We start from the raw sequence: 288,358 nt of genomic DNA on the forward strand, positions 1-288,358 counted from the left end.
AGAAATTTTCGAATTTTTCAAGAGAACCAGTTTTCTTGAGTTAAGAGAGTTTTTCTTCAGGCAAAATATTTTCTTTTACGCTAAAATAAATTTTCTTGCCACTAAATTTTTTTTTCAAGAACGATGACAACTTTAGTTCAAGTCTATCTTTTTTATCAGTATGTGTGCTGTATAAGGGATCTTTGAAAATATTAGTATTTAGTTTCAAGCAGTTGCATTATTTTTCTATAAGAATTTAAGATTTTTTTCTTTTTCCCAATCAATTATTTCGTGCAGAATCAGTTTATGATCAAATACAGCTTTGTCGGCTTCAAAATGAGGTTCAACCAATGTTTGAGATGCATTCCTTTGTCTTGCTCTAATGAGAAAATTTTACGATTCTGCTACCATTTTCCGTGTATTATTACACATTCAATTGAGAAAATCAAAATGACCAAAAGATTGATATACCGAATAGTCGAATAAAAACGGCGTCAGCGATAGCTATGAAATGACAATCGATGACACTTCCCATATAAATTTACATATAAAATGACAGCGATCTTTATTTCATAGCGATCGCTGACGCTGTTTTTATTCGATCATACGGTATTTTCCCACTACTCTTAATAAATTAATTTAACAAATGAGGCAAACTTATAAACTTTTTTTGGATAATAAGGATATCGAAATCCTCTTCAGCTTCTTGCGAATGAATATTTTACCTCATATAATATTAGGGTACATCAACCATCAATAATAAATAAAAGGGTAGTAGAAAAAGTGCGATTTTGAGTAGTCAGTCTAAAACTGTCAATTTTGCTGACTCGTGACCCAAAACAGTTTGTTTAGAGAAAATTTATAAAAACAAGAATTATAAAAAGTAAGGTTATTTACAAAAAGTTGATAGCATTTGAATTATAAGTAAAATACCAAGAACAAATCAAATTTATATTTTTTTATTTTATTTTGTTTAAGATTTTTCCACGAAAATGAATTCGCAAATTCCAGTTTCGAATAGAGCACCCAAAAAACCTATAGAATGGAAGAAATTAAAGCTATCCTAAAGCTTTCGTGCAAAAGATTTTTGAGCATAATTTCAGTAAACTATAATAGGATACGTCTAGGATATAGTAGTGTTTATAATGTTTAGTCAGATATTCTTCCCTATGTGGTGTGGTAATTGGTAATATTTTAATGTAGAAATTGATAGTACCGATTAATTATTGATCTGGTCATTTGTTAGATTAGATTAGATTCTTAGAAGTGGCTTTAGGCCTGATCCACTGCGACCTTCTCAGATCTATTGTGGTACTCTTCTGATCCTTAGATTACATTCTCCAGTCGTATCCTTTTCACAAAGTTTAGCAACTTGGAGACTGAACCCCTCCATGCAGCTCCTTGGCAATGGCTATCATTGCGTATTACCAGGAGCCACACATTTGCCAGGCTGTCACACCGACATAAAAACCATGTTCTGACATTCAGCTTCTTCAGATTGGCCAGAACTACACATAGCTTCGTCTGTCCAATCCCATCAGCTTTAGATACTGTTGGCACCCACAATGCCCTGTTAGTAGACCTACTACACAGCTTTGACTGTCTTTCTGTCCTTATCAAGTCTACCGTGAATTTTGGCAGATGTTCACAATGAACTTTTTCGCCTGTCTCTGCTCTGGTGAGTTTTCTCCACCATTCTAGAGATTTGTTGTACCCATCGTTCCGTGGCCATTCTCGCTGACCACCTGCAACGCCCCGCAGAAGGGCTCTGGGCCGCAATTAATGGGCCGGTGATGAGCTTGCCTTTCATCTGCCTTTTCGTTACGCCCGGCGACCCTCGTGCCTGGCACCCAGGCCAGCCAACAGTGCTACGTTCGCCCACGGTATTCGAAACGCACACAGTCCACACTGGTCTAAATTGACCTCCGCGGAGCTGAGTGCCTTAGCGCCATCGGCTGTGTCTGTGAAGATAGCCTAGAACGATTTGTTCTTTGTTGCTGTGGCTAATACCTGGTCATTTGTTACTCTTTGTTTGAATTACTGTTTTTTAAATGTTTTTAGTTGCCGTCAGCGCGGCGCCCCTCATACCACGCGCCCTGGGCGGCCACCGCTCGCCCGGCCCTTCTGCCGGCCCTGGTCGAACTGTCTTCCGGAATACTTCGGCAGTATATTCTGCAGATATAAAAATAAGTAAAAAGGATCTCTTAAATAAGTTGTAACTGCTGAAATGAGCTGAAACTTAACAGTTTTTCATTTAAAAAATCACAGATAAATAGCTTTATTTGTAGCAACTTGCTGGTACCTAAAATAATGATGGTGTTTTTTTTAGGACGAATCATTACTGTTTGCGGACGAGGCGTTAGCCGAGTCAAAATAGATGGTCTAAAACATGAACCCCAAGTACATTGTTACACTCTCCCCACTATTTTGTCATACGCTTTTTACATTTTTAGAACGCATATTTGCAAATTTTCCATATTTGAAATTATAATGTTTGAAAAGTTGGCTTATAAATTCATATCTTAGTAACGAGTTTTGTTTATTTCATCGCATTTTGACATGTCATTCGAAGAATTTGTCACAAAATCACACAAATTCATCAACAATTTAAAAATGTTCCAAAATCCCGAACATATTGCTAATAAGGCCAAAGGAAATCGTGTTGGATTTACTTCCTGTGAAGTCTCGTGCCATTTACCAGAAAGAATATGATGTTTTTTAATGAATGGAAAGACAAAAATGGCGTATTCGTTGTAAATGAAGATGTATTGCTAAATTATTTCCACGAAAAGAAAGTAAGTACCTAGGTACCTATTTAAAAAGAGGCTTTTAAATTAAAATATTCTTAAATTACAGTCACAAACATTCAAACCACCATCGTCAATTTGGTCGAAATATTTCCATGCTGAGAGCAGTGTTAAGTGTTAAGAAGATATTTATATTGACAAATTTCCAAAAGCTTATTGCTTTTTGAAGAGAGAATTCAGGTTGGTTACGAGCTAAAAAGTCTAAGGTTTGTCCATAAAGATCGGTGATTTTGGCCACGGCTAGTAGTGAAACTTATTTACCCACTAAGGTAAGTTTGCGATAATGATTTTTTAAAATATATAGATGGTTTCTTCCATTGTATTTGATTTTAGGTAGCTCTTGTCATTGGCCTTTGTGGAGCATGTAGAAGAGAAGAATTGTACTCTCTACGAGTGCAAGACATCATAGAAAAAGACAACAGCTGCCTTTTAGTTACCCTTGCGGATACAAAAACTAATATCAAAAGAGTGTTTCCGGTGGTGAACGAAGGGAACGTTGTCAATCCAGTTGAGTTGTATAGAAAATATGCTTGTCTTAGGCCAAAAAATGTACCACATGATTATGTCTTCATCTCTTATCGTAAAGGAAAATGCACCGTGCAACGAGTCGGCATTCATTCATTTGGGAAGATGCCATCGATTGTAGCAGCATTTTTAAAGTTGTCGAACCCAAACGAATATACAGGTCATTGTTTCCGACGTAGTTCTGCTACTCTTGCTGCAGATGCAGATGTGGATTTTACATCGCTGAAACGCCTAGGAGGTTGGAGGTAAAAATTTTAATATTTTCCGATCTTGTTCTAAACAACAATAATTATTTAGGTCGTCCACAGTGGCCGAAGGTTACATAGAAGAATCTATTGAGAAAAAGAAGAAAGTTTGCAAACTGCTAATGGGGGAAAAGAAAATCGCGACCACTTCCACGGATGTATTACCAAGTACATCATCGTTCGCATTTACTCCACCTCATCAGAAAGTAAATTTACCTGCCAATGGAGGAGTCGTTTCGATTGCAGATGCAAGTTTTCAAAATGCACAAAATTGTTCATTTCATTTTTATTTTTCCAAATAACTTAGCTTTTGATATTGTTAGTATTTAATAATTTAAAAATCAAATACAATGGAATAAGAAACCATCTATATATTTTAAAAATCATTATCGCAAACTTACCTTAGTAAGTAAATAAGTTTCATCACTAGCCGTGGCCAAAAAATCACCGATCTCTTTTATGGACAAAACCTTAGACTTTTTAGGCTCGTAACCAACCGAATTCCTCTTCAAAAAAGCAATAAGTTTTGGAAATTTGTCAATATAATATCTTCTTTAACACTTATTTTCTCTCAGCATGGAATATTTCAAACCAAATTGACGATGGTTTGAATGTTTGTGACTGTAATTTAAGAATATTTTAATTTAAAAGCCTAAATAGGTACCTAGGTACTTACTTTAAACAAATAACTTAGCTTTGATATTGTTAGTATTTAATAATTTAATTATAAATATATGTATAATTTTATGTGATTTTGTGACAAATTTCGGGCCAATAAAAAATAAAACAACCAAATAACGAATTTAGACATTTTAGTCCATAAAGGTTGCCATGACGACCTTTACGGCCTAAACCGAAACATTTACTGAAATGAGTCACTTGAAATAGCTGTTTTTGGGGAGCGTATGACAAAAAGATATTTATAAACTGGCAATTTGCTCTACTAACTTGTTAATTTTTCAATTTGGGGCAGGCAGACAACCTACTACATCATCCCACACTGAAAACTCCTCTGATTCAGATTGAAGACACCAACAAGTGCCTGTATGTCTCTCAAGCCCACAACCAGAATCTTGGCTGTGCCAGACACGTGCAGCCACCACATATTCTGCCTGTCCTGCCTGGAAGAATGGACCAAAATCAAAACGACCTGCAGTGGGGCGGAAGAGCCCTTTCTCGATACTGGTACTGAATTCGGAAGGGTCGTTTCGAACCAGATCCCCATTAAAGCGCCCCGCTATCGGTTGGACGCTGTTCAATCCGTTCACCGTGACGAACCAACCGTCGTACTGCGAGGTGTGCGGGTCGTACCACGACGAAGAGAGGATGCTGTTGTGTGCGGAGGGTGCAGATGAGCTTTCACGTGTACTGTTTTGATCCCCAGATTGGATCCTTATGCCTGTCGGGATGTCGGTTTGTGCAGTGCTTTGAGACTACTATAACTACTGATATTTGATTATCTTTATATGTAATTATTGTATGTATTACATATCTTTTACATGAATAATACTGTCTGTCACAGTTATTATACGGTGTTTATGAATATGATTTAACAGTTTTCGAGATAAAAAAATAGGACTTAAATATGAGTTAAATTCGGTATATTGAAAGCTGAAATTTGGTTATGATGGTTATATTATTTTAATTATTAATTTGGTTACATATGTTAAAGGAAAAGTCGACATATTATAATTAAGAGATAGCAACGTTTTGAGAGAAAGTATTTTAAGACGTCTGGCTCTTTTATATAACTTTTACTATGCTCTCTGGAACAGCACGCGGTCCGTCTGGCTCCCGATACCCGTTGCGTTCACTACTACTGCGCCTCGGAAGAAGATCTTATATATTTTTAATTTGGTCCCATAAATTCTAGTATTGAATATAACTCGAACATGTCTCCATAGCGCAGTGCGTAGAGTTTCCGACTACGAACAGAGGATTCAGAGTTCGAATCCTGTCAGAGCAAATACTTTTTTATTTTATTTTCGTTTATATTTGATAGTAAAGTATTAAATAATTCTGATTCAAAAAAAACAAATATTTAATGCTGCTATCAAGGAATATAAACGAAAATAAATAAAAAAGTCTTACTGACCCGAACTCGGATGGTCGGCTAAACTATGGAGACATGTTGTTATATTTAATACTAGGTATTAATAAAGGCAGGATCTTATTTGATTGCGCAGTAGGGAATTTTTAACTTTCGGCACGATCAGACAGGCCGCATAACATTCTAGAGGCTATTGGAAAGACGTCTTCATCTGACTCGACGTTGCTAGCTCTCGTACTATTGGTTAATACAAAGCGGCCCATACGGTATCAAGCAATTTGCGCAACAAGTGACGTTCCGTGCACAACTGATACAGCGGTCCATACGTTATCAAACAAGTTGCGCAATAAACGTGCGCCAAAGTTCCGATGCACAACTGCGTACCCAGCCATAATAAAATTTTCATCAAAACTTTTTTATTAAAAGTTGTGCATTGTTTGAGAAACAATCATTTCCTCAATTGCCATTGCGTCAATTATTATCGTATACCCTACCCATACAGCACATCAAATCACATTTACGATATGTTTGATCAATCTAATTTATGTCTTATATTAAAATACCAAATCTCGTTTTTTTATCTGAAAAAATAAAAAGTTTTTTAAACAACGAATTTAAACGTTTTTAACAACAATTTAAATGAGTAACAATACCATGCAAAAGTTTTAAAAAATTCGTTCTGATAAATGAATCCCGGGTTTGTATCTCATAAGGGCTTAAAGCACTCCACTAATAGGGGTGAGCCACTTTTGAGACGCATCCGGTATGTTGCAAAAATAACGTCAATAAGCTGAGTTCACAAACATCTGAAGAATTACTACAGCTATTATACATTTGCCGGTCCAATTTCAGAGAAATTGAGCAAACAAAAGACACAGGCAGTAAACATGCCATTTTTAAGATTTCAAAGCCACCAACTTTCAAACAACACATCGAGCAGACTAGATAACGACTACTTCGTCGTCCAATAATTCACGATGACCGATGATCTGCTGCACGACGACAACTTTAGTTCGGCATTATTGAATTTCTAACAAACGTCGCAGTAGTCGGCAAAGTTGCCGAGCGGCAAAAAAATGGCCGGAGAGTGTGACAGGGCGACGGTGCAGCGTTAAAGTTTCACATCACGCGCCCAACTATAGCAACCTGGAACGAAAATTAAGAATCATTATTCTTTGCAGCTTTGGGCTCTTAATACCTCTTCTTACTCCTTAAGCCGTTTTGGGAGAGAGACTAAAAATGCAAGTGTGACCGGGCTGCAGCTACTGCGACGCTATTCTTTCGTTCAAATTGTTTTTATATAATTTGGAGAGTTCAGACGAAAGACTGCAGTAACTCGGTTTTCGACCATTCTAAAATATTGTTATTCTAAAAAGTTTTCATTGATTTAAATCGCATTTTGGCGAAGCTTATAAGCAGGGTTGGCATGATTTAAATCAAGCTGATTTTTTAGTTTGGTTTGATGATTTTTGGTAACTTTTTTATTAACTTTGGCCTTATACAAAGTTATGTCAGATTTTAATATATTTTTAATGCATTTTGCCGACTGTTAAGCGGCGAATAACTGGATTAATTTATTAATGGTATTTTCAGAGAAAAAGCCATTCTTCATCAAAGGTATTTTTGCTTGTTTAAATATAATGAATCCCGTCTATACTTTTACTAGGTCCTAAAGCTTCATTCAGAACCTCGAAATCAGTGGAATAAATTAGTAGTTTCAATTAGCCGTAGAAGTTTGTTCACCTAATTTTAATGTAAGCATTCAGAAGTCATAATTAGTATAGTCTATAAAATGAATAACTTTGAATTTTGACCGTTATTTTTTACCAACATGGCAAATATAAAATCCCTCTGTCAAAAAAGTTACTGATATTCTTTAAATTGAGTGCCTGAATCCTGAACAAATCAGATAGGTAGCTCTTTTTTACTTTCACAATAGAAAGGAAAATAATAAAACAGAGTTCTTCCTCTTCTTGCAAAAATCAACACACGAAATGACATAATTTTCAAAGTAAAATGTCATCAGCTTTAGACATTTCTAAATATCAGACAATGCCGTCTCTAATAGAACAGCCTCGGGCAGGTTTTATGACGTCACACGCTAGTTAGATACACGGGTTAATTATTATGTTGTAGAATACATGGAAAACATTAAAATATTATACACACTAAAATATCTACATTGGCTATAGATTGCGATTTCAGTCATAGTCAATGTAGATAGTTTTAAACTAAATGTCTTTAAAAAAATATGTGGCCATCTTTTGACAGAGTTTATATTAATGTATTAATTGCAGTAAATACTATGTGTTAGGTTGGGTTGTGAATGTAATTTTTTGGTTATATTCTGACACTATTTTTCATGACAGAACACTGATGAAGGCTATAATGTTAGCCGAAACGTTTTTTTAACAAAAAAATAATGAAAAAACCAAATAAAAACTTAATCAGCGTTTTTTCCCAGGCCCTAAATCTCAAGAAAATGAAGAAAAATTTTTAGAATAATTTTACATATAAAATGACAGCGATTTTTATTTCACCTTGCATCGCTGACGCCTTTTTCTATGATATTGTATTATTGGCAAAATATAATTTTTTGAACATTGATATTTGCAAAATATACATATACATTTGTGAATGCAAATAATAATACATCACTATTAGTATTGAATGTTTTTTGTTAAATTAGATCCGATTTTCAAAACCCCAAAATTTAAAATATATTTTACATTTACCCATTATCTTATGTACCTATTCATTATTTGTATATCGTGAAACATTTGCTGTATTTGTATGGTTCAGAGTACATTGCCAAAGTATTTATTACTATAAATAGGTATATACATATTGTATTTATTAACTGTATGTTATGTATATTTATGGAAACTTTATAATTTTTAAAATACAAACCTAAAATACGAGGAATAGGTATTATGTTTCCATGTATTCTACAACATATTTAATCCGTAGTATCTATCTGACGACATCATAAATCTCGCTCCATGGCTGTTCTATTAGAACGGCATTGCGTCAGCATGGCCGCAAGTTACTAACCTAATAAAGTGGCTAACACTAGAAAAGCCCACTTGGGAACTGTCAAATTCAAAGTTATTCGTTTCACAGACTATAGTAGTAATTTTCAGTAGTAGTAATATATAGTGGTACACTGGCTCTCTCAGTCGAAACAGGCCTGTTTTGACCCAAAAGATTGGCGCTTTCAAGGGCCGAGAACGACATTCCAGTTTTCTTGAGTTAAGAGTTTTTTCTTCAGGCAAAATATTATCTTTACGCTAAAATAAATTCTCTTACCACTATTTTTTTCAAGAACGATGACGACTTTAGTTCAAGTCTATCTTTTTATCAGTGTGTACCTTAAGACTGTATGATGAGTTATAACTCAAGAAGGGGACACAATAGATTTATAAATTCGGTTTTGGTTAACCACCCCCCCTCAATACGAATCTATAATCCATGCCTCACCTATCACCACTTTTCAAACATATCTCCATATAGAAAAGCGTACAGAGATCGAGATTTACGGAATCCATTAAGACGGCAAAGGCACGCTTTAAATGTAATCGAGATCCGGTGCATGACAGCGGAGTTGGCTGCGGGTCCAGCTGGCAGCTGTTTTCGAAATATTGGCGAGCCCAATCTCGGTAGGCGGGTTTATTATTAAGCTCCCCGCGATATATACACGGCCGGCCTCGTTTCCTATCTTCTATTGGCGAATTAGGGGAGCTTTTCGCTGCTTTATGCTCGCGTCATCGTATGTAATCTTTAAGCGAAAATGCCGAGTTAATAGCGGCTGATTTTAAGTGCCGTACGGACTCACTGGAATGTGTTGGGAAGAAATATATTATGTGACAGTCCAGTTTAAGGTTGATTCTCACTATACCTTCCGTTTCCATTCCATGTCCAACCCATTTTAATAATTTCAAGGATTGCTGAGTTTTTTGGAAAAAACGGATTTTTTTGAAAATGAATTTTATTTTTTCCTGTCGTTACTTTTAAGAAAATTAAAAAACTAATTACACATACTCATAGCCACTTTATAAGGGATATCTGATAGTATTTTTACATTTTCAAAATAGCTGATAAGTTGTGAGATACAGAGGCCAACTTAATTTTTTTAAATACGGACATGCATTTTTTATTTCAGATTTTGACAGAACTTAGTCTCCTGAGTTCAATGATATGCCACACTTAACATTTTTTTTTGTTTCGGATATTTGAACACAATTTATTTAAACTAATTTATAATAATATATAACTAAGTCCGGCTCTGTTTTTTTTTTAATATTTAATCTATTCATCGTTGCAATATTGATAAACTTTCAAACTGAACAAAGGCGTGGGGTAAAACATTGAATATGAAAAATCAAATACAATAAAATAATAAAAAATAATATACAAATGAATACATTACTTCACCTCATTTGTAAAAGTGAGATCTCAACCATAATCTCAACATTTAAAATACAGAGTACAAAATACATCCGGAAGTATAAGAAGAAAGTTCAAAGAGCTATAAAAAAATTGAACGAAAAATAAATTTGTGCAATAGGGAGGGTGGTAACCTTTTAGAACATGTAGAGCATTAGAAACTAATTTGTAGAGGTTGATTTATTTATAACAACTACGATTCCCAGACAGCACAGTGACATTTTAAAGACATCTATAAGGCAACTTGTTTCAACATTACTGACATCTCAAAGACGTCTATTTTCGCCCTTAGACGTATTAAAGTCATCTTACCAACGTCTGATGTTAAAAAACCCAACACCTTTAAGACGTCTTGAGTACAATGTCTTCGGTACTTAAGATGTCTTTTAATATGAATTAAAATGGAAGGCAATGGTGAATTATAAAATAAAACATCTTCTTGGACTGGCATTGTCTTTCATTTTTAAATTAAGCATGTTTCTCTCAGATGTTACACTGACCAATATGAAGTGAACAGTTAACATTTTATAATAGTGATATATCTGACCGAAACGTTATGTATTGGTATTTTCTTCTGGATAACCACTGGAGGGACACCTTCAGATGTGTTACCATGCGCATCTAAAATATGAATCATAGAAATAAGATAATTGTTCAAATATATTTAACAACCTAAATGTTTTAAACTTACCTGGCTTACCTACAATATCAGCTTTAACTTCTTTGATTAGCTTTAATGATGAAATTTTGGTAAATTTCTGATGAAACTTTATATCACGTCCCTTTGCCAAACGGTTTTGCGCGCCTTTTTACAACTTACAACAACGACAAGAACGAACATTTTCCGCGAGGTTTTTCAGAGATTTTCGATCACATAACTTCACATCAACATCAAACACAACCACAGAAGATAACTGTCACGCCTGTCAATCGTCATATTTGCGCCTATAAATTAAATCAGGATAATGCTTTTATTTCTGTTAAGATTATACCATATTTCTGTCATATTATACCAGATTATTATAATCTCTATTATAATCTATCCTAATTATAAGTCTCCTTTTTTATGATTACCGCCTACTCTAAAAAAACGAGATAAATAGAAAAAAATAAATTTCAAATTTCTAATCATTTCTAATGTCATTTTAGAGAAGTCCTAAAGATGTTTTATTTCGTCATCTTATGAATATCTTTAAAATGATGTCCAAAAGTTGTCTTATTTTAGTCTTTAGGCGTTCTCTCTTTCTTCAAAAATAATTACGCACGCCGCTGCTGCGAGCTGAACCTCTTTCTCGCCAAAACGATTCATGATTACGAAAACTATAATGTGGACGGCTCCAGTTTTTTTAACATGTGATATGTAGCTTGTTAAATAGCAATGTTATATAACATTTTACTAAATGTGGACCCTCCTTAAGACTCACCCTGTCGAACGGCAAAGCTTGTAAGTTATCGCCATTAGAGAGAAAAACTTCTTTTGTGCAAACAACCCTTAGTTATAATCCTACACAAATCAGCAACTTTCCCGACTTCCAAGTGAAGTTTCCTCGTTACTTTCTTTTCCGAATGTCTTCTCTAGTTCTAACGCAATAAAAATTAGAGCAGATAATCTCCCCGGACTTATCTTAAATGCCGATACGATAATTCGTTTACTCTAAATGGACACTTACACGTACAGGTCACTCCTTTGGGACACTCTAACAGTTGAATTTATATTTGATTTCGATATAAACTACTGTTCTGGAGCCTGCGGCGTATATGAGAGAGAGCCACCTGAAAATATGCCAGTGTGAGTCTTCGCAAAGGGACAATTATAACATAAATGATTTTATTTTAAGTTGTTCAGATGTCATCTTCATTATATCTTTAGAATTTGAATCATAAACTACATAATATGTAGATCAGTGTCAAATAGATATAGTACATGATGAGAGACCTACAAATTTAGTGGAGGTGTGTCAAGAACGGAGAGTCGTGGAAACCGTTTTTGCGAGCAAAATAAACAAAATTCAAAGACAAGATCAATGCACACATTAGAAAAAACCTTCGCGCGGCGTGATAAAGCTTATTCGGGCTCTCAAGTTGACGAGATGGTTCTGAGAATGTTAGTTTAGTCAGAGATTCAGCGTAATAAATAGCATAATTCAATTAAATCAAAATTAAATAAAAAAAAATGGCGCCGGGAGGCACGTATAGGCGCCCATACTAAAATATGTTAATACAAAGTTGGTATTGATCATGACATAAATAAATCTCTGTTCTAGTGAGCTCTTTTGTTCAATTGCGACAGTTCAAACACGTGTATGATTTAAATTTTTATATGATTTCCATAAAAATTAATTTAATTTTCGGCTAGACATTGTAAAGCCCCCTCTACACGTAACGTTTTGTTTGTCAGTCTTGCCGGTTCAATCAAAACGTATCCACTTATTAAACCTTATTTTGTACGGACGATAAAACAGTTCGTTTTACTTGAACCGAATTAAGACGGACAGTTTTGTCTGACACGTAAAACTGACAGGTAAAACTTTATGTGTAGACGTAGCTTTAGCCCAATTCAAACACCTTAAATCTATGTTTATATTGTGTTTTTCCTTGATTAGATGTCTGGGTAACTAAATATTATTAGGGTGGGTCGCTTAACATAACAAGCTTTAGTATTCCTTTAATAAGTTGAATAGAAAATCTATTTGGAAAGTGCAGAATTATTATTAAAGAATACGCCTACCTAAATCTATGCTTAGATTAGTTAATTAGCAATATCAAGAGTCAGGGACGGATTTAGAAGTTTTTAAAAATATAAATATTAAAAAATCTTACTCAATGCCAATGTACCTTAAGTTATAGCCTTGTATATGAATTTTTAAAGTAGCTCAACCTAAGACGTTTATGGATGTTCCATAGGTATCAGAAAAGAATGTGATGTTTTAAATTAAAAAAATTAAATTAGCAACGTACGATTATTATGTGCACTCACTATTACTATTAGGTATGTTAAAATAATTACCGAGATAAAACATACCTTTAAAGGAAACGTTTTGTCTGGGTCTCAACCACAAAACAAAAATTACAAAAATGCCGAATAATCGTGGAATCTGAAATAATCAATAATGACAATAATCTTCTCTTCTTACAAGCTAAAAGTTCTTTTTTTCAGTTTCAAAAGTTCAGTCAAAAACAATTTATTACTCCGATTTGCTCCGATTATCAACAGATTTTAGTTATCTCCTTCTAGAACTAAGAAATAGAAAAAGCTACTGACAATCTAATTAATCCTGTCAAATGTTTAACTTCTTCTTACGACGCCGTCTCCTTTCGAAGGTTGGCGATCCAAATAGCTAACGTCATTCTAGATACAGCCATACGAAATATGTCGATTGATGAGCAACCAAACCATCTACGAATGTCCTTTAGCCAGGAATTCTGGCGTCTGCCGATAGATCTTTTGCCCTGGACTTTGCCTTCAATTATTAATCTGAGAAGTTCATACTTTTTACCCCTCATTATGTGGCCTATGTAGCGTGTTTTTCTTTCTTTGATGGTAAGCATGAGTTCTTTCTGTTTTCTCATTCGATTAAGAACCTCCACATTTGAAACTCTTTGGACCCATGATATTCTTAATATACGGCGGTAAATATACATTTCGAAGGCATCTAGTTTTTTTTCTAACGATATGTCAAGAGTCCAACTCTCACACCCGTACAGGAGAACTGAAAAAATGTAGCATCTGACCATGCGTACCCGTAGCTCCAAACTCAAATCTGACCTTGTGAAAAATTGTCTCATATTTATAAATGTTTTTCTAGCCTGTTCTATGCGGCTTCTAATTTCTTTCTTCGGGTCGCATTGATCATTTACAATACACCCCAAATACTTGTATGAAGACACTTGCTCTACTGGGTCACCGTTGATATCCAGGTGAATCTGCACAGGTGTTTTGGTGAATGCAAGAACCTTCGTTTTTGTGGTATTTATGAGGAGACCGCAGTTTTCACTATGCCGAACTAATTCATTCATTAGCCTCTGCAAATCTTGTTCATTCTCGGCCAGCACAACTGTATCGTCGGCATACCTGATATTATTGATCACTTTCCCGTTAATCTTAATTCCACATTCGATTCCTTCTAGAGCTTCTTTGAAGATAGCCTCTGAATATATATTAAATAAGAGCGGTGACAGCACACAGCCCTGTCTTACACCTCGTTTAATCGTGATTTCTTCTGACGATGTTCCTTCAATTTTAACCACTGCGTTTTGCTGCCAGTAGAGATTTGTAATCAATCGAATTTCTTCTCTATCTATTCCGGTTGTTTTGAGGACTTCTATAAGTTTTTGATGGTTAACGCAGTCAAAGGCTTTTCTATAATCTATAAAACAAGCGATTACATTGACATTCATGTCTCTGCATGTTTAACTTGCAAAGTTGAAAACTTCCTTTTTTGACCGCCTAAACGCTATGCGCGTCTGGGATACGCGGTGACAAAATAAACTTGTCTACGAAATGCCATATTCAACAATCCTTCTCACTTTAGTTATTAGTTTCTCTCTGTACTGTCCTGTAAAAAATAAGTCCAAATTGCTGATATCCCCATGGTGAAAAAGATTTAACTTTTACCATGTCAACTGTGCACAACAATAAAAAGTGAACGGTTAATCTAAAACCAAAGATCTTCTATCGATTTTGTCTAAATACTTTCGATTATTTAGCGAGAAATAAACATCAGTATAACAAAGATAATATAATAAACAAAATAGAACTACTTAAAACTAATCCAGACTTTTGAAGAGTATAATCTACAAGAGTATATAACTCTATAAACTGAGTAAAAGTGTGCCAATTTTTGACTTAAGTACTCAAAATAATTACCAAACAAAAACAAGTGGTCATCAATATAACATCCTATTTCCTGAAACTACTCAGGTTGTTTTTTCCTTGTCATGAGTATATATTGTTATTACTCATAAACAAATTGAATATTCTGTTTTCGCAATATAGGCTTCAAACAACCAGATGCTACGCGTACTATAAGTACCAGAAGTCAACTAGGAACTGCTTATAACTTAAAAAGCATCATTTAGCATAAACAAAATAATTATGAGCAAGTATACACTTAAGTAGTGTTTAAAATATATGCCCTGGTATTTTTGAGTCAAGATTTTTGAGTTGTTTAATGTCTAGACTATTTGAATTGTTTATTATGTTTCTTTTTAATGTATTATTGTGATGTATACTTGTATTTTATTAGTAAAAAGTAGTACATGGCTAGAAAAAAGTGGAAACCAGCTTATAGGTTGATTCTCACTACACCTTCCGTTTCCATTCCATATAAATATCTGGGCTTCACAAAAAAATGTAGTTTTTTTTCTAATAGATGGATATTCACATTGCTGGATTCAGACAGCAGAAATTACTGGAACAGGTGGTGGTTTTAAGTTCCTCTTCCCAAGAAAATCGACGATAACAAAGAAATAAATCAAAAGGCTTTCCCTGTTAAGAAATAATTTGAATAGTACAAATCACACTAGACAAAATGGCGATCAAAAAAAAACTTACCAGCCACGAGCAGATTAAAATCCCGTATAAAACGGCTCAGAGATACTATTAAAAGGTAAGGTACAACTCAAACAGCAAAAGTATCCCTTATAGTTCTAGTCAGTGATTATCCCCAACAAACGGGTAAAACAGGAAAATTCCAACAAATTACACTGACTAAAGCACCTGCTTTGAAGCTGAAGGGAAAAATGGGAAACCTACATCGATCAGATAGAGTTCCGGTCCGAAGAAATTTGACTTATACTGCAAAGTTGCAATTTAATACTCTGGGAATTTAGAAACATTGCCAAAATAAACATTACTTAGAATTAAAAGTAAATTCCAATAACCATTCAAACACAAACATACCAAACCTTATGCCGGTGACGATGCATACAAAATATTACGGAAAATATGTCGATTATGCAATCAATACTTAGAAAATACAAACATCCGAATTTAAAGGAAGTACTGCTCAACCTGACAACAGCGTGTATGCGCCGAATTCACTCATCTCAACTGATCTGAGCAATTCAAATATAAAGGACATTATTAATAATAATTGTTAACCTTACAATTTGCAGAAAATAAACAAATGATAGATTTCAAAAAATATGCAGATAAATAACTTTATTTTGAGCTCTATAATGAAATATAGGATCAAATAATATTTTAGAGACAATCCACACTGGTTAATAAATCTTCTAAAGGTGCGTATTCATTATCCGCACGAACGAACGAACGAACGAACGAATGTTCGCTAGTGGTGTGGACGGGGACCGTACGATACCGAACGCCTTTGATGTACCGACTCGAAACGGATGGCCGAGCGAACGAACGAACGAACGGCCGCATGCGTTCGGTCCCCGTCTAAATATACCGCACTTTCATTCGTTCGTTCGTTCGTTCGTTCGGATAATGAATACGCACCTTAAGATAATACAAGGGCAAGCAGTACCGCAATACTACTAGAAATTACGGCAAATAGGCTAACATTCAGAAACATAAACAAGTTCAGGAAATAAAGGTAATGTTTAGTGAATTTGATTATATTAGCATAAGATAATACACTTTAATTATATTTCAGATCATTACTGATTGATTACTGACTGATATATGGCATGGACAGTAAAATAAATTAAGCAAAGTAGAGTAAGAAAGATAATGAAATATAGCTGTAATGAATATCTGTTTATAAAAATTAAATGCAATAAATTTATTTATCAGCATAAATAAGAGTTTGATCTAACTTGTAAGCAAAATTGGTATATATTTTTAAACCTAGTTGAAGCTAAATTTGGACTGGAAGGGAAAACCCCATCTCAGATACTGGCCTTTTGTCACAGTCCTGAGAGTGCATGATGAGTTAAAACTCAAGAAAGGAGCTCAATCTCTACTTCTATACTAATATATGACATACCGATTAATCACGATCCTGCTCAAACCACTCAACGTAAGAAGCTCAATTTTGGCAATTTACAGGTTGATTCTAGGGTGTAGAGGTTCGATACGAAGGGATTTTTCGAAATTCCAGTTCCAAGAGGGTGAAACCACCCCTCAAATATTACAATATTTTTTATTTAAAAAACGGTCAAGTTTCCAAAAAAACACTTAAACACGTATATTTCATTTTGTCTTTTTACATATTTTAAGATTTTTTAAAAATGTATACAGGGTGTTTCAAAAAATCTGGTCATTGATTAATCACGATCCTGCTTAAAGCGCTTGACGTAAAAAGCTGATTTTTGGAAAACAGATTGACTTTAGGGTGTAGAGGTTCGATAAGAAGGGATTTTTCGAAACTCGAACTCTAAGGGGGTGAAACTCTCCCACAAATATTAAAATATTTTTTATTTAGAAACCGGTGAGTTTTTCGGAAAAACTCTTAAACGCGTATATTTTATTTTGTTGTTTTACATATTTCAAGATTTTTTTATAAATTTATACAGGGTGTTTCATAAAATATGACCGTTCAGTAATCACGATTCTGCTTAAACTGCTTGACGTTTAAAACTGATTTTTGGCAAACGGATTGACTGTGGGGTGTAGAGGTTCGATAAGGAGGGGTTTCTCGAATCTCAAATTTCAAGAGGGTGAAAACGCCCCTCAAATATTACAATATTTGTTATTTAAAAAACGGTTAGTCTTCCTGGAAAACGCTTGGACTAGCATAATTTATTTGTTTTTTTTACATATTTTGAATTTTTTTAAAAAATAATGCAGGGTGTTCCAAAAAGTTGGGTAATTTCTTAACAACAATTCTGCTTAAACTTTGGCAAACGGATTTTTTGAAAGTCAAATTCCAACGAGATGAAACTACCCCTCAAATATTACCAAGTTATACATATAATAATATCGCCATATTGTTTTTTCTCATGCTGACATAACTGTGAGAAAATTTTATCCAGTTTGTATGTTAATGGAAATTTTTGCTTTGCTTTATCATCACCATTACAAATGATTAATTCGACGCGAACGAAGTCGCGGGTACACGCTAGTAGTTCTATAATATGACACAGGAAAAAGATAAACAATATGAGAAAAACATCCTTATCAAAAAACTACTCTTTTTTTTTATTCTTGTTAACGTAATCACAGTTTTATTTTTGGTCAAATTTGTTAATTGCTTTTTAAAACACTTCAAAAAGATATCATCTTGGAATTCACTTGGTATAGATTAAGGAGAATACCATCAAAATTAAAATGCTTATATATTTTTCCATTTCATGTAAGTACTTCAGACTCAAGTGCATTAGATAAAATAAGGTATGTTTTGTATAGGAAAAAGTTAGGTTAAAAAAGGATATGTATTTATAGTACCTATATCAGTTGACAGATATGTTCGATGATTAGTTTACACAAATCTTAAAATAAGTAAATAAAAAAGGTTAATAAACATAATTCAACTTTTTGTAAACAGGATACAAAAATTTTCCTAGGCAGATACTAATTTTGACAGGTGTTGCTGTCAGTATTTGTTCTCTATAGTTGTGTGTACGTTTCGATTCGGGTATTTTCTATACTGGGTGTTTCCCAAAAGTGGCTCCCCACTATAACTTTTTTATTTTTTCCGGAAATGACTACATTATTATTTTTTAGTTATTTTTTATCAGCAATTTTATCGTCGTGTATAAAACAATATTTTTTTTCCGTAGCAAATTACGTTTTAAAAAAAATTCAGGAATTATTATTTCAAGGAATAAAATACAAAAATGACTTTTTTTATTTGTACAACATCGTCACAAAAAGTGACATTTTTACTCCTAATAAAACAATACACTATTTTCCTCTGAAAAATATAAAAGTTGTAGGGGTGAGCCACTTTTGAGACGCACTCGGTATAGGCTATGTGTCAAAAATGCTAACTTACGTTTTATTCAATTTCACTAATAATACCGCATTTTTTATTTTTAGTATATATCACTAATAATACCAAACTTTAACTAACTAGCTAGATACTAGAATATAAAATATTAGCCTTCAGGAAAATTATGATACGCTTTGTTGGACATTAATTGATTTTTCTTATAATGAGAACCAGTTATGATAAAAATTGCTATTTTATGTAACATTAAATTAGGCATACGTATGTGGTATTTTTTATTGAAGCTATTGTAAAAAGAGAGCTACATAATTTACACCTGTTCTCAAGGAAATGTTAACCTTTATGTCCAAAAAAGTCAATATGGCGCATCGTAAGTTGGGTCAAGTGCAACAACCCTATTGTTTGGTAATTTCTCACCTTATATACGGGGTGATTCAGTTTATATAACGGCAGAATTTTTACAGTAGTCGACAGAAATGTTTATTTAAAAAATTATACATAGACGAGAGTTCAAAAGATAGACTAATCAAATCTATAGGTAAGTATGCTCACTTCGCTATCCACAAACATTTGAAACGATATATTTCTTTTATACAGGGTTGTTCACCACATACGACACAGGAATTAATAAGTTAAACAGATTAGATTTTTACAAATTGTGTTTTGTTTGATGAAGGAGGTTATGAAGTACAATTTAAAATACTCTGTTACAAGAGTGTCCCAGAGTGCTCCAGTTGCAAAAGTTGTCAGGTTTTTAATGGAATTACCCTGCATATTATTACATTTTAGTTTCACGATTAAAATAGCGTAGGCTTGATTAAGATTTACATACTTAAATGCTAGCGTTTTGAAATTTTTCAATTTTGCGAAATTGCAGTAAAATTTTTGCAGTGCTTCATTTCTGCAAGAGTAACAAAGTTTTTTTTAATACCTCAATATTTACCGAAAGTTTACCGATCGAATGTTCGTGGCTTTGCAATAATAATAAAATACCTTATACAGAGTGTCTGTACTTTATTTTAACATGTTAAACGGCAATCACTTGTTTAATTTAGTCTGGTCACCCTGTATATTTTACGAGAATTTGATGCACATTTTGACTGTCTATCAAATTATATTATACTATTTTTTACCTGTCATCTTTGCTTTCACCAGAAAATGCATTTCTTGTAATTTAGAACTTATTTATCAATATACCCATGGACTATTGACATTTTAGATTATTTTTAAAGATGTACCAAATTTTTAAAAAGTACAGATACTAATATTGTCGATATAATTCGTTTATTTCATTAAAAAATAAAAAAAAACTGTTTAAATATTTGTTAAAGAGGATCAATTAATATGATTCCAGTATTCAAATTTCATTAACTGACTGTTTGCGTTGATGAATAATAATTGCTCCAAATACTAAAAAACTGAATTTTGTATGGGCATTAGACAGTGTGATAAAAAGTAACACCTTAAAAATGATATTTCATTTTTTAATAAAAGCTTATTTATAACAACAGAGACTAATTTGATAACTTATTATTATATTGATTTCTGACTAAAATCCACATTTATTATAATAATTTATTAACGAACACAATTAAGTATGTCATTAATTAGTATATGGGCGGAAATAATGGTGTTATATTTAATTAATGGTATACTCTTTTTATAAGATTTAAATAGTATTCTTTTTGCATAGTCGGTTAGTAATATTATCGTTTGGTTAAAAAACGATAATATCACTAGTCTGTACATTTTGTACATTTGTTGCTTTAAAAACAATCTAAAATGTCACTATTCCATGGATATATTGATAAATGAGGTCTAAATTATAAGAAAATGCATTTTCTACGAAACTTGAAGGGATAGGTAAAAAATGGTATAATACAATTTGATAGACAAATTTAATTGTGCATCTGATTCTCCTAAAATATACAGGGCATTCCATTTAAATTAAAGAAGTTGGCTTTGCCAGTTTGAAGCTAATAATTATTTAAAATAAATTTTTAGACACTCTGTATAAGGTAGTATTATTTTTTATTATTGCAACACAATAACTGATCAATAAATAAACTTCATTAAATATTTAGTATTAAAACATTGATACCCTTGGAGAAATGGTGAAGCTTTAAAATTTTCTTTTACTGCAAATTTCTCAATAAAATTGAAAATATTTCAAAAACGGCAAAGGTTTAAGTATAATAAATCTTAATCAAATTTACCTTTATTTTAATCGTAGAAACTAAAAGCTCTTAATAATATACAGGGTGTTCCATTTAAAAAAATACAACTTTGATATTTTTTATTTATTTGGGACACTCTGTATCTTGTAAAAATATTTTTAAATTGTAGCTCTAATAGTCCTTCAACGAACCAAAGAACTTACAATTTGTAAAAATCTCATCGTTTAGCTACAATACTTTTTGGCTATTAAAAATTTTAATCTTAATTTCGTTTCAGAAACCAAAAAAATACCATTTTGTTTATTTTGGGAACTGATTAATTTTTTTATTGCTATATGGATTATTTTTCATTAAAAGTCACTAAAACGTCACTAAAAGATTAATTGGTGTAAACAAATTTTAACGGGTCGGAGATATGTTGATTTGGTGCTAGAACCAATCGTTAGTCTTTGGAGAGCTGCGATTGGGGATTAACTAAATTAATTCAACTTCATATAAAATATATATATTCAAATAAATACAGGGTGTTTCAAAACAAATGCGAAAAACTTCAGCAGGCGATTTCTTGTTCAAAATAAAGGGTAGTTTGCTTTGTAAACGTTGTTTAAAAAGTCAACCATTAGGGAGATATCGCGGTACAAAGATGGCGGAAAAATAATGTTTTTATTTTTTATCTTGAAAACGAAAAGAGATAGACTAATAAAATTTTATGAAAGCATTACTGTTATGAAAACACACTTTCTGGTAATTTTTTCACTTTTTTAAAATGAGTGGAAGGGGTTGAAATAAACTACCCCTATCATTCTTGTTAACGAAATTTAAAGAAAAATCTTATCAAACACATGCAAAAAAATTAATTTAGTTTAGTTTGTTTATATACTTTTTTATCTCTTGTATTTTTTTTATGAAACTCACCGATTTGAAATTAAAAAATAAAATGTAAAGCATTACATGTCAGGACTAAAAATATTTTTAGATTAAGAATCTAGTGATAATAATGATAATAATAATAATCTAGATAATAACGTATTGCAGTAGGGTAATGTCAAATAAAACAATATTAGAAACATCCTAAAAAGTGAGTGACAGCGGCCGACTAGATTTTTTCCTAAAAAAATTACAGCTGCCCACTAGATTCTTTATCTAAAAATGTTTTTTGTCCTGACATGTAATGCTTTACATTTTATTTTTTAATTTCAAATCGGTGAGTTTTATCAAAAAAACACAAGAGATAAAAAAAGTTTCTAAATAAACTAACTATCAAAATTATTTTTTTTTGCATGTGTTTGATAAGATTTTTCTTTAAATTTCATTAACAGGAATGATAGGGGTAGTTTATTTCAACCCCTTCCACTAATTTTAAAAAAGTGAAAAAATTACCAGAAAGTGTGTTTTCATAACAGTAATGCTTCCGTAAAATTTCATTAGTCTATCTCTTTTCGTTTTCAAGATAAAAAATAAAAACATTATTTTTCCGCCATTTTTGTACCGCGATATCTCCCTAATGGTTGACTTTTGACCCAATGTTTATGAAGCAAACTACCCTTTATTTTGAACAAGGAATCACCCCCTCAAGTTTTTCGCATTTGTTTTGAAACACCCTGTATATGTATTTTAATTCAAACGTTTAACGGTCTAGATGTTTCACCAATATAATAATTAGGTTTCAAGTCATTTTAATGACTATTTTTAGTATTTTATGAAACTTTATTATTAAGATATTGAAAATGGGCATAATTTTATTAAGATATTTTAAAAATCTGATGTTTTATTTATTTAGTATTAATTTTATGACAATAATTAAAAGCCTTTCGAGGACTAAAAATGTTATCGTCAAACGTATAGCTTATTAATTATTGACACAACCCAATGAATGATTTTTTGTTTAAATTAAATATATTCCTTTCCTTGAGGGCCCCGTTGATATAGGACAACATTGTACCTGTTATCTGTCACCCAAAAATGCCAAAAATAACTGATAATTATAATTTATTTACATTGTCAATAAAAGATAAACGAATTGAGGAATATTTACCTCTTTAAAGAATTTGATTTTTAATTATAAAATCCGTATAAAAATTGATATCAAAAAAAGTTGATATCAAAAAAAGCTAATTTATGATGATTTTTATGGCTAAGTCACAAATTACCTATAACAGATGCGAAAGAACACCGAATTACGCGTTCAGGTTTCTGTGACCTTCAGAAAGAGTTCATAGACAATCCGCATCAATGTATAGTTTGGGTTATTATTTGTTTGGGTGAAAATAATCTGCACCAATATGTTATCGAGGCATACAAAAAGGTCCACAGACTTCGAGACATACGAAAAATCAAGTCCATTTAGCGTGTATCGCAATTTTCAGACCTTAAAAATTAGTTTTTTATAGCTATAGCAACTGCAGCGACTATGAAAAAAACTGTGTGATTTTCATAGAAAATAAGGGCACCTGTAATTCATTTGAGAATGTTATAAATCGTTAAAAGAGGTTTCAAATCTCTTAGATTTCTATTAATATTAAATAAATTTTATTAAAAATTGAACTAAAATTGTTAGTATCATTAAAAAACTTCAAATTCAAAAATTGTATCAGTCAAATTCCCTCATTTAAGATGAATATTAAAGTAAGTATAAATACAGCTCATTCTAAGCTCTACTTATCTTTAAGAAACATTTAAATCATTGTTGCAATTGGGCCTTAATGCCATTTCGAATGAACAATAGTATTAATAATGTACATTATAATAATAATAAATTTGATATCATAGTGTGTATTAAAACTACTAAAATACTTTTAAATTGGTATTATATTAACAACTTTTGTTTTTTAATCCAAAAAAAAGTTACCAATTTTCTCAATCAAAATATTTGTGGTCCTGAAAAGGACCTTCGTTTTCCCATGTTCGTCAAGGTAGGTAGATAAACGGTAAAAAAACAGGATAATGAAATTTAAAAAATTACAAAAATTGTTCAAAAGTGCCTCCCTCTTGCATTAAACAATAACCCAAACGATCATAAAATCCCCTCCTCACATTGGATAACATATCAGGGGTGACAGTGTCAAAGGCATTAAATATTTTCTGCCTTAACTGCTCCAAGTTTTGAATTTCTTCATGGCCGTAAATTTTAGATTTTATGTACCCCCATAAAAAGAAATCATTCACCGAGAAGTCAGGTGAAATTAAACGTCAGTCTAAACAAAACTGTCATTTTTGAAAACTTGTCAAAATTTGGACACACGCTAAATGGACTTGATTTTCCTATGTCTCGAAGTCTGTGGACTTTTCTGTATAATCTCACAGTAATTTAATAGATTGCTCGTCATATTATATCAGCTCGTAGGAGATTAGGAAAAAAAAAGATATTTATAGTATAAAAAATTAATTTATTTAACAAAATTTAATTAAAGATGTGACAAAATAGTTACATTTCTATTGGTTCTATCGGACTTTTTTCGACTATATAAATCTTTATTTTTTGTAAACTTTAATGCATAAAATATTTTCAATCTAATAAATAATTTATGATGTAAATAAGAGAAATTTCTCACATGGGTGGTCAAATTCTATAGTTTTCATTATATCAAACAGCCTCTGAATGTTTTTTCAGTGGAAAACTCATCAAAAATTTAATATAAATAATTTTTCCAGCCTGTAAATAAAATAGAACAAATTTTTCCACTTTCATGATCAAAGGCTTTAAATGGGTAACAATTTTCAGAGTTATCCAAAGATTCGGATTCTTTTGCAAATTTTAGACAAATATCACATTGATGTATTTGAAGACCCTTTTTAATGATGTAGTCAAACATAATTAAAGGCATTTTGAGTCGAAAACATTTCTCAGAGGCTGTTTGATACAGCATATGTAAGTTAACTGAAAGCATTTTTTAAAATATATAGAATTATACAGGGTGTCTCCAAAAAAAGTTACAAATCAAAGTTGTGTTTTTTCTAACGCTACACCCTATATATTAATTGATTTTCGGATTCTAGGAAAAAAATAAAGGTTAGTTTTATTAAAGAGGCATATACCTAAAATCTAAGGATTTTGACATATTTCATATTTTGTTGTGAAAATGAAGAGTAAATTTTAAATTTCGATAGCAGCTACCTAAATTTTAATTGACCTTGTATAGCCTTATATTTAATTACAGTAACCATTGTATGTTAAGGCAAATCGAAATTTGACCCGAAAAGTTATACAGGGTGAGACAAAATTAATATGGAACATTAGTCACTTGTAAAAGCAAGTTACTCCTTTATTTTAAATGGAACACCCAGTATATTATTCCGGTGATCAATAATAGGAAATTTACATATCTTCAAAATATTATAAAGGTTGCCTACAACTCAGACAAAGATTTTCCTAGATATTTTAATTTAAGATTAATTGCAGGACTCTGTATATTTTCCAAAAATTTAAATCTTGACTAACGCTAACTAATCTAAATCTAATACATCACAAATAACCTCCAACATTATTATCTGTTACAAATAACCAATACAAACACACTTAAAAATATCCTTAATTAATATTACCCATTAGAACTATTTTTTTTCTCTCTTAAAAAAAACAAGACTGTATACATCAACTTGAAAAAAAAACAAACAAATAAATAAACAAGGCGTTAAAAGCCTTTTCAAGGTTCAACCTTAGCATCAATATCAACCCTCTAGACCAGGCAGACCTTGGTAGATTTTGTCCATCTTCCGAAGATTTTTGAACGAAGATCACTTTCACTATTAGAGCTGGGTACGACCTGGTATAAATAGTGCGTGAAGATGGGTACCGTGAGATAGAAGTGCGGCAGTTCTTCGTCGATCTGTTTGTTAGTTTTTTGTAGTTTGTGAGGGTGTGATACGTTGTTGAAAATGAGAGGTTTCTTGGTAAGGGTTTGAAGAAAATTGAGTTTTTTAGTGAAAACGATTTTTTTGGATCGAAATTTTTGTATTTTTTTAATAATTTTTTGTTTTTTTTACTCCACTTAAATGGAATTAGTTTGGATATGGCGTTTGCCGCCTCAGCCTGAATATCTGTTGGTAATTTACTTATTTCGTTTTGAGCCATTTCTGCAGGGTGGGCATGATTCAAATCAAATGATTTAAATCATGATTTAAATCGTGATTTAAATCAAGTGATTTTTTTAAATTTTAATTAGCAGTTAAGGCAGAAAATATTTAATGCCTTTGACACTGTCACCCCTGATATGTTATCCAATGTGAGGAGGGGATTTTATGATCGTTTGGGTTATTGTTTAATGCAAGAGGGAGGCACTTTTGAACAATTTTTGTAATTTTTTAAATTTCATTATCCTGTTTTTTTACCGTTTACCCATTACCTACCTTGACGAACATGGGAAAACGAAGGTCCTTTTCAGGACCACAAATATTTTGATTGAAAAAATTGGTAACTTTTTTTGGATTAAAAAACAAAAGTTGTTAATATAATACCAATTAAAAGTGTTTTAGTAGTTTTAATACACACTATGATATAAAATTTATTATTATTATAATGTACATTATTAATACTATTGTTCATTTGAAATGGCATTAAGGCCCAATTGCAACAATGATTTAAATTTTTCTTAAAGAGAAGTAGAGCTTAGAATGAGCTGTATTTATATTTACTTTAATATTCACCTTAAATGAGGGAATTTGACTGATACAATTTTTGAATTTGAATTGTTTTTAATGATACTAACAATTTTAGTTCAATTTTTAATAACATTTATTTAATATTAATAGAAATCCAAGAGATTTGAAACCTCTTTTAGCGATTTATAACATTCTCAAATGAATTACAGGTGCCCTTATTTTCTATGAAAATCACACAGCTTTTTTCATAGTCGCTGCAGTTGCTATAGCTATAAAAAAACTAATTTTTTAAGTTGTGAAAATTGCGACACACGCTAAATGGACTTGATTTTTCGTATGTCTCGAAGTCTGTGGACCTTTTTGTATGCCTCGATAACATAATGGTGCAGATTATTTTCACCCAAACAAATAATAACCCAAACTATACATTGATGCGGATTGTCTATGAACTCTTTCTGAAGGTCACAGAAACCTGAACGCGTAATTCGGTGTTCTTTCGCATCTGTTATAAGTAATTTGTGATATTATGGCACTAAAAGAGATGCAAATACCGAAATAAATACATTTAATCATGTGATTTAAATCAAAAAATCAACTTTTTTAAAACTTTACAATAAATCGAAAAATAAATGTAAAAGTTATAAAAATGTATCCTAGAAAACTATAAAAAAGATTTCTATAACAAATTTACCCTATGTCTATTCATTATGTACTAGTGAAAAAAAAAACGCTGTTCGAATACATTACATTCGCAACCTCTAATGCAGAAAAAGGTTCTTTAGATGTTAGACTATATCTTCAAATCGTTGTCAGAAAATACGCTGTTTTATATATTTTTTGAAACAGCTGTATATTGATGAAGATAACTTCTGCCTTCATCAATTTATCTTCTAGTTCTTTTCAAATTAAACATTACAAATAATTTTTTAATCAATTTCAAACGTTGCAAATGATATAATAAAAAGTAATACCTTGGTTTCTATGCTTTTTTTGCTTAATCAAAATTAATCGAGATAGAGTGGCTAGAAGCTTGGGGACAGCTTTCATTAAAACATTTTTTTCAAAGCCCTTACTGATTCTTCAAAATTTGGAAAAAAAACTTTATTTATATTCTTCATGAATTTAAAATCTTTGGCTCGAAAAAGTGAGAGTGGATCGGGATGATTTTTTCTAAATGGAACACCCTGTATATTATTGCATTTTTGGTTTCATTTCTGATCACTTTACATAATCCTGAAATGTTAGTCAATATATTTTGAGAGTTTCAGAAATATCAATATATAAACAAAAAATTTCAGCCTTTTAAAAAAAATATTAAAAATACAAGAAATGTCCTAAAATCAAAACTACACCAGGTATTTACTATAGTTGATCTGTACTTACTTTTGCTATAAATATCGTACTCTTATACCATACAGGGTCTTCAAAATGCTATGCCAAACTTTCAAAAATATAAAAAATGTTAATTTTTTAATTCTCCATCTAACAATGAAAAATAACAGGGTGTTCCGTTTAAAAAAACGAAGAGTTTGATTAAAAATTTGATGACAAGGGCTTGACCTCGCCAACATTACCATCGATTGTCATTTCCCGGCCGTGTTTGACGCCGTTTTTTTTTTTATTGAATGGTATTTTAAATTTGAAATACCCACATTAACTTAAAGTATTTTTTAAATTTTGAGCCATGTGAAAATTTAGATTTATTCTATCTCTATCAAGTACAAGTGGTACTATTTCTATGCAATTAATATTGTTAAATAATTTTTAAAAATGTCATACTTATATATGATTACACTTTAAGTGACTCTTTAAATCAAACATATTAAAAATATATTTCAAAAAAAATATTTCTTTAGATGATTTTAAATTATTCTCATTTTAAAATAGTATACATACTTAATACTATTAAAAATTAAAATCAATAAAAGAATGAAACTTAGCTTAAATATATGTGCACTTGTTTAAGACTCATCCTGTATGTGGTTATGATTGATGACTTTTTTGATTTAATACTTATTTACTTTTTGTAAAATTCAAAATTACATTGTAGATACCTGTATTGTTTTTTTCTCTTTGAATGTTTTTATGTAGTCTTATAGATTTGAGAAAATCTCTTTATAATCAATGACCTTTGTGTTTTTCAATTCGTTTTAACATTAATTAAAGGTCTGAATTCTAGGTTTTTAGAACACTTAAAGGTCTAATCGTTTATTTTCTAATGATCTTTAGCACAAAAAAAACAATTTTGTAGTTTGCAAAGATTCGGCAACAATTAGTAAACTCAAGATACAAAGTACAGGGTGTGGCGTAAATAACTTCAAGTATTTAAACCTAACTGGTAATATATTTTGACCTATACAGGATGAGTCCTAAGTAAGTGTAATAGCTATATTATGTATTTTCAATCAAGTTTCAATCAAGTGAAGTAAAAATACGTAATAATCAACAAAATTAGCAAGTGTTTTATTATATTTATTTCCCGAAGCCACACAGGAAACAAATGTTATAACATTAAACAAACGTTACAACATAGAAAGATGTACTGTGGAAACAATAAAATTCTTATAGCATCTAAGAAAGTGTGACTGTGTTCTCTTATGTCTTCCAATTAATGTCAAATGGTACTACAACATCGCAATGAAGAAAGTAAAAGTATCATTAATTTGTTTGTCTATTACGAAAAAAAAAAGAGATAGGTAGCCTAAGAATTAGTACCCGTTAAAACTAATTTAAATACTCGCGTTTTATTTTTTTATTGTATAAGTGTCTTTCTCAGGGATATAAAAATGTATCCTAGAGCAACTATTACTATATACAGGGTGTCCAAAATTCTATGGCCATATACAGGGTTGTTAACCACATACGACACGGAGTATTGTAGCTAAACGATCAGATTTTTACAAATTGTAAGTTTTGGGTTCGATGAAGGACTATTAGAGGTACAATTTAAAGATAATTTTACAAGATACAGAGTGTCCCAAATAAGTAAAAAATATCAAAGTTGTATTTTTTTAAACGGAACACCCTGTATATTATTACATTTTTAGTTTCTACGAATAAAATAAAGGTAAATTTGATTAAGATTTATTATACTTAAACCTTACCGTTTTTGAAATATTTTCAATTTTGTGAAATTGCAGTAAAAATTTTAAGGCTTCATTTCTCCAAGGTATCAAAGTTTTTAATACTAAATATTTACTGAAGTTTATTTACTGATCAGTTATTGTGTTGCAATAATAAAAATAATACTACCTTATACAGAGTGTCTAAAAATTTATTTTAAATAATTATTAGCTTCAAACGGCAATAACTTGTTTAATTTAAATGGAACACCCTGTATATTTTACGAGAATCAGATGCACAATTTAATTGTCTATCAAATTATGTTATACCATACCATTTTTTACCTATCTCTTTAAGTTTCCGTAGAAAATGCATTTTCTTGTAATTTAGAACTTATTTATCAATATACCCATGGACTATTGACATTTTAGATTATTTTTAAAGATGTACCAAATTTTTAAAGAGTACAGATACTAATATTGTCGATATAATTCGTTTATTTCATTAAAAAATAAAAAAAACTGTTTAAATATTTGTTAAAGAGGACCAATTAATATGATTCCAGTATTCAAACTACATTAACTGACTGCGTTGATTAATAATAATTGCTCCAAATACTAAAAAACTGAACAAAGACTTTAATTTGATAATTTATTATTATATTGATTTCTGACTCAAAAATCCACATTTATTTATAATAATTTATTAACGAACACAATTAAGTATGTCATTAATTAGTATATGGGCGTAAATAATGGTGTTATATTTAATTAATGGTATACTCTTTTATAAAGATTTAAATAGTTTTCTTTTTGCATACAAATGGGCTAGTAATATTGTCGTTTTGCTAGAAACGATAATATTACTAGTCTGTACATTTTGTACATTTGTTGCTTTAAAAACAATCTAAAATGTCAATATTCCATGGATATATTGATAAATGAGGTCTAAATTATAAGAAAATGCATTTTCTACGAAAACTTGAAGGGATAGGTAAAAAATGGTATAATACATTTTGATAGACAATTTAATTGTGCATCTGATTCTCCTAAAATATACAGGGCATTCCATTTAAATTAAAGAAGTTATTGCCGTTTGAAGCTAATAATGATTTAAAATAAATTTTTAGACACTCTGTATAAGGTAGTATTATTTTTATTATTGCAACACAATAACTGATCAATAAATAAACTTCATTAAATATTTAGTATTAAAAACATTGATACCCTGGGAGAAATGAAGCTTTAAAATTTTTACTACAATTTGACAAAATTGAAAATATTTCAAAAACGGTAAGGTTTAAATATAATAAACCTTAATCAAATTTACCTTTATTTTAATCGTAGAAACTAAAAATGTAATAATACACAGGGTGTTCCATTTAAAAAAATACAACTTTGATATTTTTTATTTATTTGGGACACTCTGTATATTGTAAAAATATTTTTAAATTGTAGCTCTAATAGTCCTTCAACGAACCCCACACTTACAATTTGCAAAAAATCTCATCGTTTAGCTACAATATTCCGTGTCGTATGTGGTGAACAAACCTGTATATAGAACTAGTTGAAAAAAATACTTTCTATTTTTTGTTTAATTAAATGAAAAACAAAAAATCCGGCGACGACAGTTTTTAGAAGTGCCAATTAGCTATATTTTAGTAAAAAAAACAACTTTCTAGAGCAAGCCATTACTTCAGTAGAGACGACATAGATAAACATTAGCATTTTATATACAGAGTGTCCCACTTAAGTGGATACAAGCCAATATCTTGGTTGTTTGTTGAGGAGACAGTATCCTGTTAAAAATCCCGTGATAATTTGAATGTTGTCCTTAATTAAATCAAGAAAAATCTCAGAAAATCAAGGTTGATGCAGTCTAACGAACCAATAAGGCACTTTGGTATAGAGGTAAATCATTGGGACACTCTGTATACAACAAGAGGCAAAGACCGTCAACCGTTTAGGTCCTCGAACTTGGGCAGCTCTCGTCGAGATGAAAAAAATACCGGTCGTGACACAGCCATGCAACGTAGTATCGCGTAGTACTATAAGAACTTTTACTTTTCATTCATTCTAACCTTTGTTTAGGTGGTTCTCGATGGTACAAGTCTTATATTAAAATTCATCGAGGTTCTATTTGATAGACAGGGCTTAAAATTTGAGTTTTCGAAGTTTTTGTATTACAAAATTCAAGAAAAAACTCGTATATGATTATTTTATTATTATTACAGTAGGTATTTCATTAAACTATAAATAACATTGACATTTTTCATTGTTACATCCGTCAATTATCAACTTTTGACTATTAGCTACATTAGAAATTGTGATGTTGCCAATATGTGCTCAACGCTTATCCAGAACACGATTCGCATGGCAACGAGAATACCAAAATCGACCGCCTTGCGTACGCGCTCACCGCTTTGAAAGCGTAACGTTTTTATGTCAAAGTTACAGAATACGGGCCCAGGTTTGCAAGTGATTGAGAGAGTTCGACAATACAGGGTGTCCCAGAAAGAAGTGCAAGTATTTTAACTGGGAGTATAGTTCAACCCCCCAGCAAAAAGTCTATGAGTTTTTTTTCGCGAAAAATAAAATAATTTCTTGATAAAATGGCAACATTCGTAGTAGATTAAATTTACAAGAAAGAAAATCCAGAAAAGATCCAGTGGTTCGATTTTTTTGAAATCTTTAATGTAAAATAACTCCGTTATTTTGTACTTATTTGAAAAACGATAAAGAGAAAATATGTTTCTTTTATCGAGATCTACCACCCCCTAAAATACTTGCACTTATTTCTGGGACACCCTGTATATTCGTTTGAAATACAAAGGTTTTTTTTAGAATAGGTAAATATTAGTATGTCGTTAAGGAACACCCTGTACAGTTCTACAGTGTTTTTCTGTGAACAAATACATTTTACAACTAATGCACTTGTCTTGTTACTTTGCAACATATATACGTTACGAAAATGCCTATTATTCTTTCTAGTGAACCCCGTCTCGCATGTAAAATGCTTCTTCATAAGGCAATAAAATAAACTATGTTACGTGCCATTGTTTACTAGCGACATTGTTAGTTTACACGCGTAATATTATTTATCCTTGATTCTGACATCATAAAACCATTTTTATTGTTTTAATTGCTGATTTAAATCCTATTAAATAAAGTAGAACATTAAACAAACCTTAGAGCTCTAAGATCTTATCTTGTAAATGAAGAACAAAAAAAATGACTATAAAAAATGATGAATAAAAAATGACTTGTCCCTCGCTTAGATTTCTGGCACTCATTGCTCTTGTGACACCCTCCTTCCAAGTCTTCTTAGGTCTTCCACGTTTTCTTCGATGTTGGGGTATCCATTGCATAATTTGTTTTGGAAGTCGTGTGTCATCCATCCTCTGGACATATCCGTACCACATAAGTTGTTGGCGTTCGATGTCGGTTGCCAAAGATCCCTCTATTCCTATCCTCTGTTGGATTTTCTTCGTTTCGGACTCTATCTCTTCGGGAAATTCCTAATGTTCTTCTATGGCATCCATTTCTACCGCTTCCAGTTTTTTTCGGTTGGCTTCCGTTATTCGCCAAGTCTCTGCACCATAAAGTAAACTGCTCTTTACCAGGGTCTGGTATATATTGATCTTCCGTTTCTTCCCTATTTCATTACTCCAAAATACTCCATTCAGACAGCCAATTGTTCTTCTAGCTTGTGATATTCGTTTTTTAATTTCTTTGTCATCTTTAGCTGTTCTATCAAATATCACTCCTAGATAGGTGTAGTCATTGCAGGCTTCTATCTCTTCATTTTCTAGATGTACGTTAGATAGTTCTGCACCAATAGGTAGATATTTAGTTTTTCCTGTATTCATTTCCAAACCCCATCGTTGATATTCCTCTTGTAGTTTCCTTGTCATGTACTCCAAATCATCTTTATCGTTGGCCATAAGAACTTGATCATCTGCGAACTGCAGGGTATATAGACAGGTATGTCCCAAATTAATGCCCATTCCATTACATTTTCTCTTTCATTGTCTCAAGGCCTTTGCTACATATATTTTAAATAATGTGGGAGAAACACAACATCCTTGTCGTAGATATTTATTGACAAAGAATCTTCCAGGTAATGTGTTGCCTATTTTAATTTGTGATTTCGATTCTTCGTACAAGTTTTTCAGAGCTCTAATTAAGGTGTAGTTAATGTTGGTGTCCTGTAGTACCTTGAATAGTCTGTTCACTGGAACGGTATCATATGCTTTGTGAAGGTCAATGAACATGAGGTGTGTCTCCTGACCAATACTACTTTTTTTCTCTATTAGTTGTTTCAGACAGAAAATATTATCGGTACAGGTTCTCCCAGTCCGAAAACCAGATTGTTCCTCCTCTTCTTGTTGTTGGTATTCCTGTTCTATTAAATCTCTAAGGATCCGTCCGTATAATCGACTTAGGGTACTTGTTACTGATATACCTCTATAGTTGGAGCACACTTGTTTATTTCTCTTTTTGTGGATTGAGGATATATAGGCGATTTTCCACTCTTTTGGTATTGGGGCGCCGTTCAAGAATCTATTTATACACCAGGTGAATTAATTAAGCAAATTAAGCAAAGGTGTAATATTTCTATGCAAAATACAAATTGGTAGCGTTGTTGGTTTGGTTTGAAATAAAACAGCGAGTTACTGATGCTGTAGGAGGAGGAATTTTAACAGTCCAAAGGATTGGAATTAAAAGGATCGTAACTGGTGAAGATTTCAAGAAAAAATGAATCAATGAATCAAAATAAAATTTTCTAAACAATATGAACTAATCTCAGACACACCCTGAAACTCATATTTGACAAATAATAATGATGACGTAACGGTGAACGGTGAACGATTGCTGGATAGTCTATATATTCACTATAATGTTTGAGTCACCCTAATTTATTCAAATATTCCTAACATAATTCTTATAACAATTGATCCACAAAAATTCAGAGAATGCCAAATTATCAAAAAATAATCCTCAATTATTATTTCTTACTGGAAAATTACAAAATATAATCAGAATACCTGTTTTTATTTATCTGTTGATTTTTCATTAAAGAATTTTAAGAGTCAATTTTACTAGCCGAAAAAGTAGCAAAATAGGCGTTCGGCATTTAACGTTTTATGTAAAACTGGCAGATTTCTGCAATATAATATACAGGGTTGTTCACCACATACGACACGGAGTATTGTAGCTAAACGATTAGATTTTTACAAATAGTAAGTTCTGGGTTCGTTGAAGGACTATTAGAGCTACAATTTAAAAATATTTTTACAAGATACAGAGTGTCCCAAATAAGTTAAAAATATTATAGTTTTATTTTTTTAAATGGAACACCCTGTATATTATTCTAGTTTTAGATTCTACGATTGAAATAAAGGTAAATTTGACTAAGGTTTATCACACTTAAACCTTACCGTTTTTGAAATATTTTCAATTTTATGAAATTGCACTAAAAATTTTAAGGCTTTATTTCTCCAAGGGTATCAAAGCTTTTAATACTAAATATTTACTGAAGATTATTTATTGATCAAATATTGTGTTGCTATAATAAAAAATTTACTACCTTATACAGAGTGTTCAAAAATTTATATTAAATAATTACTAGCTTTAAACGGCAATAACTTGTTTAATTTAAACGGAACACCCTATATATTTTACATGAATCACATGCACAATGTAATTGTCTATCAAATTGTATTATATCATTTTTTACCTATCTCTTCAAGTTTTTGTCGAAAATGCATTTTCTTATAATTTAGACCTCATTTATCATTATACCTATGAAATATTGACATTTTAGATTATTTTTAAAGATGTAACAAATTTTCAAAGAGTACAGATACTAATATTGTCGATATAGTTCGCTTATTTCATTAAAAAATAAAAAAAACTGTTTAAATATTTTTTGTTAACAAGGACCAATTAATATGATCCGAGCATTCAAACTACATTAATTGACTGTTTACGTTGATTAATAATATTTGCTCCAAATACTCAAAAACTGAATTTTGTGTGTGTATTAGACAGTGTGGTAAAAAGTAACACTTTATATATTTTATTTCATTTTTTGACGAATGCTTATTTATAAAAACAGAAACGTTCATCTTCATAACTTATTATTATATTGATTCTGAGCCAAATTCACACACACATTTATTTAGAATACTTTATTAATTAAACTAAAACTAATTTTTGGTCGGAAATAATGGATATGTATATTTAATTGGTATACTCTTTAACAAAGATTTAAATAGTTTTTTTTTGTATACCAATGGACTTTGTACATATATGTTGCTTTAAAAAAATCTGAAATGTCAATATTCCATGGGTATAGTGATAAATAAGGTCTAAATTATAAGAAAATGCATTTTCTACGAAAACTTGAAGAGATGGGTGAAAATGGTATAATACAATTTGATAGACAATTATATTGTGCATCTGATTCACCTAAAATATATAGGGTGTTCTATTTAAATTAAACAAGTTATTGCCGTTTAAAGCTAGTAATTATTTAATATACATTTTTGGACACTGTATAAGGTAGTAAAATTTTTATTATTGCAACACAATATCTGATCAATAAATAATCTTCAGTAAATATTTAGTATTGAAAACTTTGATACCCTTGGAGAAATGAAGCCTTAAAATTTTTACTGCAATTTCATAAAATTGAAAATATTTAAAAAACGGTAAGGTTTAAGTGTGATAAACCTTAATCAAATTTACCTTTATTTCAATCGTAGAATCCAAAAATAGAATAATATACAGGGTGTTCCATTTAAAAAAATACAACTATAATATTTTTTAATCGTTTGGTACACTCTGTATCTTGTAAAACTATTTTTAAATTGTAGCTCTAATAGTCCTTCAACGAACCCAAAACTTACAATTTATAAAAATCTAATCGTTTAGCTACAATATTCCGTGTCGTATGTGGTGAACAACCCTGTATAAAACTATTCGGAAGTACAGAGTAATAGACTATACTAAATTATCCAGAAAGAATTTACTAGAAAAACAGTGAAATTACCAAAATTATTCTTAAAATTCAAAATTATATACTAGAATGGTTACAAAAAAAACACTAAAACATATTTTTTGTTTACTTTATTTTTCTTCATTAACATATTATAAATTTGAGGTAAGGAACATAAGAATTTGACGAATAAAGAAGGACTGTTTTTATTGCTATTGTCATTATATTTAACAGCTATAATAATAATAATGAATTAAACACGACACAGATCCTGGCCTGTATAATTGACCTGATTTAGTGCCTTCGGAGAAACGAAAATGAAAAATATCATGCCCCTGTATATCTTTCACGTATTTTTTGTGAAAGTGCTTTTATCTCTATGGTAAAGTCGTTAGATTAAACAAGGAAGGATGTATTATAGACTTTAAATTATGTAGACAGCTCACTGCAATATAAATTCGTCAAAAGAAAGTAACTTCATATGCATGATCGAAAAAATAAACGTCGTCAAAGATGGCTAGGAAAAGACAATCGATGATAATTTTGGAGAGGCCAATCTCTAGACGTCATTTACTAAAAATTGGTCAAGTGCGAGTCGGACTCGGGCACGAAGGGTTCCGTACCATTCATTATCTATACAACCTTAGACATATATTATTATAAACTTTTTTTTCGATTTAGCTGAAATTTTGAATGCGCATAAGTAATTTAAAAAAAAATGAAGAAACACATTACTAAAAACTGTATTAATCAATAATAAATATGTAAAAAGTAAAAATAAATATGTAAAAATTAAAAAAAACGATTAAAAAAAGTCGCTTTGACTAGGATTCGAACCTGCCTTACTGAGACTTACTGCCTTACTGAGAACTTGAAAGATTCTATGTACAATTCTTACTTAAAAGATAATGTTTAGAGAAAGTACTTTTTTATTTATAAACATTTATTTAATTCTGTTTTTAGTATTTGTTCTTATAGCGGCAACATAGATACAGTATCTGTAAAAATTTTAACTGTCTAGCTATAACGGTTCATAAGATAGACCTTTGCGACAGACGGACGGACGGACGGATAGCGAAGTCTTAGTAATAGGGTTCCCGTTTTTACCCTTTCCCATTCACATTCGGATATGTCTCAAAAGCTTCTTAGACTCCAAGAGGAAGCTAATAATGTCGGTCTTCAAATCAACGTGGCGAAAACCAAAGAAATGAGGTCAAATACTCCCAACAACCAAACTCTATACCTCTCCAACCGAGCCATCGAAAGAGTTGATGAATTTCAGTACCTGGGAAGTATAGTTCACAGCGATGGGGGCACAGAGAAAGATATAGAGGAAAGGATTTTGAAGGCACAAAGAGCTTTTGGCATGCTTACACCTGTGTGGAACTCCTCTATATATAGCAAAAAAACTAAAGTCCCGCTCTTCAATAGCAATGTCAAATCTATTTTGCTTTATGGATGCGAAACATGGAAGGTTACGCGTGGTCTCATGGATCGCCTACAGGTGTTTGTTACAACAAGTGTCTTCGAAGAATATTGAGAATTTTCTGGCCCAATCAAATTAACAACGAAGAACTGTGGAGAAGAACATCACAAAATCGAATAGATATCGAAATTAAGAAAAGAAAGTGGGGCTGGATTGGGCACATTTTGCGCAGACCCCACTGAGATATCGCTAGACAGGCACTTGAATGGAATCCACAGGGAAGACGTGCCAGGGGAAGACCAAGGAATACCTGGAGAAGAACAGTAACCTCTGAAGCCCAAGAGGTCGGGAAAACATGGGGAGAGATCAAACAGACAGCTCAGAATAGGATCAGATGGAAACATCTCTTAGAAGCCCTATGTCCCACGAAGGGATGACGGGAACATATACACGTACCCAAAGGGTAAAAATATATATATATATATATATATATATATATATATATATATATATATATATATATATATATATATATATATATATATATATATATATATATATATATATATATATATATATATATATATATATATATATATATATATATATATATATATATATATATATATATATATATATATATATATATATTTATATTTTATATACTTTGGGTACGGAACCCTAAAAATGAAGTAATATAATAGTAAAAGAAGCCTAGGGCTTGACCTTACCGAAATTATCATCGGTTGTGATTTCGCAGCAGTCTTTGACGCAGTTTTTTTTTCTCTCAGCGTTCCTAAAAATCCGGTGATAATAATAATATTTTCCTCGAATAAAGATGAAACTAGCTGTATTAGAATTTTTTTCGAATAACAAAAACATGTTAAAAATACCAAATTTCCTTCCATTTTCAGATACAAACTTTGGCAATCTGCTGTCTAGCGTCCGTGTCTTTAGGCGGAAAACTCACCAAGCGTGATGGTAAGTATAGTATACACGTGTATTGTTCGTAAATATCATAATTATTTCCATCATACCTAGAGTTATATAAAGGAAAAGAAAAATTCGAGAAAAATGATGCCACAGTTCGTATTTTGTAACACGGATAAAATTTCTTTTATACACTTATAACAAAAGATCTAATAATAAAAAACCTCTTTATTTCTCATTGTTTTTTAAGATAATTTTTTGAGTATACCGAAAATAGACTTTTAATAACAATAAACAGACTTTGAACTCATTAAAAATTGAAGCACTGGTAAGTTTTGTTAATAAATCTAATATAATGTTACGTTTTTCGTCGGTTCCGTGTGGATAGAAAGTCACAATTTATTTAAACACCAAATAACGGTTGATGGTTCTGTTCATGCGTTCAACCATCCCATCGGATTGTAGATGCAGAGCAGTCGTCCTGGTCTTGCGGATGTTAAGGACCTCACAGACGCCTTGGAACAGATTGGACTCAAAGTTTCTTCCCTGATCTCAATGCAGCTCCATGGGAACACCAAACCTGCAAATCCATTCCTTAACAAGAGCATCAGCAATGGTGGACGCTTCTTGATTTGGCAACGCGTAGGCCTCGACCCATTTGCTGAAGTAATCCATTACTACCACAATGTATTTGTTGCCATCGTTCGTCTCCGGGAAAGGACCAGCCACGTCGATCGCTATTCGTTCGAAAGGACTGCCTATATTGTACTGGCGCATTGGAGCTTTACCACGCTTTTGTGGTCCATTGATAGCAGCGCAAACGTCGCATTTCTTGCACCAGGCCCTCACGTCATCTGTGCAGTTCACCCAATAGAACCGTTCACGCAGCTTGCCAAGGGTCTTGCTAACACCAAGATGTCCACCGCTGGTTCCATTGTGAACTTCCGCCAAGACTTCCGGGACCCTCTTCTTTGGAATGACGATCTGCGTTCTCTCTTCTTGTCCCTCTGGTCTCTCAATCACACGGCGAAGTAATCCGTTATCTATTGCCAATGAATTCCACTGGGACCAGTACGACTTCACGTTCGGCGAATATCTGCAAACTTCCTTCCACGTTGGTCTCTGGTCCGCGTTTTTCCAGTTAATCACCAAGCCCAACTCTGGATCACTGATTTGGTCATTTGCAAGATCTTCGGTTTGCCAACTATCACCAACCACAGTGGTCCTTTCACTTCTTTCTCTTCTTTGCAACGATTTCCCATCTGTCCGCAATTCCAACAGCGAATCGATCCCCCCTTCTTGCTCATATACTGATCCAGTACTTTCCGCACAATCCTTTCCACTTTGTAATCGTCGGAACTCTCCTCAACAGCCCGCAACAATCCTAGAGACCTAGAGCATTCTTTCGCGGCCTCAAATTCCAGGCACGTGCTAGGGCATCTCCCAAATGCGTTGGATGAGCTAAAAGAAGTGTTTGCCTTGTCTCGTTGTCACGTAAACCATCAATAAAAGCCTGTACTGTCAAGGCGAGCAAGGCGGACTATTTCAGCTTGATATTCTCTTAGAGTTTCATTAGGCTGCTGAACACGATTTTTGAGCTGGGAATGGTGGACATGTTCCAAATGAGCTTGGCCGTACCTCATTTCTAAATGTCGTACCAATTGCTGATAATCTCCCTGTTTCGATGGTGACAGTGTCTGCAGGATGTCAGTCGCATCGCCTCGCAGTGCGACAGTCAAAGCGGTAGCCTTTTCAGTGATTGTCCATCCGTTCGCTCTCGCAGCGGCCTCGAACTGGCAAAAATAATTGGCCCAAGCGGTTTTTCCGTCAAACTGTGGAGGTTTCATAACTGATTTTGATGCATACCTATTTTCGACTAGTTTCGGTCCCTCCGATGTTTCTTGACATTTTGGTGAATTTGCCTTTGCTATTTCTTCTCGCAAAATTTCGATTTTTCTATTTATATCTTCCTCAATCTCTGTTATTTTATTGTTAAAACTTTCTTCCAAAATTATTATTTTATTATTAAACCTGGCCTGTATATATTTAGAATTTTCTATAATCTTATCTTCTAATTTTTGTGAATTTTCTGTGATTTTATCACTGATTTTATCTTCTAAATTAACTTCCAAGTCAGTTATTTTACTATTCAAATTGTCGTTTAAATTGTCTTGCAAATTTTTTAATGACGAGTCAAGGCCACTTTCCAGCTCGAAGTAAAATGTGTCAGGTCCTCGCCTTCCTCCACCAAAACGTCTCTTAGTCTAGCTTGCAAAATGCGTTTTTTCCATCTGTCTCGCATTCCCTCTCTTCCAGTATGCATTTTAATTCGGACACTTTCAAGTGTTTCAACAATTTCTTCGGAGCCATTGTTAGTCTTTTTATTTTTCTAGTCTATCACACACGCCACACTTGACACCAATTGTTACGTTTTTCGTCGGTTCGGTGTGGATAGAAAGTCACAATTTATTTAAACACAATTTATTTAACACTAATTAACAAAAACAATAACGATTAAAAGACTATTTATAACTTATTTACAATTTATCTAATTATTTATCTAACAGAAATTTATTTTGAATTAGCGCGGCGATTGTAACTGTACGCGTCGATCGGTTATTTATCTCTGTCTCCCTTAGGCCCCGGCGTCTGCTTATATAGGAGAGAAACAGACAATCCAGATTTGTCTAGTCAATTTTTATTCGTTTTTAGAACGTCGGCATCGCTGGGCGTATGAGTCATAGCCGATTGGCCAGGCCTAAGGCTGAGTTCACACGGCACGGGTCCGCAACAATAATATTAGGAAGTTAGCTGGAATAACTTGGGCCGACATAGCTACCAATAGATAACAATGAGCCGAACTAGATAGATAGTATCCAAATATGTGAGCGAGGCTAAACTATAATTAGAAATGTTTGAATAAACTGAGAATGACCATAATTATGTCAAATAATAATAAAAAATCGTTTCTTTTAGCTCCGCTAAGTGGAGGTTATCCATCTGGTGGACAGAGCAACAGCTACCTTCCTCCTTCCAACGGTGGAGGCTTCGGTGGAGGTTTTGGTGGAGGTAATGGTGGAGGATACAGTGCTCCTTCCTCATCCTATGGAGCTCCAGCTGCACCTTCCTCGTCTTACGGTGCTCCAGCTGCTCCATCGTCCTCTTACGGAGCTCCTTCCTTTGGAGGTGGTAACGGAGGTGGATTTGGGGGTAATACTCTTATTTCTTTCTTAGAGAGGTATAAAAAATTTAAAATTATTTTTTTTGTAACTTCTAATAGGTGGATCAAGTTACTCAGCTCCTTCAAGTAGCTATGGAGCTCCAGCAGCAGCTCCATCGTCCAGTTATGGAGCTCCATCATCTGGATCAGGCTTTGGAGGTATGAAATATGGACAATTTTAAATTAGATTAGATGTTTCAGGTCTGTTGGTCTGTTATTGCAACCGATTTTGGTCTATCATGGTTCTCTTCTGTATAACCAAACTAAAAACTATCTAATTACTTCTTGGTTATACTAATACATCTATCAATCCAGCAATACCACTTTATATATGATGTATACAGGATGAGAAGATTGAACAGGCAAATAAATTTATTTTCAGGTGGTTTTGGATCAGGAGGTGGTTTCGGAGGAGGTGCGCCATCATCAAGCTATGGAGCACCATCCAGGGGCAGAGGTAACGGAGGTAACGGTGGTTCCTCCAAGTACCTACCACCCTCAACCAGCTACGGTACCCCAGTAGGACCTTCCAGGTACTTATTCAATTATTTTTATTATTAGTTTTTTTATACAGGTTGTAAAATTTACACAGGTTGTCAAAATTATATTTCTTATGGCAAAAAACTCGCAGATATCAATTTTCATCCAAATTTAAAAAAAATAAAAATAAAACTTCTACACCCAGTATCTCCGAAATTAAGCATTTTAGGACATACATTTATACGAAATTTTTTAACTTATTTTTATCTGCAGAATATGCTGCCGAAGTTTCCAGAATACTGTTCGGACCACCCTGTATATTAAACTTTATAATATTAGTATTAAATTATGATTTTTTTTTATTTTTAGACCATCGTCTTCTTATGGCGCTCCTTCAAGACCATCCAGCTCCTACGGTGCTCCTTCAAAACCCAGCTCTAGCTACGGCGCTCCCTCAAAACCCAGCTCTAGCTACGGTGCTCCATCTTTCGGAGGCAGCAGCAACGGTTTCGGATCTTCTTCCAGTTCCTTCGGCGGTGGCAGCAGCTACTCTGCTCCTTCAAGCAGCTACGGAGCTCCGGCAGCCGCTCCTTCATCTAGCTACGGCGCTCCATCATCCGGAGGATCATTTGGAGGTAGCTACTCAGCTCCATCAAGCAGCTACGGAGCTCCAGCACCCGCTCCTTCATCTAGTTATGGCGCTCCTTCTTCCGGAGGCAGTTACTCGGCTCCTTCAAGCAGTTACGGAGCTCCATCCTCTGGAGGTTCGTTCGGAGGAAGCAGCAGTTACTCTGCTCCATCTAGCAGCTATGGAGCACCAGCAGCTGCACCTTCTTCGAGTTATGGAGCTCCATCCTCTGGGGGATCCTTCGGAGGAAGCAGCAGTTACTCCGCTCCATCTAGCAGCTATGGAGCACCAGCAGCTGCACCTTCTTCAAGTTATGGAGCTCCCTCTTCGGGAGGATCATTTGGAGGAAGCTACTCGGCTCCTTCCAGTAGCTATGGAGCACCGGCAGCTGCTCCTTCATCCAGTTATGGCGCTCCATCATCTGGAGGATACAGTTCTGGAGGTAACGGAGGTGGACAGAGCTACTCAAGCAACGGAGGTTACGTTTATTGAGTTGGATACGGATAGAGAAAAACAGATTTGCCGATGAGATGTTTGTACATAACGAAGTATATAGCTTTAATTTATTACTTTTTTCACGAGGATTCTGCAGTATTATAGAGTAATGTAAGAAGTAAACGAGTAATAGGTGTGATGTTTATTGAAGAACTCTTTGAAATAAATTCAAAACTTGTTCTTTAAGGGTTAATATTAATGGTTTAAAAAAATGTGTAATCTATTAAAAAGTTCTTTAATAAAAAGCCAACCTAACCTATCGAATATTTTTGTACCAACTTGTAAAAATGAAATATATATTTTTAAATTATAATATTGTTTTATTTATTTATTGCTTTTTTCCAAACAGTTTAACAAAATTTTTCGATTTGAATAATTTTACTGCAAAAGAAGAATCTGCACTATAAAATTTAACAGCGTCATTATAGCATGTTAAGATCATGTAGCATCTTCTTTATCATAAATAATAAGGATTCTCTGCACCCTACAGGGTGTCATTGAAATGGTGTAAAAAAAATCGGGGGGTGATAGTACTCCTAAAAATAGTAAAAAAAGTTGAGGGCACTTTCCGCTTTTCCAAATAATTATTCAGTATCACGATTTGAAGTGTGTTCAGTGAGAAGTTAATTTTAAGTTTGTGCAACTATATTGCTATTTTTTTTTGCCTTGCCACTTTTCATCTCGCTAGCTCATCTGTTGTGCTCAGTTTTATTTCAAAAATAAGTTTATAACAAAATAAAAACTATAAAAATAAAAATAAAACAACCCTTAATCAATTCAATGTACTTCATTTTTTTTTATTCATTTTACAACAATTAATATTTCTAAGTATTTCTAATGTTTTTTACATTCAGATATCATTATTTTTTATACAATGAAACTAGAGATTGACATCCTTGGATGAAGGTAACAGTCTATTCATGTGGGATACACACATTTATATGAAATATATACTATACATCTTTTTTTATAATTATTTTAAGTATTATTAGGCCAGTAAGCGAGGGTTTAGGGTCCGAATTCTGAACACCTGCACCGATTGACGTGAAATTGTAACAGTCAATAGCCACAAAACATCCCCCTTTAGAACTTCGTCTCTCATGTTAAGAAATGAAAGTAAATAATAAAGCGCCTCTCGTGTTTGTTCGCACACTAAAAATTTCAATTAATATCTGTATATATTTTTAATAATTTTTTAAATTTCAATTTTTTTAATTGTAAAGTAATATATTACATTTAAATGGAATATATTACATAACAATTATGTCAATTACAGGATTACAAGCTTGTTTTCTAACATTTTTTAAATAAAACGAATTATAAAATTTCAATATATGTATATTTATCGTAGTATGAAAAAAGTAAAATATAAAATGCTTACTTACATTGCAATAAAACTTCCACTTTTAGTTTTGCAATCCAAACGCAATATTTCTATTTCACAAATAAAAATATCCGACAACACTAAAATCACTGAAACTTCCGCGGCTGACAACGAAAACTGAAAAATATAACGGCACTTTTTGTTTTGGACCTGCATATTAACATTACGCTGTACTATTATGTCTTTGTTGTTGAAATAATATAAAATATCTAATTATAACTTGTAAATTTTAATATTTTAACATGATTTTAACTACTCTTGACAAAAATTTACTTTTTGTTATCAAGATGACATTTTAGACGGCAACTGACATATATGTCATAATATTTGAATCTTAAATATGTATGTAATATAATTTAAATTACTATAATGCAACTTTATACTAAGAAAACATTTATACATTCACAAAATACAACAAAGTCTAATAATAAGTTTGAAAACAATGAATATTGTATTAAAATTAAAAGTTAAGCGCGACACCTTGTGTCAAAATTAGATGATTAAATTTTCGCAGTTTTTCCACCATTTGATGACCGGTGGCGCCTCTAGTGTTTGTTCGGGCGGTTGGTCTTTTACTCCCGCTTATAGCCATTAAAGAAAAAGTTCTACAGGGGGATGTTTTGTGTCAATAGCATGGGCGCCGGAAGAATGAAATTTAGGGGGGGGCAAGGTAAACATGAATAGAAAATTGACATTTTTGGTAATTATTGGGAAAACTGGAAATCGTCCGATGTTCACCAAAATTGGTATACACCCTATTTTGAAGTCGTAGATTACGAATCTGAACTTTTTTCTTGGCGGTCTCTTACCGTTTTTCAGAAAAACGGAAAATAATTTCAATATCGAATTTTTCTTAATTTCTCATATTTTTAAGGTTTTCTAGCACATATTTTGTTAGGTATTCAATAATCAATAATGTTTTTGCTATTTTCTGTTACTTTTTTAACCAATTCTATGCATAATTGAGGAAAATTTGCTAAAATAAATTTGTAAACAATCTGAAAATGTTAGATTACAGCTTTTTTCGGGTTCTTGTTATTACCGATTCTGAACCGTCCAAGAACTCTGCAGCGCATGCGCAAACGAAATAATGTCTTTATATTTCCTTCTGCGCATACGCATCACAGTTCTAGGACGGTTCAGAATCGGTAATAAGAGAAACCCGAAGTAAGTTTATGTGTTTCTGGCATTTAAAGCAACGTTGCCAATGCTAAACCTAAATTTAGCGTGTTTTTTCGTTCATTCTGGAATTACGAAAGGCGGTCGCCAGAAGAACGGCTCCTTGCCATAACTGATATTTTACCAACGAGATCTGACTATTTATACCCACGAAGTTGCACAAAAGAGTTTTGATTGCATTGGTTACAACTTCCATGCAGAGGGTGTTAATCTTTTGTTGTTATATTATATCAAAAAAAGATTAACCCCCTCCGCAAAGAAGTTAAAACCAATGCAATCAAAACTTTTCCGCGTACTTTTGTGGATATAGGTATATTATATTATATATATATTTAATTATTGTCGATCTCATAATAGGTAATTTATTTAAAATCCCTAATCACCCGAAAAAATAGAAGATATTATGGCAACGTTGTAAATTTTCAAATTTCTAGATTAGGTCTAGAATATATTTGTCTCTCTTATTACATAGGATACAGAAAGAAGGATATATCAAATGTCAAACTTCCATCTGGTCTCAATTTTCTTTGCTATTTTGTAGTATCTGTGCTACTTTGTTAAGAAAAGTCTTTTTCAGTAAAATGTTGGACATTTTTCTATCCCCAATCAAGTGTGGCTTTTAGATAAACTTTTAGATAATATAATGAAAACATAGTGAAATTATTACTTTATAGGGCCGAAATAAAGAAAAATTCAATGTTGAAATAATTTTCCGTTTTTCTGAAAAACGGTAAGAAACCGCCAAGAAAAAAGTAGATACGTAATCTACGACCTCAAAATAGTGTGTATACCAATTTTGGTGAAAATCGGACGATTTCCAGTTTTCCCAATAATTACCACATTTTTTATTATTTTACAGGTAACACCTAAAAATTTCATAATAATAATTATTTTTTTACAGATGGATGTAATGATGGAAGATAGCTTTTATTTTTATTGTTTCAGTGATCCAGGGGGGGGCAAATGCCCCCTCTTGCCCCCCCTGTCCGGCGCCCATGGTCAATAGAGATATATGTAAGAAACAGAAGTTACATAGTAGCGATGTGTGCTTTCACCCTAGGGGTGAGTACCACACCTTCTCAGGGGTGAAAAATAATTCACCAATTTTAATTACAAAAATCAATAAAGGGATGAATTCTAAGCAAAAAATGTTCTACAATATTTTTTCAGAAAATTAGTATTTTCCGAGTTATTTAAGATTGAAAATGTTGGTTTTTCATCTAAAAACTGCATATTTTTCTGCAATTTTTTACAAATAACTCGGAAATCTTGCGTTTTATCGCAAAACTCATATAAAGCAAAAATGAAGCTTTTGAAATAACGAATCGATTCATTTTTTGTTGTTTACCATAGTGTACGGTACAGTACGTCTGCTAGATCTGTGTCTATGAAAGGAATGCGAACAAAAAACATTTAAATAAACAGCAATATATTTTATACGTCGACTTGACGGGTACGTCACCGCAAATCGCTCCGCCCACTCATTTTATTGGCTACTTGCAAATTTGTCGAATTTTTATTGATGGGACGCGTCGTCTAATTTTTTACGAAAAACATCGAGAGAATATCGTTTCCCCTCTCACGGATACCCCGTAGCTACAGAACGGACAGACGTACTGTACATCTGCTGGATCTGTGTCTATGAAAGGAATGCGGACAAAAAACATTTAAATAAACAGCAATATATTTTATACGTCGATTTGACGAGTGCGTCAACGTAAATCGCTCCGCCCACTCATTTTCAAATTCAAATTCAAAATTCAAATTTCTTTATTAGACCCCATTAAGTTTTACAGAATAATATTAGTATTAATAAATGTGTGTCTAAAGGGATCGCACCGCGATTAAAAACCCGATACAATGGCCCAAAGTGCCAGAGTGGTGCGACCCCAAATACAAAATAGAAATAAATTAAATTATAGAAATAAACAAAATTAAAATTATATAAAAAAAGTGAAAATATAATTTTATCAGGGACGAGCGGAGATAAGCAGAGAGGCACAATGAAACAGTGTAAAAACCGGAACAGCAACCAATGACGGGCATATCAGAAGAACAAGATCTCACAAATCAGTGGAAGAAATTATAATATTTACGAATTTAGTAAATGATTTTTAATTTGTTTTTTATAATCTGTAAAGGATTGAAATTTAAAGTTATTAGAAATATTATTCCACAAATGTGGCGCCATGAAACTGAAAGATTTTTGGAAGTTAGCTGTTCGGTGTTGAGGAATTTTAAAATAATGCACTTGTCTAGTCGAATGATCATGGTCAACGTAGTGAAACAATGAGAACAAATAGGGATGCTGATCTGTAGTTAAAATTCGATAAATGAATGTCATTAAATGAAATTGTCGTCTGTTAGTCATGGATAAAATCTTTGAATAAGAAGACTAAGGAAGGAGCATATCAAAAATCTTAGGTACACCGCGATGGGCCTCAAATATGGCCGACTTAAATTCCGGTTTATCAGTGTCGTTCTAATTTTATTTAAAAATGTAAAACTATGATGTAGGGTAGACGTGGGGTAGACTCAATAATTTGTTGTTTTATTTTACGTTGTGAATAAATGTTGGTAGTTATTAAAATTGTTATAAAATATATAATTCTAATAAAAATAGATAAGTTATAATAAGTATTTATTAACACAAACATCCGATACGCTACTGAAGCATGTAAGTCAAATTAACGTATCTAAATTCTTTGACATCTAATCTTTGACAAGCAATAAATAAAAGCTAAAAATGCAAGAAAAATATATAATTTAGTTAATTTAAGTGAATTTCATAAATGATCGGTTTACTACACGTATGTATATTATATAGTCACTTACTAGCGAAAAGTTGTTCCATTATTTCACTCAATTTTTGCCGAGAGCTACCGCACGCTACACAACCAACTATTTTAGAGTCTTTTTGATAAATCGCGATAGTGTCACTGTTAATTTAAGTTCTGCCACAATTTCCATCTAGATTTACTACCTTTATACAACTATCAGTAGTAGAATAAATAATAAATAACATAAAATAAGCTCCGTAAAGACTGACAAATCCACAAAATTTCAAATCAAATTCAAATGTGTCAAATGAATCGTCAAACAGAACTGTCAAGGATTCCTACCCTAGAGAGCTTTTATGGTGGCTTTTCCGCCCACCATGCATGAATACATGGATAGCATTATGCTCCTTCCTTAGTCTTCTTATTCAAAGGATAAAATAGATAAATTTTTAAGATGTGGCGTTATATGATCTCTAAAAGGAATGTTAAAAGAAAGCCGTATTTTATTGGCTACTTGCAAATTTGTTGAATTTTTATTGATGGGACGCGTCGTCTATTTTTTTACGAAAAACATCGAGAGAATATCGTTTCCCCTCTCACGGATACCCCGTAGCTACAGAACGGACAGACCGAGAAGGGGTGGCCACCCCCGAGAAGGGGTGGCACTCACCCCCAGGGTGAAAGCACACATCGCTACTATGTAACTTTTGTTTCTTACATATATCTCTATTCACTGTTAAAATTTCACGTCAATCGGTGCGGGTGTCAAGAATTCGGAGGTAATACCCTATTTTTATCCTCGCTTATTGGCCATATATGCCCTAACAACAAATCTGTGGCTACATCTGACGCGACAGACATTTTGAGGAATAGTAACAGGCTTATACATTTATTTATTATACGGTGTGTGACAAAAAGTTCGCAACCAATAGATAAAGTTTTCATTGTTTAGATTTAAAAAATGGTTGTAAACTTTTGGTAGGCACTGTATACAGAAACCACAGAGCATGATATGTATTAGGTTATTTACTTTATGAATCTAAAGAAATCAAATAAAAATAAAAATAATTATACGTATATGTTTACATAGTTTTCTTCTATACGCACTAAACTAATACCGTGCTGGCAACTGTTACTTTTGGGTCGGAATTTACATGTGAGGAAGTAAATCGCATTGGGATCTTATAAAGTCGGAGTGAGAGAAATGTGAGAGTGCTGTTGCGACGTTGTCGATACGCTTTTCCCTATCAAGTAGCTAAAGTAAAATCACGATCGCAAACCGCTTATTTTTAAAAGACGTTTTTTTCATGAGATAACTAGATAAAATCATTAGACATGTTTCTGAGCATCTGAAATGGAATTATAAGGATATCGTTAGGGTGTCATTTTTTTTATAACGAGAAAACGTCAGTTTTCGCGATAATTTTAAAAACTCAACTTTTCAACACCTAACAGGCCATAACTCAAGAACCACTTTAGATATTGAAACTTTTTTTATTTTCAAGATCGGATATTTTATAATATGTTTACATAAGAAAAATTCGATAAGGTTGTTTTTTCCATTCAAAAATTGTAAACAATCCATCCGTTTACTTTTAGAGCATAGCAATTTTTAGCAATCGTATAATTTTTTATTGATAAAGATGTTCACGTACTGTCTACAAAGAAAATACAGCCAGAAATATTAAGAAAGTTCTTGAAAACACTACAATCTATTATTTCTAATAGATTTCGAGATATCGGTTTTTGAATTCATAGTTCTAATAGCGCGACCACTATCGAACACCCACTCAATTCCACTTATTTTTACCAAAAATGCAAGTGTTTCTAGCTTGCACTTAAAAAAATTCAAGCTATAGGGAAAATTACAACGACTCGTTAATAAATGAACAAATTAAGTATCACGAAACGTAATTAAATTTCCCTAGAACTTTAAGTACTGACAGAGGTATTGATTGGGTCGACCCATAGACAAACAGAAAAATTAAAAGACTGCCAGAAGACATACGACGCGCAGGCAAATGTTCCTGTAGCGCATCGACGCAAGTGCCGAAATACGTCCATCTAGCTATCTGTGTTTCGACACTAGTCCGTTAGTCTTAGCATATTCAGAAAGAACACGCTAACCTCCAGCGTTGCCAATTTGTGGGGAATTTCCCTAATTTTGGGGAATCCGGAGCCGATTGGGAATTTTGTGGGGATTAGCAATAGGCGGCGAAAATAAGGGGAGTTTCAACATTTTATTGCTGATTGAAAATGGCGTAAAATTTTTAGCTTTAAAAACGGAGCGGGACGATACCTATATCTTTCCCAACTTAAAAATTATAATCTGCTTTTTACTTATGCTTCCCTTTGCAAATGCTTCAGTTGAAAGAAAATTTAGTGACCTCAAATTATTTAATGACTACTAGGGAAGGGATTAAAAAACAAGGAGTCAATTTACAGTTTAATCCCTCTAATATGTATAATAAATATTGTATTTTTATTAAAATTATTTTTTTTTGTTAAAATAATCATATGGGGAATTTTTGGTGAATCTGGACATTTTTCTCCCCAAATTGGCGAGTTTAATTTAGATTTTTGGATAGTTTAGAAAATTGACATTGGCAACGCCGCTAACCTCATTTTTTTGTTTGTTGTTTGTTCAAAAACCGGCACACGGCGTAGTACAAGGCTTGATCATTTTTTAAGATATTTTTGATTGTTAATTTTATTTTTGTGCAAACTAAACAGTGGTTTTTTATTAAAAAATAGCAGACAAAGGTAAGAAAGGTAATGTCCATGCAGAAGTTTTTATTTCACAGGCTATTCTTTCTAGAAATTATACCATCCAGCCCTCCTATTTAATTATTAAATAAAAGTGTGAAGGAGATATCAAGGGCTATTCTGTTAAAATATCATCCGGCCAGTCTAGGCCCTGTTGTGAACCAGAAGGTCTGCTAAGTTGGATGTTGGATATAGAATGGAAGGAATATCATGGCCGAGAACAAGGCATAATTGTATGTCCCTTGATGTAGGGGGGTAGGTTTGTTTCTAATAGGTAGTAAAACCAAAAATTCTACTGTGAATCTTCATATTCTAGGCCTGTAAAGATAAATAATTCCTGGAGCCATCTCGAGGTATAGTAAGTACTCAAGTCGGAGCGAATCAATTGGTAGCACGTTGAAATAAAATAATAGCCATCATAAAACTGTAAATATGGATATAACTAGTACAATGTAGCTATTTAACTGTAAATACAATGTAGCTAGATATTTAGTAGAATAGGGGTATTATAAATTAATACAAAATACAATAATTGGTCATTCTTTCCATTCCCATTCAATTTAATCGTTTTCCCATAAAAAAAAGGAAAATTAAAATTAAGAGTGCCCTTAACCAAAAATAGTGAAATAAATGGAGATAGTCAAATTTTATATTAGCGTGTAAGACTTTGAATAAAAAGGTGTAAAAGGATTATAAATGCTGTATTTATATCCTTTAGTATCATGTTAATATAAAATTTCAGTAGGTATCTCCATTTATTTCACTGTTTTTGGTTAAGTGCACTCTTAGTTTTAATTGCCTTAAAAATAATAAGTATAATAATAATTTAAATCTCCCGCTCTTTCATAGTTCGTTCCTGAAGCCAACTAGAGGGCGCCAAAAGCGCAATCTCCCAACATTTTACCACGCGATTCACCACTCTCTAAACTATTAACTTTCTCTATGGGTCGACCGGTCAACTGCGACAAATCTGCTATATCCCCTTCCACGTCTCTTAGCGATGTGCACAGTTTCTCGGTTTATTTCATACGTTTGGCAACGTGTTTACTGTCCTCTCTTTGTTCAGTACATTATAAACGCCATTGTATTCTTCTTACATACGAACTAGAGAAATCTCGACCCAAGACTAACTTTTGCCAGCCCTTACTATAATATATTTATTATTATTTGTGCTCGATAGGCATAAACAATATAACTTCTAAAACAAATTTATAAATATATAATATTTATCACAACAGGCGTTTCAAATAAACTATATCAACAACTAACAAGAAACCAACATTTTAAATCTTCAAACTAGTAAATACTAAATGGTTTAATAAAGCTGCCATTTTAAACTATTATATATTTTAAGTCAAACCAACTTGATTAACAAACAATTCTATCATAATTAAAAATACCGACTGTCTCAATACTCTATGGACATTAAACTACTATGTAGTTTTAAAGTTAGGAAATTTCGAATATAATAATAGGAATATTGGGACACCCTGTATATCGAAGGTTTGTTAATCAATCTAAGTTTTTTACTTATATAATGTTTCTACATTATTCAAATAGCATAAAATTTCATCTCAGCAATATATTAACAATAAATCAATATATTATCTAAAAAACATTTTTAATAATATGATATGTATTTAGTGATATGTATCAATTTACACAGGCTTTATTAGTGATATGTATACGATTTCATTCTTAAGAAGAACACACGAACATCTAAAGGTTTAGAGTTAAAGCTCAGTCCACACGTACCGTTTTACCTGTGAGGTAAAACGGATTAAGCACTGGCATAGTATGCACTGGATGTTTTACCTGTGTTCAGTGAAGTTTGATGATTTGACTGGACAGGTAAAACTATATGTGTAGACTGAGCCTAAGTAGTTTATTTTAATAACAAATATTTAATTTTCTTAAAAAATAATCAGGTAAATTAACCTACCACAATATTACAATAGTTTATCAATAAAATATTTGTCAAAATACGATTTTTATTGATTATTGCCATACCTTTATATCAATAAATAAATTAATAATATTCGAAAAAAATATAATTATAAAAAAAACGTCATTATTCGATGTCTAATACTGTTAGAACTGTCATTTTATAAATAAAAATGCTTAAATATGGAAAACAAGTTAACTTATGAGTATTTTTCTTAAACGCTATGCTTCAATACCAAATTTAAGTTGAATATAAGAATATAAATTTACTTCAAAGGTAAGGTAATCGCAAAACAATTCCCGATGCACGTCATCAACTTTGGGTGACAAGCGACAGCGACAGCGCTGCCAGATTGTAATGGATTTAAGGGATCTTAATGTAAAATTGGGAAATAATATACACTTCCCCAATAAATTAACACACCACAAAAAAATAACCAAAAGTTTAAGTTAAGTTTTTTCAAAACCACTTATCCGATTTGGACGATTTTTTTTTTGAATGAGAGGTTATTCTTTCCACAATGTTGCTATACTAACTGCATTTTGATAGGAACCCTTTTTATACTAATACCGGGTGTAGCAATTATAACGTGTTTTTTTAATAAAATTTGTGACACCCTGTAGAGTTGATCAGTTACAGTATCAAGTTAAAATTGAAATCACATTTTAGCCTTATCTTTTTTTTACATTTTGTTTTTTTATTTACTCCATTATCTTCCTTATTACAGGAGAAACAACATTTTATAGGATGACATGATTTAATATTGGTTTTAATTAACATTTTTCCATTTTACTCACTAAAGTAAGTAGCGGGCTGTGGAAAAACACGGATTACCAGTAAATGTTAAATAGAGATGCTTGTGGTCCATGGTACAAAGAATACAAGGTATGATATTGCGCAGGTTGGTTGCTACGTCACAGGTGATAACAGGCGCTATTGGTCAGCACGCCTCGCGCAAGTAGCAGGCTATGGAAAAACACGGATTACCAGTAAATGTCAAATAGAAAGGCTTGTTGTCAGTGTCAGTCGTTTTCGTTCTTTTATTATATCAAAAATATGCAACGTGCACGTGAAACAAGAAATCTTACTGGAGAAGAATGTGCTCAAGCATTAATATAGTCTGAGGAAGGTTGGAGCTACCGAAGAATTGGTGAACGATTTTATGTAACTCACTCAACCATTCCACGAGTTATACAACGGTATAGAGATACTGGGAGTAATTGTCGCAGGCCGGGACAAGGCAGGAATCGATGAAACAATCCGATTCAGGAACGTTTTTTAAAACTCTCAACATTAAGACAACGTTTCGTAAGAGCTCGGACCCTTCAAATTCAGCTCAGAGACACTAATGGTCTAATAAGTTTGAAACGACTGACACTGACCACAAGCATGGTACAAAAAGAATACAAGGTATGATCGATAGCGGCTCCAATTTCGTTCAGTTCGCGCATACCACCTGTGACGTCACTAGGAAAACAATGAATAAATAAAAAATAAAGAAAGTTGACAGGAGATCTGTATTTTTTGGGGTTATGGTTAAGAATTGTTTATTTTTAAGACTTTTTAGTTCGTTTAATTTAATAATTACTAAAACCAGCAGTTCCAAAATATATTTAAAAAATAATAATTATCTATTAACATGGATTTGGACGATAATAGGTAAGAATACTAAATTTATTTCTATATTCGGTATAAAATTGTTTATTAGGTTTTTAGTTTGCGATGTTTATGGTAAATAATTTTCATGTTCATTGCCTCTGAATTCACATGAGGACAGAGATGAGGATATCTATGGACAAGTAACCACAAGAGGAATTGTTACATCATTTAAAAAATGTTGGAAAGTTTATTCTTTCCCATCGAACAGTAGAAAATGCCAATGCAGATGAATGTATTGTAATTGTGATAGAAGTAATTCCAAGGGTGAAGTTTATTATAATTAGTGGAAGTAATTCCAAGGGTGAAGTTTGTTATAATTAGTGACCTGTGCTTCTTTTTATATGTAGATGTTTCAGGTTTTGAGAATAAATCGGTTGAACGAAACCCAAAATTTAGAGGAAGATGCGCATCAAGGATTATATAGCTCAAATTTCCTTTAATGGTAGGCAATTATTCAATGCAAATTAACTTTTTAAGTGACTGAAATATTAAATAGTTTACAATATATATCAAGGTATATCACTAAAAAATATATTTTACTTTTTAGGTACAATTAGGGCCCGATACATTTCAAAAGTAGAATATTATTTTATATTAAATAAGTATTGTACCAACAATCAATTTATATTAATACCGGAGATTAAAAAATCACAGAATAAATAGTTCTTTTTTTATACTATAAAAAATCAACTATAGAATACAACAGTATTTAAAAAATAAATAAAAAGTTATGTCCCGGCCGAGATTCGAACTCCGGTCTCTCGCTTCCCTAACCCGACTCTTATGCACTGCTCCACAGTAACTTGCCCCAGGCGGGTTCTCACTTGTCAGTTCGCTGACGCAGTCTGACTGATTCATTATCAATGAAAAATAAAAAACAACGATTGTATTCACACGTTTCATGTTTTGCTACATTCAGTATTCAGTTGGTCCAAACATTCTAATGTGGTGATTTCGTATAGACATGAAAATGGTTAAAACAAAAATTAAAACCAGGTGTTCGCGAAGTTTGTTTACAATTAGCAAATGAATTACAGAATATTCTGGTGAATCAGAAAGAAAAAAAAACGTCGTTGGTGGTCAGGTCCTCGATATTGCAAAGAAATAAACGGGGTGAAACTATATTAAAAGAATTAATTAACTTAACTTGTAAACTGCACAAATCACGAAAATGTAGTTCTCACGCTTCAGTTTCTATTCATTATTCGATAATGATCAGTCAAAATGAAAAAAAGTAGAACTGGTTTTCACTTTAACTGAAAGTACGAATGTACTGATCATTTAACATGAAAATGTGTTCTGACGTTCATTGTTTGTTCAGTATCACTGAATCAGTCAGACTGCGTCAGCGAAACTGACAAGTGAGAACCCGCCTTTAGAGATAATTCAATGACGGTATATAAACAAAAAAACAGGTTTGTAACAATATCTTAACGATTTGAACTGGCGCGCGAGGCGTGCTGACCAATAGCGCCTGTTATCACCTGTGACGTAGCAACCAACCTGCGCAATATCATACCTTGTATTCTTTGTACCATGGACCACAAGCATCTCTATTTGACATTTACTGGTAATCCGTGTTTTTCCATAGCCCGCTACTTACTTTAGTGAGTAAAATGGAAAAATGTTAATTAAAACCAATATTAAATCATGTCATCCTATAAAATGTTGTTTCTCGTGTAATAAGGAAGATAATGGAGTAAATAAAAAAATAAATTGTAAAAAAAGATAAGGCTAAAATGTGATTTCAATTTTAACTTGATACTGTAACTGATCAACTCTACAGGGTGTCACAACTTTTATTAAAAAAACACGTTATAATTGCTACACCCGGTATTAGTATAAAAAGGGTTCCTATCAAAATACAGTTAGAATAGCAACATTGTGGAAAGAATAACTTATCATTCAAAAAAAAATCGTCTAAATCGGATAAGTGGTTTTGACAAAAACTTAACTTAAACTTTTGGTTGTTTTTTTGTTGTGCGTTAATTTATGGGGGAAGTGTATTTATTATATCATTTTTAAAAGATTTTTAGTTTAATAATTAATATTTTAGAAATTAATTAATTTATTTGTTTTATAACATATTTCACTTATTACATATTGCCAAAACTAGTTCATTATGAAGATTATTCTAAGCGTTATTATAGGGTTATTTATTTATTTATTGATAAAACTTACAACACCACAAGTGGTAATAACAAATAAGAGGGTGACATTAATGCACAAAGAAATAATCACAGAATTTGCTAAAAACTTACGCAGAAATAACTTTGAAAATGGCTTAATGTGCTTGCCAATCAAACTTACTTCTCTGACTGCAGTCAAGGGTTATAAAGCACCTTTATTGTCACGTTCTCGTTCAAAATAGTTTATCAGGAAAGCTACAAGCCCTTTGCTTCTACTGTTTAAATGCTTCAGCATATTTTCAACACACAATTTCAAGAAATGCAATACAAAAACTCGAAAATTTATTTTATAAAAAACTGTTTGTGCTTGAAAGTACAATTTTTAAAAAAAGACTACGAACATAGGCGAAAAACGAGAATTACTCACAAAGATTCAACAACACGATATTATACAAAATAATGACTGACAATATGATAATTGTCAAATAATAAACGGCAACATAGCGATAATAAAATTCTGTTTAAACTAATTTTTGCAGCTTTAAACTAAATAAAATATCTGTTCCAATCATTTTCTCTATAAAGTAAAATAAAGAGCTGCACGGTATCTTAAGTTATACAACAAATTTAAACATATTTGCCAAAATTTCATTTAGTCAGGTTTATACAGGGTTGTTCACCACATACGACACGGAGTATTGTAGCTAAACGATGAAATTTTTACAAATTGTAAGTTTTGGGTTCCATGAAGGACTATTAGAGGTACAATTTAAAAATAATTTTCAAGGCTTCATTTCTCCAAGGGTATCAAAGTTTTTAATACTAAATATTTACTGAAGTTTATTTACTGATCAGTTATTGTGTTGCAATAATAAAAATAATACTACCTTATACAGAGTGCCTAAAAATTTATTTTAAATAATTATTAGCTTCAAACGGCAATAACTTGTTTAATTTAAACGGAACACCTTGTATATCAGATGCACAATTTAATTGTCTATCAAATTATATTATACCATTTTTTACCTATCTCTTTAAGTTTCCGTAGAAAATGCATTTTCTTGTAATTTAGAACTTATTTATCAATATACCCATGGAATATTGACATTTTAGATTATTTTTAAAGATGTACCAAATTTTTAAAGAGTACAGATAGTAATATTGTCGATATAATTTGTTTATTTTATTAAAAAATAAAAAAACTGTTTAAATATTTGTTAAAGGGGACCAATTAATATGATTCCAGTATTCAAACTACATTAACTGACTGTTTGCGTTGATCAATAATAATTGCTCCAAATACTAAAAAACTGAATTTTGTATGGGTATTAGACAGTGTGATAAAAAGAAACACCTTAAAAATGATATTTCATTTTTTAATAAATTCTTATTTATAACAACAGAGACTTTAATTTGATAACTTATTATTATATTGATTTCTGACTCAAATCCACATTTATTTAGAATAATTTATTAACAAACACAATTAAGTATGTAATTAATTAGTATATGGGCGGAAATAATGGTGTTATATTTAATTAATGGTATACTCTTTTATAAAGATTTAAATAGTTTTCTTTTTGCATACAAATGGGCTAGTAATATTATCGTTTGGCTAAAAACGATAATATTACTAGCCTGTACATTTTGTACATTTGTTGCTTTAAAAACAATCTAAAATGTCAATATTCCATAAGTATATTGATAAATAGGGTCTAAATTATAAGAAAATGCATTTTCTACGAAAACTTGAAGTGATAGGTAAAAAATGGTATAATACAATTTGATAGACAATTAAATTGTGCATCTGATTCTCCTAAAATATACAGGGCGTTCCATTTAAATTAAAGAAGTTATTGGCGTTTAAAGCTAGAAATTATTTAAAATAAATTTTTACACACTCTGTATAAGGTAGTATTATTTTTATTATTGCAACACAATAACTGATCAATAAATAAACTTCAGTAAATATTTAGTATTAAAAACTTTGATACCCTTGGAGAAATGAAGCCTTGAAATTTTTACTGCAATTTCCCAAAATTGAAAATATTTCAAAAACGGTAAGGTTTAAGTATAATAAACCTTAATCAAATTTACCTTTATTTTAATCGTAGAAACTAAAAATGTAATAATATACAGGGTGTTCCATTTAAAAAAATACAACTTTGATATTTTTTACTTATTTGGGACACTATGTGTCTTGTCAAATTATTTTTAAATTGTAATAAATAGTAATTGTGATTGATGACGTGCATTGGGAAATGTTTTGCGATTACTGCATTTTTGTAATTTTCCTTTAAAAATGTAGTTTTTTCATATAAAGTCACGTCAATTTTGGCATGGATGCGATATTGAACTTTATACTACTTAAATCTGGTACTACTCAATCCACTCTTACCTTAAAATCCCCTCCACTAAGCACCTTTACAGCTTGGTTTGGTAATTATCATCAGGATTCGTATTCCCCATACCCCTACTTCCCCCACCACCAGCAGAAGAAACAGAACTCCTCAATTTATCAACTTCACAAGCCGGAATATCATCATCCGCTTCTAGGGCTGGGTTAATCCTACCATTCCTTTCATCCTTACCCACCAAGGTAGCTGCTCCGTACAGTTTACCCATAGCTCCAGACGTCATGACCGACATCTGCTCCCCTTCTTCGGCTGGTTCGCCAACCCTCTGGATATCCTCGGGAATATTAACCACGCAGTGCATGAAATCGTACCCTGGAGCAAGCATACCTTTCTCAAAGATATATTTTGAACCCCAGGATACCAGGACCAAGCTTATGAGTGATAGAAGCATCGCCATGGTTCTGAACGGAAACTTCTGTACTTGGTTGGCTTCGTCGTATCCTGGATAGTGTATGAGAGCTGGTAGATGCATCAGGGGTTCACCTCCTGATACCCTGACTAAGAAGGCTATGATATAGGCTGCGAGACTACCGTACGTATTGCAGTAGTCTTTAAAATGGACCACCATAAGAAGCTGGGGGAATAAGATCACGTAGACCAGGTCAGAACAAATTGACCTAAAAGAAAAATGAATCTGAAGAATCTATAGACAGTAATATCAAAAAAACTCACCATAATCCATAGATTGAAGGTATAGTAAGTGCCATAATAGTCGCCAAAACACCCACAATCAAAATGGATAACCTCATCACCCAGATGATCTCCATTTCTGAAGCTTTCTGTCTGAAAATCAGTCTGTAAATGTTTCTGGCAAACATGGAGCTTGCTGACAGAACGCTGGAGTCAGCCGATGACATCACAGCCGCTGAGACAGCCCCCAATCCAAAGAATGATACGAAACTAGGAGTTAAATGTTGCAAAACCATTGGCAGGATCATGCCAGTTTCATCGGCAGTCAAAGGATATGGACCAGTGTATCCAGTTTCATTCCAAGCTATGAAATACATGATTTTACAAAATCTACAAAATTCAACAATTTACGTAACAAATTTCAAGGAATTTATTACGAGTAGAAAAAATATTGTGCTGGGATGGCGTTGGTTTCTATGTAATTTGACAAATAAATAAAGCTGTCTCTTTAGTTGTCAGTTTTGTGTCAATAATTTTTAATTCTCTTTCGTGTCGATTGCTGATTGAATTGGAGCTAGAAATTGCTCAAAACGAAATAAGTAAATTACTAACAGATATTCAGGCTGAGGCAACAAACGCCATATCCAAACACTTCCATTTAAATCCCGAATAACTTTTGAAAAGGAATTCAAAAATTTTTAAAAATGGAAGCAATTAAAAAACGTGCGTGAAGAGATAAAGTTTTTTAACCTATTCTCGCTGTTAAATTATCATTTAATCTACCCTTGATGGTTAAACTACTATTTTATCTACTATTCTTGATAGATATAAGGCAATTTTAACAATTGCCATAAAAAAAAAGAATATAGTTACTCTTACCAGTTCCTCTAGCTATAGCACCAATAAGAACGGGAGGTATTGCCATAATGACACATCCAAAAGCAGCTACGTAGCTCAAAACCTGAGCCCGATCAGCTGACTTGCTTGAGAGTACTCTCTGAAAGTACGCTTGCCAAGGGATACCTCCCAGGATCAGTAACAGTCCGTTATCAATATAAGACCACAGATCCTCTCTTCCAACGCCCCCAATCCAATCCACGTCCATATTTGACAGTGATTGGACGTGTTCGTTGGTCCAAGCAAATGGGATGCACATCCACAAGCCGGCAAAGATGCAGAAGAGTTGGATGACATCGGTGTAAGCCACTGCGTAGAGCCCTCCAAATAGAGTATACATCACTGCAATGAAAGCACTGAAAATGATGCTGGTTTTGTGGTCCATGTCGATGATCACTGACAGGGTTGCGCCCAAGGCTGCAAGAATACCGGCTGCCCAGAAGACCTAGCAAAAAAATGGATTTACTTTAGTATACCGAGTTATGCTCAAGACATACCGTGCTGGCAACTGTTACTTTTGGGTCAGTATTTATATATGTGGAAGTAAATCGCATAGGGATCTTATTAAGTCGGAGTGAGAGAAATGCGACGGTGTGCTGTTGCGGCGTTGCCACATTTCTCCGGTACACCTTTCTCGAATCAAGTAAAGTAAAACCACGATCGCAAACCGCTTATTTTTAAAAGACTTTTTTCTCGAAAAGATAACTATTACAGTTGATAAATCACCACAATACACCAAAACACTTTTACTTTTACACTGGACGCGCGTTTCGCTAACCAAGTTAGCATCATCAGCAGGTGATTATAAACTAAAATACAATCTACAATTGGAGCGTTTATATACTCGCTCAGTGTATCGCAAAATCTAGCCAACCGAGTCTGAACCCACCCAGCGTAACAGTTAGATTTCCGCCACTGGAGTAGTAGGAACAAAGAACTTGAAGGAATTGGACCGTTGTCTCAGTTCATACTATCTTTACATTTATTAATTCTGATGCTTTCATATGCATCTAACTGCCTGTAATTTGAGACTTGTTTAATTAATTTCAAGTTATTAAGATCTATACAATGTTCTTTATCAACAATATGGTCGGCAACGCAAGATTTATCCGGTCTACCATATCTTATCTGAGCTAAATGTTCTTTAAATATAGTTAATATTGATCTTCTAGTTTGCCCAACATATTTCTGATTTTTACAAGAAATTTCATAAATACCCGACCCTTCCAGTAGAGGTGTTTTATCCTTTGGATTACCTAATAATTGTTGTAATTTATTATTAGCTTAAAAATTCCTTTTAGACCACGGGATGACTGTCTATCAAACGGTATTGAAAAATATTTTGACGTATCTTTCTCCACTTGAAAGGTCGAATTTTCAGAAATCATTAACCTGTACCTACGTTTTCTAATTATTTTATCAACTAGTGAAGGAGAATATCCATTACACTCAGTTACACTCCTAATGTAATCTCTTTCTATTTCATATCTTTCGTTGGAAAGTGGAAAACTAAGTAATCTATAATAAATATAATGATAAAATCATTAGATATGTTTCTGAGCATTTGAAATGGAATTATAAGGATATCGTTAAGGTGTCCATTTTTTTATAACAAGAAGACGCCAGTAATCGCGCGTCAAGAACCAATTTAGATATTGAAACTTTTTTTTATTTCGAAGTTCGGATCTTTTACAAGATATTTATATGAAAAAAAATCGATAGGCTTGTTTTTTTTTCATTCAAAAATTTAAAAAAACCATCCATTTACTTTTAGTGCATCGCAATTTTCAGCAATCGTGTAACTTTTTTATTTGTAAAGATTTTCACATATTGTCTGCGAAGAAAATATAGCAGAAATACTAAGTAAGTTTTTGAAAAAAAACTACAATCAATTATTTCTAATGGATTTCGAGATATCGATTTTTAAATTCAGAGTTCTAATAGCGCGACCACTGTCAAACACCAACTCAATTCCACTTATTTTTTGCCAAAAGTGCGAGTGTTTCTAACCACGTCTCTTAGCAATGTGCTCAGTTTCTCGGTTTATTTCATACGTTTAGCAACGTTTTGTTCGGTACATTATAAACGCATTGTACTCTTCTTACATACGGAAATCTCGACCCAAGACGAACCTTTGCCAGCCTTTAGTATAGGAAATCACATATAAATCTTAAAAATATTGTATTATCATTGTGTATTATCATTTAATTAATGTTGATTGACTTTCTTTTGAATTAAATACTTCATGATACAAAAAAATATTTTAGACTTCAATGGTACAAAAATGTATCAACGTCAATATAAACATAGTTTACAAAGGTTACCTCTCCACACAAAGCTGGTAGAAACAGTAATCCCCCCATTCGTTCTCCAAAAGTGTCCTGGAGGGGATCCAACATGGTGATGTAACCTTGCTGTCTCATTTTGTTGGCGAAGAATAAACCTCCAAAAACCAAACTCAGGGCATATCCAAAAGGAGCTTGACACCAGACCAATCCAGATGTATATACTGCCTCAGCTGTACCATTGATATAACCACCACCAACCCATGTAGCTACAGAAGACAAAGAAACGCTTAATTTTTGATTTGATCGGTCAAAAAAAATAATTTTTAGATGTTATTGCTTTGGATAAGATTGGATCAAGCAGGAATTACCTGTCATAGTGAATATTCCTACAAACAGTCCGATGTTTCTGCCTGCTAACATGACCTCCTCTTCGGTATTGTTGCCAGATTCTTTCTTTTTTGCCGCCCATATTCCCACAACCAAAATGAAGATGTAGAAAATGATGATGGAGAGGACTCCAGCTATGTTGATCATGATGACGGCTAGTAAGTCTCTTTATTTCCTTAAAAACATGGTAAAAATAGACTTATATATTATGAATTACCGTCTTTTTGGATAGTATATTATTAATTCAGGATTGAATAGGTAATGAATTAACTTCAAATAGATTGATGGGTTATTTTCTACTAGCACGCAAAACGTTGAATACAAATATCATTACCTTTATGACCTGTATTGATTTATATACTGGAACTTATATGGAATGACTCTTTATTTCTGACTAAATATCTTGCAAGGATAAAAATTAGTATACAACTTTAAGATGAGGCTTTTTGTTGTAAATAAACATGATAATAAAGAATAAACGATTGCTGCGATTTATTTTCTTTGAATTTTGTGTTCAGAAGTAAAATCACGATTGTCCACTAATTTTCTTTTTTTTTGTCCACTAATTTTCATTTATTGATTCCTTTCCAAACAAGTTTCAAGTTGTATTATTTCAAAAATATTATTATTTACTCTGGACTATATAAACTACACTAATTATTATTGTATCGATTCCTCTGCAAATACCAACCCCGTATAGGAGGGATGAAACGTTATAAACCCTCGGGAAATACCCGGCCTGGAACAACAGCCGATGTAGTTTTACCTGAGGACCGTAAAATCGATAGGTTGTTTAAAATTCATTCATGAGCACGGAGGCCGAACAAAAATGAGGTTGCGAGCCTGGAATTTCTCGTTTAAAGTGTTTTTTTGAAAGAGATAAAAGAGAAATTTGCATGTGATTTAAATATAAGAGCAATTAAATAAGTTTATATTTGTAGGGTTTGGTCAGAAAGAAAGTGCGTATCATAATTTTAAAAGTTATGAGTTCATAAAAATTTTTGAATCTAAATCGAGAGTTTATTGATGTTGATATCATAATTTCAAAAGTTATGAATTCAAAAATACTCCAGAGATTTTCAGTCTAAATGAAGAGTATTGTAAGTATAATAAAACCTTTATTAGGGGACATTATTTATAGTTATTTGACTTTTGTTAACAATAAATAATATTACATTAGGAATAAAAATGTTGCAAGTAAAATTTATTTAGAGATATGGAAACATTGACTGTAGGTACAGTATGAATATTATAGTTTTAATATTTGTAAAAGTTTAGATTGTGTAAAAATAATCAATATTTCTCTTCGCTAAAAAAATCGCAGAAAAAAAGATTATAGAAAAATGAACATATACAGGGTGTTTCAAAACAAATGCGAAAAACTTCAGGGGGTGATTCCTTGTTCAAAATAAAGGGTAGTTTGCCTTATAAACGTTGGGTCAAAAGTTAACCATTAGGGAGATATCGCGGTACAAAGATGGCGGAAAAATAATGTTTTTATTTTTTATCTTGAAAACGAAAAGAGATAGACTGACGAAATTTTACGGAAGCATTACTGTTATGAAAACACACTTTCTGGTAATTTTTTGACTTTTTTAAAATGAGTAGAAGGGGTTGAAATAAACTACCACTATCATTCTTGTTAATGAAACTTAAAGAAAAATCTTATCAAACACATGCAAAAAAAATTAATTTTGATAGCTTAGTTTATTTAGAAACTTTTTTATCTCTTGTGTTTTTTTGATAAAACTCACCGATTCGAAATTAAAAAATAAAATGTAAAGCATTACATGTCAGGACAAAAAACATTTTTAGATAAAGAATCTAGTGGGCAGCTGTAAGTTTTTTAGGAAAAAATCTAGTCGGCCGCTGTCACTTTTAAGGATGTTTCTAATATTGTTTTATTTGACATTACCCTACTGCAATACGTTATTATCTAGATTATTATTATTATCATTATTATCACTAGATTCTTAATCTAAAAATATTTTTAGTCCTGACATGTAATGCTTTACATTTTATTTTTTAATTTCAAATCGGTGAGTTTTATAAAAAAAATACAAGAGATAAAAAAGTTTCTAAACAAACTAAACTATCCAAATCAATTTTTTTGCATGTGTTTGATAGGATTTTTCTTTAAATTTCTTTAACAAGAATGATAGGGGTAGTTTATTTCAACCCCTTCCACTCATTTTAAAAAAGTGAAAAAATTACCAGAAAGTGTGTTTTCATAACAGTAATGCTTCCATAAAACTTCATTAGTCTATCTCGTTTCGTTTTCAAGATAAAAAATAAGAACATTATTTTTCCGCCATCTTTCTACCGCGATATCTCCCTAATGGTTGACTTTTGACCTAACGTTTATGAAGCAAACTACCCTTTATTTCGAACAAGGAATCACCCCCTGAAGTTTTTCGCATTTGTTTTGAAACACCCTGTATAAATAAATACTTGAAATAAAATGTAAACAAAAATACTGAAAACAAATGATAACAACTGTCAAAGTGGTTAGACTCATTCATTCCAAATCATTCGGTCAATCAGTCATCTGTACTAAAAAAGTAGGAGACTAAAAAAGAACTATGAAAAATGATATTGCAGCATTTTTGTATATTATATCAACTATAGCCAGTAACTTCTACATAAGATATGAATAAAAAACAATTAAAACATCTAAATTGACATCTTATACTAACATAATAAAAATCAAAATGAAAACACTAAATCACCACAATACACCAAAACACTTTTACTTTTACACTGGACGCGCGTTTCGCTAACCATGTTAGCATCATCAGCAGATGATTATAAACTATTTTCAGTTTCAATCAAATCAAACCAAAGGTTCCAACCCTCAACTGTAATAATAAAAATCAAAAATTAATTATACTCACCCCCGAAAAATGTATAACAACAATCTATCACGATATTGTATCAGAAATCGATGATCCTCTGTGACTGATCAGTCTCCCAACCTACGTCAGACGTAGTCCCCCAACAACCCCTTTACAGCAGTCTCCCCAACGCAGAGAAGTCTTTTGCGATGGACTATTCTTCGTTCTAAATCTTGTCGGCAACATCTGCCCCTTGTACCCGCACCACCATCTATAAACTATGCAGTACCTCAAGCAAAAACCCTAACTAGAGGTACAGAAACCCGGTTCGAAGGACCGAAACAGACTGAACCCTCCGAAAAAGCGGTATCGATCTACCGCCGGTGACGTCACGGGAATAATAAAGCAGTGGGCGGTCGTAGGGTATGAGGGCGTGGCCTAGAATCGCCCACGTACCCTCAAGGTCACCGGGAAGGACGAATGTACGGTCTGGCTGAAGATTTAACGGCGAGGAGGGGGAATATTTTGGAGGGGGTAAGTTAAAAAAAGTTGTTCTGGGTTTTGTGCATATTTTCCGAATGCCCTGAAGTCTAATTAATGTATGTCTGAGCTATTTTTAACCGAACTTTTGAGAAAAACCGGTGTTGCTAATGTAAAATAACCATATGTCTCGAAATATTTAAGTTTAATACAAAAAATTCTTTTAAATGTTATTTTATATTGTTTTCTAATAAATGATAGTTATATGGCATCAAAATTGTAATATTATATCAAGTGAAGGGCTTAAAAATGACTTGCAGGGCCATCTATGAAGAGTTGTGTTAAATTCGTACTTATAAACCACACTAAAAGAGGTCTCTACTGATCGTAGGGTCTGCAACTAGCATTGCACACACTTCTAATGATTTTTTTCCTTTAGATATTTGCTGGTTGTAAATTATACCTTTTATGAATACTAATTAAATGTGTTTGAGCTATTTTACCCTAACTTTTTGAAAAAAATACAGTGTTTCTGATGTAAGGAAATCGAAAAATTATGTCTCGAAAAATTCAAGTTCAAACTAAAAATCTCTTACATCATAAATGACCCAAATACAAAATATTTTCTCATGGTGTCTGTCTGTCTGTGTGTCCGTCTGTAACACGATAACTCAAAAACCGCTAAACCGATTTTAACTAAATTTGGCACAAAAATACTGTGGCACCCGAGAATCTGGCCATTAGTTTTTGGTAGAGGTGGGGGGTTGGTAAGGGGGTATGGGAACGGGTTAAAAATTTAAAAAAATCGTAACTCCAAAATTACAGTAGCTAGCGAAACGCGGTTTTCAATTTAAGATTAGGAATAATATTTGCAACAAAATTTATAATAACATCAAAATCAGTCAAAGTCGCAGTTTTTGAGATAAAAAAAATTGAAAAAAATCCTTTACTTTGAAACTAAACGAACTGAGCGTTCAGAGCCATCTAACGCAACGAGTTTGAACTACATGCTTCTAGACAAAAAGGAGAGCTTCCTAGTTTAGAAAAATTAAACTTCCGTTAGCTGTCTATAGGTGTCGCCGTTCAAAAATACTTTGATCAATAGAAACTTTTATTGATCAATTATATTTTAAGTACATATTTAGATACAAATATCGATAATGCCTTGATATTTTAGTTAAAAGTCAGATAGCGCTATACTATTTCTATAAATATTCTACCGTATGATCGGGAAAAAAACGGCGTCAACGACTGTGGCTTGACCTGGCCAAAATTATCATCGATGGTCACCTCCCAGCCGTCTTCGACGCCGTTTTTTATTTTCCATCGTATGGTACTCTATAAAATCAAATAAAATTTCACCAAAATATTTTTTAATGCATATATTTAACAACCAACACATTTAGAACGTGTTTACACGACAACACTTTTTATCAGGAATGATTTATCTTTTTATTAAATAAGTATAAATATTTTACAACAGATTGTTGTAATAAAAAATCAATAATATCTTATACAGGCTGTCTCATAAATAAATAAACAAATAAAACATATAATTATTTGGTCTCTATCTACCACCCCTTAAAACACTTGCACTTATTTAAGACACACCCTGTATAAATTATTACATAGACAGTTCATATTCTACATTCAGCTAAAAAATCAATCTACCCTTGTATCAGAATGACATAAAAATGACAATCTGTCTCTGTCAGGTATGTATTCTTTAGCTGTACTGAGTATAGATTTTTTTTAATTTTCATAGAATAATGGACACTTATAGCAATAAGCAACATCACAGTTTAATACAATCAGACAGTTGGACAGATATAGTAGTTTTTTGTTAAAATTTCTCCAGAATATTTTTTCCAGAAATTATACAGATTTTTTTTTTTCATTTAAGTTGTTTTTTATTAAAAATACTTATGAGTCTGGATTAAATATAAATAAATAGCTAAATCATAGAGATGTTAAAAGATAAACTAACCATATTGATTTATTTATTTTTGATCTAACAATATACAGTACCACTGCCGTTCTTTAAAAGATCAGCCTGGGGGCGGACTTTTGTTTACTTCATCAGCTGTACATACTTAGATATTGGGTTAGATTCCGTTTCATATTTTGTCGGTTGATTTTTGGTTTTAACTCTTTGATTTTTGGTATTATTTATTATTGTAGTGCAAAAAACTAATTATTTTGGTGTTTAAGTGACATAAACTACTACCAGATATATGGTCACTCTCGGTTTCGCATAAAAAAATAGAAAAATTACACGTTGTGAGACGTTGTGTAAGTGATTTAACCTAAAAGTGCCCATACATTTTTTACTTATCGTGATATTTGTGTGTTTTTTTTAAGACTAACAATTCATCAATAAAGCTTAAGTGGAGTGTGTTTTTGGTGCTCTGCCTCATCTTTGTTGTGTTCCTGGTGGAAAGGATAGTTATACTAGGCAGCCTAAAGTGTCCGGAAGAGCAAGAAAAGTGGGTACCAGTTATAAATCAAGAGAATTCTATTGAAAATATCTTTAATAAATTTAAAAATAATATTCTCCCATGATGATATTAATGAAAACTGGACAATTATGTTTATTTTATTCATATTGTGGAATCTCCACTCCAAGTGTTGTTGGTTCAGCTTCGATTGATTCAAACACGTAAGTTAGTATTATGATCTAGGGAAAAATAAAGAATATGTGTATTAAAGATCATGAAAAAGATTATTATTTTGAGTTCAAATTTTAAAAAAGATTTTTGTAAAGACAAGTCTGACACAGTTTAAAAGAAGAATGTGTTTTTGTTTGATAATATATAATGTATGTCAAGCACAACATTTGTTCAGTAATTTTTAATGAATAGTGTTGATTATTTATAATACCAAATTAATATCAAATATTTAAGTGATGGCTGAATACAATATGAATAAAATAACAATAAAATTGGTATATTTGCATAATACAAAATTAAGTTTTAAGAATAAAGGTGTTACTAAAAATACTAAGAAATTCATATTTCTTTGTTTTAATTGGTCTAATGTTATTTACATTTTACGTAAGAATTATACCGTATCATCGAAAAAAATCGGCGTCTAGTTGGCTTGGAAATGAACATCGATGACATTCCCTAAATAACTGTACACATAAAATAATTAACTAGAATTTTACAATCTTGGTAAATTTGATATTCTTGAACCTTGTTTCTAAATATTCTAAATTTTTTGATTTTCTTGGGATTTAGGTTCGGGAAAAACGCTGATTAAGTTTTCATTTGGTTTTTCATTATTTTTATTTGGTTTAAAAAAAAAACGTTTCGGCTAACATTATAGTCTTCATCAGTGTTGTGTCATATGAAAAAAATAGTGTCGAATATAATCCAAAAAATTACATATAAAATATTCATACCACGCACATAATGTTTACTGCGTACTGCGTACTCCATAGTCAATGTAGATAATTTTAGTGTTAAGAATAATAATTTTAAAAAATATGTGGTCATCTTTTGATAAGTTTATATTAGTTTATTAATTGCAGTAAATATTATGAGGTATGAATTATATTGTATATGTAATTTTTTGGATTATATTCGACACTATTTTTCTCATATGACACAACACTGATGAAGGCTATAGTTAGCCGAAACGTTTTTTTAAACCAAATAAAAATAATGAAAACCCAAATGAAAACTTAAATCAGCGTTCCCGAACCTCCCAAGAAAATCAAAAATTTTAGAATAATTTTACATATAAAATGCCTGCGATCTTCATTTCATAGCCATCGCTGACGCCTTTTTTAGATAATATTGTATTATTTGTAAATATAATTTTTCGAACATTGATACTTGCAAAATATACATATAAATTTTGTGAATGCAAATAATAATACATCACTATTAGTAGATATTGAATGTTTTTTGTTAAATTAGATCGATTTTCAAACTCCAAAATTTAAAATATATTTACATTTTACCCATTATCTTATGTACCTATACATTATTTGTACATTGTAAAACATTTGCTGCATTTGTATGGTTCATAGTTTATTTGCCAAAGTATTTATTACTATAAATAGGTATATATGTTGTAGTTATTAACTGTATATTATGTATATTTCATGTAAACTATATCATTTTTAAAATACAAACCAAAAATCTGAGGAATAATTATGTTTTCCATGTATTCTACAACATATTTATTAATCCGTTATATCTAACTAGCGTGACGTCATAAATCTCGCCCGTAGGCTGATCTTTTAATAGAAGGCACTGACAGTACGTCTGCTCGTTCTGTAGCTACGGGGTATCCGTGAGAGGGGAAACGATATTCTCTCGATGTTTTTCGTAAAAAATTAGACGACGCGTCCCATCAATAAAAGTTCGACAAATTTGCAAGCGGCCAATAAAATGAGTGGGCGGAGCGATTTGCGGTGACGTACTCGTCAAGTCGACGTATAAAATATATTGCTGTTTATTTAAATGTTTTTTGTCCGCATTCCTTTCATAGACACAGATCCAGCTGACGAACTGTACTAGATAAATTTATAAAAACTTTTTGTTTATTTACGATAATTTGTTTAATATTTGTCCACGATCCCACAATTTTTACTTAACCTAATAATAGAATAATTTCAATGACAATAAATTTCACTTTCATGAATATTCAAGACTCATTATTCAGACAACAAGCGTCTTTTAAGATTTTATTTTAATCTATATTTGGAACACGGGCAAACACTGAATACCAAAGTGGGTTTTTGTCGCGTAAGGGCGAAAGTTTGAAGGTCAATAAGGGCCTAAACAAATAGAAAAGCGGCCCTTAGTGACCTTTATAGTCCTTTTATATTTGTATCTTCTCTTTGAACCCATGTTTGTTGGCCTAAATTCAAAGGTACTAACTTAACACACACACACTAACTGATTTTGGATATTCCTGTCAATTTTTAAGAACAAAATGCTTTGATCCTCTGTAAATTTAACCAAGGAACCAAGGATATAAAACAGAAATAAAAATAAATAATATTATACGGTTAGTTCATCTGTTATACAGGGTCCGGCAATAGTGCATTGGGCATCTGTAGCTCCTATAGGATAAAAAAGTTCTAAAGTATATGTACTAGAATGTATCTGAGGAAAATATTTTAACTTCTCTAGGGTGGCTCAAAATGGAACAAACACCCTGTCTATTATTGAATTTTTGGCTTCCTTTTAGATCATTTTACATAATACATATATGAGTAAATATATTTCGATAATTTCAGAGATATTAATAAATAAATTAAAAATATATATTTTTCAACTATTCTTAAAAAAATTATTAAAAATACTAGAACTGTCCTGAAATCAAAACTATATTAGGTATTTACTTAAGATCGTCTGTACTTACTTTGCTTTAAATACGGTAATCGTAACTCATACAGTATGTTCAAAATTCTACGCCAAACTATCTAAAATATTAAATAATTTTTCTTCGTTTTTTTTTAAAAATGAAACAAACTGTATAGTATTTTTTCGAAAGATGGATAATCAAAAAATTAACATTTTTTGTATTGTAAGTATTTCAAAATGTTTAAAGGTTTCGCAGATATTCGCGGTTTTTTTATATTTCATATGGCATTTTCCACAGTAATTTTTTTTCAAAGCCACCCAATGATTCTTCTCTTGAATTTTATCGTTTAAAGAGCCATATGAACTATAAAAAATATTCATTTCTTTACTTTCCATCTCATAAAAAAAATAATATACTGAGTGTTCCATTAAAAAAAACAACAAAGAAAAATTAATTTATATTTTAGAAAGTTTGACGTAGAATTTTGAACACCCTGTATGATTTAAGATTACGATATTTACATCAAAGTAAGTATAGACCATCTAAAATAAATAACCTAATATGATTTTGTCTCCAGGCCAGTTCGTTGTATTTGAAATATTTTTTTTAGTGAAGATTGAAAAATATTTATTTTTTATTTATTTATTAATATCTCAAAAATTATCGAAATATACACACACCGGAAAAGTCTAGGGATATTACAATTTTATCCAGCCATCGTCAGTAATTTTATTATTTGCATTTCTGATATAATAAAATTAAAATAAACAAATAGTTTACAGGACGTATTGGAAATAAAAATGCAAAATTTACCTTGATTTTTATTGAACTCAAAAAAATACACACATTTTTTTTATTCTAAACTGTGAATTAAAAAAAGAAAAGATAAACCCATTTTTACTTAATAAAGGGTATGGCCTCCTCTACTATTCATTACAGCCCTACATCGTCTCTCCATGCTCCTGATCAGGTTGTCGATCACTTCTTGAGGTACAGCCTGCCACGCTGCATTCACGGCCCGAACCAGATCCCTACGAGTTTCACGAGGCATACCCATTCTCAAAATTCTTCTTTGGACCGCGTCCCATACGTGCTCGATGAGGTTGAGGTCAGGAGATTGTGCCGGCCAGGGTAAGATGTTTAATTGATGAGCATTGATAAACTCACTTACCACTCTGGCTGTATGAGGCCGTGCATTGTCATGCATGAAAATGAAGTTTCTCCCAAAATCATTAGCATAGGTCATAGGTAACAGGACAGGCTCAAGAATTAAATCACGATATGTGATTCCTGTTAGAAACCTTTCAAGAAAAACGAGATCGGTTTTTCGGCCTAACTGGACTCCTCCCAAGACCATAACTGTTCCACCTTGATAAGGGTGCACTTCCTGAACATGATCTAACCGAATAAGATTTCCCGGTTCTCTCCATACCCTAAGTCTTTTCGAATCCGGATGAATTCCAAAGCGTGACTCATCCGTGAAGAGAACATTGGCCCATTGTTCATTCGACCACTGAACATGATCTTGAGCCCACAAATATCGTACTTCTCGATTTCCTCTCGTTAAGGGTTGAGCTCTCCAGGGGCGTCTACTTCTTAAGTTGACCTCTCTTAATCTATTGTGAACAGTGTCAGGACTAACGGTTACATTATGTGTTTCCTGGAGAATTAAACTAAGCTCTGGTGCTGTAAGAGTCGGTCGGCGTCGATCATTTAATTGTAAAAAATGATCTTCCTGAGGGGTAGTAATGCGATGTCGCCCTGTGTGCCTTTCTGCAACATCACCACTTTCACGGTAGCGTGCACTTAATCGCGATATTACACCTTGCCTTGTATTTAATGCTCTAGCTACGTTGATTTGGCGCATTCCAGCTTCGAGCATACCCATGGCCCTTAGCATTTCGTCTCTGTTAAGATGTCTACGCTCCATAATGTAGTTTAATACTAAACAGAGTTTTTTGAATGAATTCTGGCCAGTTATCATAAAAACATAGTCAGTACAGGTTAAATTCGAACAATTGATGCTAGGTGCTTTTTATACATTTGACAAAAAATGCACAAACACTTCTGCAAATATCCCAAATTTAGAAATAACGTGTGACTACTTCGTTTCAATCGAAGTAGAAAGAATCGGCCTACAAATATGTGGTTGTTTATTCAAAACATTTATTTTTAACTTTAATAAAATGATATCCCTAGATTTTTCCGGTGTGTGTGTGTATTTACTCATATCTTAGGATTATGTAAAATAATCTGCCAAAAATTCAATAATATACAGGGTGTTTCATTTAAAAAATCATCCCGATCCACTCACACTTTCTTCAGTCACCCTATAGAAGTTAGGTTAGGTCTTTATTCTATGAGCTACAGATGCCCGAAGCACTTTTGCCGAACCCTGTAGATGTGAATCGATTACACGACGTTGTATTTAAGGTAATTTACCTTACACATATATTTAAAACATTAAATTTACTTTACTAAGATTATAAGGTTTCACATATATTCCTTTTTATTTTAATACGTAGTTACCCTTAAAGTTACTAATAACTTGCGTTGGTTCCCCTCATAGAAATGCTCATCCTTCTTTCTGACTTGAACATGACAGCTTCGTTTGAGTTGACAGATGTCCCAGGTCTATGTCTACAACAAAAAAACTATTTATGTAACAAGTTGGGAAATGAATGTGTTTTACACACTCTTTTCGCAACGAATTTCATACAAGATTTATTGCGAAAGCGGATAATTTGGGATTTTCATGCTATTATTATTATTTATTTTTAAACATTTTTTAAAATGTTCTGGTAATCGGTTTCTAAGGCATTGTTTATGCATCGTTTAATGACAAAGTTCTGTCAGGTTCAAACGTTGCCGTATTTCCTACAAAGTTTTGTGAAAAAATGCGTGATAATGACGAGTCTTTGGATGTTCAACAAGCTGCTGAAACTGCGCTATCCACGTAAGCTCCGCGCGCACTGAATAGGTATCGGCGAGAGCGAGCGACACGTAATTTTCAGTTTACGTTGAAATAAATGTAAGCCCGCGCACCGCATTAGATCGGTGCGCTCGGTGCGCTTCGAGCTATCGGCGGTACTCGCGCCATCAGGCGAAATCAGAGAATGCATGGGAGGGGGCGAATAGTCTACGCCGAGCGACTGTTTTTAGTGGTGCGGTTTTACATTAAACATGTCCGATGAATTATTAATCGAAAGTGTACGAGACTATAGCATACTTAATATGCGGTTTTTTATAAAAAAATTCTTACAAGCACGTAACCTATATTGTTTACTACACTTATTCAATAACTGACTTAGAAAACCTTCCGATTAAACCCATTTATTTCTCATCTCGTTTTGATTATATCACATTATTTTGAAAATCGAATTTAAATATCGTCAAAAAACTTATCATATATTATTTTAATTTATATTATTTTATTTTATTTAATTTTTGGTTTGTTTTGACGTTAGTAATAACAGCTGATAAATAGTCATCCTATGTTACTATGTTGATCGCTCCGTAAAAGGTACAAATAGAGAAAATAATATTTATGTTTGAATAAAATATTTGTACATATGTATATCTAATGTATGATAGAAAAAAACGGCGTCCAGTTGGATAGGAAATAACGATTGATGACATTTCCTATATAAATTTACATATAAAATGGCACCGACCTTCATTTCATGGTCATCGCTGATGCCGTTCCTTTTCCATAATACGGTATACTATAAAAACTATTTATATTTTTTATTTTTTCAATTTTCTTTGACTTTTTCATTATATTTTAAGTTTTTAAAATCTTGGTTTTAAGTCAATAGTGAATAAAACGAAACTTGTGTTTACATTTTGGTTAATGATTGACGTTTCGACTAATTTTAATTCGGTCTTCTTTAGAATCTATAATATACAATACAATTTTATCACTAACAATGTGTTTAATATATAATTTTTTCTTACCACAAACGTAGAAAATTATTTATACGTATATTATAGATTTAAAAAGACCGAATTAAAAGTGGTCGAAACGTCAATCTTTAAACAAAATGTAAACCTAAGTTTCGTTCTATTACTGATTTAAAACAAAGATTTTAAAATCTTAAAATAAAAAGCTATATATAAATGTTTGTAATGACACTTATTTAGATTAAAAAACTAAAAATAGAAGTTTTATTTGACTATTTTTCATATCTAGCTTTGTTTTTAAAGAACAAATTAAACCCTTTTGAGTTATACCAAATTTGTTAAAATCGGTCAAGCTAAGAGTCATGTAGTATATTTTATCCCCATCTTCCACTCTATTTCAGTAATTTTATGTGGTTTGTTAAGATCTAAATATATTAATGTGTATTTGGTTAAGATCTAAATAATATCAATTTCCATCATAAAGCATAAAATATAAAAAGTTGCATAAAAATATAAATAGTAATAATACTTTATAATGTTTTGAAATGCCGAATGAATTTGACTAAATTTGAATAAACTTCTCCTCGTCTATGCTCAAATTTATGCTGGTGACGTACTCGCGACCGTCGATCGTGCGACTCCAGTGCGCAGCTACAATCGACTTTCCGACCGGTCGTGCCGCTCGCGCCGTTCGCTCTCGCCGATACCTATTCAGTGCGCGCGGAGCTTTAGTGCCCGAGAAGTCGAAAAACTTATACGAGACTACCCACAACAACCTGGGTCAAAGAAAAACATGTTGAGAATTTCACAGAAAAGGTATTGCTAGCCTATTTCCTGAAGTTATCCACTAGATACCTTGAAGCCGTCAACTCTGTGGAGTAAATATTTGATGCTCCGCACCATGATTTACCTGAACAGAAACGTAGATATTACCAAATTCACAAACCTTCACGTAGAAGCAGAAGCTACCAGCATTGTACAAGAAATTTACTTATTCCGACTCATACAACTTGCATTTCCCTTGGAGACGAAAAGTTGGATGCCTCTTTTGTATTCACTTCAATAATTTAAATAATTGTAACTTTCAGCTTTATAATAAATAAATATTTTCATTGTTTCTAACGTTTCATTTTTTACTTTTAGACACTAGTGCCTAAACAAGTAGTGTCACTTTTAGGTACTACGCTTTCACAAAAATACATTTCTTCTTTCTCTTCTTGCTCAGCCTGGTTCCATCCAGTGTTGGATATAGGCCTCTTCTAGGTTTTTCCATGCTTCTCGATCTCTAGCCAATCTTATCCATTGTCTTCCCGCCACTGCCCTGACGTCATCGACCCATCTCTTTTTTGGTCGGCCCACACTTCTTGTTGTTCCCCTAGGTCTCCATAGGGTTACTTTTTGGGGCCATCGGTCTGGATCCTGTCTTGCCATATGTCCTATCCATTGCCACTTCAGACTTGCCACTCTTTTAACGACATCTATTAATTTTGTTTTTTGACGTATGTGGGTATTCCGTATTTTTTCCCTAATGGTGACTCTCAACATGATTCTTTCCATGGCTCTTTGTGCTACTCGTAGTTGTTCTGCTGTTTTTCGAGTAATTGCCATAGTCTCTAAGCCATACGTAAGCACAGGTAGAATGCAGCTGTCGTAAGCCTTTTTCTTTAGGTTCATGGGCACCTTTTTATCCTTGAAAATATCGCTCATATTTCCAAATGCTACCCATGCCAAATGGATCCTGCGTTTGATCTCCGTATTTTGGTTTTCCTTGCCCAGGTTCATATTATGACCTAAATATATATAATGGTCTACGTTTTTAATAATAACGTTGTCAACGGTAATGTTATGAATATTGTTGCTCATTATCTTGGTCTTCTTCAAGTTCATTTTAACGCCAATTTTCTGGGATTGGTCATTTAGCTCATTTAGCATGGTGTTTAGTTCATGAATGTCAATGCTCAGCAAGACAATATCGTCTGCGAACCTCAGATGGCTAAGGTGTACCCCATCGATGTTTAGACCTCTATTTTCCCATTCTAATTTCTTGAAGACATTTTCCAGGGCCAGTGTAAATAACTTGGGAGAGATGGTATCTCCTTGTCTCACGCCCTTGTGAGTATACTCTGTTTTTTTTTCTCAGGTAAGATTTCGACAGACGATGACAGAAGAAAAGCAGATGACGTCCCATACCAATCTATTTATTTTACTAAAAAAAGTTTCTAATAATTTTTAAGTTATCTATGGATGGGTTTAAATATAAATTCGTCATGCGTCATCTCTTGTTGTTTTTAACCAGTTTTATTGGTTTATTTAAAAAATGACAGATCATATTTCAATTTTATTGGTTTGACGGAACGATGAACGACAAACGAACGCCGATGCGTATGAACTCGCCTTTAGATTTTTGTCATTTTTGACGCTTGTCAAAGTCTTGCCAAATTATAGGTTATAATTTTGTGTCAACTTTTGTTAAATACCCTGCGTTTTGGAATATGATGCATTTTGATTCGTATTATTACGTGTGTTTTGTGTCTTTTGAAGTCAAGTGGAGGAAAAATCGAGTGAAAATTAACTGTAGACCCAGAGCACAGTTTATGGTTAATACTCGCTGCCAGGGCAGAAAGTCTTATACACCAATGAAGTTGCTATCGATAAAGTTTGTATACCATTTCGTCGTAGATAAGTGCATCTTGTATATGGTAGAAGGATCAAACTAAACACATACTAAAAACTGGAGTAGCTGTAAAATATCGATATCACACGATAGGTAAATAATGGATTTTAGTACTGCAGAAAAATAATGTCAAAAGGTACTGGTTTAAAAAAATTAAGATTAAAGTTAATTAATCAACCTTTAAGGTATAAAATTTGGTAGGTGTTATTATTAATAAAATAGTTTGTTTTATTTACCTATGTTGTTTTATTTATTCCTGTGGATTATTACAAATTTGTATTTGTACATAAGTTATATTGATAAATATAATCATAAATGCGGGTAGTTTCATAAAGCTTGAAAGTAAATAATAGTTCTTTTTATATTTTTGGTATGTAGTGTCTTGTTCTTGTTTGTTTTGTATTAACACATACCGTTTTTATTAAATAAAATAACTCGAATACATTTTTCAGTTTTATACAGTTTTTTTCACAATATTTTGAAGTAATCACTTGTCATCTTGTCAATCAAATTTTAAATATATCCTGCTATGCGTTCCAGTTGTACCAACTTATTTCTTTGTAAAATAAAATAAACTACTTTGAAATTAAAATGACAGACACATCTATCACTGTCAAGGATCTTCTCGTTGGATAGACTATAGTATTTTTCCTATTTTGAGGTCATCGTCTAATTTAACTTGGAAGGTTGCACTATCATAGATATTTTTAATAATGGAATAATATCTGGAATCAATTCTCGCGTCCTACTATTCTAGCTGCAATGGAGGACGCGAGAAAATACATTTATTTAAGTTATATATTATACTAGCACTAATTTCAGAGTATAAAAGATTAAATTATTTTAACTATTTTTTGAGGAGCTTAATATATTATTATTATTTAGTTATAGTTTACTTTACCTCCATCTCCAAGATTTGTGGTGAAGATGGCCATCGGTAGAGGCTCTCTCTCTAAACGGTGCAGAATCACCATTAGTTGTAGCGGAATTGTTTTTAAGCTCGTCCTCTTCTTCTAATTCTACCTCTGTCCATCTTCTACCTGAAACAATAACGAAATTATTGATTTATATTGAGAGATTTTAAGAAAACCCCTATATCTTCAATATTATGTGAAAATATAAAATGCTACATATTTTAACGCTAAAAAAGTGTCGACAAACTCATCAGGGACGAGAATATGGGTTATCACTGAAATATTTTTCAAAAAAAAACATGTACGCCACTGATTTTTTTCTTTTGATATCAAAATTGTGTATATAGGCCGTTTAACGACAATTAAAAGTTATCTCTTGATATTTAGTCGAATTCGACCCCCTTGATGAGATAAACGCAATTTTATTTTATCCACAGTTAATAAAATTAACATAAAAATAAAATTAATAAATTATATATTTTACCTAATTTATTGTTAAATATTATTACTATTACATATTATTACTATTAGTCCAACCTACAGCAATTTCAAATAAAAAAATTTTAATACTCTGAAAATTCATATTTTATATCGTTTTTAATATTTTTTATCCCTTTTAACTGGCAGAAAAATCCCCCCCGAGATGTTTTCATCCCTTTTTTAACGTGTATTTCAAGAGGAACAATTTAATTTTCACTTTTTTCGGTAGAACTCTTCGCCAGGAACGAAAAAAACAGTTTTTCGAGACCCTTTTCCCCGATTTTCAAGCATGAACAAACAAACATCAACAGGTCTGCTTTTGTCGTGAGCTTCTAACAAAACAAGGAAAAAAATGCCGAATTTCTGCGGTTTGCTGATTCAGCAAGAAGAAAATAGGAAATAGGAAAATGTAAAAATACGTGTTTTTCTTTTATTTGATTCTATAGAAAAAAGGAAAAAAGAATGGAAACAGCTTGATTATTTGGTTTCCTTTTCAAAAGTAACATAAATGTGTTCAATGTAACAATATACAGGGTCCGGAGATCAGGGTCCGACGCCGGAGTGCGTCGGGCATCTGTAGCTCCTATAGAATTAAAAAACTTGTGAATTTTCTTTAAGAGAAGAATTTACTTAAACCTTACCGTTTTTGAAATATTTTCAATTTTGTGAATTTGCAGTAAAAATTTTAAGGCTTCATTTTTCTAAGGGTATCAAAGTTTTTAATACTAAATATTTACTGAAGTTTATTTACTGATCAGTTATTGTGTTGCAATAATAAAAATAATACTACCTTATACAGAGTGTCTAAAAATTTATTTTAAATAATTATTAGCTTCAAACGGCAATAACTTGTTTAATTTAAATGGAACACCCTGTATATTTTACGAGAATCAGATGCACAATTTAATTGTCTATCAAATTATATTATACCATTTTTTACCTATCTCTTTAAGTTTCCGTAGAAAATGCATTTTCTTGTAATTTAGAACTTATTTATCAACATACCCATGGACTATTGACATTTTAGATTATTTTTAAAGATGTACCAAATTTTTAAAGAGTACAGATACTAATATTGTCGATATAATTCGTTTATTTCATTAAAAAATAAAAAAAAGCTGTTTAAATATTTGTTAAAGAGGATCAATTAATATGATTCCAGTATTCAAACTACATTAACTGACTGTTTGCGTTGATTAATAATTGCTCCAAATACTAAAAAACTGAATTTTGTATGGGCATTAGACAGTGTGATAAAAAGTAACACCTTAAAAATGATATTTCATTTTTTAATAAATGCTTATTTATAACAACAGAGACTTTAATTTGATAACTTATTATTATATTGATTTCTGACTCAAATCCACATTTATTTATAATAATTTATTAACGAACACAATTAAGTATGTAATTAATTAGTATATAGGCGGAAATAATGGTGTTATATTTAATTAATGGAATACTCTTTTATAAAGATTTAAATAGTTTTCTTTTTGCATACAAATGGGCTAGTAATATTATGGTTTTGCTAAAAACGATAATATTACTAGTCTGTACATTTTGTACATTTGTTGCTTTAAAAACAATCTAAAATGTCAATATTCCATGGATATATTGATAAATGAGGTCTAAATTATAAGAAAATGCATTTTCTACGAAAACTTGAAGGGATAGGTAAAAAATGGTATAATACAATTTGATAGACAATTTAATTGTGCATCTGATTCTCCTAAAATATACAGGGCATTCCATTTAAATTAAAGAAGTTATTGCCGTTTGAAGCTAATAATTATTTAAAATAAATTTTTAGACACTCATCTGTATAAGGTAGTATTATTTTTATTATTGCAACACAATAACTGATCAATAAATAAACTTCATTAAATATTTAGTATTAAAAACATTGATACCCTTGGAGAAATGAAGCTTTAAAATTTTTACTGCAATTTCACAAAATTGAAAATATTTCAAAAACGGTAAGGTTTAAGTGTAATAAACCTTAATCAAATGTACCTTTATTTTAATCGTAGAAACTAAAAATGTAATAATATACAGGGTGTTCCATTTAAAAAAAACAACTTTGATATTTTTTATTTATTTGGGACACTCTGTATCTTGTAAAAATATTTTTAAATTGTAGCTCTAATAGTCCTTCAACGAACCCCAAACTTACAATTTGTAAAAATCTCATCGTTTAGCTACAATACTCCGTGTCGTATGTGGTGAACAACCCTGTATATTTTTCAGTTTTTCTTTAAAAAATTATTACAAATAAAAGAACTGTCCCAAAATCAAAACTATATCAGGTATTTACTTTAGACGGTCTATACTTACTTTGCTATAAATATCTTAATCTTAAATCATACAGGGTGTTCAAAATTCTACGACAAACTTTCTAAAATATAAAATAATTTTTCTTCGTTTTTTTTAATGGAAACACCCAGTATATTGTTTTTTATTAGATGGAGAATTAAAAAATGAACATTTTTTGTATTGGGAGAATAAAATTTCTGAGAGAGTAAAACTGCTAATTACCTAATATTCCGCTGGGTCTGCAGCTGTATGGAATTAAAGAACTGGGAGATACAGCAACTGAGCACAAAAGCTTATTTGAATCTGGACTTTCTGGATCTTTGTCGCTTCCAGACCTTTTCAGTTTGCTTGGATTCTTTCCCAGGACCCTCCAAAATATACAGGTGTCCCTAAAAACATTCCACACCTAAAAAAATACATATCTTGATCATTATAATAAATTAATAATCTATACTAATATATAAAATCCTTAAGTGACTGACATACTGATTAATCACGATCCTGCTCAAACCACTCAACGTAAGAAGCTCAATTTTAGCATACAGGTTGATTCTAGGGTGTAAAGGTTCGATAAGAAGGGATTTTTCAAAATTCCAGTTCCAAGAGGGTGAAACCAACCCTCAAATATTACAATATTTTTTATTTAAAAAACGGTAAAGTTTCCGAAAAAACGCTTAAACACGTATATTTTATTTTGTTTTTTACATATTTTACAATTTTTTAAAAATGTATACAGGGTGTTTCAAAAAATCTGGTCATTGATTAATCACGATCCTGCTTAAAGCGCTTGACGTAAAAAGCTGATTTTTGGAAAACTGATTGACTTTAGGGTGTAGAGGTTCGATAAGAAGGGATTTTTCGAAACTCGAATTCTAAGGGGGTGAAACCACCCCTCAAATATTAGAATATTTTTTATTTAAAAACCGGTGAGTTTTTCGGAAAAACTCTTAAACACGTATATTTGATTTTGTTGTTTTACATATTTTAAGATTTTTTAAAAATATATACAGGATGTTTCATAAAATATGACCATTGAAATCACGATTCTGCTTAAACTGCATGACGTTTAAAGCTGATTTTTGGCAAACGGATTGACTGTGGGTGTAAAGGTTCGATAAGGGGGGGTTTCTCGAATCTCAAATTCCAAGAGGGTGAAAACGCCCATCAAATATTACAATATGTGTTATTTAAAAAACGGTTAGTCTTTCGGGAAAACGCTTGGACCCGTATAATTTATTTTGTTTTTTTACATATTTTGAAATTTTTTTAAAAAATCATACAGGGTGTTCCAAAAAGTTGGGTAACTTCTTAACCACGATTCTGCTTAAACTGCTTGACGTAAAAAGCTTATTTTTGGCAAACGGATTTTTCGAAAGTCAAATTCCAACCAGATGAAACTACCCCTCAAATATTACGAAGTTACATAATAATATCGCCATATTGTTTTTTCTCATGTTGACATAAATGTGAGAAAATTTTATCCAGTTTGTATGTTAATGGAAATTCTTGCTTTGCTTTATCATCTCCATTACAAATGATTAATTCGACGCGAACGAAGTCGCGGGTACACGCTAGTTGTCTAATATATCGTCACAAAACCAGCCCAGCTCTAACAAAACGAAGGGCCCAACTCTAGTACTGAAGATTTTCATAACGAAATTCGATGTCAAAAACTAATTAAGTAGATGCTTCCGGTTCGCGCTGAATTTGAGCCTAATTGCATTGTTTTTGTTGTTGCGTCACTCACCTGTTCTATGCTTTCTCTTACAGATATCTCGTGAAAACACACGCATCCAATTTCTTTGCTCCGCTTCTGACCATCTTCTAAGGTTACCATTCGATCTTCGACCTGAAAACGGACTATTTATACAGGCTGGTCAAGTTTTCCGTAACAGAATTTGAAAAATTTAGTCAATTTATCAGTCAAAAATGTCATTTTTGACCTATAAGAACGTTTTTTCTATGATATGCAAGAAAAAAACATATATATATAAACGGGATTTGGTTTAAGTATTTAATACTCATTTCCAACTACAGCCTATTGCTGCCTTCCCGTTACCCTACGCCACACATCTCGATTTAGAGCGTCATCAGCTTCTAGGTTACGAGCTTCCATTGCTTCCGTAACCGTTCCGTTCCAAGATTTTCTAGGTCTACCTCTCTTTCTTCTGCCCTGGGGAGCCCATTGAAAAACTATTTTTGGCCACCTGTTCTCCGGCATACGCAGAACATGTCCAAACCATTTTAAGCTGGATTTTTCGATTCGATCCAGTACTGTCTCCTCCGATGCATTCATGATACGCCTGACCTCGATGTTTGTCTTTTTTTCCATCCTAGATATACCTGCACTTCTTCTAAGGTAGTCCATTTCAACAACTTGGATTTTGCGCTTCGCGTCTGCACTCAGAGTCCACAGCTCTGAACCATAGCAAAGAACTGACTCCACCAATGTTCTTCCAAGTCTCTTTTTAGTTGTTGCAGATAAGTTTCGGTCCCACCAGAGGCTGTTAAGACATCCAATAACTTGTTTGCTCTTCTGAATTCGGGTTTGTATTTCTTCTTTGCCCAAACCCTCATTGTTGATAGTAGCACCCAGGTATTTAAATTTGTCTACTTGTTGGATCTGGACGTTATCATTAATGAAGACTTCAAAACAAGCGTTGGAATTGACAGCTAAGTATTCGGTCTTCTTTAGACTAACCTGAAGTCCCCATTTGTTGTATTCTTGATAAAGCCTCTTAGTCATGAACTCTAGATCGTATGAGTCCTGCGCAATCACGACCTGATCGTCTGCAAAGCTCAGGGTAAATAGTGTGTTGTCCCCAATAGGTATTCCCATACCTTGACATTTTGTCTTCCATTCCCTTAGGGCTACTTCGACGTAAGCGTTGAAGATCAGAGGAGATAAGCTGCATCCTTGTCGCAACCCTTTTGTGGTGTTAATTGGATTAGATAGCCTGTGTCATAACTTAACGTACGATTCATTTTCTTTATATAGCTCTTTTATTATCTTAAGCAAAGGTCTATCTACTTCTAAGATATTCAAGACTTCCCATATCTTGCTGCGGGGAATAGAGTCGTACGCTTGCTCAAAATCAATAAATGCTAGATGGACTTCTTGATCTACTGCTATCTTTTTTTCCATCACCTGCTGCAGGACAAAAAGGTTATTTGTGCAAGATTTCCCCGGTGTGAATCCGCTTTGGTCTTCCGAGATTTTGTCACCAATACTGTCCCTGAGCCTACCCTGTAACACCTTTCCAAAAAGTCTGTTGACCGAACTGTTAATGCTTAGGCCTCTATAACAAGTGGGGTCGTTACGATTTCCCTTTTTAAAGATGGACACTATGTGAGCCACTCGCCATTCTCGGGGTAGTTTACTTTGCAGGCAGCATTGGTTAAATAGCTCTGCCAGACGCCAGCGTAGTCTTTGGGTTCCACACTTTAACAATTCGGCTACAATATTACCAGGACCTGGTGACCGTCCATTTTTCATTCTTTTGAAACTTTGATGTACTTCTCTTTTGCTTATCATTAAAGTGCCTGCAAGGTTGTTCTCATCTTCTACTGCTCGGAATTCTGGTCGGTTTTCTGTCAGTAATTCTGCATAGTAGTTGCGCCATTTTTCTATATCCATTCTATTCAAGAGCTTGTCCGTTTGATTGGTTTTCATTTGTCGGATTGTTCTCCATACCTCAGTACTCCGTGCGCCCCCTATTAGGCTTTCCACTTGCTGGCACCTTCTTTCCCAAATATCTGTTTTTCCTACCTTAATGGCGGCTCGTACCTCTCTATTTTTTTTTCTTGTAATGACTCCAGTTAGTATCAATTCGGTCTGAGAGCCATTTTTGATCTTTTTTTTTGAGAAAAAAACATAATTTCTGTTAACATTTACCACTATTCTGATGCATACAATATAAAATTCAAAAATAAACATCCAAATTCGATATACAGGGTGTCCCGGGCTGTAAAATTTGATAAATATTTGTGTGTAGTATCTTTAACTTCGTAAAAAAGTAGCACAGTAATGTGAAAATCATATCTGTGAATACAAATTCGAGGTACGAGCATAGGTATCTCGGTAACCGTAATAGGTACGAGCATAGTTAAATTGGGACAAAGTTGCGCTTTGGGATGTTCACACAATGCCATCAAAAAAGTTTTAAAAATCCCAAGGATTGCTGAGTTTTTTGGATAAAAAGTATTTTTTTGAAAATCAATTTTATTTTTTCCTGTCGTCACTTTTTAGAAAATCAAAAAACTAATTGGACATCCTCATAGCCACTTTATTAGGGCTATCTGGCAGTATTTTTAGATCTTCAAATTAGCTGATATTTTGTGAGATACAGAGGTCAACTTAATCTTTTTAAATACGGACCTGCATTTTTTATTTCTGGTTTTGAAAGATCTTGGTCTTCTGAGTACAATGATATGCCACACTATACTTTTTTAGTCTCGGACATTTGAACACAATTTATTTAAACTAATTTCAAGTCCCAATATAATATAATAATATAATTTGTAGCACCCTGGATACTCATAAACGAGAAACAACCATAAACACACGAAAATGGGACACCCTGAACATCTTTATTTCAGAAAAATGCCACAAATAAACTCAAATAAGTACCTGATCTGTCTTATTACCGACTAGAACCACTGGGACATCACTTAATGGATCTTTGGTACTGGTAGTTATCCTTTTCTTCCTTTTATTGTAGTTTATCAAGAATTTCAGCCTGTAGCACTCATCAAACGAGCATTTATCTGTTACGGAGTACATTAGAATAAATGCTTCTGCCCAGCGAATGTTAGCTTCCAAACCACAGCATTCGTATTCCTAAAAACAAGAAATTCAATTGTATACAGGGTTTTCCAGGCTGAGCATTCATTAGCAGTTTCTAGAGAACTAAAATATCTAGATCGGAGATTTTTTGCACGTCGTTGTTTCACAACAAGATCTATCGATTAAAAATATTTTCAACATGGCGGCACTTCCGGAAATACCGAAAGTTGACAGCAACTTTCTTATTTTAAATGGGTGTCCCCATTTTTTATTGCATAGTTCAATTCTCTGTAAAATTTTATGAATTTTGATATTAAATACTCTATATGTAACATTAACCGTTTTCGAGAAAAAAAATATTTAAAATTTTTGGGCGAAAAAAACTTCCTCTGTCAAAAAAATGTGTATAGCCTAAACGTGGAATTTAGTGATTACCACAGCCACTGTGACATAAAGAGTAGAAGACATGTGGCTGTCTATTTCAAAAATTAAATTGATCAAATGTCATATAATAATAGTAACAGCTGTCAACTGAGCGATAAAAAATTATCATAGTTTCATAGTTGTCGATTTTTGAAAGAAATCTGTACATGTATATTATTTCGTGTATTTTTCATTTTATTGATTTTATGGAAAGCACTGTTCATTAAAATGTTGTATCCTATGCTATAGGGCTTGTTTCTCTCTACAATTTCCTGTCTCACAATGTACCGTTTGTGACCAGGAAGTCTCATAGTTTCATAGATGTCGATTTTTGAAAGAAATCAGTACATGTATATTATTTCATGTATTTTTCATTTTATTGATTTTATGGAAAGCACTGTTCATTAAAATGTTGTATCCTATGTTATAGGGCGTGTTTCTCTCTACAATTTCCTGTCTCACAATGTACCGTTTGTGACCAGGAAGTCTCATAGTTTCATAGATGTCGATTTTTGAAAGAAATCAGTACATGTATATTATTTCGTGTATTTTTCATTTTATTGATTTTATGGAAAGCACTGTTCATTAAAATGTTGTATCCTATGTTATAGGGCTTGTTTCTCTCTACAATTTCCCTGTCTCACAATGTACCGTTTGTGACCAGGAAGTCTCATAGTTTCATAGATGTCGATTTTTGAAAGAAATCAGTACATGTATATTATTTCGTGTATTTTTCATTTTATTGATTTTATGGAAAGCACTGTTCATTAAAATGTTGTATCCTATGTTATAGGGCTTGTTTCTCTCTACAATTTCCTGTCTCACAATGTACCGTTTGTGACCAGGAAGTCTCATAATTTCATAGATGTCGATTTTTGAAAGAAATCAGTACATGTATATTATTTCGTGTATTTTTCATTTTATTGATTTTATGGAAAGCACTGTTCATTAAAATGTTGTATCCTATGTTATAGGGCTTGTTTCTCTCTACAATTTCCTGTCTCACAATGTACCGCTTGTGTCCAGGAAGGGTTCATAGTTTCATAGTTGTCGATTTTCGAATGAAATCAGTACATGTATATTATTTCGTATATTTTTCATTTTACTGATTTTATGGAAAGCACTGTTCATTAAAATGTTGTATCCTATGTTATAGGGATTGTTTCTCTCTACAATTTCCTGTCTCACAATGTACCGTTTGTGTCCAGGAAGGGTTCATAGTTTCATAGTTGTCGATTTTCGAAAGAAATCAGTACATGTATATTATTTCGAATATTTTTCATTTTACTGATTTTATAGAAAGCACTGTTCATTAAAATGTTGTATCCTATGTTATAGGGCTTGTTTCTCTCTACAATTTCCTGTCTCACAATGTACCGTTTGTGTCAAGGAAGGGTTCATAGTTTCATACTTGTCGATTTTCGAAAGAAATCAGTACATGTATATTATTTCGTGTATTTTTCATTTACAAATATTTTTTTTTTCAAATGGAAACCCACTCTTTTTACTTCACTACCGAAAAGGTTTTCCAATCCGTTACTTTTTCATTAAAGATGTTCCTATACCCAAAATAAATCGTTTTTAAGCTATTTAAGATTTAGTGTTAAAGCGTACATTTTTCTTGATTTTAACCAGCAGCCTATGACTTTAAACGTCAAGTGATGTAAAATAATCGACGTGGCCATGACCTAGATATTGTGGTTCTCTAGAAACTTCTAATGTACGCTCAGCCTGGGACACCCTGTATACTACTACTGTATGCGTCTATTTTACTTTAATAACTAGTCATAAAAACTTCTGGGAGTCGTATTCATAATGGTAAAGTACGTCTGCTGGATTTGTGTCTATGAAAGGAATGCGGACAAAAAAACATTTAAATAAACAGCAATATATTTTATACGTCGACTTGACGAGTAGGTCACCGCAAATCGCTCCGCCCACTCATTTTATTGGCTACTTGCAAATTTGTCGAATTTTTATTGACGGGATACGTCGTCTATTTTTTAGGAAAAACATCGAGAGAAATATCGTTTCCCCTCTCACGGATACCCCGTAGCTACAGAACGGACAGACGTACTGTAATATAAAAATCTGCAATTGAAGACATAAAGTTTTCAATAACAAGTAGACAAACTATACAGTTGAAAATAATATTTATAATTTAAGTAGATCTTTATTTGTGTTTATTCTTTTGCATCAAAAGATGTTTATGCTGAAAGTTAAAAGGGAAAAATCCCCTTGAGACAGTGTCTTACTGTCTACGTCTTTTATATAAAAGGAGAATTGGCAAAGCTCCTAAGAATATAAGCCGGTTTTTTTAAGTTACTAGCAAAAATGTACAGGGTGGTCGAAATCGGTCTGTTTTAACAGAGAAAACCTATTTCCTGACTAGATAAAGCACAACCGACATAGATGTCATGGGCTCGATTTCTGAGACACGTTTAACGGCGTAAACCGTCTGTTGATATTTTCACTTCCAACTGAGATACGGGGTCTTTTTGAATTTTTTACCATTTGGAAAATTGCTCATAACTTTTGTGTTTCCCGGAATAATAAAATTCTGTAAAAACGTTCTTAAGGCACTTTTTTAAGCACAATCCAGTGGCGTAGTCAGTTTTTTTTCTATACATGCTCTTTGTGTCAGAAATAATAAAAAATATAATTTTCTAAATGGAAATCATAGTTGGCGATGAACTTAAAAAAAATGCTGGCGTTTAACCCTTTCCAACGATGTAAAGTTATAGGTATCTGTTTCTAATAATGAGAGAAATATTAGGTTTTTGCCTAATTATTTTTTATCACAATTTAATATTCTATATTATTATTTATTTGCATAATTAAAGACTTTTGAGAAGGTAAATTACCATTCTATATTAGTATTAGTAATTACAATTGAAATCTACACAATAAACAAAGAACAAAGCTAAAAAGTATTTTTTGAGTGACGAATATAGTTTTCTACAAAGAGTCATTGAAATCGTCAAAAGTTACAACGATTTATTAGGCAAACTGGTGCAGTAAGTCCGAAAACTTGCCTAGATATATAAACTGTATACACCATATCTATGATGAAAATCGTCGAGAAAAAAGTTTCTCAAATATCAAGGGAGAAAATGATTAAATATAAGATTAGTTTTGTGTGTGGGATAAAAATAGAACTCTTTCTGTCAAATTCACTTTATTGGCTCACGTTTTTGAATTGTCTCAATGAAAATAAAGAACGTCTCATGGGCCTACTGTAAGAAAAACGAAGTTAGTAAACAAACATGAGAAAATCCTTCAGATAAAATTAGTTTTTTCGTGGTAGAAGGAAGATAATTGATAATAGTTCATTTTTTAAGCCAAATATTTAGGCAATGTACATAAATGTGTCTAAATTATAGCATTTCCTATTAGATATTTAGCATATTAAAATACAGGGTGGAAAAATAATCAAAACATACCGGAGGTTGTCCAGCCGTATCCAAAATTTCAAAATAAACCATCTCATTGTCTATGACAGTGTGAAAAGAATAAATCTTCTCTAAAGTAGGATCGTATTCTCCGATATATCGTTTCGTTATAAATCGTACAACCATAGCTGAAACATGAGAAAATAACATATACAGTGCGACTAAATAAAAGCAGTGTTAATGTAGGCGTAGTAGTAACAATTTTGTAAATGGCTCTAAGTCAGTACTTCAAAAAGAAGTAATTGTTAAAAAAAAACAATTTTAAGGCATAGCAACTGTTAAAATTGCCTTATATCTATCAAAAATAGTAGATAAAATAGTACTTTAAGCGCCAGGGTAGATTAAATGGTACTTTAACAGCGAGGATAGGTTAAAAACATGGTACAAAGAATACAAGGTATGATATTGCCCAGGTTCATGGTACAAAGAATACAAGGTATGATATTGCGCAGGTTGGTCGCTACGTCACAGGTGATAACAGGCGCTATTGGTCAGCACGCTCCGCGCGCCAGTTCAAATCGTCAAGATATTGTTATAAACCTGTTTTTTTGTTTATATACCGTCATTGAATTATCGCTAAGCAAGTTACTGTGGAGCAGTGCGTAAGGAGTCGGGCTAGGAAGCGAGATACCGGGTTCGAATCTCGGCCGGGACATAACTTTTTATTTATTTTATAAATACTGTTGTATTCTATAGTTTATTTTTGTAGTATAAAAAAAAGAACTATTTATTCTGTTATTTTTAATCTCCGGTATTAATACAAATTGATTGTTGGTACAATACCTCATTTAATATAAAATAATATTCTACTTTTTTTAGAAATGTATCAGGCCCTAATTGTACCTAAAAGTAATATAATTTTTAGTGATATACCATATTGTAAACTATTTAATATTTCAGTCACTTAAAAAGTTAATTTGCATTGAATAATTGCCTACCATTAAAGGAAATTTGAGCTATATAATCCTTGATGGTCATATTCTGGGTATGCAAATACTTCCTCTAAATTTTGGGTTTCGTTCAACCGATTTATTCTCAAAACCTGAAACATCTACATATAAAAAGAAGCACAGGTCACTAATTATAATAGACTTCACCCTTGGAATTACTTCTATCACAATTACAATACATTCATCTGCATTGGCATTTTCTACTTTTCGATGGGAAACTTCAACTTCCCAACATTTTTTAAATGATGTAACAATTCCTCTTGTGGTTACTTTTCCATAGATATCCTCATCTCTGTCCTCATGTGAATTCAGAGGCAATGAACATGAAAATTATTTACCATAAACATCGCAAACTAAAAACCTAATAAACAATTTTATACCGAATATAGAAATAAATTTAGTATTCTTACCTATTATTATCGTCCAAATCCATGTTAATAGATAATTATTTTTAAATATATTTTTGGAACTGCTGGTTTTAGTAATTATTAAATTAAACGAACTAAAAAGTCTTAAAAATAAACAATTCTTAACCATAACCCCAAAAAATGCAGATCTCCTGTCAACTTTCTTTATTTTTTATTTATTCATTATTTTCCTAGTGACGTCACAGGTGGTATGCGCGAACTGAACGAAATTGGAGCCGCTATCGATCATACCTTGTATTCTTTGTACCATAACTCAAAACTGGCAACTAAAGAGATAGCTTTATTTATTTGTCAATTAGCAAATTATTTTTTCTACTCGTAATAAATTCCTTGAAATAATAATTTCTGATAATTTTTTTAAACGTAACTCGCTATGAAAAAAAAATTGTTTTATACATGACAATAAAATTCCATTATCGTCTTGTATAAAAAATAACTATAATTTTAATTAAAAGAACGATTAAAAAGTTATTAGTGTGTTGTTTACCTGATTTCCCTACGCCTGCTTGACCCAATATCATGACTTTCAAGGTTTTTGGTTTGGGATAGAGTCCCAATTTGGCCAGTGACAGCTTTGGCGATGTGGCGTTCATTTTGTTTGATCTGGAATTGAAAAAATAATAAACATTAAAACCGATATAACAACGAAAAATAAAATAATAAACATTTAACTCATTTTCTGTTGATATAAACACCCAGAAACTACGCCAATGACAAATCTCTAAAAATGGATTGTAGTAGTAAGCCTGTAAATAAACAAACAGTTTGTTTCCATTTTGTTTGCATAGACTCGATCAAAACAAATCAATTTATATTGGTTAACCTGTTATAGTCAATCTATAAATCTTATTTCTCTGAGCTCATTAGAGTTTATGTCTTTTTTATTGAAGGTCGCTTAATAAACCCGTTCAAAATGCGTAAAATAATGCTATTTACTAAATCTCGTAGAAAATTAAAGAAAAAAATGACATAAATTCAGGAATTTGCTGTTTTCTGAGAAGCTTTTTCATAGGAAACTAAACCAAAACAAAACTATAACTTTATTATTAGGCTTTTTGTGGTGATTAATGGAAACTGAAAACGCTTGATAAGCTGTTTCAGTTGGACCCACACTTCTCTGCATGTAATTAATTATACAGGGTTGTTCACCACATACGACACGGAGTATTGTAGCTAAACGATGAGATTTTTACAAATTGTAAGTTTTGGGTTCGATGAAGGACTATTAGAGGTACAATTTAAAAATAATTTTACAAGATACTAAGTTGTATTTTTTTAAATGGAACACCCTGTATATTATTACATTTTTAGTTTCTACGATTAAAATAAAGGTAAATTTGATTAAGGTTTATTATACTTAAACCTTACCGTTTTTGAAATATTTTCAATTTTGTGAAATTGCAGTAAAAATTTTAAGGCTTCATTTCTCCAAGGGTATCAAAGTTTTTAATACTAAATATTTACTGAAGTTAATTTACTGATCAGTTATTGTGTTGCAATAATTTTTGGACTATTGTCTTTTTAGATTATTTTTAAAGATGTACCAAATTTTTAAAGAGTACAGATACTAATATTGTCGATATAATTCGTTTATTTCATTAAAAAATAAAAAAAAAACTGTTTAAATATTTGTTAAAGAGGATCAAATATGATTCCAGTATTCAAACTACATTAAATGACTGTTTGCGGTGATTAATAATAATTGCTCCAAATACTAAAAAACTGAATTTTGTATGGGCATTAGACAATGTGATAAAAAGTAACACCTTAAAAATGATATTTCATTTTTTAATAAATGCTTATTTATAACAACAGAGACTTTAATTTGATAACTTATTATTATATTGATTTCTGACTCAAATCCACATTTGTTTATAATAATTTATTAACGAACACAATTAAGTATGTAATTAATTAGTATATGGGCGGAAATAATGGTGTTATATTTAACTAATGGTATACTCTTTTATAAAGATTTAAATAGTTTTCTTTTTGCATACAAATGGGCAAGTAATATTATCGTTTTGCTAAAAACGATAATATTACTAGTCTGTACATTTTATACATTTGTTGCTTTAAAAACAATCTAAAATGTCAATATTCCATGGATATATTGATAAATGAGGTCTAAATTATAAGAAAATGCATTTTCTACGAAAACTTGAAGGGATAGGTAAAAAATGGTATAATACAATTTGATAGACAATTTAATTGTGCATCTGATTCTCCTAAAATATACAGGGCATTCCATTTAAATTAAAGAAGTTATTGCCGTTTGAAGCTAATAATTATTTCAAATAAATTTTTAGACACTCTGTATAAGGTAGTATTATTTTTATTATTGCAACACAATAACTGATCAATAAATAAACTTCGTTAAATATTTAGTATTAAAAACATTGATACCCTTGGAGAAATGAAGCTTTAAAATTTTTACTGCAATTTCACAAAATTGAAAATATTTCAAAAACGGTAAGGTTTAAGTATAATAAACCTTAATCAAATTTACCTTTATTTTAATCGTAGAAACTAAAAATGTAATAATATACAGGGTGTTCCATTTAAAAAAATACAACTTAGTATCTTGTAAAAATATTTTTAAATTGTAGCTCTAATAGTCCTTCAACGAACCCCAAATTTACAATTTGTAAAAATCTCATCGTTTAGCTACAATACTCCGTGTCGTATGTGGTGAACAACCCTGTATAGCTATGCGGCCAAGCCACACAGAGCATACTCGATTTTTTGTGGGGTACAGAAATGGAAAATGTATTAAGCAACCCGTTGGCATTAATACTTCAGGGAAAATGCCGTATAAAATAGCATTGTTCCTAAGTCTTCCAAATCCACAACAATACACTGGACATTGTTTCCCTAGATCGTCTGCGTCGTTGCTTGCAGATTCAGGAGTGGATTTATTAACTGTTAAAAGTCATGGTGGTTGGCGCTCTAACACAGTGGCAGAGAGCTATATAGAAAATTCCAAAGAAAATAAGAAAAAAGTGTCATGTAATATTTTGGGTAAGATTTCTGACAATGATGGGTCTTCAACAAGTTCAAGCACTCAGGAAATAAATTTACTTTCTAAAAATTCAACTCACCTGTAATCGTCTGGAACTAATTTAACCAACTGTACTGATATTATAATTAATGTTTACAATAAATAAACGTATTTAGGTACCATTTTTTGCTTGTTTCTTATTTTAAAATTTGCGTGTATATGAATTCATAATAGCACTAGTGCTATTATGAAAGCCATAATGACATCCAAATGACAATGGCATTGTCGTAGATTAAATTATTTTTTTTTCATTTTATACTCTGGAAAAAAAGTTGGTAGACACCAAAATTCTCTCCAAGTATGAGCTCTTTATTTTAATAGGAAGGTCCTCCACCTTTCTGTTTTCTATTTTTTTCAAAAAAAGAAAAATTCATATTTCTGTATCTACTATTTTGAAAAAATATCTTGTTTTACATATTTATAGGAAATTCAATTCTCTACAAAAAAGGTTTCTTACAATTTTTTTGTAAACCTCGCCGTTCGAAAGTTATTAAAGGTTGAAGTTTGATTATTTTAAGTCAGTGTTCTTTTTTCTTATGAATTTTATAACTGGTTAACAAAAAATAAAGATTTGTAGAAAATTTACTGCTCTACAAAAATGGTTTCTTACGATTAGTCGATTAAATTAACCGTTTAAAAGATATTCATCGTTAAACTTCAATGCGCAATATTTTTAACAGTTTTTGATTAATAATAACTCGAAAAATGTCTATTTAATTTATGAGTTTCCGGGAAATTTTTACAAATTTAAGTTTCTGTCGTGAAAGTAACTGCTAGGAAAGTTCTCTGTTCAAAAATTTATTTGAAATTTATTATTCTTATAATAATTAAATAAGTTATAAAATTCTGAAAAAAAACTGGACTTAAAATAATCAAACTTCAACATTTAATAACTTTCGAACGGTGAAATTTACAAAAAAATTGTAAGAAACCGTTTTTGTAGATAATTCAATTTTCTACAAACATATGGGACGAGATGTTTTTTCCAAATAGTAAATACCCAGATATGAATTTTTCTATCTAATAATAACGAAAAAATGGAAAACTGAAAGGTGTCTACTAACCTTTTTTTTAGAGTATAAAGTAAAAATAGTCGCTTTTTTACCCACCTTCGAAGGGTTACAAGGTGTAAGGTTTCTCCCCTTGTATTATAATATTCTGCCGCGCTTGATTAAATCCCAAAATCCTCTCTTATGCTCCCCTACTATAAGCGCGCTCTGTGGCTTTTAATGAAAACTAACACTTGATAAGTTGTTTCAGATTGATTATAGGAAATCCGAAGTCAATATTTGATGTGGTGTTGGTAAAAAATAATTAAGCTTGGATCAGACTGCATAGTGAACACGTGCCGGGATAGGAGTTTTTTTAACGCGATATAAAAAAGATAAGTACATAAATTATTTTATAGAGATTGATCATGTCAAAAAGACCGATCTGACAAAAAGACCGATTTCCTGTTTCACAATGTACCGTTTGTGGTCGGGAAGGGATCATAGTTTCATAGTTGTCGATTTTCGAAAGAAATCAGTACATGTATAATATTTCGTATATTTTTCATTTTATTGATTTTATGGAAAGCACTGTTCATTAAAATGTTGTATCCTATGTTATAGGGCTTGTTTCTCTCTACAATTTCCTGTCTCACAATGTATCGTTTGTGACCAGGAAGGGTTCATAGTTTCATAGATGTCGATTTTCTAAAGAAATCAGAACATGTATATTATTCCGTATATTCTTCATTTTATTGATTTTATGGAAAGCACTGTTCATTAAAATGTTGTATCCTATGTTATAGGGCTTGTGTCTCTCTACAATTTCCTGTTTCACAATGTACCGTTTGTGTTCGGGAAGGGAACATAGTTTCATAGTTGTCGATTTTCGAAAGAAATCGGTACATGTATAATATTTCGTACATTTTTCATTTTATTGATTTTATGGAAAGCACTGTTCATTAAAATGTTGTATCCTATGTTATAGGGCTTCTGTCTCTCTAAAACCTTACGTCTCTCAAAACCTTACGTCTAGACGAAGCTTTAGTACCTGAATGATTTGACCATCACTGTAAATAACATTTTTTTTTTCAATATTACAGAATTCTTATTTTAATTCTCTATCTGTGTGACTGTCAAATAAAGAATTTTCTGTTATTTTTCTTTTGGTATTTTCACGCCATACTGGAGTTTGATGTAAATATGTTTTGACGTGTATTTTGATATATTTCTTTACGGAGAAACCACTACAATACCTTGGTGTTATTATAAAGGAAAGAAAATAGAATGCGATGTAAGTTACTGATAACAGAAAAAAACATACCTATCAATTCTTTTTTTCTCTTACGTAGTTATGTTTATTTCCCTTTCTTCATGTTGACAAATACAAAAATATCTCATTACTTACTCCAGAATTTTACTTCAGTACAGGGTGTCCTGTACAGAAATAAGTACAGATATTTTAACTGGAAGTATATTTCGATCTTAGAAACACGACAATGAGCGGTTTTCCGCGAAAAAAAATTTTGGAAAATTTGCAATTTTTTAAAAAAAAAATTTTCTTTGGCGCCGTTTTTTTTTCGATCATACGGTACAGTGAAAATTTGACAGTTTTATTTATATAAATAATTTTTCAATAACAAAAAAATGTAATTATGAGTTTTAAAAAATGAAAAATATAAAAACCATTGAAAATAGTGGAAAATATGGAGGCAAAATGTATTAAAAAAAGGTTTTGATAGATAAAAATATGGGAGAACTTTGTTATTTAACTGAAAATGCCAAAAATTCATTTATAAAATATCAATCGTGGAAAATCAAGTAATGAATTGCCGTTCAAGCGAACGCACAGTATTCTATATCGAAATTTGTCCATGTCATTGGAAAAGTTTATTGAATTTTCCATGCTCACTGTCCCCTAATTCGATTCTGTAACCTTTCGACGCCAGCTTTTACATTTTCTCATTGTATTTTCGAAGAACAAAAGAAAAAGAAAATTTCATTTACATTACGTCCAGCGAATTTGAGAAGATTTCGACAGATGGCATCTAAAAAATGACAGAAAATACAATTTACCCTTTACAAACTTCTACTCTAATTAAAACCACTAATGTCCAGGTTCTGTATGAAGCTCTAGCCGAAATATACCGGGTGCGTCTCAAAAGTGGCTCATCTCTATAACTTTTTTTTATTTTTTCAGATAAAAAAACGAGATTTGGTATGTTACTATGTTACTATATGACATCAATTAGGATTGATTGACATATTCAATTCTTTTTGATCACTTCCTGTTTCACCGGAAATGACTACAACTTTTCATTTTTAAATGGCACCCTCGGTATATTTTTACTTTATTCGATAGAAAAAGTCACTCTGAATAGAATGAAATAGCACATGACAATTTTTGACATTTTCGCTTAAAAAATTCGTATTTTAAATTTCAATCTATACAGGGTGTTTTAAAAACATGTGCCATCTCTCGTGAGGAGATTCCTCACGTAAAAATATGATTTATTTTCCATATTATCATTATCATTATATTTCACGTAGGTCCGATTCTGCTTTGTTCCGTACCTACAGGGTGTTAAAATCTTAATCTGATTCGTCTGTCTCTAAGTGTAATGATTTATTGCTTTATTACTTAAAAGTAGTATTGATTTATTGATTTGTCGATTTATTGATTTATCTATTTATTGATTCGTCTATCGCTAAGTGTAATGGTTTATTGATTTATTACTTATTGATTTATCGATTTATTGATTAATTGATTCGTCTGTCTCTAAGTGTATTGATTTATTGATTTGTCGATTTATTGATTTATCGATTTATTGATTCGTCAATCGCTAAGTGTAATGGTTTATTGATTTATTACTTATTGATTTATCGATTTATTGATTCGTCTGTCTCTAAGTGTATTGATTTATTGATTTATCGGTTTATCGATTTAATGATTTATCGATTTATTTATTTATCGATTTATCGATTTATTCATTTATCGAATTATCGATTTATCGATGTATGGATTTATGGATTTATTGATTAATCGATTTATCGATTTATCGATTTATCGATTTATCGATTTATCGATTTATCGATTTATCGATTTATTGACTTATCGATTTATTGATTTATCGATTTATCAATTTATCGATTTATCGATTTATCGATTTATCGATTTATCGATTTATCGATTTATCGATTTATCGATTTATCGATTTATCGATTTATTGACTTACCGATTTATCAATTTATCGATTTATCGATTTATCGATTTATCGATTTATCGATTTATCGATTTATCGATTTATCGATTTATCGATTTATCGATTTATCGATTTATTGATTTACCGACTTATCGATTTATCGATTTATCGATTTATCGATTTATCGATTTATCGATTTATCGATTTATCAATTTATCGATTTATCGATTTATCGATTTATCGATTTATCGATTTATCGATATATCGATTTATCGATATATCGATTTATCGATATATCGATTTATCGATTTAATGATATAAGGATTTAATAATTTATCGATTTAATGGTTTATCGATTTATCGATTTATCGATTTATCGATTTATCGATTTATCGATTTATCGATTTATCGATTTATCGATTTATCGATTTATCGATTTATCGATTTATCGATTTATCGATTTATCGATTTATCGATTTATCGATTTATCGATTTATCGATTTATCGATTTAATGATATAAGGATTTAATAATTTATCGATTTAATGGTTTATTGATTTATCGATTATCGATTTATCGATTTATCGATTTATCGATTTATCGATTTGTCGATTTGTCGATTTGTCGATTTGTCGATTTGTCGATTTGTCGATTTGTCGATTTGTCGATTTGTCGATTTGTCGATTTGTCGATTTGTCGATTTGTCGATTTGTCGATTTGTCGATTTGTCGATTTGTCGATTTGTCGATTTGTCGATTTGTCGATTTGTCGATTTGTCGATTTATCGATTTATTGATTTATTGATTTATTGATTTATTGATTTATTGATTTATTGATTTATTGATTTATTGATTTATTGATTTATTGATTTATTGATTTATTGATTTATTGATTTATTGATTTATTGATTTATTGATTTATTGATTTATTGATTTATTGATTTATTGATTTATTGATTTATTGATTTATTGATTTATTGATTTATTGATTTATTGATTTATTGATTTATTGATTTATTGATTTATTGATTTATTGATTTATTGATTTATTGATTTATTGATTTATTGATTTATTGATTTATTGATTTATTGATTTATTGATTTATTGATTTATTGATTTATTGATTTATTGATTTATTGATTTATTGATTTATTGATTTATTGATTTATTGATTTATTGATTTATTGATTTATTGATTTATTGATTTATTGATTTATTGATTTATTGATTTATTGATTTATTGATTTATTGATTTATTGATTTATTGATTTATTGATTTATTGATTTATTGATTTATTGATTTATTGATTTATTGATTTATTGATTTATTGATTTATTGATTTATTGATTTATTGATTTATTGATTTATTGATTTATTGATTTATTGATTTATTGATTTATTGATTTATTGATTTATTGATTTATTGATTTATTGATTTATTGATTTATTGATTTATTGATTTATGATTTATTGATTTATTGAGTTATTGATTTATTGATTTATTGATTTATTGATTTATTGATTTATTGATTTATTGATTTATTGATTTATTGATTTATTGATTTATTGATTTATTGATTTATTGATTTATTGATTTATTGATTTATTGATTTATTGATTAATCAATATTAATTTATTAATTTATCGATTTATCGATTTATCGATTTATCGATTTATCGATTTATCGATTTAACGATTTATCGATTTATCGATCTATCGATCTATCGATCTATCGATTTAACGATTTATCGATTTATCGATCTATCGATCTATCGATCTATCGATCTATCGATCTATCGATCTATCGATCTATCGATCTATCGATTTATCGATTTATCGATTTATCGATTTATCGATTTATCGATTTGGAAAAAGCATTTTTTACGAATAGTTTGGTACCACACACTTGGTATTTCGAGTCAAATCGTCATTATAAACATCACGTTACAATTTCAAATAAACCATATGCCAAAATGTCAAAATTTGACATATAATATGTCATTCTATTCAGAATTTCATTTTCTATCGAATATAGTAAAAAAATACCGAGGGTGCCATTTAAAAATCAAAATTTGTAGTTATTGCCGGTGAAACAGGAAGTGACCAAAAACAATTGAATACGTCAATCAATTCTAATTTATGTCATATACTGACATACCAAATGTTTTTTTATCAGAACAAATAAAAAAGTTATAGGGGTGAGCCACTTTTGAGACGCACCCGGTAATGTAACTGGGATAAATTTTAATGGGAAATGAAATGAAATATGTTCGCGATATACACTTATTTTCTATAAATATCCTGTTGAAAAGCCTTAGAAAAGAAAATTGCAAATGCATGTCAAAGATTTCGCTCAAATATTATGATACCGCTTAAAACTGTCGAGTGCTTTTGATTCTTAAAAGCGAGCAATAAAGTTTAGTACAAACAAGTCTGGTCTCAGAGAAATAAGAAAACACAGAGATGTAGTTGTAGATGTCGAATGAGTAAGAGGAAGAGGGGGGGGTTTATCACTGCAACCTTAAAGATCTATAAAAAAAATAAAAATATAAATAAAAAAAAATTAAAAAAAAAATCTATAAATATAGGTTTTTGATAAAACTCCTCGGACTAACGTGTAGGTAAAAGTGTTGATAAATATATTTTTTTCATCTTAACATGCTCATTGTCATTCTCCTGATTTAGGTGACAGAAAAAGATCATCAAATCAAATTGAATTTTATATTTTTTCATCCCACAGGACCGATAGTAAAATATATATTTTATGGATACCATCCTAAATATCAACGAGATGAGCCATCGGAAGAAAGGGACCATAGTACAGAACAGAAAGGTGATCTTTTTTCTTTCCACTTAGGATATTGAAATTATTATATACTGTAGTCGTGTTTGGCATTATGCTCTGAGAAATATAGATAAACAAAGAACAACAGATATAAAGCATCCCAGAGGAAAAGAGAGGCAATACCTGTACTCTCTGGGCAATACCTCTACTGAGATTTGTGAAACTTACGGCAAAGTATTGTTGTAAATGTCATCTTTTTGATCGACCTGAAAACGTCGAGCCAAAGCTTCGAGCAAAAAGATGGCACTTTCAACAATACCCTGACGGATATCAGAGACGATACAGGTTATTCCTCTCTTTTCCCCTGGAATACTTATTTAATATTATATATTTATTATTCTTTGTTTATCTAGATTTCTCAGAGCACTATGAACGAACTCAGCTTGTATGTTTGAAATAGTCGTCCAGTTGGCTTAAAAATGATGATCGATATGACATTCCCATATAATTTTACTTTCAAAATTATGATATATATCTTCATTTCTAAGCCATCTATGAAGCCATTTTTTTCAATTTTGTTATAATTAATTTTGTCTCTTGATCTACTTGTAACATTATTCTTTTAATTTTATTAATTTATTGTGGTGAAATTAATTTCTGTTGTATATTTGATATTGATATTAAACATATTTTTAAAAAATGGTGTATTTTTTGTGATTTTATGTATGTCATCATTAAAAATAAATGAAGAATTAAAATTTTTTATTTTTTTGAACTTCCCGCCATGCGTGACAATCTAGTCCGTAGTCCCTACAAGCGATATTGGGGGCGCTAGTAGCAGTAGACTTGTCAACAGTGTCAAATTTAAACGTCAATTTCACTTTCCAATATTTAGCAAGGCGCTCGCACTTCTTCTTGTGTATGTGTTTTGTGTTCCCGACCCTTGCTGGAGAAGGTGGTAGCTTGTGTGCCACTTGTGGAGGATGATCCCAAGATAGTGTTGCGGACCGGTGAGGACTCGACCTAACCTAACTATATGGCCCGCCCTCGGATGACCTTAACATCGCATTAAAAAAATAGACACCGTAATGATTCATTCGAAGATCATAGAGAAAGTTAATAGTTTAGAGAGTGGTGAATCGCGTGGTAAAATGTTGGGAGATTGCGCTTTTAGCGCCCTCAACTTGGCTACAGGTACGAACTATGAAAGAGCGGGAGATTTAAATTATTATTATACTTATTATTTTTAAGGCAATTAAAACTAAGAGTGCCCTTAACCAAAAACAGTGATATAAATGGAGATACCTACTCAATTTTTATATTATCATGATATTAAAGGATATAAATACAGCATTTATAATCCTTTTACACCTTTTTAATCAAAGTCTTACACGCTAATATAAAATTTGACTATCTCCATTTATTTCACTATTTTTGGTTAACGGCACTCTTAATTTTAATTTTCCTTTTTTTATGGGAAAATGATTAAATGGGAAGAATTGAATGGGAATGGAAAGAGTGACCAATTATTGTATTTTGTATTAATTTATAATACCCCTATTCTACTAAATATCTAGCTACATTGTACTTACAGTTAAATAGCTACATTGTACTAGTTATATACATATTTACAGTTTTATGATGGCTATTATTTCTTTTCATCGTGCTATCAATTGATTCGCTCCGACTTGAGTACTATACCTCGAGATGGCTCCAGGAATTATTTACCTTTACAGGCCTAGAATATGAAGATTCACAGTAGAAAAAAAAAATAATTTTAATAAAAATACAATATTTATTATATATGTTAGAGAGATTAAACTGTAAATTACCTCCTTGTTTTTTAATCCCTTCCCTAGTAGTCATTAAATAATTTGAGGTCACTAAATTTTCTTTCAACTGAAGCATTTGCAAAGGGAAGCACAAGTAAAAAGCAGATTATAATTTTTAAGTTGGGAAAAATATATCGTCCCGCTCCGTTTTTAAAGCTAAAAATTTTACGCCATTTTCAATCAGCAATAAAATGTTGAAACTCCCCTTATTTTCGCCCCCTATTGCTAAAATCCCCACAAAACTCCCAATCGGCTCCGGATTCCCCAAAATTTGGGGAATTCCCCACAAATTGGCAACGCTGGAGGTTAGCGTGTTCTTTCTGAATATGTTAAGACTAACGGACTAGTGTCGAAACACAGATAGCTAGATGGACGTATTTCGGCACTTGCGTCGATGCGCTACAGGTACATTTGCCTGCGCGTCGTATGTCTTCTGGCAGTCTTTTAATTTTTCTGTTTGTCTATGTCGAAGATTCGAGAAGCATCGAGTCCCACTGGAATGGAGTAATACATACGAGAACATTCGAAACCTTCTCTATGCACCTAACGATCTATGGACTATTCTAGTAACCTTTAGCTGTAGGTATAAAAGCCGGCGGCTGTGGCCTAGAGAGGGCAGTTATAAATCGACGAGTGCAGTTGACGCGCTAAAATTCAAAATAAATTCTTAGTTATAAATCGTTTGTAAATAGTTCTTTAAGTCTTTTATCGTTATTGTTTTGGTTAATTAGTGTTAAATAAATAGTGTTTAAATAAATTGTGACTTTCTATCCACACGGAACCGACGAAAAACGTAACAATAGTATCAAACATAGAGATACTATTAATCTTAATTTTTCAAAGTCTCGCAGTGACATGTGCTCTGCTCTTTCAGGATCGCAGTTTCTGCAGTTCTTCGATCTTACAGAGAACCCGCTTTTGAGGCAAATATCGCCACCACCTTTTTGGAAACACTTCGAGAACGAATAACTTTCGTTCGGTTAGAATAACGTGACTAAAAATTTACCTGATATGAACTATAATTTTAGAATTAGGGATGAAGGCATTGCTATGCCTGTGCTCCGGTCTGTGTCTCCAGGGGACCGTCTGCTTTTCCCTGATCCAGGGTAGGACCCCTCTAGGTTTACTTAATTCTCTGAGACAGTGAATATTATTTTTACTTGGCATGGCTTATAAGAGAAAATGTCGGGAACACTTATTATAACCTGAGTGCTTTTTTACAAGCCTTATAATATTATATGAGATATTATCCCAGATTTGTTGATTTTCTGTATTTTACTCGTATATCACCACAGTGCAGTTTTCAGAATTTTCCATATTATATAAATTATTATTTCAAGGAATTTATTACGAGTAGAAAAAATATTGTGCTGGGTTGGCGTTGGTTTCTATGTAATTTGACAAATAAATAAAGCTGTCACTTTAGTTGTCAGTTTTGAGTCAATATTTTTTAATTCTCTTTCGTGTATCATTTAATCTACTCTTGCGGTTAAAGTACTATTTTATCTACTATTTTTGACAGATATAAGTCAATTTTAATAGTTGCTATGAGAAAAAAAATAAAAAATATTCTATATTTTTAACTTATAATTTTTCAAACCCTTAGAGATTTTTCCTTTACTCACTACAAAGTGCCCCCTCGATAAAGCATTCTTTTAGACATTTTACATTGTATGTAAAATTCTTGTAATGTAAGAGTTCTTTGTAAAACTGTATTTTAATATAAAATAGCATTCAGCAAAACTGTTTGACAACAGAGCTCAGGAATTTACAGAATTTAAAATGAAAAATTCCGATCATAAAAGAAATTCAGTCATATACGTACGATTTGCGCGCCAAATAAAATTCACATTTTTTTCTTCTACAGAGTATTGCGCTATAGAAGTTAAAGTATAAAATATATAGATAACTTTGATAATGTGTAAAAAATAGTCAAAAACTGTCGTTTTTTCCGACAATAATAGTCCTGAAAATTTTCGATTTTTGTCATGTCACCGATTTTGTTAAAACTACTGTTGTTTACTAATTAAAAGACGTAAAATAAGAAAATATAGGTCATTATATTCTTACGAGAACATTAATGGATGTAGAGACGTTTTAACCATCATCAAAAATATCCCAAAACAAGGGCCCAAAAAATAAATTTTCTCACAAAACCAAGATATCTAACCCTTTAAAGGTGTATATATTCTAAATCTACATAAAATTTCATACAAACACTGAAATTTTCATAATTTTATAGCTATGATTACTATTTTTCTAAGGTCTTTGAAAAAGTGTAAAAAATAGCCAAAAAGTGTCATTTTTTTAGTCGTGAAAATTGCCGATTTTTGTTGTCACCGATTTTGTTAAAACTACTATTATTTACTAATTAAAAGGCGTAGAATAAGAAAATATAGACCATTGTAGTCTTACGAGAACAGTAATGGATGTAGGAGACGTTTCAACCATCATCAAAAATATCTCAAAACAAGGGTCTAAAAAATAATTTTTCTCACAAAACCAAGATATCTAATCCCTTAAACGTGTATATATTCTAAATCTACATAAAATTTCCTACAAACTCTGAATTTTTCATCATTTTATGACTATGATTACTAACTTTCTAAGACTTTGGAAATATACCTTTGAAAAAAATTCAAAAAATGTAATTTTTTCGGTTTTTTCCATACATATAAAAAAATGTAAAACTAAGTAAAAGAATAATAAAAAATTAACAATACTATTTCTTTTCTGCTGTTTTACTTACCAATAAAATGGAAAATTGGACAAATATTCAGTATTTTATATTTAATACAAAAAAAAAATTAAGAAAATTATTTGATTTTCTCGAGAAAATAATCTTTCGACGCGTGTTTTTCGCGTGGAAATTCTCAAAACGATTGTTCCGACATTCCACGGCGCACTAATCATTTTCCACAGCATTTCCCGCTTTTTCCAGACCTCAACATCTATGGCGCAAGCGTATCTTTCGTGAAAATTAAAAAAAAAACACGATTGTTTTTGTTATAATCCTTTATTCTCTCACTAATCTCCATAGCATTTAAAAGATAAAAAAAACTCTGCTAAGATTATCAAAATGTTGTTCTAATAACAATTTGACGTTTATACTATTTATTACGCGAAAAGCAACTTTTTTCCAAAGCCTACCATGACTTCACTGAATCATCGTTTCTTGTTCACTATTATTAATATCTTAATTATTAGATATTAATACATCTGGTATTATGGTATTTCGTCGATTTTAAAATAAATTAACTGTTTCTATCTTATTTTTTTTTGTTAGAATGGGCCTAATCAAGAGGGCTACTGATACTGTATTGTAAAAATAAGGTACAGTGGTGGCCAAAAGTATGGAAACGTTTTACTTTTTAAAATATCACAGAAAATATTGCTATGCTTAAACTCTCAGGAATATAAATGAACAGCTTATCAGCAAATAAAAGTATTCCAAAAATTACACAGCGAAAAAAATCTGTTTAGCAGTTTTTGTAGGAGAACAATAGATTTCTTGTGGCCAAAAGTATGGAAACCATAAATAAATACATTAAAATTATTTAGTTTAAGTTGATAAACGGTACGATTTGCTTCAGATAAATATAAACATCATGCCCAAGTCTAAATATTTCTCTACGGATTTAAAAAATAAAATAGTTGAATTATACAAGAGTGGTTATAAACAAATTCAAATAAGTAAAAATTTAAACATTTTAAAAGGCACCGTTTCGAAAATAATTCGTAAATTTAATAAAACAGGGAACGTTTCAACAGCTTTTAAGTCAGGAAGACCAAGAAAGTTGTGCAACAGGACAATGAAAGTAACGAAGAGAATATCAATGGGAGATCCAAGAAAAACATCCACAGACATTTCTCGAGAAATGGGTGAAAGGGGAATATCGGTGTCTGCACGCATGGTGAGAAGAAGGTTGGATGACATGGGACTTTTTGGAAGAGTCGCGGTGAAGAAACCACTAATATCAAAGAAAAATAGGATGGCCCGCTTTAAATTTGCTCAAGATCATCTCACCTGGTCTTATCAGAAATGGAATGTACTGTTTAGCGACGAAAGCAAGTTTCAACTGTTTGGTGGTGACGGGAGACGTTATATCCGAAGACCAAAAGGTACACGGTACAGCCATAAGTACCAGATGCTCACAGTAAAACATGGGGGTGGGAGTATAATGGTGTGGGGGTGTTTTTCTCGCTCAGGTGTTGGTCCTCTCGCTCAGGTTGGATAATGGACCGTTTTTTGTACAAAGACATATTGGATAATAATATGCTGCCTCATGCTGATGAAGAAATGCCACTCAGATGGTTGTTCCAGCAAGACAATGATCCCAAGCACAAATCTCAGTTTGTTCAAAATTGGTTAAATGAACATAATGTTCCACTAATGGATTGGCCCTCACAGTCTCCGGATCTTAACGCCATAGAAAATTTATGGGACCATTTGGATAGGAAAATTCGAAGCCATTCTATTTCAAATAAAAATGAATTATGGGAAGTGCTAAAAACTGAATGGGCGGCCATTTCCAGTAAAGATTGTACGAGATTGATCGATTCGATGCCACGAAGATGTAGAGAAATAATTAATTCAAAGGGATATTCCACTAAATATTAGTAATTTTTATATTATCTTGAATTTTAATAAACATTCTTCTTAAGTTTCCATACTTTTGACCAAGAAAATATTCATAATTTTTTATATCTTTTTTGATAGCTGTAATTTTTTATTTAAATGTATTAGGTTTTGTAGGAAATTATTTGTAGGTCACGATTATATAAGTCGTTTTATTTCATATTTTAATTTCCCAGCATAAATGACAAATTAAAAAAGTTTCCATACTTTTGGCCACCACTGTAATTAAGGGGCTTATTTTTTGGTATTTATTATAATTTTGCTAATATCTTCGGTTTGAAAGAAGATATCAAGATGCGGTTTTCGCTGAATTTTTAAGCTTTTACTACTCTTTACTATCAGCTAAAATAACACATACTATCGTATTTAATTTTTTTGAAAAAACGCGCTATGTTTGTTAAATTGTAAGAAAGCGCCCCCTATCGTCTACGTTCAAAACCTTATTATTATTATTTTTATGGTATAATATAGAGTAAGAAACGCTCTTTTAAACGAGCCCTGGTTTGTTGGATTCTGATCATCCAGTCCGGAGTTATTAACAGTTAAATAAAGATAAATCTAACCTTCCCCCACCACTTTATTTTAGCAGATATGGGAAAATGGTTCTAACGAAAAAAATCCAAAATTTACTGAAAATTATGAAGGTATTATTTATAGTACTACCCATTATCTAGGCAAAATTCTGTAAAAATTATATTTTCTTATTTTCCATAGCAGTTGCGCCCTCTAGCGGTCGTTCTACAAACTTGAAAATAATTTCCAGCAATTTCTCATAGCCCCATTAGTTATAAATATTTTTTTCCGTAGGCCCAACGGCTAATACTTTCCGAGATACAGCCGAGAGCTATTCTTAGTGAGACACACGGTATATGGATTTAAAAATAATATTGTCTTAAATAGAGCAAATCAAGCAAAACTTCTTGAAAAATACCGTTTTTTTTTATATAGCCACCCAATAATATTCTTCACCAGTTAACAAGGGTAAAACTGATACAAACTGACGTTTTAATGAATATTCACGACCAAGCGTCTGTGCTGTCTTGGCGAAAATAGACGAAGTTGCGAAATAGATTAGTTTTTCCTCATAATCCAGACAAATTATTAAGTGTTTTATCATTAAATACTGAGAAAAGAAAGGCTATAATTTATACAGGGTCCGGCAATAGTGCGTCGGGCATCTGTAGGTCCGAGAATAAAAAACTTGGGAATTTTGTTTAAGTACCAACCTAGGATGTATTTCAGGAAAATATTTTAACTTCTATAGGGTCGCTCAAAATAGTGTGAGTGGATTGGGATGATTTTTTTAAAAGAGAACATCCTGTATATTACTGCATTTTTGGCTTCCTTCCAGATCACTTTACATAACTCTAAGAGATATTAATGAATAAATAAAAAATATAAATATATTTTTCAGCCTTTATTTAAAAAAAAATATTACAAATACAAGAACTGTCCTGAAATCAAAACTATACTAGGTGTTTACTTTAGACGGTCTATACAGGGTTGTTCACCACATACGACACGGAGTATTGTGGCTAAACGATGATATTTTTACAAATTGTAAGTTTGGGGTTCGTTGAAGGACTATTAGAGCTACAATTTAAAAATATTTTTACAAGATACAGAGTGTCTCAAATAAATAAAAAATATCAAAGTTGTATTTTTTTAATGGAACACCCTGTATATTATTACATTTTTAGTTTCTACGATTAAAATAAAGGTAAATTTGATTAAGGTTTATTATACTTAAACCTTACCGTTTTTGAAATATTTTCAATTTTGTGAAATTACAGTAAAAATTTTAAAGCTTCATTTCTCCAAGGGTATCAATGTTTTTAATACTAAATATTTAATGAAGTTTATTTATTGATCAGTTATTGTGTTGCAATAATAAAAATAATACCACCTTATACAGAGTTTCTAAAAATTTATTTTAAATAATTATTAGCTTCAAACGGCAATAACTTCTTTAATTTAAATGGAATGCCCTGTATATTTTAGGAAAATCAGATGCACAATTAAATTGTCTATCAAATTGTATTATACCATTTTTTACCTATCCCTTCAAGTTTTCGTAGAAAATGCATTTTCTTATAATTTAGACCTCATTTATCAATATATCAATGGAATATTGACATTTTAGATTGTTTTTAAAGCAACAAATGTACAAAATGTACAGACTAGTAATATTATCGTTTTTAGCAAAACGATAATATTACTAGCCCATTTGTATGCAAAAAGAAAACTATTTAAATCTTTATAAAAGAGTATACCATTAATTAAATATAACACCATTATTTGCGCCCATATACTAATTAATTACATACTTAATTGTGTTCGTTATTAAATTATTATAAATAAATGTGGATTTGAGTCAGAAATCAATATAATAATAAGTTATCAAATTAAAGTCTCTGTAGTTATAAATAAGCATTTATTAAAAAATGAAATATCATTTTTAAGGTGTTACTTTTTATCACACTGTCTAATGCCCATACAAAATTCAGTTTTTTAGTATTTGGAGCAATTATTATTAATCAAAGCAAACAGTCAGTTAATGTTGTTTGAATACTGGAATCATATTAACTGATCCTCTTTAACAAATATTTAAACAGTTTTTTTTTATTTTTTAATGAAATAAACGAATTATATCGACAATATTAATATTTGTACTCTTTAAAAATTTGGTACATCTTTAAAAATAATCTAAAATGTCAATAGTCCATGGGTATATTGATAAATAAGTTCTAAATTACAAGAAAATGCATTTTCTACGGAAACTTAAACAGATAGGTAAAAAATGGTATAATATAATTTGATAGACAATTAAATTGTGCATCTGATTCTCGTAAAATATACAGTCTATTTAAATTAAACAAGTTATTACCGTTTGAAGCTAATAATTATTTAAAATAAATTTTTAGACACTCTGTATAAGGTAGTATTATTTTTATTATTGCAACACAATAACTGATCAGTAAATAAACCAGTAAATATTTAGTATTAAAAACTTTGATACCCTTGGAGAAATGAAGCCTTAAAATTTTTACTGCAATTTCACAAAATTGAAAATATTTCAAAAACGGTAAGGTTTAAGTATAATAAACCTTAATCAAATTTACCTTTATTTTAATCGTAGAAACTAAAAATGTAATAATATACAGGGTGTTCCATTTAAAAAAATACAACTTTGATATTTTTTACTTATTTGGGACACTCTGTATCTTGTAAAATTATTTTTAAATTGTACCTCTAATAGTCCTTCATCGAACCCAAAACTTACAATTTGTAAAAATCTCATCGTTTAGCTACAATACTCCGTGTCGTATGTGGTGAACAACCCTGTATACTTACTTTGCTATAAATATCGTAATCTTAAATCTGTAGGTATATTATTTTGTCTTAAAAAAAATTACCTTGATGAAAAAATAAATTACCTAAATGCAAAAAATATTTTTTTGCATTTATTCCATTTAAATTCTTGTCTATTATAAACTAACCTATATACCGGGTGCGTCTCAAAAGTGGCTCACCCCTATAACTTCTTTATTTTTTCAGATAAAAAATCGACATTTGGTATGTCAGTATATGACACAAATTAGGATCGATTGACGTATTCAATTGTTTTCGGTCACTTCCTGTTTCACCGGAAATGACTACAAATTCTGATTTTTAAATGACAACCTCGGTATTTTTTTTACTTTAAAAATGCTTTTTCCAAATATGCTAATGAGCCACTGTGTCAATTAAAAATCAAAAGTGGTAGGCATTTCCGGTGAAATAGGAAGTGACCGAAAACAATAGAATACGTCAATCAATCCTAATTTATGTCATATACTAACATACCAAATCTCGTTTTTTTTATCTAAAAAAATAAAAAAGTTATAGGGGTGAGCCACTTTTGAAACGCACCCAGTATATTCTTGTTTGCGTACGCCTCTGACTCCTAGTCTCTTCTATCATCTTCCTAGCTAATGAACAACCGAAATTATTACAAAAAAACAAGTACATTCATCTACCGCATGTATTTGTCTACGGCAGACCATCCTAATCGAACAGATAAAGAATAAATTCAATCAATTTCTTTTCTCAAATAGGTTTAACCATATAAAGTGCACTTTTTTATCTCCCATAGCGTTCCAGTTACTATTTTTGGCTGCTAGACTGAAGACCTTAACAGTCTAATTTAGTCTATTAATAGTTTAGATAAAAATTCGTCGAAAATACATCAAAAATATAAATAAAAAGTTACGTTATGTTATGGGAGTAAATGAATTTAAATCTAGAAAAATAATTAGGATAGTTATAGAACAAGGTAAGTGTAATCTCTTTATTACAAACTACTGTGAATAATTACAGTTTTTTAACCCTATTTTGTGGAGAACTCCCCTTTAAATAAGGTCATTTTTCACTTAATTTATTCTTTACAAAAGAGTGTTAGTGGACACTGACGAATTCGTCCATTAAAAGTAAAAAAACTTTTCGACTATAAATACGAATAAGCTTTTGGCGAAAACTTGATTTTTTTATATAACTTGCCTTAAAAGATCTAAAAACGAATTGGAAAAGATTTTTTTCACCCCGAGAAGGGGGTGAAAAGCTCAAGCAACTTCGTGCATTTGTTATTTATCAATATAACTTATGTACAAATAAAAAAAATATTGCAAAGGAATAAATAAAACACAACATAAATAAAACGAAAATATTTTTTTAATTATAACACTTACTGAATTTTATACCTTTAATTTTTTTAAAAGAGTATCTTTTGACATTATCTCTCTGAAGTAAAATAAAAACACTAAATCACCACAATACACCAAAACACTTTTACTTTTACACTGGACGCGCGTTTCGCTAACCATGTTAGCATCATCAGCAGATGATTATAAACTGTTTTATCATCACATCAGTTTATAATCATCTGCTGATGATGCTAACATGGTTAGCGAAACGCGCGTCCAGTGTAAAAGTAAAAGTGTTTTGGTGTATTGTGGTGATTTAGTGTTTTTATTTTGCTGTGTAACACCAAAGGTTCCAACCTTCAACTGTAATCGCTCTGAAGTACTAAATTTTATTACATATTTACCTATTTTGTGATGTTATTTTATAGATTCTCCAGTTTTTCGTACCAGTGGCGGATACAGGGGGAGGGCCCGGGCCCCCCCTAAAGTCTATGAATTGTGTAAAATATTAGGCTTTTGGGTTAAAAATGGCGCCCTAAAAAGCATATTCTACATTGCTTTTCATTTTGGCCCCCCCTAAAATAAATTCCTATATCCGCCGCTGTTTGGTACCATAGACGAGATGATTTACAAACTTTATTTGTGGCTGATACAACTCTCTGGCAAACTGTGTCTCTGGCGGTCTCTGGGTACGAGATATTAACTCTAAACTATGGTCTGGGTCAACACTTAATTTTCCCTCAAGTTTTCCTCCACTTAATTTAAAGAAAAACGCGAAACATGCGTAATAACACAGTCCAAAATGCAGAATGCAGAACATTTATCATTTATATTTGACATAATTTGACACAAAATTATAACCTATAATTAATCAACAATCCTTGATAATCTTTGAATAAGAAGACTAAGGAAGGAGCATAATGCTATCCATGTATTCATGCATGGTGGGCGGAAAAGCCACCATAAAAGCTCTCTAGGGTGGGGATCCTTGACAGTTCTGTTTGACGATTCATTTGACACATTTGAATTTCATTTGAAATTTTGTGGATTTGTCAGTCTTTACGGAGCTTATTTTATGTTATTTATTATTTATTCTACTACTGATAGTTGTATAAAGGTAGTAAATCTAGATGGAAATTGTGGCAGAACTTAAATTAACAGTGACACTATCGCGATTTATCGAAAAAGACTCTAAAATAGTTGGTTGTGTAGCGTGCGGTAGATTTCGGCAAAAATTGAGTGAAATAATGGAACAACTTTTCGCTAGTAAGTGATTATATAATATACATACGTGTACTAAACCGATCATTTATGAAATTCACTTAAATTAACTAAATTATAGATTTTTCTTGCATTTTAGCTTTTATTTATTACTTGTCAAAGATTAGATGTCAAAGAATTTAGATACGTTAATTTGACTTACCTGCTTCAGTAGCGTATCGATGTTTGTGTTAATAAATACTTATTATAACTTATCTATTTTTATTAGAATTATATATTTTTATAACAATTTTAATAACTACCAACATTTACTCACAACATAAAATAAAACAACAAATTATTGAGTCTACCCCACGTCTACGCTACATCATAGTTTTACATTTTTTAAATAAAATTAGAACGACACTGATAAACCGGAATTTAAGTCGGCCATATTTGAGGCCCATCGCGGTGTACCTAAGATTTTTGATATGCTCCTTCCTTAGTCTTCTTATTCAAAGTTGATAATTAATTATTGAAATACATGGATTGTGTGTGTGTGTGTGGAATGGACTTTTCATCTGCTTTTTTTTCTGTCATCGTCTGTCAAAATCTTACCTGAGAAAAAAAACAGACTTTAAGAGAGAAATTGTGGCTAAAAATAAAACGTTTATTGTTTTATAAAGCTCCGCGCGCACTGAATAGGTATCGGCGAGAGCGAACGGCGCGAGCGGCACGACCGGTCGGAAAGTCGATTGTAGTCGCGCACTGGAGTCGCACGATCGACGGTCGAGAGTACGTCACCAGCATAAATTTGAGCATAGACGAGAAGAAGTTTATTCAAATTTAGTCAAATTCATTCGGCATTTCAAAAAATTATAAAGTATTATTTCTATTTATATTTTTATGCAACTTTTTATATTTTATGCTTTATGATGGAAATTGATATTATTTAGATCTTAACCAAACACACATTAATATACCGTATGATCGAATAAAAACGGCGTCAGCGATGGCTATGAAATGAAGATCGCTGTCATTTTATATGTAAAATTATATGGAAAATGTCATCGATCGTCATTTCTAAGCCAACTGGACGCCGTTTTTTTTCGATCATACGGTATTTAGATCTTAACAAACCACATAAAATTAGTGAAATAGAGTGGAAGATGGGGATAAAATATACTACATGAATCTTAGCTTGACCTGTTTTAACAAATTTGGTATAACTCAAAAGGGTTTAATTTGTTCTTTAAAAACAAAGCTAGATATGAAAAATAGTCAAATAAAACTTCTATTTTTAGTTTTTTAATCTAAATAAGGGTCATTACAAACATTTATATATAGCTTCTATTTTAAGTTTTTAAAATCTTTGTTTTAAGTCAGTAGTAAATAAAACGAAACTTGTGTTTTATTTTGTTTAATGATTGACGTTTGACCAATTTTAATTCGGTCTTCTTTGAGAATCTATAATATACGTATAAATAATTTTCTACGTTTGTGGTAAGAAAAAATTATATATTAAACACATTGTTAGTGATAAAATTGTATTGTATATTATAGATTCTAAAGAAGACCGAATTAAAATAAGTCGAAACGTCAATCATTAAACAAAATGTAAACACAAGTTTCGTTTTATTCACTACTGACTTAAAACCAAGATTTTAAAAACTTAAAATACAATAAAAAAGTCAAAGAAAATTGAAAAAGAAAAATATAAATAGTTTTTATAGTACCGTATTATCGAAAAGGAACGGCATCAGCAATGACCATGAAATGAAGGTCGGTGCCATTTTATATGTAAATTTATATAGGAAATGTCATCAATCGTCATTTCCCATCCAACTGGACGCCGTTTTTTTCTATCATACGGTAGATATATGTACAAATATTTTATTCAAACATAAATATTATTTTCTCTATTTGTACCTTTTACGGAGCGATCAACATAGTAACATAGGATGACTATTTATCAGCTGTTATTACTAACGTCAAAACAAATCAAAAATTAAATAATATGACAAGTTTTTTGACGATATTTAAATTCGATTTTCAAAATAATGTGAGATAATCAAAACGAGATGAGAAATAAATGGGTTTAATCGGAATGTTTTCTGAGTCAGTTATTGAATAAGTGTAGTAAGCAATATAGGTTACGTGCTTGTAAGAAATTTTTATAAAAAAAACGCATATTAAGTATGATATGGTCTCGTACACTTTCGATTAATAATTCATCGGACATGTTTAATGTAAAACCGCTCCACTGAAAACAGTCGCTCGGCGTAGACTATTCGCCCCCTCCCATGCATTCTCTGATTTCGCCTGATGGCGCGAGTACCGCCGATAGCTCGAAGCGCACCGAGCGCATCGATCTAATGCGGTGCGCGGGCTTAAGCTGGGCGCGCACTGCATCGGATCGGACCGACCAGCAAAAGCGCCTGCGACCATCGTACATATAGACGGCGCCGGCGTCCACTAAAACATTTCGGCCTGTAGAGGCCAGATTCCTACCTCTACCTATCTACGATAGTCGAGTCACCGCCTTCGCCGTTTCTCGCCGGACTGGTACCTTTCACCTTTACATTTATTTCAATGTGAACTGAAAATTACGTGTCGCTCGCTCTCGCCGGTACCTATTCAGTGCGCGCGGAGCTTATGCTGATTATTCGGCTTTCTTTTGCTAGGATTATTGACGAAATTATTGTTGCATTAAGGCGGGTTCTCACTTGTCAGTTTCGCTGACGCAGTCTGACTGATTCAGTGATACTGAACAAATAATGAACGTCAGAACACATTTTCATGTTAAATGATCAGTAAATTCGTACTTTCAGTTAAAGTGAAAACCAGTTCTACTTTTTTCATTTTTGACTGATCATTATCGAATAATGAATAGAAACTGAAGCGTGAGAACTACATTTTCGTGATTTGTTCAGTTTACAAGTTAAAGTTAATTAATTATTTTAATATATATCTCCAAAAAATCCTTTATGAGTATTTCTGCCACTGCACTGCAAGAAAATCTACAAAATAAAATAGTTATTTTTTGTAAACACTTCTGCGTTAAACCTAAACGGACACTGCTTGTCAGAAGTTATGTTTACAGTTATACAAATTGCCTTAACAAAGAAAAAAATGCTTAACGTTTCCGAAAGTCTATCGTCGGAAGCAAAAAAAATTCAAAGAATAAAGAAAAAAAAACTATTTAAAATATTTAAATTCAAACTATTATGAGAACATGCTTTTTTTTTGAAAGCAGATACGTCTTCAAGAAACCGTTGACGTTCTGTTAAAATAGAACGTCAATGGTTTCTTGTAGACGTATATCTGCTTTAAAAAAACGTTTTCTTCTTCTTTCTGCTTCACCAGAATATTCTGTAATTCATTTGCTAATTGTAAACAAACTTTGCGAACACCTGGTTTCAATTTTGTTTTAACCATTTTCATGTCTGCGAAATCACCACGTTAAAATGTTTGGACCAACTGAATACTGAATGTAGCAAAACATGAAACGTGTGAATACAATCGTTGATTTTTATTTTTCATTGATAATGAATCAGTCAGACTGCGTCAGCGAAACTGACAAGTGAGAACCCGCCTTTACTGTCAAAATCTTTCCTGGCTCTTTGGACAGATTCTGGCTTGTACTAATTGTATACAAAATGGGTCTTATTAAAAAAAAGTCTTAAAGCTAATTAAGACTTACTTTATTTAATTTAAACAAAGATAAATTTAAAATAGTGGGACCAGTTAGAAAGCGTCCATATAAACAACGAAAATAAGTCAAGTACGCGAGGAAAATAACTGTAATGCAACCGAACGACATACAGAAAAGCAGAAAGGAATTTCCCACGGAGGGAAATTCGATATAACCGGCGGAAAATTGCAACACAATGCCACTGACACCCGATACCTATTCACAGATTCCTCACCATAACCATTAGTAATGCATTTTACGGGAAACGACGGTTATAAATCATCCTATATACCCTTAAAATTTCCCTAAATTAGAGATGTACAATAAGATCGAGTTTTCATACACCATCATCATCATTTTCACAATTCATCTGTTGATTTTTGGTAGTAGAGATCTCGAACTGTGTATTAGGTGTCCCAAATATATAGTATATAATATAGTCTAAATATGTATATACAGTGTGACCCACTCAAGACCGGGCACCCTCCATAAAATCTGTGTTTATAGTCCGATTTTAATGATTTTTTTTTCAAATATAAAGTTTCAAAAAATGTACTTTAGGGCTCAATGTCATGTTATTTCGCAAAAAACAAGGCCTACTTAATAAAGTTTTTGTGGTGAAAAATTTACAAAATCATATTAGCGATTTTTCTTCAAAAAATTTGAGTACACCCCTACATTCGGCATCCCCCAAAACAGTTCTGTACCAAATTTCGTTTAAAAATATTAATTATTAATAATTCTGCAGTTAAATTAAATAATTCCCTATTTTTGCCAATTTAACGATGAGTTATCAGTAACCCTTGAAAAACAATCCACGACAACGAGTTTTATTACAAACAATGATAAAATACTACAAGCAACACAATAACCGAATAATAAGTTAAACATATTCAAATAATTCTAGTTGCTTCTACCAGCCCTCCATTCAGTTCAATACATTTGTCGCATCTTTTTCTTAGATTAACAGTTACATTCCTAAGCTGCTGTGGTGTAATATTTGCAGAAGCCTCTGTAATTCTAATACGTAATTCATCTACAGATTGAGGTCTAGACTTGTAAACTTGTTGCTTTAAGAAACCCCAAAGAAAGAAATCAAGGGGTGTTAGGTCCGGGGATCTCGGTGGCCACTCAATTAGCGGGCTATTTCGACCTATCCACTTATTTTCAAAATTTTCATTTAACCATTCCCTGACAACTGCCGCGTTATGCACAGGTGATCCGTCCAATTGAAATTTTAAATTCAAACGGGTTTGGCGTGGTAAATTATGTATTGCATCCAAAAAGTAATTAATCAGAAAATTCAAAAACGTTGGACTATTCAAATTTCTCTCAAAAAAATATGGACCAATGATTCTATCATCAAGTATGACACACCACACATTTAATTTCTGAGAATACTGTCTTCTTGTATTGATCACCCATTCAAGGTTTTCGACTGCCCAGAATCGCGAATTTTGAGAGGATACTACTCCGTTTGTACTAAATGTTGCCTCATCACTAAATAAAATTTCTTTTAAGAAATTTCTATTATTTAAATACTCTGCTTGAGCCCATAAGCAGAATTCTAATCGTCTAACATCATCTCCGTTTTCCAAAGTGTGTAAAATCTTTGGTTTAAAGGGTTTAACTTTATTAGTTCGCAAACATCTCCTAATATTTTCCCTTGGTATATCCAAATCAACACTGGCGCCTCTAATGCTTGCACGAGGATTGTTACGAAAATATTCTAATATTTCCTCATTCCGCCTTTGACACACAACCAGTTTCATTAAAAACTCTATTTATTCGTTGAACCGTGCTTCTACTTACTGCAGGTCTGTCGGGATGTCTGTTGTTAAATTCTCTGGCAGCTTCTCCTGCTTGAAGATAGTTATCACCCACTAAACGAATAATTTCAATTTTATCCATAATATTTAATTGTTCCATAATGCAAATAATATTTCTTGATACAACACTTTTCTGCGTGCTATTAAATTAATATTCAATTCTACGCTGCAAGAATTGACAGCTAATAAAACCCATTGTTGTGGATAGTTTTTTTCAAGGGTTACGTGATAACTCATCGTTAAATTGGCAAAAATAGGGAATTATTTAATTTAACTGCAGAATTATTAATAATTAATATTTTTAAACGAAATTTGGTACAGAACTGTTTTGGGGATGCCGAATGTAGGGGTGTACTCAAATTTTTGAAAAAAAATCGCTAATATGATTTTGCAAATTTTTCACCACAAAAACTTTATTAAGTAGGCCTTGTTTTTTGTGAAATAACATGACATTGAGCCCTAAAGTACATTTTTTGAAACTTTATATTTGAAAAAAAAATCATCAAAATCGGACTATAAACACAGATTTTATGGAGGGTGCCCGGTCTTGAGTGGGTCACACTGTATATAATATATAATATTAGTCTAAATATTTTTCGATACCGTTTGATAGAGAGTTATCCCGTGGTCTAAAAGGAATTTTTAAGAATGTCAATTAAAAACTTGTGTATAGTGCTAATAATAAATTACAACAATTATTAGGTAATCCAAAGGATAAAACACCTCCACTGGAAAGGTCGGGTATTTATGAAATTTCTTGTAAAGATTTTAATCAGAAATATATTGGGCAAACTAGGAGATCAATATTAACTAGATTTAAAGAACAGTTAGCTCAGATAAGATACGGTAGACCTGATAAATCTTGCGTTGCCGAACATATTGTTGATAAAGAACATTGTATAGATATTAATAATTTAAAATTAATTAAACAAGTCTCAAATTACAGGCAATTAGATGCATATGAAAGCATCAGAATTAATCAATGTAAAGATAGTATGAACAGAGTCAACGGTCCAATTCCTTCAAGTTCTTTGTTCCTACTAACTCTAGTGGCGGAAATGTAACTGTTACGCTCAGTGGGCTCTGACTCGGTTGGCTAGATTTTGCCACGCCCACTCGGTGCTCACTGGGCGAGTATATAAACGCTCAACTTGTAGATTGTACTTTAGTTTATAATCATCTGCTGATGATGCTAACATGGTTAGCGAAACGCGCGTCCAGTGTAAAAGTAAAAGTGTTTTGGTGTATTGCGGTGATTTAGTGTCAATTAGGACTATGTCATCAACAAATTTTTTAATTCTTTTTTGGTTCAGTCTAGTTGACGGAAGATTTCTTCTAGTGTCGCTCTAAACAGCTTTGGGGATATACACCTTGTATACAAAATAGCATTTTCTTTAAATGTTTCCGTTGTCTGTAAGATCATAAACTAAGATTTTTTTTCTTTCAAAGAATTTTCTCTATAAATCAACATATTTAATTTAATCTATAAGGTTCTGATCTTTTTTTATAACACAATATCGAATATCATACGAAGATAATAGTACATCCCTACACTAAGTATACAAGGGATGCCTTACTAACAGTATTATTATCAATTAGTTATGCATTTTAACGAAAAATCAAGGCTATAAATTACCTTAAAACCCTCAGTATATCCTCACAACTCTTCTGAATCTCTGAAAAACAGTTTGGTAAAAGTAGAATTATCTTTTTCAGCCAGGTATGGACATATATTTCCCTTTAATGTTGATTATTCTTGGTATGATGTATAATTCTGCAATGGACGTTTCACTGGAAAGGACTATGGATGAGAAATTGGTTCTGTGTGGGGAAACTTTAACTTCTCTATTCTCAGCGCTTTGTATTGAAAGCTACAGCCCATACCAACGTAAGTATTAAACACTTTTTTAGTTTAAAGTTTATATAGGCTCATAAAAAGGCAAATAAAATAAAAGTATACAGGGTATCCAATTTAAAAAAAAAAGTTTGGGTCTTATTTCAAAAATGACAGATCCCAGCTAAAAACTGATTATGCTACTGGATTCTACGTGAAAAACTCTACAGGACACAGTTTTCGCCTTTTCGATAAGTTTTAAGATAACCAAGATACAGAGGGGGTCGAAAAATGCAACAATGTGCGAGGTGTGAAAATCGTATCTTGGTACCTCCATTCATAAACTAGAAACCCTACAAAACACACAAAAATGAGACAGCCTGTACATTCAAAAGATAATAAGATTTTCTGTATTAGCTCCAATTGGAAGGTATTTTGTTTTTTCTGTATTTACTGTGAGACCCCATTTAGCATATTCTTCAATTATTTTCCGCACCGTATATTCCATGTCATCTTTGTCGTTTGCAATTATGGCCTGGTCGTCTGCAAATTGCAAGGTGTATAGGCATATGTCATTTAGTGCTATACCCATTCCGTTACATTTTCTTTTCCATAGATGTAAGGCCTTGGCAATATAAATTTTAAATAGTGTTGGTGATATACAGCAACCCTATGGGAGCCCTTTAGTGATAGAAATTTCCTCTGAGAGACCGTTGACCGTTTTTATTTGTGATTTTCCTCCATGGTAAAGATTTTGTACAGCTTTTATCAGAGCTGCGTTAATTCTTGATTCGTGCAATACTTCCTATAATTTTATTATTGGCACTGTATCATATGCTTTTTGTAGATCGATGAATGTTATATGAACTTCCTGGTTCATTGCAGATTTCTTCTCGATGATCTGTTTCAATGCAAAGATATTATCTGTACATGATCTTCCGCTTCTGAAACCGTATTACAATATTTTTCTACTCGTAATAAATTCTTTGAAATAATAATTTCTGAATATTTTTTAAAACGTACCTCACCATGGAAAAAAATATTCTTTTATACACGACGATAAAATTGCATTATCGTCTCCCGCAATCAATTCACTCGCGATTTCATTTCACCATTTTATCGTCTTGTATAAAAAATAACTATTATTTATTTTTAATACATTTTCGTATGATTATAGATCCGTATAGTAGAAGAAAAAGGGCCATAGCCCAAGAATGTTGTGTTGAACCCTGCACCACAAATGAGCTGCTCTCGAATTATTGCAAAGTCCAAAACGAGTATGTAGCGCGAAATATTTTTATCCCCGGAACGCTCTGTATATATTTATTCCTATTTTTTGTTACAGGACTGCTGTCGAAATGTTTCGTCAAGGTCACGCCACAGATCTGTTCCAATTTTACCTCAGAAGAAAATCGTTCAAGAGATTCAAACATAAAAGGCCGAGAAGATCATGCAAATCACCTAGAAAAGTAAAATTATGATTTATTATTATTATTATAACCGGTGATCGAAAAAAAAACGGCGTCAAAGACGGCTGGGAAATGACGATTATAATTTTGGCGAGGTTTGAGTAGCAAAACAAGCGTTCGGCGTTTAACGTTTTATGTAAAACTAGCTAGGTATTTTGACACAAATGCAGAAGAAAATTAAAGATAAAGGATTATTTCTTCTTTATTTTTAAGATTTTGATGGTCAAACATCAACGAAATATTCCGTATGTTTGGACTAAATTTTCTCGAAAATAGAGACATAATTTAAAATTCCGTTACAATACGCAAATAGATTGAAATTTTGTGATTACAGTGATATATAATTTATTTGGTTTTGTAACAAATTACTCGCTATTTTATGGCAAATGCTGAAGCTCTGCAAACCTTAATCAAGCCTTAATCCAAGCACGTGTGTTTGGAATTTTGGGTGTGGTTTAATAAAAGCTCCGCGCGCACTGAATAGGTATCGGCGAGAGCGAGCGACACGTAATTTTCAGTTTACGTTGAAATAAATGTAAGCCCGCGCGCCGCATTAGATCGGTGCGCTCGGTGCGCTTCGAGCTATCGGCGGTACTCGCGCCATCAGGCGAAATCAGAGAATGCATGGGAAAGGGCGAATAGTCGCCGAGCGACTGTTTTTAGTGGAGCGGTTTTACATTAAACATGTCCGATGAATTATTAATCGAAAGTGTACGAGACTATATCATACTTAATATGCGGTTTTTTATAAAAATTTCGTACAAGCACGTAACCTATATTGTTTACTACACTTATTCAATAACTGACTTAGAAAACCTTCCGATTAAACCCATTTATTTCTCATCTCGTTTTGATTATCTCACATTATTTTGAAAATCGCATTTAAATATCGTCAAAAAACTTATCATATTATTTAATTTTTGGTTTGTTTTGACGTTAGTAATAACAGCTGATAAATAGTCATCCTATGTTACTATGTTGATCGCTCCGTAAAAGGTACAAATAGAGAAAATAATATTTATGTTTGAATAAAATATTTGTACATAAGTATATCTACCGTATGAGAGAAAAAAACGGCGTCCAGTTGAATGGGAAATGACGATTGATGACATTTCCTATATAAATTTACATATAAAATGGCACCGACCTTCATTTCATGGTCGTCGCTGATGCCGTTCCTTTTCGATAATACGGTACTATAAAAACTATTGATATTTTTACTTTTTTCAATTTTCTTTGACTTTTTTATTATATTTTAAGTTTTTAAAATCTTGGTTTTAAGTCAGTAGTGAATAAAACGAAACTTGTGTTTACATTTTGTTTAATGATTGACGTTTCGACTAATTCTAATTCGGTCTTCTTTAGAATCTATAATATACAATACAATTTTATCACTAACAATGTGTTTAATATATAATTTTTTCTTACCACAAACGTAGAAAATTATTTATACGTATATTATAGATTCTGAAGAAGACCGAATTAAAATTGGTCGAAACGTCAATCATTAAACAAAATGTAAATACAAGTTTCGTTTTATTTACTACTGACTTAAAACAAAGATTTTAAAAACTTAAAATAAAAGCTATATATAAATGTTTGTAATGACATTTATTTAGATTAAAAAACTAAAAATAGAAGTTCTATTTGACTATTTTTCATATCTAGCTTTGTTTTTAAAGAACAAATTAAACCCTTTTGAGTTATACCAAATTTGTTAAAATCGGTCAAGCTAAGAGTCATGTAGTATATTTTATCCCCATCTTGGAACTGTGGAACAGGCATATTAAGAACACTACCAGCAAAGCCATAAAGGCTCTCATGATATGCAGAAGACTGGCCGGAAATAGATGGGGCTGCTCCCCTAACATTTTGCGCTGGATGTATACCATGATAGTAAGACCCATGATTACTTATGGAGCAGTTGCCTGGTATACAAAACTAGAGCAACGGCAAGGCTAAACCTATGCAAAGTCCAGAGACTAGCATGCGTTTGCATCACAGGAGCCATGAGAACCTGTCCAACAGCAGCAATGGAGGTCATTCTAGATCTAACACCACTGCACATTGTCATTGGTAGATATGCCAATGCGACAATGATTAGAATGGTCACTAACGGAATTAGTACTGGGAGAATTGTCAGATCAGGGGCTTGGAACACCCTCATAAAGGAAATACCACTCCTGCAACTCCCAGTGGACGATATGCTAAGAACGTACAACTTTGAGAAACATCTCCATGTAGTATTGAGCAATAAAAAGGATTGGAAGAGCGAAACGCTTGCCCAGCAGTTAAAAGACCATACCATAACTTGGTATACTGATGCTTCCAAAACCAATACGGGAACAGGGATCGGAGTGTTTGGGCCGAGAGCTAAATACTCCGAACCAATCGGCACTTACCCTAGTATCCTACAGGCAGAAATCTACGCTATCGAAAGATGCATACAACTTATCTTAGATAGGAACTATCGGAAACAAGAAATAGCCACCTTGTCTGATAGTCAAGCAGCGTTAAAAGCGATCAACTCAGTATCAATCCATTCGAAATTGGTCAAAGAATGCATAGAGAAGCTGAATAAATTAGGCAAAGAAAACAAAGTCCTCCTACCCTGGGCGCCTGCTCACCAAGGGATAGAAGGCAATGAAAAAGGAAATAATCTAGCTAGGAAAGGAGCGAACACTCCATAACTGGACCAGAACCGTTCTGCTTTCCAAGTGGTAACCAACTCAAGGCGGAACTCAAGAACTTGGAAGATTCCATCCGCAACCTGGAATGGAAATCTTGCAATGGTCTAAGACACTCGAAGAAGAAGTTTCTGAGGGCTTATGATCAAGAAAAATCACAGATCTTCCTGGGTCTGAGTAAGAACAATCTTCGGATTGTCACGGGGTTTTTAACAGGACACTGTCTCCTCAATGAACACCTCAGTAGATTGAAACTAAGAAGAAACGGCGAATGCAGATTCTGTGGGGAAGATGGTGAAACACCAGTACACCTCATCACTGAGTGCGCCGAGACGACAACCATTCGTGCCATGAATTTTGGTACGACTGATATTGGAGATGGAGAACTACCCTCTATAAAACCGTCCCAGATACTGGCTTTTGTCAATGCCCTGGGACTGTATGATGAGTTATGATTCAAGAAAGGGGGACACAATGGATCTGTAAGGTCGAAGTGATTAACCCCCCTCCCACTCATTCTAAATTCTAAAATTCTAATCCCCATCTTCCACTCTATTTCACTAATTTTATGTGGTTTGTTAAGATCTAAATATATTAATGTGTATTTGGTTAAGATCTAAATAATATCAATTTCCATCATAAAGGATAAAATATAAAAATTTGCATATAAATATAAATAGTAATAATATTTTATAATTTTTTGAAATGCCGAATGAATTTGACTAAATTTGAATAAACTTCTCCTCGTCTATGCTCAAATTTATGCTGGTGTCAGATTTCTGAAATATAATATATATTTCCTTCGGCCACACACCCGCTTTACCCGACCTCTGACAGCGACCCGAACAGTCCAGCGTAATAGACTTTTTTATACATTTGAATTTCTGACAAATTTTATCTAACATGTAGCATTTTTATTCGCAAAAAATATTTAGAAATAATTACTTTCTTTTTTTCCAGCACACAAAAGAAGAAAAATACATACTCTCCAGAAACGTACCTCAGTACATCATCGGGTACACTCCATATGAAGAAAATGTTCCTTTATTAGTACCAATTTCTATGAAATAAAAAAGAAAAATTCACTAGAAACAAGAAAAAACAACTAAACACTTAAACCTAATGAGCAGAGTCTTTTTTCTTATCTATCTAAATCTGGTACCAAAAGAACAAAATAATTGACTATTTATACAGGGTGCCATTTAAATAAGTTTTTAATAAGTATTTTAAAATTGAAAATTACAGAAAAAGTTAAATAACTCGGTTATTTTCAATTTATTTTAACAATGTCAAAATAGAAAATATGTTTCTTTTGTCCAGATGTACCAACTTTTATACCATGTATATTAAAAAATATTTTCTGTGGCACTATTAATAAAAATGTAATGCACATTGTGTTGATTGTGTGTATTGTGCCTGTGTGATGTGTCTTATTTTTGTATACAACTTTTCTATAACATGAGCTAATAAACGAGTATGTCGTTTTTCAAAAACGAAAATAGTTTTTGTGATTTAAATATCCCAGTTAACAGCTTTCGAACAAACAATTTCGAAGCTGTGTGCCAAGGAATTCATATTTGACATAGATATTGAGGTGTGGTGGTTTCAATCCTTTGATAAAATTCATTTGATTGAGTTATTCTGAAAACTAATTTCGGAAATTAATTTCGGGAGACTATAATGCAATTTTATCGTCGTGTATAAAACAATATTTTTTTCCACAGCGAGTTACGTTTTAAAAAATATTCAGAAATTATTATTTCAAGGAATTTATTACGAGTAGAAAAAATATTGTGCTGGGTTAGCGTTGGTTTATATTTAATTTGACGAATCTCGAATCGACGAATCAGATAGCTAACTCTTTTTACTTTCGTGAAATAGAAAAGGAAAATAATAAAACAAGTGACAGTTCTTCCTCTTCTTGCAAAAATCAAAACGAAATGTCATAATTGACAAAAGTAAAATGTCATCAGCTTTTGACATTTCTAAATATTAGACCAATGCCGTCTCTAATAGAACAGCCACGGAGCGAGATTTATGACGTCACGCTAGTTAGATACTACGGATTAATAAATATGTTGTAGAATACATGGAAAACGTAATTATTCGTCGTATTTTTGGTTTGTATTTTAAATATGATATAAGGTAAATAATAAAACAAGTGACAGTTCTTCCTCTTCTTGCAAAAATCAAAACGAAATGTCCTAATTGACAAAAGTAAAATGTCATCAGCTTTTGACATTTCTAAATATTAGACCAATGCCGTCTCTAATAGAACAGCCACGGAGCGAGATTTATGACGTCACGCTAGTTAAATAATACGGATTAATAAATATGTTATAGAATACATGGAAAACGTAATTATTCCTCGTATTTTTCGTTTGTATTTTAAATATGATAGTTTACATGAAATATACATAATATACAGTTAATAAATACAATATAATATATACCTATTTATAGTAATTGAACGAACACAAAAAATATTAAAATATATAAAATATATAAATCGATCTTGGATTTCATTCGTAGTTGATTTCTTGATTTGGCAGTACGTCTGTACAGGGTGTCCCATTTTCGTGTGTTTTGCAGGTTTTCTCGTTTATGAGTCGAAATACAAAGATGCGGTTTTCACATTACGCTGTTACTTTTTTATGAAACTAAAGATGCTACATACAGATATGTTCTAGCCCTCTTACTTCCTAAAATACAGGGCGAATCTGAAATTTTTGCATTTTTCGATCCCCTTTGTATCATAACTTATCGAAAAGGTGAAAACGGTCTCCCGTACAGTTTTTCAGGTAGAATGCAGTGACTATTTCTTCGTTGGAATCTGTCTTTTTTTAAATTGACTAAAACTTATATGTTTTTTAAATACGATATTTTGTATATTATTTTATTTTCCTTGTTAACGAGCTTTCTAAAATACTTATTTTCATAAACGGGGTAAAAATGCATTATTTAACTTTATTACATAGTCGGCCGGTTTAAATTAGGTAATCAAAACAATCAACTAATTTATTCGACGTAAAATGTTGGTTATTGGCATGTTATTTAAAAGCAGCACAAGTTCAGTTTCCGTGTAGTTTATCAAAATATCACGATGCAAAGCAAAAATTATCTGGTAAAATTAAGTTAAATAAAATAAGAGCCGTTTAGCAGTTTAGCGGTACCTAAATAAATAAATATAGAGTATATTATAATTTTCGAAAGCTCATAACAATAATATATAGAGTGTCCTGTTTAAAAAAAAGAACATAAGTTTGAGTCATTTTTCGAAATAGACAGCTCCCAACGAAGAACCACTTTCGTCACTGCCATTCTACCTGAAAAACGAGACACGAGCGGTGGATAAGTACTCAATAGGTAGAACAAAACAAAAAATCAGGGTATCCGGTATATACCTGTACATTTAGATGAACAGTCTAATTTTATAAAAGGTATTTCCAACGACCGCATAGTAAATACCCGATATAATACCAGTAATGTCAGGAATACGAGTATATCTAGATATATATTATATATATATATATGTAGATATATATATATATATTGGTATATTTCTATTCCCGGGGTATTATACCGGGTATTTACTATGCGGTCGTCGGAAACTCCTTTTATTAAAATTAGGATGTTCATCTAAATCTACAGGTATATACATATATACCCAGATTTTATTTATCTACAATATACTACATTGGGTACTTACCCACCGCCCATCACTGACCCTTTTCACCTTTTCGATAAGTTATAAGATAATCGAGATACAAAGGTTATCGAAAAATGCAAAAATTTCTACTAATTAAAAAATAAAAAGTAAAAAAGAAATAAGAAATAACTTTGAACTAAGAGGCTAGGATAAATACATATTTATCCTAACCTTCTAGTTCACTTATTTCTTATGTAGCATATATTTAGTTTCATAATAAGTAGAACAATGATGTGAAAAACAGCATCTTTATATCTCGACTCATAAACCAGAAACCCAATAAAACACACACAAATGGGACATCCTGTACATCTAGCAATCGCCAGTCGATATAAAAATAATTCACACACAATAGTCTAAAAAATGGAAGAAAAAAACAATACTGTCTTCATATTTGTGAAAAATGCATGTCCATATTTATGTAATCGTAGCGACAAAAATAAAAAATAGAAATAATGTGCATGATGCCTTTTTACAAAATATCTGAAGAAATGGACATGATTAATGTTTAATTAGTATGTCATATTTTATGGTTTCGATATAAATTACATAATAAACTTTACTCTATTGTTGACTCGCCTTGTACATTCATACTGATATACCTTGTACATGATACTGAAATATTCGGATTTATTAAAAAAAATATATTATTAAAATTCAATTTTTATTTTTGATACGACAAAGAATTGCAGTTTTATAAAATAAAAATTATGCGCCTTTCGGATTTTTGAAAAATTTTAGAGGTTACTAGATATTTCGTATTAAACATGTAGCTGCTATATTAAAAATATTTTGTGGTGTGTTGTTGCCTAACTGACTAATTTCCAAGCATCGAATAGACGAAGGAAGGAAGCGAAGGGACGAAGGAACGCGAGGAAGTAAGGCGAGGAAGGAGCGAAGTGTGAGTATGGGGCTTTTAGTGAATTACCTCCTCATTTTTTGATAAAACGTTTGTTTATCACACACAACTATATTTTTCATCTGTTTTCAACTACTAAATTTTCTTTTGTATAGTACATAATATTTTATTTGAACAAACTAAGGACTTCATTTCAAACACAAAAATGTTTATTAATTCTTAACAATTAATATTTTATAAATTACATAATAGGGTTGTTTATATTAGGAGAGAAATTCTAGTCAACATATTTAGATACGGTAAATTAAGTTTTGTCTGTCCCTATAGTGCTTAAGTATTTTATCTAATCTACACAAGTTTTTTTTTTCTGTGTATGAAAAGGAATACAAACATTTTCAAAAATGGAAGCAATTAAAAAACGTGCGAGGAGAAATAAAGTTTTTAACCTATCCTCGCTGTTAAAGTATCATTTAATCAGCCCTTGCGGATAAAGTACTATTTTATCTACTATTTTTGATAGATATAAAGCAATTTTAGCAGTTGCTATGAAAAAAAAAGTATAAAGTGTAATTGAAACCACTAATTGCAAGGTTCTCGATGAAGCTTTAGATTTGCAAAAATCGCTCGTTTTTTCAATAATCTTTATGTTCTTTAAATCGATTTAAAAGAGAATTATTGTTTTGAATAGAATGATATCTATATGCTAAACAAAAACTGGGCCAACTCGACTCGCTCTGGCAGGTCAAATCCGTGGCCAAAAATGTCCAGGGCATCTCCCCGGCCGCCATAATTCCTCGCATAATAAGTGGAAATTTCTAAAATAGCGCCGAGCCGGACATGCGCATCATAAACCTTCTCCTCAGGTTCCCTGAGCTGCCTGTTGTCTTCCTGCGGGTTTTTCGGGAATTTTTGACTCAGTCAGCAGTCACTGCGAGCTCACCGAGTCAAGTGGTGCTCCTGGATTCGCCACACGTTCCTTTCTTGATTTTTGTAAGTTTTGCGGTGGTTTGTGTGTGCTTCAGTGGCGTACGTGTGGTAAAAATGCTTTTTTGTCTGTCCTGTATGAGCTAAAACTAACCGAAAGCAGCTAAGTGTTCGATAGGGTGTTTTTTCAAGTGTATTTAAGGTAAAAGGTTTATATAAATATTTGTTTTAAAGTGCTTTGTTTACGAGATACAGCGTGTCAAAGTTTTAAGAACAAAATCGCTTTTTTTATAATATTTTTGGAGCTAGTCCAGATCATTTTTTTTTCCAGTGGCGATGGCGTTACAATTTTGCCATATATGCATTAAAATGGTTTTTATTTTTTTACGCAAAAACGGTGCGGTCTAACAAAAGCAGCTGAGAGTCATAATTTGTTCTTAAGTGAATAAGGATTACAAAAATAATTTTTATTTTAAGAAAAAACATGGTGTACTATTTTTTTCCCAAAATTATTTAATTGATATCCCGTACGAACGTCACTGGTGATTATTTGGTAAACTATTTTTCATCAAAAAATGCCAACTAATGGTAAAAAAACGTGTACCAAATTTCATAAAAGTATCTGTAATGGCTCCGAAGATATAATAAAAAAAACGATTTTTTTCCTAAATTTTTGACACCCTGTATCTCGAAAACAAAGCATTTTAGAATTTTTGTTTATATGAATTTCTTACCTTTAAAATACTGCAAAACTCACCCTGTAAAATATCGGATACTTATTCAGAATCACCCTGTAGTATGTTCTGCATCAGCTAAAACTAACCAAAAACAGCTAGAATCCTTAGCCAATTTTATTTTATTTTTGTTTTACACTGTTTTTCAACATAAACCTTCTTATACAGGGTGTGTCATGAAACAATCTTGCCAAATAATTTTCCATGAGCCCCTTAGCTGGTTGGTGTCATTTTATAGGAACTATTTTATTTTCATTATTGTTAATATAATAAATTCATTCATCACAACCTTAACTGTATACACCCTGTAGAGATGTAATTTTAGCAAAATTAACTAAACTAAAACAATATTATTAATGTGTGGGCTACTAAATTTGGTTTCAAGCTATACAGTCCTGACGTCATAGCTGCTGTAATGTAGAAGATGCTATTTTTAAAAACTGTTTTGCCAGATTATTTCGAGAAATGTGTGGATTCCTTTTCAGTTTCTTGTTGGTAGAGAAAAATTAACATATAACACCATTTTTTTGGTTCAATTTGCCTGAAATACTAATAATATCAATTGAAAATTAAACTAGTATGATTGTTTTAAACATAAATGTGTCGTAGAATACAATATATACAAAAAAAAATAATTTAGAATCAAAAGAAACATACAAAATCCAACACAGACTATCCAGTTACCCTTTAGAGCCCTTTCTAGCTTTCTGCTGCCCTGATAGCAAATGTTTTTGCCCCTAAGCCCTACTAATACAGAGAAAACTCCATATCTCTATGGCTCTACGTGTCCTACCCTGGCTTTATAGTCTCTTGATACCTGCTCTAGTCTCCAAAGACAAAAATGTTCCTCAAGTAACTATGCGACTCTGTTATAAACAATTATAAATAATATCTAAGCTTTGCATTGTTTGAGAAAATATTTTTTTAAGCTCCAAATGTTCCGGAATTATTTCTTGTAGTTTTTGAGCTTTTATTTTTAGAGAAAATTATTTAAGATTCGTATTTTTTTGTATTTTTTTTTGACTGATGCAATATTGATTTTAAGAAACGGCTTTTTCGGTAACCTTCTGTATAGTTCTGTGTTCCTGACAGATAATTTTCGGTTCCTTCTTAAAAATTAAGGAAAAAAATTGTGGCAAAAAAGAAAACAAAATTTCTAGAGATACCTTAAAATTTTGATGTATTTTTAAGGTTTATTTTGTTCTATTGGGCCGATTTTTATGATTTTTTAAGCAATATGTAGCTAAATTATTTGACTTTTTAGTATATCTTCCTAAATTAAAAATGAATGTTCCATCTGTCAATTATACGAGGGAAAACAAAATGTTGGTATTTTGGTGAAGTTTGAAACACACTGTGGAATATGTTAAGACAGCAAGGGATTTAACAATAATTTTGTCACCTAGATACATCCTTTCTCGATAGTTTCTTTTTTGGTTCATCTCAATAATATCTCTTTATTTTTGTTGGAGATATTGGCTTTTGAAGAATACACTGACATTTTTTTGTAATTTTTACATTGAAACCATGCCTTTGCTTTTGGTCCTAGTCAAGAATAGTGAAATGATTTTTAAATTCCTTTCTTTGGTAATATATTCCACAGAGTGTTTCAAACTTGCACCAAAATATGAACATTCTGTTTTCCCTCGTATAATTGACAGATGAGAGCTTTCGTTGTTAATTTAGAGAGAAGTACTAAAAAGTCAAATAATTTGGCTACAAAATGCTTAAAAAATCATCAAAATCGGCTCACCAGAACAGAATATACAGTACGTCCCCGGATTGTCTTTACAAGAGGAAAAAAAACTTTTTTATTATTGAGATTTTCAAAAAAATGCAGTCTTCATAAAAATGTTTGCATGTTCTAAAATGGTTAATCCCGTTTATACTTTTCCAAATTACCACACCGTTTTAGAGAAAATTAAGCAAACATACTACACAAACTAAATAAACTTTATACTTGTTTAACATTAAAGCAGCAAAAAATATTACACTAATTAAAATTATATGTATAACAATCTATCAAAGAATGAAAACGAATTTGTATTGTGTATGCGAATGTGTATTTTCTAGCTTTCTAGCACTACAAAAAAAGTTCTAGCTATAGGTTCTAGCACAAAAAAATCAACCATATTTCCATGTTTTTCTTAATTTTCTCTAAAACGGTATGGAAATTTGGAAAAATATAAACTGGATCAGGCCCGTTCCTGGGGTGTCTGGTGCCTACGTGCGGTTAATATTTAAATCAATTATATATTTTAATCTTAATCTCAAAAATTTAAAGAATTTATATTCTGCGACAAACGAGCAATATGTAATTGGAAATGTAAAAAAAAACTATTCTAATTAAAGTATAAAAACATTTACTAAATAAATAAAACAAACAAAACCACAAACATTTAGTAACAAAAATAGTACCCTAAAGAAAAAAACTGACCCATTTTATATGAAATACATAAAAACAAAAAACAAAAATTCGGAAATAATACACATGTACTGATTTCTTTCGAAAATCGACAACTATGAAATTATGAACCCTTCCCGGACACAAACGGTACATTGTGAGACAGGAAATTGTAGAGAGAAACAAGCCCTATAGCATAGGATACAACATTTTAATGAACAATGCTTTCCATAAAATCAATAAAATGAAAAAAATACGAAATAATATACATGTACTGATATCTTTCGAAAATCGACAACTATGAAACTATGATCCCTTCCCCGACACAAACTGTACAATTTGAGACAGGAAATTGTAGAGAGAAACAAGCCCTATAACATAGGATACAACATTTTAATGAACAGTGCTTTCCATAAAATGAATAAAATGAAAAATAAATAGATGGAATCAATATGTTGCCAACAGATTGCCCTAGACTTGTTTATTCGGTGCGGCCAACGCAAAAAAGACGCTAAGCAACCTTTATCCTATGATGGTTTAAGTATTTGTTAATTGGCAAGAAAGCGTATCGGTTTTTTGTTACAAAGTACTGATTGACCCTTTGATTCTGCGCCCCCAAAATGTTGCGCCTACGTGCGTGCACGCACTGCACGCTCGCCAGGAACGGTCCTGGACTGGATTAACCATAAAAAATAAAATAACAGAACGTCAACGATTTCTTGTAGATGTATCTGTTTTAAAAGTGTTCTCGAATAGTTCAATTTAAATATTTTAAATAGTTTTTTTCTTGATTCTTTATATTTTTTGCTTCTGACGACGGAAAGAGAAAACTTTCCGAAACGTTAAGCATTTTTTTCTTTGTTGGGCAAGTTTTTATAACTGTAAACACAACTTCTACCAAACAGCGACCGTTCAGGTTTAACGCAGAAGTGTCTACCAAAAATAACTATTTTATTTGGTAGATTTTTTAAATATCGAGTTTCACCTGTAATCAGCCATTGTAAAGTTATTAAATCAAGCGTTTCAATTAGCCAGGATGTTATTCCCACGAAAATGAGTAGGATTTCGAAAAACCCGATGAAATTCAAGCTCTCTGTCTCTATTTGGCAACGTGTCTCGATTCGGCTATTTTCGTCTTCGGAAAAGCAGCACGAACGATTTCCCGATCTAAAATTAGCACAGCGCTTGTGTGATCGACAGATATTTTTACATCGTTTTTCGAAAAAAAATCGGAAAAATAGTTTTGTAGGCGTTGTCCGCATTAATGGGGAAATACTAACTAACAACTATACTAAGCAAAGCAATTTTCTTTTTACTTTTTATTTTTTTTTCTCTACTTTCGATTTTTCGAAATTAGAAAAAAAATACACATCTAAAGGCAAAAAATAGTTATTTTTTATACAAGACGATAATGCAATTTTATCGTCGTGTATAAACAATATTTTTTTCCTTAGCGAGTTACGTTATAAAAATTTTTCAGAAATTATTATTTCAATTAATTTATTACGAGTAGAAAAAATATTGTGCTGTGTTGGCGTTGGTTTCTATGTAATTTGACAAATGAATAAAGCTGTCTCTTTAGTTGTCAGTTTTGAGTCAATATTTTTTAATTCTCTTTCGTGTCGATTGCTGATTGAATTGGAGCCCGAAATGGCTCAAAACCATAGACAAACAAATAAAAAGAGACTGACAAATCTCATGGTAAAGAGAGGGACCGCGTTCCCGTAGCGCAACCCAGAATAACAATTTTGAAACCAATTAGCAGGATCATGGCAGGACGTACGTCTTTATTGCTATCTTTCTTTATTATGTGTGCTTTATATGAAAATGAAAGAGATAGGTATAAAACGTATCATAAGACATTACGACACATTCTGGCTGGCGGAAAATTTAAATTAGCCATTATTAGTAGTATTCTTTCATTCTGAAACTGAAAATTTTCACTTAAACTGATTTATTCCCTATACCACGTAAAGGGAACGTGGTGTAGGGAATAAATCAGTTTAAGTGAAAATTTGCAGTTTCTTTCAGAACGAAAGAATACTACTATTATAAGGGAAATTATAAAAAAGCAAAAATTGTACTGTTTTATAAACATATTTATTTATACATAAAAATAAATAAACTTTTTATAATATAATAACAAGAAATAACAGTGTTTATTCCACCCACCTACCAATTTTAACTGCAGAAGAACTGACCGTTGCAGGAAACGATCGGCCAATTTTTTTAAAGGGCATTAAAAATCTCATTTTCGAAAAAACTGCCTAATTGCAATAACAAAGTGAATATCCAAGCAAAGAAGACTTTACGAGAATACTGATCCTGAATCATTTTCAAGTCCAGTTTTAATCCTAAAACAAAAGTAAAATAGGTATATGAATAAAGTTTCTGATTACTATACCAGCTATAAACTACCTACCCAAAAAATGAAAAAAATTAATTGTATTAATTTGTTCTCTTAAGAGAGGTTCGAAATATTTTTGACACTACTATACTTCTACTTTTTTCTTAATAAGATGATAAATATATAACTACTTACTTTTATTTTACCGGGTGTCTTTAACATATCTATCAGAGAAAGAGGGCACCAATACATATAGAAAATAGATGATACTGGCTCCTGCAGCAAATAAAATAACAAATAGTATAACCTAAAACTATAAGTAACAAAATATAAATACCTATATGGAACAAAGGAATTTGTTCCCTATCCATATTCATAAGTCAATAAAATGGAGAGTTTAGAAAAAAAGGTAAATCACGAAACGAAAAATTAACAAACGTGACAAATTGTCATGATGTTGTCATCTTGGTTGTCATGATGACGAAAACGAAAGGCGATATTGTTCTAATTTCTATTTAGAAATTACGTTTTATATGGCTGCTTCTTTCTCTCTTGTTATATTAGAATGAGATAGTGGGCCCAATAGACGCAATGCGCAGATCAACAAAAATAGAACGAAATTTTGCGTTCTGAGGTGCGCTACGGGAACGTTGTCCCTCTCTTTGCCATTTAATTTGCCAGTCTCTTTTTATTTGTTTGTCTATGCTCAAAACGAAATAAGTAAATTACCAACAGATATTCAGGCTGAGGCGACACAAACGCCATATCCAAAATACTTCCATTTAAATCCCGAATAACTTATGAAAAGGAATACAAACATTTTCAAAAATGGAATATATTTTTTTTATCAATTTACTTTTACAAATAAACTTCATGGTATATTTCTGGTGTCGAAATATGCTACACGTAAAAATACTTGCACTGATTCAAGACACCTTGTATAAACAACCTATAAAAGTATTCTACAGACGTCATCATTTTTCTTATTCTTTCTTTTTCTTATTTCTTTTCATATTTAGGTCTAAATATAAATCTTTTTTTTTTCTAGGTTTTATAAACCCTTGCCATCATGTCCGATGAAGAAGAGGTCTACTCGTAAGTACATTTAGCTTATTTTTCTTTTATACAGTGACCTAAAAAGTAACGATTTGATTATTTTTATCATTGAGTTAGTCTATTCAACAAGCCAGGGAAATAACAACTTAACTGTGAATTAAAATGACAGACACAACTGTCACTCTCATGGCTTCTTTCGTTGGAGAGACTATATCAAAAATTATATAGTGAAAACATTTTTTTTTTAAATCCTTTGGAAAATTCGTACTAAACAACTTTCGTCTTTGATATTTTTCGATATTTAATCATCTCGCATGATTTTTACATATTTAAACGATAAATTTTGAATTTGGCGCCATAACAATTGTCATTTGTCATCCGTCAAACTCTTTTTTTATTTGTTTCTGAGCATGCTAAATTAATTCTACATTTCTTATATGTTTTAGATAATTAGTCCATTACTGTATATGTACCATATACAGGGTGGCGCCTCTTATCACATAAATGAAAATATCTACGAAAATATTTGTCTAAGAGGTAGACAACCATAATAGTATTTTGAAAAGACATAAATCCTCCATTGAATATCGGAATAATATAGTGGTTATTTCATTTATAATACAAGAATAACTTGCGTTTAAAAGTGACATATGTTCAACATTAATTTTGTCCCACCCTGTATAACATTTCAAGTCAAGTTTTAATTTGATTGAAAATGTACAATGGTTATTTTAACTACATAACATTAGGCTATACCGGGTAAATTCCAATTTAGGTAGCTTTTATTGAAATTTAAAATTTATTCTTCCTATTTAGACGATTATTTTATTTAGAGATTACATTTTAGTCATATAGACTTTTCTAAAGAAACTAACCTTTATTTTTTCTCTATAGAACCTGAAAATTAAATAATATAAAGGGTGTCATGTAAATTAACCTCTTACATACTCTTTACAAAATTTAATTTCAACACGCAAACTGTCGTTCTCCTTTGAGCATCTGCGTGGTATCAGAGGCGCCACCCTGTATATAGAATTAATTATTTGTTATATTTTATTAATACATTATTTATTTATTTAACTTTCAGCGAAGAAGAGGAGGAGGAAGAAGTTGTTGAAACGTAAGTTAACATAAAAAAAATCCTAAAAATTAATTGTTCATAACCCCATCAGAATATTACATTGGCATTCTAAAAAAAACAGTCCTGTTCAACTTGCAGCAGTCCAAATTCCAAATTTCGAGAAAGAACTTGATAAAAAAACATACAATTTACTATTTTCATGTTTTTCTTTCTCTATTTTACAGAAAAACGTAAGTTTTATCACAACCCATCCAACCCCCGTGATTTGTACAGAAACCAAAAATCTTTTAGTCCACCCTGTGTAAAGTAGATGCCAGTCTGTGTTTCGACACCCCCCGTATTATAGGAACAAGCTTGTGACTCACCACTATATGTTTTACCTTAGTTTTAATTTCTTATCTAGTATAATTTAACAAAAAATAAACATTACCATATGAGAAAATTTTTACTAATCACATACTTAACACATTATACCGGGTGGTTCAATGAGGAAAGGTTAATATTGAAACACCCGGTATATTACAGACTCTATTATACAGTATGATTATAAATAAATATAATTACTAACACTGTCGTCGAAATTAAAATAATATACAGTAAGTCCCCGGATTGTATCGTTTATTTATTTCTTTATTTTTTAAAATCTCCAAAAAAATTAAACTAGTGAGAAAAGATGCATCTAGATGATAAAATTATTTTTAAATTCCTTGCTTTGTTAATACACTCCATAGGGTGTTTCAAAATTTTACCAAAATATCAACATTTTGTTTTCCCTCGTATAATTGACAGATGACAGTCATATAGTCAAATAATTTACTTCAAATTGCTTAAAAAATAATCAAAATCGGTCCACTAGAACAACATATACAGGGTGTCCCACTTAAGATGGATACAAGCCAAGATGTTGGTTTGTATTCATCTCAAATGGGACACCCTGTATAAAAGATTTTCATCTAGTGAAGACAATTCGGGGGACAAACTGTATATCCTGACCTACTCATACGTTTATTTAAAATTATACGGTATTATACAAATATTTAAAACAAATATACACACCTAGACGACATTTTACTTGTTTTTCTATACAGGGTGTGTCTCTTATTAAGGATCAAGTAATTTCACGTTTGCATTTATTTAGGAGACACCCTATATCTTTTGGAACAATACTCAAACAATTATTGAACATAATACATATATTCAAAATTACAAAAAATTATATTTTGAGAAACAAAGAACAGCAAGTAAAATTTAATAGACATAAAAAATAAATTGACTGTGCAATCAGTACATCAGCAGTTTTTTGTATATCTATTCACAGTAATGCATATACAGTGTGTAAAATAAATAATGTACCAAACTTTACTGTGTGATACTATACAGATATACAGATAAAAGTGGGATTTATAGGATTTGTTACTAAGAATCTAAAGCATCGCTCACTGAGGTTTGATACACTAGTTTTTTTTTCACCCTGTATAAAGGAATCCATTTATTTTTGTGGTCTATTAATTAACAAACAAAATACCCTAGATCATAATGTTACTTTCGTTGATATAACTAAATTTAAGGGCTCGAACACACTGACGACCAGGCCGCAGCTACCTCTAAAAGCCATTAAATCAAATGATATGGCGCACACTAACGTCCTGGCCGTCCGTTAGTCGTTGCGACCAGAAGACTGCACGGAAATTTTCTGCCGCTTGTTGCCGGTTTTCTTCCAAATTAATAATTTTTCAGATGAAATCCCTTAAATTCAAGGTACAATATTTTATTTTCTATAAGATATAGTGTTTTAGTGTAGTTTTTGCACACGTGCAGAAAATCCAAAGAAATAGTATTCAGACTGGATCAAAGCTAAACTTAAATCTAATCCCTTTTTTTATCAAGGGTCGATTCTAGTAAAAACTCAAAACATTTTTATATGACATACCTACTCTATTTATGGTTGGTATGATACTCTGTTATTATACGTTTGAGTTTCGATGTTAAAAAATAAAAAAAATAATATTTAAAGTTTTTCTACAACCACTTGATATTTTTTGATTAAATTAGTTTTTTTAGTTGTATTGTAGTCATATACATTTAAATATTATATTTAATTTAACGTTTCAGGGTTCATTAGACTATATTTCTACTAGGTACATTATTTTGAAAAAAAAATTAAGAAAGTAACTTAAACATTCATAAAAATAGAAGTAATTACCGTTGTAGATTCTTCATTATATTGTAAACATTGAAATAACTGGAAGCTAAACCACAAATTACCTATAACAGATGCGAAAGAAAGAGACTGCATCGGAAACCGCTTGGCAAACCCCACACGCCCATTGAGTGGTGTAAATACACCGGTCGTTTAGTCCGGAAACCTATGCTGTGTCGTATTCGCTTGCTGGAATGACATAGTGCGTGGTTATATGTTTCTTTTTAAAAAAGGGTGTAGGATTTTTGTTGAACTTTTGAACTGTTATTTCTAAAAAAAAGATATTTATAGTATAAAAAATTAATTTATTTAACAACATTTAATTAAAAATGTGACAAAATAGTACCTTTCTATTGGTTCTATCGGACTTTTTTCGACTATATAAATCTTTATTTGTAAACTTTAATACATCAAATATTTTCAATCTAATAAATCATTTAATGATGTAAATAAGAGGAAATTTCTCACATGGGTGGTCAAATTCTATAGCTTTCATTATATCAAACAGCCTCTGAGAAATGTTTTCAACTCAAAATGCCTTTAATTATGTTTGACTACATCAATTAAAAAGGTCTTCAAATACATCAATGTGATATTTGTCTAAAATTTGCAAAAGAATCCGAATCTCTGGATAACTCGAAATTATTTACCCATTTAAAAGCCTGATCATGAAAGTGGAAAAATTTGTTATTTGTATTTATATTAAATTTTGATGAGTTTTGCACTGAAAAAAACATTCAGAGGCTGTTTGATATAATGAAAACTATAGAATTTGACCACCCATGTGAGAAATTTCCTCTTATTTACATCATTAAATTATTTATTAGATTGAAAATATTTTATGCATTAAAGTTTACAAAAAATAAAGATTTATATAGTCGAAAAAAGTCCGATAGAACCAATAGAAAAGTAACTATTTTGTCACATCTTTAATTAAATTTTGTTAAATAAATTAATTTTTTATACTATAAATATCTTTTTTTTTCTAATCTCCTACGAACTGATATAATATGACGAGCAATCTATTAAATTACTGTGAGATTATATGCCTCGATAACATATTGGTGCAGATTATTTTCACCCAAACTATACATTGATGCGGATTGTCTATGAACTCTTTCTGAAGGTCACAGAAACCTGAACGCGTAATTCGGTGTTCTTTCGCATCTGCTATAGGTAATTTGTGGCTAAACTTTCTACCTGCTTATATTTAGAGCCAGTGTTTGACGATCTTTTTTTACGGTCGCCCTAATATGTTTACTTGTAAAGTCGATAAGGGCGCCGTATCAGTAGAAAAAAGAAACAGAATATCTCCCTTTTTGTCGGTCGCGCGTACACAATGCTTTTTGTTTGTTTTTAATAGCAACTTCGCTTTTTAGTTAACTCGGATATTTTAACATTTCTGAAACAATATTTTCTAATCGGTAAAACGTAAAAAATCGTTAGATTTGACAACTCTGTTGAAACTGGTCGTTCATCTGGCCGCAGCTAAAAACGCAATACATCCGGCCAGCCGACGGCCAGGTCGTTGCGACCTGGTCGTCAGTGAGTTCGAGCCCTAAAAGTCTACAAGCAATTTTACATCAATAGATGGAGTCAATAAGATTTCCTATATTGTGTTTTGCTGAAGAGGTTTGTTGTAATTTAAAGTTAAAAAAGTGTTTAATTAGTATTATGAGCTTCGACCACTAGTATGACGTCGTACTAGGAGTAGTTTACGCTGTGTTAAAGTATCTACCAAAGTATAAAAATGATCTAGGCAACATCGTACACTTACAGAGGCTTTTATTTTGATTTTATTGTACATAGTTCACTTTTTATTTGATTTTTTCCGTTTTTTTTCGTGATCCCTGTTGCTTCTCACCCTTGTGATGTTACGTACCCTCGTAGGACCACAACCACAACCACCAGAGTCGAGTAAGTTTCCCCTCTTGGCTTTTGTAGATTTTTGCCGCAAGCGAATCTGTCCCTAATATTTGTCATTCTCTTACCCTTAGAGTTTTTGAGTTTTTTCAACCGTCTCTCATATAGTACTGAAGTTACAATAAAATACTTTCTTAAAGCATATCTGATACCTTTGAAATATACCTTATATTAAATTAATACCTAAAATAACAAAAAATCTACGAAATAAAAAGTTATTTTTTCTAACTTTTTTCTTTGTCTTCATCCAATTGACATATTTTATTGGAACAGAAGTACTGAGACACCCGCTATAATTACTATTTTTTTAATACGTTTTTGAGATTTTTTCCACATATACAGGGTGTTTCCTTAGAAATTTAAACCGTTATACAGGGTTGTTCACTAGATACGACACGGAGTATTGTAGCTAAACGATGCGATTTTTACAAATTGTAAGTTTGGGGTTCGTTGAAGGACTATTAGAGCTACAATTTAAAAATATTTTTACAAGATACAGAGAGTCCCAAACAAAGAAAAAATATCAAAGTTGTATTTTTTTAAATGGAACACCCTGTATATTATTACATTTTTAGTTTCTACGATTAAAATAAAGGTAAATTTGATTAAGGTTTATTTTACTTAAACCTTACCGTTTTTGAAATATTTTCAATTTTGTGAAATTGCAGTAAAAATTTTAAGGCTTCATTTTTGCAAGGGTATCAAAGTTTTTAATACTAAATATTTACTGAAGTTTATTTACTGATCAGTTATTGTGTTGCAATAATAAAAATAATACTACCTTATACAGAGTGTCTAAAAATTTATTTTAAATAATTATTAGCTTCAAACGGCAATAACTTCTTTAATTTAAATGGAATGCCCTGTATATTTTAGGAAAATCAGATGCACAATTAAATTGTCTATCAAATTGTATTATACCATTTTTTACCTATCCCTTCAAGTTTTCGTAGAAAATTCATTTTCTTTTAATTTGGACCTCATTTATCAATATATCTATGGAATATTGACATTTTAGATTGTTTTTAAAGCAACAAATGTACAAAATGTACAGACTAGTAATATTATCGTTTTTAGCAAAACGATAATATTACTAGCCCATTTGTATGCAAAAAGAAAACTATTTAAATCTTTATAAAAGAGTATACCATTAATTAAATATAACACCATTATTTCCGCCCATATACTAATTAATTACATACCTAATTGTGTTCGTTAATAAATTATTATAAATAAATGTGGATTTGAGTCAGAAATCAATATAATAATAAGTTATCAAATTAAAGTCTCTGTTGTTATAAATAAGCATTTATTAAAAAATGAAATATCATTTTTAAGGTGTTACTTTTTATCACAATGTCTAATGCCCATACAAAATTCAGTTTTTTAGTATTTGGAGCAATTATTATTAATCAACGCAAACAGTCAGTTAATGTAGTTTGAATACTGGAATCATATTAATTGATCCTCTTTAACAAATATTTAAACAGTTTTTTATTTTTTAATGAAATAAACGAATTATATCGACAATATTAGTATCTGTACTCTTTAAAAATTTGGTACATCTTTAAAAATAATCTAAAATGTCAATAGTCCATGGGTATATTGATAAATAAGTTCTAAATTACAAGAAAATGCATTTTCTACGGAAACTTAAAGAGATAGGTAAAAAATGGTATAATATAATTTGATAGACAATTAAATTGTGCATCTGATTCTCGTAAAATATAGAGGGTGTTCCATTTAAATTAAACAAGTTATTGCCGTTTGAAGCTAATAATTATTTAAAATAAATTTTAGACACTCTGTATAAGGTAGTATTATTTTTATTATTGCAACACAATAACTGATCAGTAAATAAACTTCAGTAAATATTTAGTATTAAAAACTTTGATACCCTTGCAAAAATGAAGCCTTAAAATTTTTACTGCAATTTCACAAAATTGAAAATATTTCAAAAACGGTAAGGTTTAAGTATAATAAATCTTAATCAAATTTACCTTTATTTTAATCGTAGAAACTAAAAAATGTAATAATATACAGGGTGTTCCATTTAAAAAAATACAACTTTGATATTTTTTACTTATTTGGGACACTCTGTATCTTGTAAAATTATTTTTAAATTGTACCTCCGATAGTCCTTCATCGAACCCAAAACTTACAATTTGTAAAAATCTCATCGTTTAGCTACAATACTCCGTGTCGTATGTGGTGAACAACCCTGTATAGAGTGATAAATCAAATTACATCTATGAAAAACAGTTTAAAAATATTCCCTAAGAATTACTAAAATTATAATTAATCTAAGAAAACCTTTTATTTTAATTATCTGAAACATCCTGTATAACGCTTGATTTTTTTGTACAGGGTGGCCCATCGAAAACGTTCCGCAAGGCATAACGGCCAGGGCAATTTTTTTTTTCAGAAAATTCAAAAACACGTCAATTTTGTCTGTGAGGGGATTGAAAATATGAAGGATTGAATGTATGAATTTTAATCCTTCAGATTTTCTCAATGACTCGACCGATTTTCAAAAACGAAGCGGGAAAGTATACAGGGTGAGTTTCCTACGATGTTCTCTATGGGCAACTCGGAAACTACTGGAGATAGAGAGTCGGTTAAATGGGGAAAGAATTGCAGTTTTGTGGGGTCATAAATATGCGCCTTTCAGATTTTTTGAAAAAGTTCATGGCTTACTAGATATTTCGAAAAAAACAAATTTCGGCTATTTTAAAAATTGTCCCTAATTCCATTATAATCTATTTTAGATAAAAAGTGTTCAGATAAAAGTTGTAGATAATCACATATAAACACATATGACACAAACATATGTTTTTTTTAAATGGAAACCATAGTTGGCCATGACTTCATAAAAAGCGCCATTTTTTAAGCTTTTCAGCGATATAAGCTATAATATGTTTCTTTCACAAAATTACTGAGTTATAGCCAATTCTTATCTTTCTTGACTAATTTCACTTAGTTAGCCATGGAAACAAGTTCAATCGTCGTTGCTCTCAGAAATATGAAATTGTCACATATATTTTTGAATTAAAATAAACAAAAATTGTAAATAAGAGTTTTTCAAATGAAGAAAAGCGTGTAGGATTATTGGTGCAACTTTTTTTGGCCATACTGTCTCGAGGATACGTTCGTTGACCAGTGAAAGTTATTTACGTTTTTTTAGAGAACGGTTTTCAATGGTGTTCTAATTTTGTTATAATTTATTACTTATAAAAAGACAAAATATATTATTAATCTATATTATAAAGTTATTTTAGAAAATTTTCAAAAAATTCGCAATTGTTTTGGGTACATAAATGCACCTTTTTAAAACTGAATTTCTAGCTATTCTCACAGAACGACCGGTCGACTTAATTAAACTTCTCCCGTTCCGCCTCTTCGAGTGCCTCTCTTAATTCATAAGTTCTTCTGTAAACCTTGTTGTTAACCATACCGCATAAAAAAATCTAAAATGGATAGGTCAAGTGACCGAGGAGACCCATGCAATTTGGTCCACCTCTTTCTATCCCCGAGTCTAGATAATTATGATATAAATAATTTTTAACATTTCTTTCATTGTGTGTTTGTGGGGGGATTGGGGTTGGTGTGTCATAATAAAAGTCATGTTGGAACCACTCTACTAATGGGCGAGTATTAATAAATTTAACTTTTCTAACATGTCTTGAAAATAGGGTTCCCAACTTGAGCATCGGCGATTCCGGGACAATTATCTTTAAGCTTTTAAATAATTGAAACAAAACATTAAATATTAGAGAAAAAAAATATTATGTGTGTAGTACACACTTTTTTAGTTACCAGGTCCCGGCCAAGACAAAACTTTCGCCGGGACAAACTTTCTGATTCCTGGTTAATCCCGGCTAAACCGGGACGGTTGGAAACCCTACTTGAAAACCTTTCTCTACAAAACGTAAGTAACGTTCACCGGTCAACGTATCCTCGAAACTGTATGGCCAAGAAAAGTTGAACCAATAATCCTACACGCTTTTCTTCATTTGAAAAACTCTTATTTACAATTTTTGTTTATTTTAATTCACACAGATTGAATATGACAATTTCATATTTCTGAGAGCAACGACGATTGAACTTGTTTCCATGGCTAACTAAGTGAAATTAGTCAAGAAAGATAAGAATTGGCTATAACTCAGTAATTTTGTGAAAGAAACATATTATAGCTTATATCGCTGAAAAGCTTAAAAAATGACGCTGTTTATGAAGTCATGGCCAACTATGGTTTCCATTTAAAAAAACATATGTTTGTGTCATATGTCAAAAATGACAGGCTTTAGAAATAATCGGAGAACACAATCTCATTAGGGATGTGAATATTTACAACTTTTATCTGAAAACTTTTTCTCTAAAATAGATTATAATGGAATTAGGGACAATTTTTAAAATAGCCAAAATTTGTTTTTTTCGAAATATCTAGTAAGCCATGAACTTTTTCAAAAATCTGAAAGGCGCATATTTATGACCCCATAAAACTGCAATTCTTTCCCTATTTAACTGACTCTCTATCTCCAGTAGTTTCCGAGATACCCATAGAGAACATCGTAAGAAACTCACCCTGTAGATAATAGAAAGCCCTTTTCATTGCGATACCTCTTGACCCCCTTCCCATTTGAAAAAAATGGGGGGATGACACTCCCGCTCAGAGGGTTGAAGATTTTGCAATCATTTTTGGGGCAAAACAAAATTGACGTGTTTATGGATTTTTTGGAAAAAAAAATACTCTGGCGGCCGTTATGCCTTACGGAACGTTTTCGATGGGCCACCCCATGCTGCTCTTTATTATTAAAAAAATACCATGACATAACTATGACATTGTCGTGGATGATGTAGTTTTTAAGACTCCTTGTACCTATATAACTAAAAAGTCTTATGATCAAATTGGCTCTGGATGATGACAGAACTGTCACAGATTTAATATTGAAAACTTCTTTTTTGTTTTTTTCTATTACTAAATTTATTTTTTTAAATCTTCTCACTGTATTATTTGATCAGCCCTGGTATTAATAAAAACGCTTAAAAAAAGAGGGCTACCAATATGCAGTCTATTTTATAACTGTGTATAATAATAGCTTGGCAGCCAGTGCTGGCTTTTGTTTACTTATTTTACCATCTTTTATTATTATTCTTGGCTTTTGGCTGAGAGAGCTATTTTCAAGCCCCATATGCAAAAAAACGTTTTGCCTTGCCTATTTTTAGGTTAATTACATTCAGCTGAAATTCTCTAGTCTCTAGAACGTTTATTTTCTATTAGATCTTTAGAATATTTTTCTCTACTAAAATTGTCTTTTATACAGGGTAGGTTTTAAATAAGTGCAAGATACAAGAAATACATTTTTTTCCCAAAAAAATGTTAAACGTTTTATATTTTAGAGTCATATTGACACTGAAACCAATTTTTTTATGTATAAAAACTTCTAGACACCAATTTTCATCCAAATATCAACGTTTGATCAGAAATTATTTGTGAAAAAACGAAATAAAAATGAAATTTCTACACCCTGTACCTCCGAAACGAAGCAATTTAGAACATAAATTTATACTTTTTTACCTATTTTTATCTGCAGAATGTGCTGCCGAAGTTTCACGAATACAATTCGGACCACCCTGTATATTGTCAATGTGGCAACATTGGTCTTCGAATAAACTGAAAGCCGGTGGTTCTCAAAATTTATTCATTCGCTTTTTTTTCAAATGTCACAAAAATATTAATATAAAAAAGTCATTTTAACGCCTAGGCAAAAGTACGAAAATATATTATTAAACTGACATAAGGTGCCAAATTCAACGAGCGTAACCATAGTTTCTCGATATAATTACATACAAGGTATTACTTTTAAATCTTTTTATATTATTTGGAACGTTTGAAATCGTTTAAAAAATTATTTGTGGCGTTTGAAAAAAAAATAGCATGTTCTATTGGAGTAAAAATGATTTTTTGTGCCTCAGCTGTATGTCAAAAGTACAGCCTCGTCATTTTCGGTCCTAAAAGAACAATATACTATTTTTTGGACAGATTTACCACCTTCTAAAATATCTGCACTTATTTAAGACACACCCTTTATAGTTTACAGTTTTTCTATAGGTTTATATTTACAGCGTGGCTAAGAAAATTGAGCATATAATATAAAAACTAACAAATTTCAATTTACAAGTCATATTTTGTTCAAAAACAACTAATTTGCTCAAACATGAATCTAATTTTCAAAAATTCTGTCTTTTATTTTGAGTATGGAATCACAAAGAATGCTGAATAATGTAAAATACGTTTTTATTTTTGGTATAGGGTCAATTTTCTTCGAGAATGCTGTATATTTTCTTTGAAAATGTTTATTGTTTTATATATATTTTTGTTCTTTGTGTAGGGAAACTTCCGGCGATCCAGAATTCATCAAGAAAACTGACCAGAAAAGATCCGACTTAGATGAACAGCTCCGTGAATACATCACCGAATGGCGCAAACAGCGTGCCAAGGAAGAAGATGAATTGAAAAGGTGAGAATGGTATCACAAAACTGTGAATCGTGAACCATCACAGTCACAAAACACAATAAATACGATGATTGTCTTGTACCCGCGACTTCGTTCGCGTCGAATTAATCGTTTGTAATGGTGATGATAAAGCAAACCAAGAATTGCCATTAACATACAAACTGGATAAAATTTTCTCACATTTATGTCAGCATAAGAAAAAAAAATATGGCGATATTATTATATAAGTTGGTAATATTTGAGGGCTAGTTTCATCTCGTTGGAATTTGACTTTCGAAAAATCCGTTTGCCAAAAATGAGCTTTTTACGTCAAGCAGTTTAAGCAGAATCGTGGTTAATCAATTACCCAACTTTTTGGAACACCCTGTATGATTTTTTAAAAAATTTCAAAATATGTAAAAAAAACAAATAAATTATGCTTGTCCGAGCGTTTTCCCGAGAGACTAACGGTTTTTTAAATAACAAATATTGTAATATTTGAGGGGCGTTTTCACCCTCTTGGAATTTTAGATTCGAGAAACCCCTCCTTATCGAACCTCTACACCCCACAGTCAATCCGTTTGCCAAAAATCAACTTTAAACGTCAAGCAGTTTAAGCAGAATCGTGATTACGCAATGGTCATATTTTATGAAACACCCTGTATAAATTTTTAAAAAATCTTAAAATATGTAAAACAACAAAATAAAATATACGTGTTTAAGAGTTTTTCCGAAAAACTCACCGGTTTTTAAATAAAAAATATTTTAATATTTGAGGGATAGTTTCACCCCCTTAGAATTCGAGTTTCGAAAAATCCCTTTCTTATCGAACCTCTACACCCTAAAGTCAATCGGTTTTCCAAAAATCAGCTTTTTACGTCAAGCGCTTTAAGCAGGATCATGATTTTAATCAATGACCAGATTTTTCAAAACACCCTCTATACATTTTTAAAAAATCTTAAAATATGTAAAAAAAAACAAAATAAAATATCCGTGTTTAAGCGTTTTTTTCGGAAACTTGACCGTTTTTTAAATAAAAAATATTGTAATATATGAGGGGTGGTTTCACCCTCTTGGAACTGGAATTTCGAAAAATCCCTTCTTATCGAACCTCTACACCCTAGAATCAACCTGTATGCCAAAATTGAGCTTCTTACGTTGAGTGGTTTGAGCAGGATCGTGATTAATCAGTATGTCAGTCACTTAAGTGATTTTATTAGGTGCTTCAATAAATGCGAAACTGGGTGATTCTTGTTCAAATAGCAGGCAGTTTCATAAACGCTGTCAAAGTCATTAGGGAGATATTGCGGTAAAATGATGAAAAGTCGTTTTTGTTTTTATCTTGAAAACGAAAAGAGATAGATTCAATGTTTTATGGAAGACACAGGAAACACACTTCTGGCAATTTTTCACTTTTTGTAAATGAGGAAGGGGCTGAAATAAACTACCTCTTCCCTTATTGTTAACGAAATTTAAAGAAAATCTATCAAACACATGCAAAACTTTCTGCTTGTTTTAGAAACTTTTTATCTCTTCTGTATTTTGATAAACTCACCGATTTGAAATTAAAAAATAAAATGTAAAGCATTACATGTCAGGACAAAAAACATTTTCTGATAAAGAATCTAGTGGGCTGCTGTATTTTTTTAGGATAAAATCTAGTGGGCCGCTGTTACTTTTTAGAATGTTCATAATATTATTTTATTTGACATTACTCTACTGCAATACGTTATTATCTAGATGATTATTATTATCGTTATTATCACTAGATTCTTAATCTAAAAATGTTTTTTGTCCTGACATGTAATGCTTTACATTTTATTTTTTAATTTCCAATCGGTGAGTTTTATCAAAAAAACACAAGAGGTAAAAAAGTTTCTAAACAAACTAAACTATCCAAATTAAAGCATTTGCATGTGTTTGATAAGATTTTTCTTTAAATTTCGTTAACAAGAATGATAGGGGTAGTTTATTTCAACCCCTTCCACTCATTTTAAAAAAATTACCTGAAAGTGTGTTTTCATAACAGTAATGCTTCCATAAAATTTTATTAGTCTATCCTTTCGTTTTCAAGATAAAAAATAAAAACATTATTTTTCCGCCATCTTTGTACCGCTATATCTCCCTAATGGTTGACTTTTGACCCAACGTTTATAAAGCAAACTACCCTTTATTTTGAACAAGGAATCACCCCCTAAAGTTTTTCGCATTTGTTTTGAAACACCCTGTATATTAGTATAGATTAGTCTGTGATATTAGTATAGATATAAAAGACGACCCTAGTAAAACACGAATTCGCTTCAAAATTAATTTCTGATCGTAGGCTAAAGGAAAAACAGGCTAAACGCAAGGTAACTCGTGCCGAGGAAGAGAAGAAACTCGCCGAACGCAAGAGGCAGGAAGAGGAACGTCGCCAACGCGAAATTGAAGAGAAGAAACAGAAGGAGATCGAAGAGAAGAGGTTGCGTTTGGAAGAAGCGGAGAAGAAGCGTCAAGCGTTGCAAGCCTTGAACGCTGCCTCCAGGAAAGGACCCAACTACACCGTATCCAAGAAGGAAGTAGCCGTAAGTCTTAATCGAGGGCACGATTTTTAAATTCATTGTTGCCAACTATTTGCAATCATTTTTGGGACAAAAGTTGTCCCCCTCACAAACAAAATTGACGTGTTTTTGAATTTTCTGAAAAAAAGATTGCCCTGGCCGTTATGCCTTGCGGAACGTTTTCGATGGGCCACCCTGTATTAGTACAGATCATAGACTTAAAATAAAATATAGACTGAGCATCTCATTCATAAATAGCTGGAACATGCGGTCAGACACTGTCTTGTTATTGTTGTGTTATTGTTTTAGGTTATAACGAGTGCGACACGAGCGATAGATAGGTTGTCTCTGTCGTAACGGTCGTTCCCTGACGACTCTGCCGAGAAACACAACACTGTCTTTCGTTTCTCAAGTACACCTGAACTCTCCGTATCATAGCCGGGTAATTTTTTATTTTAATGAAGCTATAATTAAATTAAAAATATATCGTATTTAAACTTTTTTTATATTTTATTATGATTTAGACAGGTTTTTTAAATAAAAGTTTAGAAAACAATTTAGAGTACAAAAAGGATAAAATAGTAAAATACACGTTATAGAAGAAATTTTATAATCGAAATTAGGTAATTTTGAAATTAATAATAAATTATTAATTTTAGTCAAACATTTACAACCCCTAATATTAATCAAAACAGGATCTATTCCACAGATATAATAGAATCGGCGACAGGGAGAGAAAAAAAATATGATTGTTGTAATTTTTTCTGGTTAAGTGGATGTCTTATTATGTAAATTAGAGAAAACATAAATCTGTTCCATTAAAGCAAGGAAGGTGATAGGAAGTGGATAAAATAAAACTACATTTATTTAACTCGGTACTGTCTTTATTATACCGGGTGCGTCTCAAAAGTGGCTCATCCCCCATAATTTTTTATATTTTCAAATAAAAACAAGATTTAGTATGTTAGTATATGAAATAAATTAGATTGATTGACGCATTCAATTGTTTTTGGTCACTTCCTTGTTTCACCGGAAATGACTATAACTTTTAATTTTTAAACGGCACCCTCGGTATATTTCTACTTTTATTCGATAGAAAATGACACTCTGAATAGAATGACATATCATATGTCAACTTTTGACATTTTCGCATATGGTTTAATTGTAATTGTAACACGCGGTTCATAACGACAATTTGACTCGAAATACCAAGTGTGTGGTATCAATATATTCATAAAAAAATGCTTTTTCCAAATATGCTAATGAGAAAATTGACATATGTATGATTAAAAATACGATTTGTACATCTTTAACCGGCCTAGACAAGACACGAAACCTATTAGACGATCGAAACTATTTTTCCAAGGCTCCTTTGATTAAAAACTTAATGGATTGAAAAAACTGGATTGAAATTTAAAATAGGATATGTTTTAAGCGACAATGTAAAAGTTGACATATGATATGTCATTCTATTCAGAGTGTCATTTTTATCGAATAAAGTAGCAATATACCGAGGGTGTCTTTAAAAATAAAAAAGATGTAATCATTTCGGTAAAAACAGGAAGAGACCAAAACAATTGAATACGTCAATAAATCCTAATTTATGTCATATACCTACTAACATACAAATCTGTTTTTTTTTATCTGAAAAATAAAAAAGTTATAGGATTGAGCCACTTTTGAGACGACCCGGTATATTAAAAAATATTGTTTCATAATGTAATATCATTTTAAAATTCTTGTATGTTATTTTAGATTCTGAAGATAATTTTAGAATAAACCGGAATATATTTTTAATAAAAACATTATTAATTATTAACGGGGTTATAATTATGATTTTGTTACAATGTAAGTAAGTAAATAATGTAATGTAAAAGAAAAAATTCAGATTTTACATTTTACTAAAATATTATCTAAATAAGCGCCTTTCTACAACAACGCCACTGACTGCCAATGGGTAAATTGAGAGTTGCCTACCGGTCAAAGTCGTTTCAAGACTTAAATGGATTATTTAAGTCAAATTTCTTGCAAATTTGGCACTGGCGAACCATATTTTATAGTTTTTGAACAAAAAAAGTCAATAAAATAAACACTTAAGGACTACAAGCTAAGAAAATGCGTTAATTACAGCCGGGGAGATAGCGGCAACAAAGCTTACCGCACACGTGCGACACGTACCAAGGTAATAAATGAATGAATAGGCCTCTGCCTCTAATCGGTGTTGTCATATTGTACAGAACTTATCCTTATTAAACAGTATCCGACTTATAATTTAGTAGTATAAGGACTATTTAATACATCTATGGAATATTAAAACCTACTTTATTAAACTGTAGTATTAATATCTCAATATATGTGTATAACAAGAAAAAAAAAATATTGATAATATTAAAGACGTGACAACATAGGCTGGATGAGGAAGGCTCGGTCGACTGTACCCAGAAGTAAACATGTGTACAAAAAAGGTTGTTTGTCCGCGTTGAGATGTAAATAGTGTAGTCTATATTTTATTTTAAGTCTATGGTACAGATTTTCTTCCTGTGGCAAAAAAAAGATTTTTTGGAGAAATGAAACGATAGACATTATTCATCTAGGTCTCATTATTTCTCTGAGACAGAGCTAGCTAAACTCGAAATTCTCGCTCTCTATAAATCATTTTCCAGTTGGTAAATAATAACTAATCGATTTCCCCTACTTTCGTAGGTTAATTAATTTTAAACTCGCCAACTTTTAATGAGACCCTTCTCCTTCAGGACCCTTCCCAAGCCCTTATAATCAGTACAGGGAAATTACTGGAACGCGCTTAAACGCATCTGTATTAACTGGAAAGTTTGTGCGCCGGGAAAGCGTCTGATAATTCAGGGAAATCTGTTGAAAATTAACTGGTTTTCTTATTGATGTTGTGGTAATTACTTCTTATTAATCTGATTATACAGGGTGGCGCACCTCATTCTCCTCGGTTGATTATACGAAAACTGAAAGATGTAGAAACAAATTATTTTATGGGTATATGTAGAAGGGCAATGTGCATAATTAAAAATTATTTTGAAATGTACTGGGTGTGGCAGAAATAAGATCCATACCAAAGTTATATTTTTTCTTATGGAACGCCCGATATTTTATTTCATTTCTGGATTCTTGGGCATAAAATAACGCATTTATTATAAGGGCTTAATATGTTTAAATGCGTTTGTTTTTGAGATATTTAAAGGTATTTAAATATACTTAGATACACACACCGGAAAAGTCTAGGGATATTACAATTTTATCCAGCCATCGTCAGTAATTTTATTATTTGCATTTCTGATATAATAAAATTAAAACAAACAAATAGTTTACAGGACGTATTGAAAATAAAAATGCAAAATTTACCTTGATTTTTATTGAACTCAAAAAAATACACACGTTTTTTTTATTCTAAACTGTGAATTAAAAAAAGAAAAGATAAACCCATTTTTACTTAATAAAGGGTATGGCCTCCTCTACTATTCATTACAGCCCTACATCGTCTCTCCATGCTCCTGATCAGGTTGTCGATCACTTCGGTACAGCTCTGCCACGCTGCATTCACGGCCCGAACCAGATCCCTACGAGTTTCACGAGGCATACCCATTCTCAAAATTCTTCTTTGGACCGAGTCCCATCCGTGCTCGATGGGGTTGAGGTCAGGAGACTGTGCCGGCCAGGGTAAGATGTTTAATTGATGAGCAATGATAAACCGGCCGTGCATTGTCATGCATGAGAATGAAGTTTCTCCCAAAATCATTGGCATATGGTAACACGACAGGCTCAAGAATTAAATCACGATATGTGATTCCTGTTAGAAACCTTTTAAGAAAAACGAGATCGGTTTTTCTGCCTAACTGGACTCCTCCCCAGACCATAACTGTTCCACCTTGATAAGGGTGCACTTCCTGAACATGATCTAACCGAATAAGATTTCCCGGTTCTCTCCATACCCTAAACCTTCTCGAATCCGGATGAATTCCAAAGCGTGACTCATCCGTGAAGAGAACATTGGCCCATTGTTCATTCGACCACCGAACATGATCTTGAGCCCATTGTAAATATCGTACCTCTCTCGATTTCCTCTCGTTAAGGGTTGGAGCTTCCAGGGCGTCTGCTTAAGTTGACCTCTCTAATCTATTGCGAACAGTGTCAGGACTCAACGGTTACATTATGTGTTTCCTGGAGAATTAAACTAAGCTCTGGTGCTGTAAAAGTCGGTCGGCGTCGAGCATTTAATTGTAAAAAATGATCTTGCTGAGGGGTAGTAATGCGATGTCGCCCTGTGTGCCTTTCAGCAACATCACCACTTTCACGGTAGCGTGCACTTAATCGCGATATTACACTTTACGTTGTATTTAATGCTATAGCTACGTCGATTTGGCGCATTCCAGCTTCGAGCATACCTATGGCCCTTAGCATTTCGTCTCTGTTAAGATGTCTACGCTCCATAATGTCGTTTAATACTAAACAGAGTTATTTGAATAAATTCTGGCCAGTTATCATAAAAACATAGCCACTACATGTTAAATTCGAACAATTGATGCTAGGTGCTTTTTATACATTTGACAAAAAATGCACAAACACTTCTGCAAATGTCGTTTCAATCGAAGTAGAAAGAATCGGCCTACAAATATGTGGTTGTTTATTCAAAACATTTATTTTTAACTTTAATAAAATGATATCCCTAGATTTTTCCGGTGTGTGTAGTATGCATATTTAAATATCTTTTAATATCTCAAAAACCTAAGCTTTTAAACATATTAAATCCTAATAATAAATGCCTTATTTTATGTCCAAGAATCCAAAAATGAAATAAAATACCGGGTGTTCTATAAGAAAAAATATAACTTTGGTATGGATCTTAGTACTGACACACCCTGTACATTTTAAAATAATTTTAAATTATGCACATTGCCTTCCCACATATACCTGAATCCCCAGCGCGAAATTTGAATTCCAGTTAGTCAGCCTGGCGCCGAATATGTCCATGGTTGGCAATAACGTATTTAAAAATCGCACCACTCACTGTTCGGTTTTTATATGATTCAAAATAAAAAATATATAAATTGTAAAATTAGTAATTTTTTAATGGCCATAATGCGTTCCTTCAAAATCATTGACCAACTAAATAATTTCCATAGATCCAGTGACGTACCGTGACTTTGAATTTTGAGACCAAAAACTGAAACAATTTGTCAAAAAAATCATATTACAGCTATATGTTTTATTTTGCATAAAAATGTTAACTAATAAGTTAGAATAATTATAATTCTTCCCTAACTAAGTGGTTTTATCGCTAAATTTAACTAAAGCTAAGTACAACACAAATCTTAAATACGTGGACTATTATAACAACAAATACATCGTAAAAGACTATTTTGATAGCATTCTGAACGAGAAATCAAGTTAAACTTTTTAGAAAATAATTTAAAGGAAAAATGTTCAGTTAATATTAATTTTTGTATACTGCTCAGATTTATCTGGTCTTCTATCATATATTTTGGAAATTAGAGAATTATCTGAAGATTTTCATGTCAAAATTGGCATTGATAGTGGTGGTGGATCACTGAAAGTTTGTCTGAATGTGCTCCCTGAAAACGATCCCGAATATTTCAAGACATAAAATTGCTGGAATTAATAAACTATTCATAATTGGCTTAGGACCAAAGTTGTCTGAATCTTATGCTAACATTAAAAGCCTCTTTGAGACGTTAGATCTGCAGTCCATATGTGGAATTTGTTCCTATACTTTTGCCGCTGACTTTAAGCTTATTATGATTCTCCTTGGTCTTCAGTCAAATTCATCCACTCACACTTGCCCATGGATGATGTAAATGTAAAGGAAATGGAAATTAAAGGATCATTCAGAACTATAAAAAGTATTACAGAAAATACAAATTTATGGCAACAATCTGAGGAAATATAACAAAATCCAAAGATTTTAGTAAGCTGCTTTTTGTTTGAAATATTTTTTTTTTGTATTTTTCAAACTGTTATTCAATGAACCATATAAAAAGGGCAATTATTTTTTAGAAAACTGTATAAACATACTTTAATCATTGGCGACGAAGAAACACCTGTCTTAAAGTATATTCCCCTCCTGAGCTTCACCTTTGTTAGGTGTGGTTCAAAAACTATTTGATTGTCTTGAATTGGAGAATACCAATGTTGCAACAGAATGGATAAAAAAGCGGGATTGAAACTAGATCATTATGGAAAATGTAACGGAAATAACGCCAGACAACTTTTAAAGAAAGTGGATATTTTGAAGACGATATCGCCCGGTAAAGAATCCTATTCAAAGTTTTGACAAGCAAAAATCTAAACATCTTTTTTTAGGAAATAAATATATTGCAGTGTTTTCTGCATTCAATCAAGTACTTTCGAGTTGTTTTGGTCAAACACTAAACAAACATTTTGAACATGACATCGAACAATTTAGATTGGAAATACTCAACTTAGGTATTAATATAACTCCAAAGATTCATGCAATTCTGCATCATGTGCCAGAGTTTATAAAAGTAAATCATAGAGCTCTAGGATTTTACTCGGAACAAGCATCTGCGAGCAGGTTCATTTTTCCTTTAAATTATTCTCTAAAAAGTTTAACTTGAATCCTCGTTCAGAATGAAAATAGTCTTTTACGATGCATTTGTTGTTAAAATAGTCCACGTATTTAAGATTTGTGTTGTACTTAGCTTTAGTTAAATTTAGCGATAAAACCACTTAGTTGGAAAGAAATATAATTATTCTAACTTATTAGTTAACATTTTTATGCAAAATTAAACATATAGCTGTAATATGATTTTTTTGACGAATTATTTATCAGTTTTTGGTCTTAAAATTCAAAGTCACGGTACGTCACTGGATCTATGGAAATGATTTAGTTGTTCGATGATTTTGAAAGAACGCATTATGGCCATTAAAAAATTACTAATTTTACAATTTATATATTTTTTATTTTGAATCATATAAAAACCGAACAGTGCCACTAAAAGTTTAATTTGATTTGAAATATATATTATTTTCCTTAAAGATATTTACTCCGTTATTTCAATTGTATTTTTTGTTGTTGTAGGGATCTAACCTTAGCCCCGCTCAAGTAGAAAGGAACAAGACCAAGGAACAGCTGGAAGAAGAAAAGAAAATCTCCCTCTCCATTCGTATCAAACCTTTGAACATCGACGGTTTGAGCGTGGATAAACTCAGAGAAAGAGCCACCGAACTGTGGGACCTCATCGTCAAGCTGGAAACTGAAAAGTACGACTTGGAAGAAAGGCAAAAACGCCAGGACTACGATGTAAGTTCCTAGGAATCCTAAGAATAGTTTTTTTTTTGGGTTCCAAACCTTAAAAGGAAAAAACGGGACCTTTGTAGGCTTGGTGTATTCTCCGCCGGTGCTGCCACCATCGGAGAATGTCGTAAACAACTAGTATAGTACAAATACACGGGTTTAAACAGCGAGTATACCAAAAATTTATTATACAGGGTTGTTCACCACATAGGACACGGAGTATTGTAGCTAAACGATGAGATTTTTACAAATTGTAAGTTTGGGGTTCGTTGAAGGACTATTAGAGCTACAATTTAAAAATATTTTTACAAGATACAGAGTGTCCCAAATAAATAAAAAATATCAAAGTTGTATTTTTTTAAATGGAACACCCCTGTATATTATTACATTTTAGTTTCTACGATTAAAATAAAGGTAAAATTTGATTAAGGTTTATTATACTGTTTTTTGAAATATTTTCAATTTTGTGAAATTGCAGTAAAATTTTTAAAGCTTCATTTCTCCAAGGGTATCAATGTTTTTAATACTAAATATTTAATGAAGTTTATTTATTGATCAGTTATTGTGTTGCAATAATAAAAATAATACTACCTTATACAGAGTGTCTAAAATTTATTTTAAATAATTATTAGCTTCAAAACGGCAATAACTTCTTTTAATTTAAATGGAATGTCCTGTATATTTTAGGAGAATCAGATGCACAATTAAATTGTCTATCAAATTGTATTATACCATTTTTTACCTATCCCTTCAAGTTTTCGTAGAAAATGCATTTTCTTATAATTTAGACCTAATTTATCCATATATCTATGGAATATTGACATTTTAGATTGTTTTTAAAGCAACAAATGTACAAAATGTACAGACTAGTAATATTATCGTTTTTAGCAAGACGATAATATTACTAGCCCATTTGTATGCAAAAAGAAAACTATTTAAATCTTTATAAAAGAGTATACCATTAATTAAATATAACACCATTATTTCCGCCCATATACTAATTAATTACATACTTAATTGTGTTCGTTAATAAATTATTATAAATAAATGTGGATTTGAGTCAGAAATCATTATAATAATAAGTTATCAAATTAGTATCTGTTGTTATAAATAAGCATTTATTAAAAAATGAAATATCATTTTTAAGGTGTTACTTTTTATCACACTGTCTAATGCCCATACAAAATTCAGTTTTTTAATATTTGGAGCAATTATTATTAATCAACGCAAACAGTCAGTTAATGTAGTTTGAATACTGGAATCATATTAATTGATCCTCTTTAACAAATATTTAAACAGTTTTTTTTTTATTTTTTAATGAAATAAACGAATTATATCGACAATATTAGTATCTGTACTCTTTAAAAATTTGGTACATCTTTAAAAATAATCTAAAATGTCAATAGTCCATGGGTATATTAGAGATAGGCAAAAAATGGTATAATATAATTTGATAGACAATTAAATTGTGCATCTGATTCTCGTAAAATATACAGGGCGTTCCATTTAAATTAAACAAGTTATTGCCGTTTGAAGCTAATAATTATTTAAAATAAATTTTTAGACACTCTGTATAAGGTAGTATTATTTTTATTATTGCAACACAATAACTGATTAATAAATAAACTTCAGTAAATATTTAGTATTAAAAACTTTGATAATTCTTGGAGAAATGAAGCCTTAAAATTTTTACTGCAATTTCACAAATTTGAAAATATTTCAAAAACGGTAAGGTTTAAGTATAAAAACCTTAATCAAATTTACCTTTATTTTAATCGTAGAAACTAAAAATGTAATAATATACAGGGTGTTCCATTTAAAAAATACAACTTTGATATTTTTTACTTATTTGGGACACTCTGTATCTTGTAAAATTATTTTTAAATTGTATCTCTAATAGTCCTTCAACGAACCCAAAACTTACAATTTGTAAAAATCTAATCGTTTAGCTACAATACTCCGTGTCGTATGTGGTGAATAAGCCTGTATAATGATTCTAAAAGTGTCGTCTATTTCGGCTATAACGAAATTTTTCAAAAGGACATAATTATAATTTTAGAAGATGTTCATAAAACATTTAATCACTAGTTGATTAAAAAAAGTATACCATTAATATAGCACAAATTATATTTCATCCTCTCATAGTATATGTCTATTTATTTTTTTGGATATGCAACGAGCACTTTGTTTACTCACTTGTTTCGTCGAACTGCTTGAATCCGTTTTTGATTTTGATCAAATCGGTGTGAGAAACTATGAAGCTATAAAATGTTGTTTCGGGAGAGTTGAATATCCGGGAAAGTTGTGTTATTGAATGTTATTGCACCCAACAACGCCCTAATTACGCTTCCATTAGGCGTTAACATTTTTGGGCAATTTTATTAACGTTTGCAATTGTTACAACACGACGCCTAGTTCGAATTCTTTTCATTTATTTTTTACTACCCGAAACAGCGTTACATCACACAAACCTCGTACCTGAGTGTTTTATAGTTTCAATAACTGCACTAGCAAAAAACTAAAATACTTAAATATTATGACAAAGCCAATGATTTCAATATTATTTTAATGCGATCAACATGAAGTGTTGAATGGCTGCGCTCGGAATTTTTTTAAATCAACTGAAATGCACCGTAATTATAGTTTTGAAAAATAAAGTTACTAAGTACATCAAAAATTAACAACGCTGTTTCCTAAGGTATATAATTCAATTTTAATCTTATTATTTATTTCAGCTTAAAGAACTGAAAGAAAGACAGAAACAGCAACTGAGGCACAAGGCCCTTAAAAGCGGTCTAGACCCTGAAGCCCACAGGCAAATACCCAGTAAGTTACACTTTATTTTCTATATTTTGCGTTACATAAAATTTACATAAATTCTGATTTTTTTTGTTTTTCAGCCTAAAATCCAAGTAGCCTCCAAATACGAAAGGCGTGTGGACACTAGGTCGTACACTGACAAGAAGCATCTATTTGAAGGTGTAAGTATTTTCATATACAAAAGTATTTTAAAATATGGTACCTAGCAAGGATATTATAGAGATAAGGATAGTTCGATTACTATCTTCCTGCACTGTCAGTTTTTTTTACGTCATCTGGTGACCAAGTTGAAGTTGGCGCTAAAGATTTTAGACAGTGACAGTTATTTTTGCATTTGACGGACGAGCGCACAGTGCGTTGGAAGATAAATTTAGCGGGACAAAAGCGTTTGGTTAGAAATAAGCCAAAAAATGTGTACTGATAAGAATAAATAGTAGACATTCCAATTGCATGAATATTCTTTGTATTCGATACATTTTTATCAACCAAATTTGGTCGTTTTCTGCTCAGCAAGGCAGAGATCATACGAAAACAAAATATTTACAAGTGCTTATACATTTTATTAGAAAGCCAAATTTTGTTGAAGATTGCCAAAGGTATGTACTTTTCTTCTGTACGTATATATTTGTTAAAATCCTTCGTGCCTTTGTTCTGCAGATATCAAACTCCTCACTTTTTTTTTCAAATATCGATATATTGAATGATGTAGATCTTTTGAGTTACCAATAGTTACCAACACAGGTAGTCACAGTCACAGGGAGTTCAAGCTTAACAGGTGAATGCCCAAAAAGATTCATTTCAATCGGATAGTATAAAAACAAAACAACTCCATCAAAAGGCACTGAGTTTAAAAAATTTTCTTAGATACTTACTATATATGAATTTACAATTACCGAGTGTTAAAATTAAAATATCTATCTTATTTATTATTTTCAAAATAAAATATATTTTTTTAAATAAATTATAGAGGGTGTCACAAGATTACAATTAATTAAAAAACTGCTAAAGAGTTTTTTGATATCATAATTTTATGTATTTGGCAATAGTTTACAATACGGTTTTGTGTGTCATGTACGAATAATATCATAGTTTTATTATCTTGTATTTATTTATTAATAAATTAAGTTGTTAATAAATAAATAAATTTAACCATATAGTTGCTATATATTAGACCATTTGCTACGTTCTTAGATTTTAAGTCCCAAACATTGCTCTTGAGATTTTGTCCCGCTAGAATAACCATCCGCCGCACTGTGGAGCGCTGGTCAGCGCGTGACGTAGCATTCCACGGCGACTACGACAGCGGCGATTTGACGCGATCGAACGGTCCTTTAGAATATACAGGTTGTTAACTCGACAGTTACTTATAGGGGAACAGAATGGCAACACTGCCTATTGAGAACGCATGCATTATTGATTTTTTCTGCCGATTCGTCCTGTCGCGTCGTCATCGACGAGCGGGGCCGAGAAGGCCATATTTCAAACCATAAAGCTCTTGCCGCGAGTAATAAACAAATTAACAACCTGTATACAGTCCTTGGGTACCTAGTACCTAGTTATACTTTGACGTTAAATCTTCTTTTTAAAACATTTTTAAAAAGTTCTACTACCAAAAAGTGGACCTCCCTATACAATAGCTTCATTTTTTTCCCATAGCAACTGTTAAAATTGCCTTATATCTATCAAAAATAGTAGATAAAATAGTACTTTAAGCGCCAGGGTAGATTAAATGATACTTTAACAGCGAGGATAGGTTAAAAACTTTATTTCTTATCGCGCGTTTTTTAATTGCTTTCATTTTTGAAAATTTTTGTATTCCTTTTCATAAGTTATTCGGGATTTAAATCCTCAGCCTGAATATCTGTTATTAATTTACTTATTTCGTTTTGAGCCATTTCTGCCTCCAATTCAGTCAGCAATCGACACGAAAGAGAATTAAAAAATATTGACTCAAAACTGACAATTAACGAGACAGCTTTATTTATTTATCAAATTACATAGAAACCAACGCCAACCCAGCACAATATTTTTTCTACTCGCAATAAATTCCTTGAAATAATAATTTCTGAATATTTTTTAAAACCTAACTCGCTGTGGGAAAAAATATTGTTTTATACACGACGATAAAAGTTCTACTCAAGAAATTTTTTATTTAAGGGAACAGTTTTTAAATATCTCGAAGGACTAAATAATCTTTGGTTAAAAAGAGAAGAAATATTTTGTACCCAACGTGAGTTTCAAAAAAAAATTTTTTTTTTTATTTTTATACCCCTTTTGTTAAATTAATTTTAGTTGATTACCTTTAGTTGATGTTTTCATTTTCTTTTATCAACAGGGATATGAAAACATTGTTAAAGACCTGAACGAAAAGACCTGGAAAGAAAAATTGGGACAATTCGATTCCAGACAGAAGGGTAAGATTTTTTTTTTCGTTATACTAAAGATCTTATTAAGCTCTAAAAATATTTTGACAATTTTTTCATATTTTTTATCTTATTCTTTAATTCCTGCCTAACTACCTTAACCTGAAACTAGTTTATAGAATTCCCGCCTTAACTAATTAGGCATTACTTATGCTATGAGAGGCCCGAGAAAACCACTAAACTGACGTCACGAAAGTGGACCAACTTAACTAATATACAGGGTCCGGCAAAAGTGTGTCGGGCATCTGTAGCTCCTAGAATAAAAAAACTTGAGAATTTTGTTTAAGTGAACATACACCTAAAATACGTACTAGGATGTATTTAAGGAAAATATTTTAAATTCTACAGAGTGGCTCAAAAAGTGTGGTGGAACCGGATAATTTTTTTGTAAACGGAACACCACATATTATTGCTTTTTTGGCTTCCTTTCTGACCACTTTACATAATCCTAAGATATGAGTAAATATATTTTAATAGTTTCAGAAATCAGCTTTAAACCATTATGGTGAATATGTCGACACTTTTTAAAGCTAAAAAAGTGTCGACATATTCACCAGAATCCCTGGAATATTTTTCTAAAGAAAGCATGTACGCCACTGACTTTTTTGTGCGCGTCCAGCCCTACTTTCGTGACGTCACCGGATCTTTCTAGCGTTTTGGCCTCTGTATTCTGTCGTTTCCTTCTAGTTTTTCGATTACGTGTTCTTAATTACGCACTGTGTTGTACGTCCACAGCACGCCTGCCCAAATGGTTCGGCGAGCGCCCGGGCAAGAAAGCCGGCGAACCCGAGACTCCAGAAGGCGAGGAAGAAAAACAGGTGGTAGACGATGAAGACCTGAAAGAACCAGTCTTCGAACCCGAACCAGAAGAAGAGGAAGAAGAGGAGGAGGTTGAAGAAGAAGAGGAGGAAGAGGATGAGGAAGAGGAGGAGGAAGAAGAAGAATAAGCTTTCCTCTAAACGTCAGGTGAATATATTTTGTTATACAGAAGATTTTTGAGCGTGCCTTAGAGATCTAGATTGGAGATTTTTTGCACATCCTTGTTTCAAAACGAGATCTATCGATTAATAGTATTTTCAATATGGCGGCACTTCCGGTAATACCGGAAGTTGGCAAGCTAAATAAAATCAAGAAAAAAATACGCTTTAAAACTAAATCACTAACTTTGACGTTTAGGCTATAAAAAATTTTTTGACAGGCACTTTTTTTTTCCTTCAAAAATGTTTAATATTTTTTTTTCTCAAAAACAGTTAATGTTAGATATAGAGTGTTTAGTGATACCAAAATTCATAAAATTTTAGACTGAATTTAAATATGTAATAAAAAATGGGGCACCCGTTTAAAATAAGAAACTTACTGTCAACTTCCGGTATTTCCGGAAGTGCCGCCATATTGAAAATATTTTTAATCGATAGATCTCGTTGTGAAACAAAATGCACGCTCAGCCTGGGATACCCTGTATATCTATTATTTTAATTAGATTTTATTTTCTTTGCCTAATTTGTTCAGCTTCTAAGTATAGTCTATAAAATGAATAACTTTGAATTTTGACCGTTATTTTTTACCAACATGGCAAATATAAAATCCCTCTGTCAAAAAAGTTACTGATATTCTTTAAATTGAGTGCCTGAACGAATCAGATAGGTAACTCTTTTTACTTTCGTGAAATAGAAAAGGAAAATAATAAAACAAGTGACAGTTCTTCCATCTTCTTAATAAAATTACATCGAAATGTCATAATGTCAAAAGTAAAATGTCATCAGCTTTTGACATTTCTAAATATATAGACTAATGCCGTCTCTAATAAAAACAGCCACAGAGCGAGATTTATGACGTCACGCTAGTTAGATACTACGGATTAATAAATATGTTGTAGAATACATGAAAAAAATAATTATTCCTCGTATTTTTGGTTTGTATTTTAAAATGATATAATTTATATGAAATATACATAATATACAGTTAATAAATACAATATATATATATACTATTTATGGTAATAAATACTTTGGCAAATAAACTATGAACCATACAAATGCAGGAAATGTTTTACAATATACAAATAATGAATCGATTCATAAGATAATGGGTAAAAAAATATATTTTAAATTTTGGGGTTTGAAAATCGATCTAATTTAACAAAAACATTCAATATCTACTAATAGTGATGTATTATTATTTGCATTCACAAAATTTATATGTATATTTTGCAAGTAACAATGTTCGAAAATTATATTTGCAAATAATAAATATCATAGAAAAAGGCGTCAGTGGTAGCTATGAAATAAACATCGCTGTCATTTTATATATTGGCTGTTCTATTAGAGACGGCATTGCGTCAACATGACCGCAAGTTGCTAACCTAATAAAATTAACACTAGAAAAGCCCGCGATAACTGTCAAATTCAAAGTTATTCGCTTCACAGACTATAGTAGGCATTCTTTTTTTTTTTTTAATTTAGTTTTAATTTTTTTCAGGATTTTTTCAATATATATGTCCACCCAAGACCCGGAGCAATGTGGACCTCCAATAAACTTATTTTTATTATTTTTAAGTTTAAACTTACATTATTTTATTCTGTTAATCATTAAAATCTGTTGATAAATAAAGATATATTCCTACATGTAACCGTCTTGTCTGTGAGTTTTATTTTAAACATTACTTACTATTGTTTATTTATATGTTAATTATTAACTGTTTTAAAATAAGATCAATAAATTATTTGAAGAAAGCAAATTTTGTATAATTATATGTAGCGTATGATCAAAAAACGGCGTCAGCGAAGGCTTTTGAAATGAAGATCGCTGTCATTTTATATGTAAATTTATGGGGAAATGTCATTGATCGAAATGGCTGAAGCCGTTTTTATTCGATCATACGGTATCTATTAACATAGAATTTTTTTTGACTGCCTTTGGACAAAGATCGATATGGGAGTAGGATGCACTAAATTTTCTTTCTCTAAGAGAAAATTAATTTTGATAGTATTGAGCACTGGGCAGTAAAACTTCCTTAATAAATAGCAGGATAGACTACAGATACGCACTTAATAGCCAACATATATAGCGAAGCAACAACAACAATTAAAATCCACGAAGGAACAAAGCCAATTCGCATAGGAAGAGGTGTCAGACAGGGTGACACAATATCCCCTAAACTCTTTAATCAGGCATTAGAAGACGTTTTCAAAAATTTAGACTGGGAAGAAAAAGGTATCAAAATATGTGGACAATACTTGAATCACCTAAGATATGCGGATGATATCGCCTTAATAACAGAAAAGAAAGAGGAACTGGTAGAAATGCTGGAAGAACTGGATACAGCAGCTACAAGAATAGGCCTCAATATGAACTACACTAAAACTAAAATCATAACAAACACAGATGAAAACATAACAACCAGAATAAACCAAGAAAAAATAGAACAAGTTGAAGAGTATATATATCTGGAACAAATGATTAAACTGAAAAAAGAAAACCAAACAGCTGAAATAAAGAGACGAGTAAGACTGGCCTGTGGCTAATTCATCCATTTTCTCCCTCCAATTTTTCTCCATTTGCTCCAGAGCGACCATGTCGAATCCCTAATATACAGGGTGTATACAAAAGTACCAAAAAAAAGGTTTTCAATAAAATTCTCTACTTACTCCTTGAAATAACTTTTGTTTGTCATCGAACGATCTTATATCGACTCTCCGCTCATATTTTGAGGCTAGTTGAATTTTAGGCTTAAACAAAGTATCAGTTAGAGCAACGTTTTTTATATTTTTGATAAAAGTTTTGACTACGCTTATAGTGTATGCGGTGATATCATACTAATTAATTACGAAAAAAAACGTTTTAAAATGTTAATAAAAGGTACAAAACTAGTATCGACGTATTAGCACATATCAAATACATATATTATCAAAAAAATAATTACCAAATTCAATAAGAAAACTAAGAAAAAGCTAAAAAGATGGAGTGGACTGTTTATTTACCTATGAAACGTAACTCCCGGCTCTTTCCTATCGCTGCGGCTTTTACATTTGAAAGTTGAACAACTAATCACCATTGTAATAAAGTTTATACAAAGTTCACTACACACAAACTATTAAAAATCGCTAAAATTGTCGCTGATGAGTGATGACTCATTTGTTACAACCAAAAAAATGGCGTCTAACATCACAAATTTTCAAAAATGGAAGCAATTAAAAAACGTTCGAGAAGAAATAAAGTTTTTAATCTATCCTGGCTGTTAAAGTATCATTTAATCTACTCTTGCGGTTAAAGTACTATTTTATCTACTATTTTTGATAGATACAAGGCAATTTTAACAGTTACTATGGAAAAAAAAAGAAAAACAATATTTTTTTTTGGTTTCAGTCTTCAAATTTCTAAACCTTAAGTTTTTGCAAAGAATAGTAGTACAAAATGTAGTACTACTAAAATTCTAAATAATATTAAAACGATTGTGTTACAACTATATAATTAAAACATTATATCTTAATCAATCTTATTTATATATCGATACATGATGGACTAACATCAAAAATTTGACCCACAAACTTAAAAATAGAAGCAACTAATTGCTTCCCATCCAAATTCTTCGAATGGTTGGCCATCAAACACAATTCTCAATAGTTTTAGATAGATTGGACCTCAGTACTTAGTAGAACCTTAAAGATATCACACTTTCAAGCAGCACGGGGAACAAAAACCGACAGATATCATGGATGAAGAAGAGTAAATAAAAAAAATAGAAAATAGGCAGCTTAATGAACGTTTTACGTTTTTTTCCAGACAAGATACTGGAGATCCAGAGTTTATTAAGCGTCAGGAACAGAAAAGATCAGAACTGGACGAACAATTAAAGGAGTATATAGCGGAATGGCGGATGGTACGAGTTAAGGAACAAGAAGAGCTAAAAAGGTATGAAATTCTAGTAAAAATAAAGCGAGTGGTACCAAGGTATAAAAAAATGCTTCGTAATTTCCGGAAGTGCCGCCATATTAAAAACATTTTTAATCGATAGATCTCGTTGTAAAATAATGATCTAGATATTGTAGTTCTCTGGAAACTTCTAATGCACGCACAATGTAGAATGTATCTCTTTAAAACTTATTTAAGATATACGTTATGTTGTTATATTTTTCGTTAGATTGAAGGAAAAACAAGCCAAAAGGAAAGTCGCGCGTGCAGACGAAGAAAAAGCAGCGGCGGAAAGGAAGAAACAAGAGGAAGAACGAAGAGTCAAAGAAATAGAGGAGAAGAAAGTGAGAGAGGCTGAAGAAAAGAAACAGAGACTCATAGAGGCCGAGAAAAAACGTCAAGCCATGATGGCCGCACTCAAAGAGCAACACAAGAACAAAACTCTTAATCTTGTGGTCAAAAAGAAGGCTTTAGCGGTAAGAGCCATTCCAGAGTTAAGAGTCAGGGGCAGGGTTCGGAAGTAGTTAATTAAGACGTAATTTACCTGACTAACTACGTGTAGTTATTCTTCAAAAACTACGTCTTTTCCCGTTCATTAACTACATGAAAACTACGTTAATAAACTATGTATTGATATTATGAATAATTTTCCTTTGTATGAGGTGTAATAGAGATAATATGATGTAAATATTATATTTAAAGACATATTTCTTCTGATTTCTTAAATACATTATGTGTTTTTAAAGCGTCAACTTATTAAAACCTCACCTCAAACCTTTGATATTTGAAAGTTACATACATAAGTTACATAAACTACACCCTCTACATAAACTACATTAACTACATGTAATGTAGTTTATGTAGTTTTTAAAAGTAACATGTAGTTTTCCGAACCCTGGTCAGGGGCAGGGTATGGATATAGTATAATCCTTTATCTTTAATTTCCTTCTTCATTTTTGTAAAAATAACTAGCCAGTTTTACATAAAACGTTAAAATGAACTCTTAACCACATAAATATCAATTTTTGTCCATGCCCCAGGCTAGTTTAAGCGACGCAGAACTGGAAAGGACCAAAACCAAAGAACAATTAGAAGAAGAGAAGAAAATTTCGCTGTCCATCCGCATCAAACCTCTACAACTGGATGGTATGTCAACGGACAAGCTGAAAGAAAGGGCTCAGGAGCTGTGGGAAGCCATAGTCAAGCTGGAAACAGAGAAATACGATCTAGAAGAGAGAGAAAAACGACAGGAATATGATGTAAGTACCAAAATCATCTAACTAAAGAGGACACAACACTCTATTCATAAATAAAAATAGTTTAAACCTTTTTATTCAAAGATTACAAATAAAAAATTGTTCGTTCTACATCTGTTTGACAGCTTAAGGAATTGAAAGAACGTCAAAGACAACAACTGAGACACAAGGCTCTGAAGAAAGGACTCGATCCAGAAGCATTAACAGGTCCACATCCAGTAAGAGGTTTGTTTTAAACACAAAACGTTGCTCTAACTGATACTTTGTTTAAGCCTAAAATTCAACTAGCCTCAAAATATGAGCGGAGAGTCGATATAAGATCGTTCGATGACAAACAAAAGTTATTTCAAGGAGTAAGTAGAGAATTTTATTGAAAACCTTTTTTTTTGGTACTTTTGTACACATCCTGTATATTAGGGATTCGACATGGTCGCTCTGGAGCAAATGGAGAAAAATTGGAGGGAGAAAATGGATGAATTTAGCCACAGGCCTAGAAGTAAGCTATTTTTTATGTTAAGGAAGTAGTTCTATATGTTTTTTTTAGGAAGATTGCCAAAATGGTGTGGAGAACGTCCAGGTAAAAAACCTGGAGATCCAGACACGCCAGAAGGTAAAAAAACACTTATTAATAAGTCCAAACAAATTATCTAAAGTAACAAACAACTAACGTTCAGAAGATCGAGTATTTATGCAACCAGTAATACACTAATCCAAAGAAAATTGGTTCAGAATCATTAGGACCTGGTGTATTGTTAGTTGTATATATTCTACACTTAACTCCAATGACTAAAGAATACAAGGACTAATAACACTCGAGACCCAATTGTTACCATAACACCAAACAGTGCCGTGGCACATATTTTTCTTAACTTAGCTGCTTTAAGAGATATTTATATTTTTGATAAAAGTTTTGACTACGCTTATGGTGTATGCGGTGATATCATACTAATTAATTACGAAAAAAACGTTTTAAAATATTAACAAAAGGTACAAAACTAGTATCGACGTATTAGCACATATCAAATACATATATTATCAAAAAAATAATTACCAAATTCAATAAGAAAAGTAAGAAAAAGCTAAAAAGATGGAGTAACTGTTTATTTACCTATGAAACGTAACTCCTGGCTCTTTCTTATCGCTGCTGCTTTTACATTTGAAAGTCGAACAACTAATCACCATTGTAATAAAATTTATACAAAGTTCATTACACACAAACTATTAAAAATCGCTAAAATTGTCGCTGATGAGTGATGACTCATTTGTTACAACCAACAAATGGCGTCTAACATCACAAATTCTGCTGCAGCCCGTATATGGGCATTACATATCCCTGTATTCTTTAGTCATTGCATGATATACACATATTTATGCAACCAGTAATACACTAATCCTAACAGAATTGTTCGGTATTATTAGGACCTGTTGTATTGTTAGTTGCATACATTCCACACTTTACTCAAGAGATATAGCGGTAGAAAAAAACTCAAATCGCCCCACGTAAATGGCGTCTAGGGCTTGACTTCGCCAAAAATTCTTATCGATTGTCATTCCTTAGCCTTCTTCGACGCCGTTTTTTTTTCGATCGTGTGGTATTATACAATTATCCATTTTTATAAAAGCTATTAAAAATAAAGAAAATAATAGTTCAAACTAAATATTTCATTAATGTATATCTTATAAAATAGAGGAAGAAATCGCTAAAGCTGTTGACGACGAAGTGGATGAACTCATCAAAGAGCCTCAACCTGCCGCAGAGAATGAAGAGGAGGATCTTGAAGAAGAAGAGGTAGAGGTTGATGAGGAAGAGGAAGATGACGAAGATGATGAGGATGAAGAGGAGGAGGAGGAAGAAGAGGAATAAGCGAAACGTTGTTTTCTCTTTTGTTTAAAATTATTGTAGATAAAAGAAGAAATGTGGGAAGGTTTACAAGGAAAGAAAATAATAATCCTTTTAAAGAAATGTGTTACTGTATAGAATTGTTCCGAAAAATAAAGAATAGAATTGTCATTGTCGTTTATATTAGTATTTTTCGAATTTTTAGTGAATACATGCCTACAAGACATAAATAAAATCAGCAGCATAGCGTGGCGCTAATACAAGGGGATGTAATATGTGCCGGTGCTGCCACCATCAGAGAACATCGTAAACAACTAGTATATACAAATACACGGGTTTAAATAGTAGAGTATACGAAAAATTTATTATTTGATTATTCTAAAAGTAAAAAAGTAAATATTTTGATATCCTTAGAAGGTCTAATTAGTGTTTATTAGTTGAGAATCAATATAGTTGATTAAGAAAGTCGCAAAAAGTCGCAGTATTTTATTTTACTGTATGAAAGCCCAATGTTTATAGTCTATAAAATGAATAACTTTGAATTTTGACCGTTATTTTCACCAACATGGCAAATACAAAATCCCTCTGTCAAAAAAGTTACTGATATTCTTTAAATTGAGTGCCTGAACTAGCCTGAACGAATCAGATAGGTAACTCTTTTTACTTTCGTGAAATAGAAAAGGAAAATAATAAAACAAGTAATAGTTCTTCCTCTTCTACCACAAATCAACACGAAATGTCATAATTGTCAAAAGTAAAATATCATCAGCTTTTGACATTTCTAAATATCAGACCAATGCCGTCTCTAATAGAACAGCCACGGAGCGAGATTTATGACGTCACGCTAGTTAGATAATACGAATTAATAAATATGTTGGAGAATACATGGAAACATAATTATTCCTCGTATTTTTGGTTTGTATTTTAAAAATGATATAGTTTACATGAAATATACATAACATACAGTTAATAAATACAATATAATATATACCTATTTATTGTAATAAATACTTTGGCTAATAAACATGAACCATACAAATGCAGCAAATGTTTTACAATATACAAATAATGAATAGGTGGTACATAAGATAATGGGTAAAATGAAAAATATATTTTAAATTTTGGAGTTCGAAAATCGATCTAATTTAACAAAAAACATTCAATATCTACTAATAGTGATGTATTATTATTTGCATTCACAAAATTTATTTATATATTATAATGTTTACGGCAATTAATAAACTAATATAAACTTATCAAAAGATGACCACATATTTTTTTAAATTATTATTCTTAACACAAAAACTATCTACACTGACTATGGAGTACGATTTCAGTCATATTGTAAAACATTTGCTGCATTTGTATGGTTCATAGTTTATCTGCCAAAGTATTTATTAATATAAATAGGTATATATATATATTGTATTTATTAACTGTATATTATGTATATTTCAAGTAAACTATATCATTTTTAAAATACAAACCAACAAGTCGAGGAATAACTATGTTTTCCATGTATTCTACAACATAGTTATTAATCTGTAGTATCTAACTAGTGTGACGTCATAAATCTCGTTCCAAGGCTGTTCTATTAGAGACTGCATTGCGTCAGCATGGCCGCAAGTTGCTAACCTAATAAAATTAACACTAGAAAAGCCCGCGGGAACTGTCAGATTCAAAGTTATTCGTTTTACAGACTATACTAAGTAAAACGTATATAGACAATATGCTGAATTCTTCGAAATGCGCAACTAAATCTCTAAGTATAATAAAAATGTCACAAATTTAATCAAATTTTCTGAACGCCTAACTTTTAGTTGCAAAAAAAATCGTTAGTATAGAGAATATCAAAATAAATAATAGGTTTTTTAGAATACATACCTGCAGCTTGCTGAGCCATTTTCAATCAAAACGACAATATAAACGTAAAAAGAGCACAAGAACAACAACAATTTATAATTTTAAACATAAAATTTAGCCATTTACCTCTTATTGCTCTTATCTGTGAGAAGTAACAACTTTGACGTTTCGTTGAAACAAATGAATGCAACTAAACACACCCATAGCAACGCCATTCATGGCAGAGATGATTTAACTTATCATTTATCTTTTTTTGGGAAATCTTAAACACATTTGCTTTTTCGAATTTCGATCACCTTTTTCATACTAATCACGTCACTAAATGTTTATTTGGTATGGGCTATATAAAAATAAAACACAAATACAGTAAAGGCTGTAATAAAGCTATGATATAGTCTGTGAAACGAATAACTTTGAATTTGACAGTTCCCACGGGCTTTTCTAGTGTTAATTTTATTAGGTTAGCAACTTGCGACCATGCTGACGCAATGCCGTCTCTAATAGAACAGCCTCGGAACGAGATTTATGACGTCACGCTAACATAATTATTCCTTATATTTGACTATGGCTGAAATCGTACTCCATAGTCAATGTAGATAGTTTTAGTGTTAAGAATAATAATTTTAAAAAAATATGTGGTCATCTTTTGACAAGTTTATATTAGTTTATTAATTGCAGTAAACATTATGTGGTTTGGTTTGGTGTGAATATTTTATATGCAATTTTTTGGATTATATTCGACACTATATTTTTATATGACACAACACTGATGAAGGCTATAATGTTAGCCGAAACGTTTTTTTTAAAACCATTATACATATAAAATGACAGCGATCTTTATTTCATAGCTATCCCTGACGCCTTTTTTTCTATGATATTGTATTATTTGCAAATATAATTTTTCGAACATTGATACTTGCAAAATATACATATAAATTTTGTGAATGCAAATAATAATACATCACTATTAGTAGATATTGAACGTTTTTTGTTAAATTAGATCTATTTTCAAACCCCAAAATTTAAAATATATTTTACATTTTACCCATTATCTTATGTACCTATTCATTATTTGTATATTGTAAAACATTTGCTGCATTTGTATGGTTCATAGTTTATTTGCCAAAGTATTTATTACTATAAATAGGTATATATTATATTTATTAACTGTATATTATGTATATTTCATGTAAACTATATCATTTTTAAAATACAAACCAAAAATACGAGGAATAATTATGTTTTCCATGTATTCTACAACATATTTATTAATCCGTATCTAATTAGCGTGACGTCATAAATCTCGCTCCGAGGCTGTTCTATTACAGACGGAATTGGTCTGATATTTAGAAATGTCAAAAGCTGATGACATTTTACTTTTGACAATTATGCCATTTCGTGTTGATTTTTGCAAGAAGAGGAAGAACTGTCACTTGTTTTATTATTTTCCTTTTCTATTTCACGTAAGTAAAAAGAGTTACCTATCTGATTCGTTCAGGCACTCAATTTAAAGAATACTTAAAGAATATCAGTAACTTTTTTGATAGAGGGATTTTATATTTGCCATGTTAGTAAAAAATAACGATCAAAATTCAAAGTTATTCATTTTATAGACTATATTAATTTTATTTCGTGGAATATAATATATAAGCCTATCAACTAAAAACAGTAATAATACAATTTATTTCACTTATACAATTTATGCAAAATATTTATTTTTATTATGCCGCCGCAACTTTAGTTTGAAGTCCAGCCTTTTGACTACTGTTTATTTTATCTCCTAAACTCAAAGCCATACCCTAGAAAAAAAAAAGTTGGTCAAATGAGAGTCGGACTCGCGCACGAAGGGTTTTAGTAGCAGCGAAGTTTTAGTAAAGGGTTCCCGTTTTTACCCTTTGGATACGGAACCCTAAAAGATAACTTAACCTATACATATAAATATTTCAAAAATATTTTACCTGACTTTTGGCCCTTATCCTGATATGACCCTGTACAGGAGCTTCTGGTTTGTTAAAGGGTTTTTCTATACTCAAATTGGCCAAAGCGTCTTCACCAAAAATAGATTTGGCGTACATGTTGGCAGCCATGAAACCGCACTGGCCTGACAGCGCTTTTTCCGGCGTGAGACACTTCATGTTGGTACTCTTGATCAGGTGTTTCAGGTATTCGTTCAGATCTGTCAACGACGTGTTGACAGTTACCTAGGGAAAAAAAGAATAATTCAAAAATTTTCAAATAAAAATAGAAAAAATGGAAAGAAACGGTATACAGTCTGTCCAACGGGAGGATCCCTGACAGTGACAGTTGCATCTGTCATTTTAATTCATGGCAAAATTAAACTTTCTTTCGTTTTACGCATTTGACGGAAGATTACGATAGACGATGACAGGAAAAAGGTAGATGACGTCAGGAAAGAAAGTTTCTAATATTTTGTTAAGTTAACTATGGATGGGTTCATATACAGGGTGTTCAAAAATCTTATTTTTACATGAGGAATCTCCCCACGACAAATGGCACATGTTTTTTAAAAGACCCTGTATAAATCCGTCTCTTGTTGTTTCTAACCAGTCTTATTGGTTTATTTCAAAAATGACAGATCATATTCCAATATGATTGGAGTGAGGAAACGATAAATAACGCACAGACGCAGATACGTATGAACTATTTTTGCCACGCCCAAATACAAACGTCGCTTTCCTATTGGCTTACCTTGTTCTCCCACTCAAACTCCGCCCACATGCGCATAAACTCTGTGTCGGTACAACTCGCTGGTACTATGTAGTCCATTATATCGATGTGTATATCATTCAAAACCACCACATTTCTGTCAGACGCGGCACCGGTGACGTCATAGACAATGTTGCCGAAAATAATACCGTTTTCAGTGGAAGCAACCTGAAGAAGAAAAAAAAAGTTTGTGAAAAAGAATGATTTACTGATGTGAAAGCAAGCTTCTTGAAAAAAAAATGAATTATATGAGATAAAAATTAAAATATTGTACTTCATTATTACTAACCTTAACGTTTGCTTTGATGTTACAGAAATCTTTAGGCGCCAGAACCACGGGTTGAGGTTTTTCGACCAACTTCAAGTCGCCCAACGTTGCCAGCTCTAAAGTACAATTTTGCAACGTGTCGTTGGTCTGATTCACGATCAGTACGTCCAAGACGATATCGTACTGATTCACGTGAACGTACGCCTCTGAATATACCGGATCTGAGAAACCTAGAAAAATGATTATATCTGAAAACCGTAAATAATTTATATATGATCATCATATATAATTTACATATTACCATCATACATAAAAAGTCATATATAAATTATATATGATATCAAACATAATAACAGACCATGTAAGAAACCTAGAAAAATATATTATATATGATAACCATATATAATTTATATATGATCATCATATATAATTTACATATTACCATCATACATAAAAATATCATATATAAATTATATATGATAACAAACATAATAACAAACCATGTAAGAAATTTAGAAAACTATATTATATATGATAACCATATATAATTTATATATGATCATCATATATAATTTACATATTACCATCATACATAAAAATATCATATATAAATTATATATGATATCAAACATAATAACAAACCATGTAAGAAACCTAGAAAAGTATATTATATATGATAACCATATATAATTTATATATGATCATATATGTATAATTTACATATTACCATCAAACATAAAAATATCATATATAAATTATATATGATATCAAACATAATAACAAACCATGTATTACCTGTGAGTTGGGTGACTTTGTCCAGTTTATTTGGACCCAAACCAGTGTCCCCGCCTGCGGCTCTTCCTCCAATCAGAGCTTGAGATAACGACGTTTCGAATACATTTTCCCCCAATTCGCCACCCTTATCAGTCTCCAACTGAATGAAATTGATCGGGTCGTCCGTTTGAATTTTGTGCCCTAAAATTATAAAAAATACTAACTATAATGTAGTTCGTAACATTTAAAATACATGTTTACATCTTTACAATGTTGCCAATCATACCTGTTTTTTCTTTGGCCTTCTGATTTGACGCTTCCTCGCGCTCTTTGGCCAATAGCATGTCGTTCAGGGCCTTCCTACAATAGTCGGTAAAGATCTGAACTATGACAGGCGATCTGTCAGAGACTACCTTCAGGCAGAGCAAGATATGGTCCCTGTCGTCGTTTGTGATCGATTTGGTTGGCAAGCCTGTCGAAAAAACACTTGTAAACAAATATTTGACGCCCTGTATACGATATATTCTAGCTAAAATAATCAAATAAGCTCAATAATACACAATATCATAAGTAATTATAAATTTAAAATATGGCGCGAATTTATAGTTCGCGAATTTGCCGTTTGGAGCGCCTAGAACGCGATGGTACAAATCGGGGGGGTGGCAGTAAACCGGAAAATTGGAAACAGTTGTGGCGCGGTTCTACCCAGGCAGAAAGCATGGCCTTCTAGACTGTCCTAGACAAAAATCTGAATATTTCTATATGATTTCTGTCAATTTCTGCTACGGAACATTTTTATGCACGTCGGCGTCCTGTTCTTTTGTCTTTTGTCTGTGTGTCAGCGTCAGCTCCCGAGGCCTCTGGCAAGGTCGGGCGCCATTTTAATTTTTGCCGTTTAGATTTGATTGGAAGTTTGTTTCTGATATTTCGGCTGACATTTATAAGTACAAAGATGTTTTTTGATATAAAGTTCCTTGTTAACACTTTAATAAAGTATATATGATTAATTACATGAAGAAAATGATGAAATCGACGTTTCTGCGTGTAGTAGGTGTGGGCCATATTATATGTAAAAATAGGTAATATATTAACTGTTTTTATATTTTTTTAACTTTAAACCCAAGGATCTTGGGATATTCTTTGCCAAGGATTTTTCCGTATCTCTACTTTAAAGACTGATCGGTGATTTTGAGCAATTGAAAGCAAGTTATACAAGGTAAATTATGATTATTGAACTATTATTAGCCTACATTAATTTTCTACAAGATGAACAGAAATGCGTAATTACATATCACATAGGTACCTATTATGTATTTTCATAGCAATAATGCTATAAATCTATGTATGTAGATTATTTTTAAAATACAAATGAGGTATTAGATGTATATGTATCATATTTTTTATTCATTTTATTTTCATTCAAGTCCTGTTTGATTTAATTCACAAAAGTCTTATGTACCTATATTTATGATTTTTACATATTTTTTTTGATTCCAGGTTTTGTGTGGGTTCCGGTTGCCTTTTTCCTGCTTCCAGTTATTTAGTTTTATGCCCGTGAAGCTGTGAAAACATTTATTTATCTTCAAGTTTCTGTAAGTCAATGCACTGTTATTTTACTAATTCACTTTAACACAGCATCTCTGATATTATTTAAATATTTGATATTGATACAGTAGTTTATTGGTTTATAGCTCTTTAATTATGTTGATTTGCATATTTTCATTGTTCTAAATTCCAAATAAATATTTTTGAGTAATTTTGTTGTATTATTTACTACTAGAAAGAGTAAAAAGTATATTAACCCTCATTTAAACCTCCTGAACAGCCCGCCATTAAAAACCGGAAACGGAAATAAATTTCATAAAATTGAAATTGTCATGTCAAATGTCCCAGCCGCCATATCTGAAAATTAGTTACCCAGGCAGCCACGCTGTTTCCATAATTTAACATTGACTTGACACTTCTTCTTGTATTTATTATTTTATGGTACAAATGACCTACTTTGTCTGAACTCGTAGAAAACTTCATCTTGCATTTTATAACGTCCTGACTCGCTTATAAATGAAATTGAGTGTAGAGATTTGTTAAAAACCCTTTATAAACAAGAATTTAACGCCTTAAATATTAAAATAATCAAATAACGTCAGAAACACATAATACCATAAGTAAAACATCGGTACAAACGAACTACTTCATTTAAAACACACCATTTGAACTTTATAACAACCTAATTCATTTGTTTATTCACCTGATTGGCCCAAATGCAGTATCCCCGCCATAATCAACATGACTTCTGCGTCGAATCTGTTGGTTCTTTCTGCAGAAACCAGCTGACCAAATCTCAAAGCCAGTTTGGTCAAAGTTGAAGCCAGAGAAGCTCCAATGAAGAAATCTCCGTCCATAAGGTACTGCCTTAAAGGCGGTCTTTCTTTTTTCGATTTCTGAACAGTGTTAAACGCCGACTGAGTGGCGTAGGTACCGTCTGACGTCACTAGAGTAGTCACGACAGGACCGTTTCCTATGTTTTCTATTTCTTTTTCGTCTACTTCGCCTTGATTGAGTCTGTGTTCGGCTACAACAAAAGAACCCTCGCCCAATGTATATGTCACCTAAAAATCAACCATTATAGATTATATTTATGTAAAAATTATACAATTTTACCTCTTTTATGACTGACTCTATATCAGCAACCGATGTAGCATACTCTCCAAGAATCCACAGGGCAGCCCTATGGACTTTCACTGATTTTATATCCTTGAAAGCTTCAAGAAGTTTCTAAAAACACCTGATATATCAACGGAACACTTTAGAAATTCATCTATACCTCAATAATAAGTGGTCTAAGTGCCTCGAACTTTTGTATGGCCTCTCTTACAAAAACTAACACATCTGCGGCAGCTAGCTCGTTATTATCTGACAAAAACTCTACCAAAATCGGTATAACTGTGGCAGCAACATCAGGAAACTTTATACAGCAAGAATGCAAGGTCCTGACCAAGAGTTGTCGGTATTTTCCTGTATCTTCATGCTCAGAGTCTTCAAAATAATTTAAAACGTATAATATCATAAAAATATATAAATTATTTAGACTTACCAAGGGTTTTTGATACTTCTTTCTTCAAGAACAAGACCATTTCTTCAATATTCCTGGAATTAACCAGCTCCATGGCTAGATTTAAGGTTTTTCTTCTTACTTCCAGGTCCGGACTAGATAAAACTCTTAAAATATCCATTACCAAGTCCTGAAGAACTCTGTTATAGTTTGGATGTTCCCCTAGAGTTACTAGTTTGTCCAGGACAATAAGTTTAACATTATTATCGCTTTCCTTGATGATAAGATCAATATAACATGAAGCAGCAGCTTTAATAGCTGTAGGTGCACTGGATAGAGTTATAAGAGTACCTGCAGCTTCATACCTAACAGCCGCACTACTTGAGTTAAGTAAATTATAAATACACCTGATAAATCTTGATCTTTCTGTGGGATTTGAATGGCACACCTTGTATATCAACTCCACTATAACTAACTGAAGAATATCTCCAAAAGAAGTGACTTGATCGAGACAAGAACTCAAATAAGACAGTGCCCTATCCTGATCGGCATGCAGCAACATCAAAAACGCATTTCTTTTACAAGACATATCCTGTTCTCCATCTAAATAAGTTGATATCAGTTCTGGAGCATCGGGTATAAGAAACTCAAAGTTCCTGTATATTGTAAAAATAGCAAGCACTGCGTTTCTCCTAACGTAGCTATGTCTGTGTTCTAAACAAGCTCTTATTGAAGGCATTAAAGGTTCAAGAAGCTCTGGTTCTTTCAGCTTGCAGAGAAATCTCAAGGTGGAACCGCGTAAGAACTCGTTAGGGTGTTGTAAGTCTTTTCTGTAAGCGTCACAAACTAGAATCATTTCTTGCAGAAGCTTGCCATCGGGTGTAGTTTTAGGGACAATTTCCCAGAATATAAGTAGGAGTTTTTTAGCTGTGTGGTCTTGCAAAGGAAGAACGTAGCGAATAATCATCATGAGGAAACCTGGAGGTAATCTTTCACCTGCCAAGATCATTCGAATTATCTTCTTTAATGCTTCGACCTTTTGGTCTGTATCGCCCTTCTCTAAAATAATAAACAATGGATGAAAATTAAGTTGGTAATCCTCCAAAATAGCTTACCGAGATCGCTTTTCAAATGCATCTCGTTGTAGGGCTCTGTATCCGAAGACACATTGATCAGGGTGTAACAGGGCTGTTCGACGCTCGTCATTTTTAGACTGTATAAGGTCCAAAGACGATAAATAAATAAACATACACTAGTTTAAGTGTAATTAGCAATTAAAACTAGGCCTAATTGTGGAAAAAACAGCCACTCGGGCGAAATAAACAAAAAGTAGACGTGTCGTATTTTGTGTCACTCGGTAAATGTCAAAAAAATTTAACCTCAAAATTTTAATTTTTTTTATCTTAGGCAACCAGTTTTACACTCTACCTGTATTTTATGTTGCATAATGTATTTAATTACGTAATATTTCATAACAAATTTAATTAATTGTTACGTATTTATCTTTATTCTTGTTCAATTAAAAACAATTATCCTCCATATGTATTTTTATGTTGTTACAATTAAGGGAATCGCAATGATAAAAAATCGCGCAAAGATTCTAAAAGATAAGGTAATTTCTATACATTTTATACAATAATATGATAAATTGTAAGTCAATAAGTGAACACAAATGCATAAAAGCAATCAACGATTTCATCATTTAATTTAATAGTAATTAAATATAAGGCTGTGGCTAATACTCTAAAAAAATTATCACTCTTTTATCCTGTATTTTTTATGAGTATTCTAAGAAAAATAAGTTTAATTTGTTGCTTCGCTCGTTATTCTAGGAAATCTTCTTATTGCGAGTGCTTTATCAGGCTTTATTACTTATTTGTTGCTGTTAATTGATGGTAAGAAATATAAAAATTCTTTGATTTTTTTAAATCCAGAGTAGACCAAATGTATGATCTAAAATTTTTTTTCTCTTTTCGATAAAAGCTTATTTCCTTAAATTACCGGTCGCACAGGGGATGAAAAACTATGAAAATATTTGTTTTTAATATAAACTTTTGATAATAATTGTAGAATAATGAAAAAAATACGAAGTGTAAATAATAGTAGGTCTAATGTACAAAAACACGCATTAATGTTAACCTCAAAATTTAAGTAATTTTTTTTACTTTTCAAAATGTCCTAGTGTATTTAATAATAGCTTATTTTTAATAAGTTTCTAATTGTAATTGTTTTTCTTCCGATATACACTTTATTTATCTTTATCAAATTCAATGTAAGTATGCTTCAGAAACTTAGAATAGTTGTTATTATGCCTATTTCCTATTTTTTTATCTTATCTTCTTATTACGCGTTTATTCGATTACAGATTGTGGATAAATTATATTATTAGATATCAAAACGAAACTAACCCAGATTTATATCCATTACAGATATTGAAAATGAACAACATAGACTGCCATGAAAGCCTGTGGACTCCATGTGAGGACATTCTTAGAAATTTTTATGAGAAAAACTATGCCGTTGTAGTGCTTAATTGTAGGATCGACCTTAACGTCGATCACAGAAAATTATTAAACTTATGGACCAAAGGTAAAATATTAGTAATTTTCTTAATTTATTTAATAATTTTTTAAGTTTATCATGTATTTAGCAAAACTAAGAATCACGGTGGATGGTGGGACAAGGAGGTGGTTAAAATGGCTAGAGGCACATGAATATGAAACTAACAATACGGTAAAACCTCCAGATTTGATCACAGGTGATATGGATTCACTACCCCCTCATTTATTGAGTTTTTTTGAGGAAAAAGGTTCAAAAGTGATCAGAACGCCCGATCAGAACCAGACAGACTTCACAAAAGCTCTAAGAGAGCTAAAGACTCACTGTGAGCAAAATTTAATTGAGGTAATATGAATTTATATACAGGGTGGCGCCTCTCATATGAGACTGCAAAGAAAACGGTAGTTTGTATTAAAATGAAATTTTGGGAGCTTGTATATTTTTTAAAAATATACAGAGTTTTTCAGGGTGTCCCCAAAAAAAGTTACATAATATCAAAGTTGTTTTTTTTTAATTGGACACCCTATATATTAATTAATTTTTGGATTCTAGGAGAAAAATAAAGGTGAGTTTTATTAAAGAAGCATATGACTAAAACGTAAAGTTTTTGAGATATTTCACATTTTGTGAAAATGAAGAATAAACTTTAAATTTTGATAACAGCTACCTAAATTATAATTTACCCTGTATAGCCTGATATTTAGTTAAAATAACCATTGTATATTAATCCAAATTAAAATTTGACCTGAAAAGTTATACAGGGTGAAACAAAATTAATATTGAACATTAGTCACTTAAAAGTACTCTTTTTTTTTTAATGGAACACCCTGTATATTACTCCGATATTCAATTTTTGTTATCCGATTCGGTTTTTGTTAAAAAAAAATATGTTTAAATCATTAGGTAGATACGGTATTTGTACTTGCCGATACCTCTGGTAGATTTGACCAGATTATCGCCAACATAAACACATTATACAAGGCGAGTGAATTTTTGGGCGATAAAAAAATATATCAGATAGCCTCAAACTCAATCAGTTGGTTACTGCAAGCTGGGAATCACAGAATTAGTATACCGGAAAATTTGCGTAGAGACAAGGAATGGTGCGCTTTGATTCCAATGGGAGCACCCTGTATAGTTACTACAACAGGCTTAAAATGGAATTTAGGTACGTAGTCGCATCCTTCTATCTACGCTAATAACGGAGATACCGTATGATTTCAAAATGACACACCCTGTACATAATTAAACAGGCAAAAAATATTCTCAAAAAAATAAGTTAACCTAGAGGAACATATTTTTAGATAAGAGTACGCTTAATTTTGGGGGTATGGTCAGCACTTCCAACACGTACAGCGGAGAACCGTACGTCACTGTCAGCACTGACAGGCCTCTGTTATGGTCGATGGGCATAGAGGCTATTTTATAGCATATACCGGTGATTTAGTACAACCTTTAGCAAACATAGTATAATAAATATTAGATAGAATTTAAAAAATTTTGAAAAGCGCTATATGGTACACAAAAAAAAACGGTGTCAAGTTACCTTAGAACATTTCTGCGGTTAGCATGACGCCGTTTTTTTTCAATCATAGAGTATACAGGGTGATTTTCATTGATCCTGGAGTATATTCAGTAAAATCAAAGATATCGCGTTTTTTTTTTCAGAACTATGCCCAGATACACAGAAAATTTTATACAGGTTGTCCCAAATTTTAGATGTTAGGTTATCGACGTTTTTTTTTAATAACACTGTGCTGTATATAATTTTCTTACACAAAAAAAGCGCAATTTCAAATACTAATCGACGTGTGCCAGGATTTCTGAAAAAAAAAACGAAAATCTTTGATTTACTGAATTTATTTAGTAAGTTAGAAAATCACACTGTATATATATGATTTAGGTTTGTACCTTAAAAAAAACGGCGTCCAGTTAGGTTGGAAATGATGATCGGTGACATTCTCCATATAATTTTACATAGAAAATGAGAGCGATCTTCGTTTCATAGCCATCGCCGACGCCGTTTTTTTTTTGTTGATCATATTTTATATCAAAATATAGGCTAAAAAATTTGTAAATTGAGGGAAAAACTGTGATGATAGGGTTTTAAGAATTTATTTTTTGTTAAAATGGTTTATATATTATTTGTTCTTTTTAACTAAATATACACAATGTTAGATAGATTGTTAAAAAGTGCGTTTTTTTTTGGTACCATACAATCGAAAAAAAACGGCGTCAAAGAAGGCCGAGCAATGGCAATCTATGATAATTTTGGCGAGGTTAGGACGCCATTTTTTTTTCGATCACAAGATATTTTTGGATTTGAAATAATACAAAATATATTTTAAGAAAAAAAAACGTTTATTTCTAGAAATACAAATAAATACATTAGTGGTATTTTATTGAGGATTAATTTTAAGTTAAGTAAACATAATATCTCGGAGAATTTTTAAAAATTCTAGACTTGTCTGAAATTTTAAACCAAATAATACTTTATATGTACATTTTTTACAAACAACTTTTTACTAGAAAGGGTTATTCGCGTTCAAAAAAAAATTATTTTTTATATTCCTCTGTATTTTCAGTAAATGACATTGGACGACGGTTTAGGACACGAGGACGACATAGCCTCCTCCAAATTACTGTCCAATTTGTGATAGTTGGCAGAATTGGGTCTTCTCCCTCTGCCAGGTTTCCTGCCCTTCTTGCCTTCAAGGATAAGGGCCAAAATCTATAAAAAAAAGTTTACAAAAATTTGATTTGCCATTTAAATTTTTTTTCATGACGTTATATCTCAAGTTTGGGACAACCTGTATAAAGTTTTCTTCCGTCAAAATGGGCGCCATTTGAAATACAAATCGACAGGTTCGAGTATAATTTATGAAAAATTAAAATAAATGATTGATTTACTGAATTTATTCCAAGTTAAAAGAGAATCACCCTGTATATTATACAACGGTATTTACAAAAAAGTAAGCCAGAACCAAGGACTGTATATATTCTAAAGAACTGTTCGATCGCGTCAAATCGCCGCTGTCGTAGTCGCCGTGGAATGCTACGTCACGCGCTGACCAGCGCTCCACAGTGTGGCGGATGGTTATTCTAGCGGGACAAAATCTCAAGAGCAATGTTTGGGACTTAAAATCTAAGAACGTAGCAAATGGTCTAATATATAGCAACTATATGGTTAAATTTATTTATTTATTAACAACTTAATTTATTAATAAATAAATACAAGATAATAAAACTATGATATTTTTCGTACATGACACACAAAAACCGTATTGTAAACTATTGCCAAACACATAAAATTATGATATGAAAAAACTCTTTAGCAGTTTTTTTTTAATTAATTTGTCATTTGTGACACCCTCTATAATTTATTTTAAAAAATATATTTTATTTTGAAAATAATAAATAAGATAGATATTTTAATTTTAATTTTAATACTCAGGTTTTATAAGGTAAAAAAACTTATTTTTAAATCTATGACGATTTTTGTAAATATACAGGGACTTTCAAAAAATAGAGCAAGGCTCAAGATGACGCATTTGACGCTCAAGATGACCTACCTTTTGTCTGTTGTGATATCCCACGTATCCGGCTATACACAGGCACATCAAGACAGTGAAATACGAAAAGAAATAAGAATTGCCATCCATATCCTCATCGGTAACAGCAAAACTACTTATGGGGCTCTCCTCCACCATATCTGGTTTCACTACTTTCTTGTCCTTTTCCAGGTTTTCTTCTACAAACAAAGCATAATACTCATTGAGATGGAGCATTTTAAATATTAGAATGTTGACCACACCATAAAAAATATCCTGTATAAGATAATGAAAGTTTTCCTTCACAGACTTGTTTGTTTATCCTGACAGTTTAGGAAAATATAGTACATGACTTCTCAGAAAAATAGTTTAAGATAATAAATGTTTACACAAGGAAAGAATCAACAATACAAAATCCCTAAGTACATACCATTGTTCCTCAGGGGTTCCTCAGGGATGCCTTCTTCTTCATCCTCTTCTTCTTGCTCTTGCTGTTCGATATTTTGCTCCTCAAACTGATCTTCATTCGGTACGTGTTTGTCCTCCCCAACTGGATTCACTTGGGTCTCCTTAACCTCACTATTTTTATCCATTTCCTCATGAACAGGTATAACTTTTTGAGGTGCTACAAGTTCTGGAGGTTTCTCAGTTTTTTTTGCCGGTTGTTTTTCAGGCTCCGCCAAGGAATTTTCTACAGCAACTATATCTTTGGGTTTTTCGTTCAAAACTTCAGGTGATTTTTCATTTTTCACATCCTGTACTGTAAGTTTTGGTTTAGGATCGGCTTGAGGGTTTTTATTACTTGCTACAGGAATAGTTTCGAAGACAGGGGCTGGATTTTTACTACTACCCACCTCAGAGGGTTGTTTTTCTACTACAGTGCTAATTTCTTTGGTATTTGAGTTAACTTGTGGTATCAAAGTTGCTGCATTATTACTTTTTTGTTTTAAGGCTATGTAACTGTCAAGCATAGTGAAATTAAATGTGTTAAAGTAATAGGCCAAGTTACAAATGTCTCTGATTTCCTGGCCGTCCCAACATAATTTCAAACATCCTGTGTAATCCGGTAAGAGTTTAGATATATCGTGTTCCGATTTTGTGTTATTCTTAGGGTATATCGATATGTTTCCCGCACAAACGTTGTATTTCTCCTTTGCGATGTTCGGTGTTATCAGACCTTTAAACTTGTGTGCATTTTCGCCCAACTTTGTACAGAAAGATACTAAACTTTCATAATATACCAGACATAGGACGTCTTGCTTTGTTTCATCGTTAAATACATTTGTAGCATTAATTTTGTCCCAATTTAAGCAATCTTTCGTGAAAATAGTGCTATTATTTTTTAGGTTAGTTACTTCTACTGCCGGACATTTTTTCGCTATAGCATCGTACATAGTTTCGGACACTTTACTCTTGTTTTCTGTAGGTGCACCCGTACTAGAACTAGGAAAAACTACGCCAGAAAATAGGAAAATTGTCCACGTAATCACGATTTTGCTCTGCATTTTGTCTCGAATCGGTAACTAATCGTACTTCAAACTGAATTCATGATAACAAATTTCGTTGAATACGAGTTATTTAAACAATTTGCTATGTTAATACCGGTGCAAAACGAACAATCGCTTGGATAAACAAAAAAGTATTAAACGTTATTTAACAAATACAGTTTTTTAAACATGAAAAGTAGGTTTTTGACGTTTTGTCAAGTTTTGTAAACACTACGACTTGCCAACAAAAATAAACACTTAAACGAATATTTTAATAACACATATTATCCAGTCCTTTTTAGTTTGTATATTTAACGGTTTAAAATCTTTTATCACTATAAACTTCCTTTAAAAATATCAAAAATATTCCGAATTTAGAATTTTTATTGAAAATTAGAAATTTTATTGCTTTTTTTGACAGTTGACTGCTCACTTCTCAATTTTGACCAAAGATATAGGGTAATACTAGACTGGCTTTAGGTGCTGGATAAAAGCTGTAAAAGCAAGTGGCCATATTTCAGAAAAAGAAGATTTAATTGTTAATTTCAAAGAAAAGAAAAAGAAGAAATTTGGAACAAATCTAGAGGCCGGATAGTCCTAGCTGCTTAATTTTAATTTAAAAAAGAGAAGAAATCCATGGTTACCAACATACCAAAAAAATATTTTTAAATTTAGAAGAAAAATATCATTAAAAATTAAAATATTATAAATACTTATTCTTAAATAGAATATCCGTTTGAGAACGCAGGTTATTAAATTAAAATTTAAAATAATTCCTTATTTACATATTTTAAACTTTCTGTTTTTATGCCGCATGACAGCAAAAATAACTACATACTACCAACGTAAAACAAATTTTTTTGAATATTTCTGAGGTTTTTGCTGAATTAATCAAGAGAATTTTTGAGTTTTAGGTCTTTTATCCGGCCTCAATATATTTTAAAAACCTCTGTTATTCATTTTTCCCTTTACAAAGAGTATAGTTACAATTTTAGATAAAATTGTTTAAACAATTTCAAGTTGGCAGCGTGGCGACGCCGACCTGCGAGGCATTATGGGAAAATCACGATCGTCCATGACAAGTGACCATTGTTACGCATTTTCCCTAAAAACATATAAACATTGCTAAAGTTTTCCAAGTTAGAAATAGAAATACCGAAAAAGAAAACCGGGAGGTTACGGGCAAAAGTCCTGTTAATTCCTCGCGCGCCATGTTTTGATGTGTACGAAGAAAACTCATGAGCATCGTCGAAGCAACCCAATTAATACTAGACGTCAAATAAATATTTACAGTGTACTTGTTGAAGAACGGACAATATTCTGGTGATTTAGTGCGAGAAATGTACGACGACACGGACCTGCCAGAGAACCCTCCTGTTTACAACAGGGGGGACGTCGTATGGGTCAAGCTGAGCGGTTTTTGGTGGCCTGCGGAGGTTAAAAATCCCGAAGACATGCCAGAAGATATATTGTCGCAATTCAAAAAGCCCCCCCTCGTTATAGTCAAGTTTTTCGACGAAGATTCTTAGTAAGTTACACTCCAAACAATTTTTATTTATATCGGTATCATTTCACTTATATTTTAGTGAATTTATCAAAAATTGGGCTCAGATTTATCCATACAATTGTGACAAGAAGAGCGACTTTATCAATAAAGGAATGGGTGAGTTTTTGAAAGAGTTATATTTATTTTTATACGGCTAATGTTTGATTTATAGCTGCTTTCCGATCTAAGGCAGTGCACATGTCGAAGTTTCCCAAAGATATAGGCACAGCAGAAGAAAAAACTGACGGGAACCCAAACATTCTCTCTTTGCCTGAGTTTCTACCAGTGAAAAAACTTAGCTACCATGAGATAGTCGGTCAGAATCCGAATAAAAAGTCTCCTAAAAAGCTGTCTTCTATTAGTAAAAGTATGATAATAATTTAAACATGTTTCTGGTAAATATTTACACAATATATATTGTTGTAGAAACACCGAATAAGAGTTCAACAGAGCCGATTATAACGCATAGACGTTTCTTGGGCAAGAACGATTTCAGGGCATTTATTATGCTGCAATATCCGGCAAAGGACAGACTGTACAGTAGCGACGAGGAAGAAATCAAGAAATTGAATGAGGAACCTAAGGAATATATACAGTGTGGTACTTGTTCGTTTGAAACTAAGAGGATAGAGGTTATGATTTTGCATACAAAATTGCATACTAAAGATGGTAAGTAATTTTTTTGCAAATTTAAATTGTGATTAAAATTAAAGTTTGAGAGAGAGAAAGAAGCAATTAAAATAAATAATGTCCAATTACTCTGTTGGGAATTTGTAATCACTAGTTACTTTTTAAAATTTTATTTTAATTCAGTGGAACATCCTGTATCGATTTTTTGGGTTCCTTCCTGATCACTTGACATACTCCTAAGATATTATTTATTTTTTTTTATAGTTTCAGAGATATTAATAGAAAAATAAAAAAATGTTTACTGGGTGGTCCGGAAACTTCAGCAGCATATTCTGCAGATAAAAATAAGTAAAAAAGTTTGTATAAATATATTTCCTAAAATGCTTAGTTTCGGAGATACAGGGTGTAAAAGTTTCATTTTTAATTCAATTTTTTTCAAATAATTTTTGAAGTAGCGTCAATATTTAGGTGAAAATTGGGTGTCTGGGAGTTTTTTGACATCAGAAATTTGATTTTGATGTCAATATGACCCCTATTTGTAGGGGGCGCCACCTACATGTGTTTTAGCTGTTTTGAAGAGTAATAACTTTTCGCTCGTACCTGTATAAAACTACTGGGTGAAAAAATGTACATTTCCGTGATTTTTTACGTAAAAAATGTCTCTTAGTAAAAATCGCTACAAGCAACCTCAAGATATTTAAAATGGAAATAGTCAATACACAAGAACAGTTAACCTAATTGGACTGCTCATTCAGCCAAAAGTGTCCGCCAGGTGCATGCGAAAACTACTCGCTTTGTGACGTCATTGTAGTCCTTGTCATGGTTATTAGTCCTTGTCCGGCAACCAATAATACACACACGTGCATTATTGGTTGCCGAATGCAAAACGTTCATTATTTAGTTTATTTATTTAAACACCTTATATGTATGCAGTATAGAAAATTAACTGTATAAATCGTATATTAAATACTCGGATAATGCATTTTTAAGTTTTTAAGGACAGCAGTTCGCAGCATCACCTTTTGCAAGCATTCTTTTTAGAGTACTTCCATATTTTGCTTTAAAATAATTAATAAACAAAATCGTGGGCACTTAGTAAGCACTTTGTCACAATCCACAGCACAAAATGAACGTATTTATACACTCTATAGCTCTAAAAACTTTAAAGACACCTTTTTCACATTTAAAATTGACAAAATAATTAACTCAAAATTTCTCAGCTGTTAAGTTTACCATAGGCAACTAATAATACACACTATCATGACAAGGCTTTGACAAGGACTACAATGACGTCACAACTGTCAGCTGAAGCGCGGGAAGAGGCGAACGTACGTCTTATGAGGATGAGCAATCCTATTATACTGTTTTTTTTCTCAGGTAAGATTTCGACAGACGATGACAGAAGAAAAGCAGATGACGTCCCATACCAATCTATTTATTTTGCTAAAAAAAGTTTCTAATAATTTTTAAGTTATCTATGGATGGGTTTAAATATAAATCCGTCATACGTCGTGTCTTGTTGTTTTTAACCAGTTTTATTGATTTATTTAAAAAATGACAGATCGTATTTCAATTTTATTGGTTTGACGGAACGATGAACGACAAACAGACGCCGATGCGTATGAACTCGCCTTTAGATTTTTGTCATTTTTGACGCTTGTCAAAGTCTTGCCAAATTATAGGTTAGAATTTTGTGTCAACTTTTGTTAAATACCCTCAGGGCTCAGTCACTCTTATGGAGCATTAAATTACAAATTGACGATTCGGCCCACTATAGATGGTGCTAATTTACGTCGTGTATATATGGTTGCAGAACAGTTCTTCGTGTATGTATGGTTGCTTCAAACGTTACAATTGGTTCGGTCTTTAAATTCATTTTATGAATTTTGCGATTGATTTCCCTCTTCCGTCCACACAGTACTTCAAATACTCCTTTATTTATGCTTCAAACTATATTTAAGCTGCCTTTATTTTGTTTTTAATACCAAATGTATTTCTCGTGCTTTTTATTGTATTCCGACTCCAACTTTTTCATATTATATTATTCAAAGGTAGTCATATTTCTTAGTGCTTCTTGAATTATACAACTGTGATGAACTGCAACGAGATGAATTTTCAAAGTATAAGCAGCCTCTAGGATAAATTTTACATATCCGTTGTAGCAGGCTGAATTCATAATTTATTACCATAAAGATATAATTCTCGTCAAGATATCTGGTGGTGTAGGGGATAAGGCTCTCGTCTAGCAACACGAAGGTAGCCGGTTCGAATCGTGCCGCCGACACGACTTTTTATTTAATAAATAATTATTTTGACCTTGATTGGTTTGACGGAACGATGAACGACAAACAGACGCCGATGCGTATGAACTCGCCCACTTTAGATTTTTGTCATTTTGACGCTTGTCAAAGTTTGCCAAATTATAGGTTAGAATTTTTAGTCAACTTTTGTTAAATACCCTGCGTTTTGGAAGGTGATGTATGTTGATTCGTATTATTACGTGTGTTTTGTGTCTTTTGAAGTCAAGTGGAGGAAAAATCGAGTGAAAATTAACTGTAGATCCAGAGCACAGTTTATGGTTTATACTCGCTGCCCAGGCAGAAAGTTTTATACACCAATGAAGTTGCCATCGATAAAGTTTGTATTTCGTCGTAGATAAGTGCATCTCGTATATGGTAGCAGGATCAAACTAAACACATACTAAAAACTGGAGTAGCTGTAAAATATCGACATCACACGATAGGTAAATAATGGATTTTAGTACTGCAGAAAAATAATGTCAAAAGGTACTGGTTTAAAAAAATTAAGATTAAAGTTAATTAATCAACCTTTAAGGTATAAAATTTGGTAGGTGTTATTATTAATAAAATAGTTTGTTTTATTTACCTATGTTGTTTTTTTTTATTCCTGTGGAATATTACAAATTTGTATTTGTACATAAGTTATATTGATAAATATAATCATAAATGCGGGTAGTTTCATAAAGCTTGAAAGTAAATAATAGTTCTTTTTTATTTTTTTTTGGTATGTAGTGTCTTGTTCTTGTTTGTTTTGTATTAACACATACCGTTTTTATTAAATAAAATAACTCGATTACATTTTTTCAGTTTTATACAGTTTTTTTCACAATATTTTGAAGTAATCACTTGTCATCTTGTCAATCAAATTTTAAATATATCCTGCAATGCGTTCCAATTGTACCAACTTATTTCTTTGTAAAATAAAATAAACTACTTTGAAATTAAAACGACAGACACATCTATCACTGTCAAGGGTCTTCTCGTTAGACAGACTATAGTTTACCGTTCTTGGTCAATACATGTCATTATTGGCAAAAATAAATATGTCGAGTAGATAGTTATTAATAAATAATATTTTCTTGCCTTTAGCTGTGTATTTTTTCTAATTTCGAAAAATCGAAAGTAGAGAAAAAAAAAATAAAAAGTAAAAAGAAAATTGTTTTGCTTGTCGTAAAGGGGGGAACCAAGCGGTGAGAACCAGCCCCTGGACAGCCCACCTGATGAAGGGTAGGCCCAGAAACCGGTTGTGGGAGTGGAGCTTGGTTCCCCTCTTTACAACAAGCAAAACAATTTTCTTTTTACTTTTTATTTTTTTTTTCGAAATTAGAAAAAATACACAGCTAATGCAAGAAAATATTATTTATTAATATACGCCAAAAGCTGTAAGAATTTTGTTCATTTCGTAGATAGTTATTTGACTGAAACAATAAATTTGGGAACTTTTTATTTTTTTAAATTAATCATAATTTTTTTCTGCGAAAAAAGGATGATAAAACAGTTTCTGTGAAATGTATGGTTTGAGTCGAAGCTATTTAGTCAGCATATTTAATTTATGACAATGATGATAATTTCGATTCCAAATATCTCGAGAAGCATTACTTGTAGCGATTTCTACCAAGAGATCTTTTTTACGTAAAAAACGTCGTAAATGTGTAAACGTGTTTTTTTACTCAGTAGTTTTATACAAGTACGGACGAAAAGTTATTACTCTTCAAACCAGTTAAAAAATACGTAAGTGTCGCCCTCTACAAGTAGGAGTCATATTGACATCAAAATCAAATTTCTCATGTCAAAAAAACCGCAGGCCCCAATTTTCATTCAAATATTGACGTTACTTCAGAAATTATTTGGAAAAAATCGAAATAAAAATGACACCCTGTATCTCCGAAACTAAGCATTTTAGGACATACATTTATACGAACTTTTTTACTTATTTTTATCTGCAGAATATGCTGCCGAAGTTTCCGGACTACAGTTCGGACCATCCTGTATATTTTTCAGCCGTTTTTGAAAAATTATATGAAATACAAAAACCAGAGTAAACTCAAGGACTGTATGTATTCTAAAGGACTGTTCGATCGCGTCAAATCGCCGCTGGAATGCTACGTCACGCGCTGACCAGCGCTCCACAGTGCGGCGGATGGTTAATCTAGCGGGACAAAATCTCAAGAGCAATGTTTGGGACTTAAAATCTAAGAACGTAGCAAATGGTCTAATATATAGCAACTATATGGTTAAATTTATTTATTTATTAACAACTTAATTTATTAATAAATAAATACAAGATAATAAAACTATGATATTATTCGTACATGACACACAAAAACCGTATTGTAAACTATTGCCAAATACATAAAATTATGATATAGTCTGTGAAACGAATAACTTTGAATTTGACAGTTATCGCGAGCTTTTCTAGTGTTAATTTTATTAGGTTAGCAACTTGCGGCCATGTTGACGCAATGCCGTCTCTAATAGAACAGCCAATATATAAAATGACAGCGATCTTTATTTCATAGCTATCACTGACGCCTTTTTTCTATGATATTGTATTATTTGCAAATATAATTTTTCGAACATTGATACTTGCAAAATATACATATAAATTTTGTGAATGCAAATAATAATACATCACTATTAGTAGATATTGAATGTTTTTGTTAAATTAGATCGATTTTCAAACCCCAAAATTTAAAATATATTTTATATTTTACCCATTATCTTATGTATCGATTCATTATTTGTATATTGTAAAACATTTCCTACATTTGCATGGTTCATAGTTTATTTGCCAAAGTATTTATTACCATAAATAGGTATATATATATATATATATATATATATATATATATATATATATATATATATATATATATATATATATATATATTGTATTTATTAACTGTATATTATGTATATTTCATATAAATTATATCATTTTTAAAATACAAACCAAAAATACGAGGAATAATTATTTCTTTCATGTATTCTACAACATATTTATTAATCCGTAGTATCTAACTAGCGTGACGTCATAAATCTCGCTCTGTGGCTGTTTTATTAGAAACGGCATTAGTCTAATATTTAGAAATGTCAAAAGCTGATGACATTTTACTTTTGACGTTTTGACATTTCGTGTTAATTTTTGTAAGAAGAGGAAGAACTGTCACTTGTTTTATTATTTTCCTTTTCTATTTCACGAAAGTAAAAGGAGTTACCTATCTGATTCGTTTAGGCACTCAATTTAAAGAATATCAGTAACTTTTTTGACAGAGGGATTTTATATTTGCCATGTTGGTAAAAAATAACGGTCAAAATTCAAAGTTATTCATTTTATAGACTATATCAGTTGAAATACTTACAAAAAACTCTTTAGCAGTTATTTTTTAATTACTTTGTAATCTTGTGACACCCTCTATATTTTATTTTAAAAAATTATATTTTATTTTAAAAATATTAATTAAGATAGATATTTTAATTGTAATTTTAACACTCGGTAATTGTAAATTCATATATAGTAAGTATCTAAGACAATTTTTTAAACTCAGTGCCTTTTGATGGAGTTGTTTTGTTTTTATACTATCCGATTGAAATGAATCTTTTTGGGCATTCATCTGTTAAGCTTGAACTCCCTGTGACTGTGACTACCTGTGTTGGTAACTATTGGTAACTCAAAAGATCTACATCATTCAATATATCGATATTTGAAAAAAAGTCAAAGTTTGATATCTGCAGAACAAAGGCACGAAGGATTTTAACAAATAATATACGTACAGTAGAAAAGTACATACCTTTGGCAATCTTCAACATAATTTGGCTTTGAAATAAAATGTATAAGCACTTGTAAATATTTTGTTTTCGTATGATCTCTGCCTTGCTGAGCAGAAAACGACCAAATTTGGTTGATAAAAATGTATCGAAATACAAAGAATATTCATGCATTTTTATATCAATTGGAATGTCTACTATTTCTAATTAATTTCTTTAATTCTAATTTATTCTTACAGTACACATTTTTTGGCTTATTTCTAACCAAACGCTTTTGTCCCGCTAAATTTATCTTCCAACGCACTGTGCGCTCGTCCGTCAAATGCAAAAATAACTGTCACTGTCTAAAATCTTTAGCGCCAACTTCAACTCGGTCACCAGATGACGTAAAAAAAACTGACAGTGCAGGAAGATAGGAATCGAACTATCCTTATCTCTATAGTATCCTTGGAGTAAACTATGTCATTGTCTATCGAAATCTTCTCTAATTCGTAAAACCGGGTATAGGTATATTAATTATAATTGATTTTTGTTATTTTTCCAAGACATCCAACAGTCACCAACCAAAAGAAAACCAGCAAAACTGAAAGAAGAGGTCCCCAGCGACTCGGAGTCTGAATCTGAAGCCGTACAACCCTCTAAGCCGAAGCAGAGGAGAAAACGACAGCCCAAAGCCAAGGTTACCACCACCTTCAGCAAGATTTTGGACGAGTGGGACGACAGCGACGCCGACGACGAGAAAAAGGACGACGGGGAATCCCCGAAGAGCGACAAAGAAGAGAATGAAGAGGAAGAATCAAAGGCTGACTCGAAGCACGAAGGTTCCGCCTCGCCTGTTCCCGTGAAAAACACGCAGGAGGATATTAAAAATTGTTTTGATTTCGATGAAGAGGAGGAGGAGGAGGAGATTATGCTGCCCGCGTCGCTCGGTAGGAAAATTCCCAGGGTTATTCCGGAGAAGCATAAGCCGAGCATTTCCGAGCTGTTGGAGCAGGATAAGGAGTCTGAGAAGGTGGAGTTGTCTGAAACAGGTGAGGTTTTTTTTAAGAAATGTGTTTTTCTTTGAAAATAAATCACTTAAAGATATAGTTTGGCTATGGGGGGTAGAGGTAAGGAGAAACAACTCTTATCCAAAGAAATCCTATGGATAAGGTAAAACCAATAAGCTTCAAACTTTCTGTATGATTATTTTTAATTTTTATGTATGTTATGTTCTTTAAAATCAAAGAAGCGATTGCCATACATTGCTAACATCTACAGATGCATGAGCAATATATTTATTTTTATTAGATTGTATTAAAAAAGCCTCTTTTATTTTTCTTTTAGAGGCTATCGCTTTTATTATAATTTTTGCATTGTTAAAATCTATTCTGTGGCCTGTGTCCCATTAATGCTGACAAATCTTAGATTTGTGAAAGTCGCCCTTTCTTAGATAATCTTTATTATAGTCTGTTAAACGAAAAACTTTGAATTTGACAGTTCCCGCGGGCTTTTCTAGTGTTAATTTTATTAGGTTAGCAACTTGCGGCCATGCTGACTCAATGCCGTCTCTAATAGAACGGCCTCGGAGCGAGATTTATGACGTCACGCTAGTTAGATACTACGGATTAATAAATATGTTGTAGAATACATGGAAAACATATATATTTCTCGTATTTTTGGTTTGTATTTTAAAAATGATATAGTTTACATGAAACATACATAATATACAGCTAATATATACAATATATATACCTATTTATAGTAATAAATACTTTGGCAGATAAACTATGAACCATACAAATGCAGCAAATATTTTACAATATGGCTGAAATACTCCATAGTCAATGTAGATAGTTTTTGTGTTAAGAATAATAATTTAAAAAAACATGTGGTCATCTTTTGACAAGTTTATATTAGTTTATTAATTGCAGTAAACATTATAATATATAAATAAATTTTGTGAATGCAAATAGTAATACATCACTATTAGTAGATATTGAATGTTTTTTGTTAAATTAGATCGATTTTCAAACCCCATTATTAAAATATACCCCATTATTAAACCTTACTTTCCCTAAATTTAAGAAAAGTTCTCGACAAATGGGGAATGTTTCGAGGAATATTCCAACTCGCATCAAAATACAACTTTCCCGAATTTCAGTCACTTTCCCGACCTTAGAGGAACGTTCCCGGAACATGGGCACGTTCCCTGAGGCACGTTCCGATCTGCACATCACTACTTTGATTATTTTCTGTTCTATAAACTTTTGACGCTTCTTTCAAATGTGGAACTTTTGCTACAGCAGCGCCATCTTAATTGTTCCCTCCTTGATGACCACTTTTCAACAGAAGAAGATAATTCTCCTTACCTCTACACTCCATAAGAAGTGTGACTGCATGGTCAGCGAAACAGTTTTTGTAACACTTATGAAACACTCAAATTTAGTTTATTTTTGATTAAAAATATTGTAAATGTATGTGTACGTTAATTTCGAGCATTTTTAAAAATATATGCAGTTTCTTCAGGGTGTCTCCACGAAAATTAAACATCGAAAGTTGTGTTTTTTGTAATGGGACACTCTATATATTAATTGTTTTTCGGATTCTAGGAAAAAAATAGTGGTCAGTTTCATTACAGAGGCATACAACTAAAATGTAAAGTTTTTGACGTATTTAACATTTTCTAAAAATGAAGAATAAATTATAAGTTCAATAAAAGCTACCTAAATTGGGATTTGCCCTGTATATCTGATATTTAGTTAAAATAACCATTGTAAGTTAACCAAAATTGAAATTTGACCCGAAAAGTTCTACAGGGTGAGACAAAATTGATATTGAATATTGGTCACTTCTAAAAGCAAGTTACTCTTTTATTTTAAACGGAACACCCAGTATATTATTCCGATATTCAATGGAGTATTCGTATCTCTTCAAAATACTATAAAGGTTGCGTACATTTCAGACCAAGATTTTGCCAGATATTCACATTTTTATGATTTAGCATCAGTAGATCTTTGTTATTTGATAAAATCTATGTGGCTGTGATTAGCCTAACGTGAAATCTCTAATAATGAAACTGTGGTCTTTTTTTCCTAGAATCCCAAAATTAATTAATATAAAGAGACACACTGTACAGATTTTTTATCTAGCAATGTTTGTATTTTTTGACGATAAAAGCTTCAAATAAAAAGATTATTATTTTTAAATTACCAAAAAAATATTTGTAAAAAATGTATTATACCTATCTAATATATTTCTATTTTATTTTATAAAATAAAATTATTTTTTATACAACTGTTTAAAATGTATTTTTTGTATCCTTTAGGTGACAATAAGAAGCCAGAAGAAAACACAAGTAAGTACAATTTTTTTTTGTGTATAAAATTATTAGTAACCAAGGATGTTTACCAAAAATTATAAATTTCGTATTTTTTACGCGCAATAAACTATATTTTACGTGTAAGAAACTTTTTTGCATGTAAAGAGTCTAAAAAAATATTTTTTACATGTAAAAACATGTAAAAAAATTATTACATGTAAAAACATTTTTGCGCCTAAAAAATTATTTTATTACGATAAAAGATCAAAAAATATCATTAAAATATTAAATTTCCTATTTTCTTTCCTCCAAAAAGTTGAACCGAACAAATCGGAAGACAGCCAAAAAGAAACTTCCGATGAGAAACCCGTCGAAGATCCTTCCAAAAACTCCTCAGAACCCGACGACACCATAGAAAAAGCCTTCAAAGAGCTGATGGAAGAGACGTCCGTGCCGAAAATAGACGATATCGACAGCAAGTTGAAACCGGAGCAAAATTTTCATGATGCCAGCACCATAAAATTTCCTGACAAAGGTGGCACCGCCGCCACCACGTCCAAACAGCCCAAAAAGAAGTTTATTACGTCGTTCGACGCCTTTGAAGCTGGCTTCCGCAAACTGGAAGCTGAAAACCACCGGAAAAAGACGGATATTCCTGAAAATTCGCTTCAAGTAACTGAGGAAAAGGTTGAAAAACAGGATAGAAGAAAATCTAGGGGCAGGGAAGATGTAACAAGTGAGAAGAAGCTCGAAAACCGAAGAAGCAAAGAGGAATCTAAACATTTCGCTGTTGAAGAACCAAAAGAAATCTTCGATTTCGACGGGGAAGAGCCCAACATCAAGCTGATGCAGACCCAGATTGAAGAAAAGTCCGCAGATAACCTTAGAAGCAGGAAATCAAGGAACAAAAAGCATGTTGAAGAATCACGGTCTTCTCCAAAAACTGAAGAAACGTTGGAGAATAACACATCTTTGATTCCTGAAGATACTACCAAAGGAAGAAGAAAAAGTAGATGGAGTACACAGCAAAAAAGGCCGTCGGAGCAGGCTGCTTTCGATGGGCCAGTCACCGCGGAGATATCTATCGAAAATTTAAGAAATTCGGTCAGCCAAAAGCTGGAATCCAGGCCGGTTGAAGTTAGGGCCAGAACGAGTCGCGGTAAGAAAGAACCGAAAGAAAAAACAGTTGTGGATAAGCAAAAGATCAAAGACGAAGAACAAACAATTTTAGATGAAGAGCCTCAAGTTCAAAAGGAAGATCTTCAGAAAGATGACGCTCCTGTTGAAAATAACCAAGAACCAGAAAAAATCGACGAGAAAACAGATACTGGTCTTGAAATCGAAGAAAATAAATCTGAGTTTGTTCCAGAACCTGTAAAAAGCGAGGAGGTTCATGTAGCGCGCCGAGGAAGACCTAGAAAAAGTCACATATCGAAGAAAGAACTTGCTCCGGTCAATAATGAACACGCTCTCCCAATTGAAGATACCAATTCTGTTCCAGCCAAACCTGAAGTTGAACCAGAGTCAAAGGTTGATGACATTACTGATAAACCAACTCTTCCTGGTCCTGAAGCTCTTCCTGTCGACCTTCCGGCAACCGAAAGTTCAGAAATTGTTACTGAACCCCAAGAAACCATTGTTGAGGAAGCCCAAGAACTTGATCAGCAATTAAAAGTTAGAAGAGGAAGATCGAAGAAGAGAGACAGTACTTTTAGGCCTGAAACTGAAGATGCTGTACCTTTAGAAACGCCAGTCGCTCTCGAGGAAGCTCTGATAGAACAGGAAATTGTTCCTGTTGAACCACAATCAACTGAAATAGTCCCAACAGTTGAGGAAAACTTAGAAATCGTTGCTGAATCCCAAGAATCAGTAAAGGAAGTCCAAGAACCTGAGCAGCAAAAGATTAAAGGTAAGAGAGGAAGACCGAGGAAGAGAGACAGCATTCCTAAGTCTGGAACTGATGATACTGTATCATTAGAAATACCAATAGCTGTTGAAGAAGCTCAAGAAGAAATACAAGCTGTTCCCGTTGAATCCCCCTCAACAGATATTGTACCATCACAGCAAGAAATCTCGGAAAACGTTGTTGAACATCAAGAACCCGTTGAAGTAGTTCTAGAAGCTGAACATCAAAAGATTAAAGGTAAGAGAGGGAGATCTAAGAAAAGAGAGAGCACTTCTAAACCTGAATCTGATGATACTGTACTATTAGAAACGCCAGTACCTCTTGAAGAAGCTCTAGAAAAAACAGAGGCTGAAAAAACAAAAATTATTCTTGAAACACAGCAAGAGATCTCGGAAAACATTGTTGAACTTCATGAACCCGTTGAAGTGGTTCAAGAAGCTGAACATCAAAAGATTAAAGGTAAGAGAGGGAGATCTAAGAAAAGAGAGAGCACTTCTAAACCTGAATCTGATGATACTGTACTATTAGAAACGCCAGTACCTCTTGAAGAAGCTCTAGAAAAAACAGAGGCTGAAAAAACAAAAATTATTCTTGAAACACAGCAAGAGATCTCGGAAAACATTGTTGAACTTCATGAACCCGTTGAAGTGGTTCAAGAAGCTGAACATCAAAAGATTAAAGGTAAGAGAGGGAGATCTAAGAAAAGAGAGAGCACTTCTAAACCTGAATCTGATGATACTGTACTATTAGAAACGCCAGTACCTCTTGAAGAAGCTCTAGGAAAAACAGAGGCTGAAAAAACAAAAATTATTCTTGAAACACAGCAAGAGATCTCGGAAAACATTGTTGAACTTCATGAACCCGTTGAAGTGGTTCAAGAAGCTGAACAGCAAAAGATTAAAGGTAAGAGAGGAAGACCTAGGAAAAGAGAGAGCATTTTTAGGCGTGAAATTGACGATACTGTACTGTTAGAAACGCCAGTAGCTGTTGAAGAAGCTCTAGCAGAAACAGAGGCTGTTCCTGTTGAGACCCCATCAACAGAAATTGTTCAAACACAGCAAGAAATCGCGGAAAACATTGTTGAACTTCAAGAACCTGTTGAAGTTGTTCAAGAAGCTGAACAGCAAAAAATTAAAGGTAAGAGGAGAAGACCTAGGAAGAGAGACAGCACTCCTAAGTTTGAAACTGATGATTCTGTAATATTAGAAACGCCAGTAGCTCTTGAAGAAGTTCTAGAAAAAACCGAACCTGTTCCTGTCGACCCCCCATCAACAGAAATTCCAGAAACACAGCAAGTGATCTCGGAAAACATTGTTGAACTTCAAGAACCTGTTGAAGTGGTTCAAGAAGCCGAACAGCAAAAGATTAAAGGTAAGAGAGGAAGACCTAGGAAGAGAGACAGCACTCCTAAGCTTGAAACTGATGATACTGTACTGTTAGAAACGCCAGTAGCTCTTGAAGAAACTGTAGAAGAAACAGAAGCTGTTCCTTTTGAACCCCCATCAACAGAAACTGTTCAAACTCAGCAAGAAATCGCGGAAAGCATTGTTCAACTTCAAGAACCCGTTGAAGCTGTTCAAGAAGCTGAACAGCAAAAAATTAAAGGTAAGAGAGGAAGACCTAGGAAGAGAGACAGCACTCCTAAGCTCGAAACCGATGATACGCCAGTAGCTGTTGAAGAAGCTCTAGAAGAAATAGAAACTGTTCCTGTTGAACACCCATCAACAGGAATTGTTCAGACACAGCAAGAAATCTCTGAAAATATTGTTGAACTTCCAGAACCCATTGAAGTGGTTCAAGAAGCCGAACATCAAAAGATTAAAGGCAAGAGAGGGAGACCTAAGAGGAGAGACAGCACTCTTAAGCCTGAAAATGAAGATACTGTACCATTTGAAACACCAGAAGTTGTTGGGGAAGCTCTGGTAGAACAAGAAGCTATTAATATTGAACCAGTATCAACAGAAATTATTGAAACACAGCAAGAAATCTCTGAGAATGTTGTTGAGTTTCAAGAACCTGTTGAAGTGGTTCAAGAAGCTGAACAGCAAAAGATTAGAGCTAGAGGGAGAAGGTCTAAGAAAAGAGACAGCACCTCTAAGTCTGAACCTGAAGATACAGTACCTTTAGAAATACCACCAGCTGTGAATGAAGATTCTGTAAAAGAACAAAACGAAGAAATTAAAGAAATTGATGCTGTAATTTCTTCTGATGAGGTTGTTAAAGATATCATTGAAACGCCTGCCTCTATACCTGAACTGAATCTTCCTCAAGACGAAATTGTTATACCGCCAGAACCTGAGGTTATTGAAGAAGTAGTTCACGAAACCAGGTCTGAAGATGCTAAAGAAAGTGATATTTCTTCAGATAACGAAGGTGCTTTGAGTATAGACGAAAAACCTGAAGAAGTCAAACCTAAAAAAGGTAGAGGGAGACGCAGGAAGCACTCTCTAATCGACAATCAAGAAGAAAACGATGTTCAATCGAAGAGCGTGCCTCCAAAGAAGAACAGGTGGAGCAGAAGAACTAGTCAAGATATTAAAGATACGCCTGTTGCTATACCTGAGCCCGATCTTCCTCAAGAAGAGGTCGTTGTCCCATCAGAGCCTCAGGTTGTTGAAGAGGAAGTTATCGATACTAAAGAAAGTGATATTGTTTCTTCGGACAATGATGGCGCTTTGAGTATAGACGAAAGACCCAAGAAAGGTCGAGGAAGACCTAGAAAACATTCCCACATCGAGAACCAGGAAGAGCCCGAGGTTCAAACGAAGATCGTGCCTCCGAAAAAGAACAAATGGAGTAGGAGAAGCAGTCAGAACAAGAACGACGTTTATCACAGTGAAGAAACGGAGATGATTGGGGAAGAAACTATTGAAAATAGATTGGAAAAGATGAACGAAGAGAGGAGTTTGGACGAGTTGATTCTTCCTTTGAAGAAATCGAAAAGGGTTAATGACATGACAGCTTTGATGGAGGAAGAGACCAAAAAGAACTCTGTAGAATCTTTAGAAAAGGTTCCAGAAACGAATAATTCTTCGTCTGAAGATGTTATTGATGAAAAGAAACCAGAAGATAGTTCTTCAAAGATTACAGAAGCTAATGATATTTTCAAATGCGTTCCGCCAAAGAAGAAGAAGATTGAGCCTATTGATATACAGGACACTAAAGAGGAAGATACTATTCCTCAACCGCCCAAAAAGAAGATTCAGAAACTGTTTGAAACGGCTCAGGCTTTGGAGAAGAACGATATGCTGATGTCGCCTTTAGCAAAGAAGAAGAGCTTCCTATTCAACCAGGAAGAATACCAGCCAGAAGTTAAAACTTCTGAAGAAAACCATACTTCAACTGAATTATTACAGCCTGAAGCAATTGAAGTAGAAGTACCAAAGACCACCGAAGATCACGGAGAGAAATCTCAAACAGAAGAAGTGAGGAACGAAGTGGACGTAGACGAGTTCTTCAATTTGCCTAAGAAAAAAGAAGAGCAACCTGTCGTTGAAGAAGATAAGTCTGAAACTGTCAAAGATCTTGCAGAAGCAAAATCTGAAGAAAACATCTTGATCCCAGCTAATATACCTCTTCTACCTGAACCTGAGCTTGTTCCAATCGAAGGCACTCTCACCGTGATGTCTGAGAAGGATTTGGCAGATGCTCAGGTCGAAATCACGCCAGATAAAGTGATCAGTGAGAAAAAACCGATGACTTTGGGCACTTTCTCCATGGATTTCGATCAAGTACTGTCTCCGAAGAAGGAGGAGCTTCAGACAGCGCTGAAAGATAAAGATCCATTAAAGGCTAATGCTTACAAGCATAAATCAGAGCTGCTGGATATCTTGGAGGGTAATAATTCTGACTCTAGCAGCTCAGAAAGCAAGCTGAAACCGAACACTGTTGAGCAGCCAGTCAAAAAGAAACCGGTCCTGGGTAGTAGTATGTTTGATTTTGAAGATGCCATACCCTCTCAGATAGTGCTGGCTAGTAAGGCCACTGGTGACAATGTGATATTGGAGTCGCCCAAGTTGTTGGAGAGGTTATCTATGCCTGGCGAACAGCCGAAGGTAAGATTTGATTTGACTTTTTTTAAGTGTGTTTTTGAGTACATTTTTTTACAAAACTAATTTTTTTTAAAATTTAAATCTGTATGTTTTTTTTTGCTAGAAAATTAATATACAGAGTGACATCAAAATAGAGAAAAAGATTACGAAGCCAGTTGTGAATAAGAGTTCTAAGGCTGTGGTTACACCCAAACCTGGCCCAAAAATAATCATTAAGGCAGCTAAATCTTCGGTTAAGTCGGGAAGCAAGCCCATCATTTTATCTGAACAAATAATCAGGTACAGTATTTTTATTTATTAATATTAGCAAAAGTTTGACTTAAAAAAATATATACAGGCCGGCCAATACGACGCCCACACCTAAGGCTCCACCGCAAGGTGTTAAAAGACAGTTTGAAGATGTGGAGGACATAGAAACGGCCTTTGTTATACCAAAAATAGCTAGAAAATCGGTAGAAAAGGAGGTTATAGCAGTCACTCCTGAGAAAGGTCACAAAACGAAAGCGGCCACCTCCAAATCGAACGCCAAAGCGAAAATTTTGCAACAGACTATCAGAACGCCTAAAGGTTAGTATGACGGTTATTAGTTTTAGGTTTTTTATGTGAACATTTTCGGAAATGATTTGGACGTAAATCGGCTCGGTGTCGATAGATCTTAAAAGTTGACTGAATCGGTCAGAATGACTCAGAAACGATAAACAAAGAGCAGGGCTTTTCTAATACTTTAATTGGAAAATTCTGAAAAAATTTGACTCATTGTTGATAAATCTTAAAAATTTACTGAATCGGTCGATTGACTCAGAAACGATAATAAAATTCTGAAAAAATTGACTTATCGATAAATTAAAAAAAAATACTGGATCGACCAGTTGACTCAGAGAGGGACTAACTGACTGACTGACTCAGAGACAGACTAAAAGAGTTGTCGAATCGGCAGATTAACTCAGAAACGACAAACAAAAATAGGGGTTTCTAATACTTCAATCAACAAATCCTGAAAAAATCCACTCGGCGTCATTAAGTTTTAAAAATTTACTAAATTGACAGGTTGACTCAGAAACGACAAATAAAAAACGGTTTATTAATACTTTAATCAACAAATATTGAAAAAATTGACTCAATATATATATATATATATATATATATATATATATATATATATATATATATATATATATATATATATATATATATATATATATATATATATATATATATATATATATATATAAATCTTAAAAATTGACTGAACAGGTCAGTTGGCTCAGAAACAAAACAAAAAGCAGAGTTTTTCTAATACTTTTATCCAAAAAATCTGAAAAAATTGACTCATCGATAAATTTTAAAAATTTACTGAATCGACCAGTTTACTCAGAAACGACAAAGGAAAAAAAAACAGTTTTTCTAATACTTGAATAATCAGCATCGAATAATTCTGAAAAACTCGAATCGACAGATTGACTCAGAAACGACACACAAATACTTTATCGACAAATCCTGAAAAAATCGACTCAATGTCGATAAATTTAAAAAAAAATATTTATTCGACAGGTTGATTCAAAAACGACAAACAAAAAACGAGGTTTTTCTAATTGTTTAATCAACAAATCCACTCGGTGTCACTAAATTTTATTAAGTTACTGAATAGAAAAGTTGTCTCAGAAACGACAAATTTTTATTCAACAAATCCTGAAAAAATCTACTCAGTATATGTAAATAAATCTTAAAAAGTTACTGAATCGATATGATGACTCAGAAACGACAAAAATCAACAATATCAGAAACAACTTTTGAAAAAATCTACTCAATGTCGCAAAATCATAATAAGTTACCGAATCGACAGGTTGACTCAGAAACGAGGAATAAAAAACTTTTTTTTGATACTGTAATCAACAAATCCTGAAAAAAATCGACTCAATATAAATAAATCTTAAAAAGTTACTCTATCGATATGTTGACTCAGAAACGACAAATAAAAACAAGGTTTTCTATCTCAATATTTGCGTTATAGCTGTAGCCTGTAGGCTAAATAATTTTTGGTAATTTAGGGGAAATCATCCAACCACAACAAACATCAACCACCACCAACACAACAACAATCCAATCGACACCACTCGCCGACGACACGGTTTTCGACATTAATTCAATGCCTATTGTTCTTTCCGACGACCTGCTCACGCCAGAAAGCATCCAGAACATGCCGGTGGTACTTACCGAGCAAGTACAAGCGAAAGTACTGCCTGAGAAGCCGGCAACGCCATCTTTTATCAAGAAAGTCGTCACGAACGTCACACCGAAACAACAGGTAAGGTTTTTTAACTTTTGTGTGACATTGACAGATACTTCAATTATGTCTATGTGTTTAGATTATTTTCAAGACTACCCAGCCAGGTTCAGGCACGCCTCTGACAGGCAAACAAACTACCAAACCCAGGATTTTAAGCGGGTCTACTTCAGCTACCAAAATAACCAGACCCGCACCGACAGCTTTGCTAGCTACCGGTACTTCGATTGACGGAAAACCCACCAAATACGTCTTCGTACCATCCTCCATGACCTCGACTATACCTCAGGTTCTACGCGTTACATATTCTCAAAAAAATAAAATTAAAATGATTTTTTTTTAGGGTAAAACTATAAAAACGGTGGTGAGGAAACAGAGTGCTGTCCAGGCCAAGCAAAACGTCCAAGCTACTGAGTTGGTGGGTCAGCAGCAGCCGGTAGGTAACAAGATAATGATAGTGACGAATCAGCACGGTCAGCAACACAGGGTGGTGCTGACGCCTCAGCAGCAGAAGGTGCTGATGCATGCTCAGAGCGGTACCAAGGTATGTAATGTGTATGAATTGTAATAAAATTTACCCTGATGTGACGTGAAATACTCTCTTATTATAGCTAGATGAATCTGTGTGTATAGTTTTTTATATATGATCAAAGGTCTAAGTCTAATTTAAATACTGTTATGGATTCTGGAGGTCAATATTTTAATTTGTTACTCAGAAACGACAAACAAAAAAGCAGGAATTTTCTAATGCTTTATTTAACAAATCTTGAAAAAATGAACTCGCTGTCGATTAAGCTTGAAAAATAACGGAATTGATACGATGACTCAAAAATGACAATCAAAAAACCTTTTTTTTTCTAATACTTAAATCGACAAATCCTGAAAAAATAAACTCAGTTGCGATAAATTTAAAAAAGTTACTGAATCGACAAGTTGGCTCAGAAATGACAAACGAAAAACATGGTTTTTCTAACACTATCTAACAAATCCTGAAAAAATCGACTCAATGTCGATAAATCGTTAAAACTAAGTGAATCGACAGTTTGTCTCAGAAACGACAGACAAAAAACAGAGTTTTTCTAATATTTTAGTCAACTAATCTTGAAAATATCGTCTCAGTATCGTTATATTTTAAAAAGTGACTGAATTGACACGTTGGCTCAGAAACGACAAACAAAAAACCAACTACTTTAGTCAACAAATCCTGAAAAAATCGACTCAATGTCGGTAAATCGTAAAAAGTAACTGAATCGACAGCTTGACTCGGAAACGACAAACAAAAAACAGTGTTTCTAATATTTTAGTCAACAAATCTTGAAAAAATCGACACTACGTCGATAAATCTTAAAAAGTAACTGAATCGACAGCTTGACTCAGAAACGACAAACAAAAAACAGTGTTTCTAATATTTTAGTCAACAAATCCTGAAAAAATCGACACTACGTCGATAAATCTTAAAAAGTAACTGAATCGACAGCTTGACTCAGAAACGACTAACAAAAAACGGAGTTTTTCTAATATTTTAGTCAACTAATCCTGAAAATATCGACTCAGTGTCGTTATATTTTAAAAAGTGACTGAATCGATAGGTTGGCTCAGAAACGACAAACAAAAAAAACAACTACTTTAGTCAACAAATCTTTATAAGGTCGACTCTATGTTAATAAATCTTGAAAATTAGGTCGTCTCAGAACCGACAAACAAAAATCAGGGTTTTGCATACTCGGTGATATATATTTTAAATTTTTTATGATCTTTTTGCTGCTCACTGTATTATCTACATTTTTGAACGTTTTAAGGTCACAAAAACCATCATTAAAGGCGGCATACCGAAGAGCCTGGTGGATTCTCCAAGTTCTAGCGGAATTATCTCAAAACCGACAGTCTCAACTCCAAGTAAGTTTCATCTTCAATTCTCCCACCCCCATCAGGTTTTTCTCACCTTGTTTTTTGCAGGCGTATCTTCTTCGGCAGTCTTGAATCAAGGCCTGTTGATTCCTGTATCAAAATCCAGCAAAACCACCCCAGTGCAAGGGAAAAAAGTGGTGCAGAAGGGCAAGCCTCAGAAAACGATTCTGATCAAAAATCAGCTAGGTCAGACGGTGCGAAAAATTCAGGGAACTGACGATGCCGAGCTGGACAGACAGGTGGCTGAGCAGCTGGAAGCTATAAAGGCTAGCGCCAGGCAGCAGCAAGCTAACAAAACTCCGGAAATTTTGAATTTCACCAACAGGTAAGACGACTTGATGATATCGGATGATAAGACGACTTGATGATATGATAATTATTATCGATATAATAATTATCATAATAAGATTATAAAATACCCTAATTTCCTTTATTTAGACTGGCCGCTGCCCCTAAGCCGGCTCCTAGGCGAGCCTACATGAAGAAACCCGAGGTTATCGTGAAGAAACCGGTGCCGAAACCGCTGGAACCGGCCGTGCCGGCCCTGACGCCTATAACGCCTCCGCCGAAACCGGCGCCCGCTCCACAAACCGTTGCCAAACCGGCCGTCGCGCCGGAAAACCCGTCGGAAACGTTGCTGCAAGCGGCAACGGCGCCGAATCAGACGGACGTCAAAGCGGGTAAAGCGGCCGAAGTGGGAAAACCGGACAGGCCGCTGAATCAGCTGGTGATACAGGACGCTCTAGGGAATCAGACGACTATAACAGAAGGTCAAATACTAGGTAAGATATAATCTGTCCAACGACAAAATCCTTGACAGTGGTAGATGTGTCTGTCATTTTAATTTCAAGGTAGTTTATTTTATTTTGCAAAGAAATAAGTTGGTACAACTGGAACGCATAGCAGGAAATTAATATATTTAAAATTTGACTGCTAAGTGATTACTTCAAAATATTGTGAATAAAAAACTGTATAAAACTAAAAAAATGTAACTGAGTTATTTTATTAAAAAAAACGGTATGTGTTAATACAAAACAACAAAACACCACATACCATAAAAATACAAAAAATTATTTCTTACTTTCAAGCTTCAAAAAAATTCCCGCATTTATTATTTATTAATATAACTTATGTACAAATACAAATTTGTAATATTCCACAGGAATAAATAAAACAAACTATTTTATTAATAATAACACTTACCAAATTTTATACTTTAAAGGTTGATTAATTAACTTTAATCTTCATTTTTTTAAACCAGTACCTTTTGACATTATTTTTCTGCAGTACTAAAATCCATTATTTACCTATCGTGTGATGTCGATATTTTACAGCTACTCAGAGATGGTATACAAACTTTATTGATGGTAACTTTATTGGTGTATAACACTTTCTGCCTGGGCAGCGAATATTAACTATGAACGGTGCTCTGGGTCTACAGTTAATTTTCCCTCGATTTTTCCTCCACTTGACTTCAAAAGACACAAAACACGTAATAACACGAATCAAAATGCATCATCTTCCAAAACGCAGATATTTGACATAAGTTGACACAAAATTATAACCTATAATTTGGCAAGACTTTGACAAACGTCAAAAATCTAAAGGCGAGTTCATGCGCATCGGCGTCCGTTTGTCGTTCATCGTTCCGTCAAACCAATAAAATTGAAATATGATCTGTCATTTTTGAAATAAACCTATAAAACTGGTTAAAAACAATAAAGAGAGACGTGACTGATTTATATTTAAACCCATCCAGATTAATTTCACACATGATTCACAGAACTTTTTTTAGTAAAATAAATAGATTGGTATGGGACGTCATCTGCTTTTCTTCTGTCATCGTCTGTCGAAATCTTACCTGAGAGAAAAAAAACAGAATATAAGTTAAAAAACATATTTTTTTTTTATTTTTCAGCTCTACCAAGCGAAACTGTCGACGGCCAGCCCCAATCCTACATGCTGGTCACGCTGGACGAGACTGGCAACCTGACGCCCCTCAACAACGAAGCCCTCATGTCCCTGGACCCTAGTCTCGGCCTGGGGGGCGACATAAACAACGTAGTGCTGCAGGTGGACCAAGGCCAGGGCATAGTAGCCGCTGTCAAGCCGGCTGCGCCTACCGTCGAAGCTTCGGCCTCCTCCGTGGAGAAACCGAAGAAAGCCGAGGACAAGCCGAAGGTGGAACCGAAGAAGACCGCGGTGCAGGAAAGTGTAACGAAGGTTGCCGAACCTGTGTTGGAACAAGTGGCTAAGTTGCCGGAGGCTTCGTTGACGGGTGCGGTGAGCGAAGCTGTGCAACCGTCACCTGGTAAGTTGATTTAGTTGAGGTATTTTTATTTTTTACAGTAGAAAAAAGGTAAGAGGTATTATGGTAGTTTACACTGTTTTTTTACCACTGTTTTACACTACTATACTTTTTATCACATAATCAAGATCTACTCAAACTAATTTAAAAATATATGACGTTTTAGAAGCTGCTTTGGGTGGTCAACAATTGATAGTAACCGGAGACCCGGTAGCCACTCAGAAATTCCTGGAATCCCTCTCGGACGGAACCACGGATTTGGCAAATATTTTGGCCAGTGCGGAAGGGGGCAGTGTGATAATTCAAGCTGATGGGCAGCAGATTTTAATCAAAACCAACGCAGGCGCTGAAGCCCAAGCCCTGCTGGGACTTCCAGAAACAGATAATCCAGAGGTAATTATAAATAAATGCCTTTATTGTCAAAACATTTTACAATTTGTAGACAAAGGTAAAGTAAACAAACAAAAGAGAATACAAAACAAGTACACAAATTACATTGTCAGTCTTATTGTGTAAAATAAACGTTTATAAATGTTTACAATGTCAAAGAATAAAAAAAATCAAAATAAGATTCAAAAATATTTAGTAAGTTTATATAGTAAACGCCACGAATGTTTGGGAGTGATTCATCGCTTGATGAAGTTAGAATCGACACGCGCGCTATCATTTTTACATTAAAAACGTAAATTTTTACCGCAGACGTAGGTTTTTAAAGGCCCGGTCTAATAATTTGCCTGCGCTCCTCCTACTTATTCTAAAATGTTAGCGTGATTGACAAAGACGATACTATATCGCGTTTCTTTGATTGATTCGTTTTTGTGCGTCAGTTCATCGGTGTGCTTGTAGTGCGGCCAATGGGGCATTCCATTTTATATTTATAACCAAATATATGTTTTGACCTTTGAATAAGAAGACTAAGGAAGGAGCATAATGCTATCCATGTATTCATGCATGGTGGGCGGAAAAGGCACCATAAAAGCTCTCTAGGGTGGGGATCCTTGACAGTTCTGTTTGACGATTCATTTGACACATTTGAATTTGATTTGAAATTTTGTGGATTTGTCAGTCTTTACGGAGTTTATTTTATGTTATTTATTATTTATTCTACTACTGATAGTTGTATAAAGGTAGTAAATCTAGATGGAAATTGTGGCAGAACTTAAATTAACAGTGACACTATCGCGATTTATCGGAAAAGACTCTAAAATAGTTGGTTGTGTAGCGTGCGGTAGATCTCGGCAAAAATTGAGTGAAATAATGGAACAACTTTTCGCTAGTAAGTGACTATATAATATACATACGTGTAGTAAACTGATCATTTATGAAATTCACTTAAATTAACTAAATTATATATTTTTCTTGCATTTTAGCTTTTATTTATTACTTGTCAAAGATTAGATGTCAAAGAATTTAGATACGTTAATTTGACTTACCTGCTTCAGTAGCGTATCGGATGTTTGTGTTAATAAATACTTATTATAACTTATCTATTTTTATTACAATTATATATTTTTATAACAATTTTAATAACTACCAACATTTATTCACAACGTAAAATAAAACAACAAATTATTGAGTCTACCCCACGTCTACCCTACATCATAGTTTTACATTTTTTAAATAAAATTAGAACGACACTGATAAACCGGAATTTAAGTCGGACATTTTTGGTCCCCATCGCGCTCTACCTAAATTGTTTGATATGCTTCTTCCTTAGTCTTCTTATTCAAAGGTTTTGACAAGACTTTGACAGTTAAAACAACAAATTACAACAGATTATATATTGATTATTATATGACTTGAAATACCACGGCACTGGAATTAAGTTTTATGTGACCTTGAACAGATTAGTTCACATGGTAGCGACCGATGAATCACTCCCAAACATTCGTGGCGTTTACTATAGTAAATATAGTAATAGCAAAAATTAGACCAGTGTTTACAAGATCAAATTCCTTTATCAAAATATAAGTCATTTACGGCGTAGAAAGCCTTGTCTGGTAAATAAGAATTTCAATTGCGAAATGAAGAAAATGATGTTATGGATTTGATTTCAAATGGCAGGTGATTGTACATTTTTTTCGAGTTGTATAATATTGAACTTTTAACTAACTCTGAGCGTGGGGTAGGTAGATAAAGATCTTGCTCCGCGTTACTGAGTGGATAAGTCTGAGATGGCCTTTCTTGAGAAGCTGATATATGTTTACGTATTAGGCAAACGGATTCAAATATAAATAAGGAAGGAAGAGTCAATATTTTTAATTTTTTAAAAAAGTCCCGGCAATGAGTTCTACTGTTTAGTCCCAGTGAATATCGAACAGCTCTCTTCTGGAGCTTAAAAATGCGGTCAAATTGAGTCGCAACAACACGTACCCCAGAATGGAAGGGCATATCTGAGGTGCGACTCAAAAAGTGCATAATAAACAGTTCTAGCCACTGACAAGTTAAGTTCCTTAGAAACAAATCTTAATGCAAAACAGGCAGAGCTTAATTTTTTCGGCAAAGCTTCGAAATGCATTCTTATAATATATTTGTACGAGATTTGAATATAAATTATGATTTTCAGGGAGCTGGCAACCCTGTATTCGCCACCCACAAACCCAATCAGGACATTCTGGCAGCGGCCTTGGCCGATACCGACGTTTTCCAGCAACCCCAGTCGCCCGTGCGAACGTCGCCAATCAAGAGCCAGCTCAGTCCTGGAGGGGGCGGAGTCTCTACGCCCCTCTACCCGCCCATGCACGTCGGCAACGTGCTGGAAACGAGCTTGACGCTGGGCTCGCCCATAATGACGCCGCTGGAGGTGCCCAGTACCAACAGTAAGAAGATCGACGACGAATCGGAGATTTTGAACCAGGTGGGGTGAAAGTTTTGCGAAAGCATTAAAAACCTTTGTTATAGATATAGTATATAAACTTCGTGGATAAGTAAATCTGCTTCATTTTTGTTGAAGACACATCAGTGACACTCCACTATCTGATAATCTTTGTCTTTGACACTGAGTGACCAATCGTCTGTCTTTCTTTTGTATATATGTCATTTTTATGTCGTAAAATAAAAAATATAAACTGATATAAATATATAAATTAGAGAAAATAATTTTGTTATTCGGATATAAAAAAAGTCGATTTTTCAAGTAAAAAAATCGTATTTTTAAGCGGATTAATAACTTCTTTAAAACGCAGGTGGTTCCCAAAAACGTCGACCTGCCCATCACGATAACGGACCCGAACATATCGCAAACGGTCGCGCACCAACAGCAAAATGCCGCAGGGTTGATAGAATTGGCGCTGCCCATCCCTGAGAACGTGGTGGGCGCGAACGACATTAACAGTCCCACGTCGTACGGGTATGTCCTGCCTAGTTTGGACGAGGCCGTGGGAATGGTGGCGACGTCGCAGAAGGCCTTCGGCAGTAGCATGCCGTTGTTGACGGAGGACCTTGTCACGGAGGTAGGTGGAGTAAAATAACGTAGAAACTGTTTTTTACGTGTAAAAAATATTTTTTTCGCGTAGAAAAATAGTATTTACTTGTTAAAAATAGTCTTTTACTTATTAAAAATAGTTTTTTACATGTTAAAATAATTTTTTACTTGTTAAAATAGTTTTTTACTTGTTAAAATAATTTTTTACTTGTTAAAAATAGTTTTTACTTGTTAAAATAATTTTTTACTTGTTAACAATAGGGTTTTACTTGTTAAAAATAGTCTTTAATTTGTTAAAATATTCTTTTACTTGTTAAAAATATTCTTTTACTTGTTAAAAATATTCTTTTGTTAAAAATATTCTTTTGTTAAAAATATTTTTTACTTGTTAAAAATAGTTTTTGCTTGTTAAATATAGTGTTTTACTTGTTAAAAATAGTGTTTTACTTGTTAAAAATAGTATTTTACTATTTCAAAATTGATTATACTTATCAAAAATAGTTTTTTTGCTTGTTAAAAATAGTTTTTACTTGTTAAAAATAGTTTTTACTTGTTAAAAATAGTTTTTACATGTTAAAAATAGTTTTTAATTGTTATAAGTACTTTTTTTACTTGTTAAAAATACTTTTTACTGTTTAAAAAATATTTTACTTGTTAAAAATATTTTTTGCTTGTTAAAAATATTTTTGCTTGTTAAAAATATTTTTTGCTTATTAAAACATTTTTTGCTTGTTAAAAAATATTTTTGCTTGTTAAAAATAGTTTTGGTTTATTAAATATAGTCTTTTACCTGTAAAAAGTATTCTTTTACTTGTTAAAAATATTATTTTACTTGTAAAAAAAATTTTTTGCCTGTTAAAGATATTTTTACTGGTTAAACATATTTGTTACATGTTAAAAATATTTTTTACTTGATAAAAATAGTCTTTTACTTTTTAAAAATCGATTTTGCTTGTCAAAAATGGTTTTTACTTGTTAAAAATAGTTTTTCACTTAATAGTATTTTTTACTTGTTAAAAATAGTTTTTTGCTTTGTTAAAAATAGTTTTTTGCTTGTTAAAAATAGTTTTTTACTTGTTACAAATATTTTTTACTTGTTAAAAATAGTATTTTACTTGTTAAAATTTGATTTTACTTGTTAGAAATAGTTTTTTACTTGTAAGAGCATAGTTTTTATGGGTAAAATTTTTTTTAACTTATAAGCGTTACTTTTTCATTTACCCTTGTGTTTTTTTAGGGTGAAAGTAACGGTTCGATTGAGAAAGAGCCCTTGTTGATCGAAAAAGCTTTAGACAGTGATCAAAACACTTTCGATTCGTTGCCATTGTTACAAGAAACAGTAGAATCCACGAAAGATGACGTGGTAAAGCCCGGTTCTTTTGGATCTATCGGTTCTATGCCGATGTTGACAGACGACGTGGTGGAGGACAGTACGTCTAGCGTCGAATCGACTAAACCATCCAGGTAAGGAATATTATTGAAAATTGGACAGCCTGTACATTATGTAGGAAGTTTACCCTACCAAACTAACGTTGTTTCTGTCTATGTTTAGAGCGTCGCCGAAACACAGGGAGCGCGACATCGTCAACGAGGGCCTGTGCACCCTGGGGGGCGAAATGTGCAGCTCCCTGAGCGAGCCGCCGCCGGACATGTTCGACCTGGGCTCCCTCATGGCCACCCCGGCCCCCGCCAAAGAGGAGGAGGTCTCTAGCGACCGATCGTCGTCGTCCGTGCCCGAAGAGACCACGACCACGTCGATCTCCTCCCCCGGCAGCAGCGAAACGTCGGTCGGGGAAATACCGATTCAGCCGCCGATCGTGGCAACGTTGAACGACCTGAAGAGGCCGGGCGGGGATTCCCCCGACGAGGAACAGACGGAAAAAAGGTTAAAGTTTGACGAGGACTGTAAGTAAGGCTGTAAATAAGAATATTTTTGTAAATTTTTCTCGTTTTTTCTCATCTAAAGATTGTCGGACCGAAGAGCTTGTGTTTATCTTTAGTTTGTATCATAACATTGTTATTATTATGTACGTTTTTTGTACATATATCCTCTCTTTCCGGAAATGAGAGATTATATTAAATGCTTTTTTTTCTAGTAGTTCTACAGGAGCAATACGGATTTTTAAACAGTCAAATTTTTGTAGTTTTCTGAATAGGAATGTGAAAATAGATACATAAATGTCAAAGTTAAATAAAAATAAAACGCCCGATTTTTAACATTACAAAAAATAAGTGTACCTATCGACTGTTTAAATGTTCTGCTACAAAAAACACCTCCCTGTATATGTGCGTTGCTTGCTGTTTAAAAATGTTACTTATATATTGCATGTATATATAAAATAAGATCCTTTATTACATATCGCACTACATCAAAACGTTTATTTATCGAAAGACACTTTAAAAGGAGTTTTAGTTGATTCAGAGTGACAAAAAAAAGATTTTGTTTGGTGTATTAAAAAAAGAAAAAATCAAAATTATAAATATGTAATGTTTATTAAACAAAATTGAATTTTTATCAGTGAAAAAAGTTGTATAAAAATTGTTTCAATAAAATATCTATTTTCTAATTTAAAAACTTTTTTTTGTAAAACAGTTTACGATGTATTTTTTTTATTAAATATCCTTAGGTTAAAAGCAGCGTACATACGAATATCGATTATATATATTTTTCGATATTTATTTCCCTAGTCAAAAACACTGGCAGCAAAAAAAACGGCGTCGATTTACCTTAGAAGTGACCATCGACGACATTTTATGTGTAAAATTCATTCAACGACCGACCAGTCGTTACTAAGGTCACTCGACGCCGTTTTTATCGTATGCTGCTTTTTTGTTCGGAAACTGGCGTCATGTTGGTTTATAAAATGACTGCAACTATCATTTTCAAGCCAACTGTGACGCCGTTTCTTTTTACGATCATATTGTATTGTAAATTTCAAACAACTGTCAGTGTTTTATATATCTATAGTCTTTCCAGCAAGGGGACGCACGCTAGTGACAGCTGTCTTGTCATTTTTATTAGCAGGTAAATAGGATTTTCTGTCAAAAGCTAGAAAGCTTCCCTGACTCGTTGAAGAGACTTACTAGGAAATATTTATCGTATTAATACTAAATAATGTGATCTGTCATTTTCAAGTGGCCAATTTTTTGGCTTTTTTTATTCTTACTGGACTTGAAAGTGTCAGAACTGTCAGAAAAAAACTTGCGATGAAAATAAAATAATAGGTTCGTCATAATGTAGACGTTTACTTGGTAGATTTTTGTGTAATGGAAATATGTGTGACCATGAAAAACCCTTAGATTATTTTTTAAGGTTATTGGAACTACACACGCTGTTAGTGTTTAGTAAAATTTCAAATATAAGTTTATTAAAATAATATATTATTTATAATAAATCTTTAAAAAAATTGAATGACTTTTATTTCAACTCCTGCCTCTATGGAAAAGCACCATATAATAAATTCTATTAGTTAAACTATTTACTGTGTTTTATTTTCATTTTTAATACCCAGATTAAAAAAAAGAATTATTAAATACCTCTTAGATTTTGCTCCTAATACTTTACCTCCTCGCATTTATATATTCCCGATCAAAATCCAGCATTTTTAGATGTTTAAGAAAAGTTTGTCAATACGTAAATAAATTGATCAGAAAGTTTTAACTAAATGGTGAATGTAACCGCTTACTCCTGGTATCGAAAAATACCTCCTCGCACTCATATGTTCCTGAAATAAATTCAAGACTGTTCATTTTTAATAAAAGCTGCCAAAAATAATTGCCAACCTGGCAAATTTTGGAGTACCCGACCAACGAGTTAGAATGAGTTAGATTTTTTCGAAAAACGGCCATTACGGCCAAACTATAAGAGATATCGAGGAACGGAAGTCGGCAATCGATAGGGAATTCAATTCTCTATAAGGGTGCAAAATTAGGGGATGATCGGAGCAAAAAAAAATTTTTGGGGGAAAATAAAGGAAGGTTAACCCCTTACCTCATTTTTCGCCAAAAAATTTTTTCATCCCCGATCGCGCCCTCGTTTTGCGCCCTTATAGAGGGTTGAAATGCCTATCGAATGCCGTGTTCCGTTCCTCTCTATCCCTTATAGTTTCCGAGATATTAGGGGTTGAAGTTTGGAAACGAGGTCGAAGTGCTAGAGATAGCAGAAATATCGTTTAAAAATGCTTTATTTACGTGTAGTACTACATTTGCTCCTTACCTCTTCAAGCTCATGCGTTCCTGATAGAAACCGGCGATTTTTGACCAGTTTAAAATTTTTCGTGCAATAATCTTTGTCAAAAGCTGAATTTTCTCGGATTTGTATCAGGAGTACATAAGAGCGAAGAGGTATAGACATAATTTTTCGTGCAATTTTTATTAAAAGTTAAAATATCAGGAATTTTTATCAGGAGTACATAAGAACGAGGAGGTAAACTTAGGTATTATTTTTATATAAAATACTGTCTAATTCCAGAACAACTTGTTATGTTGTTTAGTGTTAAGATATATTATTTTTGTGATAATTAAATGACCTTTTCTTTTTGTTCAAGATTAGACAGTATTTCGAGAATGTATATATTTTGGTTAAATAAAACTCTATTTTTAATTATTAGTTATTATTTATTTACATAATATATTTTATTAACATAGTAATATAAAAAGGATATTAAAATCCGAGGTATTGATGCTGGGATAAATAAATCTTCTAGCTACCCTCCTGGAAAGTCTTGGTTCTGTAAGAAAAAGAAAAAGAAATAATTATTTATTCACTAACAAGCTTCATTAAAAACTATTCTATAACCAGTAAATTGATAGGGTCCATAACATACCGTATGATCGAAGAAAAAAAACGGCGTCAGCGATGGCTATGAAATGAAGATCGCTGTCATTTTATATGGGAAATGTCATCGATCGTCATTTCCCAGCCAACTGGACGCCGTTTTTTTTTTCGATCATACGGTATTATAAAAACCTTTTTTGATAGCAATACAAGGAAAAACATGGTTAAGTAACCTGTACTCGTAAGTAAAAAATAGTTTAATTTTAATATTTAAAAAAGTGTAAAAAACCTTTGAATAAGAAGACTAAGGAAGGAGCATAATGCTATCCATGTATTCATGCATGGTGGGCGGAAAAAGCGCCATAAAAGCACTCTAGGGTGGGGATCCTTGACAGTTCAGTTTGACGATTCATTTGACACATTTGAATTTGATTTGAAATTTTGTGGATTTGTCAGTCTTTACGGAGCTTATTTTATGTTATTTATTATTTATTCTACTACTGATAGTTGTATAAAGGTAGTAAATCTAGATGGAAATTGTGGCAGCACTTAAATTATCCATGTATTCATGCATGGTGGGCGGAAAAAGCGCCATAAAAGCACTCTAGGGTGGGGATCTCTGACAGTTCTGTTTGACGATTCATTTGACACATTTGAATTTGATTTGAAATTTTGTGGATTTGTCAGTCTTTACGGAGCTTATTTTATGTTATTTATTATTTATTCTACTACTGATAGTTATATAAAGGTAGTAAATCTAGATGGAAATTGTGGCAGAACTTAAATTAACAGTGACAGTATCGCGATTTATCGAAAAAGACTCTAAAATAGTTGGTTGTGTAGCGTGCGGTATATCTCGGCAAAAATAGGGTGAAATAATGGAACAACTTTTCGCTAGTAAGTGACTATATAATATACATACGTGTAGTAAACCGATTATTTATGAAATTCACTTAAATTAACTAAATTATATATTTTTCTTGCATTTTAGCTTTTATTTATTACTTGTCAAAGATTAGATGTCAAAGAATTTAGATACATTAATTTGACTTACCTGCTTCAGTAGCGTTTCGGATGTTTGTGCTAATAAATACTTATTATAACTTATCTATTTTTATTAGAATTATATATTTTTATAACAATTTTAATAACTACCAAAATTTATTCACAACGTAAAATAAAACAACAAATTATTGAGTCTACCGCACGTCTACCCTACATCATAGTTTTACATTTTTTAAATAAAATTAGAACGACACTGATAAACCGGAATTTAAGTCGGCCATATTTGAGGCCCATCGCGGTGTACCTAAGATTTTTGATATGCTCCTTCCTTAAGTCTTCTTATTCAAAATAAAAAAACTAAATTAAAAAATTTAAACTCCTAATAAAGGCAACTCTATATACACGTTAAGTGTATTTATAGTTGCCTAAAACCAGAAATAAAGTAAACTGTGCACTAAAATATTTGATTTGAAATTAATCATTTATATCTACATATTTTACTAAATAAAATAATATTAGGTATTTATGAAACATATTAATTAGGTAAATTATTAGTAATTTACCTAAAATGATTTAGCTTCCTCTTCAAATGTTATTCTCAATCTGCTGATGAATGTTGAATTTAATCAACCTTAATAGCTATCATAGGTCATTCAAAATAAAAACTAGTAGTGGGAACTATCGAATGAATACTATCGAAACATTCGATAGTTGCAATTCATTCGAATAATTCGATAGCTAGTAAGAAAACATTCGTTGAAAACTATTCGAATAAAAATTATCGAATAGATGCGTCATCTGCCTTGAAATATTTTATTCTAGTAATTTGGCAGCAAAAACCATTCATTTATAAAATTCATTCATTTATAAAATTCATTCATTTATGAAATTCATTTATTGGTCAGGATCGATTATAATAAAATATTAACTGGATTTTAGTTGTCGCCCGGCGACGTAGGTTTCTTTCCGAGAAACCCGACAGCGGTCGGTGGCAATGCTATGAAAGAAGGCGGCATCTTTGATTTTTGTGGAGTCAGATAAAGATAAGGACATTATTTTTTTTTATTGAGGTGCTAGTATTTACACAGAAAATACATTATGAAGGGCGCTGTTGCCATATATTGGTATTAGTTGATATTAGCAAAGAATATTATTGTTTGGCTTTAGTTAGTTAGGGATAGTATGTCTATATATTTTATATTTTTTTATTAATATTCTGTTGTTACACTGCAATAATACTTGTTATTTTGGATGTAGGAAAATTATTTTTAATGTGTTTAAGCAAAGACTGGTTTAATAAATAATAATAACAGTAATAATTTGTTATACCTATTAACAACAAAATTTGAAATCATTTAATATAAACATTTTTTTTAAGTAGTAGCAAAATATAAACAACAAATTTGATGTCAAAATTATTTATATTAGATCCTATTTAAAAATAATATAGTCTCTCAATTTTTTGTGGCAACGTTGGTTTATTAAATAATAATAATTACAGAACTAATTTGTTATATTAACAACAAATTTTAAAATCATGAAATATAAACATTTATTAATTTTCTAAGCGTGCAGTGTAATGCAAGGAAAATATAAATAAAAATTAGAAATCAAAATTATTTATATTCGGTACTTTATATTACTATTTAATAATAATAATATTTACTTTTACTGGTATTTACTTACTAAAAAATAAATGAAATATTTCTTCGCAAAAAACTACATGTAAGAGAATTAGCATAAACAAAATACAAACATCGTTAACTTTTTTTTAAATTGGCACGTGTAAAACTTTTAATTTAATTTTCTCACCCCATAGTCTGAGTTCGATAACCATTTACTTAACCACATTAATTAATATAATTATTAAGTTCAACTAATTCATATTATTAAAACATCTAAAATACAAATATGTATTTTTAAAATTAATTGTAAGTTCATCTCATCTCTCTTAAAAATTGCTACTTCTCAAAATTTCCCATTAAAAAATAGACCATATACCATATAAAATTAAATAATTGAAAGATCGGGCTACGGAAAATCACACAAACTTTCGGAAAAATTTTGACCACCTGCACACGCACACAATCGTCAATTAAAAAAACTACTATTTTAGTATTTTAAATATTTTAATAAACGCAAAAATAGCACAGTATTTATAAGGCGAAGTTATAAAAATTTGGAAGAACTAATAATGCACTGACGCACACAAAAATCAAACGAATACTAAATTTCATTTATCAAAAGCATTCGATAGTCGTGGCTCAACGATAACCATTTAGTCGCACGGCGAGGTTGTCACATATGCTTTAGTATACAAATGAATGAATGATTTTATTCGAATAAAACCATTCGATGGTTGAAATCATTCATTCAGTAACCATTCGATAGTGTAATTCATTCGATAGTTCCCATCGCTAATAAAAACGTAAAAATAAGTGTATTACTGGTTGCCTATCATTTGCAAAAGAATACTTAGTTTTTTTTGTTTTACGTTGCCTGCACTGTCAAACCGTTATTATTTCTGTGAAATACCTACCGAGCTAGACATTGATATTTTTCACCTTTTTATATATTAAATCTTATACAATCTTATATTAATCCTAAACTAATCTAAGCCATATCTACACTATGATTCAGTTGAAGTTAATTTTTTTGGGGGCGTCAATTTTAATAGGTGTAAGCCTTGCCGCTATCGCTTATTTTCAGGAAAACAATGAAAGAAACCAGCATTCGTACTCAAATAATGGAAATTCGTATCATGGAGGTTCATATTCTCGGCAATCTTCTAACAGAGATGTTCCACCACCACAAGACCGGTCCACGTTTAGGTAAGTATACCGTAGAGTTCACTTGTCCAGAATTTCCAAAAGCCTTTAAGGAAACCCTACTGGTCAACAACCCTACTTATACAGGGTATTTAAAAGAACATGTGCCATCTCTCGTGGATAGATTCCTCACGTTAAAATAAGATTTATTTTTCATATCAACATAGGTCCGATTCTGCTTTGTTTCGTAGCTACAGGGGGTTAAAATCTTAATATTGTTTCGGGTGCTTATAATTTCCTTCCAAATAGTTTTAGCGTTTATTTATGAAATCAGTCGAAAGCATACACTTAAATACAGAATTTTAGAGCAAAAAAAATTGCGGATGAACCACAATTTATTGAAAAATAAATAAATTAAAAGTGCATTTTTAGGTTATGGTGAAGTTGTATAAGCGTGTAATTATTGTAAAATATGACGATTATATGCATTTTTTATTAATATAAACGTCAGACTTAATCATTGAGAATCATTAATAAGTCATAAATCAAAAACAGAGTTGCTGATATCTTTTGTAATATTTGCCTGATCGATTTACTCCTGTGATTTACTCTTTCGATTCGAACTTGCCGCCGGAGCCGTCTGTCACCATTTGTTGTTAAGGATGTAAGCTGTGTAAGCATTGTTGCCAAAGTTATTTCTTGTTTGTATGATACATAATACCGTATGATCGAAAAAAAACGGCGTCCATTTGGCTTGGAAATGACGATCGATGACATTCCCCATATAATTTTACATATAAAATGACAGCGATGTTCATTTCATAGCCATGGGCTGACGCCGTTTTTTCTCGATCATACGGTACGTTACATGATACAAAAAAAGAGTTGAAACCGAAAGAGTTTTGATTGCGTTGGTTTCAACCTTTTCGTGAGGGTGTTAATCTTTTGTTTTGTTTTTTATTTTAATACGAATCTGATTGCTTTCACTTGATTTTACGTGCCGGTCGCCGGACGAACAAATCCTTATACAGTAGCGCTGTCACGATAAGAACAGATTATAACTTATTTTAAAATCAAGACATTGAAAACACTCAGATTCGTATTAAAATATAAAAAAAAACAACAGATTAACCCCCAAAGAAGTTGAAACCAACGCAATCAAAACTCTTTCGTGCAACTTTGTAGTTATAAATAGTCAAATCTCGTTGGCAAAATATCAGCTATGTGTAGGAACAATTCCTCAAACGATCGCCTTTTCTTGATTTTAAAATAATTTATAATCTGTTCTTAACGCGAGTTTTCTTCCGACCAGCACGTGTTTTTTTAATGAACCTTTCAAGAAGAAATGAATGAATCTGGCAACGCCGACAAAATTTGGAGGAGTTTTCGCATAGAAAGTAGCCTGTTGTAGCAATAATTAGATGTTTATTTTTTCATTAAATTATGGATCATCCATACTTTTTTTTGGCTTGAAATACTTATTTCGATGTATGCTTTCGAGTGATATAAAAAAAGTACAAAATTCGGAGGGTGTTATATCTGACAAGCACCCCAAATAATATTTTTATATCTATGTTTCTTTTTTCAACTATTCTTTATCTCCAGATAAAAATTATATTAGTATTTTATCAACTAGAATTAGTTGCTCTCTGTATACGGTCAACGTAGGTATATCTGCACTGCTTGTCTGTGAAAAGAAAGAAATTTCGTGATATTTCTCTATACCTAATATCGATGTTATGTTTTTTTTTAAATGTAAGTGTGTTATACAGGGTTGTTCACCACATACGACACGGAATATTGTAGCTAAACGATTAGATTTTTATAGATTGTAAGTTTTGGGTTCGTTGAAGGACTATTAGAGCTACAATTTAAAAATACTTTTACAAGATACAGAGTGTACCAAATAAGTAAAAAATATTATAGTTGTATTATTTTAAATGGAATACCCTGTATATTATTCTATTTTTGGATTCTACGATTGAAATAAAGGTAAATTTGATTAAGGTTTATCACACTTAAACCTTACCGTTTTTTAAATATTTTCAATTTTATGAAATTGCAGTAAAAATTTTAAGGCTTCATTTCTCCAACGGTATCAAAGTTTTTGATACTAAATATTTACTGACGATTATTTATTGATCAGATATTGTGTTGCAATAATAAAAATTTTACTACCTTATACAGAGTGTCCAAAAATGTATATTAAATAATTACTAGCTTTAAACGGCAATAACTTGTTTAATTTAAATAGAACACCCTATATATTTTAGGTGAATCAGATGCACAATATTATTGTCTATCAAATTGTATTATACCATTTTTACCCATCTCTTCAAGTTTTCGTAGAAAATGCATTTTCTTATAATTTATCGAATATTTTTTTTCTTATATTCATGGAATATTGACATTTCAGATTTTTTTAAAGCAACATATATGTACAAAATGTATTGCAAGCCCATTGGTATTCAAAAAAAACTATTTAAATCTTTGTGAAAGAGTATACCAATTAAATATACATATCCATTATTTCGACCAAAAATTAGTTTTAGTTTAATTAATAAAGTAGTCTAAATAAATGTGTGTGTGAATTTGGCTCAGAATCAATATAATAATAAGTTATGAAGGTGAACGTTTCTGTTTTTATAAATAAGCATTCGTCAAAAAATGAAATAAAATGTATAAAGTGTTACTTTTTACCACACTGTCTAATACACACAAAATTCAGTTTCTGAGTATTTGGAGCAAATATTATTAATCAAGGTAAACAGTCAATTAATGTAGTTTGAATGCTGGGATCATATTAATTGGTCCTTGTTAACAAAAAATATTTAAACAGTTTTTTTTATTTTTTAATGAAATAAGCGAACTATATCGACAATATTAGTATCTGTACTCTTTGAAAATTTGTTACATCTTTAAAAATAATCTAAAATGGCAATATTTCATGGGTATAATGATAAATGAGGTCTAAATTATAAAAAATGCATTTTCTACAAAAACTTGAAGAAATAGGTAAAAAATGGTATAATACAATTTGATAGACAAATACATTGTGCATGTGATTCATGTAAAATATATAGGGTGTTCCATTTAAATTAAACAAGTTATTGCAGTTTAAAGCTAGTAATTATTTAATATAAATTTTTGAACACTCTGTATAAGGTAGTAAATTTTTTATTATAGCAACACAATATCTGATCAATAAATACTCTTCAGTAAATATTTAGTATTAAAAACTTTGATACCCTTGGAGAAATAAAGCCTTAAAATTTTTAGTGCATTTCATAAAATTGAAAATATTTCAAAAACGGTAAGGTTTAAGTGTGATAAACCTTAGTCAAATTTACCTTTATTTCAATCGTAGAATCTAAAAATGGAATAATATACAGGGTGTTCCATTTAAAAAATACAACTATAATATTTTTAACTTATTTGGGACACTCTGTATCTTGTAAAAATATTTTTAAATTGTAGCTCTAATAGTCCTTCAACGAACCCAGAACTTACAATTTGTAAAAATCTAATCGTTTAGCTACCATACTCCGTGTCGTATGTGGTGAACAACCCTGTATGTTTTAAAAGAAAAAAAAAGGGATATATATACCTCTCCCCCAGCTCTCCCCTCTATACCATCCGTGTATTAATGGATATGACTAAGAAAGTCCAGATTTAAATGTGAGTAACGTATACATATATTTTATTTAATTGTTAATATTAGGGTAGTTTTACAATTGTAGGTATATGTGTTTTAAGTTGTTTTTGAAAAAAAATTTTTGATTGTATTTTGGCTCTCTTAACTTTGTTAAGAGTGTCCTGAAGATGCAAATAAATTTTGCGAAACGTCGACAAATTTAAAACAAAGGACTTCTGTTGATTTCTTTCGATCCTAATCTAATTATAAAAAAAACATTATATATTATTGGATCGACAGCAATCAAATTAGTTTTAAATAACTACTAATTGATTCCCCATCAAAAAATATACGGAAAAAAAGTTCTCATAAACATGGGTATGGAAATGCATAGTAGTTGCACGATGTAAAAACTTTCTAAAATTAGGTTTTTTGTAATTATTTTAAATATCATTGTTTTTTTATTTGAAATTGCTGTAGGTTAGACTAATAGCCTTGTTTATACAGGGTGTTTCAAAACAAATGCGAAAAACTTCAGGGGGTGATTCCTTGTTCAAAATAAAGGGTAGTTTGCTTCATAAACGTTGGGTCAAAAGTCAACCATTAGGGAGATATTGCGGTACAAAGATGGCGGAAAAATAATGTTTTTATTTTTTATCTTGAAAACGAAAAGAGATAGACTAATAAAATTTTATGGAAGCGTTACTGTTATGAAAACACACTTTCTGGTAATTTTTTCACTTTTTTAAAATGAGTGGAAGGGGTTGAAATAAGCTACCCCTATCATTCTTGTTAACGAAATTTAAAGAAAAATCTTATCAAACACTTGCAAAAAAATTAACTTGGATAGTTTAGTTTGTTTAGAAACTTTTTTATCTCTTGTATTTTTTTGATAATACTCACCGATTTGAAATTAAAAAATAAAATGTAAAACATTACATGTCAGGACAAAAAACATTTTCTGATAAAGAATCTAGTGGGTGCTGTAATTTTTTTAGGAAAAAATCTAGTCGGCCTCTGTTACTTTTTAGGATGTTCCTAATATTATTTTATTTGACATTACTCTACTGCAATACGTTATTATCTAGATGATTATTATTATCGTTATTATCACTAGATTCTTAATCTAAAAATGTTTTTTGTCCTGACATGTAATGCTTTACATTTTATTTTTTAATTTCTAATCGGTGAGCTTTATCAAAAAAACACAAGAGGTAAAAAAGTTACTAAACAAACTAAACTATCCAAATTAAAGCATTTGCATGTGTTTGATAAAATTTTTCTTTAAATTTCGTTAACAAGAATGATATGGGTAGTTTATTTCAACCCCTTCCACTCATTTTAAAAAAGTAAAAAAATTACCTGAAAGTGTGTTTTCATAACAGTAATGCTTCCATAAAATTTCATTAGTCTATCTCTTTTCGTTTTCAAGATAAAAAATAAAAACATTATTTTTCCGCCATCTTTGTACCGCGATATCTCCCTAATGGTTTACTTTTGACCCAACGTTTATAAAGCAAACTACCCTTTATTTTGAACAAGGAATCACCCCCTAAAGTTTTTCGCATTTGTTTTGAAACACCCTGTATATTCTTAAAGTTGTTCAACCGACTAGACAAAATGTGCTGCCAACTGGAGGACAAATCGTGAACCTTTCGGGGCGGAGTCAAAAATATCGATTATTTTCGTTATTTTCCTCAGAGTAATGTAATAATATAGCCCCGGGTTTCTGCGAACTTTAATAATGATCAGCTGATTAAGAAATTTCAACGAAACTTTTATTTTATTGTAAATTGTGGATTATTTTTGCCTGTTATTTTAAGAATTCTAAACCGTATTAACAAAGAAATTATTATTTCGATATGTTGGTACATTATTTATAATTTATTATGATAATGCTAATTGTTGTTAATTAATATTTAAAAAAAAAAGTTACATACCTATTTTAATTTGATTTAATGCATGTTTATAAAAGAATAATTTCATTCTTAGATTATTTTATTCTAAATTGAGTGCTTACGAATTTTACGATATTTTTTTTTTGAAAACATAAAACTTTTTACATTTTTGATGCGAACTAATTGGCATGGTATTATTGGTATGGGAATTAACCAAGAAAGAAAAGAATTGGCTATAACTTGTAATTGTTCGAAAGAAAACATATTATACCTATATCGGTGAAAAGCTTAAAGAATGGCGTTTTTTATGAAGTCATGGCCAACTAGGATTTTCATTTAAAAAAAAACATAATGTCTGTGAAAAAAAACAGAAAACACAAACTCATTAGGTATGTGATTATCTACAATTTTTATCTGAAAACTTTTTGTCTAAAATACCATATGATCGAATAAAAACGGCGTCAGCGTTGGCTATGAAATGACGATCGATGATATTTCCCATATAATTTTCATATAGAATGACAACGACCTTCATTTCATAGCCATCGTTGACTCCGTTTTTATTCGATCATACGGTAGATTATAATGGAATTAGAGACAATTTTTAAAATAGCCAAAATTTGTGTTTTTCGAAATATCTAGTAAGCCTTGAACTTCTCCGAAAAACCGAAAGGCGCATATTTACGCATATTTATGACCCCACAAAACTGCAATTCTTTCCCCATTTAACCGACTCTCTATCTCCAGTAGTTTCCGAGATACCCATAGATAACATCGTAGTATCATCCTGTATAGTATTTAGAAACTAACTATTATTTTTATTTGACTAGATTAATGTGATTAATAAGACTCGATTAATTTAATTTAAAATAAATTTGATCAGATTTTTTTTTCGTATATTCTACTACCAGAAAATCAAAATTATATGATAACGCACTTTTCAACGAAGTTGAAGGAATATATTATAGCGTATCTATCACAATACTTAATAGAATTACTACAATTAGAAGAAAAACAAAAAGAAAAAATACCCAAATACCTTCACCTACTACTCATCTACAAAATAAACGAATATATCTCTTATAAAAACACTACACAACTACTTCTTGTATTTTACACTGAAAAAATTATAAACTTACTAATTAACCAAACAAAAAGAAAAAATAACCAAATTATCCCTTCACCTACTACTTAACTACAAAATAAATAAACTATAAAAACACTACTAAACTATTTCTGGTATTCTACACTAAACATTATAATTAAACTTAATAAAATTAAACTAATTTTACACTACAACCACAACAACTATAAAGAAATAAGAACATTTTTTAAAACTAGAAGAAACAGAACTTCGATACGCGCGACCAGTATAATAGATCAAGAGGACAAAGAATATAAAATACTCTTAAAATGTGCATTCAGAAAGAAAAAACATCTCGAAAATTATCTAAACAAACATTTTTTTTTCTTATCAGTGAAAAGCATCGGCCTCGTCGGCCTTGCGGAATTTGTCCGGTATTTACAATGTGGTCGAATTGTATAATTACCAGCTTTTATAGCATATCTAATAGACAAAAAGTATCTGGTCGATTAGTAACCAATTGGCACAGTCCGAAAATTATCGATTTTTATTTTCTCTGTTTTTATTGGTAGCTTCAAAATTCAGAGTAACAAAAAATATTTTTCTGTCGGGAAACCGGTCCTGCCATCTAGTAGTCTTAGTCCATAAACGTCTTAGGTTGATCTACTTTAAAAATATATATACAAGGCTAATAGTAATAATAAATTAGGTAGGTAATAATTTATTAAATGTGATTAATAAAATTGTGTTTATCTCATCAAGGAGGCCGAATTCGACAAAATATCAAGAGATAACTTTTAATTGGCATTAAACGGCCTACACGATTTTGATATCAATAGAAAAAAAAGTCAGTGGCGTACATGCCATTTTTACAAAAATATTCCAGTGAACATTAAAATATGTCGCATTTATAGTAACTTTTACCCTCAAAATTTCATTCGAAACGCTAAAACTACTTGGAAGAAAATTATAATAAAACGAAAAGACATTAAAACTTTAACACCCTGTAGCTACGAAACAAAGCAGAATCGGACCTATGTTGGTATGAAAAATATATTTTATTTTTATGTGAGGGATTCACCCACGAGAGATGGGACATGTTTTTTGAAACACCCTGTATATGGTTGAGAAATAGTGGCATTACTACGTGATGCATTTTTAAAAAGGTAAAAAAACCTTTTAGACAAATACGTTTAAATTTACATATACCGCGGCCTCCCCATAAGAGCAATGAGCGAATTTATGTCCCAGAATTGAAGGACAGAAGATCGAGTTTGACATAAGTCCATCCTTGTTCAGTAGCTGGATGTAATGCACATGCGCCGAAATGCTACTTTTCTATTGGCCGAATGGTGTCGAGATGGGTTATCGATTTATTTTTGGACGCGTCGTCGGCGTTTTGTTTTCAGTTTGGACTTGGGCAGTCGCCATTAGTGTTTTCTCTAACTTTCTGTGTTTTCCACGTGTACTGTGTTTTCGTTTGTATTTTAATCTTTGTGCGTTTATTGACAATTTTGTGATTTAGTTTTAAAGACTTTTGCTGTAGTTTAATTAATAGAACAATGCGAATGGGCTACTGCTTTTTGTGTGGTAGAAGCCAACTAACCAAATTAATAATAGAAATTTTTCTCGATGTTCGTTTGTATCATGAAAGCAAAATCAGAAATAAAAGGGATGTTAATATAAGACAAAAATATACGAAACTAATTTTATTCAAAAATCAATAATTGTTAAAAGCATTATATTTAGTCTTACTATTTTAAAATAAAAAAGACATTATAATGTAAAGACTAAAAATAGAGACTACACAAGGCTAATTATAATTTATAATGCTTACACAGTTACACACAGACTGTCTTATTGTAAATTATTATTGTTTTTTTTTTCATAATATAAAAGAGTATTTACAATGCAACAATGTAAATAATTATATTTTTTGTATCTAGCTTGATTTATGTATAAACTTAATATGTACGTTATACCGTATGATCGAAAAAAAACGGCGTCCAGCTTGGAAATGACGATCGATGACATTTCCCCTATAATTTTACATATTAAATGACAGCGATCTTCATTTCATAGCCATCGTTGACGCCGTTTTTATTCGATCATACGGTATTTGTTTAATAAAAAATATGTTAATAATAATGAATTACTTTTGTTTCATTTTAAACCAGGACTGATGTTGATTATTGATCATAAATACCATGGGCAGTAAAAGAAACAATAGACAGTAAAAAATGTACTGTTATACTTTGTTTTGCTGCAATTTTTAAGTCGAGTGAAATAGATATGCAATTTGTAATACTAAGTTCTTAAGACAGTTCCTTAATTGAGGTTTTACTAAATTATTTTTTGAATTTTAAAAAAAGTGAAATAGATATGCAATTTGTACTACGAAGTTTTTAAGACAATTTCTTAATAATTGTGGTTTTACTAAATTATTTTTTGAATTTAAAAAAAAAATATCGTACCTGTCACTTTTTTTCATTCGTTTTATTTAATAATAATTGTCTAACACAACAAAGTCTACTTAGAACGATATGATATAAATATAAATGAGTTCATTAAAAAATGGTCTGATTAAAATTAGTACCTAAATAAGCAAAAATTATCCCCTCATAAAACAAGAAATTAAGGAGTTCAGTAAAAGGATTGCAACTATATATTTTATTCAGTAAATTTTCATAATAGTAAGTATAAAAGCACAATCTCTAAAACGACAATATGAATAATGTATATTAAGATTTAACTCGAGTTTCAGTGAAAAAACTATATTGATATTAAAATATTTTAATACCTTCAGAATACTAATTACATACCATAAAATAGGAGTTTTTACGATGCGGGAAGCCTATCTAGAAAAAGAATTTTAGAAATCAGCAATGGGATTCTGTAAGCTCTGTAGCAAGAAATTTCCTATCGAGCCTATGCTATTTGTATACGATTGATGAGTCACTAGACAGGGAAATGTTTACAGAATCGCACTGCAGATACCTATACGCTACTAGGAGCCCCCCATTGTGAGACAGATATAAAATAATTTTTATATACCTATTCCATAGCCTATTCTTTTAAATGTCTGTAATATTTATAATAAACTTATTTTACGAGTAGAAGTATTGCACCAGCATCAAAATTAATACTACTTGTAAAAAACTGTTGCTCCTTGAGTTTGTAATAGATATAAACAAAATAAACATTCGAAAATAACTAAATCGAAGATATCTGAAAACTTTTGGTCGAAAAAGTGTTTTGCCATAACATGTTGGATACGATTAAAATATCTCGTTTGATAAATATGCGCATAATGTTACATTATCAAACTTATTTGATTTCAGAATATTTAACAAAAAGCTTCCAATTTTTCGAAAGATTTTAGAGAACGTCTTTAACCTCAACTTAAAATAAATAAAACCAAAACAAAACATATCATATATCATATGATTTGGAACTTCCAATCAAAGTGCTTACAGATCGAGCAAGCGCAGAAAACCTCCTCCCGAACAAGGATAGACTTATGTAGGAAATGCATTGACATTCTATAGCCATCCTTCAACATCGGGACAGGAATTTAAGCGGTACCCTCCGTATATTTTATTTGAACGTATTTGCTTTTAGACGACGCCTACCCAGGACTAGCAGAAAAAAGGACGAAACAGAGAATGAAGACAAAAAAACTGTAGAAACAGTAAGACAGGATTATAGACAACCCGAAAACACTACCAGCAGAAAAAAGGAAGAAACAGGTAGAGAGGGTGAGACCAAAATTGAAAATTGTAATCTCTGCAAAATGGCTTTGGGCAAGAAATACGTTAAATTACTGTGCGATGACAAATTTCATTTACCTTGTTTAAATAAATGGCTAGATGATGGGAACAAGTGTTGCCCAACTTGTAAATGTCAGAATATCTGAATGCCAGCTACCGTATGATTGAGTTGGCTTGCAAATGACGATCGACAACATTCCCCATATAATTTTACATACAAAATGACAGCGATCTTCATTTCCAAGCCATATCTGATGCGTTTTTTTTTTCGGTCACGTATACAGGGTGGCGCACCTCATTCGCCTCGGTTGATTATACGAAAACGGAAAGATTAAGAAACAAAATATTTTATGGGTATATGTAGGAAGGCAATATGCATAATTTTAAATTATTTTGAAATGTACAGGGTATGTCAGAACAGAACTAAGATCCATACCAAAGTTATCTTTTTTCTTATGGAACACCCGGTATTTTATTTCATTTTTGGATTCTTGGACCCAAAAAAGCTACAAGAAAATTGATTATCAACACCCCGTACATTACCTTTCAGAATTAATTCTTGTGCTGAGTTTAAAGGTAGAGAAATAAACTTTATTGAAAAATATGATTGTTTCCTTAAATTTATACAGGGGTACCAAAAATGACTACTGATCTATTTTAAGGATGCATTTTACATAAAAACTTCGTTATTTCAATTAAGCAAGCAATACCATTTTTCAGTAAAGGGTAATGGTGCGGATCCGGTGGCTGACCACTGCATATAGTCACAGACACTACGCATGCGCACATCTTCGATGTTGCCAGATTGTAAGTTATTTTGGAATTATTTTCAGTGGAAAACAAATATGTGCTTTTCAGTGTTTTTTGTCAATATATACCGTATGATCGAAAAAACGGCGTCCAGTTGGCTGGGAAATGACGATTGAGGACATTTCCCATATAAAATGACAGCGATCTTCATTTCATAGTCATCGTTGACGCTATTTTTTTTTCAATCATAGTACGCGGTATATTATTTTTATATCAAATTTATATTATTATTTTAATATTTCGCACAACACGTGAACGCTTATTATGTATTTTCATAGTCAATAAAATTAAATAGAAATAAAACTCTAGATTCCTATAATTAATCTAATTGCTCTAGGTTATTATTATGCTACGTTTAAAAGGGCTTTATTAAAAATTCGGGGAAATTATATGTCCAAGTTTTTCCTTTTTTTAATTTTAAATGCTGTAGCTCCATGTCATGTTCATAATAGGTTTTCTGCTACTTTAAGATTTCTCTATTCTTACACCTAATTTATGTGATTTTCTTAGCTATAATATGATTTATAAACCATATTTTTCCTAATGGAAGGATGGAATAGGATATGCAAAATTAAGATATTTTAACATTTATTTTCCAGACAAAGCATAAGATTAAGACATAATAAATATTATAAGAAAGATCTTAATATAAATCACAAACTAAGTCTTAATTTGGTCTTGTATAAACACAGGTATAAAACTAATAAGATCAAAACTCAACCTTCACCATATTGTCAAGATTTGGCATTATAGGAAACAAGAAATTGCAGTAAATTAAGAAAAGAATATCAAAGTACACGATATTAAATACTGTAATGTATTCTACGATACAAACCATCTCCCTTCTAAAGAGAAAAAGATAAAACATAAAGCTTATTTTAGTCTTATCAACACTCTTCGATAAAATATATGTCTAAAATTGCTATTAATCCACTAACTTGATATTTTTAAGAAATTATATGATACAAACATTACAATCAAAGTATATTATATTAGTAACATTATAGGTAAAATATGTTACCTCTATCTCCCATTGACGTGTATTGTTCTATAAGACTCGTCATGGTAATATTTCAAAACATCAATATACATAATATAATGAAAACTATTGTTGCCTGTAAATAACTAGAAATTAAATAACTTGAAAGAAATAAAATAATTCTAATAAGTTTAAAACCATTAGAAAAAATCCGTAAATGATAATTTTTAATTCTAATGTAAATATATAAATAAATGTTATTATTATTCAACCACTTCCATATCTCCCAGGTTATTATTACGTACAATTTTATATATTCATAATACTTTCATTTCACAATCTTCATTATCCTTCTTACCTTAATTTTGGATATCAAGATAAATCTGAAATTATAAAATTAATTATAGAATTTGTATTATTATTGATTAACACTCAAAAAAAAATTCAACTGCAAATAATTCGAAAATAAACTGCAATTTGGCAACATCGACGATGTGCGCTTGCGTAGTATCGATGATCAAATGCAGCAAATATGGCCTTCAAGGTCAGCCACCGGATCCACACCTTTACCCAGTAAAGTTTATTTCTCTACCTTTAAACTCAGCACAAGAATTATTTCTGAAAAGTAACGTACAGGGTGTTTATAATCTATTCTATTGTAGCATGCAAATTTAAATATCTCAAAAACCAAAGATTTTAAACATAGTTAGCCCTTTTAATAAATGCCTTTTTGGGTCCAAGAATCCAAAAATGAAATAAAATACCGGGTGTTCCATAAGAAAGAATATAACTTTGGTATGGATCTCTTAGTTCTGAAACATCCTGTACATTTCAAAATAATTTTAAATTGTGCACATTGCCTCCCGACATATACCCATTAAATATTTTGTTTCTACATCTTTCCGTTTTTTGTATAATCAACCGAGGCGAATGAGGTGCGTCACCCTGTATATTATATTGCAAATTGCAATGTTCTCATAAAGTATATTGTCTTTTGCAGTTTAAGTTAAAATAAAAAAAATAAAGTTCAAATGATTTAAGTATTAAGTCTTTGACTTAAATCAATATAACGTTATTTAAGTCGTTTTTATGACTTAAATCTATATTTTTGACTTAAATCATGGTGATCTGCAAGTTAAGTCAGTAAAATGACTTAAATCAATATCATTACTCTCAAGTCAAGACAATCAGAATTCAGTTTATGTACCTTTTTTAAATGTTAATATTAATTTATTGTTGGTACAGACACAGTTTAAAGAATATAAATATATACAATTGGCCCATTCTTTTTTTGACGGCATCTTGGTGAACATCTCAAAGCGCAACTTTGCCCCCAATTTAACCATGTTCGTATCTAGTACGGTTACCGAGATACCAACGCTCGTACCTCGAATTTGTAGCACCCTGTATATATCGATGGCATAAAAGTTTTCTGTGATCTTGAAGCTCCGTGCAGTATATAGTAAAAATCTAATTTTTTTATACTCAATACTTCTAAAGGATATTCAAGATATTTTAATTAATCATATACACTTTTTATTTTACTACTTATGTTATACATATATTTCTTTTTTTATTTTGATCACTTTCATTATATTATATTATCTATTTGTAGATAAAATCTGTTTAATTAAGTATTTTTATAAGTTTAGCTATGTAATAATAATGTAAAAGTTTTGTGGTTTTTTAAACTTTTTTAGGTATACTCTTTTTTATTATATTAAGAAAATAAAACAGTATTAACTAAAAATGTGTATTATTTTTTACTTAAAACTTGGAATAAAAGTTTTTAGCCAAGTAATGTTAGGAAATAGGCAACTAGTTAAACTGATCTGAAAATAATGACAACTGACAGTTATTTGCTGTCGTTCTGTGGTCGTTGTCCCCATTTTTTAAAGAAATATTTTGATTTTGCCTGAAAATGTTAAATAACTTGAAAATTATCAGATGGTAGCCCTGTCAAATTAAATTCCTGTGAAAAACCTGCCTCGAAATCTCTGTCTGCTTGGTCAAAAAATATAGAATATAGCAAATACAGTCCATATTGACGTAGAAACTCGACTAAATTTAGTGTAAGTTATATAATACGTTTTTATTGTATTAAATTGCGTTCTAAAATGTTTTCGTATTGTTTTAGTATAAAATCTAATCATGATTCAAGTAAAACTGATGCTGTTGGGACTGTCTGTACTGGTAGGTGCTGGTATAGCTATCTATACTTATTATCAAAGCAAAGAAGAACCACAGCAACACCGGAGATCGGACCAAAGATCGGACAGATCATGTCATGAACCTTATAATAATAATTCCATTGCCAGGTATTCTGCCTCAGTATTTTTATAGACCAACAGAAAAATATTGTTTGTTACAGACTACGTATAAAACAAAGCAGAGATGAAAAAAATGTTTGTTCAATCTGCCTGGACGACATGACGAACTTATTTACTACATTAAAATGTGGCCATAAGTTTCATGGGATATGTATAAAGGACTGGTTTAGTGCCTCGACTAGTTGCCCACTTTGTAGAGATGTGAATAAGTGAACTTAGCAATAACAATTCTTTGACTCATTTGATTTCTCGTATTAAGACATTCTTAATAAGGGATTTCATCTTTTATGTGTTTATGTAGGTTGATCTTTTTATATTTTATTCCTATTAAATGAGTTTGCAAATAAAATTATTAAATACATTTTATTTTGGTACTCAGTTTATGCTTTAAATTTGAATTAATATGAATTCTTATTCGTATTTAAGTTACATTAAACATGTAAAATGTAACAGTCATGTAATTTAAACAATATTGTAAGTTTAACTCAAAAAAATGTGCTTTTATGGGATTTTATATACTTTTTCAGTTTATATACTGGCATATTAAAATAGTTCAATTGAATAATTTATTTTATTAAATATTAACCATTGTGAACGGAGATATAGTTGGACAGAAAATACCACTTACTTGTAAATTAATACGTACAGACATATATCGTGGATCACTTCATTGGACAGACTATAATGTCTAAAATACTTGATTTGATAATAACTGTTAATCATATTTATTGGTGAAATAAAGTGACAGACAACTCTCATTTTCAGGGAACTTACCGTTGGATAAATTATATGTACCGTACGATCGAAAAAAAAAACGGCGTCAGCGATGACTATGAAACGAAGATCGCTGTCATTTAATATGGGAAATGTCATCGATCGTCATTTCCCAGCCAACTGGACCCCGTTTTTTTTTCGATCATACGGCACATAGGCGTAGTTTTTTGTTGATATATTCACCCCTATACCTAACTCCACATTTTGTACAGTTTTCCCTGGATTGTCTTTACAAGAGAAAAAAACTTTTATTTTGACATTTTAAGAAAAATACATTCTTCATAAAAAATTAGAATTTTTGTTTGTTCTAAAATGGTTAATCCCGTTTATAATTTTCCAAATTTTCATACCGTTTCAGAGAAAATTTAAAAAAAAACATGAAAATATAGTTGAATTTTTTTGATGTCCTAAAAATCAAAACGCGTTTCGCTTTCATTCTTTGACAGATTGTTATTCATATAATTTTAAATAACGTAATACACTCACCGACAAAAAAAACGGCCACTAAAAACTAGTCCCAATTTCAGAGTAGGATTTTTCGCGAACCATTCATTAGATTTTGATGATTTTTTTTAAATTTGTAAATTAATTCCTTCTTAACGGATGCTACATCAGTAATTTTTATTCCGAATTTAGCACCCGTTAAAAAGGAATTAATTTACAATTTAAAAGAAAAATCATCAAAATCTAATGAGTGGTTCGCGAGAAGTCCAGGTCTGAAATTGGGTCTAGTTTTTAGTGGCCGTTTTTTTTGCCGGTGAGTTTAGTTTTTCCTGTTTTAAGATGTTAAAGAAGTAGAAAATTTATTTAGTTCAATGATACAGTAAGGGTGATGACAATTATTGGAAAATATGATACTTTAACAGCCAAGAATATAACGTTAATCAAATTTAATAATAACCATCTATCAAAGAATGAAATCGAAATTATATCCATAGAAACGCGTTCTCATTTTAAAGGGCTTAGAAAAAATTCAACAATATTTAGAACAAGCAAATTTTTTTATGAAGAATGCATTTTTCTCAAAATATCAATAATAAAAAAGTTTTTCCTCTTATAAAGACAAAATCCAGGGGCATACTGTATAAAAGTTGATTCTCACTATACCTTCTGTTTCCATTCCATATCCTTTCCGTATTTTTGATTGTATTCACGCTATATGCATGCTTTCCGTTATTAACGTGTGTATAATGTTTAATTAAATAAAATGTTTAATTAAATAAAAAATAATGTAAATATATATGTTTTAAACGTGTATATACATATATACTGTGTGGTCGAAAAACAACGGCGTCCTGTTTATATGGAAATGACGATCGATGACATTCCCCATATAATTCTACATATAAAATGACATAAAAACTATATAAAATGACATCATACGGTATAATAATGAATCTAGCCAATCCCCTTCACACTTGCCTACGGATTCAATGAATAATGTAATTTTTAATATTTGTTACCTTCAATCATAAGAATATCCTGATTTTCCGCAAAAAAAAATAAACAATTATTCTAGAAGCTTTGTGTTATTTTATATATTTATTTTTAAATTTTTATTAATTACTCACTGAAACTATTATTATACACCTAAACTAGCAAATTTTTTGAAAGGATATTTAAAAAAATATGCCGTCTCTAATAGAACAGCCTAGAAGCGGGATTTATGACGTCACGCTAGTTAGATACTATGGATTAATAAATATGGGTTAGAATACATGGAAAACATAACTATTCCTCGTATTTTTGGTTTGTATTTTAAAATCAATGTTTGTTTTTTAAATACAAACCAAAAATAAATAAATAAATGCCTTTATTGTCAAAAAATTTTTCAATTTGTAGACAAAGGTAAACTAACAAACAAAGGAAAAAAACAAGGTACACAAACAAACAAACAAAAGATAATACAAAACATTATACAAATAATATTGTCAGTCTTATTGTTAAAATAAACATTTATAAATGTTTATAATGTCAAAAAACAAAAAAAATAAAAATAATATTAAAAATAATATAATACGAGGTATAATTATGTTTTCCATGTATACTACAACATATTTATTAATCCGTAGTATCTAACTAGAGTGACGTCATAAATCTCGCTCCGAGGCTGTTCTATTAGAGACGGCATTGCGTCAGCATGGCCGCAAGTTGCCTAACCTAATAAAATAAACACTAAAAAAGCCCGCGGGAACTGTCAAATTCAAAGTTATTCATTTCACAGACTATAACAAGTAGCCCACCACAAGTTTGTCCCCCCCAGCAAATCTTGGCAGGTAAAGTTTTATGTCACAACTATACATATAGATACATATTTGATAACAATACTTTATACATTTTTTTACATGTAAAATATATAAACAAATGTTTATTGCCGAAATTGTATTTCTCTGATTATAATACCCTACGCCACTGGAGAAATCCTGTCTGAGTAGCATTATTTATAGTTTCAAACATTAATTATACTATAGGATATTGAAAATGCTACTTGGAATTAATAAAAATAGTTTGCTTTGGATGTGGTACAAGACATATTAAAAGCATTTTACATATTTTTACTGCTATAATGAAAAAAATCTACATTTTATGACTACATAGCACAAGTTGTGTATCAACTTTTACCTGTAAAATGTAATTCCAGTCATTTTTTTCTCGCTTCAGCCTTTGCAGCCATACGCGGAACATCTCACCCTACTAAACAACACAGTTTATAAATTTAAAACAAAACAGTATTCACAAAAAACATAAAAATTCGCTTGGCGTCACCTCGAAATCTTGTCACCAAAGTATGGCCGTCGATCAAATTTTGGCCTCAAAAAATTTTCACTGGAGAATATGCGTCTTAGCTGTCCCCTCTCTTTCCTTGTCTAAGATTTACACGATATAATATTTTATGTAAACGGAAGGTATAGTGAGAATCAACCTTAAAGAGGATTTATTTAATTTTCCAGATTTTCGTAAACAAGCTGCAATAAAAAGCCTCTACAGAAAAAATAAATTTATTCATAAAAAAAGTGAAAACAAAAGGCAATACTTTCTCTTTAATATTATAACTTACAATAAGAAATATCTTAACATTAAAAACATACTCTGTTTTGACTAGTAAAGCTTATTTTTTTAAGTCTAATTTTACACAACGTAAAATATGCATATCTTTGCACGATTCCACATTTTATATAATATGTATATCTCTTTTTATCTAGTTTAGTTTTGCTTCGCGCTTTCCCGGGAAAGCGGGAAATAATAGTAACAACAAAGAAAAAATCAACAGTCAACAATTCCTCTTCGCGTCGCAGTTTCGGTAAAAATGTGGGAGTTTCGCCAGAAAGGTCAATATACAGGGTGTTCCTTAACGACAAGCTAATATTTAAAGGGAGCGATTCTTAGAAAGACCTATTCTAAGAAAAAAAAATCATCATATCAATGTTTGTTTGTTGAGTCATATCAATGGTGAGTTTTGTTGATGTAAATAATAACTCTTTATACAGGGTGGTCCGAACTGTATTCCGGTTCGTATAAATAATATATTATACAGGGTGTCCCAGAAATAAGTGCAAATATTTTAACTGGTAGTATAGTTCAACCCCAGAAACACGCCTATGAGGTTTTTTTACAAAAAAAAAATGTTGAAAATTTAAAATTTTTCTTGACATTTCCCGGGAAATTTGAAAAAACTTTTTAGTGCCACTTGTTTATTCGCCTGAGATTTCCCTACGGTGTATTTAAACCTTGCAGTGTTGCAACCTCCTATGTTACCGACATTCTACATAGTTCGGCGGAACATAGTTCTACATTTATAAATTCATAGACAAATTCCTACTCAAAAAATTAGGAATGGTAAATTTAATCTTTTATCAGTGCTCATTATTAATAATTATAGAGAAAAAAAACACATAAATTATTTTTAGTACTTACCCTTTCAATGAAAACTTAACAAAAACCACCGAAAATTAACTAAAACATTACGTTTATGACGTTTACGAAAATCTTTGTTATGCTGCAAAATAACTTTATTTTGGAATAAATTTAATAAAATGATTCATATTATTCACAATCAGGTCACAAAAAAGAAATTCCTAAAATGTTTATCGTAATTTAGAATTCAATTCAAGAAATTTAGAAAACAGCCCAACGAATAATCGATTCATTTTTGTTTTGTTTGTTTTCTTTCATGTTTCTCTGTTTTATTTGAACCACTGTTTTACAAAACACCTTGAAAAGCGCACATTACTTTGAATACCTTTCTGAATGAATAAATGTTGAGAATTATTGTCTCTTATCGCCACCTTACGAACTACTTTCAATCTAAGAAAATACATGTTTCACTCAACAATTTTAAATAGGTATTCTGTTTTTTCGCTATTTTTTCGATGTATTTCGACAATTCCATGGACAGCCTAACCGTCAGCCAAGAGCGCCGCGTGTGAACTGGTCCTTTGAGTCGCCGGTCGCCGCGCCGTCGTGGCGGGCTTGCGTCAGACGACGATGTTAAGCAACGTTGCCGTAGTTACAACAATTGCAAATTCAAGACATTCGAAGCAATCAAATTCGTATTAAATTTTAAAAATAAAACAGAGAAACATGAAAGGAAACAAACAACACAAAATGAATTCATTATTTGTCGGGCTGTTTTCGATGTATTGAATTCTGAATTACGATAAACATTTTCGAAATTTCTTTTTTGTGACCTTATCAATAACCAATTCATTTGTGTTTTGTTTGTTTCCTTTCATGTTTTTCTGTTTTATTTTTAAAATTTAATAAGAATTTGATTTCTTCGAGTGTCTTGAATTTGAAATTGTTGAAACTACGGCAACCTCGCATGACGCAAGCTCGACACGGCGGCACGACAAAGGAGCAGTTACCAGTGATACGCGGGTCTCTTGGCCGACGCGACGGTTGAGCTGTTGATGGAATTGTCGAAAAACGCTATTCGCTAAAAAAATAGCGAAAAAACAAAATACGTATTTAAAATTGTTGAGTGAAACATGTATTTTCTTAGATTGAAAGTAGTTCGGAAAGTGGCGGTAAGAGACAATAATTCTCAACATTTATTCATTCACAAAGGTATTCAAAGTAATGTGTGCTTTTCAAGGTGTTTTGTAAATCAGTGGTTTAAATTGTGATGAGGCCTATATGAAAATAATGTGTTAAAAATGGGGACTGTTATTTTAGTAGTTATTATAATAGCATGTACAAGTAAAGCAGCACAGTGAAGTGTATTTTAGTTAAGTGTATATCGAAAAAGAGAACTGTCACAGTTACATCGATCTGTCATAAGTATCTTTTGTAATGTTGGGTAAGTTTTTTAATTTAACTTTTTACATACACTTTCTTGTCCCTATGGCAACACAGTGCGTCGAATTAACTGAAATCCGGGCTTGATCCGGGTAATTGGATGTAGTTGGCGATATCTGCCGGCGGTTCTCAAAATGTTGCGATTATTTTGTTAAATTTTCAAAGTTAAATAACTCCGTTATTTTCAATTTATTTTAAAAATGGTATAGAGAAAATATGTTTATTTTGACCAGATCTACCACCCCTTAAAATATCTGCACTCATTTCTGGGACACCCTGTATAAAGTTTTTTTTTCTTAGAATAAGTTCAAGAATCGTCCCCATAAATATTAGCATGTGATTAAGGAACGCCCTATTAAAAATAGTATATAATTTAATTACAACTGAATACAGACTATTCTATTGTAATTAAATTATACATAGAGAGAGACGAGATAAAATTTCAACCTACCTATTTATACACAGGGTGGCGTTTTTCTTTTAACGCACGCAGTAAAAAATCACAAATCGAAACAGACAACCAAGATCTGCGAGGTACAAACATAGAGTAACTGAAATGTTAGGTGAGTTTGTCTGAAAAGAAAAAGCAGTATGACAAAATTGTAGGGTCCTAACCTCTTCGTCGAAAAAAATTATCGAAATTTAGGAATAAAACTGTAGTTTTCAAGTGCATGTGCAACTTCAGGGCTTATAACTTAATGTAAAACGATTACTTGTTGTCTTGTTCTTCATGTTTTCTTTAAATGTTCCTGACTTTAAGAAACAATGAAATGGTCCTAAAAAGTCATTCTATTTAGTGAATGAAATGTGTTTACCTTTACTGCCTACCTCCATTGCTTTTGGATGTAAATACAAAATATTATTACAAATTTTAGAAATTAAATGACAATTTCACAGTAACTTCCAATATTTGCTTGATTTCTGTCACATAAATGACACTGATTGACAAACAAAACCAGAAAAACCAGTCGTCAATTTTTCAGGAACCGTGTTCCGTAATAAGAAAACTTTCAGAAAACCGATAGAAACGGAACATAAAACCATAACCAAGGTAAGCAACGGAATACACCCTTAGATTGACTAATTCACAACATTATAAAAAAATAACAAAAAAAAGCTTTTTACTCGTGAAAAACTACAGTTTTACTCGAAAAAAAAATCCCAATTTACCCGTCATCGTCTACTACTCGAAGAAAAACGAATACAATTTTTAAGTATATCGTCGTGAAAAAAAACTTCTCCCCTATTATCACAAATTGATAGTGTCCAGGTCCTGTATGGGCGCCCTGCCGCCGCCGCCGCTGCTGCTGCCGCCGTCTTGCGAGTTGGACGCGGCCGAGTTAGGCGGGGGGTTCCTGTTGGACTCCTTGGTCGAGTTGTTGGACATGTTTAGCTTGTTAATGATGTTGGGAATGGTGAACTCCGAGTTGGGCAGCTTGCGCATGATCTTGCCCGAGGTGATGAGGCGGCCGAAGCCTTCCTGGTGGGCGAAGGCGTAGCCCGATCGGATGGAACGTCGCGCTCGCCTGGCGGAGGGCGTTCGCAGCACGTCCTGGCTCTGTCTCGACCGCACCTGTCGAAGAAATTGAGGTTAGAACCCGTTAGACGCGAAGAAAGTATTGATAAAAGATGTCTTGTTGAAACTATATAAAAGAACTCCTTTATTGGAACTTTATAAAAAATATTTTTTGTTGGAACTTTATATAACTGCTCTTTTTGTTGGAACTTTATAAAAAACCTTTTTTGTAAATTTATAGAAGTTACTGTATTAAAATTCCTTGCTGGAACTTTATAATCTCTCTTTTTGAGCTTTATGAAAAAACATTTTCGTTGGAAACTTATAAAAATTCTTTAAAAAAATACTTTATATAAAATACTTTTTTGTTGGAACTTTATAAAACCCCTTTTTGTCAGAAAATTATAAAAATTACTGTATTAAAACTTCTTGTTGAAACTTTATATAAGTTTTCTTTTTTTAAACTTTATAAAAAACATTTTCGTTGGAAATTTATAAAAATTCTTTAAAAAATACTTTTTTGTTGGAACTTTATAAAAATGTTTTTCTGTTGGAACTTAATATAGAAAGCTTTTTTGTAGGAATTTTATAAAACCCCTTTTTTGTCGGAAATTTATAAAAGTTACTGTATTAAAATTCTTTGTTGGAACTTTATAAATTATCTTTTTTAGCTTTATAAATAAATATTTTCGTTGGAAATTTATAAATCTTCTTTAAAGAAATACTTTTTTGTTGGAAGTTCATAAAAATGCTTTTTTTTGTTGGAAATATACAGGAAACTTTTCTGTTGGAACTTTATAAAATTCCCATTTGATTGAAACTTTATAAAAATCTCTTCTTTGGTTGGAACTTTATAAAACCCCTTTTTTGTCGGAAATTTATAAAAGTTACTGTATTAAAATACTTTGTTGGAGCTTTATAAGTTTTCTCTTTTAGCTTTATAAAAAAACATTTTCGTTGGAAATTTATAAAAATTCTTTAAATAAATACTTTTTTGTTGGAACTTTATAAAATGCTTTTTGTGGGAACTTTATAAAATTCAAATTTTGATTGAAACTTTATAAAACCCCTTTTTGTCGGAAATTTATAAAAGTTACTGTATTAAAATTCCTTGTTGGAACTTTATAAGCTCTCTTTTTTTAGTTTTATAAAAAAAAATTTCGTTGGAAATTTATAAAAATTCTTTAAAAAAATACTTATAAAAATGCTTTTTTTCGTTGGAACTTAATGCAGAAAACTTTTCTGTTGGAACTTTATAAAAAAAACTTTTTTCAAACATTATAAACATTCTTTTTTGTTGGAACTTTAGAAAATCCCTTTTGTTCACACTGTATAAAAGTTACTTTTAATGGAATTTTATAAAACTCACTTTTGATGGAACTTTATAAAAACTGTTTTTGTTGGAACTTTATAAACACCCCATTTTGTTTGAACATTATAAAAATTCTATTTTTTTGTTGGAACTTTAGAAAATCCCTTTTGTTGAAACTTTATATCTCTTTTGATGGAACTTCATAAGAAACTGTTTTTGTTAGAAACTAATTAACATTCCTGTATTAAAATTCCAAGTTGGAACTTTATAAAAACCCCTCTTGTTGAAACTTTATAACATTTTCTTTTGCCGAGACCCAAACTTTCCATTTTGTTGGATCTGTATAAAAATTATATTTCTTGAAACTTTAAAAAAAACCTTTTTTGATGGAACGTTAATATTTTTTGTTGAAACTTTGTAAAACTCTCTTTTGTTGGACCTTCATAAAAAAATTGTTGGAACTTTATAAAAATCTCTTTTTCTCTTTTACCTGCGCTAGCCTCTGCTTGAGTCTGACCCGGTCGGACAAAGTAGGAAACACATCTACGAAGTAGAACCTGTAAGCTAGAACGGGCAAGATACAAGCGGTGACAACCAATACGGTGGTGAACCAGAAATTCGCGCCTGCCATGGCCTTGGTCAGCGAGCCCACGTAGGGACCCTTGCACAGGTAGTTGTAAAAATTGTCCGCTATAAAATAGAACGCCAGAGAACCCCAAATCATCACGTGGTTACATACGGTCCAATATTGCGTGTCCATGGCGATCTGTAATGGAAAGAACATCAGATAAAGGAAGATAATTCGTGGATAATTCATAAATACCTGTGCTGTGTTCACTATGACAAGTATGGCAGCGGTCACGCTACAGAACAGCATATAATCAGAGAGTCCTTGGCCCCTTGGAGATACAGCATCGTAATATGTACCTAAAAAATATATAATGTACAATTTAATGTACAGAAGCGTTTAAAATGCCTGAAAACATCGAAGATTGAAGAGTGATCATCTAAAACCTTTTAAATTATGATGAAACACCCTGTATATATAAAAAAAATGTCAATAACTTACCAAAAGCTGTAAAAAACAGTATTATAGAGACGAAACAGCCTTGCAAGGCGCTGCGAAAGAACTCCTTTTTGTTGAAGAACAAATTCAGATGGCCCGGTTTGTAAAGTTGGGGATATAAGACGGAATTTTTGTCGTTGACGTCTTGATCGAAGATTCCCACCGCCAAAACCGGCAACGACGTGTAGAATAAATTGTAGACTGATATGTACATCGGGTCGAATACGGTCTGAAAAAGATAACGTGGTACATTTGAACTACTAGCCTGTGTTTTAAGCTTTGAATAAGAAGACTAAGGAAGGAGCATATCAAAAATCTTAGGTCCACCGCGATGGGCCTCAAATATGGCCGACATAAATTCCGGTTTATCAGTACCGTTCTAATTTTATTTAAAAAATGTAAAACTATGATGTAGGGTAGACGTGGGGTAGACTCAATATTTTTTTTTTATTTTACTTTGTGAATAAATGTTGGTAGTTATTCAAATTGTTATAAAAATGTAAAATTCTAATAAAAATAGATAAGTTATAATAATTATTTATAACCATAAACATCCGATACGCTACTGAAGCAGGTAAGTCAAATTGACGTATCTAAATTCTTTGACATCTAATCTTTGACAAGTAGTAAATAAAAGCAAAAATGCAAGAAAAAATATATAATTAGTTAATTTAAGTGAATTTCATAAATGATCGGTTTACTACACGTATGTATATTATATAGTCACTTACTAGTGAAAAGTTGATCCATTATTTCAGTCGATTTTTGCCGAGATCTACCGCACGCTACACAACCAACTATTTTAGAGTCTTTTTCGATAAATCGCGATAGTGTCACTGTTAATTTAAGTTCTACCACACAATTTCCATCTAGATTTACTACCTTTATACAACTATCAGTAGTAGAATAAATAATAAATAACATAAAATAAGCTCCGTAAAGACTGACAAATCCACAAAATTTCAAATCAAATTCAAATGTGTCAAATGAATCGTCAAACAGAACTGTCAGGGATCCCCACCCTAGAGTCCTTTTTCCGCCCACCATGCATGAATACATGGATAGCATTATGCTCCTTCCTTAGCCTTCTTATTCAAAGATCTTGCATAAGTCTATCCTTTTGGTTCAACAGGATTTTCGTGCGCGCGCACCAAATAAAACGATCTAATTCGTCTACTTCGTCGCTGAACGCTGTCACCTGCCCGCGCACTATTTTAAACTCTAAATATTAATAACTTATATTATTTTTTTATTGGTAATGGCATTATTTCAACCTGTTATTTTAGACATTCGTCATATTGTTTCTTGTTTTTATTAAAAAATGTCAGAGATTAGATTTAAATTTATAAGTAAAGGTGCGAATAGTCAGACGCTAAATTGATTTACGTGTTTAGATAGAAACTTAGAAAACTACTTCTATTGGTTAGTATGAAATAAATCAACTAATCGAGAAGCACTTCTCACGCTTGCGTAGTTCAAAGCTGTTGAACGAAAAGGACCGACTTATGTGGATTTTGTATAGCTCCATCTCAAAAATTTGGCTTCAATTTCTATTAATGACTAGAGATATAGTATAATATATAAGTATAGGTATTTTTTTCGGGGCCAAGTTAAAATATCTATTTGCATGACAGAAAATACAAATCTATATACCTGAGCGCTAAATCCGCAGAAGAACGCGTACCAGAAGTGACACAACGTAAAGGCGAAGTTCTTGTTGAAAAAGTAGCGCAGAAAACTGCACATCCTGTAGTACGACCAGCGTCCGTGGACCAATAGCAGGCGTTCCAAAAACCGAAACTGCGCGATGGAGTAGTCCGAAGCTAGGACAGCCTGCATACCCTCTTCTCCCGATATACCTACGCCTATGTGGGCAGCTAAAAATAGAAAAAATAAGGTTATGTACTAATTTAAAAATATGCTCAGGCGCGATTCTAAATCATTAGACCTTCGAAATCTAATAGGGATCCAATTCCTTCTAGTTCTTTGTAGTCATTAGTTCACTCGACTCGTGAAAACGCCGCATTTAATAAAAAAATTGTGTGCGCTATGAGCGCATATTTGAAGTGAAACAAACTTCTTACTAACAGCTATAAAATTGAAGGATATACAGAGAAGAGCAGGCTACTAGTATCATAGCAGGTTGCCGGACGAATTTACGTTTACCCGATTTGCGTTCGTACTAGAGATTCACTGCCGGCTAGTCGGCTGGTCAGGCAGTACGCAGTTGCAGTTGTGCTTGGACGGGTCGGTCGTGACAGACTAGGAATATGACGCGAGGAGTGCCGTGTATTTATTATTTTCATTTTAAGTGTTTACCTTCATTTAAGGTAACATTTAAAATAAAAATACTTAAATATTTATTATTTGAGTGTGTTTACAAGCCAAAATTAAAAATAAATAAATTCTCTAAACCCAAAAAAAAACTAAAATATTACTCTAAATAAAAAATGTTATTGGCTAACATATTAGGGCTAATAGTTTGGAAAGCCTGTCATATTTTTACTTGAAGCTCATCCAGATTATTAGCCCTATTATGACCATACACTTCAGATTTTACATAACCCCACAAAAAGAAATCATTGGGAGAAAGATCTGGTGATCTAGTGGGCCACAAAATAGTTCCATATCCACTAATTAAACGGTTGGGAAAAGTATTGTTCAAATATTCTTGAACAATACGGGCATTGTGGGCAGGGCAACCATCTTGTTGAAACCAGACATTGTGGAATCTTTCTCCCAATAACTCACGAATTCTAGGGACAATCTGCTGCTGTAACAAGTCCAAATACTTTGCAGTTAAATTACTCTTTATAAAAAATGGACCAATATTACAGTTGAGGGTTGGAACCTTTGGTGTTACACAGCAAAATAAAAACACTAAATCACCACAATGCACCAAAACACTTTTACTTTTACACTGGACGCGCGTTTCGCTAACCATGTTAGCATCATCAGCAGATGATTATAAACTAAAGTACAATCTACAAGTTGAGCGTTTATATACTCCCTCAGTAGGCACCGAGTGGGCGTGGCAAAATCTAGCCAACCGAGTCAGAGCCAACTGAGCGTAACAGTTAGATTTCCGACTCTGTTCATACTATCTTTACATTTATTAATTCTGATGCTTTCATATGCATCTAATTACCTGTAATTTGAGACTTGTTTAATTAATTTTAAATTATTGAGATCTATACAATGTTCATTATCAACAATATGTTCGGCAACGCAAGATTTATCCGGTCTACCATATCTTATCTGAGCTAAATGTTCTTTAAATCTAGTTAATATTGATCTTCTAGTTTGCCCAACATATTTCTGATTACAATCTTTACAAGAAATTTCATAAATACCCGACCTTTCCAGTGGAGGTGTTTTATCTTTTGGTAAAAAAAAGGTAAAGATTGTAATCACAAATATGTTGAGCAAACTAGAAGATCAATATTAACTAGATTTAAAGAACATTTAGCTCAGATAAGATATGGTAGACCGGATAAATCTTGCATTGCCAAACATATTGTTGATAATGAACATTGTATAGTTATAATTTAAAATTAATTAAACAAGTCTTAAATTACAGGCAATTAGATGCATATGAAAGCATCAGAATTAATAAATGTAAAGATAGTATGAACAGAGTCAACGGTCCAATTCCTTCAAGTTCTTTGTTCCTACTACTCTAGTGGCGGAAATCTAACTGTTACGCTCAGGTGGCTCTGACTCGGTTGGCTAGATTTTGCCACTCCCACTCGGTGCCCACTGAGAGAGTATATAAACGCTCAACTTGTAGGTTGTACTTTAGTTTATAATCATCTGCTGATGATGCTAACATGGTTAGCGAAACACGCGTCCAGTGTAAAAGTAAAAGTGTTTTGGTGTATAATGGACCAATCATATGCTCCCCTACAAAGCCACCCCAAACCCTTGCTTTAACTCCTGTTCTTCATTAATCAACACATCAGGCTTTTTGTGTTTTTGTGAGGACACGCACCCATGTGTTTCAAAATTATTAATAACTCTTGATATAGTAGGTAAAGCTGGAATTGGCCTGTTTACAAAAGTTTGTGGAAAAATTGTTTGTATATCCCGATAATACCTGTTTTGGAAATACCATTTTACAATTTACACTTTGAATGTTCTCAGGAACTTCGTAAACATCCATTATTTTACTTAAAAAATGAATTTTACACGAGAGCTGTAGCGAGAATCTATGTATTCGTTTTGGCTATTAAAACACGCTTGGCGCAGTCCTCTTTATAAATTTCGACTGCCGTAACGATTTAGAATCGTAACCCTGACGATGGAGCCACCTTTTATCATTGAAACGTCATTGGCTCCGTCTCCGATAGCTAATGTCACAGCGTGCTTGCTTTTTTTCACTAATTCTACCACCAAGGCCTTCTGAAGAGGTGTGACTCGGCAGCAAATCACAGATTTGCACTGCATGACCACGTCCAAGAATAGCCGTTCCATCTGGGGATGCAAACAGTGGACCAGGGAGTGGCCATTGACCACTATGGCGAAGCCAGCGTTCGACTCTTCGATGTGGGAATCTTCCACTCCGCCCAAATATTCCAGTTCCGTACTGAAAAAAGTTGTTTAAATAATATTAACAGGCGGTATTTAGGATAAAAATTTGGCACCCAAAAAAAAAAAGAAAATAGACATTGATTTTAATCAAAAAAAAAATAATTTCATAGTATACTAAAGGCTGGGAAAGGTTAGTTTTGGGTCGAGATTTCCGTATGTAAGAAGAGTACAATGCATTTATAATGTACTGAACAAAGAGAGAACAGTAAAAACGTTGCCAAACGTATGAAATAAACCGAGAAACTGTGCGCATCGCTAAGAGACGTGGAAGGGGATATAGCAGATTCATCGCGGTCAATACCCAATCGGTACTTATAAAATTATAAGGAAGAGTGTACATCATGCGTTCAGCTTCACGATTTAATTACGTTTCGTGATACTTTATTAGCTTATTTATTAACGAGTCGTTGTAATTTTTAGTATGGCTGGTACATTTTTAAGCGCAAGTTAGAAACGCTTGCCCTTTTGGTAAAAATAAGTGGAATTGAGTTGGTGTTTGACAGTGGTCGCGCTATTAGAACTCTGAATTCAAAAATCGATATCTCGAAATCCAATAGAAATAACTATTTTTGAATGAAAAAAAAAAGAAGCCTATCGCATTTTTCTCATTTAAGGTCTGTTCCCAGAAAGAATCACTGACTAGTCAGCACGTTTCTCATTGCTTAAAATGCATAGAAACCTGATTGTTAGTCTGGTTTCTACACATTTCAACCACTAAGAAACGCGCTGACTAATCAGGGATTCTTCTAGGAACAGGCCCATTAACATCTTGTAAAAGATCCGAACTTCAAAATAAAAAAAAAGAGTTTCAATATCTAAACTGGTTCTTGAGTTATCGCGTGTTATGTGTTAAAATGTTGATTTTTTAAATTATCGCGATTACTGACATTTTCTCGTTATAAAAAAAATAGACACCTCAACGATATCCTTATAATTCCATTTCAGATGCTCAGAAACATATCTAATGATTTTATCTAGTTATCTTTTCCAAAAATAAGCGGTTTGCGATCGTGATTTTTCTTTACTTGATAGGGAAAGGCCTACCGGAGAAATGTGGCAGCGCCGCAACAGCACACCGTTGCATTTCTCTCACTCCGACTTAATAAGATCCCTATGCGATTTACTTCCACACATGTAAATACCTACCCAAAAGTAACAGTTGCCAGCACGGTATACAGGGCGAGTCTTAAATAAGTACAAACATTTTAGGGGCAGTTAGGTCTTGACAGCCTTGAAATGACGATCGATGACATTTCCAATATAATTTTACATATAAAATGACAGCGATCTTCATTTCATAGCCATCGCTGACGCCGGTTTAATTTGGTATATTTAATTCGGTATCATACGGTATATTCCTACCCCAGAAACACGTTTATAAGTTTATTTTTTTTTAATTTTTAGTTAAAAAAAAACATAATACCTTCATAATATGGCAACATAGGTAGTAGATTAAATTTACAAGAAAGGAAACCCAGAAAAGATCCAATCGTTCTCAAAATTAAAGCGAAAAATCATTTTTTTAAATTTTAAAAGTAAAGTATATCGGTTATTTTGGATTTATTATTGGAAATGGTAGAGAAAAATGTTTCTTTAAAAGAGACCTTATTTAGGAGACGCCCTGTATAAATCAGACAAAAAAGTCTTATATGAAACTAGCCTATTTTCTTATTTGACTTTTTCTCGAAGCCCACATAGAAGCCCTAAGAAAGCTTATGCTACAGAATTAGAGAGCAGAGGTAGATTAATGTATAGGGTGTTTACGGTAAATAGACCCGTTAGCTCTAGTGGTTTCTCTATAAACTAAATTGCACTTGGTTAGTAACTTGTTGAAAATTTAGTCACGAATTAATCTCAGACAGAAGACGACTAACTATATCTCTTATAATTTAAAATGTATCTAGATAAATGTATATTGTGAGTCTATTTTTGTTAGTTGTTTTATGGGAGTGAAGTGTGTCTGTGTTTGTGAACAGAACCCAAACAAAACAACATATCTTACGTGATTTTTTCGCATATTTAGATGACCCGGAAAGTGTAAAAGACTGTCCGACTTGTCGTACGACATGATGTATCGTGTGGGGACCGCTTTAATGTTGTTAATGACAATTTGAAGTGTAAATTAGTGAATTTTTAGGTGTTTTATATAGGAGGAAATAGCAAATTAATCGTCTTCTATCTATCTACAACGACAGACACAAGTTCCGAGTCACGCTCAAAGAAATTGGGTTTAAATCAACCATAAAAACGTTGAATTAAAAAAATACCCGAAGCGACGATGAAGCTGCTCTATAGTAGATATAAACCCATTCTTATTTGATTTTCCTGAGCGACAAATATAGAAACACGACGAACGAACGAAGACAAGCGACCCTCGCGAGCTCTATCTACCTTGCTCTCTCCCCCTGCCGCCTGTTCTGACCGTCGCCCCACCTGAACGTGACCACGCTGACCGCCGGGCCGCGCTGGGTACCCTGTGCGGGGGCCACGCTTGTTCCGTTGGTGCCGCCGCCAACTCCGTTTTCCGCTCTGGCGCTGGACGCTGCTGCGACCGGACCTTGCGAGTCGGTGCTCGGCCTGTACGTGTTCACGATCTTAATGTTGCCGCGGAATTTCAGGAGTTGCTGCTGGACCTCGTCGAAGGAGGAGGCGTCCACGATGAAGAGGTCGGCGAGCTCGTCGGTCAGGAGCTGGCAGGAGTAGCCGATGTTGACGGCCGTTTCTGTCAAGGAGAGAAAAAAGAAGATTAAAATTATGGCAACGCCTCCTGTAACCAAATATATTATGAGACTATATTGCTAATACCGCATTTACATAATGAGTGGAAAATGAAGCCAAAGAAAAGAAATAGAAATATCAATCTTGCATAAGTCTATCTTTTTGGTTCAACAGGATTTTCGTGCGCACGCGCCATATAAAATAATCTGATTCGTCTACTTCAACGCTGAACGCTGTCACCTGGCCGCGCACTATTTTAAACTCTAAATATTAATAACTTATATTATTTTTTTTATTGGTAATGGCATTATTTCCATCAGTTATTTTAGATCTTCATCATATCTATCCGTTTCTTGTTTTTGTTTAAATATGTCAGAGATTAAATTTAAATTTATAAGTAAAGGCGCGAATAGTCAAACGCTAAATTGATTTATGTGGTAGATGGAAACTTAGAAAACTACTTCTATTGGTTAGTACGAAATAAATCAACTAACTGAGAAGCACTTCTTACGCCTGCGTAGTTCAAAGCTGTGAAGCGAAAAGACCAGCAGGGTATATATAAAAAAATACAATTAAAATGAATAGAATATCCCAAGGGCTTGACGTCGCCAAAAATTATCATCGATTCCCATTCCACAGTCGTTTTTATTTCGATAGTAATGTATATAAATATATATTAACACTATACCTTGTTTATCCCCTGTAAGTACCCAAATCTTGATCCCAGCCATGATCAAATTGGCTATGGTGTTTGGCACGCCATCTTGAAGCTTATCTTCTATGGCAGTAGCTCCAATCAGCATCATATCTCTTTCAATCTCCTCATAGATGGCGTCCAACTTTTCATCACGCCCCTCCAGAGCTATGGCGGCCTCTTGATGCCTCTGCTTCCAGTCATTAAAGAAATTCTCGTCCAGATCGCAGTAGGCCAGGCAGAGCGTTCTTAAACCTTCTCCAGGCAAATTTCTAATCAAATTAAAAATATATATAATTTAAAAAATATAACACATTTCACTCATCATATACCATGCTGGCAACTGTTACTTTTGGGTCGGTATTTACATGTGTGTAAGTAAATTGTATAGGGATCTTATTAAATCGAAGTGAGAGAAATGCGACGGTGTGCTGTTGCGGCGTTGCCACATTTCTCCAGAAGGCTGTCTCTATCAAGTAAAGTAAAATCACGATCGCAAACCGTTTATTTTTAAAAGACTTTTTTTTTGAAAAGATAACTAGATAAAATCATTAGATATGTTTCTGAGCATCTGAAATTGAATTATAAGGATATCGTTGGGGTGTCCATATTTTTTATAACGAGAAAACGTCAGTAATCGTTATTATTTTAAAAAATCAACTTTTTAACACGTAACACGCGATAACTCAAGAACCACTTTAGATATTGAAACTGTTTCTTTTTATTTTGAAGTTCGGAACTTTTACAAGATGAAATGAGAAAAATGCGATAGGCTTGTTTTTATTTTCATTCAAAAATTTTAAAAAATCCGTCCATTTGCTTTTAGTGCATAGCAATTTTCGGCAATCGTGTAACTTTTTTATTTGTAAAGATTTTCACTCAGACTGTGTGAAGAAAATATAGCAGAAATATTAAGAAAGTTTTTGAAAAAAGACTACAATCAATTATTTCTAATGGATTTCGAGATATCGATTTTTGAATTCAGAGTTCTAATAGCGCGACCACTGTCAAACACCAACTCAATTCCACTTATTTTTACCAATTGCTAGTGTTTCTAACTTGCACTTAAAAATTTACAAGCTATAGGGAAAATTACAACGACTGGTTAATAAATATACAAATAAAGTATCACGAGACGTAATTAAATCGTACATGATATACACCATTCTCTAGAATATTAAGTACTGATTGGGTCGACCGCGACGAATCTGCTATATCCCCTACCACGTCTCTTAGCACTATGCGCGGATTCTCGGTTTATTTCATACGTTTGGCAACGTTTTTACTGTTCTCTCTTTGTTCAGTACATTATAAACGCATTATACTCTTCTTACATACGGTAATCTCGATCCAAAACTAACCTTTACCAGCCCTTAGTATGTTAGTATAGATCAAACATACATTTAGATGATCCTGAGTCTTGGTCTTGACGTCATCCTGACCAGATTTAAGCCTCTCGTATATGACGTTATCCGCTCCTTTACAGTACAACGTCAATTTGCCGTCCTTCCTCAGGATAACCGACATCCTTTTCCTAATATTATTGAAGTCCAGGATGCACAGTAGTTCGTAGACTTCGTGAGTGCCCATAACCTGCGAAGTAGTTCAAATGTACCGATGGTTAAATTATTCGAAAAAAATAGGGTTATGGATTTTACCTCGATTGTAATACTGTTTGGCGTACGTTCTTTAAATACAAAACCGAAATTTCTCGCAGCGGATACCAGAGCGGCCTCGTCGGGCGACTGGGCTTGATATTCTAACTTTCCCTCGCGTTCCTGGTGAAATAAATCACAGATTTAGCACAAAAGAAAAGAAAAATGGTATAAAAGTAATATTTTAAAAATTTTAAAAAAAATCTTGTGATTATTATTATTACCTGTCCTACGCAAGACTCGTATGGGGACATGGAGCCTTTCTTAGGGAACTACAAAGAAAGGTCATAAGGATCATTGTAGGAATAGGATTTAAGAAAATTTGGTTTGCAGGAATTTCAAAAAATAAACAAAATATGTTCACCCGACCATTCGTTTTTATGTTAAATTTTGCTGTTTATTTATACCATACGATCGACAAAAAAAGACGTCAAAGACAGCTGAGGAATGACAATCGATGATTAATTTTGGCGAGGTCAAGACCTCTTCTCTATTTTTTAATGGAGCCTACTGCCATTTGGCTTTACGTGGCAACACTAGGTAACCATTTGTGCCCTACGCGACTAAGAAAATCACTATAATAAAGTTGATACTGTACCAACTCTGATTTCATGGTCTAGATAAAGCATCTAGCTCATTTGCCAGCTCAGAATTAGAATTTAGAGTTAGTAACTCGCATTTTCATTGGAGGACACCAATAATCAACGAGAATATTTGTACAATTTAATAAAATTACTGTAAATCACTATAAATAATGAATTTTTTGTAATTTAGGTGTAATTTCTGTATTATTAATCCGGTAAATGATGGAGATAAACAATTGTGATTGATTAAAATGTTATATTAAGATGAAACTTTTGTTAACAAAACTCTGAGAATTTGAATGACAAGTCAAGTGACATCTGTCTAAAAAAGACAGCGATTCAGAGTGACAATGAGCTCTTTCACAAAAAATAAAATACCCAATTCAAGGACAAAATCTGAAATAGAAGACGATTTTCAGTATATTTATCCAAAAAAAAAAATAGTTCCATGACATTGAATAATTTTTTATAAGCCCTCAAAATTGCTTTAATTTGAAATAATTTTAAAGTGCCAATTGATGACGTATGAAAAATACGCCCAATCACATTGCAGAACCGTTCTCGTGCACCAGCCAACAACTGGCAACATTGCGATTTGATTTGACCAGCACCACCTCAATTCAAGGGCAATCAACATGATATGGCCAAGGCAAATATGGCGGCGAAGGCAGCGCATTATTAAATTGTTTACCTTTAACCTGAAAAGCCGGTAGTGGCTTCTCGTTCCGATTGCATACCAGAAATAATTAATTATCTCTAGTTTGTTGTGCTTCTGCAACACGTTTGTTTAATTCTTAGTGTTCAGTGCATGGTGTGATCAGAAAATTGTGATAAAATAACAGTGTAATAAAAATCCAAACCAGACATTCCACATAGGGAACTTCAAACTTTTGTGCTTGTCGTACTCCTCTATTATTAATTATTTTAAGGTAAGAACTAGAAGTATTTATCAAGATATTACACCTAAATGAGTAAAAAGCCTTCGCCGCCAGTCTGCATAGTACTTTATAATGGTTACTTACAATAATCAAAAGATAGGTATTATAAGGTTAACATTTTATTGTAGCATGCCTTTTACATGCTCTGTTCCAAATTGTCACGGGAATTATAGAGGGGGTTTCTGCTTTTATACTCCCCAAAAATGACGACCTTCATAAAAAAATGGTTGACAGATATTAAAAGAGATAATTTCACTCCTACTAGTAGTTCTCGGGTAAGAAGTGCATTAAATATGCCTCAAAAAGGCCAAAGGCCAAAGCCTCTGTTACCCTAGTGAGGATGTAGTTATGGCTACTACACTTACACTTACCTCACTATAAGTAAAATATTGGAAGAAGAATCAAGCATCATTTTACATCAAAAAGATCACAGAAAGATATTGACAACATTGACATTTGAAAATATAAATGGCCTGGATGTAAGTCTTTTTTTAGGCCACAACTGCCCCTCGCATACGTCAGAATTTATTATTAAATCGATCTTGTTCAGAATATCCAATATTTTATTGAAGAACTATGCAAAAAAAAAGGAATGACGTCTTTACCATAAAAACAATGCCCTATGTAAAGAGAAAGAGTAAAGAAAACTAAGCTAAGCGTAACTTTTACTTACGAACCCCCAAAAGATATTTAGTTTTTTTTCTATATAAAATCTTGAAACGCATATTATATTTTTTATTTTTTCTCACCTATTATAGTTTAAATTTCTTCCCATTTGTGTAATGCTGCAAAACATAGAAAAAATATTCCATATTTTTTGACCCAAGCCAGTGTAGTTTATAATTCCAAGGGCATTTACCAAGGCTTTTACTAAGACAAGTAATTTCCTATACTATCCATAATAGTATATATTTATCAAACGTTCAGTAAATTCTAAACTATGGTAGGTAAGTGTTTGCAATTGAATATTTAGTTTATATTGCTATTTTCTGTCATATATTTCTGGTTATTTCTTTTTCTGATGATTTTGAACACCCTATATATGCTACCTCAAGTTTGAATATTTTAACACTGCCTATTTTCTGAGAAAGCAGAGCTTTTTATAAAAAGTAACTAGCTGATGTTTTCATAAAAGTAATAATACAAAAAACCCCATACTTATGTGGAGAACTTTAGACTCCCTGTATATTAAAAAATTAGTTAAATATTATGTAATCTAACCCGACATTTGCGTGAAAAATGTCTATTTGGAAATAAAACAGGTTTTAAAATACGCGCCAAATAAAGCACTTCTATCTCCGCCATATTCGAAAAGGTTGAATGGCCTTGTGTGGAGGTGGTGGTGGGTCAGCATGGTGGCCCGGCCGCGGCCGTGTTGCCGCTTTTCAACATGACAGGTGTGACGAATTAAAAATAAAGTGCGGATTTTTATTCTAGGCTTTTTTGTTTTTATTTATTTTCTTAAGAACTACTTCAAATTTTTCGAAAGTGAGATAGCAGAAAATTCAAGAATTAATTGCTTTATTCAATTATGTTAATTTCAAAATATAGTGAAAGAGCCCATTTTGATTATGCAAAAGAAGTACATATTCATTTAGTTTACTGGTTGCCTAACGATTAACTTTAATTTGCCTCGCCAAAATTATCATCGATTGTCATTTTCCAGCCTTCTTTGACGCCACTTTTTTTAGATCATATGCTACAAAAACCCACGGAATCTGTAAAAAAATACTAATTATACTCACTTCGGACATGACGGTGTGACACAGAGCCAGCAACCGGAAGAAAGAAAACGTTTCTTTTTCCCTTCTTCTAACCGCTTCAAGGAGGTTCTTATCGTAGAACCTAAACTCTGGCTCATAGTTCGGGTTGAAGGAGAAATCTAGGGGTTCTGTGTCGTCAGTAACTTCGATGACGTCACCCGTCCTCTGGTCGATGATGTCACCGTAACACTGGCCGCCTATCGAGCACTTGTTGAACGTCATGATGTTCTGCGTCAAGGTACCCGTTTTGTCCGAAAATATGTACTCGATTTGACCTAAAAAGGACAAAATTTCACCTTAAAATGACAACTTCAGATTTTCAAAGTGCATTTTTTCAATCGCTAATTGGAGTGGTCAGAATTAAAATGGATCAAGTCCAGTTTCCTATTATTTTAAGATAATCGTCTTTATAAGTTTACAATATGGTTTCTTCCAGTAGAAAAATGAATCAAGTCATACTTCACGCATTAAGCAGCTATAGCCTCTTTCTCTTTAGTTTCTGAAGATTCTGTTGATGCCTTTCACAAGTGAACTGGATCAAGTCCATAAAATTTAACGCTATGCACGATTTTAACACACGTGCTAAAGTTTAGAGCTAAAATTTTTTTTTTGATAAAATGGATGACAATGAAACAAAGTCTGAACCATTTGCACCAAGCGAATCAGATGATAATCTGAGCCATCTGAAGGGTCTGATTCTATCGATTCAGAAAGTATAGTTTGATTTATCATTACTTTCGCTATTACTACATCAAAAAGTTAGTCTGTTTTTCTTACAAATACTTAGATATCTGACACGTTGTTGATCTGAATAAAACTGCACAAGGAAGAAAATGCAACACATGAAAGATCTTCTTCCCTTTATCCCGCCTATATACCATAATTTTTATAAAAATCGAAGAAAACACTATTAATAGACAATGTGAAGTCAACAAATCCCTTAATGACGAAGAAGAATGTACCGATGAACCAATTTATATCGAAAATTTCAAATATTTTCAGAGATAAAACGGTCCAAGTCCAGAAAAGTATAAACAAACATTGGTTACTTTATTTTGCAATTATACAATTTAAAACAAAATAAAGCATTTTGTCAAGTTTTCTTCTCCAGCTTGTTTTATTTAAATTAATTTCTCATTTTCTCCATAATTATCTTCTAGGACTTGATCCAGTTCACTTCTGAACCCCTCAATTAGCTTTATTTTTATTAGAGATATTTGTTTTTAAAGAAAAAAAAATATAAATGGATATTACTGTACCTAGTTCTTCGTTTAACGTGGTGGTTCTGGCTTTGGCGTACGTATTGTACTTTTTGTAGTACATTTGTTCGTCCCAGTTGATCAGGAAACTCTGTACGAACCGTATCACTTCCACGGAGACGTACAGCGATATCGGTACCACCGTATTTAATACTATGGCGTACGAGAAAAACACCAGTAAAGCTGTAAAAAACAATTAATTATTATATACTAAATCATCATCACTAAACCAATGAACACTAGACAACAAACCAAAAATGTAATATACAATGTTTTTGGTTCTAACCATAGACAAACAAATAAAAAGAGACTGGGAAATTAAATGGCAAAGAGAGGGACAACGTTCCCGTAGCGCAACTCAGAACGCAAAATTTCGTTCTATTTATGTTGATCTGCGCATTGCGTCTATTGGGCCCACTATCTCATTCTAATATAACAAGAAAGAAAGAAGCAGCCATATAAAACGTAATTTCTAAATAGAAATTAGAACAATCGCCTTTCGTTTTCGTCATCATGACAACCAAGATGACAACATCATGACAATTCGTCGTGTTTGTTAATTTTTCTTTTGGCGATTTACCTTTTTTTCTAAACTCTCCATTTTATTGACTTATGAATATGGATAGGGAACAAATTCCTTTGTTCCATATAGGTATTTATATTTTGTTACTTATAATTTTAGGTTACACTATTTGTTATTTTATTTGCTGCAGGAGCCAGTATCATCTATTTTTTATATGTATTGGTGCCCCCTTTCTCTCATAGATATGTTAAAGACACCCGGTAAAATAAAAGTAAGTAGTTATATTTATCATCTTATTAAGAAAAAAGTAGAAGTAGTAGTGTCAAAAATATTTCGAACCTCTCTTAACATAACAAATTAATGCAATTAATTTTTTTTCATTTTTTGGGTAGTTTTATAGCTGGTTTATAGTAACCAGAAACTTTATTAATATACCTATTCTACTTTTGTTTTAGGATTAAAACTGGACTTGAAAATGGTTCAAAATGGTTTGTATTGCAATTAGGCAGTTTTTTCGAAAATGAGATTTATAATGCCCTTTAAAAAAATCGGCCGATCGTTTCCTACAACAGTCAGTTCTTCTGCATTTAAAATTGGTAGGTGGGTGGAATAAACACTGTTATTTTTTGTTATTATATTATAAAACGTTTATTTATTTTTATGTATAAATAAATATGTTTATAAAACAGTACAATTTTTGCCTTTTTTTATAATTTCCCTTATAATAGTAGTATTCTTTCTTCTGAAAGAAACTGCAAATTTTCACTTAAACTGATTTATTCCCTACACCACGTTCCCTTTACGTGGTATAGGGAATAAATCAGTTTAAGTGAAAATTTTCAGTTTCAGAATGAAAGAATACTACTAATAATGGCTAATTTAAATTTCCCCCCAGCCAGAATGTGCGATAATGTCTTACGATACGTTTTATACCTATCTCTTTCTTTTTCATATAAAGCACACATAATAAAGAAAGATAGCAATAAAGACGTACGTCCTGCCATGATCCTGCTAATTGGTTTCAAAATGGTTATTCTGAGTTGCGCTACGGGAACGCGGTCCTACTCTTTACCATGGGATTTGTCAGTCTCTTTTTATTTGTTTGTCTATGGTTTTACCTTATTAATTAAGTAATGGTTATCAGGTAGTAATTGTTAATTTTGAAGTTTAACTTGACATAATGTCATTTTAACAGAACGTCAACGGTTTTTGTAGACGTATCTGTTTAAAAAAAAACTAAAGTGTTCTCGAATTTCCCGCATTTCGCAAAGCTCTGAAATTATACTTACTGGAGAGAGCCCTATATGCGGTAAACGACTTTTTTGTTGATGTTTAATCATGAACAATTTTGAGGTTTAAAATTTTGATCATCTCACACACTGGTCAAAGGTCAAGTACAGTATTGGCCAAAAGTGGATGAACCAATACCAATAATTGCGAAGAAAATCAGATTTGAGGTGTTAAATATCAAAATTATTTTATGTACCTTTGTATGTTAAAAGTTTAATACATTCTCACCAAAATACTACAAACAAATATAAATTCTTCTATTAGTCTTATCAGTTATAGATAAGAATTGGCAAATATTGCTTTTTTGTCTTGGACAACAGTAAATGAGCCAAATATTTTTAAAAATCGTTAGTTTCATTTGTTCTGCTTTTATGAACAATTGCGATTTAAAAACATTTGAGCTCTTGTGATATATCATGCCACGTGGAATTAACTTGTCTGCCGATCTTAAGTTGCGAGTAGTGAATGCTTTTAAGGATGGTTTGAAGCAATCGGAAATCGCTAAGCAATTACGCCTTGGAAAATCAGCGGTACATTATATTTTAAAGAGATATAATGAGAGAGAAGGTGTCTCTATAAAAAGAAAACCAGGACGACCTAAAAAAGTTAGTCCCAATGTGATAAAAGCTATAAAACGAATTTCTTCACAAGATCCATTTTTGCTGTCAACGAAGATAAAAGCAAAACTTGAAGAAATGGGCTATCCACCAGTGAGTACAAGGACGATCCGACGTAAATTAGTTAACCAGAAGTTGTTTTCCCGAAGAGCCGCCAAGAAACCACTGCTATCAAAAAAAAAATTTGAAGACCCGATTAGCATTTGCCAAGGAACATCAAAACTGGACTGTGGCACAATGGAAAAAAATTTGTTTTAGTGATGAATCAAAGGTTAATTTGGTGTCATCAGATGGAATTCAACATGTAAGAAGACCTCCCAACACACGATTGCTACCAAAGTATACGCGACCCACTGTAAAACATGGTGGGGGCTCAATCATGGTATGGGGGTGTTTTTCTGGGTATGGGATGGGGCCTCTCCATAAAATTGAGAGCATAATGGATCGGTTTGGCTACAGAGACATTTTACAAAACCTTTTAGTGCCTTATTTGGAGGAAAAAATGCCAGTTGTACACTACTTCCAACATGATAACGACCCGAAACATGCCTCACAATTATTGGTTAAAAGGTTTTAGGAAGATGAAATGGTGACTGTTCTCAAATGGCCATCGCAATCCCCAGACCTGAATCCAATAGAAAATTTATGGGAAATTTTGGATCAACACATTAGGACCAAATTCTACAGAAATAAGCAAGAATTATTTGCAGCTTTGGAAGAGTCTTGGAAAAATATCGATTTTTCTATAATTGAAAATCTTCTGGGATCCATGCCTAAGCGAGGTCTGAAAGTAATTAAGAATAAGGGTTATTACACTAAGTACTAGTAAATTATAAGTTAATTTTACAGTTTTTGTTAACATAAGATTTTTTTTTATTAAATATATATTTTGTTCATTCATATATATACTTTTGTCCAATAGTTTTTTCAATTTAAATTTTTTGCTACCTTATTAAAGCACATTTTAAAAAAACAATGCTATTTATTTTTATAGCACTGACACTAGACTTCAAGCAAATATAGCTCAAATTTTAATTTTAAACACATTAGGAAAAACCCATTATTTTAACAAAGTTCATCCACTTACGGCCAATACTGTATATAAAAAATTTAAAATTTTGTCTCTTAAAATTACTCTTAAAATTATATCTATTTACTGCTTACAATTCTGCAATTGTGATTGTATTGTACTTTTTGTAATTATAATGACTTATATTTTTTTGAACTGTATGATTTGTATTGTGTATTTTTTGTTGTTTGTATATATTTTTTGTGCTTTTGTTTGTTTTGTGATTGCTTTGGCAAGCCGAGCATTCTAAACTTGTTTTCTTTATCTATGACTCTTACTTACCTATTATTGTGGCTCCACCTAGGGGCTCGGAGGGAACCAGCGTGTCCCAAGGCAGGAACGTCTGGAAGTAGCGACCTACCAAAGACTCCCAAATGCCGCAGGCCACCATACAGAAAAGGCACATTGATAATAGAAAAAACACTATCTGTAACACGAAAAAAACACATTAAATCGTAAGAATAGTTCAAATGTCCACGTCACAACTGACCCCTATGATTAAAAAGTTCAGCAGCCGGTCGATGCTGGTCCGTTTGAACTTGCTCTTGCCGCTGTTCTGCATCAGTTTGGTGTCTTTGCCGGCAAATATCACCACGCCGTAGCACCAGGCGGTGTTCCTCAGCACGCAGCCTCTCAATATAATCTGAAATCGAAGAGAAATTGACGTTTTGGTCAGTCTAAGCCCACGGCCACACAGAAAGCGTTTTTTGCGTTTTAAGCGTGAAGCGTCTTTAGCGACTAAAACAAAATAACAGGATTATATAGGAGTGGCCCCACCAAAACCGTGTAGCGTTCGGCGTGTCTCGCAAAAAACGCAAATGAAAACAAATCAGTTTGTTTTCTGTAGCGTCTTTAGCGATTTCTAAGATGAGACCCCGTCATAGGCGGACGTTATAAATATTTTTATTATTTATATTTTAACAGGGATTAAATTCAAAAATTTGAAGGAAATGTTTGAAAAAGTGTAGTTTGAAATGTTGAAAAAGTATATAAATTAAAGGATATTTTCTTACGCGTAAAAAATAGTTGTTATGCGTAAAAAGTGTTTTTTTCTGCGTAAAAATGGTATTTTAACAGAAACAAATACAGTTTTTTACAGTAAAAAATATTTTTTTTAGGTAAAAAAGTTTTTTACCAGAAAAAATAAGTTTTTGACACGTAAAAAAATAGTTTTTACGTGTAACAAATAGTTTGTTTACGTAAAAAATATTTTTTTTTTGGTTAAAAAAGTTTTTTTACCAGAAACAATAAATTTTTGACGCATAAAAATTAGTTTTTTACGCGTAAAAATTTAGTTTTTTACATGTAACAAATAGATTTTTACACGTAATAAATAGTTTTATACACGTAAAAATTAGTTTTCTACCAGTAACAAATAGTTTTATACTCGTAAAAAATACTTTTCTACCAGTAACAAATAGTTTTATACACGTAAAACTAGTTTTTTACGTGTAACAGTTTTATTCGCGTAAAAGAATAAAAATAGTTTTTTACTTTTTAGTTTAACAATCCACGACTTGTGACGTTATTAATTGACATCTTGATAGAAACTGCAGACCTGCCGCGTCTTTTACTTGTTTTTAATGGACACAAATCGAAAAAAACCCTTAAAACGGTAAATCGCAAAAAGCGCTTCAAACGCAAAAAACGCAAAACGCACAAAACGCTTTCTGTGTGACCGTGGGCTAACTCGTAGAATAAGTATTGATAATTTAATTGATTACAGACTGAGATTACAAAACAGACGGAGATTACAAAACAGACGATTACAAGACGGATGGAGAATGACCATTTTTTTTTCGATCATAAGGTACTATGCAGGGTTGGATAGGTAGAAAATTTTATATTTTCTACCGTCTTTTCTACACGTAAAAAATTAATTTTCTACAATTCCAACTAATTTTCTACATTTTTTACATGTCCAGATGTAGAAAATTAATTTTCTACGCGTCGTTACCCAACCCGGATACTATGTATTTCTTACTTTCTCGTTGTCTAGGGGAAACGTCTTGCCATTCCATACGAGAACACCCTCGAATTTGTTCAAAAGATTGTTCGGTTGCTCACAAATAATTTCCCCATTGAACTCGCTAAGTTTGCCATCGTCCTGTCCAATCTCGGCAGTCTCCACCAAACACTGACGACATTTTAAGTTCGTTTCCCTAGAAAAACGCAATTTTTTACACTTTGGTCAACCCTGACGTAATAAATTAATTTTTGGTCAACCCTGACGTAATATATTTTTTTTGTACAACCCTGATGTAGTAAAATTAATTTTTGGCCAACCCTGACGTAATAAATTATTTTTTACCCGTCCAATTCCGACGTCTCGATGTAGATGAGACCGTTAGGTTCGCTAGACGTGAGTAGCAGAAGGTCTGCGGCTACGAAAGTGTTGTTGTCCATGCGGATTATGTCGCCCACTTGGACAGCAGACCATTTCTCTTGGACCAGTTTACCCTCGCGCACGACCCTGGATTTTCGGTTGTTCACGTGCGAATCGGATATGTGGCGTTGCTGAAAACCAAAAAACATTAAATACTGCTCAAATGGGAACTACTTATAGATTTTGTTTTGTGTAGTCTGTTTTTGTTTAAATGGTTTGTTCATTATTCATGTTGGGGATTTATTTTTAAATTAATGTTAATTGTTAGGCAGCCAGTATTTCTTTTGCATAATCAAAATTGTCACTCTAAATCTTACATAACCGAATCATCAATTACAGGTCAATTACAAAAAATTCATTATTTATAGTGATTTACAGTAATTTTATTAAATTGTACAAATATTCTCGTTGATTATAGGTTAGAAATAAAAATGACAGCGTCCTCCAATGAAAATGCGAGTTACTAACTCTAAATTCTAATTCTGAGCTGGTAAATGAGCTAGATGCATTACCTAGATCGTTATTAAAAATAAATAAAATATGCATGAAATCAAGGTTGATACAGTTTTATAAAAAACTTACGATGTCGTCATAGGCGTCCTTAACCGCTGTCAGACCCAGCACGCCAATGAGAGGCAGTGCCGTGGTCACGGGGGTCAAACTGCTGATGGCCGGGATCAGTTGCAACACCAGAAGGCACAAGAAGTAGAAATTGGCCAGACGCTGGAACTGTTCGAACAGGTTCAATGGCAGGAAGGTCAGTATAGAGTATTTTGACGTCTTGATGAAATTGCTCTGGGGGAAAATAACGACAGGTTAATTTTCACAGGTTTTTTTACTTCAAACATATATAGATTACACTATATCGCTAGTCAGGAATAGAATTTGAAGGTAAATTTTAGAGATGGAGCTATACAAAATCCATATAAGCCGGTCGTTTTCGTTCAACAGCTTTGAACTACGCAAGCGTGAGAAGTGCTTCTCGATTAGTTGATTTATTTCATACTAACCAATAGAAGTAGTTTTATAAGTTTCGATCTACCACGTAAATCAATTTAGCGTAATATGTGGTCATCAGTTTATATTAGTTTATTAATTGCAGTAAAGATTATAATATATAAATACATTTTGTGATTGCAGATAATAATACATCACTATTAGTTGAATGTTTTTTGTTAAATTAGATCGATTTTCAAACCCCAAAATTTAAAATATATTTTACATTTTACCCATTATCTTTGTACCACCTATTCATTATTTGTATATTGTAAAACATTTGCTGCATTTGTATGGTTCATAGTTTATTTGCCAAAGTATTTATTACTATAAATAGGTATATATTATATTGAATTTATTAACTGTATATTATGTATATTTCATGTAAACTATATCATTTTTAAAATACAAACCAAAAATACGAGGAATAATTATGTTTTCCATGTATTCTACAACATATTTATTAATCCGTAGTATCTAACTAGCGTGACGTCATAAATCTCGCTCCGTGGCTGTTCTATTAGAGACGGCATTGGTCTAATATTTAGAAATATCAAAAGCTGATGACATTTTACTCTTGTCAAATTTTTGCAAGAAGAGGAAGAACTATCACTTGTTTTATTATTTTCCTTTTCTATTTCACGAAAGTAAAAAGAGTTACCTATCTGATTCGTTCAGGCACTCAATTTAAAGAATATCAGTAACTTTTTTGACAGAGGGATTTTATATTTGCCGTGTTGGTAAAAAATAACTGTCAAAATTCAAAGTTATTCATTTTATAGACTATACTTACGGCATATCGAAATTGTGAGTTGAAAATCCGATCATTGGCATGAATTCTTCTTTGATTATCTGGAAAAATAAAAATGTGACAACATGTATAAATATTGTTTCTATTAGATACCTATTATTTCTATTAGTACCCTAAAACATTATTAAATCGCAACACCGTGTATATTTAAATATCAAAGGAAAGATTATTTACTTTAAATGATTCAGATTCCCAGATTAAATTTAAAATATACAACAGTTAAGATATAACAGTTGTTAGAGTCATGACAAAATGTTTAAAAATAGTGATTCTTAGGAGTGTCTGTTTATCTATATTACCATAAATGTATATTTTCCCACAAATACAATTATTTCTTAGAAAAAACTAATTTTACATTAGTTTCCTTGATAAGATAATCTATTATAAAATCACAGCACTTATAATAAAAAACAATTTACTGTAATAATTTCAATTGATTCATTTCTTTTTGGTTGATGTAATTGTTGGGAATTGCATGGCCATTTTTTTGTTCTTAAAATACGTCTAACCCTGAAATCTCTCGTAAAATTGGGTGTCAAGGTCTATGGACGTTTGATTTACTTCATAACTCCGAGAATTGCTTTGTTTAAAGCTTGATTCGGAGTCAATTGGACTTTTGCGTCAGTTGCCGGCCTGTTGAAATAGAAAAAGTTTGCGATATTGATCATAATATAAAACAATACACCCGTTTGTTGTTCAAGACCAAATATTTAACACTGCTAAATATTCCATCGGAGACAACAAATTTGTTGTAAAACATGACTCAAATGTTTTTTCCTTAAGTCTTGTTAATGATGAAAAAATATGATTTTTTTTTATTTTAATAGAAATATTTATTTAAATCGGATTTCCAGATAATTAGGATTTATTTCCAACTAAAATCCTATCCTAAATGGCTAAATCTTCATAAATCTGCACTATAACAATAACAATATCAATTCTACAGAGCGTGTCACTTATACACAAGTAATATACACGTAAAAGTGCTTTACTTTTATGTCTAGGCTTAGCACAAAAGTACAAATAGTTTTACTAGGAGTAAAAATGACACTTTCCACCACAAAAAGTCATTTTTACTCCGAATAGAACATGCTATTTTTTTTTCAAGCGCCACAAATAATTTTTTAAATAATTTCAAACGTTCCAAATAATATAAAAAATTTAAAAGTAATACCTTGTATATAATTATATTATATCGAGACTCTATGGTTACGCTCGTTGAATTTGATACTTCATGTCAGTTTAATAATATATTTTCGTACTTTTGTGCTTAGGCCTAAAAGTGCTTTACTTCTGCTTAATATTTATTATTTAAAAATTATTTGTAACGTTTGAAAAAAAAATAGTAGGTTCTATTTGGAGTAAAAATGTACTTTTTGCGCCTCCCTGTAACATCGGACTAGCTTTAGGCTGGTCCGGTAGGAATTTCTAAAGAACTAGAAGATAAATTGGAGAAGGCAGAAGTTATCTTGATTAGCATACAGCTGTTTCAAAAAAGATATAAAACCGCATATTTTCTGACAATGATTATAGATTCTCGGGAATGAAGATATAGTCCAACATCAGAAGGGGGATCAAACTCTAGTTCTGCACCGGAATTTGCGAACGAGATGTATTCGAACATAGGAGTTTTGTCACTTGCACATACATACATTTCAAAATAAATCTCTGCCATTTAGAGGTCATTAATTTTTTTTTCTCTTGATCTTGTTCTCTCGCAGCCATAACAATCACATATTCTTGTACAAGAATATGTGATTGTCATGGCTGCCAGAGAACAAGATCAAGAGAGAAACAATATTTATTAAAATAAATCAGCTATACTTAAATCAGCTTAAATGGTTTAAACTTCATTAGACTTGAAGATTTCTTAATTCCCAACTTTAACACCATCAGAATTGTCTATTTTTACAGTAATAGATTAAATTTTGCAAAAATAATCATAATTTTGTCAAAAAAGTTGAAGAATATAGGAATTTACCGAGTGGTTAATTTTAACCGTGAATAACTTTTGAAGTAGTAGGTTTATCGAAAAATTGCAAGAGACCTTTTTTGTAGAGCGTTTAATTCTGTATAAGAATATCTAATTGTCATGGCTGCGAGAGAACAAGATCGAGAGAAGAAAAATTATTTGCAAAAAGTGGCAAAGTTTATTGTGAATATTAAGGGTTTACAATGATCTGTTATTGTTTTTTAAACAATAAACTAAAAATTTAGAGGGCGTAGTGAGAGAAATGATCAACTTTGTAAATAACGAACACCCTAGTATTATACAGGGACCTTTATACTCACCACAAGGAATGTATCCTCTGCGATAGTCCCTGGATGTATGAGGAGAGTCCAGTTTTTCAGGAACTTGGTACTTTGCGCTCCTCTTCCACACCCCTAGCTTACTGAACACATTCAGTATCGACTCTCTGAGACTCAGCGGTCTTCGCTCGGCACTGAGAACGCTGGATTTCGACCTGGCAATGTCGTTCTCGTTGCACTCTACGTTCGCCAGGCACTTCTGCACCTTGGCCTTCTGTTTGCACTTCTTGCGGTTGTGTTTGGACCGTTTTTTAGGTGGGTGAGGCTCAGTCTCATCGTACACTTCGAATACCTCAAGTTCAAAATCCATGCCTCTTCTTCTAGCCCTTTTACCATTTGTATGTTTGTTTATTCCAGTCTGTTTTATAGTAAAAGCCACACGACAACGATCGACGTAATGCAATTCACGGTGCAAGCGAGGATTTAAAAATTAAAAATACTGTTTTGATTTGACAGAAATACAATACAGAATCACAGAAAAGACGTTCACATTTCACGCCGAGACCAATGACTTCCTTCGTAAATCACACCCCTGGATTTAGTTCAACGTGAATAGGGCAAAGGACGTTTAAACAACGCGAAATTCCGAGAAAAATACTTATTTTCGTTTAAAAAATTTGGATTTTCTTGCCCAAAATTGTTTCGATTCCGCCATCTTTGATTCTTTTAAAATCAATGAACAGATGGCGCTATAAACGACAAACAACACCGGCAACCAACAATGCAGTGGTGCATTATGAGTTGCATAAGCCGCTAACAGGGGAAACTTGTGCAATTTTCGGTCGAAGAGGTAATATTTTCAGGGGAGACTCGTTTAAACCGGTACAAATTTGTAAAAAATCTAGAAAATATTACTTACCGATAACTTGCGATCTCCGAGACATCCGTAGAGATGTTCTGCCGCCCATTTTGTTAGGACACGAGGAATAGGATAAGAGGAACGAAATATAAAGTACGTTTTACAATAAATAAAACTAGTGGGACCAGCCCGTCATTTCTAAGTATATAATAAGGACACTTTGCAGTATAAATATACGGTATTACGCCTAAATTACGCTAAACAACTAGATCAGGTATAGATTAAGGCCACTTAGTACGCGTAAAAAATTCGTAAAAAATCGGGTCTAAGAATACAATTTCTCGAAATGCAAGAGGTAGTAGAAATATATTCGGTGTACGTAAACGATAAAAAATAAATAAATAAACTACGAATCTATCTAATATATAATCGCTAATATATAACGTCGTTTATGTTAAATTGTATTTTTTTTTTCTTTATAATTTTTTAATTTTTTCTTTAATAGTTTGTCGTTATAAAAGGCAAGATGCGGGATTGGAACAAAAATGGAGGGGGACGCCGCTGAGGTATCAAGGGGGGACTGGGAGGTAGGGCATTGGCGGCGCCTGAAAGCATACACCTAGCCATTTACTGTCCTGCAAAAAAAAGAAGAAAATAAAATTATTAATATTTATACAAAAAAAATAATTTAATTATTTTTTTTTGTATTGATCTTTCTATAATTTTCGTGTTAACTTTTGACAAGTTTTTATGTCAATTTTTAGTAAATGATATGACAGAAAATACAATAATTTGCCTGTAAATTAAAATGACAGACACGGCTGTCACTGTCAGGGATACTCTCGTCTGACAGACTACAGTCATGATTATCTTGTATAAAGGCGTGTGGTCAGAATATACAGGGTGAGCCTTAAATAAGTGCCAATATTTTCAGGGCTGGTAGATCTCGATAAAAGAAATATATTTTCTCGTTACCGTTTTTCAAATAAGAGATTTTTTGCTAAAATTTTGAGGACCATTGGATCTTTTCTGGATTTTCTTTCTTGTAAATTTAATCTACTACCCAAGTAGCATCTATCTGACTTCGAACTAAATCTGACCTGAAGCGACGTCAGACTGTGTGCAAATTTAGGTCGGGTGCTGGTAATACGACCTGTGACGTTGCTTTCCTATTAAAAGCGACGTCGTTGGATCCGAGTCGGTAAATCCAACGATCTGTCGACGTACAAAATAACAACGTACCATTTTCATTAATTTCCCAACGTCGTTCCCACGTTGGCTTGCACGACGTACATATACTTGAACTAGCCCGACGTCTACCCGTTGTCCGAATAGGATACGTCTCACTGCTAATCCCTAAAGTAACGTCCAATTATATTTTGTTGTATTTTATGTTCATATTTATAACCTAATTTACGTATCTCTATTTACGTCCGTAAATACAACCCATTAAGTAGCATTTGCGACCTAATGAACATCATGAACATAACCTAATAAAAAGTTTTTGTAAACAAACTTAATTTCTTTATTATGCCTAAAAAAACACTAAAAAGGCATTTAGACATTCATCTACATTTTACAGAAAGAGGTCGAGGCTTTTGCAAAATAATAATAGTAGTAGTGATCTCTTGCCTCCACCCGTAAATGCTTTTTATCCGGAAGAGATGCTGCATTACACTGGTGCATTACACAGGAAACCAGCAGACCCCATCCTCCTCCGACATGTGAGGTTAGGCTTAAAAAAGTGGCTGCCCATTTTTTTAAGGAGAAAACAAAAACTAAAATATAGTTACACAAATCCACAAATCACTGATACGCAAAGTGAGGTTACGTGGCGTACGTTGGAATTATATACGTCATAATACGATTGCCGGTCGTCCGGTTTGATGACTTCGGTCGTGTGAGACGACTAATGTTAGAGACCCGGTCGGAATTGGTATATTGGTAGTTCATATTAAGTCGGACACAGAAATCCGCCATTCTTAACACGTATCCGATTGTCAGCCATTTTAAAATCGTTTTTGTTTTTAAAATTTATATTCACATTTCGATTTCTAGTAGAATAATATTGATAAGGTTGAGTTTGGGGGAACCATAGTACAGTTTTATGATTAAACCAGCTAGAAAATTAAAAAAATATTTTGCGAGTTACTTTTTTATAGATATTTTTATTTCATAAATCTACCTAATTTTGAAGGCGCTCGTTGTTTTCCGGAGTATTTTAATCAGATATATCAAGAAAGTGACTTCCGTTGACAAAACTGATGTCTGGATTAATGATTCAGAATTATTATAATATGAAATTAGATAGGCACTTATAGTTACATTGGAGGAGTGATTATGAATCCATTTGTAATTAGGTAGTTTGGTTAGGTTTTTATGTATTCTTGGTAGCGAATATGAAACCAAACGTAACGTAAGTGCTTAGCGACGAATTTTAAGTAACTAAAATCCAACGTAATATGACGTTGGTAATTGGTAGAATTACATTCCCCATCAGGTCAGATACCGACGTCGAGGCGACCCGAATCTGTATTCCCCATTTGGGTGCAAATAAGGGTCGTTAGGCGGTCGAACCGACGTTGGTACCCGACGTCGGGTTTATTGAACGCGACGTATACCCGACGTTAGATAACGTCCAAATGCTACTTGGGTACCTATGTTGCCATATTATCAAGAAATTATGTTTTTTAACTAAAAACGAAAAAAAATTCAAAAAAATTCCCAAAAGAAACTCATAATCGTGTTTCTGGGGTCGAAATACTTAACTATCTCTAAAAATATTTGCACTTATTTAAGACTCGCCCTGTATACTGCAGAAAATGCTTGCACGCAATGCCAGCCGGTATAGGAGATTTACAGATATGCTTTATATGCTGCGTGTCATAATGCTTTCATTGACCTTAACTTTGCAGTCAGAAATCAATGGAACAGCGACCATAATACACAGGACGTCTTTTAAATAAATGCCACTACCGTGTGATCGAAAAAAAAACATCGTCAAAGACGGCTGGAGAGTGACAAACGATAATTTTAGCGAGGTCAATCTCTAGAGGTTGTTTGCATAAAATTGATAAAAGAACTTGTCAAAAAATAACAATAATTATATGCATTAGAAGTTTCTAGAAAACTACAATATCTAGATCGGAGATTTTTTGCACATCGTTGTTTCACAACGAGATCTATCGATTAAAAATATTTTCAATATGGCGACACTTCCGGAAATACCGGAAGTTGACAGCAACTTTCTTATTTTAAATGGGTGCCCCCATTTGTTATTACATACTTAAATTCTCTGTAAAATTCTATGAATTTTTTGAATTTGACTATACATGTTCCTATACTTAAAATAAATCGTTTTTAAGTTATACAGGGTTGTTCACCACATACGACACGGAGTATTGTAGCTAAACGATGAGATTTTTACAAATTGTAAGTTTTGGCTTCGATGAAGGACTATTAGAGGTACAATTTAAAAATATTTTTACAAGATACAGAGTGTCCCAAATAAATAAAAAATATCAAAGTTGTATTTTTTTAAATGGAACACCCTGTATATTATTACATTTTTAGTTTCTACGATAAAAATAAAGGTAAATTTGATGAAGGTTTATTATACTTAAACCTTACCGTTTTTGAAATATTTTCAATTTTGTGAAATTGCAGTAAAAATTTTAAAGCTTCATTTCTCCAAGGGTATCAATTTTTTTAATACTAAATATTTAATGAAGTTTATTTATTGATCAGTTATTGTGTTGCAATAATAAAAATAATACTACCTTATACAGAGTGTCTGTAATTTATTTAAATAATTATTAGCTTCAAACGGCAATAACTTATTTAATTTAAATGGAACGCCCTGTATATTTTAGGAGAATCAGATGCACAATTAAATTGTCTATCAAATTGTATTATACCATTTTTTACCTATCCCTTCAAGTTTTCGTAGAAAATGCATTTTCTTTTAATTTAGACCTCATTTATCAATATATCCATGGAATATTGACATTTTAGATTGTTTTTAAAGCAACAAATGTACAATAGTACAGATTAGTAATATTATCGTTTTTAGCAAAACGATAATATTATTTAGCCCATTTGTATGCAAAAAGAAAACTATTTAAATCTTTATAAAAGAGTATACCATTAATTAAATATAACACCATTATTTCCGCCCATATACTAATTAATGACATACTTAATTGTGTTCGTTAATAAATTATTATAAATAAATGTGGATTTGAGTCAGAAATCAATATAATAATAAGTTATCAAATTAAAGTCTCTGTTGTTATAAATAAGCATTTATTAAAAAAATGAAATATCATTTTTAAGGTGTTACTTTTTATCACACTGTCTAATGCCCATACAAAATTCAGTTTTTTAGTATTTGGAGCAATTATTATTAATCAACGCAAACAGTCAGTTAATGTAGTTTGAATACTGGGATCATATTAATTGGTCCTCTTTAACAAATATTTAAACAGTTTTTTTTTATTTTTTAATGAAATAAACGAATTATATCGACAATATTTGTATCTGTACTCTTTAAAAATTTGGTACATCTTTAAAAATAATCTAAAATGTCAATAGTCCATGGGTATATTGATAAATAAGTTCTAAATTACAAGCAAATGCATTTTCTACGGAACTTAAAGAGATAGGTAAAAATGGTATAATATAATTTGATAGACAATTAAATTGTGCATCTGATTCTCGTAAAATATACAGGGTGTTCCATTTAAATTAAACAAGTTATTGCCGTTTGAAGCTAATAATTATTTAAAATTAATTTTTAGACATTCTGTATAAGGTAGTATTATTTTTATTATTGCAACACAATAACTGATCAGTAAATAAACATCAGTAAATATTTAGTATTAAAAACTTTGATACCCTTGGAGAAATGAAGCCTTAAAATTTTTACTGCAATTTCATAAAATTGAAAATATTTCAAAAACGGTAAGGTTTAAGTGTGATAAACCTTAATCAAATTTATCTTTATTTCAATCGTAGAATCCAAAAATAATATACAGGGTGTTCCATTTAAAAAAATACAACTTTGATATTTTTTATTTATTTGGGACACTCTGTATCTTGTAAAAATATTTTTAAATTGTAGCTCTAATAGTCCTTCAACGAACCCCAAACTTACAATTTGTAAAAATCTCATCGTTTAGCTACAATACTCCGTGTTGTATGTGGGGAATAACCCTGTATAAGATTTAATTTAAAAATGTATATTTTTCTTGATTTTATCTAGCTTCCTTTGACATTATGTATCAAACAGTCAGAAAATTTATTTCCATCTGTCAGAAAACGAATTATTTGGATTTCCTATAAAATTCTGCCTGTTTAAGAGGTTAAGAAGGGTACTTATAAAAATATATCTGGTATTTTCGCTCTTTAGTGATATCTAATAGTTGATCTTATTAATAATATACCGTATGATCGAAAAAAAAAACAGCGCAAAGTTAGCTTGGAAATGGCGATCGATATCATACTGTTTCTTGAACAAAGCGTCACAATATGACATGACCAGATCTATTGTTTTACATCACTTGACAAAGTCATAGGCTACTGGTTAAAATCACGCTCAGCCTGGGACACCGTGAATATGTACGTGTCCCAAATATTTTTTAAAAATGACAATCCAATTTTTCATGACTTTCGAAAAAGATTTCTTTTTAAATTATCTTTAAAACAAATACAATCTAGAATCGTGTCAAGGACTGGCAAAAAGACAGATAGATGTACGCCTTCTCGCATTTATAATCAGCTAGCGTGTCCCGCAATTATTTGTCCGATGTTTTAATGAAATTACTTTCCACTTAACCGCATTACCTACCGCCGTACATGGGCAAAATACCGCCCTATTCCTTCTAAAACAACCGAGCAATGTAAATAACAAGACAAAATGCAGATAATATAAATAATATTTTTATTCTTTGAATTTTAGGATTTTATGGTAGGTTTGACAACGTCGCTTATAAACAATTACTTTTGTTTAATATATAACTACTAGCGTGTACCCGCGACTTCATTCGCGTCGAATTAATCATTTGTAATGGTGATGATAAAGCAAAGCAAGAATTTCCATTAACATACAAACTGGATAAAATTTTCTCACAGTTATGTCAGCATAAGAAAAAACTATCGAGAAACCCCTCCTTATCGAACCTCTATACCCCACAGTCAATCCGTTTGCCAAAGATCAGCTTTAAACGTCAAGCAGTTTAAGCAGAATCATGATTACTCAGTGGTCATATTTTATGAAACACCCTGTATAATTTTTTTAAAAATTTTAAAATATGTAAAACAACAAAATAAAATATACGTGTTTAAGAGTTTTCCCGAAAAACTCACCGATCTTAAAATAAAAAATATTCGAGTTAAGTTAAACATTTGAGGGGTGGTTTCACCCCCTTAGAATTCGAGTTTCGAAAAATCCCTTCTTATCGAACCTCTACACCCTAGAATTTAGAATTTAGAATGAGTGGGAGGGGGGTTAATCACTTCGACCTTACAGATCCATTGTGTCCCCCTTTCTTGAATCATAACTCATCATACAGTCCCAGGGCTTTGACAAAAGCCAGTATCTGGGACGGTTTTATAGAGGGTAGTTCTCCATCTCCAATATCAGTCGTACCAAAATTCATGGCACGAATGGTTGTCGTCTCGGCGCACTCAGTGATGAGGTGTACTGGTGTTTCACCATCTTCCCACAGAATCTGCATTCGCCGTTTCTTCTTAGTTTCAATCTACTGAGGTGTTCATTGAGGAGACAGTGTCCTGTTAAAAACCCCGTGACAATCCGAAGATTGTTCTTACTCAGACCCAGGAAGATCTGTGATTTTTCTTGATAATAAGCCCCAAGAAACTTCTTCGAGTGTCTTAGACCATTGCAAGATTTCCATTCCAGGTTGCGGATGGAATCTTCCAAGTTCTTGAGTTCCGCCTTGAGTTGGTTACCACTTGGAAAGCAGAACGGTTCTGGTCCAGTTAGTGGAGTGTTCGCTCCTTTCCTAGCTAGATTATTTGCTTTTTCATTGTCTTCTATCCCTTGGTGAGCAGGCACCCAGTGTAGGAGGACTTTGTTTTCTTTGCCTAATTTATTCAGCTTCTCTATGCATTCTTTGACCAATTTCGAATTGATTGATACTGAGTTGATCGCCTTTAACGCTGCTCGACTATCAGATAAGATGGCTATTTCTTGTTTCCGATAGTTCCTATCTAAGATAAGTTGTACGCATCTCTCGATAGCGTAGATTTCTGCCTGTAGGATACTAGGGTAAGTGCCCATTGGTTCGGAGTAATTAGCTCTCGGCCGAAACACTCCGGTCCCTGTTCCCGTATTGGTTTTGGAAGCATCAGTATACCAAGTTATGGTATGGTCCTTTAACTGCTGGGCAAGCGTTTCGCTCTTCCAATCCTTCTTATTGCTCAATACTACATTGACATGTTTGTCAAAGTTGTACGTTCTTGGCATATCGTCCACTGGGAGTTGCAGGAGTGGTATTTCCTTTTTGAGGGTGTTCCAAGCCCCTGATCTGACAATTCTCCCAGTACTAATTCCGTTAGTAACCATTCTAATCATTGTCGCATTGGCATATCTACCAATGACAATGTGCAGTGGTGTTAGATCTAGAATGACCTCCATTGCTGCTGTTGGACAGGTTCTCATGGCTCCTGTGATGCAAACACATGCTAGTCTCTGGACTTTGCATAGGTTTAGCCTTGCCGTCCGTTGCTCTAGTTTTGTGTACCAGGCAACTGCTCCATAAGTAATCATGGGTCTTACTATCATGGTATACATCCAGCGCAAAATGTTAGGGAGCAGCCCCATCTATTTCCGGCCAGTCTTCTGCATATCATGAGAGCCTTTATGGCTTTGCTGGTAGTGTTCTTAATATGCCTGTTCCACAGGAGTTTACTGTCAGGGTTATTTCCAGGTATTTAACTTCCTGTGTTGGCAGTATTTCCTTTCCATCTAGTTGGATTCTTTTCAAGTTTTTCAGACTTCGCCTTCTGGTGAATGGCACTATCGCGGTTTTGTCTGAGTTGATACTCAGCCCGACAGTCCTACACCATCTCTCAGTGATCCTCTTTGGATAATATCACACAAGGTGCCTTCATGTTTCCCCCGAGCGATCATGACTATGTCATCTGCATACCCAATGCAGTGTATTCCCGCTAGAGTTAATTCATCTAGTAGTTCATCCACCACCAAGCTCCACAGCAAAGGGAGGTTACTCCACCTTGTGGAGTTCCTTGCGTTGTTTTAACAGCTACAGTTTTGGTGCCCATCTGAGCCTCTGCTGTTCGTGTTGACAGCATTTCCCAAAACCAGCGAATAATAGTTCTGTTCACCCCTCTTATTTCTAGAGATCGCCTGACCACCTTATGTGGTATATTGTCAAACGCCCCCGCAATATCCAAGAAGGCACAAATTGCTGTTTCTTTGCTATCCAGACTTGTCTGTATTAGCTCCGTTAATTGGTACAGAGCAGTTTCTGTGGATCTGCCCGTTCTATATGCATACACCCTAGAATCAAATTCATGTATGCCAAAATTGAGCTTCTTACGTTGAGTAGTTTGAGCAGGATCGTGATTAATCAGTGAGTCAGTCACTTAAGTTAAGGGTTTTATATATTTGTATAGATTTATTTTTGTTTCGTAAAATATTTTTATTAAAAGAAAATATGCAAAAGTAGGCAACGCTGTGCCGGTCAAGCTTAATCACGTGACTAAAAGTTTATTTGGTATGAACTATATGTAATTACGTTTAATATTTAAAAAATGCCTTTTGAAATCCATCTATCTTTTAAAACCAAAAAAAAAGACTTTTTATTGATGTGTAAGTTCAAAATTCACCCCTCTGGCTATCAAATATCAATATAAATAAGGCGCAAATCACCCTGTGCCACAGATTATAAAGGATGGACGTGGCGTGACCCTGATGACGGGTCATTCCCGGCTAATAAAACCAATTTCGAATGGAAAACCCGATTTTATCCAGATTCGATTTTCGGGATTGGAGCCCAGTGGCGTAACACACTTAATTCAACGACAAGTACAGTAAAAAATCAGCTAAAATCTTGTGTAGGTGAAATTTTAACCTTCATCAAAAATTGGTTTCAAACAAGGGTTTAAAAAAATCGATTTTACCACAAAATCGAAGTATTTAAGCTCCAATTTTTTTATGTTTTTGAAAAGTACATAAAATTCGCTACAAATCCTGAAATTTTCAAAATTTCAAGACCAGGTTTACTATGTTTGTAAAGGCCTCGAAAATTGTTAAAAAAAGACTCAAAGATTTTCGACTTTCCTTTTTCCATGTGATTGTGACTATCGATTTACAGTCAAAGATTTTTTATATAACTATTATTATTAATAAATCAAAAAATGAAACACGACGTCAAAGACGGCTGGGGAATGACAATCGATAATAGTTTTAGCGAGGTCAATCTCTAGATGTAAAAATTACTTACTAAAAATTGGCATAAAAGTTGTCCAAAACACACAAATAAATTTCCAAAACTTTATTTTTTCTCAATATAAAAATAAATTACAACCTTTTTAAAGCCAAATGGCAGTGAGCGCTATTAAAAATTAAAAGAACGAGACGCGGTGTATTTGACGCCGTTTTTTTTCGACCGTATGGTATTTTAAACTATAAAATAAACGGTTTTTTACATTGCTACTCTACTGGTTGTGTTATAATATGACTTAATACATAAAAATACAATAATATAGACGGATAGGTACGGTATAGATGTCATTAAAAGATTAATATCACATTTTTAACATCATTTATCTGGTCAAGGTCTATTTTAGAGAATTATTATTTTATAAAAAGCCCCACCATAAATAATATAAAGTAGTTAATCTATTCAAGATTAATTTCTTGAAGTTTTTTTTTTCAAAAGACTATCAAAAAGAGTGTCTGTGTACCTGTAATAATATTATATAAATAATAAATTTTGCTCCACTTCCAAAACTTTTATAAATTTCTAAAGCCCACCCTACACAGAAGGTTTTACTTGTCAGATTAGACGGAAATCTAGCGAATACACTGGAAGTTTTACCTGCGGTTTTATAAAAAATTATAGCATTGTGTTTAGTGAAGTTCTCTCAGTGATAAGGAGTCCTCTTTGGATAATATCACACAAGGTGCCTTCATGTTTCCCCCGAGCGATCATGACTATGTCATCTGCATACCCAATGCAGTGTATTCCCGCTAGAGTTAATTCATCTAGTAGTTCATCCACCACCAAGCTCCACAGCAAAGGGGAGGTTACTCCACCTGTGGAGTTCCTTGCGTTGTTTAACAGCTACAGTTTTGGTGCCCATCTGAGCCTCTGCTGTTCGTGCTGACAGCATTTCCCAAAACCAGCGAATAATAGTTCTGTTCACCCCTCTTGTTTCTAGAGATCGCCTGACCATCTTATGTGGTATATTGTCAAACGCCCCCGCAATATCCAAGAAGGCACAAATTGCTGTTTCTTTGCTATCCAGACTTGTCTGTATTAGCTCCGTTAATTGGTACAGAGCAGTTTCTGTGGATCTGCCCGTTCTATATGCAAACACCCTAGAATCAACCTGTATGCCAAAATTGAGCTTCTTACGTTGAGTGGTTTGAGCAGGATCATATATAATAAGTAAGTTAATTAACAATGATAAGGTTTTTTTTCAAAAGACTATCAAAAAGCGTGTCTGTGTACCTGTAATAATATTATATAAATAATAAATTTTGCTCCACTTCCAAAACTTTTATAAATTTCTAAAGCCCACCCCACACAGAAGGTTTTACTTGTCAGATTAGACGGAAATCTAGCGAATACACTGGAAGTTTTACCTGCGGTTTTATCAAAAATTACAGCATTGTGTTTAGTGAAGTTGTAATGAAAAAATATGAAATTTTACATTAAGACAATTTCACATTATCCCAGGGTTTCAAAACGGGATCCCGATCCCGAAAATTGGAAACCCTAGTTTTGACTGAACGACTAAGACGTTAGGTGTAGATATGGCTTTATACCAGGTGCGTCTCAAAAGTGGCTCACCCCCTATAACTTTTTTATTTTTTCAGATAAAAAAACGAGATTTGGTATGTTGATATATGACATAAATTAGGATTGATTGACGTATTCAATTGTTTTTGGCCACTTCCTGTTTCACCGGAAATAACTACAACTTTTGATTTTTAAGTAACAGCCTCGGTATTTTTTTTAATTTGTTCGATAGAAAATAACACTGTAAATAGAATGACATATTATGTGTCAACTTATGACATTTTCGCATATAAGGTTTATTTGAAATTGTAACATACGAAATACCAAGTGTGTGGTACCAAATTATTTGTAAAAAATGCTTTTTCCTCATTCGTTGTACCCATTTGTAAATTAACTGAGAGATATTATTTATGGTTTTTAGATAAAAAAAAAACTTTTAAGTTAAACGGTTTTTTTTCTGTATGTGCCACTGAAAACTAGAAATAATAATCACAATTAGGTATTTTGAACTTCTAGTTCAGAAATATTTAGTACTAGGCAGAATAGCTTTTAGGCATATTAGACTTAAAAATAAAAACGTTGTTGTTGTTGTTCTCATTAACTAACTATTGCTGGAATACTTTCTTCTATACTAATTGTGGATTGCATCGACTTACTATAAACGTAACTGGAGATTTTGAAAATCAATAACCAGCCGTGGCGGCTTTACCAGCAAACGCCGAGCTCATGATCCTCCAAAGTATAAAGATATGCTTTGACATAGGTAGGATTTCAGAGGGCCCCACGTTTTTATTTTAGGGTCCTAATATGCCTAAATTTTAGCTATTCTGCCTAGTACGAAAATATTTCTGACTAGAAGTTCAAAATACCTAATTGTTATGTATATATTTTCGTATTCGAGACATAAGATAAAACCGTTTGCTTAAAAGTATTTTTTACCGATTTAATTTTTGTTTGTTTTTTTATCCTGTGTTTCCAATGTTGTTCCCACGAGTAACGGACATTTTAACGGTCGACCGCCCCAGAGGTTCAGTAGAGGGGCAAGACTATAATATACAACAAGAGGCGCCCGATCTTGAGAGGAAAACGCTTGCGACATTACATTTTTAGCCACCCTAATGCCATACAGTCCTCAGCACGTTTTTACCTATTACCTTAACTTGGGTGGTAAAGGTACCGCTAACTACGTAGGTACTTCTAATCACCTATTTTTTTTTATCTGTCCTTCTAAAGTCAACACAAATCTTGGACACAAACTGTTCTGGACACGACTACTCATGCCCTCACCAAATACGCCATTTTGTAACGAAAACTCCTCTTGGATTTTAAAATTTTGTCCAATAATCAACAGTATTCTACTCGTGTAGCCCTTTCATTTGATACCCATATTGAGGGGTTGTGGAATATGAAAATCCGCCATTCTTGTACCGGCGGCCATCTTAGATTTACAATGTTATTGATATTACATATTGTAATTGTCATCGGAACTAAAGGTGTGGACCAAGAGGTTTAAGATCAAATCTGACAACAGT

General features: G+C 32.2%; 12 protein-coding genes and 1 long non-coding RNA gene across 17 annotated transcripts; 8 read left to right on the forward strand and 5 right to left on the reverse strand.

The window, feature by feature from the left end:
- The first annotated feature begins 25,704 nt into the window (after window positions 1–25,704).
- Window positions 25,705–44,239, forward strand: LOC115882025 (pro-resilin-like). The gene is made up of 6 exons (XM_030899846.1): window positions 25,705–25,977; window positions 39,091–39,157; window positions 42,083–42,316; window positions 42,387–42,485; window positions 42,709–42,859; window positions 43,176–44,239. The coding sequence occupies exons 1-6, from the start codon at window positions 25,963–25,965 to the stop codon at window positions 43,924–43,926; spliced, it is 1,317 nt and encodes a 438-aa protein (XP_030755706.1). The 5' UTR covers window positions 25,705–25,962; the 3' UTR covers window positions 43,927–44,239.
- A 15,956-nt stretch (window positions 44,240–60,195) lies between these two features.
- On the reverse strand, window positions 60,196–64,571 carry LOC115882050 (high-affinity choline transporter 1). Its single transcript, XM_030899873.1, has 5 exons — window positions 64,372–64,571; window positions 64,040–64,269; window positions 61,698–62,160; window positions 60,861–61,182; window positions 60,196–60,805 (listed from the first exon to the last, which is right to left on the reverse strand). The coding sequence occupies exons 1-5, from the start codon at window positions 64,535–64,537 to the stop codon at window positions 60,196–60,198; spliced, it is 1,791 nt and encodes a 596-aa protein (XP_030755733.1). The 5' UTR covers window positions 64,538–64,571.
- Window positions 64,572–75,310: 10,739 nt separating this feature from the next.
- LOC115882044 (ras-like protein 3) lies at window positions 75,311–108,110 on the reverse strand. Of its 2 annotated transcripts, none has more exons than XM_030899865.1 (8): window positions 107,969–108,110; window positions 93,837–93,952; window positions 91,963–92,099; window positions 87,941–88,150; window positions 85,058–85,159; window positions 83,533–83,716; window positions 80,505–80,643; window positions 75,311–75,666 (listed from the first exon to the last, which is right to left on the reverse strand). In XM_030899865.1, the coding sequence occupies exons 2-8, from the start codon at window positions 93,940–93,942 to the stop codon at window positions 75,567–75,569; spliced, it is 978 nt and encodes a 325-aa protein (XP_030755725.1). In that variant the 5' UTR covers window positions 93,943–93,952; window positions 107,969–108,110; the 3' UTR covers window positions 75,311–75,566. The 2 variants fall into 2 exon arrangements, with proteins under 2 accessions (XP_030755725.1, XP_030755727.1); XM_030899867.1 differs by lacking the exon at window positions 107,969–108,110 and adding an exon at window positions 96,451–96,538.
- Window positions 108,111–114,013: 5,903 nt separating this feature from the next.
- Window positions 114,014–128,718, forward strand: LOC115882045. The gene is made up of 5 exons (XM_030899868.1): window positions 114,014–114,173; window positions 122,980–123,151; window positions 124,275–124,374; window positions 124,443–124,566; window positions 128,214–128,718. Exons 2-5 carry the CDS (start codon window positions 122,986–122,988, stop codon window positions 128,322–128,324), a joined length of 501 nt encoding a protein of 166 aa, XP_030755728.1. The 5' UTR covers window positions 114,014–114,173; window positions 122,980–122,985; the 3' UTR covers window positions 128,325–128,718.
- A 3,949-nt stretch (window positions 128,719–132,667) lies between these two features.
- LOC115881969 (troponin T, skeletal muscle-like) lies at window positions 132,668–168,702 on the forward strand. Its single transcript, XM_030899728.1, is given in 14 exon segments — window positions 132,668–132,811; window positions 139,279–139,325; window positions 140,374–140,406; window positions 140,592–140,597; window positions 144,458–144,484; window positions 150,883–151,011; window positions 153,311–153,551; window positions 160,615–160,836; window positions 163,566–163,639; window positions 163,641–163,656; window positions 163,731–163,811; window positions 165,986–166,064; window positions 166,809–167,039; window positions 168,552–168,702. Coding segments are annotated over 12 exon segments (1,146 nt in total). The 5' UTR covers window positions 132,668–132,811; window positions 139,279–139,299; the 3' UTR covers window positions 167,021–167,039; window positions 168,552–168,702.
- A 1,974-nt stretch (window positions 168,703–170,676) lies between these two features.
- On the forward strand, window positions 170,677–174,251 carry LOC115882040 (troponin T-like). Its single transcript, XM_030899861.1, has 9 exons — window positions 170,677–170,798; window positions 170,856–170,984; window positions 171,214–171,460; window positions 172,025–172,243; window positions 172,366–172,458; window positions 172,513–172,593; window positions 172,658–172,736; window positions 172,785–172,850; window positions 173,929–174,251. Exons 1-9 carry the CDS (start codon window positions 170,785–170,787, stop codon window positions 174,102–174,104), a joined length of 1,104 nt encoding a protein of 367 aa, XP_030755721.1. The 5' UTR covers window positions 170,677–170,784; the 3' UTR covers window positions 174,105–174,251.
- Window positions 174,252–177,603: 3,352 nt separating this feature from the next.
- Window positions 177,604–184,142, reverse strand: LOC115881947 (coatomer subunit beta). The gene is made up of 11 exons (XM_030899693.1): window positions 183,880–184,142; window positions 182,807–183,823; window positions 182,537–182,748; window positions 182,374–182,487; window positions 181,961–182,321; window positions 179,999–180,184; window positions 179,734–179,913; window positions 178,960–179,168; window positions 178,653–178,838; window positions 177,902–178,144; window positions 177,604–177,742 (listed from the first exon to the last, which is right to left on the reverse strand). The coding sequence occupies exons 1-11, from the start codon at window positions 183,968–183,970 to the stop codon at window positions 177,665–177,667; spliced, it is 2,877 nt and encodes a 958-aa protein (XP_030755553.1). The 5' UTR covers window positions 183,971–184,142; the 3' UTR covers window positions 177,604–177,664.
- Window positions 184,143–184,230: 88 nt separating this feature from the next.
- Window positions 184,231–187,159, forward strand: LOC115881948 (thiamin pyrophosphokinase 1). 3 transcript variants are annotated; one of them, XM_030899694.1, is made up of 5 exons: window positions 184,231–184,376; window positions 185,194–185,353; window positions 185,415–185,668; window positions 186,227–186,491; window positions 186,628–187,159. In XM_030899694.1, exons 1-5 carry the CDS (start codon window positions 184,305–184,307, stop codon window positions 186,750–186,752), a joined length of 876 nt encoding a protein of 291 aa, XP_030755554.1. In that variant the 5' UTR covers window positions 184,231–184,304; the 3' UTR covers window positions 186,753–187,159. The 3 variants fall into 3 exon arrangements, with proteins under 3 accessions (XP_030755554.1, XP_030755555.1, XP_030755556.1); XM_030899695.1 differs by lacking the exon at window positions 184,231–184,376 and adding an exon at window positions 184,422–184,659; XM_030899696.1 differs by lacking the exon at window positions 184,231–184,376 and adding an exon at window positions 184,889–185,036.
- A 742-nt stretch (window positions 187,160–187,901) lies between these two features.
- LOC115882006 (trans-Golgi network integral membrane protein 2-like) lies at window positions 187,902–190,796 on the reverse strand. The gene is made up of 3 exons (XM_030899818.1): window positions 189,305–190,796; window positions 188,896–189,074; window positions 187,902–188,054 (listed from the first exon to the last, which is right to left on the reverse strand). Exons 1-3 carry the CDS (start codon window positions 190,377–190,379, stop codon window positions 187,905–187,907), a joined length of 1,404 nt encoding a protein of 467 aa, XP_030755678.1. The 5' UTR covers window positions 190,380–190,796; the 3' UTR covers window positions 187,902–187,904.
- Window positions 190,797–191,400: 604 nt separating this feature from the next.
- On the forward strand, window positions 191,401–220,769 carry LOC115882013 (titin-like). Of its 2 annotated transcripts, none has more exons than XM_030899824.1 (21): window positions 191,401–191,889; window positions 191,948–192,024; window positions 192,080–192,274; window positions 192,334–192,576; window positions 199,151–199,636; window positions 201,913–201,942; window positions 202,223–207,867; window positions 207,968–208,143; window positions 208,202–208,431; window positions 209,913–210,169; window positions 210,231–210,437; window positions 210,492–210,692; window positions 211,948–212,044; window positions 212,105–212,381; window positions 212,495–212,838; window positions 213,975–214,367; window positions 214,531–214,757; window positions 216,931–217,221; window positions 217,550–217,816; window positions 219,026–219,252; window positions 219,341–220,769. In XM_030899824.1, the coding sequence occupies exons 1-21, from the start codon at window positions 191,702–191,704 to the stop codon at window positions 219,699–219,701; spliced, it is 10,419 nt and encodes a 3,472-aa protein (XP_030755684.1). In that variant the 5' UTR covers window positions 191,401–191,701; the 3' UTR covers window positions 219,702–220,769. The 2 variants fall into 2 exon arrangements, with proteins under 2 accessions (XP_030755684.1, XP_030755685.1); XM_030899825.1 differs by having other exon boundaries at window positions 210,048–210,169.
- Window positions 220,770–226,084: 5,315 nt separating this feature from the next.
- Window positions 226,085–237,031, forward strand: LOC115882028 (uncharacterized RING finger protein C57A7.09-like). The gene is made up of 2 exons (XM_030899848.1): window positions 226,085–226,401; window positions 236,576–237,031. Exons 1-2 carry the CDS (start codon window positions 226,202–226,204, stop codon window positions 236,868–236,870), a joined length of 495 nt encoding a protein of 164 aa, XP_030755708.1. The 5' UTR covers window positions 226,085–226,201; the 3' UTR covers window positions 236,871–237,031.
- A 3,327-nt stretch (window positions 237,032–240,358) lies between these two features.
- LOC115881987 lies at window positions 240,359–241,402 on the forward strand. The gene is made up of 3 exons (XR_004050115.1): window positions 240,359–240,585; window positions 240,651–240,831; window positions 240,885–241,402. It is a non-coding gene; the product is annotated as an uncharacterized LOC115881987 (long non-coding RNA).
- A 6,568-nt stretch (window positions 241,403–247,970) lies between these two features.
- LOC115881938 (probable phospholipid-transporting ATPase IM) lies at window positions 247,971–275,690 on the reverse strand. The gene is given in 20 exon segments (XM_030899666.1): window positions 247,971–248,488; window positions 250,234–250,509; window positions 250,567–250,670; window positions 250,813–251,038; window positions 252,463–252,686; window positions 255,120–255,394; window positions 257,791–258,121; window positions 258,806–259,073; window positions 259,075–259,083; window positions 260,213–260,404; window positions 260,470–260,589; window positions 263,734–264,026; window positions 265,011–265,193; window positions 268,792–268,936; window positions 269,000–269,152; window positions 270,494–270,671; window positions 270,821–271,026; window positions 271,478–271,690; window positions 272,685–272,743; window positions 274,995–275,690. Coding segments are annotated over 20 exon segments (4,107 nt in total). The 5' UTR covers window positions 275,323–275,690; the 3' UTR covers window positions 247,971–248,164.
- Window positions 275,691–288,358: the final 12,668 nt, after the last annotated feature.

This window comes from Sitophilus oryzae, unplaced genomic scaffold (genome assembly GCF_002938485.1).
Source record: "Sitophilus oryzae breed Bouriz unplaced genomic scaffold, Soryzae_2.0 scaffold_1745_pilon_pilon, whole genome shotgun sequence".
Taxonomy (NCBI): domain Eukaryota; kingdom Metazoa; phylum Arthropoda; class Insecta; order Coleoptera; family Curculionidae; genus Sitophilus; species Sitophilus oryzae.

Coding starts and splice junctions, on each gene's coding strand:
- LOC115882025 (XM_030899846.1), top strand. Junction 42,486..42,708: donor ATCTGGATCAGGCTTTGGAG/GTATGAAATATG, acceptor ATTTATTTTCAG/GTGGTTTTGGATCAGGAGGT. Junction 42,860..43,175: donor ACCCCAGTAGGACCTTCCAG/GTACTTATTCAA, acceptor TTTTATTTTTAG/ACCATCGTCTTCTTATGGCG.
- LOC115882050 (XM_030899873.1), bottom strand. CDS start 64,537: ATGATCAACATAGCTGGAGTCCTCTCCATCATCATTTTCTACATCTTC. Junction 61,183..61,697: donor TGCTATAGCTAGAGGAACTG/GTAAGAGTAACT, acceptor TGTATTTCATAG/CTTGGAATGAAACTGGATAC. Junction 60,806..60,860: donor CCTTCAATCTATGGATTATG/GTGAGTTTTTTT, acceptor TTTTTCTTTTAG/GTCAATTTGTTCTGACCTGG.
- LOC115882044 (XM_030899865.1), bottom strand. CDS start 93,942: ATGAACGCCACATCGCCAAAGCTGTCACTGGCCAAATTGGGACTCTAT. Junction 85,160..87,940: donor TCGGTAATAAGACAGATCAG/GTACTTATTTGA, acceptor GTCCGTTTTCAG/GTCGAAGATCGAATGGTAAC. Junction 75,667..80,504: donor CACAAATCTTGGAGATGGAG/GTAAAGTAAACT, acceptor TTTTTGTTGTAG/ACATAGACCTGGGACATCTG.
- LOC115882045 (XM_030899868.1), top strand. CDS start 122,986: ATGGACATATATTTCCCTTTAATGTTGATTATTCTTGGTATGATGTAT. Junction 124,375..124,442: donor TATTGCAAAGTCCAAAACGA/GTATGTAGCGCG, acceptor TTTTTGTTACAG/GACTGCTGTCGAAATGTTTC. Junction 124,567..128,213: donor CATGCAAATCACCTAGAAAA/GTAAAATTATGA, acceptor CTTTTTTTCCAG/CACACAAAAGAAGAAAAATA.
- LOC115882040 (XM_030899861.1), top strand. Junction 170,985..171,213: donor GAACAAGAAGAGCTAAAAAG/GTATGAAATTCT, acceptor ATTTTTCGTTAG/ATTGAAGGAAAAACAAGCCA. Junction 172,851..173,928: donor AGATCCAGACACGCCAGAAG/GTAAAAAAACAC, acceptor CTTATAAAATAG/AGGAAGAAATCGCTAAAGCT.
- LOC115881947 (XM_030899693.1), bottom strand. CDS start 183,970: ATGACGAGCGTCGAACAGCCCTGTTACACCCTGATCAATGTGTCTTCG. Junction 182,488..182,536: donor TTAGACCACTTATTATTGAG/GTATAGATGAAT, acceptor AGGTGTTTTTAG/AAACTTCTTGAAGCTTTCAA. Junction 178,145..178,652: donor AGTTTGAGTGGGAGAACAAG/GTAAGCCAATAG, acceptor TTTTTTCCCTAG/GTAACTGTCAACACGTCGTT.
- LOC115881948 (XM_030899694.1), top strand. CDS start 184,305: ATGTATTTTTATGTTGTTACAATTAAGGGAATCGCAATGATAAAAAAT. Junction 184,377..185,193: donor CAAAGATTCTAAAAGATAAG/GTAATTTCTATA, acceptor TATCCATTACAG/ATATTGAAAATGAACAACAT. Junction 186,492..186,627: donor AGGCTTAAAATGGAATTTAG/GTACGTAGTCGC, acceptor ACATATTTTTAG/ATAAGAGTACGCTTAATTTT.
- LOC115882006 (XM_030899818.1), bottom strand. CDS start 190,379: ATGCAGAGCAAAATCGTGATTACGTGGACAATTTTCCTATTTTCTGGC. Junction 189,075..189,304: donor GGAACCCCTGAGGAACAATG/GTATGTACTTAG, acceptor CTTTGTTTGTAG/AAGAAAACCTGGAAAAGGAC. Junction 188,055..188,895: donor GATATCACAACAGACAAAAG/GTAGGTCATCTT, acceptor TTTTTTTTATAG/ATTTTGGCCCTTATCCTTGA.
- LOC115882013 (XM_030899824.1), top strand. CDS start 191,702: ATGTACGACGACACGGACCTGCCAGAGAACCCTCCTGTTTACAACAGG. Junction 201,943..202,222: donor GAAGCCAGAAGAAAACACAA/GTAAGTACAATT, acceptor TCCTCCAAAAAG/TTGAACCGAACAAATCGGAA. Junction 214,758..216,930: donor CAGAAACAGATAATCCAGAG/GTAATTATAAAT, acceptor TATGATTTTCAG/GGAGCTGGCAACCCTGTATT.
- LOC115882028 (XM_030899848.1), top strand. CDS start 226,202: ATGATTCAGTTGAAGTTAATTTTTTTGGGGGCGTCAATTTTAATAGGT. Junction 226,402..236,575: donor CAAGACCGGTCCACGTTTAG/GTAAGTATACCG, acceptor ATTTGCTTTTAG/ACGACGCCTACCCAGGACTA.